Source organism: Odocoileus virginianus, chromosome 19 (assembly GCF_023699985.2).
Source record: "Odocoileus virginianus isolate 20LAN1187 ecotype Illinois chromosome 19, Ovbor_1.2, whole genome shotgun sequence".
In the NCBI taxonomy this organism is placed as follows: Eukaryota; Metazoa; Chordata; class Mammalia; order Artiodactyla; family Cervidae; genus Odocoileus; species Odocoileus virginianus.
In genome coordinates this window covers 35537755-35826112 of record NC_069692.1, presented here as the reverse complement: position 1 = coordinate 35826112, position 288358 = coordinate 35537755, and the positions used below count along the sequence as shown (strand labels likewise).

The 288358-nt window shown below is 40.9% G+C and overlaps 2 protein-coding genes and 1 pseudogene across 13 annotated transcripts; 1 reads left to right on the top strand and 2 right to left on the bottom strand.

Annotated features, from left to right (window-relative positions):
- Positions 1-32519: 32519 nt before the first annotated feature.
- NDUFAF4 (NADH:ubiquinone oxidoreductase complex assembly factor 4) lies at positions 32520-41894 on the bottom strand. Its single transcript, XM_020903552.2, has 3 exons — positions 41664-41894; positions 40443-40546; positions 32520-33081 (listed from the first exon to the last, which is right to left on the bottom strand). The coding sequence occupies exons 1-3, from the start codon at positions 41797-41799 to the stop codon at positions 32794-32796; spliced, it is 528 nt and encodes a 175-aa protein (XP_020759211.1). The 5' UTR covers positions 41800-41894; the 3' UTR covers positions 32520-32793.
- Positions 41895-76714: 34820 nt separating this feature from the next.
- KLHL32 (kelch like family member 32) lies at positions 76715-286030 on the top strand. 12 transcript variants are annotated; one of them, XM_070450082.1, is made up of 12 exons: positions 76715-77076; positions 84526-84603; positions 112896-112983; positions 120794-120974; positions 161512-161619; positions 190542-190640; positions 220094-220309; positions 250361-251087; positions 264579-264637; positions 269247-269439; positions 271081-271175; positions 282028-286030. In XM_070450082.1, the coding sequence occupies exons 3-12, from the start codon at positions 112961-112963 to the stop codon at positions 282187-282189; spliced, it is 1863 nt and encodes a 620-aa protein (XP_070306183.1). In that variant the 5' UTR covers positions 76715-77076; positions 84526-84603; positions 112896-112960; the 3' UTR covers positions 282190-286030. The 12 variants fall into 12 exon arrangements, with proteins under 12 accessions (XP_070306183.1, XP_070306184.1, XP_070306187.1 ...); XM_070450083.1 differs by having other exon boundaries at positions 84522-84603; XM_070450086.1 differs by lacking the exon at positions 84526-84603 and having other exon boundaries at positions 220256-220309.
- On the bottom strand, positions 243012-243100 carry LOC139029733 (U5 spliceosomal RNA; annotated as a pseudogene).
- Positions 286031-288358: the final 2328 nt, after the last annotated feature.

Below are 288358 nucleotides of genomic sequence, written 5' to 3'. Positions count from 1 at the left end.
TTGAGCTTGCTTCTTCCACCCATACTGAGCTTTTAACAAAAATACAGAATTTCTTGAGCCAGCTTCACAGTGATTTAAATATTTAGAGATGACTTATTTTACTCTGTCCACAAAGGTCTGTCTAGTCGAGGCTATGGTTTTTCCAGTGGTCATATATGGATGTGAGAGTTGGACTATAAAGAAAGCTGAGTGCCAAAGAATTGATGCTTTTGAACTGTGGTGTTGGAGAACGCTGTTGAGAGTCCCTTGGACTGCAAGGAGATCAAACCAACCCATCCTAAAGGAAATCAGTCCTGACTATTCATTGGAAGGACTGATGCTAAGGCTGAAGCCCCAGTACTTTGGCCACCTGATGCAAAGAACTGACTCATTGGAAAAGACCCTGATGCTGGGAAAGATTGAGGGTAGGAAGAGAAGGGGATGACAGAGGATGAGATGGTTGATGGCATCACCGATACAATGGACATGGGTTTGGGTAGATTCTGGCAGTTGGTGATGGACAGGGAAGCCTGGCGTGCTGCAGTTCATGGGGTCGCAAAGGGTCAGATACAACTGAGTGACTGAACTGAACTGATTTCACCATTATCAAGAGGCATAAAGAAGCGAAATAATCCTAAGTAGATAGGATCATTGACAACTCTGATTTAGTTCAAGAAATCTACATAGGCAGATCAAAGGGAAGCCAAGTCTCCATTAAAAGCAAGCCTCCTCCCTCCCAGCTGTACCCAAGTGAGGAAGGAGAAAGAAGAGGGATGCAGCAGCCTGGTGGGCTCTGGGCATAATCTTAAGGAGGATTATTTTTCTACCCCACATTCAACTACTGTGCTCCCAGCCTCTTTTTTAATTAGAGCCAATCACTTCTGATCTGAAATGTGCTTAGAAGTCTAGGATTTCCATTTACCTCATATATCATATTGAGCTCGTCTCAGACTGAGCTCTCAAAGGCCTGCTGGAACGTAAGTGTCGATGGTCAGCATGTAATGATGCCATGGGTTATCTCAAGGTCATCACTGGAGGCAAGCACTGGGTAAGAGGCTTTATATTGAAAAAGAAAGCTAAGGAAGGGAGTCTGGGTGGTGCTATTGTGTGAAGAGACGGAGGCATATCTGGAACTTTGAGATTAAAATGCAGCCTGAAAAGGCTTCCACCCAAACTCAGGAAGGCATCTCCCCGTTCACTGAAGTATCACATCCATCACATCGCATGCAGCTTCTCTGCATCCTATGCAAGATTACAAAATAGGAGTGGCTTTGCTTATATTCCTTGAGCTATTGTTGTGTAGCCACTGAGTCGTGTCCAACTCTTTTTGCAACCCCGTGGACTAGAGCCTGCCAGGCTCCTCTCACTGTGCTATTTCCCAGGCAAGAATAGTGAGTGGGTTGCCATTTCCTACTCCAGGGGATCTTCCCAACCCAGGGAACAAACCAGCGTCTCCTGCTGGACAGGCAGATTCTTTTACCACTGAATCACCTGGGAAGCATACCTGGTTCAAAATCGAGAAAGAAGTACATCAAGGCTGTATATTGTCACCCTGCTTCTTTAACTTATATGCAGAGCACATCATGTGAAATGCTGGGCTGGATGAATCACAAGGTGGAATCAAGATTGCCAGGAAAAATATCAATAACCTCAGATATGCAGGTGATACCACCCTTACGGCAGAAAGTGAGGAAGAACTAAAGAGCCTCTTGATGAAGGTGAAAGAGGAGAGTGAAAAAGCTGGCTTAAAACTCAACATTCAAAAAACAAAGATCATGGCATCCGGTCCCATCACTTCATGGCATACAGATGGGGAAACAATGGAAAAAGTGACAGATTTTACTTTTGGGGGCTCCAAAATCACTGCGGATGATGACTGCAGCCATGAAATTAAAAGATGCTTTCTCCTTGGAAGAAAAACTATGACAAACCTAGACAGCATATTAAAAGCAGAGACATTACTTTGCCAACAAAGGTCCATCTAGTCAAAGTTATGGTTTTTCCAGTAGTCGTGTATGGATGTGAGAGTTGGACCGTAAAGAAGGCTGAGCAGTGAAGAACAGATGCTTTTGAATCGTGGTATTGGAGAAGACTCTTGAGAGTTCCTTGGACTGTAAGGAGATCAAACCAGTCAATCCTGAAGGAAATCAGCCCTGAATAGTCATTGGAAGGACTGATGTTGAAGCTGAAACTCCAATACTTTGGCCACCTGATGCGAAGAGCCAACTCACTGAAAAAGAAATCCTAATGCTGGGAAAGACTGAAGGCAAAAGAAGAAGGAGAGAGCAGAGGATGAGATGGTTAGACAGCATCACCTACTCAATGAACACGAATCTGAGCAAACTCTGGGAGACAGTGGAGGACTGAAGAGCCTGGGTGCTGCAGTCCATGAAATTGCGGAGTCGGACACGACTTAGTGACTGAACAACAGTAGCTATTTTCTACAAATAATTTGAAACTCAGATTCCTTCTCTGAAATATCCAAAGTTGATACAGGTGGGATGCTTCTATTAACACCCATTTCCTATTCATGCAACCATGCCTTCCCTAACAAGTCTCAAGTTTTACAGTCTCTTGCTCTATGCCTTGCTACTGCAGCTGGAGGGTAGGTTTGTAGGCTCTGAAAACAGACTACCCTGTTCATCTTCCTGGCTCCTCCTCTTAAGCAGGGTGACTTGCCTAAACTTTCTGTGCAGTGGTCATGTCATCCTACAAATGGGGACAAAACAATAACAGTGCCTAATTCATAAGAGGATCAAAGGAATTTTTTAAAATTCCTTTTACAAATAAATGCCAGCAGATTATAAATCCTTGCCCTTAGATATGGCTATAACTTATAAAAATCAATGGGATTTTAACATTTACAAAGAAAATGTAAAGTCTATAGAATATAGAAAAAAACATAAGTCTTGGTTTTAAAAATAAAAATAGCCATTTACAAGTTGTTCTGTGACACACATTGGGTAGGTGTTGATACTTAAGTTATTCAGGGCCGTCATGAATAAGGGAATAACTCTTGCCCCTCTTTCGAGGTCACTGTACTTTAGAGAAGCAAACATCTTGGCTTCAGGGCCTTCCATAGCCACAATTTCTTGTAGCCATGAAAACATCCTCTTTACCATGTCATCCTGGGTCACTGGTCTCAAGAACCCACTTCCACAGCCAAGTTATCTACTGGGCACAAACCTAGCTAAAATTGGAAAATACCCTGATGCTGCTAGAGATTGAAGGCAGGAAGAGAAGGGACGACAGAGGATGAGATGGTTGGATGGCATTACCAACTCAATGGACATGAGTTTGAGCAAGCTCCAGGAGTTGGTAATGGACAGGGAAGCTTGGCATGCTGCAGTCCATGGGGTCGCAAAGAGTCAGACACAACTGAACGACTGAACTGATTGAAGATGGATCTTCTGTGCTGATAGGCTACAAAATTTCATTTTCATTCAGTATCAAATACTTTAGGTTTATAAAAATATAAATGCCATGTTTTAAAAACAGGAATTCAGGAAATATTGAATTACAATATCAGAAAAAAGACTGAACCACCCTTGGTTACCCAAAAAGCCAACATATCCAAAATGTGATAGCTCCCTCACCTTTTGCTTTATGGGATGAATGAAGTAGTTTCCTAAGTGATGAGATTACATGACATGTAAATTCAGTGACAGAACACATCTGAAAAGGAGAGAATCCAAGAAATCTTGGTTTGGAAAACATGACATCAGAAAAGAAGCTGACATTTACAAAGATTTGCACCTTGGCCATGACCTGTAAAATGTAATTCCTACTATAATAAAAATAAACATTGTTTTCTGTTACAGTACAATTTTAAATTTTCTATTATACATAGACAAGGGCTTGAAGATGACAGATAAAAATGAAAACAGATGGAGATGTTGGAGGATATGACCGTGAGAAGATGATTTTTTGCCTTCATTTTGCTTTCATATGGTTTAGAAAATAAATTTTAAAACAAAATTATAGGAAAACATTGTTTTCTCTTTATTAATTCAAATGTTGCTTATGGCATTCACTATAAAGGACTGAATATAAATTCAACAGTAAATATTTTAATGATGATCATGAAAAGCCCTCCTAACTGAAAACAGAACTGAGAAAGTGAAATAGTGTTGAATGATTCAGAGTTAAATTCAGTCCATAATTCCAGCGGCTTTTTAGACTGTAAGTACCTCCAAGAGTCTATTCGTTCAAGAGAAAAAGTGAACTGTCAAATGCAGAAGTGCATGTTAATTGCTTCAGAAAAAAAAACAACTTGATAAAATAAACATCTTCAGTTCCCAACTATTACACTGAAATATTCATTTTAAATGTCCTAAATTTCCCTTTCTTTGGTTAAAGCTGATCTTGTCAGCAAACAAATGTGGAATACAAGTACAAAACTTGAAAACAAAATGATAAACTTAAGAAATACCAATCCAATGGAAAATATGGGGAACATTCGAGAGAGAAATTACTCATCAGCAGAGGAAAGTAGTTCCATTGCTCCCTCTTAAATCAAAATGAACGTTGCAGCCCTTAACTTCTTTCTCAGCCACATAGTGAAGTTTTTTTTTTAATGAAACAAAAGATGAATATTTTTAATGAAAAAAGGTAAATTCACAAAGAAGATAGACATCATAACCATTAGACACATTAACAACAAAGAAACAAAGATACATAAAACAAACATCAAAAGAAACATAAGGGAAAAGAAAAAATATGTAATCACAGTGAGACATTAACATTTCTCTGAGAACATTTTATCAAGTGCAGTGAAGCTCTTTGCCAGAGTCTCAAGCAGTCTTATCTCCTTACACAGCCATTTGCCTACCAAAGATGAATAGAAGACTAGTGAATATATCTGCTTACTAAAGAAATTAGAATGAGGGTCACCCATCAAATACCGTCAGCATGGTACTGCAATGACTGCTATAGACGGGGCACTACAGAGATAGTCAATGACTACCTGGGGCCTTAGGGAAGGCTCTACAGTGAAGATGGGAAATGAGTCTCCTCTTAAACTATTACCCACAGATGATGGCTCGCAGGGAGTCTGCGGAGATGGATTTTGAGGTCACCTCCATAATTAATCAGTGTCTGTGTGGTGGATGGAGGTGCAATTACAGCTCAAGGGCACATACTTTATCTTCCTGGAACATCTTCAAGCTATGCCTAACCACCTGCAGTTTCCTCAATGTACCCTGTTCCCTCCAGTACCTGTGCCTTTGCTTCTGCCGCTCCCTCTGCCTGCTGCACCCTCCTGGGTCTGGCTTCACGACTATGTGGCTCTGCGAGTCCCACGAAAAGGTGGAAATGTGAGCAGACACAGACACCTCTCCCCTTTCTGCTCCAGACCAAAACAATTAAGGAAATGTAAAAATAGAGACCAAGGACTCCAGCACTGGGAATGAACCACTGAAACAGCAGAAATTTCAAGAGGTATCTATCAGATGCAGAGCAGACCTGTCCAGACTGAAGAACAGCACAGAATTTGGCTATCCAACCATCACACAAAGGAAGAAGCCTGACCTCTGAGAAAATGAAGTGGAAAAAAGAAAAAAAAACCTCACAAATAATTCCTTGATGGGAAGGGCAAAAGCAGGTTGTGAGATAGACAGGAGGAGGTGAGGGAACAGTTCAGCCTGGTTGGTTCTGGGTGTTGGGAGAGAGGGCAGTGAAGGTGGGTAGAAGTCCCCAAAGAAAGGGCAGCTCCAATGAGCCAGAAGCCGGCAGTGAAACGGGAACCAGCTCCCCAAGCATCTGAAACACAGCTGGAATCTGGGCCAGCCATGGTGAGGGGTCAGAAGCCAAGTAGACAAGGTCTCTACCATTACTTCATGGCAAATACATGGGGTAACAATGGAGACAATGACAGGAAGAGAAGGGGATGACAAGAGGATCAGATGATTGGATGGCATCACCAACCCGATGGACATGAATTTGAGCAAGCTCTGGGAGACGGTGATGGACAGGGAAGCCTGGTGTGCTGCAGTCCATGGGGTTGCAAAGAGTTGGACACGACTAAGCAACTGAACTAAATTGAACTGAGCTACCACCTGTGACACTTGTTTATTTTTTCCCAGAGAAAATTTAAAAAAATTTTGTTTAAATAAAAAAGTTTTGAAAGTAAAAGTAATATTAAAGTTAAGGAAAATCAGAAATGTATAAAATACAAAGCTGCCTTTGATTTCTTGTTCAGCATATATATGTGTGCGTGCATGTGTGCTAAGTCACTTCAATGATTTCTGACTCTTTATGACCCCATGGGCTGTAGCCCTCCCGGCTCCTCTGTCCATGGGATTCTCCAGGCAAGAATACTGGAGTGTGCTGCCATGCCCTCCTCCAGGGATCTTCCTGACCCAGGGATGGAACCCATGTCTCTTTATGTTTGCATGTACCCACCTAATAAATTTTGAAAAGATCACTTTTTATGACCTACATTATATTACTCCAAACTTGTTTTGTGCATATAAATCTCTACTCACATATTTAATAAATGGGTTCATACTATTTTACAATCTGATGCTTTCACTCAAAACATATTTTGAAAAGCCTTCCATGACAGCACATTTGGATCTTTTTCATGATTGTAGAGTACTCGTTGTATGAATATAACATGAACTATCTAATTTGTAATATATGAATATATAAGGTTTTCCCAATATTTCTGCAAATATAAACAATGCTGCTGTGGTATATATGTGAATATTTCTAATGGATAAATTTTTCTAAGTAGTGTCATTTGCTCAAAAAACATGCATATTTTAAATTTTAATAGATATTGTCAAATTTACATTCCCAACCACAATATATACAATATAGGAGATCCTTTCCTCACACCATTGACAATAGAGAAAAATCATCAATCTAAGTGCCTAATAGCAGAGAACTGCTTAAGGCAACTTTATCATATGCACATGAGCAAATTGTATGCAACAACTTAAAATTATGGTGTGAAAGAATATCTAATCATTTAAGAATATGCTGATGGTATATTTTTAAGGAAGAAGAAAGAACAGTGTAAGAAAATACTATTCCTATGCTCATATTATGATACTGTTCTTATGAAGCTCTTCTGAACTCTAAAACAATGAAATTCCAGTTTGATAGAAACAAAGTGAGATAATTCTCTTGAAAAAGATAAGTAAGCCACAGTTTCTGACAAATGATGTCTCTAATTGAAGCTAATGTTGACATTTTTGCCAAATCTGTGAGTCAACGGTATAATGCAGACCAAACCCACCAGCTTTGTTACATAGAGGGCCAACCGGAGACATAGTGAATGGACACAATTTTTGCTCTCTCTGTTAGCTGCCTGACGACTTTGACGAACGTGGGGACCTTGAGGACTTAAAGACTCAACATGGAACAGTCTGCACAGATTTACAGCGGGTGTGGGTTTTCCCTCAAGAGCGCTCCCAGTCTCCTTTTCTTCACATTTCCAACCTACCACTTCCAAGAGCATTCAACTTTTCCACAGAACTTCTCCTAACCACCCAAGTCTCAAATTATTTTTTCTTTTTTTTCTATTCTTCTATACTTCTGAACATTCAATCTCTCAATGCCTTGCTCAGATACTTCACTGCCATGTATCTCAGCTTTGAGTCAGGCAGATTCAGTCTCCATCTTTGTCCTACCTGAGTCCCATTTGACATGTGTGACCTTAGGCTGGTTACTTATCCTCTCTGGGCCTCAACTTCTTCATTTTAAAAATGGGGATCATTAAATTTATCTTAGAAAAGATTATTCATGTAGAGTACTTTATATAATGTCTACCACAGATAAGACTGCAATAAACATTAACACTGTTATTATTGATATTATTTCTAACATACTTAAAGGTGTGTGGCCAGATCTTATCTCAACAAGATTAAGTATACAATACTTGTTTTAAATGAATTTATCTAGATTTATATATCTTTTTTAAACTTGGCCCAGTATTATTTTCTCTAGGCAACAACATTTTGTACAGGTTCATACTCAATATCACTGTATTAAAACAATGAAACACAAGAGATTACAAATGGAAAGGCAAATACTTCTTTGAGCTAGAAGATGGGAGGTGGGAAGCTGAAGCAGGACAGAACACGCAGAAGAATATGCATGTTTCTCAAAAAAAAAAACGTGCCATGGACCTGAATTATTAACCAGGCTGACTTGAGTCAGGAGAATTAAAATCTTCACAGCAGGATATAAAACATTGAGAGCTGAGATACATACATATATAAATAGATGATAGATAAATATATATATAGATATAGAACATGGACCAGATTCCTATATGTATATCTCAGCCCAAGTTGAACTCTTCGGCATTTGTATCACATTACGAGCAGTTCCCAGATATCGTAGTTCCCTCTTAATCAACCAAGTAAGTGTCATTCGGAGTTTAGGTCTCAGCAAAACGTCTGGGCTAAAATTTGACTTAATGATGTCAGAGAGTCTCAAAGCAGTTTGCGCTGAGTGAAGCAAAACATCGCCTCCGGTCTCCAGGGTGCTAACCCTCAGCGGAGAGGTGCTCAAGCATACGGTAACAGTTTCAGCAGCAGTTCTCAGTCTCAGAATGATTTCAACAACTTCAAAGCCATCCTTTGTTTCACGTAGCCCTATTTGCATGTTTTTAGCCCAATCATGGGAGAAATGAGCTGCCTGGTTTTAAACAACATCCCTGCTTTGTGACTGGTAACAAGCTGCATCTGGGCAAGCCTGCTAATTGGCAATTTTAAAGACACGCGGGGCCAACAAGGTCTCCTGAGCAGTGATCAACAGACCTGACGTCTAATGGGAAAGGGAGCATTGGGGATTCATAGTAGAATGTGTCTATTTTGTCTATTTATCTATTTTATTTATTTTAAAGGGAAGAATTTAAAAGAGTAAGCCACACAAAGATTCCATTTCTTATAAAAAGCACAACCTGCATTTTAATGCCGTATACTTAGTATGAGGTAAGTTGCAATATATATAGTGTGACATTATTTTAACCCCACTAAGTGCTTTGATGTGGAACTGCTCAAGAAACTTAAATTCATTAAGCTTACCCAATGTTTGGTTTTTCTCAGACTCAGTTAAATTGATATTTCAAGTATAAGAAGAACTAGATTTATAATAGGACTTCAGTGCCACATTGGGTACTGATTAAATATTTGTCTATTTACTAACCATAATCAATTGCAAAAATAAAATCAATGCACTCAGATCATACTCAGAAGTTTAATTCTTCCTATTAGGGTAGTGAGTCCTTATGCAAGACAGGAGACCAGAGAAAGAGAAAGCAGAATCCATTTACCTAGACAGGGCCAACATTCCTGGGGTCAGCTACTGAGCACCATAGCTGCTGAAAATATTCCACAGTCTTAACATTATACACCCAGAAAATTAGTAGAATAGAAAAGGTTATACACCTATTTCCCAGAGCACCTTGGCCTGGATTTCTGTAGATCCTTTCTCCACTTTAGTAGACAACTCTGGCGAGGTAATGATACAGAAGGGGGTATCCATCCATACACCCAGTATCATCTTTTACCTGAGGGAAAAGTTGGGGCTCATTTTTATTTGTCTTAGTTAAACCTATTGAAGGTTTTTAAAGACACACATTGTAAATTTATGTAAGGTTTCCATGAGTGATCCTTGTAAACTTTATTTTAAAATAAAATAATGTTTGAACATAATTTTGAAGGTATAATAACACTGAAAGCATTTATTAATATTAAAATGAATAAGGAAAAATATACCCTTATAAATGTTAATATAATCAGAGATCACTATAGTATAGTTCTATCTTTCCTTTAGGTTTATTTCTCCATAAGTGAGATTTTTATTTTAAAACTATATGTCACATTAATTTGCAGGGCCACAACTTTGTATATTCAAAATTTAGAGAATAAATCTCAATGTAAATTCAGTATATTGCTTTCTGCTATCATTGTCTTCTTACCACCTAAATGTGGAATATAATTATCTGTTTTAAGGTTAGAAAAGTAGAAGCTGAAATTGAGCTATTTTAAACATAACTAAATTACTGATTAAATTTACTCAAGAAATAATGTTTGCTGGAGACTGTATTTGATAAAATATTTCAATAGTCTCCATCTGGAAAAAGCTTCAGGAGAATTCATGGCTGTCCTAGGGCTCACCAAGTCATCTGCCTGGATGCAAAGAAGTGAATGAGAAGACTTTAAGGATCCCTTTGAGCTCCTTGAGCCCATAAAACCTCAACAGTAGAAGCAAACCGTGAATTTCCTACATCTACTTGGAATCACACAGAACGACCTATTCTTACTGAGGACACAGAATCTAACCTCTCTTTATGATGGAGATGCCTCTAACAGAGCCAGCAGGTCTCCCTGTTATTAAACTAACCTGTGATGCGTGCCTGCTATTATTAATAATGCATACAAAGGCATAATGTTAGGGGCTAGAGGGTGTAAAAGATGGACATACTTCCTACCCCAAAGAGGTACAGAAAGTGGGAAAGTTTTAATCAATACCTCTTTTCAGCTTTGCTACATGAGCAAAAAACTATACAAAAGATACCAGAAACACTGAACAACTAAATTTCTCCTTTATACAAATATACATACAAATGATCCCCTACTCTCCCATAGGGGAAAGTTGAGAGGAACTACAAAATAAACATATAGCTACATACATCACACATATTTACACATATATGTAGGGATAAGTGGTGGCTCAGAGGGTAAAGCATCTGCCTGCAATGCGGGAGACTCGGGTTCGATCCCTGGGTTGGGAAGATCCCCTGGAGAAGGAAATGGCAACCCACTCCAGTACTCTTGCCTGGAAAATCCCATGAACGGAGAAGCCTGGTAGGCTACAGGGGTAGCAAAGAGTCGGACACGACTGAGCTATGTCACTTTCACTTTAAGTATAAACACACACACACAGACACACACACACAACAGAGAAAGAAGGCCAGATGCTCAGAGTAGGAATCTGTATTTAGTCAAATTAAAATTGTTTTTCTCAGGGAACCCTCCTACACCATCAGTGGGAATGTACATTGGTGCAGTCACTATGGAAAACAGTATGGAGGTTCCCTCAAAAAGCTAAAACTAGAGCTACCATATGATCCAGCAATCCCACTCCTGGGTATATATCCAGAAAAAACAAAACTCTAATTTGAAAAGATACATCCACCCCAATGTTCATAGCAGCACTGTTTACAGGAGCCAAGACATGGAAACAATCCAAGTGCCCATCAACAGGTTACTGGTTTAAGACATGATACAATGGAATGTATATGATACAATGGAATATACTTTTTCCATTTAAAAAAAATGAAATATTGCCACTTGCAGAAGCATGGATGGACCTAAAGAATATTATACTTAGTGAAGTAAGTCAGAGAAACTTAAATTCTCTATGATAGCACTTACATGTGGAATCTAAAAAATAATACAAATGACTACATATAAAACAGAAACAGACTCATAGACATTAAAAAAATGAACTTTTTCTTGGAAAGGAAGTTGAGGGGATGGATAAATTAGGAGTATGAGATTAACAAATATAAACTACTATACACAAACCAAGCAGCAAAGATGTACTGTATAGCACAGGGAATTATATTCAATATCTTTTAATAACCTATAGTGGAATATAGTCAGAAAAAAATAACTTTGCTGTATGCCTGAAACTAAAACAATGTTGTAAATCAATTACACTTAAATAAAAAAGATGACTTTTCTCTTTACATTGCCATATTTTCTAAATATTCAAAATCATGTGAGTTTCACTTTGATAATTACAAAATGCTTTACTTGATAGTTACACAAATTATTAAGACATAAAATAAATTTAAGTCTGGACTTTAAATTTTTTCCATATTTTAAAAAATTCATCTTCATGGAATTTGAAAGAATATTTCTAGTCCAGAAATAAAACAAAAGTGTTACTAGTGGAATAAAACCTGCATTTTTTGATATCATATCTAATCTACCCTATTAACATGATGAAAGGAGAACAGAAAATAAAATTACAATTTGTATTCTAGTCCAAAATTTTTCTGGGCTTCCAGACACTATGATGATGAGTACTTTAAATGCATGAATGAACCAAAATTTAACATGAAATCACAAGTGCTTCTATCACAAATATAACCAGCTGTGTTTAGAATTTATGTCTTGATATTTTCAAAAACCAACAAATTTAAATGCACCATAGAAGCTAATTACTTCCACAACTTACTTCCTGTGGCCAGTGACAGAGAAAAGTTTGCAAATAAAGCCAGGTTTATTTACTCTCATTGCCTTATTCAACAAATCTTTAAATAATATTTGTTCATGTCAGTCAGTATTCCCAGTCACCAAACACAGGGAATTCAAAAATTAACATGATTAGTTAACAAGAAAGAAGACAATCCCATTTCTAAAATATGTAAGACACTTGAAGAAACATTTTGCAAAAGAGATTCAAATGACCAATAAGCAAATTACAGTGTTCAACATCATTACTCATCAGATAGATGCAAATTAAAGCCTCATTACATATCCAGCCAAAGGACTTAAGGTTAGACAACTGGCCATACCAAGGACTGGTGAAGCCTTGGGCCTGCTGCAAGGCTCATTAATGGTGGGACAGTAAAATATCTAATCACTTTGGAAAACTATTAGGGAGTTTCTAATAAAGTGAAACATATGTCTCCCTACGATGCAGCAATCCCACCCTTAGAGAAATGACTGCATGTGTTCTAAAACAAGACATGTACAACCAATGTGAATATCAGCTTTATTCATAACAGCTCAAAATTGGAAACTCAAATACACATCAACAGGAAAGTGATACACTCATGCAATGACATAACAAATAAGAATCTAAAAAACAACCAGCTGATACAGTGATACAAATGGACCTCAAAAACATTATGCTGAGCAAAAGAATGTACACTGAATATTTCCATTTATATGAAATTCAAGAAGAGGCAAAGTTAATCTATATAATAGGGATCAGAACAGTGGTTACCTAGAGCGGGGGCAGAGGCATTTTCAACTGTTGACTGAGAAGGACAGGAGAGAACTTCCTGAGATGACTGCATATCTCTGAAATAGTCTATATCCTCATCCTGGTACTGGCTACATGGGCGAATACAGAAGTACAAAGTAACTGAGCTGTCCACTACTGTGTGGTTGTTTGACCACATGACAATCACACCTCAATTTTTTTTAACAAAATTAACATTAGGTCCCTACCTTCAAGAAATTATAATAAGATTTCTATGTATAGGTCTTTTGTTTCTTTAGATAGATATACTCCTAAGTATTTTATTCTTTTTGTTGCAATGGTGAATGGTATTGTTTCCTTAATTTCTCTTTCTGTTTCCTCATTGTTAGTGTATAGGAATGCAAGAGATTTCTGTGTGTTAATTTTATATCCTGCAACTTTACTGTATTCGTTGATTAGCTCTAGTAATTTTCTGATAGAGTCTTTAGGGTTTTCTATGTAGAGGATCATGTCATCTGCAAACAGAGAGAGTTTCACTTCTTCTTTTTCTATCTGGATTCCTTTTACTTCTTTTTCTGCCCTGATTGCTGTGGCCAACACTTCCAAAACTATGTTGAATAGTAGTGGTGAGAGTGGGCACCCTTGTCTTGTTCCTGATTTCAGGGGAAATGCTTTCAATTTTTCACCATTGAGGGTGATGCTTGCTGTGGGTTTGTCACATATAGCTTTTATTATGTTGAGGTATGTTCCTTCTATTCCTGCTTTCTGGAGAGTTTTAATCATAAATGGATGTTGAATTTTGTCAAAGGCTTTTTCTGCATCTATTGAGATAATCATATGGTTTTTATCTTTCAGTTTGTTAATGTGGTGTACTACATTGATTGATTTGCTGATGAAAGAAATCAAAGAGGACACAAACAGATGGAGAAATATACCGTGTTCATGGATTGGAAGAATCAATATTGTCAAAATGACTATACTACCCAAAGCAATCTATAGATTCAATGCAATCCCTATCAAACTACCAACGGTATTTTTCACAGAACTAGGACAAATAATTTCACAATTTGTATGGAAATACAAAAAACCTCGAATAGCCAAAGTAATCCTGAGAAAGAAGAATGGAACTGGAGGAATCAATCTGCCTGACTTCAGACTATACTACAAAGCCACAGTCATCAAGACAGTATGGTACTGGCACAAAGACAGAAATATAGATCAATGGAACAGAATAGAAAGCCCAGAGATAAATCCACGAACCTATGGTCACTTTATCTTCGACAAAGGAGGCAAGGATATACAATGGAAAAAAGACAACCTCTTTAACAAGTGGTGCTGGGAAAACTGGTCAACCACCTGTAAAAGAATGAAACTAGAACACTTTCTAACACCATACACAAAAATAAACTCAAAATGGATTAAAGATCTAAATGTAAGACCAGAAACTATAAAACTCCTAGAGGAGAACATAGGCAAAACACTCTCCGACATAAATCACAGCAGGATCCTCTATGACCCACATCCCAGAATTTTAGAAACAAAGCAAAAATAAACAAATGGGACCTAATGAAACTTAAAAGCTTTTGCACAACAAAGGAAACTATAAGCAAGGTGAAAAGACAGCCCTCAGATGGGGAGAAAATAATAGCAAATGAAGCAACAGACAAAGGACTAATCTCAAAAATATACAAGCAACTCCTCCAGCTCAACTCCAGAAAAATAAATGACCCAATCAAAAAATGGGCCAAAGAACTCAACAGACATTTCTCCAAGGAAGACATACAGATGGCTAACAAACACATGAAAAGATGCTCAACATCACTCATTATCAGAGAAATGCAAATCAAAACCACAATGAGGTACCATTATACGCCAGTCAGGATGGCTGCTATCCAAAAGTCTACAAGCAATAGATGCTGGAGAGGGTGTGGAGAAAAGGGAACCCTCTTATACTGTTGGTGGGAATGCAAATTAGTACAGCCACTATGGAAAACAGTGTGGAGATTTCTTAAAAAGCTGGAAATAGAACTGCCATATGACCCAGCAATCCCACTTCTGGGCATACACACTGAGGAAACCAGATCTGAAAGAGACACGTGCACCCCAATGTTCATCGCAGCACTGTTTATAATAGCCAGGACATGGAAGCAACCCAGATGCCCATCAGCAGACGAATGGATGAGGAAGCTGTGGTACATATACACCATGGAATATTACTCAGCCATTAAAAAGAATTCATTTGAATCAGTTCTAATGAGATGGATGAAACTGAGCCCATTATACAGAGCGAAGTAAGCCAGAAAGATAAAGACCATTACAGTATACTAACACATATATATGGAATTTAGAAAGATGGTAACGATAACCCTATATGCAAAACAGAAAAAGAGACTCAGATGTATAGAACAGACTTGTGGTCTCTGGGAGAAGGCGAGGGTGGGATGTTTCAAGAGAACAGCATTGAAACATGTATATTATCTAGGGTGAAACAGATCACCAGCCCAGGTTGGGTGCATGAGACAAGTGCTCGGGCCTGGTGCACTGGGAAGACCCAGAGGGATTGGGTGGAGAGGGAGGTGGGAGGGGGGACCGGGATGGGGAACACGTGTAAATCCATGGCTAATTCATTTCAATGTATGACAAAAACTACTGTAATGATGTAAAGTAATTAGCCTCCAACTAATAAAAATAAATGGAAAAAAAAAAGAAATTATAATAAGAGAGGACTAACTGGGATTTTCCAGGCTAGATTACTGGAATGGGTTGCCGTTTCCTACTACAGAGAACCTTTCGGACCCAAGGAACAAACCTGCATCCCTTGCACCTCTGACGCTGGCAGGGGGATTCTTGACCACTGCGCCGCCTGGTAATGTCCACTCAGTGGCAGTGGACTCTGAAGACACATGAGAAAAAAACCAATTTTTGCTTGCACATTCTTCAAAACTTTTTTTTTAACTTTGAGTTGATTTTTTTAATGTGTTACATCAATTCCAGATATGATATGTGCTGAAATCTGTCTATATGGAAATCTGCTCTAGTCTGAATGTGTTCATTCATGTATCCACTCAAAAGTCATTTATAGATCATTTTCTCTGTTCCATATTAAAGGAAATGCAGAAATATAAAAGACCACTCTGCTTTCAAACAGAGGGAAGACCAACATCTAAAACTCATAGTTTTTCTTTTTCTTTTTTTTTTTCTTTTTACTTCATGAAATCCTTCCTCTCTATAGGGGCAAGCACAACTGACACCCAGGAAAGAGCTCCTTGGCACAGTCACAATGTCCTAAAACGGACGCATGAAGTGGGATGGTGGAGAGTATGTTAAAGGAGAATCACTTGGCTTATAAATTTTTTAATTTTTTTTTTTAAAAAGCAAAAACTTGAAAGAGTTTATCTGTTGCTCCATCCACCGGGACTTTGAGGATAACTTTCTTTCTCTTGTTATTTCAGATTTTATAATCATCATGTCCTCAGATACAAGAATCAAATCATTTTCAAGAACCCAACATCATTATTTAAAAAGAAGGCACTGCCGTTGTAAGCAAAAATGGCTTATGTAAATGTCAGTATCTTTTTAAATAATCTGATTTTTCTTTCCCTAGGAATCATCACACAGAAGTCTTTTTTCAGCATCTACGGTGGGCAATGTTGTCTGCTAGAGAAGTAAAAATATAGTTACCAGATCTGCTTTTCTGTCAAAAAGGATTTGGCTGATCATTTTTACACATTTGCCATTGACGTTTTGCATCTTTTTTCTAGTCTGCACTTCAGTCACAGCCTTCTGGCAATATGATGTTTTTGAGCACAGATTTGATATGCAAAAGCCATCCGTTTTTCCGGTGATTCACAATCTGTAATTTTAGAAAGACTTGGTTCTTTATCACTTGTCTCACTTTAATAAAAGATCTTTGCTAGTATTCTCTGAAGTCCTTTTGGAAACAAAATTCCCTAAAAGATTTCCAGTCTGTGAAAGTGACAAACTCATTTAAATAATCATTTCAGAACAATATTTCTGCTTGTGGTAAGAATGCTGCTCTAATATTTAAAGTGGCTTAAGGAAATTCAACCAGTGAATATAAAATTAAGCATAATTCTTTCTTCTCTGAGAGGGCACACAGGCTGCAGGGAAGCTGGCAACTTAGAAGACGTGGAGTGTGCGGCTTTGCTCCAAGGAGCCATGCTGAATGCTCAGAAGGTTTTGCACTTTGTAGCCTATATTTATTAACTGGATTCTCAAGCTTCCCTTTCCCTCTTGTGGTAACCTGCTTATCTATGCCATCACATTCATCATTCTGAGGCTCCTGATCTTTGACAAAAGTCCATATACAGTTTTACACTAAGAAGAACATTTTCTGCACCAAGGCCAGAGTTTTGAAAATGTGGAAAACTCAGAAGCTAAAGTTGTACAATTTGACTCATTTTGGATAAAATATTGACTGTTCAGTTGATTATTTGAGAAAAGTGAGTCTGGTGGTTCAAGGGCATAAAAGGGAACTACAGGAGATGCAGATGGGCTCCCCCCAAGCAATTTTCCAGATAACTGAGGCTTGATTGTTGCTGTTTAGTTGCTAAGTCACATCTGACCCTTTGCGACCCCGTGAACTACAGCATACCAGGCTTCCCTGTCCTTCACCATCTCCCGGGAGTTTGCTCAGCTCATGTCCATTGAGTTAGTGATATCATCCAACCATCTCATCCTCTGTTGCTCCCTTCTCCTTCTGCCCTCAATCTTTTCCAGGGTCAGGGTCTTCTCCAATGAGTTGGCTCTTCGCATCAGGGGGCCAATGCATTGGAGCTTCAGCATCAGTCCTTCCAATGAATATACAGGGTTGATTTCCTTTAGGATGGACTGGTTTGATCTCCTTGCTGTCCAAGGTACTCTCAAGAGTCTTCTCCAGCATCTCAATTTGAAAGCATCAATTCTTTGGTGCTCAGCCTTCTTTATGGTCCAACTCTCACATCTGTTCATGACTTCTGGAAAAACCATAGCTTTGACTATACAGACCTTTGTTGGCAAAGTGATGTCCCTGCATTTTAATATGCTATTTAGGTTTGTCATAGCTTTTCTTCCAAGGAGCAAATGTCTTTTAATTTTGTGGCAGCAGTCACTGTCCACAGTGAATTTGGAGCTGAGGAGAATTCCCTAAAACACCTGGGAAAGTTCTCGATTAACTAGGGCTCTCCAAAGCAGGCTCTGCCCAAATGATCTGACTCACTCAGAAGGGCAGCAACTCCAGGGCCTCAGGGGTAGACACGAGGATTAGAGAGGAAGCTGACCCAGGCCTCTTAACACAGGAACCACCTCCCTCAAACTGTCCTCCTTCTCTAACAAGACTCCCATCTAGAGAAGGGGAAAGTGCTGTGACCTAGGGCAGGGATGGATCCTGTGTGGTGAGTCCGCAGAGTGGAAATTCCGGCCCTGCTCTCTGGGCCTGCTCTTCATCTCCATGGAAGTTTTCTTGCCATTTAGCAGGAGGTAGGCATAGCAGTCAGTCACTCCACCAAGGCCAGCTGCTTGGCCTGTTTCTTTCCTGGATTGGTACATTAGAGTAACAGCAGTCTTTTTCAACTGTTTTTCCATATTCTGAAAACCACAGCCATCTTTCTGCCTCACTCACATTTGTTAAAAAACTCACATGGGTGGCCAGCACAGATGTAAATTACTGTCTCTAATTCCATTTTCTTCATCAAATTCAACAATGACTCATTATGGGTTGAAATGTTTATTCAGAACCAGTGAAAGATTACAGCTGGTAAGGCCAGAGGGCCTTTTTCATCACAATGAGAAATAAACATTGAATTCTGATGGTAACAAGCCATGTACTGCCTTCAAACAGGCATTGCAAGCATCTGATTTCAGGAAAATCTGAAGTCCTTTTTCAGGTTAAAGTGAACCAGAAATGTAACAGCTCAGGGCTGTGTGCAATTTTAGATTGAGTGTCCTCATTATAGGGTAAAAATAGAAATACCCAGATATTAGTATCGTGTTGTTCTGAGGTAAAGTGGGAAATAAGCCTGTGGGACTTCAATGTCTTCTGGAATCCTGAGAATGAGATATTTATGAAGACCTTAAGTATACAAAACAATGAAGAAGATAAATGATGTGTTAAATTGTACACTACACTGAAAAGGTAAACATGGACTTGGGATTTTGCAAAAATACAAAACAGACTTCTGGGAAAGAGCTTGAGTCCTAGACAGGAAAACAGCTTAATCTCTCTTCTCTGTGCCCTCTGCCACGACAATGGAAGCAAATCAAGACTGTGGCAGAGGGTTACACTATTTTAAAATTTTCACGCTGGTATTTTTATCTCTCTCCTGCCCTTTCTCAAAAATAATCATTTTCCTCTTTCACTTTTAGAGGAGAAGGATTTATATGTGCAAATGCTATTTTTGAAAATCCAAGGAAAAACCATCTTCAAATTCTTGCCAACTTTTCCTTGTTTTCCTTTTCAAAACAGGACCCATACTGATGAACCTATGTGGAGGGCAGCAGCAGAGATGCAGAAGGAAGAAACTTGCGGACACATTGGAGGAAGGAGAGGGTGGGATGAATTGAGAGAGTAGCGTTGACGTATATACATTAACATACGTAAAATAGATAGCCAGTGGGAATTTACGGTACAGCACAGGGCTGGGTGCTTTGCGACAAGCTAAAGGGGTGAGATGGGGTAGTTTCCAGAGGGAAGGGACATTTGTATACCAATGTCTGCTTCATGCTAACGTGTGGCAGAAACCAACACAACACTGTAAAGCAATTATCCTCCAATTAAAAATAAATAAAATTTTAAAAAAGAGAGAGACCAGAGCTTCTTACTCCTAACTGACAATGGGCAATGAGTGTAGGGAATAGATCAATGATAAATTAGATGGCTGTTCCACCTTCACCTTTCAACAAAAGGTTTCTCATATTGTGGTGTCCAATTGCTTTGTCTTACTATTTGATGTTTCAAATAGGCCAGAAGGAAATCTAGGCCAACCCCCTGTCTCCCCAGATCTTGAGGTCATATAGCAGACAGTGTGCAAGGAGGTTATTCATCTTTCATACCCAAAATTGTTAGCAGTACACTCCAATGTCTGATTGACAGGGTGTCTTTTTAAAAAGACATTCTATCACAATCAGCTGGGAGGAGAGAAGCCCAGGTAAAATTCATTATGATGTCTGGCTATTCAAAACCCTCTCAGTCAAAACTGCTACACATGAGCAGGAAGAGGGTCAGTTCGGTTCAGTTCAGTCGCTCAGTTGTGTCTGACCGTTTGCGACCCCATGGACCGCAGCACGCCAGGCCTCCCTGTCCATCACCAACTCCCGGAGTCCACCCAAACCCATGTCCATTGAGTCGGTGATGCCATCCAACCATCTCATCCTCTGTCGTCCCCTTCTCCTCCTGCCCTCAGTCTTTCCCAGCATCAGGGTCTTTTCCAATGAGTCAACTCTTCTCATGAGGTGGCCAAAGTACTGGAGCTTCAGTTTTAGCTTCAGTCCTTCCAATGAACACCCAGGACTGATCTCCTTTAGGATGGACTGGTTGGATCTCCTTGCAGTCCAAGGGACTCTCAAGAGTCTTCTCCAACACCACAGTTCAAAAGCATCAATTCTTCGGTACTCAGCTTTCTTTATAGTCCAACTCTCACATCCACACATGACTACTGGAAAAACCATAACCTTGACTAGACTGACCTTTGTTGGCAAAGTGATGTCTCTGCTTTTCAATATGCTGTCTAGGTTGATCATAACTTTCCTTTCAAGGAGTAAGCGTCTTTTAATTTCAAGGCTGCAATCACCATCTGCAGTGATTTTGGAGCCCAAAAATTAAAGTCAGCCACTGTTTCCACTGTTTCCCCATCTATTTGCCATAAAGTGATGGGACCAGATACCATGATCTTAGTTTTCTGAAGAGGGTCACATTTGCCAAAATCTTAACCAATAGGGTGGATTAATTCTGCCTAAAGAAGTTAATAACTGAGCCTTGAAAAACTGTAAGGATCAAGTGTTTACTTGATTATGTTTTAATCATAAGTGTTAAAATCAGATACCTGAGCAATAGAACTAGAAAAATAATTTTGAAAACTTTAAATGCTGTTAACATATAAGTGACGTATCAGTATTGCTTTCAGGACATGACTATAAATATAAGTCAAGAGGTTTAAGTGATGACAGAGATGAGTCAAAAAGTCAGAAAGTCAGACTAGACTAGAAAGAAAACAAGAACACACATCATAATCCTTTTCTTACTTTTCCAGTATTCTTGAGTATATTCATTACATATGGAAAACGTACCAGCATCACAGACAGAGGTGACATGATAACCAAGGCCATTTACTAAAAGTGAGATCTGGTACAAGATGCTGAAGCCTATTTCCCTCTCCTCAAAGCAAATCTCTTACCACTTCTTCCTTGCTAGGTTTCCTCTCCGTCATCAGAACAACCAACTAAGCTGCCGTAATTAACATAATCAGATGTTGTCAAGAGAGGAGAGAATTCCTGGTGCATATCTTAAAGAATCTCATTTAGGGAGCTGACCTTTCTTTTCTGAGCCCTTGAGATGTCTGAATATGAAGGTCCAGTCAATCAGCATTTGAAAGCCTCTATCAGCATCTCATCACCAAGGATACTATGCAGAGCCATGTGCGTGTACCTCAAAGGCCAGCACTGATTCATCAAAGATGAGGCAACTGGCAAGGCCACAAAGACTCTCAAGACAGAGCGTGATGTTAGAGAAGCTCTAGCAATACAAGATAGCTGAGATCCTCTAAATCTGTGAAAATAAAGAAACCAATCCTCCCTAGGGGGATGGAGGCAATGTAGGAGAAAAGAATATAAGGCAAACTACTGACCCATACTCAATAAATACATAAACACTGGGTAAAATGAATATTTCCAGTCTTGATACGTTATTCCCTCTCTCTACACTAAAAAAAAAAAAAAGTGCAAGTGTCAGTTGCTCAGTCGTGTCTGACACTCTGCGACCCCATGGACTGTAGCCCACCAGGCTCCTCTGTCTGTGGGATTCTCCAGGCAAGAATACTGGAGTGGCTTGCCATTCCCTTCTCCAGGGGATTGTCCCAACCCAGGCATGAGAAACCAGGTCTCCTGCATTGCAAGCAGATTCTTTACCATCTGAGTCACCAGGAAAAGCTTTCCTCCAAATTCCTGGCTCTCCTTTTATGTGTAGCCCAATAACCACTTCTCCTGTAAGGTTCATTATGGCATATCACTTCACTCTGCAATTTATCTTTCTGGGAATCCTTACTGTAGGTCATATTTGTTTCCAGCCTCAAAGGTAAAGAGCCTTGCTTGTGTGCTGAGCATGACAAGTAGAATCTAGGTGTGGTGATGGTAAAGCAACCCACCACCCCCACTGTGGTCAAGGCCAGGGCTTTGGACCAGGACTTGCATCTGGGATAGCCCCTCCCCCACCGACTCACAACATGACTGGTAATCAAGTAGATACTTAGCATTCTAACATCCAGTTTTCTCGCCTGTGACCTGGGGATAATAATTTTTACAAAGCTACCATCAAGACTTCCCTGGTGGTCCAGTGGTTAAGACTCCACGCTTCCAATGCAGGAGGTACAGGTTCCACCCCTAGTTGGGGAACTAAGATCCCACATGTCTCGTGGTGCAGAAAGGGTAAAAAAAGCTACCATATAGAATAACTGGGAGGATAAAATGCAATAAGAAATGTAAAGTACCACTATGTCCAATAAATAATAAACACTATAAATATATGCCACAAAAATATTATTATCAACATTAGCATGATGAACTCAGTGGTTCACATATTTATAGTACTCTGCAAAAGAATACCCCCTGGAGAAGGGCATGGCAACCCACTCCAGTATTCTTGCCTGGAGCAATCTCATGGACAGAGGAGCCTGGTGGGCTACAGTCCATGGGGTCCTAAAGAGTTGGACATGACTGAAGTGACTTAACACGCATGCATAAAAGAATAAGGGCTTCCCGCATGGTGCTGGTGGTAAAGAACACACCTGCCAATGCAGGAGACACAGAGATGTGGGTTCGATCCCTTGGTCAGGAAGATCTCCTGGAGAAGGGCATGGTTACCCACTCCAGCATTCTTGCTTGGAGAATCCCATGGACAGAGGAGCCTGGCGGGCTACAGTCAGTCCATGGGGTCACAAAGAGTTGGACAGGACTGAAGCAACTTAGCATGCACGCACAAAGGAATAAAACATTTTATTTGGGGGTTCCCTACAGATTATTTATTTCATAAAAATTTACCATCATCAGAGTTAGATTGAAATTTCCCTAATCAAGCTGACAAAATTGGTAAATGCACTAATGATAATATTTTTAGGGAATTCCTTGCAGTCTGGTGGTTAGGACTCGCTGCTTCCACTGTTGAGGATCAATCCCTGGTTGGGGAACTAAAACCCCATAAACTGCAGCACAGCTAAAAATATTTTTTTCCTTTAAAGGCATGAATTTTTTTTCTCATAAATTCACAGGGTAAGCAAAGATATGTAAACATACACACTTTTAAAATAGAAGTCATGTTAGAGGAAAAGTAATCACACATTTGTAATTAGCATTATCTCCTCAAATATATAGTAATATATTAAGTCTGTAACGCAAATTTTAGTTTTAAATTTATTCTCCAGAACAAGTTAAATGTGTTCAAAAGTTTGCTCAGCAACTATTATTTGCTTTCTTCTTAGAAATCACTTTTATTTAAATGGTCTGCTTCTGTCCAGTACTAGCAAATAATAAAAATCTCGAGTGATAGAGTCTGATTATATTACACTAAGCATCAAGTTAAATAATTAAGAATTAATCTTCTTTCTAATGTCTTATATCTCATAGCTTCTCTCATAACTCATCACAAATCAAGTTTGACATTCCTCTTAAATTAATATTCTTATAGAATTCTCTTTCCTTTTAATTAATTAACTCCCAATTAGTGAAACCACTTTATTTTACTTATAAACTATATTGTCATTTCTGAAAAAATTTCAAAATTATGAAAAATGTTTATAAATGTGGAAACCGATATGAAGTAGGAAGGATTTAAATTTACAAAGATATAAATACAATAATAATGTGGAAAAAGAATTACCACAGGCCCCAAAACCATTTTTTAATCACTATCACAGTTACGATAGAGAAACATAAACATGATACATTGCTCTGATAAGGGATTTTTATTTTATTCTGAAGTTTACAAAAATTAGACATTTTATTTCCTATTTTGATATATTCTCACAGCTAAATATAGGGGAACTTCATTGCTGGGGGAATGAAATTGAGAATGTTTAAGTAACTTCCCAATAAGTGGTAGAAGCTGACACTTGAACACAGGTACACCTTGCTAACATGCTAAATAACCTCTAGTTCACTTATGAACAATTAACAAGGGTATTACACACAGATTGTAAATATTTTCAAAGCACTAGAATACAATTAAATGCCTTAAGCGTAAAACTAGAACTATTACTAATTTTATTTCTGATGACAAAAGAGACTCTTACACTGTTTCCAAATCACCTTTAGGAAACTAAGTAATCTTACAATGGAGGTCCAATACTGTGACCCCAATGGTGAATTGGGGAACCAGGACCCTGAATTCCTAGACTCTGCTTTGAATTGTTTTACTTTAGAAAGTGAACCTGCAAAATGAAGGTGATGAACCCAATTCTGGCTAAAATACCATCCAATGCAATAGGATGCTTCAATAGACAGAAGTCCTCACTATCATTAATAGAAATGTGCATTCTAAACTGCTGCATAAACCAATTTGAACTTTATACAATACAAAATACACCAAGATTGAATTATGTCCTTAAAAAAATTATTATATGCAACTAAAATCTGACATAGGTTGCTCTTACTGGTTGAATTATGTTCCCTCAAACCTCATTTGTTGAAGTCCTGACACCAAATCCCTCCGAACGTGACTGTATTCGGTGTGGTGGTGGTTGTAGTGATGGCCTAGTCACTAAGTCATGTCTGACTCCTGCGGTCCCCATGGACTGCAGGCCACCAGACTCCTCTGTCCATGGATTCTCCAGGCAAGAATACAGGAGTGGGTTGCCGCTTCCTCCTCCAGGGGATCTTCCCGACCCAGGGATCGAACTCGCATCTCCTGCACTACGGGCGGATTCTTTACTGCTGAGCCATTAAGACAGGGCCCTTCAGAGTGGGCCCTAATCCCACGAGACTGACGTTCTTGTAAGAGGTCATCAGGACACAGACAGGCACAGAGGAAAAACCCCGTGAAGACACGGGGAGAGGACGGCTCCCTTCAAGCCAAGGAGAGAGGCCTCAGGAGAGACGGCCGTGACAACGCTTTGCTCCCAGACTTCTAGAATCTGGAACTATGAGAAAGGTGTGTTTGTTTCAGCCACCAAGTGTGTGGTACCGTGTTATGACAACCCTAGAAAATGAATACAGTTGGCTCTTCTATAGCAGCTATATAATCAAAGCATTCTAATGTACATAAATACAAATACTAAATAGAAGGAACACTAGGAATCTAATGAAACGTGAAGGTCTGAGAGGTCATATCTTCTGCATAAACATTAAAATAATCCCTCTCACAACAGCCCACTCAGCACAGAAGCCCTCTAGTGAGCATTAGAGAGGGTGAGCCTGCACTGGCCATCCACAGCAGTGCTCTCAAGGATAAAATAAAAATGGAAACAGCAACCACCAGCGTTAAGAAAATAGAAACCGTACAAAGGCACATACCTTCAATAACCTCTCAAGAAATGTGAAAGTATGTTACAGGGAGTGAAAACCTCCTGTTTGCACAGCCACCAAATAAGCTACCCACATCAATGGACTGGGTTCTCTGGAACCTTAATTTTTTGAGTAGCTAATTACATTTATATGATTTTCCCTTTCATTTTCCTTGAGACAGTAGCATTAATTAGGACAAATAAACCTTGCTCAGCAGGGTTCTCATCTCTTCCTCCTATGAATTCCCATTGCATTTTATTTATAATTCTTAGGGCACTTATTAAATTCTGCCCTAGGGTGGGGGTGGATTTGTACACTTCTCTTATTCCAACAGGAAGCAAGGCCTTCATTCATTTCTTGTCATAACTCTTACCTCTACCTATATCAGAGACTTGCACCCAATTAACACTCGAGTACAGGATGGGGAACACATGTAAATCCATGGCTGATTCATGTCAATGTATGGCAAAAACCATTACAATATTGTAAAGTAATTAGCCTCCAACTAATAAAAATAAATTAAAAAAAATTAACACTCAAGTAATATTTATCAAACTGAAGTGAACTGAATTACCATTCAATAAACCACTGAAGTGTTATTTTGCCTTTTAGGTCATAGACAAATAGTACCTCAGTAGAAAATTGAGTACAGAAGACTGTGTTCACACCGAAAGTCATGAGAAATGAGTTTAGAGAGATTAAACAGGCATGGAGCTCCTTAAAATTCAAGGAACTTGTATTTTATCCTAGGGGTGATGAGATGAATTTAAAGCAGGGGAACAACAGTTTCACATTTGCATTTTTTAAGAAAAATGAGTCTGGGTGTCAGTTGGAAAATGAATATAGTCATGATGGAGGCTGGAAGCTGCAGGCAGAGTTGAATTAAAGAACAGTGAAGAGAGGTCTGAGTGTTTTGGTCTTTGTAACTGGGAGACTAGTGAAATCATTGTCAAATCAACCAAATTACAACCAGGCAACATATATAGATGAAGATTTAAGACTTATTTTTTAACTGAAACATTAAGCCTATTACACTCAAGTGTGTAAAATGCTTTAATTTTGAAATGAATGGCTTGATCTTGATGTATTTGTACCTAGGTATATGCTAATGCAATGTCCTCCAAGATCAAAATAGACAGTATTTCAAGTACCTCTCATGCCCCTTCCTAATCAATAACTTAATAATTACAAGGGAAAAAAAATAGTGAGTTTACAGAGAAAATATGGCAGATACCACCTTAGCCAAGCTGTCAAAGTTAACATCATCCAAATGACAAGCTGACAGTATGCACTACCAGACGTGATGCACTACAAAGGGCAAAGACGACAACAAACTCTGTGACTCTCTCCCACTGGGAGTACGGCCAGCGCTCCCTACCCTGGAATCCCTACCCACACTCTGACTGCACTGACAGAAGTGATGCTCTGACAATTTCTGACAATTCTACTTTCTTTGTCCTGTACTATTTGCTTTTGGAACCCAGTCAGTCACCACGCTCTAAGAAGCCCATGCCACATAGACAGCCTGCCTACAGATGTGCTGATCCAGTCTTAGCTGAATTCTCAGTTAACAACCAGCAACAGCTGCCTGCCATGTGTGTGGGCCACCTTGGACGTCTGGCCCAGATCAGCCTTCAGATGGCACTAGTTCTCACTGAAATTACACGAGAGATCACAAGAGAAAACTGCCCAGCTGAGCTCCAACAATCTGCAAAACCTTGGAAGATAATAAGGAATTGTTTTGGTTTTTTTAAGCTGCTATTTTTTTTTTTTTAATATAGTTCTTTATTTGCCTGTGCTAGGTCGTGGTTGCGGCACACGGAATATTCACCGAGGAATGAGGAGTCTTTAGTTCTGGCATATGAACTCTTAGCTGTGGCACGCAGAATCTAGTTCCCTGACCAGGTATTGAACTCAGGCCCCCTGCATTGGGAGCACGGAGTCTCAGCCACTGGACCAGGACGCAAGTCCCTAAGCTGCTAGATTTTGAGATGATTTGTTGTGCAGCTATAGATAACTGAAACAGCGGCTAACGTTGTAAAATTGTAAGCTTCATGATGTTATCTTCCCTGTGTTTCTAGCTTCTAGAAGAGTGCCTGGCACACAGTAAATAGAAAACTAAATATTTGTGGTGATGAATAAACAAATGAATAACCAGCAATATTACTGATTCGAGGAAATGATATGAAAAGTCACTTCTCTATTCAATACTATGAAGCAAAGGTGAAATGTTTGTCTTCTCTTGCCTTAATAAATTACTTGAGCAAGCAAAGTTTTAAAAAAATCATGCTACTAATCTTGTATCTACATTCAGAAGTGGGTCATCCATTTAACCTACCTAAAAGTGGGTCCCTTAAAAAATAGAATGTGCAACCTAAATATTTAATAAAGATCTTATTCAGGATGCTGTTTTAGAGGCTTTAGAATCTCTCAAAATCTTTTATCTTACCTTTTGTTATTCCTCCTGAAGCACCATGGTCAGCAACAAAAGGAAAAGATGTAACAAGAATAACCAAAGAGAAGAAAAGGTGCTCATTTGCTTCGGTGACATTGTGAAACGTTGTGTTTTTTCATTTCTAAGCACCTTATCTGAACCAAAAACATCAGTGTGAACCAACATTAGGGACGGAAGGCTGAAATAGAAATGACTGCACAACAAACAGATAATAGCCTGAAGCACAGAGATCGTAAGAGTTGAATATTCTATGCAGGGGTTTCCCCACAGTAATAGAAATTTAAGTAATATATAGTAACATTAAAGTAGTATTAAATTTAATATTAAAACAAATAAAATAATATTAAATATTAAAGTAAATATAAAGTCATATTAAATTTAAGTAATATAATATATAGAAACATAGTACAGATATAGCCCATTTGCACTGTTTCTTAATTGAATAATTAAAAAGGAGCATCTGTTTACATACTCACCAATTCATAAAAATTTATGTGGAACCATATGCCATATATTGAAAAAAGCAAGGTAAAAGGAAAATACAATTTAAATCTTACACAAAAACATACTACTGTGTAATAAGCATCACTGAAAAATGAAAATATAATTACAAAATAAAATAATCTTCATTACATATTTCAGTTAAATTATTAATTTATTTGAATTATTATACCTTCCTAGAAATGCAGGAAGGCATTTAAAGAAAAATCTGGCTATAATATTTCCCATACATAAGGTATACTAAAGTAGCAAATTTGCTCAAAATCATTCTAAGTGGAATTTTTATGACAAAACATACATGTATTAAAAGTAATCATTACTTATTCTTTTGAAAAAAAGAAAAAGGCCTGAGGCTTATTTTACAAATAAATCAAATATCACTTTTTTCCTCAGTAGCCTGTTTCCAGATGGAGATGTCAGTAGTCAATCCTAGGCATAAATACTTGTATTCTTTTCTTTGGAACCAGAAGCAGAGCTCACTGTCACTCAGGCGGCACTGCTGCAAATCTTCTTTAAAAATGCAACTTTCCAAAGGTTATATTCTCTCAAATAACCAAGAAATCTTTCTGCTCCTCAAGACTACAATGCTACCTATTTCCTCTCATCTCAAGAATTACTCCTCAGCATCCAAGTCCTAGCTTATCTCATTCTGACTGAATTCTTATCCCCAAATGATTCATCTTTATAGTGACCTACCCATTGCCTTTTTCCTCACAGGAAGTAAGGAAGAATCCATTTGGATGTTACCTGCTATGTACTTCACAACATTAATACATTAAAACTTACAGAAACTCATCTCTGCTCAGGATTCTGTTCTTCTAACTCCTACAGTTCTTCCCAAGACACAGTTCTATTGTCAGAGTGCAGGCAACCGCAATGAAAAGCCACAGAATTAGTCACCTATATGCGCTGAAGGAAAAGCTTTGAGTTTTTACATATGGACTTAGATCTAAGAGCTTCTGTTAGTTCATCATTCCTCCTAACAAGTAACTCGGTTCTATTATAATATTCCTAGAGCAGAAGAAATGGAGTAGCCAGATAAACAAATGGATAGTCCTCTTAAAACATTTAATGGTCTGTCAAGACAAGTAAGCTAGAGTAGCTATAAAGTTATGAGCTGTATAATGTGATGGCTATTTAGGATGTATAAAATCATTTTAATCCTTCGTGTTCATTTCTTATATATTTTCAGCTTGTACCCGATAAGCTGTCTGTAAGCTCAGCCCCAATTCAGGGCGCTCTGTGCCACTTCAGTTCAACCCCTGGAGGTAAGAGTACAGAAGCGTCATCACACTAACCTAAACCTCCAGGGCCCCACCCCCCTTTCCTTGGGATTATCGGTGTTTTAGAGCACGGAGTAGATATGCAGGAGGGGATGTCCATGCCTAAGCATTAGTTGGGACCAAGAAAAGTCTTCTGGCACAGACAGGAGCCACTCCTGATCGGCTAATGCTGAGGTGCTAAACGTTGACCATGCGGAGCTAAGCCGATTGCAGCCAGATCACAGGTGGCCAAGCTCTCCATGAATGCCCTTCACCATACCTCCTAGCTTGTCCAAGACGTTCCAGCTTATGCCTGTTGTCCTAATGTAACTGGTGCCCTCTTCACTCTCAAGCGTCTGTTTGAGCAATAAATTATATGGTGACCGTATTTATGGCAGAACTTTGCCAAATCCGCCCCGTTGGGCAGCTTTTCTGTATCAGCTTCCTGGATCCCAGTTCTGCTCATCCTATGATTAACCGCCCTGTCTTCCCCCAACCCTGCTAACCACGAACCTCCTGGAATTATTCCCTTCTTCCTTTTTCATGCCCCATAAAATTGCTCTCCTTCAAACTCCCTCAAAATTACCCTCCTATCTCCTCTCCCTTTTCTTCTTTCATAGGAAACTTAGACTCAGACAATGTTGATAGTTAAACTCCACAGATGGTCAGTGCAACACTCTGGTCATTAAGTATTCTTAAGACATCCCTGACCCAGAGCTCATCAACAAAGAAGTCTCTCAGCCTTACTAAAGCAGTCTACCACGGCAGAGAAGGCCCAGATGTGTATTTTTCCAGAGGTCCACAGAAGATTCTCATACTCAGGGCACTGCGTAGTCCTGGCTTCACACAGCCCGGGCACCTTGCATGCCATCGCACTTAATTTTTATAATCCCACAGAGAAACAACGAAGGGAGTGCCGTGGTCAGGGGCACAAGGTTTTGAAAACAACTTATTAAGAGTTTAAATCTGGGTTCCAACATTTGCTAGGCAAACTTTTATAGATCCCTGTACTTCAATTTTCCTTGTAAAATACAGTAACAGTACTTATCCTCCTACCAGTGGTAAATATTAAGCAAGTTAATACATGTTAGGCACCCAGATCAATGCCTAGTACAGTAATTGCTTTAAAAATGCTAGCAATTATTACCTGTTTTACAATTGAGGACATTTCCAACATCATGCAACACTACACAACCACAGCCATATTTATAGCTGCCTATCCACAGTGTAGATCTGAATAGTGAAGATGGCTCAGAAACAGCATTACCATGATTCAAGTACAGGTATTGACCTTTATTTGGTAAAGAAAAACAGTTTTGATGATTTGAGTTACCAGAGTTTTAAAACACAATTTTAAAGACAGAATTCTTGTTTTCTTAAAAAAAAATGGTTTTGAACCAAATACGGTCTAGGTATAGTTTATTCACATAATGAAACTGCATCTGAACATAGCTGAAAACTCCCATCTCTGTCAGTTTTTCTCTTCTTAGCATTACAAAGGCCTCAGTCCATCACCATGCTTCATTCCTCAGCACCTTTCGTATTATTTCCAGGGGAAATCCTTGTGAAGTAGATGCCTGTCTTCCCTTAGAAAAACACTGATAACTTGAAATTTTCCTTACCACATTCTATGAATATCCCGCAGCTCACAGAAAAAAATATATCACGAGGACTTTAAAATCCTAAACTCTGGGCCTGACTATGTAATAAACTACAGAAAAATCGTAAATAGGTCAGGAAACTTCCCCGGGCTTCTCATCTCAACTACAAAAATTCAAGTCGAATTTGTTCCATCCTCTGTAATTATTATGCATCTTCACAGTAACCTTTTGACTTAATAAAGCAGCATTATATTCATTTTACAGAGGAAGCAATCTCAAAGAGGTTGTGCAATCTACCCAAACTCCCAGAGGTATTAATATGACAGAGCTAAACTTACGCAATCTTGCTGAAGACCCTAGTACTGGCTCACACTGTGCTCATAAGTTTGTTAAATGATCGAGACAGCAATTTTCCAAGTCTTTTCCAGTGATCACACTTTATATTTCTACTTGCTCTTTTTTATCTCATCTTTCAACCAGTATTTACATCGGAAAAAAACACATGCATTTGATCACCAAATTCAATTTACCATGGTTCTTTAACTATGCTTTAAAATTTTCTTATACTTTTACATTAAATCCAGAGAAAACTTTTTTTTTTTTTCCAGAGAGTTTCCACCGCCTGCCTCTCTGAAAGCTTTTGGACTTACCTGTTTGGTTGTCAAAGCAGAGGCTGACAATTAGTGTTTATGAACACTAATTCTTGCTTGTATTTTTTAAAAGTTATTTTATATGTAAAATTCATTCAAAACAAAGTAAGCCTCCACTAGTTCTTTTTCCCTGGAACAGTAATAAAAATATATTTTCTACCATTTTGTATCCAGTCTCCTGTCTGCCTTTATTCAGGAAACACTGTTATTGGACTTCAATGTCAAGCGTCCCTTTTCTCAACAAAAAAAAAAGTCCCAGTCTTAATAGTCAGGAAAACTCTTCCTTTCACTATTCCACAGGAAGAATAAACCAGCCACCTACACTAGAAGATGAAGCTCTGAATGTTAAACAAAGGATTCAGGACATTTCCCAAGAGGCTACATGACCAATTTAAATGCTGATGATAGATTTGCTTAAAATACAGTAACTTTTATTTACAGTAAATTTATACATGTGATTAGTCACGCTGATATTACATAAGAACACAAACTAAACCAAAGTTTAAAAGAGAAAAATCAATCCTATCAGGCATCCTGAAAATTCAAAAGAGTTCATAAATAGCAAGCTCTCACCAGGAGGGAACTCAACACAATTGGTAATTTATATAATTTAACATGCTACACATGAGGAAAATAAACAGGGCATCTGGACAAGGACAGGAAAAGTCCTGTCAAGATTCTCTTCATTTTGATTGTATTGCTTTCTTGTCTCCAGGGGGGAAGATTTTTACTTCAAAAGTAACAAAATATTTGAGAAGGGAATTTACATCTTGCTGTTCTAGATGGTACTCTTCAGCTATTTTCTTAGCAGTCCACGTGTCTGGATAAAGTTTATGTTTATTGAGAAGTGTCAATGCCTCTACAACGGAAATTTTGCCTTTAGGAATGTTCTCAACATTCATCATGTCGAACTGATGGTCTTTCGGCAACCTGAACTCCTTCGGCTTCTGATGTGTTCCGGCATCCTTTACCTAGTATCAAAAGACAAAAACCAAAAACCAGGCTTTTAGGATGAGAGCAAATATCTGACATCTACTTCTGTGCCTTGAATCTCTATTTTTCTTCTTCAAAAAAATATTACCCATGCGTCTCCAAACTACATTTTCTCTTTACAATGAGTCTTAGTTTGATGGTGCTTTTCCATATTTCACAACCATAGTTCAATCTTTAAATTTAGGTAGAAAACAATCAAATGGGTATCATCCACTCATCACATTATTTCATATATATTAAAAGAATAACAAGTTGATTGGAAAAAATAAACTGCTTTAGAAAGGCAGGAAACTGATCCTGCTCTAAGAGCTTACCTGACAATCTTCATCCTTTTTCCTAGTTTTCTTTTCATATTCAGTTCAGTTCAGTCGCTCAGTCCTGTCCAACTCTTTGCAACCCCATGGAGTGCAGCACACCAAGCCTCCTTGTCCATCACCAACTGCTGGAATTTACTCAAACTCATGTCCATTGAGTCAGTGATGCCATCCAACCATCTCATCCTCAGTCGTCCCCATCTCCTCCTGCCTTCAATCTTTCCCAGCAATGGGGTCTTTTCCAGTAATGGGGTCTTTTCCAGTGAGTCAGTTCTTCACATCAGGTAGTCAAAGTATTGGAGTTTCAGCATCAACATGTCTTTCCAATGAACATTCAGGACTGATCTTTAGGATGGACTGGTTAGATGTCCTTGCAGTCCAAGGGACTTTCAAGAGTCTTCTCCAACACCACAGTTCAAAAGCATCAATTCTTCGCCACTCAGCTTTCTTAACAGTCCAACTCTCACATCCATACACGACTACTAGAAAAACCATATCCTTGACTACATGGACCTTTGTTGGCAAAGTAATGTCTCTGCTTTTTAACATGCTGTCTAGGTAGGTCATAACTTTTCTTCGAAGGAGTAAGCATCTTTTAATTTCATGGCTGCAGTCACCATCTGCAGTGATTTTGGAGCCCAAAAAAATAAAGTCTGCCACTGTTTCCACTGTTTCCCCATCTATTTGCCATGAAGTGATGGGACCAGATGCCATGATCTTAGTTTTCTGAATGTTGAGCTTTAAGCCAACTTTTTCACTCTCCTCTTTCACTTTCATCAAGAGACTCTTTAGTTCTTCTTCACTTTCTGCCATAAGGGTGGTTTCATCTGCATATCTGAGGTTATTAATATTTCTCCCAGAAATCTTGATTCCAGCTTGTGCTTCCTCCAGCCCAGCATTTCTCATGATGTATTCTGCATATAAGTTAAATAAGCAGGGTGACAATACACAGTCTTGACCTACTCCTTTTCCTATTTGGAACCAGTCTGATTGCTCCATGTTCAGTTCTAGCTGTTGCTTCCTGACCTGCATACAGATTTCTCAAGAGGCAGGTCAAGTGGTCTAGTATTCCCATCTCTTTTATTGTGATCCACACAGTCAAAGGCTTTGGCATAGTCAATAAAGCAGAAATAGATGTTTTTCTGGAACTCTCTTGCCTCTTTTTCGATGATCCAGCGGATGTTGGCAATTTTATCCCTGGTTCCTCTGCCTTTTCTAAATCCAGCTTGAAAATCTGGAAGTACACGGTTCACATATTGTTGAAGCCTGGCTTGGAGAATTTTGAGTATTACTTTGCTAGTGTGTGAGATGAGTGCAATTGTGCGGTAGTCTGAGCATTCTTTGGCACTGCCTTTCTTAGGGATTAGAATGAAAATTGACCTTTTCCAGTCCTGTAGTCACTGCTGTTTCCAAATATGATGCCATATTGAGTACAGTCCTTTCACAGCATCATCTTTTAGGATTTGAAATAGCTCAACTGGAATACCATCACCTCCACTAGCTTTGTTCATAGTGATGCTTCCTAATGCCCACTTGACTTCCCATTCCAGGATGTCTGACTCTAGGTGAGTGATCACACCATCGTGATTATCTGGGTCCTGAAGATCTTTTTTGTACACTTCTTATGTGTATTCTTCCCACTTCTTCTTAATATCTTCTGCTTCTCCTAGGTCCATACCATTTCTGCCCTTTACTGAGCCTATCTTTGCATGAAATGTTCCCTTGGTACCTCTAATTTTCTTGATATCGCTAGTCTTTCCCACTCAATTGTTTTCCTCTATTTCTTTGCACTGATCACTGAGGAAGGCTTTCTTATCTCTCCTTGCTATTCTTTGGAACTCTGCATTCAAACGGGTGTATCTTTCCTTTTCTCCTTTGCTTTTGGCTTCTCCTCTTTTCTCAGCTCTTTGTAAGGCCTCCTCAGACAGCCAGTTTGCTTTTTTTGCATTTCTTCTTCTTGGGGATCTTGCTCCATCTCCCGTACAATGTCACGAACCTCCGTCCATAGTTCAGCAGGCTCTCTGTCTATCAGATCTAGTCCCTTAAGTCTATTTCTCACTTCCACTGTATAATTGTTAGGGATTGATTGAGGTCATACGTGAATGGTCTAGTGGTTTTCCCTACTTTCTTCAATTTAAGTCTGAATTTCGCAATAAGGAGTTCATGATCTGAGCTACAGTCAGCTCCCAGTCTTGTTTTTGCTGACTGTATAGAGCTTCTCCATCTTTGGCTGCAAAGAATATAATCAATCTGATTTCGGTGTTGACCATCTGGTGATGTCCATGTGTAGAGTCTTCTCTTGTGTTGTTGGAAGAGGGTATCAGCTATGACCAGTGCGTTCTCCTAGCAGAACTGATAGCCTTTGTCCTGCTTCATTCTGTACTCTAAGGCCAAATTTGCCTGTTACTCCAGGTATTTCATGACTTCCTACTTTTGCATTCCATTCCCCTATGATGAAGAGGACATCCGTTTTAGGTGTTAGTTCTAGAAGGTCTTGTAGGTTCATAGAAGTGTTCAACTTCAGCTTCTTCAGCATTACTGGTTGGGGCATAGGCTTGGATTACCGTGATACTGAATGGTTTGCCTTGGAAATGAACAGGGATCATTCTGTCGTTTTTGAGACTGCATCCAAGTACTGCATTTTGGACTCTTGTTGACTATGATGGCCACTCCATTTCTTCTAAGGGATTCTTGCCCACAGTAGGAGATATAATGGTCATCTGAGTTAAATTCACCCACTCCAGTCCATTTTAGTTCGCTGATTCCTAAAATGTCGACATTCACTCTCGCCACCTCCTGTTTGATCACTTCCCATTTATCTTGATTCATGGGCCTAACATTCCAGGTTCCTATGCAATACTGCTCTTTACGATTTATATTATGTGCCTCCAAACACCTTAAGTGAATTCAAATGTTGCTAGAGATCCTGCCTCTTCAGAGGAAATGAAATAATGCCTACAAGACCTCCACGAATATAAATAAAACCACCTATCCACACCATCTTTCCACCTGTCTGATCCAAGCTTAATCCTCGGGTTTGTGCTCGTATTTCGTTCCTCTATCAGCTACATCAACTACAGCCGCCCGCCCCTTTACTTTCCCTTTCAAACGTGCCCTGCCTACTATTGCTTTTCAGTAAAATTATGAAAGTGCCTTGGCTGGTGCATAAATAAATTTAAAAAAGAAAAGAAAGTGCCCTAGTCACCAACTTTTACAAACACTCATCAAATCCAACAACAACTCTTCTTTTATGACCAGTTTCCCTCTTTTCAGTTCAGCTTTAAAAAATAGTACTTGTGATCTCAAATTTAGAGGATTACATCTTAATCCAGACGACACTTCTTAAGCAAACACTGCTGACCACTCCCACATACCCACAACTATTTTTTTTGTTGTTTCCATGCCACTTCTCTCCTAGTGTTCCATCTGTCTCTGCAGTAGTTCCTTCCTTGTGGTCTATTTCACTTCAGCTACCCTGTAAATGTTAGTATGCCCCCAAGTTCTGGCCCAGGCCCTCTTCTCACGCTACACATTCCCCCCAAGCAATCCCACCACCCCATTATTATTATTATCCACACATCAGTGACTCTCAAATATGGTCTCAAAGCTTGACCTTTCTTCTGACTTTCAGATCCCAATTCCCAAATGACTAACTACATTTTTACTTGATAACCTGTAAGTACCTTAAAGATCAACTTGTCCCTTTTCTCTGAAAATACAATTTTGTCCCCATATTCTCTAGCTCAGTGACCAACCCCACCCACCTCCCATAGCCCACTCCAAGATTCCAAGTTTCTCTTATGTTATAGTTGACACTTCCCTCTCCTCACTCATTATGACCAACCAATGACCAAATCCTGCTCATGTTTCTAAGTCCCTCTCAAACCTGTTCGCTCCTCTCCCAGTCGCTAACTACTCTTGTCCAAGCCAATGTCTCTTATAGGAGCTACTGCAAAAGCCTGGTCTCCTCTTCACTGGATAAAATGCCTTTCCCTCCCTCCCTCCCTCAAAACTGCCCTCAGAATGAAGCAAATCTGGTCACTCTTCCACAGGAAACTCTTCAGTGACTTCCAACTGCCCTCAGGATAAAACTCAAATTCCTTAGCAAGACAAATAACGACCTTCATGATCTGGCCCCTAATTAACTTTCTACCCCAATACTTCCCTCTAACTGTGGGTGGGTGCATTCTCAGTTGTGTCCACTCTTTGCAAGCCCGCCGGGCTCCTCTGTCCATGGGACTTCCCAGGCAAGAATACTGGAGTGGGTTGCCACTGCCTGCCTCCTCCAGGGGATCTTCCCCACCCAGGTAAGGAACCCAAGTCTCCTGCAGCTCCTGCAGATTCTTTACCACCGAGCAACCTGGGAAACTCCTAACTGTACTCAACTCTAAAGGCACCGCACACTCTCCTATCTTCATATTGCAACTCTGGCTTGAATCACTCCTAACAACTTCCCTTTCCAAAACCTCAAGTTTCCCTTATCTTCCTACTCCTGTATCTTCCTACCACCTAATACATACTTTTTTTATCCAGTTTTCCCTTCTGATTAATATTAAATACTAAAATTAATATTATGACACTGAAAAAATCTGATAAATTCAACATCCTTTTTTAATTAAAAAAAAAAAAAAACTCTTAGAAAATTAAAAATAGAACAAAACATCCTAACTGTGATAAAAGTATTTTTCAATCAGACCAAACGACTTTATTTTAATAAATTACAGGCACCCTATGCAAGGAAAGAACAGGACAGAATAACAGACACAGCAAGAGGAGAATTAAGTATAAATACTAGAAAGAGAGAAAATTGTAATTCCATTTCAATGTATGAGACTATCTTTAGAAAAATATAAGAGAATCAACTGAAAAACAAAGAGAAATAATAACCTAGCAAAGCAGGTACCTGCAATACAAAAATCACTTTATTGTGTGACATGTTAGCAATAAGTAGTTAAAAACTTAGGGAGAAAAGAGACCCCATAGTAACAATCTTCCCTCTACCCTTCAAAGACTCAATAAAACAAAAATGCTAATTCTCCTCAATTAATCTATAAATTCCAATTCAATGACACTCATAATCAAACTAGGACTTTTTAAGAACCTGTTCATATGGGGAAAAAATGTGTGGCAAGAGTCAAAGAACTTCTGAAAAGAAAGAAAGAAGATCATAACGGGTATCAAGATACTTTGCAAAGTTTTATTAATTAAAATAGTATAATTCTAGTGTAGACACAGAAGAATAAATAGAACTGATGAATCTGTTAACAGACTTATATGTGTATGTATTTAGCATTTTAAATGAGTGGGAAAAGGACTGGGTTATTCAATAAATTATATTTGGACAACTGACCATCCAGTTGAAAAGTTCTCCCTCACCAAAAACTTTATTTAATGCCAAATAAAGATTTTAATATTAAATATATAATCATAAAAGTACTGAGAAAATATAGAAGACTGTCTTTATGTTAGACTGAGTCCACACAATGAAACACAAAAAGGCTAATATATCTCACAAAATTTTGAATAGCGATAAAAAGTCAGACAAAAATAAATTACTTGACATAATGACAGCCACAGCACCACTGATGTCTAAAGACATCACAAGTCATTAAGAAAATTATGAACTGCCCAAAAGAAAAAGAGACAAACATAAATAGGCACTTCAGCCTTTTCTTCACTATCACTTGCCCATGAATGAGTCTTTTCAGATTTTTCCTAATACCGCTCCAAGAAATTTTAACACCATTGTGTATCTCCTAAGTATTATATTTACATTCCTGTAATTTATACATAAGAAGTGTTAAATGTTTTTTGTTCCCCAATAGTTAATTTTATTTTTTTTAAGAGTTAATTTTAGAATGAATAAGTACATGTGAGAGAAACAATGCAGAAGTATTATCCAACACCTGTCTAAAGATAATATAAAGAACATGAACATCAACCCCCATATATTTGTGCGTGTGTGAACATCTGATAACTGAACCCTGTAACTGTTGTTGTAACAAGCTATAAACCTTATTTTACATGTGAGTTTTCTCTTCCCTAGTTAAAATTATACTAATAACTATTAACATATCTGTGCAGTTTATTGCCTATCTACAGAGAAAGACATTGGAGAATTTTAGAATGAAAAGGGAATTGTCACTGGCACTTCCCTCTCCTTTAATCAAACTCTTCTCCATACTTAGAAGCTTCCTGCCCCCATGAACTCATCTGGCTAACACCCACCCATTCTTCAGGCCTGAGTCTGAATGCCACTTCCTCAGAAACCATCCCTGATCCTTCTATCTCAAAAAGCTCAAAAAGCTCCCTGATATGCTCAGTGCCTACACTTCTTTACAGACTTAAGTCATTGTGTACCTGTGGTTGCTCATTTGTTTAATGCCTGTGTCCCTCACAACACTATAAGCTCTGTGAGAGCAAGGACTAGAACTGCTGTGTTCATCACTGGACACAGAGCACCTGTGTCTGACATTTACATACAGGTTCCCACTCCCAGTGTATTCCGCGATGTCCCTGTTTTTACAGGGACATGTCCTATCTGAATATTTTCTTAAAAAACAAACAAAAAAAAAGCTCACCAACAACACAACACTAAAAAATGCTCTGAGATCAGAACATACCTCAAACCATTGAAGGAAGAGAAAATAGTATTAAAGCTCTCTCTTGGTGTCATTCAAATGTCATTCAAGTGACCAATTGTCATTTGGTCGAAGTTCCCTACCAAATCCTATACACTCTGAAATAACAGGTGCATTCAACCAATACTTTCACAAGTCTGTTACTCATTTTTTCACAAGTCTTTTAGATTTCAATAAATACCAATGAACAGAGGCATCTGTGTCTTGCTTAGACCTCTGGGCTTCAACTTTGCCCAAGCTCCGCACTCTGGTTCAGAAGCACACTGACACTTTACACTTGCAGAACGCATACTCTCTTTTACTGTTGGCCACATTTCTCTACGTGATTCTCCTGGAGCTCCAAGGAGTTAAATTATATATTTACTTAATGAAAACACACATTACCTGCAAAGAAGACACGGGATCTTGGGAATCAACATACACATCTTTTAGTAATGACAGCAGTTTGTCATCTTTTCTATCAATTTCTCCCTTAATTTCTGGATGGCCTAAGGAAAGAAAAAGAATGTTACAACTGTAAAGCCAAAGAAAATTTCCTGTAAGATCTTAACATTTAACAGTCACTTCCCCCCCCCCCCACCAACTTTAAAAGTTTTATTTTGTATTGGGGTATAGCTGATTACGGAGAAGGCAATGGCACCCCACTCCAGTACTCTTGCCTGGAAAATCCCATGGACGGAGGAGCCCGGTAGGCTGCAGTCCATGGAGTCTGTAAGAGTAGGGCACGACTGAGCGACTTCACTTTCACTTTTCACTTTCATGCATTGGAGAAGGAAATGGCAAGCCACTCCAGTATTCTTGCCTGGAGAATCCCAGGGACAGAGGAGCCTAGTGGGCTGCCGTCTATGGGGTCGCACAGAGTCGGACACGACTGAAGCGACTTAGCAGCAGCAGCAGCAGAGCTGATTAATACTGTGGTATTTCAGGTGAACAGTGAGGGGCTCAGCCATACATATACATGTATCCATTCTCCCCCAGATCTCCCTCCTATCCAGGCTGGCACATAATATTGAGCAGAATTCCATGTGCTAAATAATAGGTCCTTGTTGGTTACCCATTTTAAATATAGCAGTGTGTACATGACCTTCCTAAAGCCCTTAACTATCCCTTACACCCCCACCCTCACCTCCGACAACCATAAATTCGTTTTCTAAATCTGTGAGTTGCTTTCTCTTTAAGACAGTCACTTTATTTTTTGCTTAATCAACATTCACTGGAACACAACAGGACGTGTTTTAAATGTAACCCATAATGCTAGGTCAAGTTCAGTGTCCACTGTTCTGCGAAGACGTCTAGAGAGCTCTCCTGCATACGATTCCTTCTGATTTTGATTCCTTGTATTATGCCGCAAAGCATTAAAGCCGAGGAGGGCGGGGTCAGCATGGGCAGACGCCGACACCCCCAGGACTACGGAGTAGGCGGAGCCGCCGGCTCCGCGGGAGCAAGGAGACAGGCTCAATGTCACCAGCCCGGTGGCTCCACCTTCCCGAGTTCGGCTGACCCGGGTGACTGCAGCTGACCCCGGCCACCCCCTCCACTGCACCGAGGCCCACCACTCAACCCGCACCCGAGCGCCGGGGCCCCAGGCGCCCCGGCAGCACTCACTGCTCATCTGCTCTCGCAGGAGGTTCTTGGTGGAGGGGTGCCTGGGAGCGGGGGAAGGCTTCATTCTGCTGATTTCCCGCTCCGCCCGGTTCTCTAGGTTGAAATTCCTGACTGCGCGAGCCACCGCAGCCCCCATCTCTTCACAACATGATGCCCTAAGTTACACCACACGTGGTTAAACTGCGGCGCGGGCGACCTCCGGGACACACCGGCGCATGCGCACGCCTGGGCGACCGGCGCTGGAGCTTCAAAACGCGCGCTAAATGCGTGCAGCTCGCCCCCTAGCGGCCGGGAGGGCGCACGCCGCGTCTCCACCCAGAGTATCAAACGGAGCGCCTCCCTCTGGGGCGGAGACACGCTCCCACCTGCGGCTGCTTCCCGCGATTTGGGCGGGACTTAGGGCTTGGGCACACCTTGTTTTTTACGCTCTACGGCCTGGTGGGGTTGGGCGGGAAGCTTTAAAACAATTTTCTTGCCGGGTTTCCCCCCAGGTTTTCTGACTTAATCCCTCCCGAGTGAGGCCGGCCGTTGGTTCAAGTTTCCCTCGTGATCCCAAAGTTGCAGGCTGAGATTCAGTCTAAGCAAATTGACCTTGAGTCCTTTCACAGGTCGGTGCAACCGGAGGAAGCCAATAAAAATGGAATTAATGGCTAAAGGAAGGTCCTAAAACAGACCTTTCCTCCTTTTGTGAAAGGAAAATAGTGAAAGCTTACTCCTTCTCGATGAATATCTGTTCTGTCGCTCTTTTGTTTAAATGTCGCTTATTTTCCTGTCCCGTTTCGTTTGAATCTGTTGCGTTTGTATCTGAGCCCTGTTCTCTTTTTCCATCATCTTTTACATCGCGCTCTCGTAACGCATTTGACCTATCGATTTCCGTTATGCTCCCCTTTTTCTTCTTTTTGTGTATTTTTAATTCTAACTTGTGTTGTGTCTCTGTGCCATTGAGTCATTGCATCATTCCTTAGCCTATTTCTCTTTTGTTCTACACCTTTCTTATTCTTTTTAAGCCACGGAGACGTCCTTGTAACTTAGTGAAAGAAACAGCCAATAGGAAAAAAACAGACAACAACAGAACAGAACAAGAACAGAACATGGTGGTACATGTTTTCTTAACCTTCCTCTTTCTCTATCCCTCCCTCCCCTTCTCTCCCTCTTCCTCCTCCTCCCTCTGAAAGGATTACTGTGTTGCTTTTATTTAACAGTCTTCAAAAATATTGTCATTAATTCATAAAGAACCCACTAAAAAGCAGCAGAGTTTCCAAAGTTACAGTATTTTTCAGACTGTAGCTGCAAGATCTGTTTTTAGGGTTCTCAGCTCTCCTTAGCAAAATGAGGTTTAAAAGCAGTGAAGTGATAGAACAGTAAGTTAAGTAATGGTTTTTAAAAGAATCTCAAACTAAAGAAAGGGCTGTTTTCCTTAAAGAAAACTAATAAAATTATTGCATATAGTAATCATAGCAAAAGTTCTAAAAGGAACATAGCTTCCACCATTAACTATCATGAACTGTTTTTACTGGAATTGGTATTTGGAATTTACAGAGGCTAAAACCAGTGTTCTCTGGTAGTGTTAATTGTGAAGTTATCCTGAAGGTGGCAGGCTGCTCCAAGAGTTCCATCTTTGAGACAAGCATGCCTATAAGTGCTTTATAGCACAGGTATTCATATGCCTACGTATATACACCAAAATATTTTCCTTTGCCTCACACGTCTATGTGTTTCAACAATTATGGTAGTAATTTCATTCATTGCCTGTTAAAAATGTTTTAAAAGTGAAAAACTCATTTTCATAGAAATTCCACTGTACTTCCGGCAGCATGAAAAAGTAATGTGAGACAAAAGTTATAAGAAGTGTAGGGAGCTATGGGAATTACCCACATAAAAGAATTTGTTGAATTCACACATTTAAAAAGACTTTGGACTCAATGCATCTGTATCAGGTGGCTCAGACAATAAAGAATCTGCCTGCAATACAGGAGTCCCAGGTTCAACCCTTGGGTCAGGAAGATCCCCTGGAGTAGGAAATGGCAACCCACTCCAGTCTTCTTGCCTGGAGAATTCCATGTGCAGAGTAGCCTGGCTGGATACAGTCCATGGGGTCGCAAAGAGTCGGACACAACTGAGAGAATCACACACACATACTTGGATTCAGTATTTAAGGAACACCCGGTCCAGGACAGCTGCCTTGCTGGGCCTGGAGTGTTCTAGTCCTCAAAGAGCAGCACAGAAGGCAGAAGTACTTGAGAAATACACGGTTGCCTGTCATCCCTTGGGAGTCATCTAGAGATAAAACCTGAATCACAAATGCATAAGTCCAGCCCTTCTTGTTAAATATGCAAATTAACATGAAGTGTGAACTCAGAACTCTCTCTGGGCTCTTGTTAAGGTTGAAGTCAGGTGCCCATGGAAAGTATAACTAGGATGTTGCTCAGAATTAATCATCTCTCTGACTGCCATGTGATGTATATATATTGCTGAATATCCTAGGCTACCAATGAAGTAAACCCAGAGTCTTGCCAACACAAAAGAATGTAAGTTTTTTAGGGACAGTAATTATTGTCTTTGTTCACTGCTGTCTGCATCTCACTGAACAATGCCTCATACACAGTAGGTACTAAACAAATATCAGATAAATATTAGTGGATAGTGGTTGTCAGTCACTAATTCATGTCCAACTCTTGCAACCCCATGGACTGTATCCCTGCCAGACTCCTCTGTCCATGGGATTCTCCAGGCAAGAATGCTGGAGTGGGTTGCCGTTTTCTCCAGGGATCTTCCTGACCCAGGGATCAAACCCAAGCTTCTGCACTGCAAGCAGGTATTTTATTGCTGAGCCACCAGAGAAGCCCAGATAAATATTAAATGAACCCAAAGATGAGCAGGGACTTCCCTGGTGTCTCAGAGGGTAAAGAATCCACCTGCAAAGCGGGAGTCCTGGGTTCAAACCCCGGGTGAGGAGGGAACAGCTACCCACTCCGGTGATTTCCCTGGAAAATCCCCATGGATAGAGGAGCCTGGCGGGCTATGGTCCATGGGTTGCAAAGAGTTGGACATGACTGAGCAACTTTCACTTCACAAAGATGAGCAGAGCCCTCAAGAGTCTAGGCCTTAGTATAGGTTTCTGCCTGAACACCAGCCCCTCTACCAGAAATGAGTCCTTGTGAAAGTCACTCACTCTGGTTATGCTCACTTCATCTTAGAACTGGGACAATAGTAATTATCTAATGGGTTTCACACTATTTAAAAATATGAAGTGTCTGATACAGTGCCTAGCTCACAATATGATATTGAGTATTTGCATTGGTTTCCATTTTCCAGAGGAACAGAAAGAAGTTTGAAAAAGAAGCAGATATTCTGAAGCCTTGACCTATAGGTGAGTAAAATGAATAAAATAAATATCTGAAAGTAAAGTGATACAAGTTCTTCAAGAATTTAATTTAAAAATATAGGTATTCCAGTTTCCGTTTCTATTCTCTGGTTAGCATGCTCTGCCCACAGCGTTGCTGGGCCCGTTAAGGTGGAAAATTGGGTGGGCGTCATTAGCTCGCCACCAGGCTTTGCCTGGCATTGGCAGCAGAAAGAGTCTCTCCTTGCTCCTTTCCTTCATCCTCAATCTTTCTCTCTCTGAGAAAGATTTTTACCTTCCTGCACTCCTTTCTCTTAGAGGAGGAAATGGCAACCCACTCCAGTATTCTTGCCTGGGAAATCCCATGGATAGAGGTGCCTAGCGGGCTACAGTCCATGGGGTCACAAAGAGTCAGACGTGAGTGAGTGTGCATGCGCGCCTTTCTTTGAACCTAATTCAAAGGCATTCTGTGTTCTCCAGAGGATGGCAGCCACTAAACCCATGTGACTAGTGGCTCAAGATGCTCAGGAAAGTCCCCAGAGGTTTCATTGACCAAAACCCAATTACAAGTGAGCAGCATGGCGGATTTGTGGAGGAATAGCTCATCCTGGCAGAGTTGTCCAGGTTCAGATGGAACTTCTCCAGGTCCTGGATTTCAGGACCAGGGGCCAAGAAATTTGTGAGTCCAGCTGAGATCATTTACCAGATTCCCAAACTTCACCGGTTCCATTGTGGTGTAGTGTTGTGCATTTGTGAGACCTAGAATATTTCAGAAAAAAAATCCTGAAAACCAGAACAAACTAGGCCTTGGTAGATCCAATATTCATAATGAGAAACTCTAGGTTTCATGGATTAGAATTATCAACCAACAACTATACCCAGATGCCTACTCTGCGGCCACCACACTCACGACTTTTGGTATTGTATTAGTTTCCTATCGCAACTAACAAATTACTGCCAAATAGTGCCTTAAACTGGAGGAGGAAGTGGCAACCCACTCCAGTATTCTTGCCTGGAAAATCCCATGGACAGAGGAGCCTGGTGGGCTACAGTCCATGGGGTCACAAAGAGTTGGACATCCCTGAGCGCTGCTCAGCAGCAGCCGTGCCTGTTTTAAGAGCAAATTATAATCTTGCACTTCTGGAGATCAGAAGTCGGAAAGCTGGAAATGGGTTTCTGGAGACTAAAATCAAGGTGTCAGCAGAGGTGTCTTCATGCTGGAGGCCCCGGAAGAGAATTCCTTTCCTTGTCTTTTTGGGCTTCTGGACACTTCCAGCGTTTGACAACCAGCAAATGAATCATTTCATTGTACTATCTCCTTCTCCGACTATGACTCCCCTGCCTCCCTTTCCCCTCTGTTACATCCTTATGATTACATTGGTCCTAATGTGATAATCCAGGACGATATCCCATGTCAACATCCTTAATTCAGTCACATCTGCAAAGTACATTTTGCAGGTTCTGGGGATTAAGAGATGGATGTCTTTAGAGGTCCATGTTCTGCCCAGCACAGTCACTGTCTTCAGAACATCTGTATCTACCTGTGTGTCTATGATCAAATTAGTAAAATTCAAAACTAGAACAATGGAGAGAATGGCTAGTATGCTTTGTTCAGCCCCACAATGCTTATATGCCAAAGAAACAACCCAACTGTTGAAAGAATAAAACCATTTTGTTCAGGCAGGTGTATTTCTTTTCAAGTTTGCCTAAGAGCCATAGTAAGCTTACTAGTAAATTGCTCAGTACCTTGCCAGATCTCTACACAGAACTGAGAAGCCATTCTTCCAGGGTCCCATTCTTTCACCTCCTCTGGAGCACCTACGTCCAACAAGCTTCAGCGAGAAAGAGTATGTACTGGGCTGGCCAAATAGTTTGTTGGGATTTTTCTGTAACATTTTATGGAAAGGCCTGAACACACTTTTTGGCCAACTCCATCATCTCCCTTGTATATAAAGCAGCATGACTGCTCTTCCCAGTTATGGCAGCTTAGAGACACCAGAATTCTACCACCTTTCTCTCCCTCCCACTCAGTTACTTCCCTCTCAGCTTAGAATTTCGCAATCACTCACCTATTCCTTTGTTTGCATTAATTTTTTTTTTCCTCCCTCTTCTCGACCTAATCCACTTTGAAAAGGCAGGTGCGCTTGGGGAGGGCAGGCCATTTGTGGAAGAGTTCATCAGTTCTTTGGACTTGAACAAGAGAGCTGTTGAAAAGTGGGAGAGAGAGGAGGGAGAGGCTACTGGGAACAGTGGGAAAGGGAAGGAAAGAAAGGAGCCAGAGAATAATCAGAGCAGAAAAAAGGCGTCGACAGCCCTCCATGGGGCTGAGAAAGCTCCACACCCAGCTCCGCTCCCAGTGGCTTTTCCTTCTGCCATTCTCCATGTATAAACTCTTTATGAATGAACAACATTGAAAGAAACCATTATCCAAACCTGTGGGATGTAGGCAAAGCAGTGCTTAAAGAAAATGTGTGTGTGTGTTTCTATTAAATGCATATGTTAAAACACTACAAAGATTGAAGATAAATGAATTTGAGTTAAGCATCCAACTCAAAAGCACAAGAAAAAGAATACAAATCCAAAACATTCTTTAAAGAACTGAAGATAAAGCAGGAATTAATTACATAGAAAACAAAACCAAATAGTTCTTTGAAAATTTAAAAATCTGACCTATCTAAGTAAAAATAGAGGCACAAATAAAAAGCCTTAGGGTTTTTTTGGAAAGAATATGATCACAAATATAGAGAATTTTTTTAAATGAGAGAAAGTGATAGATGCAACTTGATATACAACTTTAATATATGATCTCCTCTTCTTGAGTGACTTACTTATAGCCAATGAAATGTGGGAACTGTGAATAAAATGAAGTAGGACAGGGTAGAATCAAATAGGCATAGATATCCCCTGGAGAAGGAAATAGCAACCCGCTCCAGTATTCTTGCCTGGGAAATCCCATGGACAGAGGAGCCTGGTGGGCTACAGTCCAGGGGTTGCAAAGACTCAAACACGATTGAGCAACGAAACAGCAAACAGAACAGACAGACTACAGAATAGAATACATCACTCTCATGATAACCTTACATAAAGTAAGACTCCATCCGAGGAATCAGGAGTGAGAGCCTTCTGTTGGCATTGGACCAGCAAGCTGCCGTGTGGTTAGAGGGTCTTTAGAGAGCCTGTATGGATGTGAGGGATCATAAGGAAGGCTGAATGCCAAAGAATTGATGCTTTCAAACCATGGTGCTGGAGAAGACTCTTGAGAGTTCCTTGGACAGCAAGGAGACCAAAAAAGTCAATCCTAAAGGAGATGAACCCTGAATATTCATTGGAAGGACTGATGCTGAAGCTGAGGCTCCAGTACTTAGGCCACCTGATGCGAAGAGCTGACTCATTGGAAAAGACTCTGATGCTGGGAAAGATTGAGGGCAGGAGAAGGGGACCACAGAGGATGAGTAGGTTGGATGTTGTCACTGACTCAATGGATATGAATTTGAGCAAACTCAGGTAGATAGTGATGGACAGAGAAGCCTGGTGTGCTGCAGTTCTTGGGGTCGAAATGAGTTGGGTATGACTTAGCAACTGAACAGCAGGGAACCTGTAAGAGGCCACGTGGGAAAGAACATCAGGGGCCTTTTGTAGATAAGGGCAGCCCCTGGGTGACAATGAACTGAACTTTGGCAACAACTGCATGAGCCTGAAAGAGGAAATTAACACAGCCCAATCAAGTACTGTATTTCAACTGATTCACAATGTATACTTGGTTAAATTCAATACCCGTTAGTAGTAATACAGTTAGTCGAGAATAGAAGGAAGCCTCCTCTACTTGATAAAGAGTACATATCAAAAAATTGTAACAAATATAATTTGGAATGGTGAATGTTGTTATAAATGGTAAGATTCCATTCTTCATTTATGGCTGAGTAATATGCCATTGTATGTATATGTACATGATTTCTTTATCTGGCTTTCCATCAATGGACACTTACGTTGTTTCCATATCTTGGCTATTGTAAATAAGCTGCAATGACCATGGGGGTGCATGTATCCTTTTGAGTTAGTGTTTTCATTTTCTGTGGATAAATACCTTCAAATGGGATTACTGGATCCTATGATAGTTCTATTTTAACATTTTGAGGAACCTCCAGTGTTTTCCATGGTGGCTGTACCAATTTACATTCCCAAAGCCAGTACACAAAGATTCTCTTTTCTTCACATCCTCTCTAACACTTGTTATTTCTTGTCTTTTTAATAATAGTCATTTTTACAGGTTGTGGTGATATCTCACTGTGGTTTTGGCTTGCATTTCCCCCTGATTATTAATGATACTGAGACTCTTTTGATATACCTGTTGGACTCCTGTATGTTTCCTTTGGGAAAATGTCTGTTCAGGTCCCCTGCCCGTTCTTAAATCAGATTGTCTGTTTTCTTTGCTGTTGAGTTGTATGGGTTCTTTGTGTATATTGGATATTAGCTCCTTATTACGTATATGATTTACAGGTATTTTCTCTCATTTGGTAAGTTGCCTTTTCATTTTGTTGGTGGCTCCCTCTGCTGTGTATACGCTATTTATTTTTGCTTTTGTTGCTTTTGTTTTTGGTGTCAGATTCAAATATTAATCACCGAGACCTATGTCAAAGACCTTACGGCCTATGTTTTCTTCTAGGATTTTTATGGTTCAGATCTCACGTTCATGTCTTCAATTTGTTTTAAATGTTACGTATGGTGTAAGATTGTGTTCGAGTTTGATTCTTTAGCATGTGGCTGTTCCGTTTTCCCAACACCATTTATTGAAGAGACTGTCCTTTCCCCGTTATATATTCTTGGTTCCTTTGTCATAAATTGACCATGTATATGTGGGTTTATTTCTGGGCTTTCTATTCTGTTCCACTGATCTGTGTACTATATTGTCTTCATTACTATAATTTGTAATAATAGTTTGAAATCAGGGAGTGTGATGCCTTCAGCTTTGATGTTTTTCAGCATTGCTTTGGAACCAACACATTTTTTAGAAACAGCAATAGGGAAGTCCTATCCTACAAGATATCAAAATACAGTATAAAACCTTAAGGTGTGATATTGATCTAGGACTAGGTAAATAAATCCATAAATATAATAGTGACAAGATGGATTTAATTACATACTACATGCCATTTAAAATCACCCAGTGATGTAAGGATCTAACATTTTTCTCTCCTAAACGGATAGCCAGACTTCCAACATCATTGATTTACCAGTCCACCATTTCCCCCTCCCCATGATCCCACCTGTCACTTGCTTCCTTGTCTCTTAATTAATTAATTTATTTTGGGCTGTGCTGGATCTTCGTTGCTTTGTGAAGGGTTTCTCTGGTTTCGGGGTGAGCGGGGGCTACTCTCCTTTGCAGCGTTTGGGCTTCTCATCACAGTGGCTTCTCTTGTTGCAGAGCGCAGGCTCTGGGGTGGGCAGGCTCAGGGGCTGCAGCGCTCAGACCCTAGAGCATGCGGGCTCAGTAATTACAGCTAATGTGCCCTGGGGCATGGGCTCAGCAGCTGTGGTGTCCGGGTTTTGTTGCTCCGAGGCATGTGAAATCTTCCCAGACCAGGGATCGAGCCCACGTCCCCTGCATTGGCAGACACATCCTTGTCCACTGTACCACCAGGGAAGTCCCCCTGTCTTCTTTTTCTTTCCTTTTTCTTTTTCCCTAGATGTGGCAGCTTTCATAGTGTCTCTGTCCTTCAAATACCCACTTTTTGCTGCTTATATAAGTAGGGAACATTTAGTCATGGCTAGGTTTTGGTTTAATTCCAACAAAGTAATTTTGTTCTGTCCACAGCAATTTAATCAGTACAGTAATTCTCCATCTTGGCCCCAGCCACGGAAGGTACTCCTGACAATTTGGCAAGGAAAAAAAAAAGATCGGGGGGCGGGGGGGGGGAGTCAAAAAGAACAAGCAAATACTCAAGAACTAATTTTCATATCAAACATTGTGAAAACGAGGTATATGAAATAGAATTTCAGGACTGTGAAAAGTAAATTGCAACTTAACAGGTTACCTAAGCTAGTGAGCCCAACCCAGCAATTTCAGAGCTTGGGTCCTCCATTTATCTGTCCATCTTCAGGTCTTTCTCCCCAATTGCAACTGTCTCTCTGACTCTTTCTTTAATGACCATAGAAAAACATAATGATCACAAACAGGCATGACACTAGACAGACCTGCATTTAAGTCTTGGCTCTATCTTCTTGAGTTCATGCTTTGGGGTATTTTTCATAACTTTTCTGGTCAACAGTTTCCTCGTCTATAAAATGGGAATAACAACACTGCTCAGCCAAGAAGGTTACTGTGAGACCTTGTGAAGGTATAGGACTTGACATATAGCAAACCTTCAAAACTGTTAGCTCTTCTTTTACATAACAACGATATTAATAAAATATGAAAAATTTGGATAGTAATAACATCATTTGGCTCATACTTTATAGTTTAGAAATCAGTATTTTCAGATACATTTCATTAATACATTCTGGCAACACTCTCTAGAATTTTATTCACATTAGACATATTTTAGAAGGTGCGTTTAGCTGCTTGTTATTTTTAAAGTGGTGGGTATGGCCTTCCCTGGTGGTCCGGTGCTAAGACTCAGCACTCCCAATGCAGGAGGCCCAGGTTCAGTCCCTTGTCGAGGAACTGGATCCTGCAAGCCACAACTAAGAATCCCACATGTTGCAACTAAGACCCAGCACAATCAAATAAATAAAGATTTTGTTAAATAAATAACATGGTAGGTATAGGAAGTACATGACATGCCCTTGCCCATGGGCTTTGGAGAGCAATTTTTTATTGCCAGTCCTTGCCTTTGCAGGCACAATTCTATCTTTTTACCCCAATAGGCTCCGCTTTTACTAGCTTCACTCCCTAAACTTTAGTGCACACAACTCCGTTCTGAATCTCATTTCTGTTGGATGTGACATTGTTAGCAGGGAGGCAGAGTTCTGTGACCACTACTGACCCTAAGCAGAGAACCCAGACCAGCTGGCCTGGACTTATCACCTATGGAACAATGAGATAAGAAACGGATATTGTTTTAAGCTTCTACGTTTGTGGTGACTAGTTATGCAGGGATAGAAAATGAACATAGCAGCGTGTGAAAGTAAGGTGGAGGTGAAGTAGGTGGTGGTGGATCCAAGCAATCCTAAAGCCTGATGAAGATGTGCCCCAACCCTTGAACCCACAAATCCAAGAAAATTCAAGGACTGCATCCCGTCCCCCACATCTCATGCAACACATCAAGTGCCTGACAACTTGCCAAAGCACTGTATAGGGCACTAGGTATAAAGTCAAGATCAGATTTTGTGACTAAAGGTGACAGTACTGTGATGTGGTGTTATCACATGAGACTAGTAACAGAAAGAACAGGCTCAGAGCCAAAAACACAAGAGGGTAGGGATGAGCCTACATGAAGTTACACAAAGGTTTTGCCAGTGAAGGGGTCAATCATGACATACTTTGTATAAAAACACATGCCAGTGATTTTGTTTAACTCATAAATGAGGGAACCAGCAAGCTTTACAACAGTTCAGAGAATCAAGACACATGTCATCAGGGATTTAAAATTAAAAAGGAGAGAGGTGTTAGGAATAAAGAGGAAGGGCAGAATGGCAAGAAGCTGTCGTTGAGGTCATCACAGGTCAGCTAATAGATGTTTTTAAATGATGGAATAGAGAGTTTAGTCTTCATTCTATATGTCTTAAGTTCTCTTGAATGGAAGTCAGAGAGTCATAGACCTGTTTTAGAAAGATGATTGACATCTACATAAAGGATGGTTTGTAAGAGAGAGACCAGATAAGATGCTGTTTTTGTAGTCCATATGGGAGGTAAGCTTTATTGGTCCAGTTTTCTTAGGGATACCTATTTAACAAGAGGTCTTTGTAGGGACACTCTTTCCATATGTCTTCCCCTTAATCTGGATAAATAGATAGGGTTCAGAGGTTGGAGCATGAAATGTAGTCAGCTATTTTCCTAATCTCATACCACTCTTGGTGTAGTTAATCTTTTTTAGAGCTTTTGATCAAAGAGCTCAGAATGTCCCACTGTGATCCTGTTGACTTTCAGGCTCCCAACCCATGGCCTCAGGCACATAACCCTTATACTTCCAGAGAAAGCTAAAAATGTCAGTTCTGTCTACAGGTCTCAGCCATGTGATCTAGTAAGCTAGCATATGAGGTTTCTCTTTCTGTCAAAAAAAAAAATGCACTTGGCTATATTTTGATAAGGAGTTTGAATGTGTTTACTATAAGAAATTTAAATGTTTATGCAAATAAGAGGTAAACCTGTTTTTTACCAGTGTGGTTTTATTAGAAAACTGGTGGTAGCCCTTTTAAAAATAAATTTTGATTATGAAATTTCAAATACAATTAAATATACAGTTAGTTTAGTGAATCAACATGTTACCCATTAGCAAGAATCAATCATTATCAATTCATGGCCAACCTAACTTTTTCTTGTATATACCATCCCATTTTCCTGCCTTCCGCCATTATTTTGAGACAAATTCTATTCATCTTATCACAATTCTAAGGGCATCTTGGCAAACAACCATAAGATAATGGCAGTCTTTTTCAAAGAGCCGTGAATGAGAAAAAGGTACAGACTTTTGGATGGATTTATATTTGGTAAATTTGTTATTATTGCTTTCAGTGAACTTGAGCAGTAAAGTCATAGTATGACTGTTAAATGCTGCATGCATCTGAAGCTCTTGAAATTGTCTTGCCCTCTCTGCATACCTCACTACCCACAGGCCTCCCTTTCACTGGTTTTCCTCCCTCGAAAAAGCTCTAGAGTTGGCTGTTCATCAGAAGAGTGACTTACATGAGGCCCAAACTGAGCTTACCCAGCTCATTTCTGTCCTGCTACAAGGCCATTTTTGCTGTTAACTAGTTTGTTGATCCAAATGACAAGTGAAGTATGATTCATGTGAATGTCAACATCCCATCCCTGTCTCCTTGCCAGCCCCCTGACTTCACCCCCTGAAGTCAGGGTTTGGGTTAGTGCCTAAGATGTACAACAGCTCTACTTTGCATGTGAGTGACTAATCAATTCTTTCATCAGAATCCAATAGAACAGATAGAAGATTCCTGTCCTCACAAATAGTAAATCATACAGCAAAATTCCTAAACTTAACACACCGGTCAACTAGGATCTAGAGGCGTGGTAGCCGAATAATGACCCCAAACACACTCAGGTCCTAATCTCTGGAATGTGTAAAAGTACCTTGTCTGGAAAAAGAGACTTTGCAGGCATGATTCATTTAAGGCTCTTGAGATGAGATTATCTCACTGAACCTCAAATGCCATGATAAATTCCCGTAAAAAGAGGAAAACAGAGGAAGGTTTGACAGAAGATGATATGATGAGTGAAACAAGATGCTATATTGCTGGCTTTGAAGATGGAGAAAGAGGCCGTAAGTCAAGGAAACAGATTCCTCTCTAGAGATTCTAGAGGGAACATGGACCTAAAGACACCTTGATTTTTAGCCCAGTTAAACTGATTTCAGATTTCTGACCTCCAGAACTGTAAGAGTTCCATTCCACTATTCCAGTGCTTTCTAGGCAACTCCAAGCCTTGCTTGTGAAAAGCAGGATGGGAAACATGGGGTTTTCACAACAGACACACAAATAAGGGAGGTAATAAGTACATATTAATAAACAGGGCACCCACAACATCCTGGTGTGTATGACTGTGACCCAGAGTTCATCTGCAAACTGCTTCCTGCCTCTCCCAGCTCTCAGGAGCAGCCACGGATTGGACAGTTTGGCTTTACTCTTCTGGCTGTCAAATACCCAAAATATTTTTACTCTTTAACCTTGTTAGTTTTCTTGATGCTCACAGATGGACCCTGTCATCTTTTGCTAAAGCAGTGGTCCCCAACCTCTGGGATCTAATGCCTGATGGTTTGAGGTGGAGCTGATGTAATAATAACAGAAATAAAGGGCACAGAAAATGTAATGCGCTTGAATCATCCGGAATCCATTGCCCCACCCCCAGTCCATGCAAAAATTGTCTTCCATGAAACCGGTCCCTGGTGCCAAAAAGGTTGGGGACAGCTGTGGTAAAGAATAGCCTTAAGAGAGTTGGAGTGAGAGAAAATCCTGAAGGTCAGGCTCAGCTCACAGCTTTACCATTCCCTGGGGCTCCTCGGCCATGCCTTCCCTTGCCCGAACCTGGACTAACCTCCGATGGGTGAGCACCCATGTGGTCTGCCCCAGGACACCTAGTCCAGGCCTGACACCTGTCGTGTGCTCTCCTAATGCTGAAAGCTTTCCTGAGCCCTGATCCTGTAGTCAGTCATCTGATCACTCACTCTTAGATGCTCATAGTGAGAACTCTGTCCCAATGGACAGGAGACTTTGAATCAAGGGATGAAATTTCTGATGGTGGGATTTCAGCCTATAAGACAGACTGCCCCGGGTATACCTTGGAAGGGGGCTTGCTTTACCTTCTCAGATCTCTTGTGGAATGCAACCTTGAGGCTGAGCCTTGTCGTGTGCCTTTAGAAATGTAAATGAGGACAACTCTGGGATGTCTCAGCAGGAGACTGAGATGTCGCCATCTGGTGACTCAGGTCCAGCTGCCTGTGCTACTGGAATTTTTCCACCCCAGGTGTAAATTCCCAACAAGAGGGACACGAATTGACCTGATGCAGGTTGTGAAGTGGGTCATGGGGTATTGGGCATCCCTACCTGAACCTTATGGGCTTCCCAGGTGACACTAGTGGTGAACAACCTGCCTGCCAATGCAGGAGATGTAAGAGACTCGAGAGACACGGGTTTGATCCCTGGGTAGGGAAGATCCCTGGAGGAGGGCATAGCAACCCACTCCAGTACTCTTACCTGGAGAATCCCATGGACAGAGGAGCCTGGTGGGCTACAGTCCAGGGTGTCACAAAGAGCTGGATACAACTGAGCATGCACAGGTACCAGAACCTCCTGGAGGTGGGGGAGGTAAAGATCGACACACCGCCTAGAGAAAAACGCTCCTGTCAGCTCCTAAAATTAACTCTCTGCTTCCTGGTTCTCTGACAGTAAAGAACCCGTGCAATGCAGTGCAGGAGACCCAGGTTTGATCTCTGGAAGAGCTTGATTAGTTTGATCCCAGTTTGATCCAGGGGAGAGCCCCTGGAGAAGAAAATAGCAACCCACGCCAGTATTCTACCCTGGAGAATTCCATGGACAGAGGAGCCTGGGGTCTCCTGGCAGTCTTCTCATGGACAATCCATGGGGTCACAAAGAGTCGGACGTGACTAAGTGACGACCACTTTCCCTGGGATTTCAGGCGTGTCACAAAGGCTTGTTTTGGAGCCTCTTTATGGCTTTAATGACCTGGTTTTTGACCTTGTGTGATTGGTCTTGATTTCGGTTCTGGATTATGGTTAGTTGTAATTCAGTTTATCCCACAGCTTTAACAAGAGCCAGTCTTCGACTGCCCTGGTCACCTTGTTCTGGGTTAACCTTTAGCTAAGTCAGTCCCATCTCTGAGCTCAATAATCAACAGCTGGAGAGAAAGGACTCATGAGAGGTGAGAATCTAGGGATGGTTATGGAAGGTTCAGAACTAGAATCCAGTATACTGATTCCCCATCCAGTGCTCTTTCCTTCCTAATGGACTGTCAGTCCAGCATTTGAGAGCTACTCATAAGAGGAATCCAGACAGAGCTATTGCCAGGACATCAGCATGTTGAGAGGAGATTGAAAGTGCTGTACCTTTTGTATGCAGGCATGGGATCATGATCTGGACACATTAAAAGTGAGAAACAGGAACTTCTCTGGTGGCTCAGTGGTTAAGAATCTGCCTGCCAATGTGGGGCACATGGGTTCGGTCCCTGGTCTGGGAACTAAGATCCCACATATTGTGAGGCAACTAAGCTTGTGTGCTATAACTACTGAAGCTTGTGTGTCCTAGAGCCCTGCTCCACAACGAGAGTAGCCCCTGCTCCCTGCAACTCAACCCCGCATGCGGCAGCGAAGACCCATTGCAGCTTTAAAAATAAAAATGAGAAATAGAATATCAGCCATTGGTCCTGCTGGAACTGTGTAATTATTAAGAAGATGGATGATAGTTTTGAATCAGAAGATGTAAATGAGTTTGCACTTCTCCATACATGTGACGGTGGGGAACGAGGAGTGGCAAGAGGACTGGAGGTGTGTGCCGGGAGTTCAGGGACAAGGCACATGGAGCCAGTTTGGGCATCGAGCCAGGTTACCGAAGCTCACTGCAACTCTATTCTTAGATGGCACTTTTGCCAGACCCTGCGACAGCAGCCTCTCACTTTAGGAGTGAAGAGCTGTGCCGGGTTTGTGTACCCTCAACAGACCTCTCCACTACCTACGACTTTCCCCTTTCGTGGGGTCTCCTTCCTTTGGAATCAGAGAATGGCATTTGAGAAGGTCCACACCTAGGACCTCCCTGTTTTTAATGACCCTGGTCCTACAGAAGATATGAAAAAAATAAAGATTTCCTTTTTTTCACAGTTGTCAGAGAGGTTTCTCATAGGACAATATCCAAGGATAAGTTTATATGAGAGAAGATTGACTCCCATGCTCAAAAATGCAAATAGTGCTACAAAAATGTAAAGTGTTTAGATAAACAGCAGCATTTTGTGTGACACTCTAACTTGTGTTGCTTACTATTTCTACTTTTGCACTGACTTTCCCAGCTGTGTTGTAGGACCCATGGAGAGGTATCTCCATCACCTCCTCCATCACTGTATATGGTGATCTGAAATATATGCTTAATAGATATCTGTTCCTGATAATAAAATGAAAGTTTATAATTTTTGTTTACTTTAAAAGATCAATTTTATCTTAATGGGAGTTACTGATTTATTCCTCAATCTTTGCTGCATTTCCTCATGTAATCCGTTAAGCCTTTTAGGTAAATCCTCAGTTATTAATAGAAATGTGATTTGAATCTGGATTACTATGAAGCAATTAGACTTGTCAGTTTGTTGATAAAATTAGAAAGACACAAAACTAGAAGAAACTCAAGCTTTGACACTCAAGCAGATGCTTGTGCAGAGTAAATAGCTGTTTCTTTAAAATACTACTATTTACCAAAGTTATAGTTATTTATGTATGATTAATTTGATATGAGTATGACTCAGGGAGCCCAGTCTGGTGCTCTGTGATGATCTAGAGGGGTGGGATGGGGGGAGGGGAGGGAGGCTCATGAGGGTGGGAATATACGTACAGTTGTATAGCTGATTTGCATTGTTATACTGCAGAGACCAACACAAATAGTAAAGCAATTTCCCCCCAATTGAAAATAAATTAAAAATATATATATATAAGATACAACTGTGTTTTAAATATCACTTTTAAAGCTATATTTAGTGCTTTGACATTCTACATATAGTGTGCTAGGGCTTTCTTAATGAAGTACTGCAGACTGGATAACTTAAACAACAGGAAGTTATTGTCTTTGCAGTTCTGGAGGCTAGAAATCTGAGCTCAAGGTTTGGCAGGGTTGATGCCTTCGGAGGGCTGTGGGAGAATCTATTCTAGGCCTCTCGCCTGGCAGCTGGTGGTTTGCTGACAATCCTTGGTGTTCCTTGGCTTGCAGAAGTGCCAATCTCTGCCTTCATCCTCACATGGCATTCTCCCGTGTGTGTGTCGATATCCAAATTCCCTCTTTTGATGAGAACAGCACTCGTATTGGATTAGTCACTGGTCCCACTGCAGGATGACCTCACCATAACTAAGAATATCTTCAGTGACTCATCTCCAAATAAGGTCATCATGTTCAGAGGTATCTGGAGTTAGGGGACACAGTTCAACCCACTACACATTCTTCAGTCAGTTCAGTTCAGTCACTCAGTTGTGTCTGACTCTTCGAGACCCCATGGACTGCAGCACGCCAGGCTTCCCTGTCCTTCACTATCTCTAGGAATTTGCTCAAACTCACATCCATTGTGTCAATGATACCATCCAACCATCTCATCCTCTGTCATCCTCTTCTCCTCCTGCCTTGAATCTTTCCCAGCCTCAGGGTCTTTTCCAATGAGTCAGTTCTCCACATCAGGTGGCCAAAGTATTGGAGTTTCAGCTTCAGCATCAGTCCTTCCAATGAATATTCAGGACTGATTTCCTTAAGGATTGACACATTCTTACATTAAGAAATTCTTCTTTATGTCTAGGGACTTACCTGGTGGTCCAGTGGTTAAGACTCCATGCTCCTAATGCAGGGGTCCTGAGTTCAGTCCCTGCTCAGGAAATTAGATCCCACATGCTGCAACTAAGACCTGGTGCAACCAAAGAAATATAAAAGTAAATGTACAAAAAATTTTTTATCTTTATGTCTAACTAAATGATTGATTTGTTCAAATCAGGTCCCATTTCTTTTCTTCCTGGAAAGAAGGCCTGATCCTGCTCCTTAACTATGGCAGAGAAGATGAACTGTCTTTCTATCCCATTTTTAGCTCCCACGTAGGAGCAGGAAGAATGATGAATGTAATTGATAAACATTCTTTAGGTCACATTCTTTTGGATGAAGCTATTATGCCTTCAAGGCAGGACCCAGGCCTGCAGCTTCCTCTTTCCTGGCACTTCTGGATATCATCCTGAAAACAGACCAGCCAAGTGTCCGCTCTTTCTCCTAGAGGAGGCAGTTCTGGCCAGCTATCCCGCCAGTAGTTCCAGCTCCTCGGCCAGGATGCAGCCGGCCCATTCCCCTCCCTGACAGATGCCTTCATGTCCCAGGGTTAGAGAGGGAATCAAAAGCTCCTGGCAGGCACTATAGCTCTTGGGCCCAAGCCTCCTGCATGCTTACCAGTCGTTGTATGGGGGACGTGGAAAGGGGGTGGTTTTTATCAGGGCCTATTCTGCCAATAATGACCCCTAGCCCTGGTAAGCGTGCTTCAGACTGGGCTTTCTCTCAGTCATTGGTGAGATCTCACACTTAAGGCTTAGGAGTCAAATGGGCAGATTCAGGGGGAAAGACATAGGATGCCCCCCAAGTAACCTTAAATATGAGCACTGTGTGCAGCCTCATGTTTTTCTTCTGCTTTGAAATTTCTTGGGCACTTGATCAAATATTAGGAAAGCTGGTATGTTGTTTCACTGTGGCTCTTGTTTTTCTGGAATGTGCCTCTGATACAAGCAGCTCAGTGATATGTAAAGTTGGTTGGCATCTTCCCCTCTTCTCCCCCCATACTCTACCACTGGAAACAAGTGGAATCATTCTCCCCTGTGAGGGTGGGGCAAACTGAGAGAGCAGCACTGACATATATACACCACCATGTGTGAGATAGAGAGCTGGTGGGAGGCGGTTGTATACCACAGGGGCTTCAGCTTGGTTCTCTGTATTGACCCAGAGGGGTGGAATCGGGAAAGCGGGGTGGGAGGGAGGAAGACTCAAGAGGAAGGGGACATATGTATACTTACAGCTGATTCATGTTGTACAGCAGAAACCAATACAAATTTAAAGCAATTATCCTTCAATCAAAAATAAAATTAAAAAACATGTATTTCAATAAAAAGACAAAAGAAAAAGAGCTGGACTGTAAAGAAGGCGGAATGCCAAATAATTGATGCCTTTGAGCTGTGGTGCTGGAGAAGACTCCTGAGAATCCCTTGGACAGCAAGGAGATCACACCAGTCAATCCTAAGGGAAATCAGCCCTGAATACTCCTTGGAAGGACTGATGCTGAAGCTGAAACTCCAGCATTTTGGTCATCTGATGCAAACAGCTGACTCATTGGAAAAGACCCTGATGCTGGGAAAGATTGAGGGCAGAAGGAGAAGAGGGCACCAGAGGATGAGATGGCTGGATGGCATCACCAATGCAATGGACATGAACTTGGGCAAACTTTGGGAGATGGTGAAGGACAGGGAGGCCTGCATGCTGCAGTCCATGGGGTCAGAGTTGGACATGGAAGGGCAACTGAACAAGACAACCACAGTTCTCCAGTGTTCAGCCAAAGTTTCCTGCCACTTCCTCACTGGACCCATTGCTTCCTGCTCTTTTCAGCAAGACTTTCCAATCCCTGACTGCCATTCCTAGCTTTTGATAACTGTCTCTACTCTTAGATTTGTGATTCCAAGGGGCACTTTCCATGATTCACTGATTGTGTATTCCCATTCAACTCTCTGCTCTGAACACTATGTCTGATGCTCTGGACAGTTTGGGAAAGCCTTTAACCTAGAGAAACTCAGCTGTCTGTAAGCTAGGGCAGAGGGATGTGAGGCCTCTGCTGTAGACCTCTGTACTGAGTCTTTCGACACCAGGAAGAAAAGCAGGTGATAGAGAAGCTACGTCTGCACTGTGTAGAATGACAGTGTTCGGTTTCCAGCGTTCATGGCTCAGCTGGTAGAGGCCAGGGGGACCCACCAACACTTGCACTCATAAATGGCCATCAGTCAAAGCCTTTTCCACACCACTGTTACTCCCATATTCTGAGAGGTGACATCAACTTTTTCTAACACTTTCCCACAGTGTTATACCTATACAATCCCAGTTGGATTCCTGGGTTGAGAAGATCCCCTGGAGAAGGGATAGGCTACCCACTCCAGTATTCGTGAATTTCCCTGGTGGCTCAGATGGTAAAGAATCTGCCTGCAATGCAGGAGACCTGGGTTTGATCCCTGGGTTGGGAAGATCCCCTGGAGGAGGGCATGGCAACCCACTCCAGTGTTCTTACCTGGAGAATCCCCATGGACGGAGGAGCCTGGACGGCTACAGTCCACGGGGTCGCAAAGAGTCGGGCGTGACTGAGCGAATAAGCACAGCCCAGCACACCTGCGCTTACGCAGCACGCAATATTACCTAGAAACAAACCACTGGGCCACCTGCTTCCTGGACGCTTCCTCCCAGGTGTTCTATAGGCCTTTCAGATGTGTTTTGAACTGGAACTTATCTTCCAAATCCAGGAAGCAGTTACCTTTCCTCCTGTGTTTCCCATCACAGTGATGAATATAACCACCTCTCCAGTGATCCGAGGCAGACCTGGGCAGCATCCTCAGCTCTCACCCCCTCTCACCCCCTTCACTATGCATATTCATTCCTTCTCATCTCTTTCCTGGATTACATGTTCCTCTCTGGCTTTTCTCCCTCTGCTTCCGTACTTACACTGCAGTGATTCTTTTAAAATCAACCAACTTGCTCATTATCTGCAAGCAAACAAATAAACATTGCTTAATAGGTCCTTTATGATCTAATCTGTGCTTTTCTTGGCTGCTTTCATAGTTCATCACCCTTCACTTGAATGTTTAATCAGATAAACTTGTTTTCTTTTCCTAGAACTCATCCTGACTTTCCGTATGCTATTTTCTTTACAGGAACAATCTTCTCTCCACCATCCCCTAACTCATACTCTCCCAGTCCTACTCCCACTATAAAACCTTGGGCCACTTTATCTAACTTAGCTGTGTCTCAGTTTCCCCATTTGTAAAATGAGGATAATAATTATACCTACTTCATGGGTGTCAGAAGAACTAAATGAAGTAAAATGAGTTTAAGACCTTAGGGCTTAGACTGAAGCATGGAAGTAGTCAATAAATATTAGTTATTATTGCTACTATTACTACTAGTTGTTGGATTCAGCTTATATGTCACTTCATTCAGGACTTCTTGCCTGACCCCGGGCAACCTCAGTAAGTTGACCCTCATAAAAATTGAGTACTTCCAAGAACCAGTCACCCTGCATTGTAATTACTTATTCATTTGTCTGTTTTCTCCTCTACCCACTGCCTGTAGTCATGCATACATACACACACACACACACTTCCCACCAAGGTAGCCTGTGATCCTTCTATCCCTAGTACAAGCTCAAATTTTTTGGTTGACTGTAGGAATATGGATGAAACATGATTCCAATGTAATATTGGATTACATGATTCCATATGCCAATGGAATATTGTCACCTATTCTGCTAATTCTCTACTTCCTGGATGAGCATTGAAGTGCTTGAGCCGTCATGAAGGGTGGATTTGTGGGTGTTTGTAATCTTGTTAAGATCAAGATGTACCAATACTATTCATGAAGGAAGGCCTTCCTGGCACGCCCACCCAGCTTAGGTACATCATGACTCTGATTGACCTTGGCAACACCCTAGCAACTAATAAACTGAATTCTGTGTGTCCTACTGGAGAGCAGAAGCTCATTAGACAAAACTGTAATATATAGTTTTAGTGTTTGTCTGGGAGACCCAGACTAATTGCAGCAGCCAGCTACTATCTTTGAAATGATGTGGGTCGCAGCCTGATCGCTGATGATACTCACATTTAAGTTCATACATACTCAGTGGGATGGCAAATGTGTAATAACTGTAACTCCCAGGGCAAAGGCTCTTATTTGCAAGGGTCTGCTCATCACTATGGTGTTAATAGTCCTACCATAGCCGATGTCACCCTGATGTTGCAAAATTCTTGAAAATGCAAAAGCTTTCTGCAAGCCTTACAATCTGGCTCTAGACACCAGTCTGGATGAGTGTGGTAGACGAACTATGTGAACTCTTATTTCCACAAATAAACGTTCATCATGAATGGAAAAAAAAGTCTGAGAGACAGTGTGATTTTTGAGACTGGCCTGGCTCAGATAGTCTCTAGGCTTTCCATGGATATATTTGCCCCTCAGCAAGTAGGGCTGTTATCATGCAATTGAGATCTGATGCCATCCCTCCCAGGGAAAAGGGTGTGGTAGATAGAATAATGACCAACCCAGGTGCCCATGTACTCATCTCTGCAGTCTGTGAATATGTAATCTTATGTGGCAAAGGAGAGTTAAGAGTACAGGTAGGATTAAAACTGCTATTCAAATGACTTTAAAATAGGGAGATTATCCTGGATTATCTAGGGGGCCCAATGTAATCTCAAGGCTTATTAAAAGTAGAAGAGAAAGCTAGAAGAAAGAGAACCTGAGAGAGGGCATCCTAAGCATGAATTGTCCCAGGGTTCCTTGCGTTGAAGATCGAGGAAGTGTCCATGAGTGAAAAACCATGGACAGCTTCTGGAAGCTAGCAGAGGCCAGGAAACAGATTTGCTCCTAGTTCCTTCAGGAAGGAACTCAGCCCTGCTGACATCTTGATACTAGCCCAGTGAGACCCCTGGTGGACCTCCAACCTACAGAACCGTAATATAATTAAGCTCGTGTTGTTTCAAGCCGGTATTTTTGTGATCATTTGTTACTCCAGCAATAGGCAATGAATACAAAGGGATATCACTATTAAACACTACCAAGGACTGTCTGCATTTGTTAAGGACTTGTTTAACTTTGACTCCATGTCCTGTGGCTTTGATAGATGAATTGTCTAACTCCCTGCACCACTGCCCATGTACCAGATGCCAGTCTGGTGACCTTGCATCATGTGCTCATGAGGCAGAAGGGCATTAATCTAGTGACAACTCCAACATTGTTCCTTCCCTGTCCATTTCCTCAGCCCCTACAGCCACACGCCCAGCACTTAAATCCTATACAATTATACAAACACTTCCTCCAACCCATTAGGAAGGTCAGCCTTCCAGAAGAGAAAGAGTTAATATCACCTGTGCCTCTTGGCTAAAGTACAAACAGCCTGAGTTGGCATTCACAGCTTCCTATAGTTTTGCCCCAGTCTACTTTGCTGAAGGTATTTCTCAGTATTCCTCTACTGAGTTGTATGACCCCTATTTCACTGCTTCACATCCATGCATTCATCTATCCACTTAACATCTAACAAACATTTACTAAGTACTCTTCTAACAACTGTCCTGGGTGTGGGAAAATGTAAGACCAAAAACAAAAGTGTAAAACTTTCAGCCTAATGGAGGATGTTGAAATATACACACAAAAGTTCAGTAACTTATGACAATGAATGCTAGGGATTTATAAAAGTTTCCCTGGGAGTTCGGTGGCCAAGATGAGGGGGCAGTGCAGTGAGTGGCCTCATCTGTCTTCTCAGGGATTTCCTCCTCCCATTCAGAAGCAGTTGCACCTCAATGAAAATGACTTTGAGTTTGTGAGCTGGAAACCTGATTTTGGCCCCAGTTCTGCAATTAATTTCTTGAGGAATTAAGTTGAATTGCCAAGTATTTATTCATGAGGGAAAAAATGGTATAAAGAATATTTATAGAACTATGAGTAGTAAGAGTGAGAATTAAGAATGCTCTGTCATCTAAATAATGTAAATAAGATTCCAGTTTACTTATGAAAAGATTCAGAACATGCCACCCCAAAATATGCCTCTTTGGTCTATGGATTATTTTTTGCTGAAAGCAATTAAGAAGCAGCAAACACAGAGTTCTTTTCCCTCCATCTGCTCGAATTTTCCTTTGTAATAGTGTTTCCCCTCCCCTCACTGACCAGGTGTTGACTTAAAAAATAGTCACAATGGAAAAGATGAGAGTTATGTTTCATTTGGTGGGAATGTTTAGAACTTCAAGCCCAGGAGACATCTCAAGTAACCCTAAGAGAACTGCTCTGAGGTGGCGAGGGGAGGAGCAAGGTTATGTGAAGTTTTGCAACCAAGGTCAGGTAATTTGAATATCAAAAGATTGTTGTTAATTAAAGAAAACCAGATATCCCAAGTTAAGTAGTTTAGGCTTTTCTATGTATGGGAGGATGCAAGAGTCTGGGCTCACTGAAATTGTTCTTTCATCTGCATCTCAGCTATCCTGGGCCAGTATCCTGTGTTTTCCCCATCCTGAGCTCCCCTGGGGCTCACCATGGGGAGTGACTGCGGTCCTGGTGGCCGCTAGATGGCAGGTATTCATCCCCTTCCTAAGTGCCCTTAGGCTCGGGAACTCACACTGGAGGCCTGCAGGTGCTGATGACTGTGACATCCTTGTTTACCGATTGGCAGGAAACACTCCAGTTCTCACAGGAGAACAAGGCTTATCACCGGAGCCAGAAAACCAGCACAGAGATGGGTCTGCACCAACTTACTTCACTGAAGTGGCCCTTATCTTCCATTTGTTCCCCCAATATTTACCTTCCCACAGTTTACCACCCTGAAAACCCAAACCTCCTTTCCTCTGTCTTGTCTACAATTTACTACCGTTTGTTAAAAATATTATATAGCCCCCAGGTGTAACTAATTCTTGTGTCTTCACTCTTTTCTGTGAGGACCTCCATGTGCATAAAAATTAAAATATTAGCATCAAGTAGAGTTTGGATGCTTTCTCTCCTGTTAATCTGTTTTTTGACAGTTTAATTCATGGGTCTCATGCGTATAAGAGAGGCGAGTAGAGGAAAAGTTTGTTTATTTTTCCTCCTCTACACTTATTTAAATAAAACCCATTATTAATGGCTGAGGTCAAATATCATTTCTTTTTTTCTTTCCTTTAAATTCCTTTAATTTGCTATTTAGCCCCCATGTGGCTCAGCTGGTAAAGAACCCGCCTGCAATGGGGGAGACTTGAGTTTGGTCTCTGGGTTGGGAAGATCCCCTGGAGAAGGGAATGGCTACCCACTCCAGTATACTGGCCTGGAGAATTCCATGGACTGTATAGTCCATGGGGTTGCAAAAATAAGGACACGACTGAGCAACTTTCACTAGTGCTCATCATAAAGGAACTGCTTTTTCCATTAAACAAACATGCAACTCAATGGATAGTTGTAAAGTGAACAATCTCGAATCCTTTTTAGAGGGCAAAACATAACCAGAACCTCAGCAGCCCTGTATGTACTTCACTGGGGCATTTTTCATGCAGCACTAGCTAAAATTTGGCCTCCATACACCAGTATACAGAGTTGAATCTCTGAGTTTGGGGTAAAGTAGAAAAGAATAGCTTTATTGCTTTACCAGGCAAAGGTGGGGCCACAGCAGGCCAATGCCCTCAAAATTGTGTGTCCCAACCTGGAGGGTGGTAGTGAGGAGTTTCACACTAAAGAGAAGAGTGTTATCACCTTGTGGACATTCTTTTGATTGGTTGATGGTGAGGTAATCAGTAGTCAACATCATCAACTTTCTGTTTCCAGACAATCTGGGGTCTACATGCTTATGTGTGTGCTCAGTCATGTCCAAGTGAGGCAGAAGGTGGATGGGAGCCCCCCCACTGCCTGCTTCCCCCTGCCCCAGGTAAAGCAGTTGGAGATTCATTCCCTGTGGACTGAAACTCCAAGACAAGAATAGCAGGACAAGTAAGGAAGAAGGCTGGGCCCTGTCAAGACCACATGTTTCTTGTTCGTGAAGCCAGGAGACCTCCCTGACCACACATGCACAGAAAATGCTCCTGGAAGGCTAAAGGGGAGTTATGTAAAGGGGTGTTCCCTATCTATATGCCTTTTCAGTAAGACCCATCTTGGCTAAGAGACTCATGCACACACACGGGAGGACCCTGAGATATTACCAAGTATGGGCTGTGAACCAGGCTGTTGGAGCCATGCGTTCCGGAAGACAAACTCACTCAGAAGAACCATGCAGACAGTGGAGTGTGGTTTATTACACCAGCGGGCCCAAGGCAGAGGCTCCTCTTAGCCAAGGACCCCGACCAGTTTTTGTGAAAACCTGATATACGTGCCCAAACCCACCTCCCCAAATTCCCTGAAACTAGTCTGAACAAAGGGGGAAAGAAAGATACATCAAAGTTAACCTGTGATTCCTATACCTTAAGCCTAGGTGGTTAACCGTAGACCATTATCAATAGGCTTGTGGTCATACCCCAATAAGCATAATAGAATGTATGATTCTATTCAGTTACACAGATAATTAGGGTATTCTTTTTTTTTTTTTATTCGTTGGAGGCTAATTACTGGAAATAGAACTACCATATGACCCAGCTATCCCACTTCTGGGCATACACACCAAGGAAACCAGATCTGAAAGAGACACGTGCACCCCAATGTTCATCGCAGCACTGTTTATAACAGCCAGGACATGGAAGCAACCTAGATGCCCATCAGCAGACGAATGGATGAGGAAGCTGTGGTACATATACACCATGGAATATTACTCAGCCATTAAAAAGAATTCATTTGAATCAGTTCTAATGAGATGGATGAAACTGGAGCCCATTATACAGAGTGAAATAAGCCAGAAAGGGTATTCTTTTAAGCTATGGAGAGTCTAGGTAGGAGCCCTGGAGCTCTTCCTTCCAGGGCCTGGTTTTCCAGTTGGTATGTCGTTTCCATAGACACTGAGCATATAGCTCAAAGTCCACAGTCCGGCCCAAGATGGAGCCCTGCTTTCAAGATTGAGCCTGTTCTGTTTCCTCCTTCCAGGCAGGAACTCAGGGAAGGCCATGGAGGCTGAATGCAGCCTGTTTCCTACAGGTGATAAAGGGAGGGCACAGAAAGACTCTTTCGCCCAGGAGCCCAACAAGGTCCTGCTCCACTTTAATCTGCTATTCTCTACTACTGTATTGAATTATAAGGATTTTGAAGACACGTGTATTAGCCAAAATTCTTATGCTGGAAGTGATAAAGACCCCGATTAACCTAGCTTAAAGAGAAGATGAAAACTGCACATAAAATCAAATGGTAGGATGCATGGAAATCGAACTGGACTTGGGAAGACCTGGGATGCAAGCGCTTACTTTCTCTCACTTCTTCCTCTCTCCTTGTTTTCTTCCTCTCTGCTTCTCTCTGTAGGAGAGCCTCATTATCTCAAGATGTTTCCTCCCCAGAGCCTCTTACTATATAGCCATCAGGCCAGAAAAGAGATTCTCTTTCCTCAGCTTGAGTGAAAAAGAAGAACCTGGGGAAGGCCTATTGTTTGGCTCACCTGAATTATAGGCCCACCCCTGGAGGTCAAGGCAGCAGGATCTGCTACCAGACGGAGGATGGGGCCGGAGAGTGTGGTAACAGAAAACAATAGCTATGTCAGAGAAACTCTTGTTCAGTGTCTCAGATGATCATTACATTCTCTAAAGAGGAGGCAAGTCGGCCTTTAATGTTGCAAGACTCCTATCATCCTCAGGAGAGACAAAGAGGAGGAGCATGTTTAGCTTAAAAATACCAGAGGTGATTTTTGAGAATGGAAGAGCTACTTTTCCTCAGATTGTCCTGTAGGCCAGCTTTCTGAGACTCAGGTCTCTCTGCCTCAGTACTATTGGCATTTGGGCCCAGTTATTTCTTGTGAGGAGCTGTTCTGTGCATTGCAGAGTGTTTGGTAGCATCCCTAGCTCTATCCTTTAGATGCCAGTAGCATCCTCCTTCTGCAGTCATGAAAAACACTAACACCTCCAGACATTATGCCTCTGGGAGGCAAGATTGCCTTTGTTCTGGAAGAAAGGAGGTGTTAAGGGGGAAAAAAAGTCAGTAAAAGGACAAGAGTTGATGTCCAAAGCATGAGTGGAAGCCTCATGTACTGTGTCTGCAGCAAAAAGGCTGCCTCTTCTGTTTCCAAAGATATGTCGGGTGAGTCATCAGAGCTCCTGGGTAAAATACCTTTGAGACAACTTGAAGTGGGGCTGATGCTTTCTGTTAAGTGGCAGGCTGAAGCTGGAAAAATATTTTTGTTATTTTTGACAGCTGCACGACCTATTTTACCTTTAGGCTGATGTGACCTGGGAAACATTAGTAATGATTGAATGAAAGGATGAATTTAATGAATGAAGTTAATTTTTTTCTTAATGGCATGCTTAAATTCATACATTGCTGCTGTGGGATTAGAATTTTCAAAGCATTAGGAACTTTCATTTGCATTATACTACTGTAAGATGGTCTTGAACTTTCTGTGAAAATTGATCCCACACAGATAGTTCTAAGATTAGAAACTAAAATTTTGATGTATCATCAAGTGTTCCATTTAAATTCCACAATAGGTGGCCTAAACATAACGGAGAAATTTTTCTAAACAGGGTTCCTGAGATGTCATCCTTGTATTTAATAGGTTGCTCTTCACTTTTAAAAGAATTTACATCACTGAAAAGAATTTTGGAGACTTCCCTGGTGGTCTAGTGGCTGAGACTTCGCACTTCCAATGCAGGGGGCCCAAGTTTGATCCCTGGTGGGAGAGCTAGATTCGACACGCCATAACGAAGAGGTTGTATGCTGAAACTAAGATACAGCACAGCCAAATAAATAAATATAAATTTAAAAAAGAACTTTCATTAATTTGCTTCAAAATAGCTTCAATCCCATCTGAAATATGTTTTGAAGCAGTTAAAGGATGGGAGAGTAGATGATAAAAGTGTTAGGTAGTTAGAATAGGGAAAAGGAGTCCAAAATGGCGGTGGCTAAAAGACCTGGAAGGGAAAAGCCCGCGAAATAGAAGAAAGGAAGGTCGGAGGACCCGAGTGAGGACCTCAGATAAAACAAACAGCACTCCTGGCTGGCCCAATTTACAGAGGACAGGCCTGGGGAGAGAGAAACATATAAAAAGAGGAGCCAAAGCTCTCTCTCTCCCACACGCTGGGGCGCTCTTCTCTTCACGTCTTTGGATCAAAGTGCCCTCACGCCTTGAAGACGGACTTTCCTGCTATCTTCTAAATAAAATAGAGCTGTAACACTGAGCTATAACACTGATTTGTCTCAGAGCTATAACACGGTCCATTTGAGACCTGAGAGCTATAACACGGTCTGTCCAAGACCTGAGAGCTGTGACCCACCGAGGGGGCTTTAATGTCCGTCACTCCAAATCCTTGTTGTGATGAGACAAAGAACCGAGGAGCATACACTGGCGTGACAAAAGGAAATAAAAATTCTTTAGTTATGTCTCCTTTAAACGATGGCAGTAGTGGACAGTCGTTGGTTTTGTTTGCCCAGCATCCCTTGCCTTTTCTGGGGGGTAAGAGAACCTCACTACTCCTTTCCTTTTGGGAACCACTTTTTTTCCATTCCATTCCATATGGTCAAATCCATCCCTCACCACTGCCTCTCCAATCACAAACCACATCATGATGGACTTAGGACTTGTGAACTGTGAAGTCGCTCAGTCGTGTCCGACTCTTTGTGACCCCATGGACTGTAGTCTACCAGGCTCCTCAGTCCATGGACTTTTCCAGGCAAGAGTACTGGAGTGGGTTGCCATTTCCTTCTCCAGGGGATCTTCCCAACCCAGGGATCGAACCCAGGTCTCCCGCATTGCAGGCAGAAGCTTTACCATCTGAGTCACCAGGACTTAGTACTTAGACTGGCTCAATTAGACTCTCCTGGCAATCTGAATCTTGGCTAGAATGATATTATTTTGGGTTTCTGGTCTTTCAAAGCTTGGCTCTTTGGACTTTCCCTCCCAGCCCTTCTCTATTTGCTGAGTCACCAGTGCTCTTGTTTAAGGCATTCTTGCTTAAGTGATTTAGAATCAGCATCTGCCACTGAAAACAGAATTCAGTGAACTGTAGCTAATACAGGAGACTCTGAGCAAAATATTGCGATTGGTTTGTGACCATGGCCACAAAGCAAAGGAGAAAGTCAGGAAAGAGTATGGAATCAGAGTTGAAAAGGAGAAATCTTGGATCTTTGTTTACCAAGTGTTGGAAGTATAGGGTCAATTTATATATGTTTGTGTTTCTTTGTGTTTTAGTCTTATATCCTTATCAGGCTTATATGCAGGTAGAGTTACGTAGAGGGCTTCCCTTGTGGCTCAGCTGGTAAAGAGTCTAGCTGCAATGTAGGAGACCTGAGTTCTATCCCTGGGTTGGGAAGATCCCCTGAAGGAGGAAATGGCAACCCACTCCAGTATTCTTGCCTGGAGAATTCCATGGATAGAGAAGCCTCGCAGGCTACAGTCCATGGAGTCGCAAAGAGTCAGACACAACTGAGTGACTAACAGACACATAGTTATGTAGTTGCCAGTGTGGCCTGACTAACATCAGGACTTCCTGACTGCTTGAGATTCACCTCTTTCCACCTGAGCCAGTAAAATGAAAAAACATACTATTATGTACACATCTCCCTCCTTCCCTCCCACTCTTGCTCTGCTTTTATACAAGCTAGTTCATATTGTTGCTATTGATCTTCAACTTGCTTTTTTACAGTTAGTAATGTATCCTTGACATTAGTGTGTAAAGATCTACTTATTTTTTTAAATGACACTTAGTATCCTAATAATTTGACTTGTCTCCAAATGATGGACTCTAATTCTCTCCACCTGGTCCCCTCCCTCTCCCTATTTTTTTTCTCTTTCCCTGTTTCTTTTGGCTATTACCAAGCTATCATGAACATTCTTTTACACAGAATTTTGCACCTTAAAAACATTAATTTTTATTGCTGTATCATTGATTTACAATGTTGTGTTAGCTTCTGCTGTAACAGCAAAGTGAATCAGGTACACACATACACATATATTCACTCCCATATGGGTCATTATAGAGTATTGAGTAGAGTTCCCTATGCTATACCATAAGTTCTTATTATCTATTTATGTATAATAGTGTGTACATGTCAATCCCACTCTCCCAATTTATCCCCCCCAACTTTTCCGCTTGATAACTGTAAGTATGTTTTCTGCATCTGCGACTCTATTTCTGTTTTGTAAATGAGCTCATCTGTACAATTCTTTTAGATTCCACATATAAAGTGATATCCTGTGATATTTTTCTCTCTGACTTCACTCAGTGTGACAGTCTCTAGCTCCATCTATGTGGCTGCAAATGGCCTTATTTTGTTCCTATTTATAGCTGAGTAATATTCCATTGTATACATGTACCACTTTTTATCTACTCCTCTGCTGATGGACATTTATGTTGCTTCCGAGTCCTAGCTATTGTAAACAGTGCTGCAATGCACTGGGGTTACATGTATCTTTTCAAATTATGTTTTTCTCCAGATGTATGCCCAGGAGTGGGATTGTTGCATCATAACATAGCATGAGGTTATGTAAAGGTATCTCTATTTTTAGTTTTCTAGGAACCTCCATAATGGCTACATCAATTTACCTTCCCACCAACAGTATAGGAGGATACCCTTTTCTCCACACCCTCTCCAGCACTTATTGTTTGCAGACAGGGAAGCCTGCTGGGCTACAGTCCACAGGGTTGCAAACAGTTGGACATGACAACTGAATACACACACACATTTTGATGATGAGCATTGTGACCAGTGTGAGGTGATACCCCGTTATAGTTTTGATTTGCATTTCTTTAATAGTTCATGATGTTGAGCATCTTTTCCTGCACTTTTTGGCCATCTGTATGTTTTGTTTGGAGAAATGTCTACTTAGATCTTCCACCCAGTTTTTCACTTTTCAATAGAGGTAAGTCTGGGAGGAGGTCATGGAGAGAACATAACCACTGGTTGACTCATGAGATGGACTCAGGCAACTGAAGGCTCCTCATCTCCTCCCTCATTCTTGGAATGCATGTTCTGCCCATCTTTCCTACATTGGGAGCTGTTTGAAGGACATAGCCTTGAAAGAATAAAGCATTGTTGAGATTGTCTCAATGATGTGTGCGATGGAACTCCATTAAGGCCTCTATATAAATTTTGAAGGTTGTGGAGGGCAGGTGTGGAGATCTACTCCTGCGTAAGTTCCCTTGCTTATTAAAGCAGCCGCCTCCCAATCTGGAGTGGCCTGCCTCTTTTTTCAGTTTCTCCTTGCCCTCCATGAATGAGGACCAGTTTGCAAACCAACAGTAACCCCGGGATAAATTCCTAGAAGTGAAATTGCTCTAACAAGAGGAAGGTGCATTTAAAAAATGTAAATACGGACAAGTTGCCATCCAAAGTGTTTGTACCCATGTTCATTCACGTTCTTATTTACCCATATTCTAACATTGGATATTATAATCTTTTTACATCTTTGTTAATCTAATACATGAAAAAAATTCAATTTATTTTAAATTGAAATATGATGACTAAGAACCCTTTTTTTGCATTTTGTTTGTACTTATTTAGTAGAGCATTTAACATATTCTGTCTTGTGGGCAAGGACTATTTTGTGTTCAGAACAGTAAATATTTTCTAAGCATCCATTATGTGTCTACTTGATTATACTGAATCAGGTTAAAAACAACATAAACAACAGTGTTTGGTACCAGATAATGTGGCAGAGAATATAAATATAAAAAATATTAATGGTAAAAGATTTTCCCATGGCATTATTAGTTTTGAGTGACACTAGCTCCCAATAAGTAGAATGAATTAGCTACAAAATGTACCCAACAGGTAACTGAATAAATTGAGGTGTTTTGTTAAGCTAGTTATCTTGTATTTTCCACTTGAGAACTACAGAGTATCAGCCAAAAAAAATCAATTTTGGTTTAGGCATAATTTATAATGATCTGTTTCCCCTGGAAGAATAATTAGAAATTTGGCTCAGCAGCTCCTTCATGGAGCTTCACTGGCTTAGGACGGAAAACCATGACAGGGCATTAAGAATGACCCTGAGCCCCTCATTGGCTATGGGACAAGGCAGCCACGACAGGGGTTTATTCTGGAGTTGAAGCTTCTCTCTCATGTCACTAGACTGAAACAGGGAAAACATCTAATTATTGACAGTTGAAGTCCTACACTGATCATTCTGTGAAATACATTTTAAGAGCTCAAAAATTTTTTTGCATAGCTTTTGTGAAGCATTGTTTTCAACTATTTTCTTAACAAAGAGAACCACCATATGTAGTGGCGCTCAAGGGAGAAACAGTGCCTAAAATCTATTTGCTCTGGTAACAGAGTATATTGGAAAACACACTGGCATTGACTTTTTACGGCTGTTTAACAAAATGCCAAGTCTTATTTCAGAGAAATAAAAGACTTTTTATTTTATTTTATTTTATTTCAGAGAAATAAAAGACTTTTTAAATTTAAAAAACTGTTCTTTAAATCAGTCTAAAGGAGGCATTTAGGAGAAAATTGCCCTCTCTGAACTAAATATTTTAATAGACAATTTAATATATATTTTCTTCTTTAAACTTCAATATCTATGCATCAACAATATTTACTGAACCCCTAATATATGACAGGCATTCTGCTAGCTTATAGGAATACAATGATGAACAAGGCAGACTAGGCTTGAGCAGTAAGAAACCCTTCTATAGTTGCACAGATGGTGAGTTGGTGACATATTTTTCTCTGTAAATAGTTATATTCTTTGCTTTTCTATCTTTTTTTTTTTTAAATAAATGGCTTCCATTTATTCCAGTGAAGGACAGGGAAGCCTGGAAGGCTGCAGTCCATGGGGTTGCAAAGAGTCAGACTCGATTTAGCAACCTAGTGACTGAACAATTCTACAAACAAACAGATAATCTAATCATTATACTATAGATGAGTTTAAATTTTAAGCATGTTCAAAATACTTTATTAATGTTAAGGGAGTGTTGTGCTTATTGACACTAAGTCATTGTCAGTATTTTGGGTTCGATTTGAACTTCTGGTATAAAATAACACTTCATGGAAAATATAAAACTGCTTACGAAAAATTCTAGAAAATGACACCGCATCTACTGTTTGTAATCAGTTTGTCATTCTCCCTCTGCCCTTCTTGGTGTCCAGGACTGCTAGACAAGTAGGCCTGAGGATCTGAAGTCCAAATTTCAAGACAAATGCAATGAAGCAAGCACTGAATGGCCAGAGGCTACAAGGGAGTGAGCATGGGGCAGCCTTAGAAAACCTGTGGATTTAAAGTGAAAAAAACTTGCTGAAAGATTGATTTGAGACTAGTAGGAATGTTAGGGACACCTCAAATAGATCAGGGCACTGTTCCCTAGCCCAACAGTGGAAAAACCTGCAAGTGAAGAGACTCAACTGTGAAATTCCATCTTCCTAAAAGTTAAATCCTGATCTTCTACAAAACACAGTTTACTTCCATTTAGAGTTTCATTTCACTGTTACATGCATGCATGGTTAAATCGCTCCAGTCGATTCTGATTCTTTGTGATTGGATAGGCTGTAGCCCTCCAGGCTCCTCTGTTCTTGGGGATTCTCCAGGCAAGAATACTGGAGTGGGATGCCATGCCCTCCTCCAGGGGATCTTCCCAACCCAGAGGTCAAACCTGTGTTTCTGACATCTCCTGTATTGGCAAGCAGGTTCTTTACCAGTAGCACCTCCTGGGAAGTCCCATTTCACTGTTAACTGGCTGCATAATTCCACACTGGATGAAATTTTTTCAATTCCAAAGTGTAACACGTAATATTTTACCTATCAAAATCATTCACTTTGCTTCTAAGCATGCCTTATACAAAAATGACATGAATGGCCCACAAGTGACACCAGAGTGGGCCAGGCGCGGAACTTAATGGTGGCATTATGGGGATGCTGTTTGTTTACAGGTTTGATGCTGGGTTAGCTGCAACCAAATAGTCGCTCATTCCTCAAGTTCACGGCTTCCACAGAACCCTGGGATCCCCTGTCATTTAAGGTTACTGGAAAGCCCTTTTCGACACCACCATAAAGTGTATTATTCTAAGGAGGGCCGAGGTGTAGGCCCTGCAAAGCGGCCACTAGGAAACGGGAAATTTGAACTTTACAAGTTAGTTGGGTCGGGGGAGGGGAGCAGAGGGCCAGAGCTCGCGATCACCCCAAGTTGGGGTCACGGGATGTGTTCCCACAGGTCGCTCTCCAGCCCTCGGAGGCAGTCTGGGAGCAGGCAGGCTGGCTCACAGTGTCTCGGTCGTCGCAGGAGGAAAGGCTGCTGAAACTGCAGGCGGTCCAAGCGCCCCAGCAGTGAGCAGCGCCGGTGCCAGACAGCAGGAAAGGTGCTGCGCGGGGGAGGCGGACTTCCGGGGAGAGCGGGCGCGCGCGGGCTCGCCTTAGCAGGGGCCGGGGGTGCGCGGCGTGCGCGCCTCCGGGGCGGCGAGGCTGGGGGCGGGGCGCGGCGCGCGTGCTCGCGGGGGGGGGCGGGGCGAGCGTGCGCGCTGGCGCGTCCGAGGCGCGAGGGGGCGGAGCCGCTTCTCAGTCGGAGCCGCGCGGGTCCGCGGGGGTGCGTTCCCAGCCTGAAGCTGTCGCCTAGCGCGGAGCGAGCCGGACGCGCCAGCCGCAGGGCTGGCTGCTGCCTTTATTTACTGGGAAACACCGTTTCCCCGCGGGAGAGTCGGGGAGCGCGCAGACACACACACACACGCTGGCACACACGTTCACGGATACACATACGCACACACACACACGCTAGCGCGCTCGTTCCTCACAACTGCATCCCCAAACCGGCAGAGAGAAGCTGCCGCGGTTTCTCCTAACCTCGGTATCGGGCATCGTGGGGCGACGCACGACCATTGTGCATCGGCGAGAGCCAGGTGCCTACGCTGCCGCCTCGGGTACGTAACCCCGCAGACAGCTCGCCCTCTCTCCTCGTTACCTGTTCGGAGTTGGTCCTTCAGACCGGTGGGAGAGGGTGGGAGTCTGCTTGTGAGCCAGCGGGGGCGAGATCAGAGTTGAAATTTCAGGGGTCAGCAGCCCATGCAGCTTCTAGCAGCGTCTTCTAGCGGGAGCAGTTACTACTCCCGGTTACTTATTCTGCCCACCCCTTAGAGTTGCTGTCCCTTTTTTCCCTTCCTCCTAGCCCAAGATGTACTTGGCTCCTTGGTTGCCAAGGAAACTTGCTTAAACATCAGCCTTGGGGCGTCTGTTGAAAGAACTGGTTTTCTTAAATAATTCTGTTATTTACTTTGATTTTTTTTTTTTTTGAACAAAACGTACACTGAGGACCATGTGGTAATTTGACACTCGTTAATCTGTATTCAGGCGAAGGGTTCATTCAACTTCAGGAAAAGCGGTAATTGCCCTGTATGAAGTGCTTTAAAAAGGATTCGTCAGAGGGATTTTTCAGCGGATTGTGTCTTAAATCATAAATTACTCCCATTATGGTGATCTTATAAAGAAAACTGATTCCAATTAAAATCCCTTCTTCTCCCATTATATGTTGCAGTTCAGTCAAGTGTGATTGTGTGATTGTCTTAACATTAAAAAGCAGTAAATGAATTAATTGTGGTTCCTCACCAAGGACGATCTTCTGTTGTAAAATGATCAGAACAGGAATGCATATGTGAATTCTTAATGTAGGGAGATAGCGTTCATAACATACATCTTTGCTACCATTTCTGTATTTATGGTATCACTCTTTAAGTGCAGTTTTCTGCTCCTCTGCTCTTTTTCTGAGAAGATTCTGTTTTCTTTTAAAACTCTCATTATTTTTCTCTTGGTGATTAGCAGTCTTTTTTTGTTGGGGTATAGTTGCTTTGCAGTGTTGTGGTTCTGCTATACGGCGAAGTGCCTCAGCTATGTGTATACATATATCTCCTCTTATTGGCTTCTGACATACATCTATAGTAGATAGATATAGATATAAAATGTGTGCCCTGGCTTAATATACCAGATTCTAAGGGTTTAGAGCTTATATGAACATATAGAGAGGAAAGAAGCCCAGAAAAGCTTTGAAGATCCTTTGGGGTTTTTTTTTCAAATGGACTGGATCCTTTCCTGGAGCACTGCGTGAGGCCCAATGAAGAGGTTTGTCTCACAGGAACCCCTAATAACTGGGCTGTGAGTTTTACCTTGAGGCCTTAGGAGCCTAATGTGAACTTATAACACAGCACTCGGAGAGATTAGCAGTCCAGTAGTTAAACTCTGCACTGATTTCATGCCTTCATTACAAACAGAAATGACCACTGGCATTCAACAGTTCATTTTGTTTTCCTTTGATATTTGTTCATCTTTTCTCTCTCCAATTAAATGAGGCCAGGAAATGCATCAGATTATTTTTATTTAGATTTTAACCTGTGTTATAGAGTGTAATAATAAGAGAAAGAAAAGAAACAGGAATGACTGAGGTAGGTAGAGGGAATTTGTGCAACTGACGGGGACTGAGAAATGAATAATGATGACAAACATTTTAAAATTCCAGATTATAAAGTATTTTTTGTGCATTTCTATTTTAATCCCCATGACAACCTTGTAGGGTCACGGAATTATATTCGATTTAAAGCTGAGGGACCTAGGCTCAGAGCTTGCTGAAGGTCACAGAGCTAGTGAATGGGAAAGCCCTTTTTGGATCCAGGCTCTTTGCCTTTAAGAAAATCCTGTGTCTGCTTGTCCAGTGTGTGCAGGTGTCTAGCAGGTAAGGTAAGGCCAAGTAGGGGCACATGGGTGAGGGGGTGTGGACTGTGACCTCTGGAACCTGAGTGCCCCTCTAAATGGGGCAGCTCTCACTGGCCTGTTACTGGTTGCCACACTGGCTCTAAAACGTTCTTGTTTTTTCAAGAAAAAAAGTAACTTCCATATTTTTTTTTTTTTTTGAAGTGTCTTTAATTTAAAAGGCCTTCCCTGGTGGCTTAAACAGTAAAGAATCTGCCTGTAATGCAGGAGACCCAGGTTGGATTCCTGGGTTGGGACGATCCCCTGGAGAAGGAAATGGCTACTCACTCCAGTGTTCTTGCCTGGAGGACTTCAGGGACAAGGAACCTGGTTGTAAAGAGTCGGACGTGTCTGAGTGACTCACACTTAATTTAAAAAACTGTAAGGACCGCTTTAAAAATATATCTGGGCCACAAGTGGCCTGGGGCCTACTGGTTTGCTATCCATATCTACTGAAGTCTCACTCAATTTAAAACTGTTTTTCTGTAATAGAATACTAATGTAAACAAATACACCCATTATTATGAGAGTGACTAAGAGTTTCCTGATTTTGATATTAAAGTCTCTAGCAAAGTTGCTCAACATCCAATAAACACATCCAAGTTTGTCTCTGAGGGTTCCTTGGTCTCTTATACCTCAGAGAAAATGGAAGAGCATGAAGTGCTCCGGAAGAAGAATTTTTGAATATGCTGAAACAAAATCATTTATAGTTTAAAATATTTCATGCTCCTCATTTAATTTATTCTGCATACAGAACGAGTCGGTCGGTTACCTGTCGTTGTAGGAAGAGGTAGAGTGAAAAGTTGAACAGAAAAAAGAAGAGCATCCTGAACCTTTCAGTGAAAAGTTCCTTTTAAGGATTTAGGTAATTAGTTAGCTAAAACCTACCACAAAATATTGCAAGATTCCAAAGGAACAAATGTAAATGGAAACTCAAAAGAGACATTTGATTTTAGGACCCTGGCAGAGAAAATGCTGTTTACTCCTTAACTAATCTTATAATGAAACAAATATTTTTGAGAGGCTGCCGCTTTCTGATATGTCTGCTACAAGTACAGAGATGTCCGTAGATTTCATCAAGGCAGACCTGGTCGTCAGAAAGGAGTGGTAGTTTATTTCCATCGTTTCTTTCGTGGATCCAAATAAGGTCTCATTAAAAAAGAAAAAGCCAGCCTTTGGACAGTAGCTTCTGCTAGTTCTGTCATTCTAAAATTACTCTCTTGAAGGAGGCTTTAGTGATAAATAAGTGAATTTCAGCTTTCAGTTCTTGAAAGTGTGTGGCACATGGGGTAAAGAGTCAGGCAGATGTCAGTCAGTACTAATAAAGTCCTGGCTGGGTGCTGTGGAGATAACACCTCTGCCCTTGAAGATTCAAAGCAAACAAGCCCCAGCAGCTTTTACTTTTCTAGTCCCTTCTGCATGCAAGCTGCTTTCCATGTTGTCTTCATAAGACCCCATAAAGCGAGCATGCTATTTCTGTTTGACCGCTGAACAGGATTTTTTGAAGTTAAATTGGACCAATGAAAGAAAACTCGAAACCTCAACAACACTCCTCACTTGACACCCACACTTTTCTGCCAGTTTCCTAATGGGTGTTATGGATATGCACATAATTGTGATTTTGAGGCAGTTGTGTGTTAAATGCTATGACAGAGATACAGAATTCCACAGAAACACAGATATGAGAAAAATCTTAAAAATATTCTGATTCTGGAGGTCAGGTAAGTCCTGTGTAGAAGGAGAATTAGTGCCGGACCTTGATGGCTTTGTGGGTCTGATTATAGTAAATGAAGATCCCTTTAGCTGTCAAGAGATGGAGGTTCTGCCAGACAATCATTTGGAATTGTGCATTGAGAGGATAATGTACATGATCTCTGATACTGCTGAGCTCATCCTTGTAGCTGAAGGGATGATGCAGGATGTAGGCAGAGATATTGTCTCCAGCTGGAATGCAGCAGGAAGAAAGAACTGGGGATACAGAGAGGGGGTGGGGGAAGTCGGGTTGGTGAACAAGACCACGAGGGTAGTTGTAGACAGAGAGAGAATCCAGAGAGTGTAGTCCTGATTGTTCGAAAAGAGTGAGCCTAAGGCAAAGGATGAATCAAGTATTATGGTCTCTGTACAGAGTCTGGTACGTGGCAGATACCAGTTAACTACAGTGGTGTGACTGTATTCTTAACATCCAACAGCTGGCACATAATTTCATCTCATATCATCACTTTTCTGTGCAAAAGAGCATTTATAAATATTTTGTTGTTCAGTCACTCAGTTATGTCCAACTCTTTGTAGCCTCATGGGCTGCAGCACGCCAGGCTTCCCTGTCCTTCATCATCTCCCAGAGCTTGCTCAAACTCATGTCCATTGAGTCGGTGGGTGATGCCATCCAACCATCTTGTCCTCTGTCATCCCCTTCCCCTCCTGCCTTCAGTCCTTCCCAGCATCAGAGTCTTTTCGAATGAGTCAGCTCTTTGCTTTGGATGGCCAAAGTACTGGAGCTTCAGCTTCAGCATCTGTTCTTCCAATGAATATTCAGGGCTGATTTCCTTTAGGATTGACTGTTTTGATCTCCTTGCAGTCCAAGGGACTCTCCAAGAGTCTTCTCCAACACCACAGTTCAAAAGCATCAATTCTTCAATGCTCAGCCTTCTTTATGGTCCAGTTCTCACATCCATACATGACTACTGGAAAAAACATAGCTTTGACTAGACAGACCTTTGTTGGCAAAGTTATAGATATTTTATATAAATGTGATTAGAATGGACAAATATTTGAATTTTTAAAAATGGCAAAGAGAATGTGAAAATCAGATGAGAAAAGAGCATTTATTAGTGTAAATATCAGTATAAACATCATAGGCTTGGAGGTTAGAGAGTCTCTTGCAAATAAGAGATTTTAATGTTAGGTACGTCTTTGATGAGAGAGTCTCTTGCAAATAAAGATTTTAATGTTAGGTACGTCTTTGACTTCATCATCCCTCATCTCATATCTGTGGGATAAGTGAGGAGAAATGTATGGTGTGTTGGCTGTTTGGAAGTCTGTACTCACACTCAGAGAGAAGCCTTTAGTGACAGATAAATGTACTCTGTTCTTGATCCTGTTTGGCTCAACTTTTTGTTACTTGAGTGGAAATATGAAAAAAATGTGACAAGGGAAAGTTAGATTTGAATTCAAGTGCTCGATCTGGAGTGACTGGGCGGGAGAACTGTTCGATGCTGGGCACAGAGTAACAGGGTGAAATCAGATAGAAAACGTGACGTAGCCAGCCAGAGTCCAGCGCTGAGGACATTCGGCTTGTCAGGAGTTCGCTTTGAAGTTGGAGGGATTTTAATTCCAGTTGAGTGCAATGTAAGCCAATGTGACGATTTGTTCTTCACAGATATATTTGGCAAGTAATGGAAAATATTATGAACAGGTGATGTTAGGAGCCCTTCTTTCAGGCTTCAGTAGAGTGCTGACTCAGTAGTTGGGGCACACACCGGCTTAGCTGCACCGTGGCATGTGGTATCTTCCAGGACCAGGGACTCAACCCACATCCCCTGCATTGGCACCAGGAGAGTCTCCTGCCTTCTTATTAAATGGAGCTTTTGGTGACGGTGGAGACAGACCTGGTTTTGTCTCTGTGTCAGGCAGAGCCTTACTCGCCCTTCCGTCCTTCTATGCCTGATTTGTGTTATTTGAGAATTTCTTCCAGTTTGGAGAGTAGAACTTGAGAATTTATCCCAGAATACCTTCTTGTTGGGAATTAATAGTTGAAATTAATTTTGTTCACTTATTCCCTGGTTCTGTACTTCTGATAGGGTCCTTCATGCTCATACCTACTTGCCAAGATCTTTACCTAGGAGGGAGAAGAAGCACTCAGCTTTCTTTGTCTTTGTTTTGTCTTATTTCACATGCACGTTGTGATGCATTAATGCATTTAGCTTAACTTGGTTTAGACATATGGTGCTGTAAATCTCGGTAAGATTTTAAAAAGAACTATGTATAAAAAAATAACAGTTTTGCAAACCTGACTTGGAGTCAGATTAGTTCTGCATATGGTGAAAGCCCGGAAAGCTGTGAATTTGCCTAACGACGTTTTGCAGGGTTGGAATTACTGACTGATAAGATGATTTTTAAATGAAGAAGGAAAATCTTTGGCAGTTTTCATCGACTCTTGACTTACTCCTACATGTTTATTTGAGGTATAATATATTCTGCTTTCTATGCCAGATGAGCTAGTTCCAGTTACTTAGAAGCAGGACGTGCCTGTAAGCCCTCTACTCCCCAGCACAGCCTGTCTGGCTTACAGGATATTGTTCCAGCAAGTAGTCCTATCCAGAGTGATTGCTTCAGTGGGAACACAGTCACTGCTAATGGGACAGACGCCAAGAGCAGTAGAGGAGGCATTTTGCAATTGTTTTTATGATCTGAGTTCTGGTGCTTCATTTTAAATCATTATTTAGAAATCTTATCATTTATAAATTTTAGTTCTTCCAGTTCTTGTGCATTGTCTGTACAAAGTAGCATGACATAGCCTTGGAGCCTGGATTCAAATGCTCAACCTGACACTTCTTGGCTCTGTGATCTTGGTGCTGGCTCTGGATTGAGCTCTATATCTATCTCTCCTCAATCTCATTTTCCTCATCTGTAAAATGGGAACTGTATTACGCTGATGACAGGACTATTCTGAGACTAAATAAGATATGTGTAGTAAACATCTAGCACAATGCCTGGTGCATAATAAAATTCTCAGTACTCACTAATTCCTTCCCTTTGTCTCCCCTTTCCCGCCTACCTTTTCCTTCTCAACATGAGGGTAGAATTCACTTAAATTTTATATTCTATTAGTATATAAAAGGCTTCCCTGATAGCTCAGTTGGTAAAGAATCTGTCTGCAATGCAGGAGACCTGGGTTCGATCCCTGGGTTGGAAAGATCCCCTGGAGAAGGGAAAGGCTACCCGCTCCAATATTCTGGCCTGGAGAATTCCATGGACTGTATAGTCCATGGGGTCGCAAAGAGTCAGACATGACTGAGCGACTTTCACAGTATATAAAAGTCTTAATCAGCCTTAAGAGAGGAGCAGCCTCTTTTTGTGTATTGGAGTTTGAGTGAGCAGGGGACTGCTTAGGTGGGCTCCCCTGGGGAGAGGAATGTGTATGTTTGAATTCTGTCTGTCAGAGGCTTTGGCAAGCCTCCCCTCTCTTTTCCGCTGTTCCTGGAGCCACAGGGAAGAGGAGGGAGGGTCAGTTTTCCCCACGGAGGCAGCTGGCTGGGGCTTTATTTTAGGGTCTCTTCAGGGGGCCCCCTCTGTGGAAGCACAGAGCTGCCTCTTGTGTCCTTTGTGGATTAGTAAAAGCAGCACCTAGTACCTGGTGGGTCCAGACCTCTTAGCATTTCTGTGGGGTCAAGTTCTTGCTGCCAACATCTTTCTATTCAACCTGGGGTTTCCCTTCATGCTGAATTATGTAAATTTTATGAAAAGGTCAAGAGCTCCCCAGGCTCAAAGAAAAAACTCCTCAAATTCACTTTCAAGTCAGATAGGATTAAAAGTTTTCCTGAAGAGAATACTTTCTAAAAGTTAAATCTATTTTTTTTTTCCTTTTTCCCTCTGTACCATTTTCTGTCCTCTCTCCCCTGCCCCCGCCAAGCAAGTCTCGTCTTCACAGATGGCAGAGTGATCTCCCTCCTGTTTTGGATATCATGAGATTCTCTGATAACCTAGAAGCGCAGGTGAGGTTAATGTGTCCTGAATTTTTTTGAGGTTATGCCCCAGCTCACAGGCCTGAGGTAACTCAGGAGGCAATGGGGACTACTGGCAGCCTACCATACTGGTGACTTTTGTCGTATTAATAACAAAAAATATTTATAGAACAGTACCCACTCCAGTGTTCTTGCCTGGAGAATCCCAGGGTCGGGGGAGCCTGGTGGGCTGCCGTCTATGGGGTCGCACAGAGTCGGACACGACTGAAGTGACTTAGCAGCAGCAACAGGAGCAGTAATTTTAGGAAACTGTATACCCCGTGGACTCCGTGGACATGAATTGGAGCAAACTTTGGGAGGTGGTCAATGACAGGGAAGCCTGGTGTGCTGCAGTCCATGGGATCGCAGAGAGTCAGTTATGACCTAGCGACTGAGCAACAAAATACCAAGCTAAGATCTGTTTTTATCATACAGTGAATTACAGAGCGTTTCATTTACAGAGAAGACTGTTTCCCGTGCTACATGTGTCATTTGAGAAACAAGCACGTTTAAGAAACCCATACGTATATGCATGCATACATGTATGTATTTATTTCAGTGTTTATTTAAATGTGTTGCAATTTAATAATTCAAATGTATGTTTAGTAGTTAGTAAGTAACATCAGTTTAGATACCTAAAATAAGGGCTTAGGGAATTTGTTCATGCTGAATTTGTGATCGTTTGTCAAGGACAGAATATCCTTTACCTATGTCTTTACTCTCTAAGAAGCCAGAAGAGAACATAGTAAAATTTTTAAAAAGATTCAGTATGTAGTAGATATTAATTACAGTGAAGTGCAAATTCCAGGATGAAAAATATGGTAAAATAGCCAAGATGGTATCAGTACCAGACCTTGTGTTTGCATCCAATCCAGATACTAACAGAGTTCTAAAATCATATTGCTAAGGAGAAAGAGCCTTTAAATATGAGCATATTCTTAACCACATCCCAAGTGACAGCTGTGCTTATTATTTTAGAGATTTATGTTCATAATTGAGGTAGATATCCAAATGGAAGAGATTTATTTTGATAGAGTCTCTCATTGACTTGCATCCTCATCTGTTCTGTCTGACATTCCCTGAAAGAGACTTTAAAAAAAAAAAAAAAAGGATGCTGTTTTTGTGATAGGCAGTAGTGTAGGTATAATCCAGTAACCCCTCAACAGCAAAGATTCACTAGTCTTTCTCAGACTGATGTCTTTGAGCTGATATGGCTGATTGATTGTTTTTTGTTTTTTTTTTTTTAAGAATACAGAGCCTAAAGAATTATGGAATGAAGGTTTTGGTTTTTCCTTCTATGGAAACATTAATTAACTACAGTCTGATTTAATTTGGGCACAGCTTATCGTCTTTAGCTTTAGGTCAAAGCTGTTCATCATTTCCTGAAGGTATTTCATATCATCTAGAGATAGGGCTTCCCAGTTGATCAAATATCATTTGAGAAACTCAGGCACAGCCCTTAGTGTGCCTGAGCATTTCTACACAGCATTTAACTTGACGTTTTACTGAAACTCTATGATTTGTGAATGTGTCATCCATAGGGTTTTATGGTTAAAATTTTCTTAACTTGTCTTATGTCACAGAGTTGTCAACTTCTTATTTCTGTTTCATGTTATTCTATGAATATTGCTCTCCAGAAGTTTGTAGTTGAATTATAGTCATTGCATATTATTAATTGCTTTAAAATGGAATATTGATGTATTTAATGCATGTAACTGCCAAGGGGTTTGTAGATGTGGGTGGAACTCTTTGACCAGCACCTTCTGTCTTTGTGGCTGAACATCTGGTAAGCATGGAATTGGGACAAGAGGAGCCAGTACGTGGTTCAACTACATAGTAGCATCAGCCATGTGTATTGCCTTTGTAAATGAGGACATACATTGCCCTTGGACCTAATGGGGCATGAAATTCCCAGATCCCCTCAATATGTGCCTTGCTTACTGTGTTCTTCTTTTCAGACACTCTATTCTTAGAGTTCTTCTACTTCCTCTGTGTTGACCCCGTTTTGGAAAATATCAATATTCTGTGATTGCTTCAGAATTTTGTTGCTGTCATTCTTTGCTCATGTGCAAACTTGCAGTGCCTCAATCTGCAGCTATTGGCATACTGTTCCTTTTGTTTATTTTTGTGTTGATTGATGAAGAGACAGAGGCAAGGATGAAAGAGGACCTCTTGTATCTCAGCATTAAGTGAGCCCATTAAGTGGGTTAGGCAGTAACCAGTGAGGACCAAGATATTTAAGAAGCCCAGCTATCACTGACTCAAGAACTTTTTTAGCTCTCTTCTCTTCTTATCTGGAACCTCATGGTTGACCTCAGGGCTGGGAGTGGAATGAGAGTTTCAGGAGAGGGTTTTTCTAGATGGTGGCAAAGCACCCATCAGTATCTTAGCCAGCAAAGAGAATCTCATTAAGAACCAGCCATATTTCCCTCCCAGGCCAGCTCCCAGGCTTTCTGAGGGCAGTGCCAGTATTGATAAGGCCTCTTCTTAAGCCTGCTTTTACCTGTGGTTGCTTGGGTCTCGGGGCAGAACTGAAAAATCCTTCACTGATCATATTTCTGCACATGAGGGGAGGCACATCGAGGTGGATCAGGAGAGCAGTGGCGCTTGGAGTCAGAGTGTTCTTGTTCCCGGCTCTGCCAGGGGAGCTCTGTGCCCGACTCTCCTTCTTTATAAACTGGGATAATAGAATCATGAGAACAAAATTGGATATGTTTTTTAAAAGCTCTGTTTATAAAAAAAAAGAGCTGTATTATTAGCTTGTTTGGCTGTTCTGGAACCTTGCTTTAGAAAATCATGCTTGATCACTGATGTTCTGCAAGTAAGTCCAGCCCTAACGTTGCAACCAGGCTGATCCTCAGAAGGACCTGAAGTTGTTTTAAAAATACAGATTCCTGGAATCTCTATATTTTTTGTGTTGGAATCTGTATTGGTTGCTGAGCCCCAGTGTATTAGGACACCTTTCCTGAGTGATTCTCATGGTGGGCCTGATCCCAGAGCTGCAGGTCAAGAGCAGAGGGACCTGGTCACACTCTGCTCCTATTCCTCGCTCCCAAGGACCCACCGGGTCCCCTGGATCTGGGCCTCAGTTTTCTTTTCATTCGTACTTAACAAAAAATAACACAGCAAATAAGTCCTGAGTCACAATGCTCTCTGGATCCTCAGTCGGCGTTTAAACATTGTAGGCAGTTCTTTACTAAACAAGTGCCCTGGATGAGAGTTGTAATGTGTGATTAACATCTCCACTGCTGAAAGAGAACTTAGGATTTTCCACTCAGATTTGTGTACAACTAAATCAGGTGAATTGCTGCAGAGAGCGTCTTTGTAAATATCCTCATTGCAGTATTACCCAACATTGAAATAGTTTGATTGATTTAAAAATGGACATTTCTTTGTGTGTGCTTAGTCGCTTAGTCATGTCCTACCCTTCGTGACTGCATGGACTGCAGCCCACCAGGCTCCTCTGTCCATGAGCTTCTCCAGGCACTCAGATACTGGAGTGGGTTGCCATTCTCTTCTCCAGGGGATCTTTCCAATCCAGGGATCAAACCCGGGTCTCCTGCATTGCAGACAGATTCTTGAGACCCGGTTTTGATCCCTGGGTTGGGAAGATCCCCTGAAGAAGGGAATGGCAACCCGCTTCATTCTTACCTGGAGAGTCCCATGGGCCGAGGAGCCTGCTGGGCTTCAGTCCATGGGGTCACGAAGAGTTGGACATGACTATGTGACTAACACTCCTCCCTTTTAAGGGATCAGACTGGATGTTTCTGCACAAGATGAAATGAGATGCTTTTTATTTTATAACTTTTTAGATTTAGAGCATTGATGGTGATTACATGACATTATATAAGCCAAATGGGGAATACGATTTCCACAGGGGATGAAATCCTATGAGTCATTGATTAACAGTAGTGAACTGTGACAGAATAGTGTAGATCTTTACAGCAGGATTTTGGAAGCAAAGAAACCATAATTTTGAATTGTTGTTTGCTGTTTGGTTTAGGGATAGTTTAGAAGGTGTTTTGCAAGGTTTTTTTTTATATATAGGTTTTAAAATTTAATATTCTATTCTTAGAAACTGGCTGAAAAAGTGTGACTGTGTGTATGCATTTTTTATGTCTAAGGGGAATTTCATGAGTGTCTTAATTATCATCATCTTAAAGCATCAAAATACTTGAATATCAGGCATTTTGAGGACACATGCAACTATTAAGCACCAGCACATATATAAGGAGAAAAGGAAGCCTTGTTATGAGACATTTATGAAATTATACATGATTTTGATCAGAGAAAATGATCAGAGTTTTGAATGGTGAGCATGTTGCCTATTTATAATATTAAGAGAAGTCATTTTAAGGCATGTGAGTATATGAAAGAAGGGCAGATAGCTTATATTTATTTGTCTGTGATCAGTCTAATCATTATTATGGCTGCTGTGGTGGTTTCTCTATTGAGTTAGGTACAAACCAGCTTAATCCCTTTTGCAGGATTATTTTTGAGTTGAAGGAAAAGTCTTTTGACCTAAAGAATGACCATTTTAGAATTGGAATTGTTTTGTTGAGTTACCTTTTCCTCCCTGGATAATGAGATGAAATGGTATGTTTAGAGCTTTACCAAATTGGAGTTAGGGTATACGCTTTCTTCTGCCTTTTGTGTCAAGGACAGGAGAGGCAGAGAGAAGGGTGAAGTTAACTGTACAATTGTATTTACCATCAGTTGGTTTTTAAGGCTGCAGCTTCATTAGGTGGTTAGCACTTGGCTGTTCTGCCAAAAGCATCTTTTTGGCCATCTGTGCCAAATTAGAGGAAGTAATGGCCTTGGGCACAGCTGCTGAGTCTACTGTGTATTTCTAACTCATTCATTAATGATAATCACGTGGAGAAGTGTGGTGGCCAAATGTTTAGAATAAATCGAGGGAACCAAATACACACATAGAAATTTAGAGGTGCAAGAAAGAGAAACCTGTGTTTTACATCGTGAGATGGAAGTGGCTGTCATTTAAATCTGCAGTGAGGCATCTCATGTTTTCTACCTTCACCTCCTTATGGTAGCTTTCTTCTGGTGGTTTGGTGGTTTAGTTGCTAAGTTGTGTCCGACTTTTGTGACCCTGTAGACTGTAGCCTGTCAGGCTTCTCTGTCTGTGGGATTCTCCAGGCAAGAATACTGGAGTGGGTTGCCATTCCTTTCTCCGAAGGATCTTCCCGACCCAGGGATCGAACCCCGGTCTCCTGCCTCACAGGAAGAGTCTTTACCATCTGGGGCACTAAGGAAGCTTTCTTCTAAGGAGAAATAACTACAGGAGAGACTGACCGTGATTTTCAGCACTTCTTTGTGATGCTTCGTGGATTTTGCTCTGAAGTGGATATTTTTATAGGAGGTGAAGCTCATTAATATATCTCAGAATTCATTGGTTGGGCCTTTCCTCCGCTCAGCAGCTCTATTAAGGAGAAGCACTGAGGGATGAGTGACTGGCATTGTGTGGCTGCTCTTCTTTTGTTGGTTCACTTGGACCAGCAGCAGGACCTTTCCAGGCAGGGTAAGTCTGATGTCATTAGAAGCATCATTGAGGAGTTGTAAGGAAATAAGCTATTCAGCAGTCCTAAGGGTAAAAAGAAGGCCAAGAATCAGGATTTTAAATAGACATTTCTAAATTTTGCGTGGCCAGTTCATTCTCTAAAATACCCCAACTGATGAATATGTTGGAAGGAAGTCCTGTAATGAAATTGACCTTTAAAAGAAAGTTTCCAAAATTATGTGTTGTGGCTTTGGCGTATGTCATGTATTTTAGTAGCAAAGTTCCCCGTACATGCTTTTTAATTATTTTCCTCCAAACCTGCCTCCTCCAGATCTTCCCCATCTTTAGTTACTCAGGTGCAGAGCCTTGTGGAGTCAACCTTGCTTCTTCCTCGAACAGCTCACATCCAGGCAGTCAGGAGATTCTGTTGGTTTTACCTTCAAAATGCATCCAGAGTCTGACCGTCTCTCACCATATTCCTGCTCCCACCATTGCCCTGGTCAGCACCGGCTGATGCTTAAATTACTGTAACAGATTCTCAGCTGGTCTCCTTTGCCTCTTGTCGTAGCATTAGTTGCTCAATCGTGTCTGACTCTTTGTGACCCCATGGACTGGAGCCTGCCAGGCTCCTCTGTCCACGGAATTCTCCAGGCAAGAATACTGGAGCGGGTTGCCACGCCTTTCTCCAGACATCTTTCCCACCCAGAGATCGAACCCACATATCTGTGTCTGCTGCATTGGCAGGCTAATTCTTTATTACTAGCGCCACCTGGGAAACCCTTGCCTGTTGTAGACTGTTTCCAATACCACAGCCAGGGTGAGATCCTTCTACAACCAGAGTGAGATCACCGTCCTCTTTTGCTCAAACCTCCAATAGATTCCATCCCAGGAAGCAACACAATCCACACCATCTTTCCCCTCCTATCCCCTGTCCTCATCTTCTGCTGTTTCCTGTCCGCCCCTGCTCTGGTCTTGCTGGCCTCCTTTTCTGCTTTAGAACCTGTGCACATCTTCCCTGGTTTCCTGTGCCTGCTCCTCTTCCTGCTTGTCCCCAGACTCCCTCCCTGAACTCTTTCAGGTCTTGGCTCAAATGTCACCTTCTCACTGAGGCCCACTGCGATCACCTACTGAAAATGTAAACTATTCCCCCCCCCCCCCCCCACCGCCCCGCTCCGCTTCATTCTCAGTTCTTCTTACCGTGTATCACTGTCCTCTTTCCACAGCTCTCATCACTTTAAAGAACAGATTTATGGAGGGTTCATTTACAGATTGTAAGTCCGATTCAATAGTTTTTAGTCGATGTATATAGAATGGTGCAGCTGTCGCCTCGGCCCCCTTTTAGAACATTTCTATCAACGCTCAAAGCTGCCTTGTGCCCCTTCACAGTTATTTCCACCCCCCCGCCACCCTCGGTAACCTCTCATCTCTGTATCAATAAACATGCCCTTTCTGGACGTTTGAATCTCCGGCTCCTCTGACTTGGTATCACCAGTGCTCAGGAAGTGTGGGTTAAAGGAGCTGGATGTTTATGTGAAATTCAATCACTACCCTACTCGAGTGCGTCTGATCGCATCTGTGGCCAACCAGGCTGTCATCTCAGCATGCCGTCCCCAGGCGGCTCAGGCTCTCCTTCCCGGCGCTCCGGTGCCCCGACTCCCCTCTGTCCTGGCCACTTTTCTGATTCCGGTCCTCAGCACTGTCGCTTCTGTACTGGTCTCTGTGCTGCTTTCTTTTTTCTTCCATCCCTTCCTGTGGACTCTATCAGATCGATATCTTTGGAAAATTGGCTTTCTTTATCGCATTCTTCTTTCTAAAAACCTCCTGTGACTCTCTAAGACGCGTGGCTAAATTAGCCTCAAAAAGCATTTCCCCACCTGCCTTCTAATTCTTCCCAGTGTGAACCATCTCCCTTTCTCAGACTTTGTAAGTAAACAGGCTTTCAGGAGGTACTGATTTCTCTGCAACCTCTAATTGTCTGATTCCTAAGCCTCTTTGTCGAGTAACATGTGATTCAATAAAAAAAAAAAATCTTTAAAGCTTCTGGGAATTGGCCGTTTAAAGGAATCCGGTAATTTGTCTCTATTATAGTTCCTTATGTTGAATATTCTCAAAACAACTCTTCCAAACTTGCTTTATATGCACTTAAAAAAAATTTAATCAGCTGTTTCTCTGGCCACCAGTGTGGTGAAGAGAAGTTATAGGATTAATTCCATAGTGGAAACAAAACAGCACATGTCTGGCTGAGGCCCTCCGGCATCAGGAACAGCCCTTGGCTCTGCTTCTCTGTTCACTGTTGTTCCCTGCTGGAGGGAACTGGGCGGGACTGGGGTCCACAGTGGAGACTTTTTCTTCTGGGATCCAGCCTCCTCGTGTACTGCAGAGGCTATACCCCACCTTCTCCGTGCTGGTACTGATTTCAGCTGCTCTGGCCCTTTGTGATGACTGGTGATATTAAAACTGTCTTTGGACTACAGTGTCCACCAGCCACTTCCCCCCCTCCACAGCCAGAAGGGCTCTGGCTGCTTGTAGCTGCCTTTCTTATTTTGTGTATCAGCAGCGGTGAGGTGGTGCATCCACGGGATGGCTTTAGAGATGGATAGCTCGTACGTGGAAACCTGGTTCATTCTTTTACAAGTTGTTTGGTCTTGGGAAAGTTATTTATCTCTTTGAACCTGAGTACCCTCATTTCTACTCTGGAGACAGTTATCCCTACTCTGCGGTATAATTATGTGGATCAGATGCAATACTGTATATATGTTATTCTCATTCAGCAAGGAGGTAAGCACTCAGTAAATTTTTTTTCGCTCAGTAAATCTACTTCTATGATTATTCTTACGCAGAGGCAGGAGGGCCTGGGAGCTAAGGTTGCTCCCCTGTTATTGGAGAGAGCAGTCTTTCTTCCTGTTATCGCCTCTCCCTGGGTGTGAGGGTAATGAGGATGTCAGCAGTTCTGTTTTGACTATCACTTCTGTTTTCCAGTATTCTGGGTCTAACGCTGTGATCCATGGGCCACACCTGGTTGTGCTTGTATGACCCTAGTACTCTTATTTCAGGATGAGAAGTATAAAAGATCCTGTATTGTTGTCATTTATTAAATATGCTGCCGCTGGTGTTTTCGCTTACGAAAGCATCACCGGTTTTCTCATTAATATCATTCTGTTCCGTCAAGAATGCTCATTCGGCACATAGTTATGAGGCATCTGTTCGATGTCAGGCTCTGTGCCAAGTTCTGCTGATTCAGTGGTGAGGAAAACAGATCACAGCTTCATCATCTTGGAGCTGACACTCTGGTGGAAGTGACGGGCATTCCTCAGACACTTTCACAAATAAGGGTAGAATCACAGCAGAGATAAATGCTGAGGCTCGTGGCATTGGGAAAAGTGTAAAAAGGCTTTTGAGCTGCTCTGAGGTGGTGGTGAGGAGGCCTTCCCTGAGCCGGTGGGGTCGGGGGTCTGAAGCATGTGACGAGATAATGAAGTGAAAGCCAGAGGGTGGAGAATGCTTCAGATAAAGGAGAGAAATTCATGTGCAGAGGCCCAGGGCAGCGTTAGGGGGAACGAGGTGGCAGTGCAGTGGGGTGCTGAGAGCCGGGGCGATGATGCTCCAGGGTGGGGAGTGCAGGACTGACCACACCTGGGTCTTTAGAAACCGTGGAAGCCCCTGAGGCGGGCTTTTAGTCAAGGCATGATGGCACCTGGGAAGCTGACAGTGGCTTCTGATTGGAGGAGAGGACGCATCGCTATAGGAAGGCGTTACCGCCTGTTACTCTGGTTCAGGTCAGAGAGGATTGGAGTAGCTTGGTGAAAGGAGGTGGCGAGGAAGAGAGACCATTAAAGGGCTGGGGAAAGGTAGAATTTTCAGGTCTTGGTGCTGGATCGGATATTGAGAATGAGGACTCTAGTGAGTCCTGGGTCTCTGGTGGTGGTGCTATTCCATAGAGCTGGGTGGGTGCAGGCAGGATTTGCAGGGTGGTGACGTCCGGTGCGGTTGGGTGTATGTTGGTAAAATTCATCAAGAAAGGGATTCTGGGGGGGGGGGGGTGGGATGGGTGAAGGAAATTCCGTGTGCTTTTGGCAGTATTAAATTTGAGCTGTCTTAAGGTATTCAGCTGAAGATGTCACACAGGAGGTGACGTGTTGTATGGTTATCATAGAAAACTCTGGTACAGTTTTTAATCGGGGTTGGAATTGCCTAGAGATAAAGTAGACCACTGAACTCTGAACCTCACAGAACTGCTGCACATAATGATTAGGCAGAGAGGGTGGAGCAAGAAAAATGTCTAGCTAGGGAGGAAGAGGGAAGACCAGGAGAGGATGGAATCATAGAAGCCAAGGAAGTTGCAAGATGCAAAAGGAGAAGGCATTTATCCACTCTGAATGCTGCCAATATCCAGTGAGTCAGGGGCTGAAAATGATGTTTGGATTTAATGACAGTCAAGCTAAGGTCCACACGGTGGACTTGGAGACCAGAGGCCCCTAGCAGCCCAGGTCACTATGCCACTGTGTAAATCCCAGAACCACACCGTAACTCTGAGCAGCCCCAAGAGGGCCGCGCCTCCCAATGGGTAGAACAGAAATTGAGTTGTAGGAGACAGAGGGTTAAGCTCCTAATTTTCTCCCACACGAGTTTGCTTAAGGCTCATACCCACTCTTGAGACAGTGTCTACTTATTCATGCAGCAGACTTTGTGAGGTACTCTCATGAAAGCTGGGTGAGAGGTGGTCTGTGTCCGGAACACACTCACAGAACAGCGGAGAGGAAAGATGCAACTACAGTACCTGTGTAACCGTCATCTCAGCCTAATGTACGCATCCCTAGCACAGGCACAAATTGTGGGAGTTCAGAGAATGGAAGGCTTCGTAGAAGATCTGGAATGCACAATCAAAAATAGAAACATGAAGTGCACAACCAAAAGCAGCATATTTCAGGGCCAGAAGCCTCCTGGAAATCTGAGATAATTAACACCTTAGGATTTACTTCAGAGTGTCACTGGTTGCTCATTAGACTTTCTCAGGTGTTGCTTTTTCCTTTGTACTTTTGCAAACAAATTTTCAAAGGTTTGCTTACCAGGTTGAAATGTCAAAAAATAAATTTTTCTGAAAACTCTTTTAAAGGCACAGCTTTTATAATTCATATGTTCCAATAGCAAACTAAATTTAACTGAAGTACCCAAAAAGTCAACACTACTTTTGGTAGAAAATATAGTGGAAAAGGTATGTCATTGTTCTTTCAACCTGGATTGACTCTAGTTTTTTAATATTTTGAGAAATGTCCCTACTGAATAAGTGTAAGTACTCAAATGTGAATTTTGATATTTGACTTAAGAAATACGATTCTTGCTTTTTTTTGGAGGCCTGTTTGTATCTCCACTAAGAATTAACTGTATTTGATCTCATTCCTTAAATGTTTCCTGAAGGACTTAAGACACGTTTTGTGTGAAACTTTAGCTCTGAGAAACTGGTTTTATAATGCAAAAGAGGTTTGATATGAGGGGGTAATTGTAAAACAATTCAGGATAGCTGAATAGTCAGCTGTTGTAGCTGACTTCACATAATCCATGAAAGCCCCTTTTATTAGCACCTCCCTGAAAGTGAGCCTGGAAAAGCACCTTCTCAGTTTTCCCTTCTGGGTTCCCTGCTGCGGAGGGATCACTTGGGATGGTGGCTACCAGCCACTGTTTTCCCTTCACTTTTCCCACCTGCATCTCCCCCACCCACAAGGAAAATAGGCAAACACTTTCTTCTACTGAATTCTCAGTTTTCCTGTGTTGTGTGTGGGTGGGATGGGGGTCAGGTGGGGAAAGTGGTTGTCACATTCCTTTTTGATAATTTAATAAATTCCTCTTTCTTGTACAAAATGCTGCATGCTTGCAGCTTCAGGAAAAGAGTGGCACAGATGTGCTCGAAGTCTGTTCATGGATCGCAGGTTGGAACCTCTGCTGTGACCATCCTGGGCACCAGGATCTGAAGGCGCTTTCTCAGACACATCTTTCATTGTTGCAGTCTCTTGCTTTAGGGGCTTCCCAGGTGGCGCTCGTGGTAAGGAACCTGCCTGCCAATGCATGAGACAGAAGAGATGCAGGTTCGATCCCTGGGTCAGGATGATCCCTGGGTCTGGAGGAGGGCATGGCAGCCCATTCCAGTATTCTTGCCTAGAGAATCTCCGTGGACAGCGGAGCCGGGCGGGCTAGTCCATGGGGTCGCAGAGAGTTGGGCACAACTGAAGCCACTCTGCACGCACTTGTTTTAGAGCCAGTGGTGACTCCGCAGTTGCTGCTCCTGTGTTCTGGCACTGTGCCATTTGCAGCCCAAGGTCATCTGACCCTGCGTGTCCCGGTCATCACGCCTGGCACCACTCCCAGCACTGTGGCTGTCCCCCTTTGCTGTCTTTCTAGCTCGTGCCCTCCTGCACATGGTTGATCCCGAACGTGTGTGCCTGACCCCGGCTCAGCGTGGCTGTACTTCCCTCTCATTCTGAGATCTGTGCACCCAGGTTTAGTGCCACGCCTATTTCCTCCCTGAAAACCCCGCTCCTGATTAGCTCTACCAGGGAGTATTTTTCCTTATTTCCCTTCTCATCGACTTGCCACTCAGTTTTCTACATAGCTATGTGGTGAAGCCTTCTGTTGTTCTCTGGTCATTTTGAGTGTTTCCTTAATTAGAAAGTGTATCAATGGCAGGAGCAAAGTCCCACAGTGTCAGAGCAGGAAAGGACATCAGTAGTGAAATCCTTCATCGTTTATTCCCCTAGCAAAAAAGTGGCAGTAACTTACAGCTGTGATGAGTGTGTGTATGTATGTATGTATGTGTGGGTATGTTAAGACTATCCTTTCAGGGTCATATGAGAACCTCAAGGAGGGGGAGAGAGGAAAATGCATAGAGAGATTGAAAAAGCCTTTCTGCAGGTGATTCTGATGTCCCTGCCTCCCTCTCTACCACCATCACTAATCCTCCACTGGCCCCCATCTGTGAGAATCACTCCCTAATGCAGACTGGCTTCATAGCTAGCCTGGGAAATCAGTAGGCAACCTGTTCCTCCGCTTTCTTGTCCACGTGCCTTGCTTAAAAATTAAATGAGCACTCAGTGCCAGAGATTTAGAGGGAAAAGAGACAGGAAGAACAGAGAAATGAGTTCTCTGTGGATTGTCTGTGCTCTGGTCCACCCACCGACACACACATCTGCATACCTTTACACACATTTGAACACACTTGTGCAGCCCTTACCCATGCACACACATTTTCATTCCCCCCCCCTTTTTTTGTAAAAATATATTTGATTTATAGTAGATGCAGATTTCCGTATTCTAGGCGTTAGAAGGACTTACAGGAGAGCTCCTAAAGCACTGGGTCTCTGGTGGTGGTCTCACAGGACCCATGCGGTGGTATGATCTTCTGTGGCTGGACCTCTGTGTCCATGGGATCTACATCACAGAGGACTGACCACGGGACTTGAGCACCTGTGGATTTTGGTGTCTGCAGTGGCCCCTGGAACCAGTCCCTGGTGGATATTGAGGGGTACAGCGTTACCTGTTTCTGCTGAGTCTCACATTGGATGATTTCACATAGGCCACAGAGAACTCTCCAGACTGATTTGAGTTGGATCACAATGATGTCCACATGAGAAAGTAGAAGCCCAGGGGAGCAAACTGGCTTATCCAAGGGAGACAGAGCTGGGGCCCGGACACAGGTCTCCCAGACTTTTCATTCATTGATCCGTCTTCTTTGGTTTCCTAGTCCCTTTGGTGTCTCACACAGGACACGTTTTGTAAGCCTTCCCTTCTTTTTAAGGACTTTGAGCTCCTGCTGTTATTCCCTTGCCATATGCACAGACACTCACCCCAGCCATCTGGGGAAAGAAAAAGTCATATCTGGCAGGGGAATGAGTATGCAGATGAATTCTTTTTATAATTACCCAGAACAAGGTTGTTGAAGGTATGAGTTATTTAGCCAGCTTCTTCAGATTTAGATTCAAAAGCCGTTCTCATGTTCAGGAAATATTTTATTTTGTACAAAACCCTCGGGACATTCATTCTTTCCCAGTCTGTGATCTCACTTTTCAGCATGTCTCTCTGGCTTTGGTAGCTCACTGAAAGCTCGTATACCACCACCATTAACTTGACCCCCGGCTGAATTCTTTGCCTGTCAGCTCCTGTCCTCCAGGCTGTTGCTCATGGTAATATCAAAGATGGGAGCAGCTGGAATCAGATGCCTGTGATTATTAAGACAGTAATTACTGATCATGCCGACACCAGCAATCGTAACTAGTGCTTGAATAATTGAAAATGTTACCTACGAGGCAAGCAGCGATTCAAGGTGTCAGAAAAAAAGGCATTCTATAGAGTAGCCTAGGCGTAATAGAAAGGCTTCCCTGGTAGCTCAGTGGTAAAGGATCCGCCTGAAATGCAGGAGATGAGGGCTCATCGCTGGGTCAGGAAGATCCCCTGGAGAAGAAAATGGTAGCCCGATCCAATATTCTTGCCTGGGAAATCCCATGGACAGAGGAGCCTGGTGGGCTGCAGTCCTTGGGGTCACAAAAGAGGCGGACACGACTTAGCGACAGGCAATAATATCATGTTTTCATTCTTGTTTTTTTGCAGATAGTCTGGCTAAAATTGCTCTGTGGAGGTGATGAACTTTGAGTTTAACCAGCTGTCTTTTTTAACTTCTTTACAAAATAGAGTTATAAGATCTGAAGGAGTGCTGTTTAGGGCGAACAAGTCAGTTTTCTTCACTTGGTCAGGTTACTGTGAGATAGATAAAGGCCCCGTGTGCTGCAGAATGAGTACATCTGCTAGAGCGAGTTTGATGAGGTTGTCTGCTTACATTGCACTTCCAAGTGTAGAAAGTATGTTCAAACTCATCGTTTCACTTAATGTCAGTGAAAGTATTTGTGGAAGAAGTTGTTTTACCCTGTCTTAGGGAGAAGTAAGTGTTGGCTAAGAAAGGCTAATTGATTTGCCCAGGTTACACAAATAATACAGTGTGAGGTTAGGTTAGAATGTCAGATTTGTTCATGATTTCATAACACTTTCCAGATTTGTCAGGTGGCAGAAAATTCTGTAATATATGTTTGCTATATTTCTAGTATTTAGGGGAAAATATAAGAGACACTGTCATCTTTGGAGGTATCTTTTTGATCTAATCTTCATCAAAAGAATAAATAGTCACAGGAAGGAAAAAAATGCTTTTAATAGATTTGTAAAATTTTCTTCACCGGAAGGTTGATTGTTTTTGCTCTTACATTTATAACTGAGTGAATGAGTGAGTCGCTCAGTTGTGTCTGACTCTTAGTGTCACGCTTGTGTCTGCGTCCACATGGGCAGAGCCCACCAGTCTTCTCTACCCATGGGATTCTCCGGGCGAGAATACTGGAGTGGGTTGCCATTCCCTTCTCCGGGGATCTTCCCGACCCACGGATTGAACCCAGGTCTTCTGCGTTGCAGGCAGATTCTTTACTGTCTGAGCCATCAGGGAAACCTATAACTCTAAGAATATAACTCTATTTTGATAGCTGTTTTCACATGCAGGATATGACTACCCTGTATTGGATGTTCCCATATTTTTGTATTGAATTTGTCAATCTCTTATTGTGACCTACCCTCAAATATTGTAGTTTTAATTTGGAAAGCATTTCTTTGAGCAATTTGATGTAGCTTCCCATACTTCATTTTTATTTGTTGTCTTTGACCCTTACCCCCTTATCTCAGCACATTGCTGTGCCAGCTGTTCATGCTGGTGTAGACACTGCATAGCAGGGCCAACTCTTCACTTCAGTGCTCACCTGAGGCCATCTAACCCATAACTTTGCTTTTTCTCCCAGAGAGCTGGAAGCCCACATCCAACTCCCATAGATCTGAAATCCCAGGGTGTACGCCAAGACTGAAGCATGTCAGGAGGACGTTTTGGGGCAGGCTCTCCTGGATGTCACAGCCCTTATGGAGAGAATCAAAGCTTACAAGCTTAGTTCCAGCCTACTGGGCCAGTGTCAGAGCCAAAGCTTGAATCCAAGTGCAACATAGTGTCTGCCACCAGATTGTCCTCTGGCCCAAGTCCATGTGGACTCAAGCCCAAGTTCTAGGAAGGGAGGGATTCTCTACAGTGAGCGAGAAAGATAATGCATTCGTTGAAACTCTAAGAGATCCTGAATATGTGGTAGCATTGGAGTAGTGGACTGTGCTGGCACTTAGAATTGTGGTCATTTTAGGAAAGGGTACTTTTGGGCAGTGAGTACTTCAGATGAGTGTCTTTGTAGCGTCTCAGGACTGTCGTGAGCTTTATGGCCACTGTCAGTGACTTTAGCAGGAGCCTCTGCCCTCTGGGGTACGCACCCGTAGGTTCAGCAGTGGGCATTGTTGCACAGTAGACAAGTGAGAACGGAGGGGCCGAGAGGATGGTTATGTTTTTTTGAGAGTCCCTGAGATACATCCTGAAACTGACAACCTGTCTTCCCTTTGCAGTTGGAGTTTCCAAAGTTATAGATGTGGGTGCAAGACCAGAGAGGAAATATAACAGTTTCTGGAATCCTAGTGCCTGAGAAATAAAGGGTGTATATGAATGATAAGATGTGATTTAGTTTGTTTTATGAAAAAGTATTCACTTTACTGAAGAAATGTCAACAGAATTAATGTTTCAAACATTTAAAATGTGAGTTGAGGACCAAAAAATCTATTTTGAAAAATTGATATGTATCATTCTAACCAACATAACCATTCAAAGTTATTGTAGTATTTTCAGTTTCTACTGAAAGTTATTTTTCTTTTACATAAAACCTTCACCCAGATCCCATTTAGCTTGCTTGATTTTTTCATATCACTTATCACTCTCTGGCACACCCTGTAATTTACTTATTTGCCATGGTTATGATTTATCTTCTCATGTATAAGTTAAGCTCCATGGGAAATGCATTTGTTTGTTCTGCTTGCTGATATAAAATGAAATGCCTGAAACATGGAAGCACTCAGCAAATACTAGTTGACTATTAAGTAAAAAAAATCTATGAACTTGGAATTACATGTGTTTTGTGAGGAAGAGACAGTGAAGAATAGGGACATGGAGAACTCTTTTATGAGCTAGATCGTTGGACAGATTACCTATGGGTGAGTGTGTGGTTGTGGCAAGCTACTTTCAAATTTGTGATTTTTAGCTTATGCCTTTGCTCTTCCTAAGCCTCCCCCTCAGCAGCAGATGCCAACCCTGCTCTTATAGTCCTGGAGAAAGACCTAGTGAGATCACTACTCTTACTTTTGTTTCCTTTCCTATTCATCCAGATACTTTGTTTCATACCTTAATTATTCAAAAGAATAAAATTTAACTTGATGCAATAGGCTGGCTAAGGAAAAAGAAAGGGGATGGCCATTAAATGAACCAAGAGCAATTACAGGACGATACATACCTTTAGGTTCCAGATACTAAGAGGGGGGATATGTTTCATTCTAAATGTTCTTGGCAATTTTTGTAAAATGTGAGGTTTGATTAGTTACTTGATTTAAAGCATTTATGAGTAAAACATATGTTCAGAAACATCAGTACAATTCATTTCTTTATACTGGAGAAAGCCAGGATAAAGAAAGCCTGCTCCAGATTCTCATTGAAAAGGGTGCTCTTTAATGAATGTCCTGAGCAGTGTTTTCCAGGGGTCTTTCCAGGGTTATCACAGCACCTTCTCTAGGCTTTTATTCACCTTATGCTTTAGTATGTAGAGTGGCAATAATTTGAAGGTACAGATGAGGAGGTATGATAGGGTTGAAGTCTGTAGCTGTTTTTACTCCGGTGTTATTTAATGACGACAGCTAGAACTTTTGTTGATTTTATGTTCTTAGCATTGTTCTTAATATTTATACTGGCTTCTTAAACCTCTGTAACTATGCTGTGAGGTAGGTAGTATTATTAACGTCATTTTATAGAAAGAGGAAACAGACACAGAACGGTTATATCCTTGTCCAAGGTCATATTGCTAGTGGGCTGGGAGTTGAAACCAGACAGTTTCATGATAATATTTGCACCGTTATCCTTGTGCTAAATGCCTTTCTGAAGCCGAAGATCAGATTTTAAAGGGTCCACAAGAGAAATGGTTATGCTGAATATTTTCCAGAAAATTATCTCTGATACCTGACATCTTGGGAATTATTGACCATTTATGAAAGAAATTTTTGCTTACTCGAAATCCCTAGAGTCCAGCTCTTCTGCATTGCTCATTCAGATGGCAACACAGTCTGTGACTGGGGTGTGAACTCTAGTCAGACTTTGCTAGGTCCTTAATCCCAGCTCTGTCACTCAATAACTCACTGACCTTGGGACAGTTACTTCATATTTACCTCAAACTTGATGTTGGATTGATATTCTCTGCTTGGTAGATTCCTAGCGGTGGCATTCTTAGCAATTTCCCCAGAGAGACTCAAAGTTCTTGTTGTTTTTAATGGTATGTGGATAAAAAGTATTCAGCTAAGACATTAAATAGTTCCTGGGACTTAAAATTTTTGTGATGTCAGTGGGTAAGTCTGTTTTTCTCTTCTGCAGAATTATTGAAACCATAGGATACAATTATGGTGTGCTTTCTTCATGAAATAAAAATGGTGGTTTTGTTTTACTTATATTTTATAGCGCTATATACTGTATATCCTGTAAGAGGTAGAATATCACCAAAGGGCAATAATGTCTTCATTAGAAAATGCACTTAAAAACGGATCTTAGATTTGGCGCATTGGGAAAATTAGGATTGATAAAGAAAGGATTCTACTTCAGTCATTGTGAAATACCAAACATGATGGATTTGACAGCCTTCCCCCCCTTCCCCGACCTCCCCCACACTCTTCTCTCTGAGATTTGTCCTCCCACTTGTTGAGCCCACCCAAGCCTATTGACTGAGCCAAGAAAACAGACTCCACTCTCCTCCTCCTCTTCTGACTCATGCCAAAAAATCATGGAGCAATTCAAAACATGCCTCAAATCACAAAATATAATGTGGAAAACTTTCTTGTCTGACGTTGGAATATTCTATCATATTCTTTTGTCATTAGTGATGTTTTAGATGTGCTTCTTTTCTTCAGAGGTCTCCCTGACCACTCAGACCAACACATGCATCAACTCTGTCATATCACATAATTTTGTTCAGTGTTGCCCCAAAGCTTTAAACTCACATTAATTTTTAAATGAAATTTGGATTTCTTTTTGGTTTTGATATCTTGGTTAAGATTATGTGCATATTCTGTAAAAGACTTGTAGTGCCTTTTTAATGACAGAGAAAAGTGTTTTTGGAGATGTTTGGAACTTCTGCATTTGTGATAAAACTGCATTAACTTCCTGAACAGTAACTATTTTATAAACAATTCATTTTTTACCAAGTCTTCTGGGAACAAAGTTCCTTCTTACACAGAGATCAGTGGGACATGGTCCCTTCCCCTGTAATTCATAAAGATATCAGTTAAGGTGCAGCTCAATTCAGCTGAAGGAACTTAACCTCATGCCCACGTCCTTTCTTCTACTTTACATCTCTTTTGTAAAAGAAAATTATGCTTTAAAAAGCAGTAGCTTTTATCACTTCTCATGTTAGGAAAAAAAAAGACATTTTGTTTTACAAAGTCATTGTAATCTTACTCTTTTACATGCCATCCTGGCATATGGTAAAAGCAGTTTAAATGTTGAATGAGTGAGAGAGAAGATGCTTAGTGAATAGTTATAGTAAATTCTTTGTTATTCAAGCCTGGTCAGATCTCTGTTTTCATGGAAAACCAAATGTTGTGTCTGAGAGAATTAGCATGTTTCTTATGAGATGAGAAGTGCAACACACTCAAAGATATGGGGGCTTCTGTTATACTTTTGTAAAATAAGAACCGTGTACAGCTGGAGATGCAGGATAGCTTACCAATTAAAGAGAGTGGGTCTGGAGATAGGCTGCTTCCCAGGTGGTGCTGGTGGTAAAGTATCTGCCTGCCAGTGCAGAGACGCGGGTTAGATGCCTGGGTCAGGAAGATCCCCTAGAATAGGAAATGGCACCCCACTCCAGTATTCTTGCCTGGAAAATTCCATGGGCAGAGGAGCCTGGTGGCCAGCAGTCCAGAGGGCCGAAAAGCTTCGGACATGACTGGGTGACTGAGCTCTATTACTAGGATGGAGACTGCCTACCTAGGTTTTCACCCTAGCTCCTGTACTGGTTGTGTCACCTTCCTGAAGTTACTTAATCTCTCTAAGCCCTGATTTCCTAATCAGGAAAATGGGCATAAAATAGGACTTACCAAAAGGGCTTCCTGCTAAAGATGGCGGACTGAACACGTGTCTGCATTGCATCTTCAGCTGGTACAGAGTTCTTATTTTACAAGAGTATGACTTAGAAGCCTCCTTACATTTTAGTGTGTTGTACTTTTCGTCTGGAAAGCCTCCTCCTCTCTCTCTGCATCTTTCAGTGCTCCTCCATTTACCTTCCTCCACTTTTCTAACCAACATGCAGCTTGCCTTTGGTAGGGCGATGTGGTGCAGCAGAAGGTAACAGATGGATTTGAGTCTCAGCTTTACCAGTTCCCAGGTTTTTTTTTTTTAAACTTCAAGCATTTTAGCTTGCTGGGCCTCTGCTTTTTCTTTGGAAAAAATGGGCCCATAATTCTTATAATGCTAGGTCAATGTAAGAACTATATGTAATATTGCATGTAATCCTAGCCTCTTTATTTAAGTACTTGAACTGTGGTGCTTCACCAGTTTTAATGCTTTTTGCACATGTGAGATACATATCAGCTTTTTAGTACATCAGCAATCAATTTAAAGTACAGCTTCAATTTTAGAAATTGTAAAATGAGCGGAAATTGTGAATCTCCCAGCTGAAGAAAATGCAGAATGTCTTGTACTATTAGGGTGATGCCAATGTGGATATTATGCCTTGGCGCTAGTGGTGAAGAACCTTCCTTCCAATGCAGGAGACATAAGAGAGACAGATTCGATCCCTGGTCAGGAAGATCCCCCTGGAGGAGGACTTGGCAACCCACTCCGGTATTCTTGCCTGGAGACTCATGAACAGAGGAGCCTGGTGGCCTACAGTCCATGGGGTCACAAAGACTCGGACATGACTGAAGCTACTTCGCATTCTGTGTGGATGTTATCCTTTCCTTAAAGGTTATAAACTATTTGAAGGACAGACACCATTTTTAATTCTTTTGTGTCTGTCATCACATCTTGTTCAGTGATTACTGGAAATATATTAAGCCTTTAGTAGATACTTGAATGAATGAAGAGTCCATGTTTTAAAATTTAATGGTAAAATAAAACTTTCTCTGTTTGAAAATGGAGTTTGGATTACATCTAGATCATATGTTAGAGGACTGTGAACTGAATACTTTCTATTTGTTAGAAGGCAGTCATTAATAAGAAGAATGGTCATTCATTGTCTGAATAATAATTTTTTCATACTGATTTTTTAATGAAATAACTATATAAATGTAGCATATTTTTTCCATATTTTTGTCATGCAAATTTTTTTAATATTCAAGATCTACATTTTAACCATCTACAGAGATGCAAATAGTTGGTTTAATTTTCAGTGGTCTGAGAACTGTAAGAGATTCTTTAATGAAAAAGTTTTCATGGCAACATTTTAAAAAAGCACATTAGGATGTTATAATTGCAGGTTAGGTTATTTTGACAAGACTGTGTAATTGATCTAAGCATTTTATGTTTCTATTCACAGAGGAGTGATGGAGCTAAAAATTAAAGAACTGGAAAGGGGTGTGTTAATGTGACTGGAAGAACTGACTTAAACGTACTTTATTTTGGTTCACAAGGTCTCCAGCTATATTCACGAGGGTGACTGCATATTCATCCTTGTTCTCACTAGAGGGATTTTTAATATTCAGTGCAGCATTTCCTTTTAGGGCATGCATTTTGATAGTATGCGCTTCACAGGTGGTTCAGTGGTAAAGAATCCCATCTGCCAGTGCAGGAGATCTGGATTCAGTCCTTGATCTGGGAAGATCTCCTGGAGAGGGAAATGGCAACCCATTCCAGTATTCTTGCCTGGGAAATACCATGAGGAGCCTGGTGGGCTACAGTCTGCGGGGTTACAGAAGTGTCAGACACAACTGAGTAACTTAGCAACAGTATTTTGATAATAGTCACTAAAACATTGTGATTTAATACTTGCAAATAAGCTGGCATTATGATTGCATGTTTTTCATTCTAAAACAGGTATACATTATACTTTTTCTACTTTGGGGGATTTTGTGAGAATAATTGTAGTTCCAGGGGGTTCAAGATAGTGAGCAAGATAGATATAGATCCTGCCTATATAGACAGGATGATCAAATTATTTATGATTGAAACTGGAAAACCACAGAAAATAAATGGGGATGCAATTAGTAATTACACTGGGACAATAGACAAAGCTGTGGCTACTCCAAGATGGTTCATTCTCCTTAAAGAGCTCACTGTCTTGGGTTGGGGCTAGGGGCAGAAATGAGGCTAAGACAATAGCTTCTAACCCCCCTTCCTCAAAGAAGTAATTATATAGAGTGCTAATTATGCTGTGTGTTTGGATGTATAGGTGTTATTAGAGCTCATTGAAGAGTAAGGACCTGGGACCTTGGGGAGTTTTAGGGAAGGCTTCCCAGAGGAGGTGACCCCTGGGACTTGCAGGATGAATAGGAACTAACTAGGTAGAAAGGACATGGGAAGTTCTGGACAGAGAAGATGGTTGGTACCAGTATCCTGAAGGGAGAGAATAGCTCGGTGTGGATGAGTGGATCTTCATGATAAATGCTGTATCATACTAGATGCTTTCAAATACGTAAAATGTGGAATAGAATAGTATAGAAGAGCTAGAAACTCTGCTGCATGAGCTTTCATAGATTTCATGGATATTGGCTCTCCTTTCCTAACTAGATACATGTGGTTTCCTATCACCCTATTCAAAACAATTGATGATTTGATGTGTCCAGTAATTTTAAAAGGATTTGCTTTCTCCCTGTTATGAGTATCTATTTATCTGGGACTATTGTGCTGGGTCAGTTTATACTAGCTTTGTGTCCTGCTGACCGTTAGTGAAATCCAGCTACAAAGATAATTTATTTAACTTTTTGTCTCTTTCCCCCCCCCCACACCCATAGGATAATAAATACTCAGTAGATCATTATATACCTATTTATGGCTTATATTGTTAAGAAGATCTTAGTGACTCTATTTATTCTTTAATTTTCATATAATTTATATATTTTTATTTTAATGTGACTTCAAAAGTAGTAGTTTTATGATTTATTATAAAACTTGGAATTAGAGCAGAATAATTAAGAGTACAAACTTTGGAGTCAAACAGTTTTGATCCCTGAGACTACCAATTTCTAGTCCTGTGCCTTTTGTGAATTACTTATACCCCAGTTTCTTTATCAATAAAATGAAAATGATATCATCCACATTAGGTTGTTGTGAGTATTAAATGAGATCATGCATATGAAGTACCTCTTACTGTAAGAACAATCAAAGAAAGCATTTGGCTTGTGGTAGTGGTGAGCATTCTTTTTCATTGCCTTTCTCTGGGATTGGAATGAAAACTGACATTTTCCAGTCCTGTGGCCACTGCTGACTTTTCCAGATTTGCTGGCATATTGAGTGCAGCACTTTCACAGCATCATTTTTTAGGATTTGAAATAGCTCAACTGGAATTCCTTCACCTCCACTAGCTTTGTTTGTAGTGATGCTTCCTAAGGCCCACTTGACTTCTCATTCCAGAATGTCTGGTTCTAGATGAGTGATCACACCATCGCGGTTGTATGGGTCGTGAAGATCTTTTTTGTATGCTGCTGCCGCTGCTGCTAAGTTGCTTCAGTCATGTCCGACTGTGCGACCCCATAGACGGCAGCCTACCAGGCTCTTCCGTCCCTGGGATTCTCCAGGCAAGAACACTGGAGTGGGTTACCATTGCCTTCTCTTTTTGTATAGTTCTATGTATTCTTGCCACTTCTCCTTAATATCTTCTGCTTCTGTTAGGTCCATCCATTTCTGTCCTTAGTTGTGCTCATCTTTGCATGAAGTGTTCCCTTGGTATCTCTAATTTTCTTGGAGAGACCTGTAGTCTTTCCCATTCTGTTGTTTTCCTCTATTTCTTTGCATTGATCACTGAGGAAGGCTTTCTTATCTCTCTGTGCTATTCTTTGGAACTCTGCATTCAAATGGGTGTATCTTTCCTTTTCTCCTTTGCCTTTAGCTTCTCTTCTTTTCTCAGCTACACAACCATTTTGCCTTTTTGTGTTTCTTTTTTTCGGGGATGGTCTTTGCCTGATGCTGGGAAAGATTGAAGGCGGGAGGAAAAGGGGATGACAGGATGAGATGGTTGGATGGCCTCATTGACTCAATAGACATGAGTTTGATTAAGCTCTGGGAGTTGGTGATGGACGGGGAAGCCTGGCGTGCTGCAGTCCATGGGGTTGCAGAGTTGGACACGACTGAGCAGCTGAACTTAACTGAGCAGGTAAAGTGATTATTATTTATAATTGTAAGTTAAAATAGCAGATATTTAATAGAGAGGCTTTAACATTATGATCTCAGGAATAGAGCCTGAATGATTGTCTTTTATAGATTAAAAGAGTTGTAGGGTTTTGTAAGAACGGGACAGTTGTGTTCTTTTGGCCTAAATTTCTATTCAGTTGGTAAACTGTGCTCTAATCACGCTTGGACCTTTCCTGTTAGAATTAAGCCATCTCCACGTCTTTTTTGTTTGAAGGGAGAGCTTAGATGTTTTCACCCTCTGAAAGGGCAAACATCCTTGTGACCTTCGGGAATGAGGTTCCATGCAGGAGAGTATACCAGTGGGGTACCCTTGAATGTTTACCTTTCAAACTAAAGGGGTATCTAATATCATTTATTGCGTACCATGTGATGATGTACTGGTATTAAAATATACTAATTTACTGGTATTAAAAATATAGCAATTTATGAAATAATCAGAATTAAAGATAAATGATCATATGCAATACATAATCTAATGATACTATAAAATATATGTAGTAAAGTATAAGAAATATTAGTGAATAATAAATAACAGTAATTTTCATGGATTGATTCATCCTTTAACTCATTTTAACTCCCAGCCTTTAAAATGGTGTTCATTTCACTGAACACTGTAGAATGGAACAGATTATAATTAAAGAATTTCTGAAGAGAACTAATTTAGTGAGTTGGTCTCCAAACAATAAAGGAACTTATCTTGAGATTTTTAATTGCTATATTTGGAATGTCTGAAAATATCAATAAAGTGTGTCCTTTAATTTTGGATTATTGTAACTTTTAGGATTATTGTTTTATATTCACCTAGTTATTGGGAGCATTTTAAAATATTAGAAGTTCAGAAAGATTAAGGTTTTTTCATGTCTCTGTAATAATAATAAAAAATATTCTTATGCCATCTTAAAGTGTCCATCTCTGTAGTTTTTGTGTTAAGCAATAAGAACCTGGAGTTTATAACCTAGTTTGTGAAAGGAATATGTAGCAGTGATAGGTTGCTAGGAAAGTCTCTAAGCTAGTTGAACAATGTGTTATGAATTATTCTGATCCTCTTTATTGCTCAGTTGTAGTGGATTGATTGAAAATGATGCTCATTTTTAGATTTGTCAAAACTTAGAAATAAATGAAAAGTGTAGGTATCCTATTTTCAGTAATTAAAAAAGCAAGAAATAAGTATGAATGTATGACATGTTTGAAACAACCTGATGTTCGACAACAGTGAAATGAATCCTCAGCAAATTATGATATATGTATGTGAATTAGTATAGTTTGAAGGTTTGGGTACAGTGTAACAAATACTATATTTTAGGTTGGAAATCATAGGTCTCTGTTTTATAAAATTAGCAGAAATAGGCACAGCTTTATATATTTTTTACATTGTTTTTGCTTTTCAAAATGAAACTTGGGAGAGAGCCTGTTTAAGATGACTCAGACTGGAGTTAATTTTGATACTTGGGTGTATTAGAAAATGGGAGCTAGAGCCTCTAATGAGAGTTGTAAAACATAATCATGGATTCAGTGTTTATATATATGTATTTTATATTTTCTTTTTTTGAGTCTTGTCCTTTGTGAGTATTATAAGATAATATAATTCCTTGTTCTATATTGTAAATCACTGTTTATCTATTTTGTATATAGTTGTGTATATCTGTTAATTCCATACACCAAATTTATCCCTACTTCCACTTTGGTAATCATAAGCTTGTTTTCTGTGTCTGTGTGAACCTGCTTCTATTTTGTAAACAGATTCATTCATATTATTTTTCTAGATTATACTTATAAGTGATATCATGGAATATTTGTCTTTCTCTAACTTTATTTAATATGGTGATCTCAAAGTCCATCCATGATGCTGCAAATGACAAAATGTTTTTCTTTTTTACGGCTGAGTGATTTTTTTTATACACACACACACACACACACACACACATATATATACACACTACATCTTATTTATCCATTCATCTATTGATGGACTCTTAGGTTGCTTTCATGTCTTAGCTGTTATAAGTAGTGCTGCTATGAACATTGTGGTACATGTATCTTTTTGAATTAGAGTTTTAGTGAGCTTAAGGAATCGCCATACGGTTTTGCATAGTGGCTGCACCAGTTTACATTCCCACCAGAGGTAAAGAAGTGTTCTCTCTTCTCCACACCCTCTCCAGCATGTATTATCTGTAGGCCTTTTGATGACGTCCCCTCTGACAGGTGTGAGTCGTCAGCCAGGTACCTCTCTGTCGTTTTGGTTTGCATCACTCTAATAATTAGCAGTGTTGAGCATGTCTCATGTTTCTGGTGGCCATCTGTGTATCTTCTTTGAAAAAGTGGCAGTTTCTGCCCATTTTGGATTGGTTGTTTGTCTTTTTGATATTGAACTGTATGAACAGTTCATATATTTTGGAAATTAAGCCCTTGTCACATTGTTTGAAAATATTAATATTTTCTCTTAGCCCGGAGGTTGTCTTTTCATTTTGGTTATGGTTTCCTTTGCTGTGCAAAAGATTGATTAGGTCCCATATGTATGTTTTTGCTTTTATTTCTGTATTGAGTGTTGTTTGGAAAGCTGGGCTGCTACATGTATATCAGTGAAATTAAAACACTCCCTCACACCATAAACAAAAAGAAACTCAGAATGGGTTAAAGCCTGTGTCCATGGGATTCTCCAGGCAAGACTACTGGAGTGGGTTGCCTTTTCCTTCTCCAGGGGGTCTTCCCGACCCAGGGATTGAACCTGGGTCTCCTGCATTGGAGGCAGATTATTTACCGTGTGAGCCAGCGGGGAAGCCCCTAAATATAAGACGCGACACCGTAAAACTCCTCGAAGAGAACATAGGTAAAATGTTCTCTGGCATAAATCATAACAATGTTTTTTCAAATCTTTATTTTTCCCTCTGGCCATCTGATGTTTTAATTTTTAATGTAACTCTTTTAGCTATTTTTGGTTCTCAGATTTTAATTTTTAGTCCCTGAAATTCTAATAAGGTGAAAAACTTTATTTGTTTTTTATTTTTTTTAATTTTTATTAGTTGGAGGCTAATTACTTTACAATATTGCAGTGGGTTTTCATTGACATGAATCAGCCATGGAGTTACATGTATTCCCCATCCCGATCCCCCCTCCCACCTCCCTCTCTACCCGATCCCTCTGGGTCTTCCCAGTGCACCAGGCCCGAGCACTTGTCTCATGCATCCCACCTGGGCTGGTGATCTGTTTCACCCTAGATAATATACATGTTTCGATGCTGTTCTCTTGAAACATCCCACCCTCGCCTTCTCCCACAGAGTCCAAAAGTCTGTTCTATACATCTGTGTCTTTTTCTGTTTTGCATATAGGGTTATCATTACCATCTTTCTAAATTCCATATATATGTGTTAGTATACTGTAATGGTCTTTATCTTTCTGGCTTACTTCACTCTGTATAATAGGCTCCAGTTTCATCCATCTCATTAGAACTGATTCAAATGAATTCTTTTTAATGGCTGAGTAATATTCCATGGTGTATATGTACCACAGCTTCCTTATCCATTCGTCTGCTGATGGGCATCTAGGTTGCTTCCATGTCCTGGCTATTATAAACAGTGCTGCAATGAACATTGGGGTGCACGTATCTCTTTCAGATCTGGTTTCCTTGGTGTGTATGCCCAGAAGTGGGATTGCTGGGTCATATGGCAGTTCTATTTCCAGTTTTTGAAGAAATCTCCACACTGTTCTCCATAGTGGCTGTACTAGTTTGCATTCCCACCAACAGTGTAAGAGGGTTCCCTTTTCTCCACACTCTCTCCAGCATTTATTGCTTGTAGACTTTTGGATAGCAGCCATCCTGACTGGCGTATAATGGTACCTCATTGTGGCTTTGATTTGCATTTCTCTGATAATGAGTGATGTGAGCATCTTTTCATGTGTTTTTTTAGCCATCTGTATGTCTTCCTTGGAGAAATGTCTGTTTAGTTCTTTGGCCCATTTTTTGATTGGGTCATTTATTTTTCTGGAGTTGAGCTGGAGGAGTTGCTTGTATATTTTTGAGATTAATCCTTTGTCTGTTGCTTCGATTGCTATTATTTTCTCCCAATCTGAGGGCTGTCTTTTAATAAGGTGAAAAACTTTAAAACTTACAAGCATTCTGAAACATTGCCTATCACAAGAGCATTCAGTCAGATTGTTGTATCTTGTCTATAAAACTCTTCAAGATTTTAAAGTATTAGCATCATGAAGGCCCAGAGTATGTTCGTTTGTTTGTTTTCTTTTTCTTTTTCGCATTTAAGTCACTGTGCTTTTCTTTCTTGTCTTTTCATTTAGCTGGAATGCTTGCCGACTTCTCTGCGACCTTCTAAGGCTGAGACCCTGAGGAACCCAGCTGGAGAATGCCGTCTGAACGCTTCCTCAGGTGGGCGCTGTAGGATACATCTTGGCCTGGGGTAGTGAGCCTTGTGTGACTTGAAATCCTTCTACTGCAACGTCTAGGACCCAGCACACGGAAGGCACTCTACAAGGATTGGAAGAATTAAAGCAAACCAGTCTGTTAGTGTGTGTGAATTTAGTTTGGTAGCACAAGGGCTAACCACTAAGATGTAATTGCTGCCCAAACTTAGATATGTTTAATGGCGAAGTATTTCAAAGAATACTTTTTATCTTTATTTATTTAGGACGCTAACCTCCCTCAAATTAATGGTATACATCCATAAAGATATAGTATGTAATAAATAATCAGAAGATCACATATACATGACTGCTGTCCCTTTTAAAGCAATCATTTGACATGTAATCAGTATAAAAATATTAATGAAATGTTTTTGCATTCTTTTATTTCATACTCTGTCTTTGACATCCAGTGTACATTTTCCACTTAGAGCCCATCTCAATTTGGACTGCCCACGTTTTACTCTAGCCACATGTAGCTAGTGGCTATTATATTGGATAGTGCAGGTTTAAGGAGTTCCCCAGAGGAAAGGTATTGGGGTTGCCTTGCTGAAGCCAGGTCACAGGTCACCCTCTGCCCTCACTTGTGAATTTCAAGGTGGCACTATTGCTTCCATGGAAGACCTTTCCCAATTTTAGGATGACCTTCAAACCTGTGTACCCTCGGAAAATGTGGCTCCTGTCTTATGTTTTGTTTGCTTGTTTGTTTAGTATTTTAGGAAGTTTTAGGAATATGTTTTTCCTTCCTTATTTATCCATTCCTCTGTCGATGGAGGTTTAGGTTGCTTCCATGTTTTGGCTGTTGTAATCTGTGCTGCAGTGAGCATTGGGGTACATGTATCCTTTCTATGATGTTTTTTTCCAGATATATGCCCAGGAGTGGGATTGCAGGGGCATATGGTAGCTCTGTTTTTACTTTTTTAAGGAACCTTCCATACTGTGCGCTATAGTGTTCTATACCAGTTTAGATTCACACCAACAATTTAGAAGGGTTCCCCTTTCTCCACACCCTCTCTAGTATTTTGTGTTTGTGGATTTTTTTTATGACAGTCATTCTGGCTAGTGTGAGGTGATATCTCATTGTAGTTTTGATCTGCATTTCTCTGATAATTTAGCAGTAGTGAACATCTTTTCATGTGCCTCTTGGCCATCTGTATGTGTTCTTTGAAGAAGTATCTATTTAGGTCTTCTCTCTGACGTCGTTTTTGGTTGGCACCAGGCTTGGAGGTACTATTGGCATCTAGTGAGTAGAGGCCACGGATCCCTCTAAACATCTTACAGTGCGCAGGATAATGCCCATAGCAAAATATGTCAGAATGTCAGTTTCACTGGGGTTGAGAAGCCCTGCTCTAGATCTGGCATCCAACCAATATAGCACATGGAAGGAGACCGTGGTATCAGTCTGCCACCACTAAGCAAAGTGCTTTATTTCTGGCTACCACGATCCATGTGGATTCTTCTCTAAATTATTTTTTACTTTAAATTTGCCATCTCTGACAAACTCTGACCCCGCTGCCATCCATCCTCCCTGGCACCGTCACCTCCGCGATGGACTTTCCTCCCCTGATGCAGCACAGACCTCCCTTCCCCCGCTTTCTCACTTTCCCTGTGGAACTGGGGCACCGGCGCCTTGTATGTGCTCCGCTGTGTCATCTCCCTCACCCTTGGAAGCTCTGAGCGCCTCCTGCCTCCACTGGGCCCTGTCTTTGTCTGGGGCACCACTTGTTTGGCCGCTCTCTCAAGTGGTGGCCTTGTTTTCTCAATTCTCATGGACTTTAGAGATGAGTAAAGAGCTTGTTGTCAACCTGGGGCATGTTTTGCACCTCCGTCTTTACTCCTCATATTGGTTGTCTGGGAAAACGACAACCAAGACGGGCTCTTCTGAAGGTGGTGCTCTTAAGCTCTTCCACCCTCTCCCCGTCCCCACGCCCGCAGGTGACTTGCTCTCATCCACTGTGCGTTTGGCAGACAGTCTCCTCTTCACCACCAACCCTTCCCTGCCTCCCGGCACCCTCCGTGTTCACATGGAGGATCGGCCTGACTTCATGGCCTTGGATCTTCTACCTGCTTGTGACCTTCTCCCTGCCTCAGCCACCTTCTCCCGTGGCCACGCCGTGGATCTTGCATCCCTGGAAGTTGCTCAGTTTCTGAAACCATTTTGTTCCTACCAGGGCCTTCTCTCCTTCTAGCTTCCCGATTTACCTACCCTCACCATGGTGTTGCTTTGACCTCATTGCAGCGTCTCATTTAGTGGCCGGGCCACTCCACCAAATCCATCAACATTTTCCTTCTCTCCTATTCCCCTCTTAACCAGTTTAGAATCTGTCGCTCTTAAATCCTTAGTTTCTCTTGCTCTGTGCGTTTGCCTGACAAAATCCCAACCCAGATGGTCTCAAGTGTCTGTGTTCTCCTGCCGACACTGTCCAGGGGAGGTTGGTTCCGCTGAATGTTAAGATTCAGCAAGCAAAAAAATAAAACGCCTTAGGTTTTAATGCATGTTTCTGCTTCATTTATTCCTTCCCTCCTGCTGCTCAGAAAGGAGGCACTTCTCACAGCTGAGCCCAGCCCTGCTTCTGTGTTTTGAATCCTGTCTTTCTTGTCTTCTCAGCAGCTTTTGACTGTTGGTAGTCTCTCGGCCGTGTTCTGGAGACACAGCTGTGCTTCTGTCATTCTCTCCATCCTGATGAGTTTTGCACCTCTGGCCAAGACCTCTTTCTGAGCTTCAGATTCTGCTCTAGGCCTGTGCCTGTCCTCAGGGTTCCAGCCGTGCGTGTTCTGTAGACTCGGTGTCAGGGCCTTGCCCCCTCCTGCCACGGGCCCAGAGCACTTGCTGTTCCTCTGCCTGTAAAACTCTGCTCTCCCCCTTCGCCATGGTAACTTGTTTGCATCCTTCAGCCTGCAGCTCCAGCATGACTTCATCAGGGAGGCTAGCTTATTAGATTAAAGTTTAGCTACCTCACAAAACTGAGGGATCTGTGAAGGCTGCTATGCAGATAAAGTGTTCATCATCTTACCTCCAGAACCTGGTACAATACCTGGCACAGGATAGTAAATTTTTGAATGAATAAGGGAAGGAAGGAAGGAATGAAACAAGATTATCCATTTATAAATACATTCCTTTCTGCGTCGTCTTCATTATTTTTTTGGTCATTTACTAAGCATATTGTATCTTCTTTGCTTATTATTTTGACCCTTACTATTGTTAGCATTAATTGAGAAGTATTTACAAATTGTAAAGTGTTCTATTAAAATTAAATTTAAGTTCCTTGGTGGTTTTTTCTTTTTTTAACAGCCTGTCCACTTCCCAGGTGATACTAGTGGTAAAGAATCTGCCTGCCAATGCAAGATACATAGAGACGTGGGTTCTATCCTTGGGTCAGGAAGATACTCTGGAGAAGGAAATGGCAGCCCACTCCAGTATTCATGGGATTCTGGGAAATCCCATGGACAGAAGAGCCTGGCAGGTTACAGTCGATGGGGTCTCAAAGAGTCCGACATGACTAAGCAACTAAGCACCACTGAAATAAATAGGCTTCTTTTAATATTAATATATTTAATTTGTATTAAAATATTTTGACTGTAGAATGGAAGTGATTAGGGCACAGTTTATCAATAGACTGAACTGTGCATTGATTGATGCATTATCCTAGTTCTATTAGGTTTTTTGGTCCAGTCCTTTTCTTTTTGGTGTAATCTATTTAGAAAATGAGGATCTCTACAGTACTTGACTCTGTTTCATATACAAGTATGCAACACCTTATTGGTAACCTTACTTGAAGACTGCTTGCATATATCTTGTGTATCTAAATACTAAGTAAACATTTATCTGGAAACTGACTTGAATTTTTAAATTTGAATTTCAGATATTTAAAAACCAGATAACCGTTGTGGAATTTATATATTATAAACTGAGTGACGTGAGTCAAAATTTGTGCTATAAAAATGAGACTCTGAGAGATTTCTGTAATCAGAAACGTTTACTCTGAGCTTGAAGTAGTGGTTTGTGATAACGCAGTGCTTCCCTGTGAGTGAGCTGTATCGTGTTATGAACTTCATGCTCTGCATTTGATTTTTTAGTTTTTATCATCAATTTCAGAATGAAAGTTAAAGATTTAAAGTCATGAATAGTTCTGTTCCTTGAGATCTCATTTATTTATCTCCCTGTTAACTGGATGCTACATTTGACCAATCAGATGGTTGCTCCCTGGCATCACTGAAAAGCAATTTCTTGCTCAGGGAGTCTGAGGCTTCCTGTGTTGTACCTAAGAGGGGCTGGGCCCTGTGCAAATCAAGAACAGCCAGACTCATCAGCAGCCTGATGGGGTATCTGAAACCCTTATACGGTTCATGTGGAAAGAAATGAGGAACATATCCCCAGGGAACTTGTAGACTGTCCTGTAAAACCATAGCATGAAGTATATATATCATTTAATCTTTTCAAGCAGACACATTTTTTTTTAAGTGAAACTAGTAAAATGAATTTTTTTTTTGTAAAATGAATTTTAACAATATATCTTTTAACCCAATATACCCTAGATATTATCATTTTGACATGTAATTGGTATAAAAATATTGAGAAATTTTTGCATTCTTTTATTTAATTCTATGTCTTTGACATCCAGTGTACATTTTCCACTTAGAGCCCATCTCAATTTGGACTGCCCACGTTTTACTCAGTACTCACATGTAGCTAGTGGCTATTATATTGGACAGTGCAGGTTTAAGGAGTTCCCCAGAGGAAAGGGTATTGGGGTTGCCTGGCCGAGGCGAGGTCACAGGTCACCCTCTGCACTCACTTGTGAATTTCAAGGTGGCACTATTGCTTCCATGGAAGACCTTTCCCAGTTTTAGGATAACCTTCAAACCTGTATACCCTCAGAAAATGTGGCTCCTATCTTATGTTTTGTTTGCTTAGTATTTTAGGAAGTTTTAGGAATATGTTTTTCCTTCGTTGTTTCCCAAGGAATGGCAGGGTACTTCTCTAAGTTGGTAGTTTGCTAATTTGCAGGCGTTTGATGCCAAGGAAGCCATTTGTGGGATATGTCTGCTCCCCACCCTAGTTCAGAGATGGTGCATAGTAGTCTTCGAGTCACCTCCTCCCTGGTTTATGATTATTGGCTTTATCCTATGGACCTGTGGCCTTGCAGCTGTGATCTGTGGTTGCTTGTGCTTTCACACTTAAAAGAGTTGAGGTCTTTTGCAGATTTACATCTTGAGAGTTGAGTGGGAATTTCCTTTCAGAACATAATACAATGACTTGTTGATTAATAGGCCTTTATTTCTTGCCAAATGTTGGAGTATTTGTTTCTGCTTTTAAGGATTCCTAACATATTGGTTCCAAAACATTTCGTATCTTGTGCCAAGTGTTGCCTTAAATATTTAGCATGCTGTTTTCTTTAAGCTTGAATATTTCAAGCCCAGCTGAATGATCCTGTGAAATTGTGCAGCATCCCAATTGTTTCAGAGCTGAGCCCTTTATTCTTTGCCAAATTTCAGTTTACAGCTGCTCTTTCCCTGGCAAGATTTATTCTCTGTCAATAGATATCTGGAATGCAAACACTGATTCAGTCTTAATAATACGGATGTGAATTGTGGCTCTATATTTGGAAAATGAGTAAGGAAACGTTATAAGACAATTATTTTAATATATTCTCCTGTTCCACTACAAATGAAATTTCAAAATACATTTATTTGGCATTTAAGGTATACTAAAAGTGAGAAAAGTTATGAGAGTTTCACATAAATGTTCTAAGATTATCATAATTAAAATCTATTTTCTCTCTCCAAACTTAATCATTGCAAAGATGAATGTTTTTGAAGCAAGATTTCTGACTTTTCTTATCACTATCTCATGTTATTATGCTAATGTGTATTATTTTTCAAAGATATTTTGACTTTGAAATTATGCATGGTCTAAATATATAATTAATATGGACTTTGTGATTTTTTTCCCCCTCTAGCATAGATTTTTGAGATCTTAGATCATTTTTTGCCTTTGTTTCAGTTTTTTTTTTGTTTTATTTTTTAAGCAGGAGGACAAATGGCATTATTATATTCATGGTAATGGATTCTCAAAATGCCTGCTCTTGGGCCATCAAGAGCATCTCTGTGAAAGAGATATTATTACCTGCCTCATAGTGTTGTTATAAAGATTAAATGAGTTAATAATGTAATCACTAAGAATAATTCATGGAACATAGTAAGGGCTTTGTGCTTGTGAAATGTATAAAAATGTCATCCTTTTAGGAAAGATTTTTCAAAGACTGTCTTAAAGCTTAGTTAGCTGATATAATACTTCTGTTACAACATACTCTGTTCCTTCATTTCTTTGAGCCATGCTAATTAACTCCACTCTAGCCTCTGCATAGCAGTATGTATAAGAGTTATTTATGCTTCTGAGCATGATTTTCAATTACTGACTTTAAAGTCTGCCTATAGCTAGAGATGCTAGATGAATATTTGATGACAGTAACCATTTCAAAACTCACTGCTGTATTTCAGCTGAAAATAATCCTCCCACCTTCCCACGAGAACTTACTATATCATCACCTCCTGTCAAATTTTTTTTTCTTTCAGTAGTTCTGACATTTCTGAGGCTCCCCAGTCAAAAGTGTCCAATAAAGCTTATTGGCTGCACTCTGGCATTTTATGGAAAGCGTTTGGTTTCCTTGAAGATAGTGATTTATGCTGAACTGTAATTCATCAGCCAGCTGGCACCACAACCCTGTCAGATAAACCAGCCGTGCAGACTAGACTGGTGGTGACGCCTTGGTTCCCTTGAGCGGCTCTTTCACATTCAGAGGAAGGAACTGGATACAGGAGCTGTCAGATTGGAAGAGGAAAATCCCACCCATTCCTGTGGCATCTTTACTCGACTTCATAATGGAGTCCACAGGCCAGAAATAGAGCTGCTTCTTTCTTGTTCTCATCTCCTCTTAGTCCAATGCCGATTCTGAGATTCCTAGAGTGCCATGGAAATTTTCATGTATCTAAGTTGGAATTGTTTTTAACTATCTACAAATTCAGTTTGCATTTGGTGTTTATTAGCATTACTTCCACACTCTTTTAGGAAGATGTGGGGTTTCACCCAGGAGTTTTGAAAGGACGTGCAATGAATATTTTAGGGTAGGGTTGGGAGTGAAGAGGAAGGTTTCACAATGAGTAAGTTTAGCAGTTGCGCAAAATAGAGCAGAAAATAGATGGCATCGTCATTCGTGAGTCTAGTACAGTGACCACACGTAGATACTGCAGGCTAATAATACAGATGCAGTTTACTTTCAGCCTTAGAGTTTTTCCCTACAGTGGCATTTCTTTTGATGCACTCTTAGTGATGCATAATTTCCCAAGTTTAATAATAAACTGCTACGGCTTAATTAATGGCCTTTTATATGAAGTGGTCACAGGCAGCCCTTTTTTTACCCTACCCAACACTTGCTCAGTTTTGTCTTATTTATTAATGGAGTATTGCGTCTTGTGAGGAGACACGGTGACCTCCTGTGTCTCTGGTGAGTCACATGGGTCCCTGGACTCAGCGCTGGCTCAGTACATGCCAGAGATCCGGTTCTGAGCTTGTGCTAACCTCACACAGGTGTTAGCAAAGAAACAAAGGTTAGAGACAAAGAAAGCAAGAGGCTGGTGGAGCAAGAGACGGGGGGCGGTGGCGGCCACCCTGTCCCAGGCCCTGGAATCCGCATCCCCTGGGTTGCCATGAGGGAGAGCATGTGGGGGTGGCCAGGCTGCTGAGAGGAAGAACAGTAACTTGCTCCCTCTGCCTGCAGTGTTCAAGAAATGTTGACAGGCCAGAGGCTCTGCCACTCTGAATCACACAACGATAGCGTCCTGGCAGCCCTGAATCAGCAGAGAAGCGACGGCATCCTCTGCGATGTCACCCTGATTGCCGAGGAGCAGAAATTCCATGCTCACAAGGCCGTCCTAGCAGCCTGCAGCGACTACTTCCGGGTGAGTCAAGGCAGCTTGTTATTTGTTTCTTGTAGGGTATTATACAAATAGACGGAGGATGACGGTTTTCCTGAACTGTCACATAATCATCAGCCAGTTAGTAATAGTCCCCAGAGTTGTGAGTGTTGCGGGGCTTCCCTGGTCAGGCTGAGATTGGGATGCTCCTTGGACGGGACACCTGGATGGCCCTCCAGTGGAGACCAGACCTCTCCTTTGCATCTGTGCTGAGGGGTGTTCGACAGTTCACCCCCATAAGGAAATATGGCATTGTAGTGTGCCGTGACAGGAGTGCAGGCCGGCGGCAGGGTATTTCTGCGTTGAGGATCAGGAGGACAATCTGTGAAACAATGTATTTTTTAAAAGTCCCTAAGTATATGTCATGTGTCTGATTTTTTTATTTTCTATGGTTCTTGTTTTATTGCTTTCCAACTCTCTGCTCCAGGGACAGAGATGCAATCAGCCCCATAAGGAGTATTTATGGTTGACATATGGGTACCTTCTTCTCTGAGGACATGTTGTCTTGTTTAGTAGAACTTTAGGTTTTTGTTTCTAGTGGCTAATGATATGTGATAAGGTGTTTGTTGTTGTTATTTTGGAAGGTGAATATATGGGATGGTTATAGCTAAATTTAATGTTATTTATTTAGTATTTCTTATGATTCAGGTCATAGACAAAGGACTTTAAATGCATATCTCATTTAATCTTCATAACAATCAATTTTATAAACATACACACATACTATAAAAATCATTTTACATGTAAGGAAACTGAATCTCAGAGGTTAAGTAATTTGAGGTAACTCAGTTTAAGTAGTAAGTCACACGGTTTGAAGTGGCAGATCTGCAACTGAAATCTACGCCCGAGTCTTAACCAGCACTCTGTACCACCCCTGATGTGGATAGAGGAAAGAAAATCATGACAATTATTAACCAGATTTTTTGAAATATTTAACTATGAATGTACATTACTTAATTGCTATTTAATTTTTTTCTATCTTTTATCAGTTAACTAGTGAGTAGGTAATATTTTTAAAATATAATAGCATACAATCTTTTTCAAAGTCTCAAAATGATAAACCAACTCCAGCCTGAGTCAGTTTGTTGGTTTGATTTGGAATTTCTTTTTTACTTTTTTGGCCATGGTGTATAGAATCTTAGTTCCCCAACCAGGGATCAAACCCATGCCCCTTGAAGTGGAAGCATGGAGTCTTAACCTCTGGACCACCAGGAAAGTCACTGATTTGGAAATTTTCAGTAGTAACCTTGTTTTTTGATGTTTATGAGACAATATCAACTGTACACAATTGCTGATTAGCATTTAAAGAGAATTTTCAAAGATGCCAAATCATAAAAGAAAGATTTTTTTAAAAAGTGCTTTGAATGTGGTGAAACCTGGTGATGTAGAGGATAAATATCTGTCTTAAATTAAACTTAAAATATCTATCTAAATTTAAAAGTAGGGATTTAATTTCTAAACTGCAGAAATGAAGCAGTGTCTGTAAAGTACCCTTCTGGTTTCATAAATATAATTTACATTTTATCCACTTACATTATAGGCATTACTCTTCCAGAAAGCTTATATTGCTTGGAGGGCTTTTGAAACAAAATACTTTGGGTTGTTATGTGTAACTTGTGCACATTATATAATATGAGTTTTGTCTTCTTAAAATCATAATGTAGCCCTGCTGGCGCTTAGCTTTTTTCCTCCTTGATCTCTGTGGGGTGCGTTTTGAATTTAATTGGGGTTCGATTTTGTGCATGTGTGTATATGAGAGAGAGAATGTGCCAGTGCATGCATGTGAGCCCCAAAGAGCACGTTGCCTATTGTTGGCATTTAACAATGTTTGCCGCTACTCCGAGTTTATCTCATTGCCACATTGCCCCTCATACTCTGACGGGTCTTGCACAGAGTGCCTCCTTTAAAATACTGATGTTATAAAGCCTGTGAAGAAAGCTTTTTTATTCCCATCCTGCAGCTACAGAAACTAAAGTGCAATATGTGTAAATAACTTGCCCAAGGACTGCCAGATACTAAGCAGGAGAGCTGATTTTCATCCATTGGAGCATTTGTCTCCTTAAGTACCAAGTTGTGCTTTTTCTCCATAATCATGTGCCCTGCTGGATTCATACACAGTTCCTTCAATCTCAAGACTTGCTTGTGAAGTGAAATTTCAGTGCCTGTGTATCGATTATTTAGATGGAAAAACTAAGACAAACTTGGACCTACTGCATTTAATTCTTTCCTAGGCAGTTTGCTAAGTGCTATAGTTATACAGTATTTAACTAGACATAAACTGAACCCTGTAGAACTTGTAATATAGTTATTACACTGGAAGTCATTTTTGCCTTGTACCCTGTTTCTTTATTAACCTGTGTTGCATAACAGAAGACCCCAGAACTTAGAAACTGGATCGTTCCTCTGGTCTGACAGCTCCCCAGATCTCTGGATTCATTCTCACATCAGCAGTTAACCGAAGAGTCAGCTGGAGGTTGGGTGATCTCAGTTAGCTTTGTTTACATGTCTGGTGATTGGTCGGGTCACAGCTGGGGTTCCGGGGGACACTTGGCATGTATTTCTCATGATCAAACTAGCCTGGGATTTTTCACATGACAGCTAAATTCTAAAACCAGCAAGTAGGCTAGCTTCAACGCTCCTGTTTGTGTCCTGCTTACTAATGTCTCATTGATCAAGCAAGTCACATGGCCAAGCTGAATCAGTGCAAGAGGCTATACTAAAGGACAGGGGTGCAGGCAGGAGAAGAACTTGTGACCATTTTTGCAACTTACCACTGTCAAGAACTGTCAAGGATCTGTGGTTTATCCAGGTGGAAAGCCAGCAAGTTAGTCTATCACAGGTTCAGGGATACTGCTAGAAGAAATGAAACTTTTTTTTTTTTTTAATGTTTTTTTATTGTGGTAAAAGTCACGTAACGTAAAACATACCATTTTAACCATATTCAGCTGTATGGCTCAGTGGCACCCAGCTCACCCACATTGCCGTGCGACTCTCACCGCTATCCATCTCCCCAACCTGTCACCCTCCCAAAGTGAAACTCCATCCCCACCAAACACCAGCTCCCCATTCCCCTTCCCCCCACCTCCACCCCGGCATCTAACAGTACACCCCTTGAATCTGAATTTGACTGCCGTAGGCACCTCATACTAGTGGAACCAAACAGTGTTTGTTTGGACTTAATGTATATTAGAATGCTTTTTTAAGGTTATTTTTGAAAAATTTGTATGTATTTAATTTGGCCATGCTAGGTCCTTGTGCTGCTCGCGCTCTCCTCTAGTTGTGGCAGGTGGGGTCTGCTCCTAGTTGTGGGGTGAGGACATCTTACCACGGTGGCTTCTTTTGTTGCGGGCGCGAGCTCTCAGGCATGTGGGCTTCAGCAGTTGTGGACCCCAGGCTCTAGGGCACAGGCGCCATAGTTATGGCCCACAGACTTAGCTGCTCCGCAGCGTGTGGGGTCTTCCTGGATCAGGGATCGAACCCCTGTGTCCTGCATTGGCAGACAGATTCTTTACCACTGAGCTACCTGGGAATCCCTGAGGTTATCTTAACATAAGGACATGAAACTCATAGTGGATTGCATTATAGGAGAGGATCATTGAACCTGGGGAACCTGAATCTCTTGTAAATGGGTGGGAAAACCTGTCCTTTGCTCTGGAGGAAAACATTATTATACTGGACAGTAAGCATGCCTTTATTTTCTGGGCTCCAAAATTACTGTGGGTGGTGACTATAGCCATGAAAGTGAAAGATGGTTCTTGGAAGGAAAGTTATGACAAACCTAGAAAAACAAACCTAGTATATTAAAAAGTAAAGACATTGCTTTGCTGACAAAGGTCTGTGTAGTCAAAGCTATGGTTTTCCATTTGTTGTGTACAGACCATAAAGAGCGCCAAAGAATTGATACTTTCAAATTGTGGTGCTGGAGAAGACTCTTGAGAGTCCCTTGGACTGCAAGGAGAGCAGACCAGTCAATCCTAAAGGAAATCAACTGTGACTATTCATTGGAAGGGCTGATGTTGAGGCTTCAGTACTTTGGCCACCTGATGGGAAGAGCTGACTCATTGGAAAAGACGCTGATGCTGGGAAAGATTGAGGGCAAAAGGAGAAGGGGGGTGGCAGAGGATTAGATGGTTAGATAGCATCACTGACTCAGCAGACATGAATTTGAGCAAACTCTGGGAGATAGTGGAGGACAGAGGCGCCGGGTATGCTGCAGTCCACAGGGTTGCAGTCAGACACAATTTGGCGACTAAACGACAACAATGTTCTGACACCTGGCAGATTATTTTGAAGCTAAATTGTTCTGATTCAGGAAATTTGGGACAGCACAAGTGAGAAGACCCAACTTTGGATGTAAACGGTTTCTTTATATTGATATGAGAGATGGTATCAGCTTTTCTGGCTTAACATATAAATAATGAGCAGTGGAGCACAAAGTCCTGTGGCTTTCTGTAATCATCAACATTTTAAATGAAAGAGTAGAGGCATATTCTTCAGCCAAGTAGTAAAGTCTTCTTTAAAAAAAACAAGTTTAGGCTTAATAGCAGCACAGCACGGCATTAATCAAAAGCTATAACTGTCAGACCAAGGGCACCTTTTATAGGAGTAAAGCAACAGTGGAAGGAAGAAAAGGAGGAACGCAGAAGTCAGATCTGAGTTTGAAGATAGCGGGAGGGAGTGTGTCTCCCTGTTGACCCTTGTTTCCCACAGTCCCTGACAAATAGCGGATGCTGTTCTAGTTGTTGTTGTTGTTATTCACCCTCTTTCACTATTTATTCTTTGATACAGGCCAAGTCCTCTGACTTCTGTGAACCTAAGGTTTTTTTAATCTGTCAATTGGTGATCATAAAGCATAACTCCCAGAATAGATTGATACAGAGATTCATAAGTGATAAGGTCTGTAATGCACTCAGTGCTGTATCTGATGCACAGCAGACCTGCAACAAACATTTTGTTTAATTTGGCATTCCCGGTCAGTTTGCCTGGCCGCTTGTGGGAAGAGAATACCGCTCATCATTAGGCTTACCTGGCTTCAGACTCCCATACCTTTTGATGGGCCAGGATAGCCTTCTGGGATTCATCCTTTGCTATCTTAGGGTTTTCCTGGTGGCTCAGTCGGTAAAGAGTCTGCCTGCAACGCAGGAGACTCGGGTTCAATCCTTGGATTGGGAGGATCCCCTGGAGAAGGAAATGGCAACCCACTCCCATTTTCTTGCCTGGAGAATTCCATGGACAGAGGAGCCTGGTGGGCTACAGTCCATGGGGTCACAAAGAGTCAGACACAACTGAGTGATGCATCTGGGCCATAGTGTTTCCCAGCTTGTCATTTTCTGAATCTGACACCTTCCTTCTTGCTTAGAACATTCCTCCAGCCGTTTAACTTTTTCCTCTTCTGGTTGTCCCTCGGCCAGCCATTGTGCGGATGACTGTGTGATGAACTTTCACGGCCCTGCTCAGGTCCTCTGGAGATCCTTACTGCGTGTCTGCCAGGCGCCTGGAGTGGCCTCCGAGCTGTGTTATTGTCAATCATCCTCACCTGTGTTCTCCCATCTGTTCATTTGATCCTGCGGCCGTAACTGTTCTGCAAACACTCTATTCCACCTAAGGGCTTTTCTTCCCTTCAGCCTTGCTGATGACCATCCCTTCTACCTTAACTTCCTGCTCACCTCTGGTCTGCCTTCTGTCTTCGGAGATTTATTATCACAATCAACAAGTGTAATGTCCTCCACACAGCCTTGTCCTGTGCACTCTCTGCCACTTCACTGAATTCATGCGGGATGTCCCTCTCTTCTGAAGGCTTAAAACTATAGCTTGTCTTCCTCAAGGAATAAAAGGTCAACAAGAACGAAAGGGCAACCTAATGAGTTAACACCCAAAATACATAAGGAGCTCATACAACTTAATACCAAAAACCCAAATACTATGATTAAAAAATAGACAAGAGATATTAATAGACATTTCCCAAAGAAGATACACAGCTAGCCAACAGGCATATGAGCCTGAACAGGTACATGTTTCACAACACTAATCAGGGAAAACCACAGTGAGAAATCACCTCACACCTGCTAGGATGGCTGTTACCAAAACAAGAGATAAGAAATGCTGGTGAAAATGCAGAGAAAAGGAAACCCTATACACTGTCGGTGGCAATGTGAACTGGTATAGCCACTATAGAAAACAGTTTCTCAGAAAAATTAAAAATAGAACTACCACGTGATGCAGCAATCCCGCATCTGGGTATATTTCAAAAGGAGATGAAATGAGGATCTCAGAGAGACTTCTGCCCTCCCATGTTCATTGTAGCCTTATTCATAATAGCTGAGCTGTGGGAACAACCCAAGTGTCTGTCCATGGATAAATGGGTAGAGAATATGTGGTGAAGTGTGTGTGTGTGTGTGTGTGTGTGTGTGTGATGGAATATTATTTAGTCATGAGAAAGAAGGAAGTCCTGTCATTTGCAACAACATGGATGATTCATGAGAACATTAAGTGAAATAAGTCAGGAAGCACAAATATTGTATGATCTTACTTACAGAAACAGAATAGAACGGTGGTTTTCAGGGGCTGTGGAGTAGGTAAACGGAGAGATGTTGGCCAGGGGCCCAGACTTCCAGTTATACAGTGAGTAACTTCTGGGGATTCTGCCATGCAGCAGGGCGACTATAGTTAATAATCCTATATTGTAGACTTGAAAGTTGCTCAAAGAGTAGCTCTTAAAAGTGCTTAGTACACATACAAGTTAACTATGTAAAGTGATGGATGTTACCTAACTTATTGTGGTAGTCATTTCAGAGTATATATGTGTATCAAATCATCACATTGTATTCCTTAACCTTACACAATGTGATGTGTCAGTGATATCTCAGGAAAGCTGGAAATTTGTTTTTAAAGGAATTGAAGCTGATGTGTCATGTTCTCCAGTCCCTTTCACTAGTGATGGCTCTGAGAGTGACCGTGACTAGCTGAAGACTAGTGAGGTCGTCAAAGTACCGTTGAACAGAATTGAATGAGGAAGTACTGAGCCAGAGGTAGTGAGAGGAACTGGAGGCCTTATGATCTGGAGTGTGTGTGAAAAATGGGGGTGAGTCAGCCTCTCCCCCTCTCCCCTGTGGCAGTCCTGGGCTGTGGGCCACCCTGCAGCTTCTGGAGGCTGTTTAACATTTGCTATCTCCAGCTTCCGTCTCCATGAAAGCCTACACTTTCTGGCCAAGGAAACAGATGTCTTGACTGTCTAACATAGCTTTGCATATGTGATGGCAAAGTGATTCAAATATGACATTTTGGAGAGTTAAATATTTGAGCATCATTTTTCACTAGAACCTCAGTGTGCTCTGCCTATAGAATTTTTAGTTTTGAGAGATGAGGAAAAGCCCATGATAATTAAAAAAAAAAACCAAAAACTGTGTTCCCTATATTTTTATAATCATACTCTCCAGTCACTATTTGATTACAATGGCACTAAAGGCTATTAAATAAGTATATGATATATGATTACAAAATTTTTTTTAAATTCAGTGAGCTTTTCTTACATACCTACTATTTTCTAGATGCAGAATGAATTAATAGTCTGGTAAGAGATGTAGGCAGGTGATCAAATAACTACAGTGTAATGTTATTATATCAATGATTTGGGTGGTGGTGGAGGTTTTTCCAGTAGTCATGTATGGATGTGAGAGTTGGACTATAAAGAAAGCTGAGCACCGAAGAATTGATGCTTTTGAACTGTGGTGTTGGAGAAGACTCTTGAGAGTCCCTTGGACCGCACGGAGATCCAACCAGTCCATCCTAAAGGAGATCGGTCCTGGGTGTTCATTGGAAGGACTGACGCTGAAGCTGAAACTCCAATACTTTGGCCACCTGATGTGAAAAGCTGACTCATTGGAAAAGACCCTGATGCTAGGAAAGATTGAAGGCGGGAGGAGAAGGGGACGACAGAGGATGAGATGGTTGGATGGCATCACTGACTCGATGGACATGGGTTTGGGTGGACTCCGGGAGTTGGTGATGGACAGGAAGGTCTGGCATGCTGCGGTTCATGGCGTCGCAAAGAGTCAGACACAACTGAGCGACTGAACTGAACTGAACTGAATTGGAGGGCTTGAACCTTGTTTTAAATCCGTCTTCCTCACACCCATTATATGTACTATCTGTTTAACACATTCAGTTCAGTTCAGTAAGCAGGTTTCCTATAAAGATTTTAAGGTAATAGCACTGCTGACATTAAAACATATAAATGAGGGAATTCCCTTGTGGTCCAGTGGTTAGTTCCATGCTTCCACTACATGGGTTTGATCCCTGGTCCAGGAATTAAGATTCTGGCAAGCCTTGAAGCAGAGTAAATCAAAAACAAATTGTTGGGTTCATGCTGTCTCTTATTTGGTTGTTTTAGAGACTCTTCATGAACAGTTCTGATTTTCAGAAATCCTATATGAGACATACTGTGTTTATCAGATTGAGGATAAACAGCATCATTCTGTTGACAGTTACGTTGCTTCTCGCTGCCAAGCCTGCAGCCGCTTGCCTTTGTTCCTTGCCCGTTCATGAGCTTTCCTCACTGACTCTGTGAGCTCCCAGTGTTTCCAGTAAACTGTCTTTTTGCTTAAACAAATAAAATTAAGAATAAAGTTAAATGTACATGGGACATTGTCAGTGCTACCTGTATAAATATCAAAGGACTTTGCATAGTCTGTTTTTTTCAGTCACCCCTGCCACAGCGGGTTATCTCCTGGGAACCTTCTGAGCAGTCTCTGGGCTCCATGCTGTAATGAAGATTCACTCTTTAGATCCACAGGACTGTTGTCACAATCTGATTAGTACAGTCCTTAAAAATTAATTGTTAGCTAGGAGTAATTTAAAACTAACCTCCTTTTCAGAAAAAAAAAATGAATAAAAATAATACTAAAATAACCCCCAAATCCTTGAGTACATATAGTAATTATTTTTAGTGTATCTTTTTGATGGTTACTGTAAATACATAAATATCTATTACTGTCCTAAAGAGCAAAGCATTATTGTACAGTTTTTTAACTGAGTGCTTGAATATCTCTAAAATTAAATCCCATGATGTTCAATATTTTCCATAGTCAGTTTACATTGGCCTGTCCTGTGGTTAATTACCTTGCTTTGGGCCAAATGAGCACTGTGGAGTTCTGTGGTTATTGGGTGTTGATGCTGAAACATCAGCCTTCTTAATTCTTGCATATTTGCACACTGCCGTGTTCTTTGCTTGATATCTACATTTTGTGTATCAATCACAGATGCACCAGAATATTGTTTTCATAGTACATTTGACTTAGGCATTGTATGGTGAAATGATGATTGTTTTTCATCAAATGAATACTGTTTTAACAAGGCAATATTATTTGGCCATGGGAAAGAAGGAAGTCCTGCGCTTTGTGACATGGGTAAACCTTGATGGTATTACGCAAAGTGAATGTACATCATGGTGCCTACAGTTAACAGTACTGCATTGGAGACTTAAAAGTTGCTAAGAGAGTAAGTCTTAATAGTTACCACCCACACACTAAAAGGTGTGTGGTGATGTGAGGTTATAAATGTGTTCAGTTCAGTTCAGTCACTCAGTCGTGTCCGACTCGAGACCCCATGAACCGCAGCATGCCAGGCCTCCCTGTCCATCACCAACTCCCGGAGTCTACTGAAACCCAATAAATGTGTTAACTAACCTTATTGTGGCAACCATTTCACAAGATACACATTATCACCAAGGTTGACATCCAGGAGTTTACCACCTATATTTTCTTCTTGGTTATTGACAGTTTTTGCCGTGAAAGAGTGTTGAATTTTGTCACATGCTTTTTCTGCATCCACTGAGATGATTATATGATTTTTATCTTTAGTTCTGTTAATGTGGTGTGTCACATTTAATCTGCATACAACAAACTATCCTTGTATCCCAGGAATAAATCCCAGTTGATCATGGTGTGTGATCCTTTTAATATGTATTTGAATTTGATTTGCTGGTATTTTCTTGAGAATTTTTGCATCTATATTGATTAAGATTGTTGGCCTGTATTTTTCATTCCTTGTAGTGTCCTTATTTGGATGTCAGGGTAATAATTGCCTCATAAAACAAGTTGGGGAATATTGTCACCTCTTTAGTTTTTTGTAAGAGTCTGAAAAGGATGGCATTCATTTTTCCTTACATGTTTGGTAGAATTCACTGTGGAAACCATCTAGTCCTGGACTTTTCTTTGTTGAAATTTTTTTGATTACTTGATTCAGTCTCCTTGTTTGTAACTGGTCAATTCAGACTCTATTTCTTCATAACTCAGTCTTAGTAAATTGTATTTGTAGGAATTTATCCATTTATTCTAGCTTATCCAATTTGTTGGCTACTATTAAACTACTATAATTATTTATAGTAGTCTCTTATGATCCTTTGTATTTCATGGTACAGCTATAATATCTCCTCTTTCATTCCTAATTATATAAAGTATGGTCCCACCATTACAGTGAAATATTATTTAGTGACAAAAAAAAATGAACTATCAAGCCATGAAAATACAGGGATGAACCTCAAATGCGTATGACTAAGTAAAAGAAGCCAATCTGAAAGGTGCATAACTATTTGACTCCAACTATGTGGCATTTTGGAAAAGGAAAAACTATGGAAACAGCGAGAAGGTGACTTGTGCCAGGGCCTGGAGGGAGGGATATATAGATGAAGCATAGTGATTTTGGAGGCAGTGGACTTTATCGGTATGGTATGATGATGGCAGATGTAGGTCATCACACATTTTTCAGATTCACAGAATGTACAGCACCAAGAGTGACCTTTAATGTAAACCATGGGCTTTGGTTGATGATGATGCGTCAGTGTCACTTCATCAGTTTTGCCACACTGGCATGGTGATATTGGTGGGACTGGGTCGTGTGAATTCTCTGTACTCTCTGCTCAGTTTAACTATAAAGCTAAAACTGGTCTAAAAATAATTCTATTAATTAATTTTTAGTTATTAACTTTTAATGAAAGAAAATATATTGCAGATACGTCACCGCATCTTACAATTGTTCTGTTGTTTTCAGGGAAGATGACCTTCCAATTCTGTTTTTTTGGCATTGAGTGAACAACTAGGTTGTGAAAATGAAACGTACCCCTTTCGGGAAAAGGTAGCTCTCCTACAATAAGTCGTGATTCTCAGATTAGCAGGATTGGGTGTGTGGAGATGGCGAGCAGCACCCTGGAAATGATCTGACTTGTTCTTCCATGAAAGGGCGTCACCATCCTCTGCCCAGTGGGCTGAGCAGCTTTAGGCACAGGACGTTATACTGACTGCTCCAAGAGGATGGTGCAAGTTCCGGTCTGAGTTCAAGCTGGAAGGCGGGAGACTGATGGCCCAGCTCAAAGACAGTCAGACAGCAGGAATTCTTTCTAACGCAGCCTTTTTGTCTATGCAGGCCTTCAACTGGTCGGATGAGGCCCAGCCTCGTTGGGGAGGGCCATTTGCTTTACCCAGTCTACCAATTCAAATATTAATCTCTCCTGAAACAGCTCCATTGCCTACCTATAAATAATTCTTTACATGGCAATCCTGTGACCCACTCAGTTTAACACCACCTTTTAGGCTCTTGTTAGGGATTGGTTTTTACTTCAGTGAGGTGGGAAGTGCTTGGACAGTTTTGACAGAGAGGTAACATGACTTGACCTCTGTTTTGAAAAGGTGATTCTCCAGTTGCTGTCAGGAGACGAGGGTGGATGTAAGGATTCTGAAAAGAGGCTGTTAGAATGAGACAGGAACAAGATGGTGGCTTATCCTGGGACAGTGGGACTGGAGGTGGTGAGGACTATTGGAGGCATTTTGAAGGAAGTTCAGTGCAGTTCAGTCGCTCAGTCGTGTCCGACTCTTTGCAACCCCATGAACCACAGCACACCAAGGCCTCCCTGTCCATCACCAACTCCTGGAGTCCACCCAAACCCACGTCCACTGAGTCGGTGAAGAGCCTGGGGAATTTGATGGGGAGCTGGTCTTGGAGTGTGAGAGAAAGAGAAGTGTTAAGGCTGATTCCAAGGCATTTGTGTAAGGCATTGGAGGGCTGAAGTTGTCTTTACTGTGATTAGGAAGGTTGTGGAAAGACTAGTTTTGCAGTCATTTGGTTATGGTGACAAGAAAATACAGGCATGTTATCTACGAGTTGCGCGGATGGTCTCGCCCACCAGGGGGAGGCTTTCGTGAGCGGAAAGGTTTTGGTCCTCGTCATAGCATCTTGTTAACCTCAGTGCAGTGCGTCACACATGGCTTGTGCTCACTGGGCACTTGAATGCATATATGAACTTTGCTACAGGTGATTGCAATGTAAGTGCCTCTGGGTCTGGCAGAGTAGCTATATAGAGTTGGGCTTCTATAGTGGTGGTGGGTTTTGTACAGAAGTAGGATATTATCTTGGTAATGAAATCATACAAAGGTCTTGAGTCTCTGTGAAATGGAAACATCGAGCAGATGATATTTTTCTGTATACAGCATTGTGCCAGGCCAAGAGCTGGGCTGAAAGTGCTAACTGGAAGCCTTCTCTCGTCTGATAGGGACCGAGAATGCCTACTTCAACAGCAAAAGGAGTGCGCCAAAGCGGTACAGCCGTGACGGTACTAATAGTAATAGTAATAATGCTCACCAAAAGCACTCTTGTTTGATTCTTGAAATAGCCATTTAGGTAGATGTTTTTACTCATGGTCACAACACCAGGCTCACTACAGTAATGACTGTGTAGCTTCATCTCTTTGAGTGTCCACTACCTGGGGGAAAAACTGAGTTTTTTTCAGTCTTCTGTATTACCTAGCAGAGTACCTTGAGCATAGTAACACAGTGAACGTTTTTGCAGAATAAATGGGTGAAGAAATGAATTGTTTTGAAGGATGGAGAAACGCTGGTCTGTAGTTAGCTGGGAGACTTCTTGGACTAGGAGGCTCTTACCTATACAGTAAGGACTTCCCTGGTGGCTCAGAGGGTAAAGCGTCTGTGCCTGCAATGCGGGAGACCTGGGTTCGATCCCTGGGTCAGGAAGATCCTCTGGAGAAGGAAATGGCAACCCACTCCAGTACTCTTGCCTAGAAAATCCCATGGACGGAGGAGCCTGGTAGGTTACAGTCCATGGGGTCGCAGAGAGTCGGACACGATTGAGTGACTTCACTTTTCTTTTTCACGCATACAGTAAAGTCCCAGGAGTGCTTTCCAGTCTGGGGAAGCACTTGGGTGATAGTGGAGGTGAGGGCAAGCAGAAGAAATCATGGGTAGCGCCTCTTGTTTTTGCGGTGACTGTTGTAGCAGTCAGTTACTCATTCAGTCTTGTTTGATTGTGACATCATCCAGGTGTGACAGCTATGCCCACCTCCCTGAAAGAAAATTCAGACTGAAAGCATTGGGGAAGTGTCCTAAAGTCCTGTGGTTATTAAGTTGTGGAGGAGCAATGCAGAGCCAAGACTGGCATTTGTTTTACCACGTTGCTTACACCATGTGGCAAATGGTGCCCTGTCCCCTTCCCTCCGCTGGCAAATGAGAGGAAAGGCCTGCCACAGGCTGTGTTTCCTTCAGTTCCCTGCAAGTGACACTGGGGAGCTAGTCACGCTTTTCAGGGAGCTGCCTGAACTTCTTGAGGCCGGCGGGCTCTCGGGTCCTTGACATGACTCAGGTGTCCCTGGTTGCCTCTAATGATTTCACTTTTTAAGGTTTCACATAAAAAACTTTATTAAAAAAAAAAATTTCATACAGCATAACAGCAAAAGAGAATGTATTTCTCGTATTCCAGTAAGGAACTCACATTTTTATAAGAATTATAGAGTTAATATTAGACAAAACCAATCTGATTTATAACTGCTTTCTTCAAATATTTTCTGACTGTATATAGTCCTTGTGCAAACAACTTTATCTCTAAGTCTCATTTTTTCTCCTCCACTTGTTAAAGTATGAATTTCACTGACGTCATGGGTCTGATGTGGAAATTAAATGAGATCATAAATGTCATGTGCAGACCAAGGGTCTGAAACATCCTGGGTGCTCAGTTGATGGTTTACTGATATTAATGTTAGTTTTTATTTTCCAAGCAGAGGAGAGCAGTTTTGGTTTTTAAACTGAAAATTCTATTAAGAAGAAGCGTTATTTTAAGACTACTCAGCAAAGATAATTTTTTCCAGTTTTGTCTGTTTCTTAGATTTTAATGTTTCTTTTATTTAGAAATTATTTTTCCCGAGGCAGTACTCTTGAGTTCTAACTCTTCGGTCTTTTGAAATGCTCCAAGGCACCCCAGATTTTCTTCACAGTTAATTTCCTTAGGATTTGCCAGGCATGGGTTGCTTTTGCTTTAATTTACAATCCAGGATACTTATAAACATAATTTAAAATGTCTGCAAAGTTTTTTTTACGGGATTAAAAGGAATGCAAGTGAAATGTTCCTTTGCTCCATGTTTTACAAAAGTGGAATTTGTGTGTATGTTTTGTTGTTGGAGTGCATTTGCTGTTTTGGACAGACTTTGTTTTCCACTTTGAATTCCTTGTTTGATAGAAGTGGGATGAGCTACTGCTGGATGGTAGAAAAGAAGGCTGCGTATATTTCATGCTCATACCTCCCCAGTATCGTATGATTTCACATACTAAGGGTATGTCAGGGATTTCTTGACCTTAATCCTAGTGTCTTAAAAATGTATACAGAGATTAGCTTTTGGGGGTAATTTACATTCCTCATGTAAGAGCGTTGATGCCATTTCTGGGGACTGAGGGGCGTTGTCAGTCCGAGAGCTTCATGCACAGGCTTCTGTGTCACCAGCCTGTAGACTGTGAGGACTTCTGTTCAGCCTTCTACAGAGAAAGGCAAAATAAACAAGCTGGGGTGGTCCCATCAGGCTACTGGGTTTTTTCCCTTGACTTTGGAGCAGAAAGGATTGGGGACTGTTTTTGTTTTAAGCAGGCGGCGTTGCACAGGCCGAGTGACTTTCTCTTCACTGAACAGGAAAATATAGAATGCCTCGGTCGTACTCCTGGCTCGTTAAAGATTGTCAATAAATGAAAAATAGTGGAAGCCACAGAACAGGTAGTGATATAAGGCCAGCGATTGAAGAAAAAACTGGTAGGTTCTGGTACAGCTTGGGGTGGAGGGCTGATGGTGGAAGACAGTCAAGACCTGTACATAGGTCTGTTCTTCCCTCATCTCCCTGACCCTCACTGAATACTCAGCCCTGGCCTTTGCGCATAACTAGTGCAGCAAATATTTTTTGAAACATTTATGAGCATCATTCACACCATCACAGAATATTATAAACTGAGGCCTATACAATGCTTTGTTTTCTTAAATTATTTCTGTTGAGGCATCATCATGTTATCTTAGATACAGAAGAATTTATTCCTTATCTTTTCTCAGTTTTGTGTGTGCATAAGTGAAGAAAGTACTGATAAAGTGTTTTATTAAAGAAACAAATCTGTTAATATCCTATATATTATAATTGGTTCTAATATTGAAAAAAATCCAAATGACTTTAAACCTTTCCACCTAGGAAAGTAAATATCATTTTTTTCGATCTAAGAAAACTAACTGGGACTTGCCTAGTGGTCCAGTGGCTAAGACTCTGTGCCCCCAATGCAGGGGCCCAGGTTTGATCTCTGGTCAGGGAACTAGATCTCATGGGCTGCAACTGAGACCTGGTGTAGCCAAATAAATACTTGAAGGAAAAGTAACCTAGAAGAATAAAAAGCACATTCCTCTGTATCTCTTATTCATCTTTTTTTTTTTTTCTTTTTCTTCTTCTAAGCAGCAAAATAGTCGCTAGTTTCACTGAGTCTTGGGCAGCAAGTTAAAAATGTGGAGTAGCAAGGTTACTGTTCTTTACTGGAGATTTTCCAGCAAGCCGAAGCAAAAATATTTGAGAATGTGTGAAAGTATTTTCTGGACCTTAACTCTCACATCTGGTATATGTTGCTGTCTGCTTATAAGATTCTGCTTCTAGCTGGTAAATCAGAGATTCCCCATGGAGTGTTATTATATCAAGGGGCAGGGATAGGAGGAGGGATAGTGTTAGAATGCGATGTGTTTATCATATATGCCATGAGTTTGTTACTGGGTTGTTCATCTCCTGTGTAGCCAAGTACACATTAAATTCCATTAGGTTAGCATTTGAATAACATTTCTGGTTTTTAGAATCATGGACATATTCTTCTTTGAATGCTGCAAGAGATGGCTGCTGAAAATAATATGAACCATATCTTCATATTGTAGCCAAAAGTCAGTTTCAAGAAGTTTGTGATAAATCACCTAGAAAAGACAATGAATTATGTCCTGATAGTTGGAACGAGACGAGCTTTCTAATAGAGATGACAATTATTAATTGCTCATCACAAAGTGTATGTGTGATGGGAGCTAATCTCAAAGCTATAATAAAAAGAAGCATGTGCCTTTTAATATAATGAATGAAAAATGTCACTTTAAAAGGGCAAGGAATAATCTTAAATTATAAAAATGTTGAATTCCTTTGCCATAAACTTTAAAAACTCTATAAATTCTTCTAAAACCCCAACTTACTCAAGTATTTTTTTCAGAGCAGTAATTTATCTTGAATTAAAATTAGGCATCAGGATCACTGTAAATGAATCTCCTAGTTATTTAAATATTAAAATAAACTTATTGGAAACTGCTTAGGGGAAGAGAATATTAATAGTATAAGGATTGGCCAGGAAATGAATATATTTCTTACTAAGGAAGTAATAGTTGTTATTCATACTGCAAAGTCTAAGCATTTGTCCATTTATGTCATTGAGTTAACATCTGTATTTGTTTACCAGCCTCAGTACTCCGTGTGTTCACATTCCTTATCTTCATTTAATCCCCCAGTAACCATCAGATGTAGATAGCTACAGCAACCTTACAGACAAGGAAATTGAGCTTGCTCAGTGTTGGATAATTAAAGATTGAACAGTTTCTCCATGCCTCAGTCAGATCCCAGGCTAGGGCCACATGTTTCCAAACTCCCTAAATTTTCCTTGACACCAAGCTATGTGAACCTCAGAGAATTTTCTGCTGGTTCCCACTAGATACAAGCATTGTTAGGCAGAATAATGTCCTCTGAGATGTTCACATCCTGGAGCTTGTGAATGTTTCCCCACATGGTAAAGGGACCCTGCAGATGTGATGAAGGCCACTGAGGTCAGAGAGAAATCTGGATTATACAGCTGGCCCAGTGTAATCATGAGGGTCTCTGAAAGATGGAAGAGGGAGTCAGAAGAGTCAGGGACGATGTGACAATAGAAGCAAAGGTTGGAGTGATGTGATTGCTGGCTTTGACGAGAGGGGCCCTGAGCCAAGGGATGTCACAGCCTCTGGAAGCTGGAAAAGTCAGGGAAACAGATTCTTCCTGGAGCCTCTGACACTGTGATCTTAGCACACTGAGTCCATTTTGAGCTTCTGACCTCCAGAACTGTTAAGATTTGTGTACCACTAAGTTTGTGATAATGTATTGTAGCGCCAGTAGGAAACTGATACAAACATCTTGACAATAACTAGCTGGAGTGGTTTTTCCCTTGAGGTTTTTGTGAATTTTCAGATATGGTTTTGCTTCCTATCAATTCTGTAGCCCTCCTGTCACAGGTGCTGCCTGATAATGTTGGGAAATGACAAAATCTTAGGTCTCAGATTTGAAGAACAATTAAACTGTATATGGGGGTCATTGTATAAGAAGTGATGGGATTCCTGTATCTCAAAGCAAAATACCACAGGAGTCAGATGGGTTTCATGTATTGGTGCAGAATTTGTTATAGTTACGGTTGTTATTATTTTTTCTGTTCCTTCCTGAGCACCATAATTCAGAAGGAGCCCCTAATTAATGTTTCAGCTTTGCCTTGTAAATAACAAGGGATCACTGTGTGACCAGTGAACTTTCTAACCTTAAATAGAAGAAATCCTGTGACTTGTGGTTTTGTGAGAAAAGGATATCCCCTGTCCTTTAAATAAGTGAAAGATAGTAAGTGCCCTTAAAATAAACCTTGTGTGGAATCACACTCTTGGTACTTTGTGAAGAAAAGATCTGCGACGTGGCCTGTGGTGGGAGAAGATGCAGATTTCAGTAGTCAGTGTATCAGAGCAGTTTGAGATCAGAGAAGCACTCTGGGCTAGTGTTAGGTGAGTTCTGTTTTAGAATCTTCTGTCTCTGTTGTTAACTTGCCACATTATCTTAGGAGAGCTGCTTCAGTTCTTGTGCCTTGCCTCCTTTGTAAAACTGGGATAGTATTACTGTACCTGCTCTATTATCTTGTTAAAAAACTGCTGAGATAATAGAAATTGCTGACATGTAAATGTCACTGATTGGAAAGGAATAATAGCCTCACCAATGCTGGGTAGTGTTTTTGCTATTCGTAAGAAAGGCCCTGGTTCATACACACAGGCACGTTCACACACACATACCCACACCAAGTCTAGCAGTGAAAGATCCAGTAAAGCCTTTGGATTCCGTGAAAGGATAAAGTAACATTTAGTAAATGGTGAAAGTGTTTATTAAGAAGTTATTCATTGTTTTGATATAAGCTCCATGAAAATCTTCAATCAGAATTTATATTAATTTTTCAATGAGCCCAGAACTGAAATGTTTATTACCTACTGAGGCAGAGGAAGAGAACAGCAAACTATGGGAATTAAGCCAACTTTGCAACTTGCTGTGATTTACTGAGTCAGATTATTTTCTTTTGTCACAATTTTTGTCAAAATGGATAAAGGATTAGTTGTCACAAAGTTTAAAAGTGTGAAAAATTAGCCTAAGTGCAGTGGTTTCTCACATGGAGCTTTGTGTACCCCTCAAGCAGCAGGTGAGTCCTGGGGATGTAGGGAAAACTGTCTGTCTATTACTTTTTATATCCATTTAATTTCTGCTTTGGGGTTTATTTTATAATGTATGCAAACAGATTGGTATATAATATGTCTACGTAATTTATAAATTATAACTATTAGGGCTCCTGCTCAAAACATGTCAATAATGTTTGTACAAGCAAAAAGCTCAAAGAGTACTACAATAGCGAAACGAAATACTGAATGTAATATTGAACATTCTAGCCTTTTTATGTATGAACTAGGATTGTAGTGATGCGTGTATTCAAGGTCACAGCTTTGCTAACATTGTCAGGAACTGAGAACCAAGGTAAAAGGAAATTGTTGACAATTTAAGTAATTGGCAGTTAGGTTGAAAAGTTACTGCACAGTTGAGGAAAGAAACCTCCATTCTATAGACAGATAACTCAGTTCCACTTGAAAGCATCATCAGGGCAGAGATTTTGTCTTTTTTATTCACTGCCAAACCTGCAACACTTCTAACAGAGCAGAGCATGTAGTAAGCACTCAACTAAAAGTTACTGGGTGAACATATTAATTTGAATGTATTAATTTGCTTGGTTGGTGTTACATACCAAGAAGCAACATGCCATTTTGCTTATAGGTGCAGAATAGCCATAGTAACATGTCATAAAAGAACATGGTTGTTGTTACAGAAAAGTTTGACTCATTTTTCTCTCCTTTGCTTGAATAACTAAGGTGAGTACACCTCTTGGGCCATGGTACTCTCTTTGACATTCTGCACTTTTTTTCTCTAATTTGCTGTCTTGGCTGTTTCTGGATCTCTCTGTGTGTCTGTTTGCTTTACTTTGTATCACTATTCTCTCTCTTCTTCATTTTTCATTTATCTTTTTTCACTGATCTTCCCCTTAAAGATCTCTCCCTAAACAATAAATGCACACTTTGCCTTTATAGTGAGTAGATTTTAAAGCATATGTTGATAATTTATCAGTTGGACAAATGGAACATATGTTAGTTAAATTTTTAGTTAAGGGAAAATATTTTCTTTTTAGGTCATTGTTTAGATTATTGTATCTAATACAGCAGGTGTGAAACCTTATGTGAAACTGGTCTGCTTACCTATAAGTATAAATTATTGATACAGTAAAACACAGACATGTGATTTATCATATAAAGGGCTAAGCCATTCTGAAGAAGTTTCATCTTTTGAGATTCAAAAACCATTTGGCATTTCCCCTGCCTTAGGGTGTCTAATACAAATTTCAGTCCTCATTTATGTTGCCATGGAAACAAGAAGTAAACAGGGTTCTTAGATTTTGGATCCTAGATAAATAGGAATTGACTTTTTATGGTGAAGTCATGTGTGTTGCTAAAAGAATCTATCAAAAAGGATTTAAAATTAAAAGGCAGTGAAAACATATAGCAAAGTTCAGTATATAAAGACTGATGGTTATAATTGTCAGAAAGTAAATAGGTGTGTTTGGGACTTGGGGGATTAACAAGCTGAGTCTGGTTGTGTCTAAAAGATTTTACTTGAGCTCAGAGACAGATGGCAGAGCGAATTCCAATGGGAGATTTCTGTATTCCCAGCATTCTTATTCATGGTTTAGGCCCACAGAGGGAATGCCCTCATCATTGGGAGAGTAACTGGTTTGCCTACCTATAGCATCCCAACGGGATGCTGATAGCATCTCATTCTGGAGAAGGGCTGATGGAACAGATAACGCCAAACACAGAACAGAAGGCTGGGACTCACGCAAGGATTAGGTGGGTGAGAGCGCGGAGCATAAAGAGATGGATTGTGCTCGCTAGGGGGCCAGGGTTCTCCATGCTTGAGGTAGCGATGAGCAAACCAAATAATCTGGAACGCAGAGAAGCTGGAGTGTGGCAGATACAGCCCCTCATCCCGTCCCCTGCTGGAGTGGTTGCTTTTTAGTGTCTGCTCAGTTGCAGTTTTCATTTTCTAGCACCGCTTACATGTAGGTGGGGCTGCAGGACAAGTTCTTGCCAAAATGATAGGAGGAAAATGTATAAGTTGCTCTTGGGACAAAGTGGTTTTGAGCAGACATACCTGCTCCACAGTCTACTTCTCTGTCTACAAGCCAGATTGAAAGGACTTGGAGAAGAGCAGACCCATGAGATGAAAGGGCCCTAAACAGCCATGTGTATAGTGGCTGACGTAGGAATACTCATACTGGGATGTATCATGAGTGAAGCCATGGGAATCTGGGCTTTGTCTGTTATTAATATAAAACTACCTAATGTCACATTGCCTTAATACAGAATTATCGACAGACTCAACAAATGGTTGAAAGTGTGACAGAAGTGGAAAATGGTTATTGATATAGTCAGAAAGAGATTTTTACATTAAATATAAGTAATACTGAAAGAAGAAAACTGTTTTCAATGCTACATATGTACAAAGGGAAAAAAGAAACAAAAATGTGAAAAATTACAACACAACGTAAGATGGCAGAAGTTAGACCAAAACAAACATTTTAGTAGTAATATTTAGTAATAATGGTATATGTGAACTGTTCAAAGTCATTCACTGAAAGGAACAAACTTAAGTTGATTAAAAATATAAATCTAAGTATATTTTGTTTATAAGAAGCATACCTCAGAAAAATGTATTAGACACTAACAAAGTATGTATGATGATATTAATATGGCCCAGACTAGAATTCAAGACCAGAGTTCAGTTCAGTTCAGTTGCTCAGTTTTGTCTGACTCTGAGACACCATGGACTGCAGCACACCAGGCTTCACTGTGCATCACCAATTCCCGGAGTTTACTCAAACTAATGTCCATTGAGTCGGTGATGCCATCCAACCATCTCATCCTCTGTCATCCCCTGCTCCTCCTGCCTTCAGTCTTTCCCAGCATCAGAGTCTTTTCCAGTGAGTCAGTTCTTTGCATCAAGTGACCAAAGTATTGAAGCTTCAGCTTCAGCATCAGTCCTTCCAATGAATATTCAGGACTGATTTCCCTGAGGATACACTGGTTGGATCTCCTTGTGTCCAAGGGACTCTCAAGAGTCTTCTCCAACACCACAGTTCAAAAGCATCAATTCTTCAGCACTCAGCTTTCTTTATGGTCCAAGTCTGACATCCATACATGACTACTTGAAAGACTGTAGCTTTGACTAGACAGAACTTTGTTGGCAAAGTAATGTCTCTGCTTTTTAGCACGCTGTCTAGATTGATCATACCTTTTCTTCCAAGGAGCAAGCGTCTTTTAATTTCATGGCTGCAGTCACCATCTGCAGTGATTTTGGAGCCCCCTAAAATAAAGTCACTGTTCCCATTGTTTCCCCATCTATTTGCCATGAAGTGATAGGACCAGACACCATGATCTTAGTTTTCTGAATGTTGAGCTTTAAGCCAGCTTTTCCACTCTCCTTTTTCACTTTCATTAAGAGGCTCTTTAGTTCTTCTTCACTTTCTGCCATAAGTGTGGTGTCATCTGCATATCTGAGGTTATTGATATTTCTCCCGGGAATCTTGATTCCAGCTTGTGCTTCATCCAGTCCAGTATTTCTCATGATGTACTCTGCATATAAGCGTTAAATAAGCAGGGTGACAATATACAGCCTTGACGTACTCCTTTTCCTATTTGGAACCAGTCTGTTGTTCCATGTCCAGTTCTGACTGTTGCTTCCTGACCTGCACACGTATTTCTCAGGAGGCAGGTCAGGTGGTCTGGTATTCCCATCTTTTTAAGAATTTCCACAATTTGTTGTGATCCACACAGTCAAAGCCTTTGGCATAGTCGATTAGAAGGGACAGTAAGTGACATTCTGACCAAAGTAACAGTCCATCAAAAAGGTACGGTTATGAACCTTGTTCGGCTGCTCAGTCATGTCTGATTCTTTGCAACCCCATAGACTACAGCACCCCACCCAGGCCTTCCTGTGCCTTACCATCTCCTGGAGATTGCCCAAGTTCATGTGCTTTGAATTGGTGATGCCATCCAACCATCTCAGCCTCTGTTGCCCTCTTCTCCTTCTGCCTTCAGACTTCCCCAGAATCAGGGTCCATAGTTTCAGGAATCATTTCTATAATTCGTTATGAACCTATATATCCACTTAATAAAGAATATTAGGAAAATAATAAGATCATAAGGGTAAATCAACAGATTCTCAATCATAGTGGGAGATTTTTAACAGTCTTCTCTCTGAAACTTACAGATCATAGAGACTCAAAATAATAAAAAGGTAGCTAGAGGATCTGGATAGCACACACTCTCAACACATGCGAAGTAGTTGTAAAAATTGTAGTTAAGTAGGTCATTCCGACCACATTGTAAGTAGGTCATAAGAAACTCATTAAAAGCAAAAATCAGTAACAAAAGTTAATGGCCTTACACCCCATATACTTGGAATTTTTTTTCTTAAAAAGCACTCAGTCAATTCCTTAATTAAAAAGAAAACATCAGAATTACAAAATATTTAAAATTGAATCTTAATTAAAGCATTGTTCTTAACATGAATTTGAAGAAGGACAGTTACAGCCTTCTTTGCAGTTTGGGCTCCCTGGGAAGACTTTGAAGTCAGCACCCACAGAGGGAGGTGGAAAAAGCAGGGTTTAGGAGGAGAATCTGACCTTTGATGGCAGTCCAACAACAGTCTCAGCTGACTCTACGGGAAGCTCTGGAGCTAAATGCGCTTTAGTTTTGGGCCAAGGTGTCCAGGACTTTATATTCTTGCACTGACCACTCACTGACTGTGGGCCACCCAGGAAGGGGCAGGACCTTGGACAAGGTACTCTCAGAAGCTGGTCAGTCCCTGAGGAGGCTGGGGGCCGAAGTCTGTGTGCCCACCGTTCTCCCAGCAGCTGGGGCCACAGATTCTTCATTAAAGGTGACTGGGGGGCCACATCACAGTGTCCTTTCCAAGCCATTTGCACTTATTTAAAAAGATAGGAAAGATCTAGAATGATGAACTATGCTATCAAATCCAAAAGCTGAAATTATAAAACAAACCCTAATAAAATAATTGGGAGGGAATATGAATAAAAGCAAGTATTCTTGAAACAGCAAACATATATATTTTTATGTCCAATATTCTTAAGCTGTATTTTAATATTATTTAGATAAGTTTTGGCCAGATTTACGTAAGAATTTTAGAAAAGGAAGAGTCAATATATAAAAAAAAGTTTTTAATTTATATAAAATGAAAAAGGTGACATTTATAGATGAAGAAAGGAAAATGATTATCAAAGAAACCATAGAAACTTTATATCAATAAACACCAGAATCTTAGTGAGCATATTTCTAAGAAAATATAAATTTCCACAGTTGAATCAAAAGAAAAGGGAAGAGATAAGAAATTGGAGGAGTGTCAAAGTAGCTATAGCCATATACCTCCTCAGAAAGGCAGTGGGCCCAGATTTTTTACATACTGGTACCACTAACTGTTTATGTAACAGCTGTTTCCCATAAACTTGTTCTAAAGGCTAGAAGAAAATGGAAAGCCAAACACCTAATTTTATAAGGCTGATGTAATTCTGTTACCAAAAAAAAAAAGGGCAGCGAGAGAAATGAGAACCTAATCTCACTTAAGAGCATAACAGAAATTGTCAATAAAATAAAGCCAAATTCAACGTCTGTTTCCAGTCTGCTTTTTTCTAACTCATCCTCATCTCAGTTACTTCCTGTTCGTTGAAGCACTGTCTTCACTTGGCTTTGGGGTTTTGGTTTCATAACCCACTTATTGACTGATGTTTCTCAATATTCTTTGCTGGTTTGTCTCTTCTCCCCAACTTCTTAAAATGAAGTGACCCAGACTTGGTCCTTACACTTTTCTCTGTCTGTAGCAGCTTTCATGAAAATCTCCTACTGTCTTATGTGTGTGTATACGTGTGTGTGCGTGTGTATATTATACATACGTGTGTGTGTTAGTTGCTCAGTCATGTCCAACTCTTTGTGACCCCATGGACTGTAGCCCATCAAGCTCCCCTGTCCATGGAATTCTCCAGGCAAGAATACTGGAGTGGGTTGCCATTCCCTTCTCCAGGGGAATCTTCCCATCCCAGGGATCAAACCCTTGTCTCCTGTGTTGCAGGGAGACTCTTTACCGTTTGAGCCACCATATACATATAAATGGCCCCATTATACATATATATGTAATATAAATGATATCTTATTCAGGGTTCTTTATAGAAACAGAGCCAATAAGATTTTAGAGAGAGAGATTTTTTTAATAAGGGATGGACTCATGCAATTACAAGTTCCAGGATCTACCCAGCCAGCAAGCTGGAGACCCAGGTGAGCCAGTGATGTAGTCTCAAAGTGAAAGCTGTAGTCTGAGACCCAGGAAGAGCCAGTGTTTTAGTTGTGTGTCCAAAAGCAAGAAAAAGCCATGGGGGTTCTATGGCGGTCCAGTTGTTAAGACTTAGGGCTTTTACTGCCATTGGTCTGGGTTCAGTTCCTGGTCAGAGATCTAAGATCCCACAAACTGTGTGGTGTGGCCAAAAAAAAAGAAAAGCCAACATCTCAGTGTAAAGGCAGCCAGGCAAAGAGAATCGTCTCTTATTCTGCCTTTTGTTCTATTCGAGCCTTCACCTGGTTATATGAGGCCCATCTGCATTAGGGAGGGTGTCTGCTTTACTCAGACTGTCAATACACATGTTAATCTCATGCGGAAACACCCAGACTAACGGTTTGACCAAATATCTGGGCTTCCTGTGACCCAATCAAGTTGAAAGTAACCTTTATTATCGCAGATGATGACTCCCAAATTTATATCTCCAGAATGGACCCTTCCCTCTATCCAACTTCTTACTTAGTATCTCTGCTTGGATGTTGAAGAGGCATCACAAATATGTCTAAATCAAGCTCCCAGTTTCCTCCCACTTGGCTGCTTATTGCACAGTATTTTCCATTTCAGTTAACAGTGACTCTATCCATAGTGCAGGCCCCAAACTGCTGGGTAATTTGGGAGTCCTTTCTTTTGCTTCCAAACTACCAGTAAGCTGCATGGCTCTACTTTCAAAATATATTGAGACCCCAGCCATCCCTACTCCTACCACCCTGGTGCACGCTGGAATCATTTTTCCTGGAGTTTTTCAACATCCTCCTATTTTATCTTTCTACTTTTGTCCTTGAGCCCTTGGAGTCTATTTTAGTACTTCAGCTGCAGCGATCTTTTTGAAAGCAAGTCAGATTATATTGCTTTTGCTCAACATCCTCTGATGATTTCCACTTTCATTCAGAGTAAAAGCAGTGTCTTTTAGGTCACCTGATGCTGCATCATCAGGCCTCTTTGCCATGACTCTTGCCCTTCCATCCCCATCACACTGACCTCTTTGTTGTTTCTCAGACATGCCTGGCATATGCTCACCTCAGGGCCTTTGCACAGCTGTTTCCTCTGCCTGCATCACTCTTCTCTTTGATAGCCACATGACTTTCTCCATTGTTCCCTTTAGATCTTTGCACAAATACTACTTTCTCAGAAAGTAAGACTTTAATTTTATCTATGGTAACCTTGTTTTTAAAGAAGACTATATTTATGTATTAAGTATATAACTAGAAAATAGTAAAGACAAAAGCCACCATTTAGTTTTTGTAAACTTTTGGAGTCATACATACAGTCAGCCAAATCTTTTTCCTAGGAAATTTGGACTGTATTTACTCACCAGTGACAGGAACGCCTGTGTCCATATATACAGTTGTGACTATAAAACTGACCAGGGATACCTGTTGGAGAAGGCAATGGCACCCCACTCCAGTCCTCTTGCCTGGAAAATCCCATGGACGGAGGAGCCTGGTGGGCTGCAGTCCATGGGGTCGCGAAGAGTCAGACACGACTGAGCGGCTTCACTGTCACTTTTCACTTTCCTGCATTGGAGAAGGAAATGGCAACCCACTCCAGTGTTCTTGCCTGGAGAATCCCAGGGACGAGGGAGCCTGGTGGGCTGCCGTCTATGGGGTTGCACAGAGTCGGACACGACTGAAGCGACTTAGCAGCAGCAGCAGCTGCAGTGATAGCTGTTTCAGCTTTCACAAGTAAAAGCGATCTTCGTTAATACTAAATAATGTTTTTGTTTTTATCTGTCCAGATCTCTGGTATACTAACTGGTGTGAAGGTAGGGGAGCAGAAGGATGGCTCAGGGACTCTGGGACACTGACTTTGTCTTCTTCTCACGCTTGAGAATATGGCCTTACTGATACTGAGATTGGTTAAAACCTAGGAGAGTGATGATTATACTAGCTCCCCAATATAGAACTTCTTAGATTCTCTGTGAATATGTACTACTGGAAAGAGAACTTAAGTGCTGAATTCCAAAGACTTGTGACCTGGCAGACGTCTTGCTGTTTTCTCGGATCCAGCTGGCCTAGTTGGACATGTGCAACATCACCTGAAGCTGATGGGGAATTAAGACCCTGGGAAAACTAGAAGCTAGCTATTCATAAGTTTTAGAGTCATTGGCTAATTAGTTGGGGACCTAATGCAGTAGCATTTGCTTGCATCCCTTCAGCTTTTAATTCCAAAAATACTAGAATCTGGTCCAGAAGAGGTACTTAAAATGCTACAGTATGCTTCTTAGGGTGATTGTGACTTAAAAAAAAAAAACCCTGCAAACAAATATAGCTCTCCAAGGAGTCATAGAAATTGACAGAAATAATCGCAGTTGAAAATGTGTTGAATTTCTCACCTAAGTCATAAACACATGCTATCTGTGAGTAGATGTTGGCGTTCTGCAACTTGTATCCCCTGATTAGTTATTTAGTTAATATCTACCAAGAAGAGGCCTCATGAACTAGCTTTTAAATTTAGCCAGAAAAAATAGCACCATTAATGATGGCCTTGACATTCAGCAAAGCCAAATTAAGCAGTCAATCTGACATTTTATAGACAGTCTGTTACGGAGCCTCACACCCGTTGGATGTTCGATAAGCATTCATTGCTTGGCTGACAATGAACAGCCACACATCTGTCTGTTATAGAAGCTGCAGTGCTTGAGTAACCAGGAGAAGGCTGATTTTAGATATACTGTGAGATAGGATCTTGTGGGCACCAATATGTGTATGGGGTTGCGGTTTTGTTTTGTATGTTAAATTAAAATGGATTCATAATTTCCTTTTGAAACTGAACACATTCATTATAAACAGTATTCCCTTTGTCTATTCAAGGTGAAGTACCAGTTCATAGTGGTAGTGATCAACTGTTATTTCCTCTTTAAATAGAAAGCAGAGAGCTTCTAAACAATCATTGTCACATCCGCTTTTAAAATTATGTACATCGGTGCCAGAGAAATCATTAACATTTTGGATCAGATAACCATCAATTTCATTATTGTCCTGTTAGTGCACTGTGTTCATTATAGTGAGTGGAGAATGGTGAACTCTGGTCTGCATTTCATTCCTTTATTTAAACTGATTCATTTCTACTGAATATAAACACTATGAAGCTAGATAAATACTTGTAATAATAGCAGCTGATTTTTCCTCATTTAATTCTCTGCAGTCATTGTGCTAGGCTCTTTGTATGTATTTAAGTTTGTATTGAAAGATTTTTTTTTGCTTGTTCTGCCATATCTTTTTTATGCTTTTAAATTTATGACTTTCACACTGCTTTATTTAAAATCACAATTTCACTCATGCTTATTTAATCACAGTAATACAGTCAACCTTAGCTTCATCGGAAAGAACAAGAACACATGTTTGAGGTATAATGAAGCTGATGAAGACTTTAAACCCTTAGAGATTGACTACTGAGCAGAGACAGATGTTTTGTAATAGCGGGACATGATATAAAAAATAGCTGATATGTGAATCTGATGAGTTGGTGAAAGAATTATTGGAATCTATAGATCAGCCTTGATTCTGTTTATCATTTTTATTTTAAAAAAACTGCTTCAAAATGAATTGTGCACACTGTGGGATGATCCAACGGATTGCCAAATCAATTGCTTTTAATTAGCTTATCTGATGTTGATTGGATTTTGGGCCTGCATGCATGGGTAGGAGTCCAGGATTGAATTATCAGTTTTCTTCTCATTTAGAGAGATGTGACTCTGAAGTGATGAGAGAGCTTTTCATATCAAATCATTCATATCACTTTAAAAATTATATATCTATGCATATATATTTTCATAGGATTAAAAGAAGTTCTCCATTTAGTTACCTTTGAAAGTATTTGAGCTGTTGCGGATTATTCTTAAACTATTTTCCTCCCATTTTGTAAGATGTAGAGACTTATCATGTAGCCCACATCGACAAAGCATCAAATGTGTTTGCAGAAGGAATGAACTCGAGCATATGGGATGACCCAAACACTTTAGATTAAACTGGCCTGTTCTGCCTTGCATCAGGAAGGTTCCAGTGAAGTGGTTGCCTGGCAACTAATGGAGTTAGAGAAAACTGTGTGTTAACTGCGGGGCCTCTTGCCTCCTCTGTGTGAACGCCTAACAAGGGGAGAGTGGCTTCAGTGTATATTGCCTGATTCACAGCTGTCAAACCAAAGTGGTGAATAAAAGGAAAGACTGAAAAGAGATGGCACAGCTGGACTGGGTGCCTGTATTTATAGCCTTACACGTCTTCTTTTATGTAAGCGTGTTGCAGAAAAAGATATTAAGGGAGGACTTTGAAAATAAAAGAAGAACTGTTGAAATTTGGGGTTAAGTTTTTAAGAACAATCGTTAACTTACATTGAGTTTTTAAAGAATAGACTAAAAAGTGATCATTGAGGTGTTCCCACGCTATTATCTCAACATGCTTCGAAAATGTTCTGTTTAGAAAAGAGGTAAAGCATTTTATGTGATGATGCCCTGAATTTTGGGACAGAAGCTGTGTTTTAGTGACTGTACAGATGCATACTTTAAGGTACAGGGCTGGTAATCTGCTCCTGCTCCCTTTCCATCAACACGACAGACGTAATTTGTTGTTTATAGACTTGTTGATAATAGCCATTCTGATAGGTGTGAGGTGATATCTCACTGTTGTTTTGATTTGCATTTCTCTGATAGTTAGCAGTGTTGAACGTCTTTTCATGTGTCTATTAACCATCTGTGTATCTTCTATGGAGAAATGTCTGTTCATGTCTTTTCTCCATTTTCTGCTTGGGTTGCCTTGCCATTCTTTATGGCAAATTGAAAATCCTTAAAAGGTTCTACTTTTAGTAGAGGGATTTGTGTCAGTAGTAACTTTGAGGTGGCCACCCAAATTTCCTCCTCAGGAAAATGTAAGAAGGAGATAGACCAGAGGAAGTCAACTGAAGTAATTAGGAATAGGAAGGGAAAGTGATGGATTTGTCTGAAGGCTCCTACCACTGCCGCCATCTGAGAACATGGGAGAATTTACTCTTTTAAAGGCCTTGTTCCTTTAACTGTGAGTCTGTCCTTAACTAAGCAGTAACTTCCCCTCCCTTCACCTTAAGTCTGGAGATCAGTTCTTGCTTGCTAGAATTTGAACTCCAGTCTCCTGCCTGGATTGCAGGATTTCTAACATTGACCTTGAGTGCTAACATGTTATAAGCCAGATAATATGGAGTAGGTGCTGTTTCCCATAGACTTAAGAGCTGTTATCACATACTGGAAAGGCCATTAAGCAGAAATGAGAGTGAGTTTATTGACTTTCTACTGAGACCAAGGGGAGAAGGTTGTCAGGAGGGTGACTGTGATTCAATATTCTGAAAGTATTGCTAATGCTTTGCATTCTCCTGTGAAGCATTGGGGCTTCCCTGAAAGCTCAGTCGGTAAAGAATCCGCCTACAATGCAGGAGACCCCGGTTCGATTCCTGGGCTGGAAAGATCTGCTGGAGAAAGGATAGGCTACCCTCTCCAGTATTCTTGGGCTTCCCTTGTGGCTCAGCTGGTAAAGAATCCGTCTGCAGTGCAGGAGACCTGGGTTCAATCCCTGGATTGGGAAGATCCCCTGGAGAAGGGAAGTATTGGGTGTCTCATCACTTCAAATATTCAGTAGGCAAGAAGGGTTGAACGGGTAGAGTACTGACCACAGCTGCGTCTTTCAGACTCTGAAGTGTATGTGGGTTGCTAGGGGCTCATGTTAAAGTGCAGCTTTCCATCCAATTAGGTGTGGGGGGACCTGAGATTCTGCATTTCTATGAAGTTCTCTTTGATGCCAGTACTGCTGGCCTTGGGACCACATGCTGAGCAGCGAGAGGCCAGTGATCTCTAAAGTACCTTCCAATTTTAAAATTCTATTTACAGAAAAAAAAAAAAAGCTAGCGTTTTACTTCTGATACCTAAGACACATACTGTGCAGCTCTAATAAGCCACATCAGAGCCCCTTATGTGTCTTACTCACAGAATTCTCCCTTAACACCTATTATATTTTAATCAACACAGACTCTCTCAGTCTGCCTCCTCAGTAGCCCCACCTCTTCCTTTTCTCTTAAGGCTTTCAAAGTTGTCTGATATTACAGCCCTGTAAAAATGTCCTTTCTTCATAGCGACTTCCCCTGATTCATGCAGACTCTATTTCACATCTGCGTGGTCACTCCTTCATGTGGACCCCAAATTCTGCCTTTTTAGGACAGCTGTCAAAATGTAATCCTGGTTTGGTCTTAGGCCTTGTGTCCATAGTAAATTTTGAAAGAAAGGATTGTGCCACTGTCTGCCGTATGAGGACAGACCAAAAAGGTCTCTGCATAGGAAAGATTCATACAATAATAGCTTACCAAGTTTATTCAGTAAGAGTAAAAGTGCCATCCCTAAGTATCTGAAATACATTTAAAAAGAATGAGTTTCTTTACATGGTGGATGGTGAAGTGTTGAAACCCCACACCCATGGGATACAACCATAGACTAGAAGGTACCAGAGGGCTTCCCTGGTGGCTCAGTGGTTAAGAATCTGCCTGCTGATGCAGGAGACGTGGGTTCGATCCCTGGGTCAGGAAGATCCCCTGGTGAAGGAAATGGCAACCTACTCCAGCATTCTTGCCTGGAAAATCCCATAGACAGAGGAAGCCTGGTGAGCTGTAGTCCATGGAGTCCCCAGATTCAGACGTGACTTCGCAACTAAACAACAACAAAGAGGATAACATCAGAGGCATCAAAGGAATGAGGCATCTGAAAGGGTGACCCAAGGCTAAAACCAGATGTGTGGATGCCATTTTCCTGAGTATCTAACTGGTGACAAAGATAAATATAACCTGACTTCATGATGGGCAAACAGCTTCTGGTTTTCATGGGTACTGTCTCTTTAGCTAAGAAAAGAACACCTTGATTTGTGTCCTATTTCCATTCCATTCTCCCTCAGCAGACCCACGTAGTTGAAATATGGCCACATCTAGTAGGTGGAGAGTTCTAAGGAGAAGTAAGATAAACCATCATCATGCTGGTTTTGAAGGGCTCATTATCACCTTGTAAGTTAGTTTAAGAAGTAACATGCCAAGAGCAAAGCTGTGAAGCACAGTTAGATTCTTGGAGTAAACAAGCTGCATATTTGAAGATGATGGGGAAATCAATATCTTTAACAATTTTTAGCATACAAGGTGGATTTTTCCTTTACATGGTTAAGGTGAGGGAAAAACGGGTATTTCAGAAACAAATTCACCTTTTTTTCTGTCTGATTCTGTTTATAGTAATACTATTTTACTGTTTTTATTTGTTCTGAAGTTTTGTTCTCTGAGAGTATTCCTATATTGTTTGAGGGCGAATTTTAAAAAGCCATAAATGTACAAGGAGGAAAAGACACTCAAGCCAGATCTCCGCCCTCTTTCAGGCCATTAAGCTCCTCGAATGGCTTGGATTGCTCTTTCATTTGTGAGATAAAGAAGGTAAATAGTCCAGTTTGAAACTATGGTCAAGACCCTTCTGTCCTTAAAGTCAAGGAAATGGGCTATTGTGGTTAATTGAACAGTCTCATCAACTGAGATTTACTACCTGTTTTGTATGTGAGGTGTAACCAAAATGCAATAAAGGATAATCACCATTAACACTAAATTGAGCAAAATGTAATCTTTGCTGATTCAGAGGTTAGTTCATCTCTGTGATGCCTCATGGCCATTGTAAACAATCACTAATTACGTAATATATAAGAGGCTTTGGGGATCAGGCTGGGTCTGCCGCAGTCTGTGAATTGCTCTTTTCTGTTCCTCCCTGAGACATGTTTACTTTTATTTATCTCTCACAAAAGATAAGAGTTGAATGTGCCCCAAGCAATCCAGTTATTTCATCTGTAAAATCATTCGTGTTCCTGATAAAATGAGAAGTCACGATACATCTTGCTCCTATCCAGTGCGACTCCAAAGCTACATGTGGCTTACCGGGTAAAGAGATCATATTTTGCCAACTAAGTGCCTAACGAAGTCTATCATCTGTCATTCTACTTATCTTGGCGGATGTAGTAGAATTGCCATCGGTTAGTTTTGTGGCATAATGTCCCAAGTCCCAACCTAAAGTTGGTTGTAGCTCATCTTGTGACTGCATGACAACTAATGTGACCCAAGGAAATTTAATTCATGTACTATGATTTTAGGACTCAATTCGTGTCATTTCCTTGTGAATTACAGAGGAATGACACTTTATAAATCCACAACTCTATCTGTGGTAGGCACTTCCAAGTGGATTGCATTCTCACAAACTGGGTTTTCCATTAGAAAGATTTGTGGTGGTTGTAGCACATCATCAGCCAAGAGTAAGCTGCGATGAATGTAAATCTCTGTCTGGCCACGGCTCTCCCAAAGACAAAACAGTGTGAACCAAGAGAGAGTCTGTGCAGTGTTTTCCTGTTTCTAAGCAGAAGCCTCCCATGCTTCGGCAGAATGTTGTGGCTTGATAGAGGACATTGCCATATGTTGTTACTTTTTTCTAAATGTCTAGCTTTGAACTAATTTGGTAGATACTCTTTCTCTTTAACTTTTGGTACTTTTTTATCCCAGGGTCTAAAATGCCTTATATCCAGAAATTCTTTTTTACGTTGAATTATTTTTGTTTATGATGATGTAGAACATCTGGTCACTATCTGCAGTTGAATTTTTAAAGAGTTTGTCAGGGCATTCATTCATTCACTCATTCATTGCCCTGTTTTTATTACTAAAGTCATGTAATGCTCGGGTCTAGGGGCTCCATGGTGGAGAAGGCAAATATGGTGCTCACTTTTATGTACATTACAGTTTAACTTTTCAGTAAGTTTGATGCTACAAAATAACACCCTTGGTCTCACCACCTCTTCTGCTACAGAAGGAGATTCTGTTCTTGGGCTCTAGCAGGTCTCCAGACATTGTTTAACAAGCTTAGGCAGCCGGCATTTCATGTGTCAGATGGCTGGGTTCTTCCTCCTTTGGTGTTATCCAATGAGGCACTTTCTAATTGAGGTGTCTAGTAAATTTATTAAACTCACGCCATTGACTTTGATTTCTTAGTTCCCTTTTTAAAAAGTTGATTTATTTATTTTTGGCTGCACTGGGTTTGTTTCTATAAGCAGGCTTTCTCTAGTCGCGCCAAGTAGAGGCTACTCTTCATTGAGGCGTGCAGGCTTCTCATTGCGGTGGCATTTTTGGTTCCTGAGCACGAGCTCTAGGTGAACAGACTCAGTAGTTGTGGCACACAGGCCTAGTTACCCCACAGCATGTGGAATCTTCCTGGACCAGGGATCAAACCCAGCCCCCTGCATCGGCAGACAAACTGTTAACCACTGGACCACCAGGGAAGGCCCCTTTTTTACCTCTTAATTAATGAGCTTTGCTGATTTTTAAAAATGATGTGTTGTTTGTAACACTAAGTTTCTAAGACCAAATGATACTATATCAGAACAGAAGTTAGGTGTTTTTATAAATGGAGGTGATGGTTTGTACGATGGAGTCAGTCCTTAAAGTAGGGTGTAGGAGTATGTGGTGAATGTGAAGTCCTGTGGCCAGACATAGGAATTTTGAATAGAATTGTCACTAGGAAGGTCTTTGAGAGGAATGGATTTGGGCAGAGGGCGGGTGGAGGAGGCTGTTTCTTAGCTCTGGATTAGAAATAAGAGTTTCTATTTAATGAGCATCTACTCTGTGCCAGGGGTTATGCTTGACATTAAGCATAATTGTATCTAAACATCAAGTCAACCCTGTGAGGTTGGTATTGTCCCCATGTACAAATAACATCCTGAGGTTCAGAGAAGTTAACAAATTATCCAAAGGTCAAGGTAAATAGCCTCCATGACCAAGTAGGTTATAGAACCAGGATATGAATCAGGTGTGTCTTCCTGCACAACCTATAACCTTAAAAATATGACAGTTTTCAAAAGACAGTTGTTAGGAATACACAGGTAACACATGTTCATGATAATGATCCACATAATGTTATATGTAAATAGAGTAAAATAGTAGCTCCTTCCTTCCCTCTAGTTATACCTATAACATAACTTCAGTGACCAATTTGGTGTTGCTCTGTTGCTTATACAGACATGTAACATATTTTAGGGGTTACATTCTTTTCCCAACTCTGCCAAGCCAGGTTTCAGGTTCATAGCTCACAAATCTCTGGTTGAGGATGGAAACCTGTTCTATGCATTATTGTCCTGGTTGCTTTTGAATGACCCTTATGAAAACAGATTCAAAAAACTTCCTTGGCCGGTTGTTTTGTTATTTAAACCTTACTCTAAAAAGAAACATTTTCTATTTCATTAACTCAGATAATTTTTTTGCAGTTTGAGTCATTTCTGTCCTGCTCTGTTTATGGGTTGATGGAGAGCAGCTGGTTACCATATCTGGTGCAGTTACAACTTGGAAACCTGAAAAAAATCAAATTAATGTGGGGAATATTAAAAACTGAAACACTCATCTAATGTAAAAAAAAAAGACACTGAAAACAGTTGAAATTTCTTTCAGTTTCTTTTAAAAGAAGCTATAAGAAATCTAGAAACAAATTTAGAATTACAAAGATTGAAAGTTTTGTATTGTAACCTATGCTTTTTAATTTTTAAATTTCAGATCTACAGGTGCCTAAGCAGAGTCCACTTAACATTATATCTTTCCTATGAGCATTTTTATCTATAGCCCTACTTGATTTAAAAAATAAAGCAAAATAAAAAATTCTCAGACCTGATAACTTCTGATGTATCAATCCTTTAAACTAGAGAATACATAGGAGAAGCTTCGTTCTACTTCATTCTTATCATAAAGTATAAATAATTTCACTAAGAGCTTGCCATATATCAGGTACTCTACTGACTGCTTTATATGTACTGTTATATAATCTTCAAGTTTATGAATGGGTACAGTTTTTAGCCCCATTTTTCAGATAAGAAAACTGAATCACAGACAGTGTATGTGTTTGTCCGAGTCACCTGTGATTGTTCAAACTCTTAATTTTTGGTTACAAGTTTGCTGTTTATCACTGTTCTTCACCTGTCAAGTATTATGTAATTTCGCCTCTAGTGTTCTTAACCTATTCATAGTACCTTTATCGCCAGTGGCATCAGTGGGAAGTCAGATCAACTCACTAACTCACCAAGTTGTCAAATTTGCCAGATTGACCATTCACCTTGGACAATTTCTAAACAGATATTAGATGTCATTTATTCATGAAAAGGAAATTTTTGAAAGTTAAATGTATTCTAAATGTTTGCTATTTAATCTTACAAATACAATTGCATATGCTACATGTTACGTACTCCCAATGTCTTTAGGACACTTTGAATGTTATTTTTTATTTCCTCACATTGTAAGCATTTAAAATATTCTTTACAAAATTTCTCAAATGGTAAGAGAACAGTAATTTTGTATTTCTAACAAGTTATAATGTTAACTATAAGTTATCAAAGAGAATCTTATTCATTGTGAAACTTAAAACTCTACTGTGTGGAACAGAAATGAGGACCTCAGGAGAGAACGTTGTTGTTCAGTCACTAAGCTGTGTCTGACTCTTTGCAACCCATGGACTGTAGCCTGCCAGGCTCTTCTGTCCATGGGATTTCCAAGCAAGAATACTGGAGTGGATTGCCATTTCCTTCTCCAGGGGTTCTTCCCAACCCAGGGATCAAACCCGCCCTTCCTGCATTGGCAGACAGCTTCTTTACCACCCCCTGGAAAGAAATGGACCATCAATTAAATCTACTCATCCCATACATATTAATTTAAAACATAAAGAATTGTGAAGATCAAAAATGAACTTGTCAGAATAAAATATTGCTATAATATGAATATTAATCCATTGGCAGGACAAAAAAATCACTTTTTAAAATTAAAAATATTTAGGATGAGGTTAAATAGTACTCTCGTGTTCAGTAGTTTGCCTGAAGGACTTATACAGCTCACTGAAAGCTTGTGTACTTACAGATATGGCCTGTTACAGGGGATGCAAATCAGAACCTTTGTCTGAGGAGGCCTCACAAATAGCTGTGAAAAGAAGAGAAGCGAAAAGCAAAGGAGAAAAGGAAAGGTATACCCATCTGAATGCAGAGTTCCAAAGAACAGCAAGGAGAGATAAGAAAGCCTTCCTCAGTGATCAATGCAAAGAAATAGAGGAAAACAATAGAATGGGAAAGACTAGAGATCTCTTCAAGAAAATTAGAGATACCAAGGGAACATTTTGTGCAAAGATGGGCTCAATAAAGGACAGAAATGGTATGGACCTAACAGAAGCAGAAGATATTAAGAAGAGGTGGCAAGAATACACAGAAGAACTGTACAAAAAAGATTTTCACGACCCAGATAATCACAATGGTATGATCACTCACCTAGAGCGAGATATCCTGGAATGCATAGTCAAGTGGGCCTTAGGAAGCATCACGGCGAACAAAGCTAGTGGAGGTGATGGAATTCCAGTTGAGCTATTTCAAATCCTGAAAGATGATGCTGTGAAACTGCTGTACTCAATATGCCAGCAAATTTGGAAAACTCAGCAGTGGCCACAGGACTGGAAAAGGTCCGTTTTCATTCCAATCCCAGAGAAAGGCAATGCCAAAGAATGCTCAAACTACTGCACAGTTACACTCATCTCACGTGCTAGTAAAGTAATGCTCAAAATTCTCCAAGCCAGACTTCAATGGTACATGAACTGTGAACTTCCAGATGTTCAAGCTGGATTTAGAAAAGGCAGAGGAACAAGAGATCAAATTGCCAACATCTATTGGATTACCGAAAAAGCAAGAGAGTTCCAGAAAAACATCTATTTCTGCTTTATTGACTATGCCTAAGCCTCTGACTGTGTGGATCACCACAAACTGTTGAAAATTCTCAAAGAGATGGGAATACCAGACCACCTGACCTGCCTCCTGAGAAAACTATATGCAGGTCAGGAAGCAACAGTTAGAACTGAACATGGAACAACAGACTGGTTCCAAATAGGAAAAGGAGTATGTCAAGGCTGTATATTGTCACCCTGCTTATTTAATGTGTATGCAGAGTACATCATGAGAAACGCTGGGCTTGATGAAGCACAAGCTGGAATCAAGATTGCCGGGAGAAATATCAGTAACCTCAGATATGCAAATGACACCACCCCTATGCCAGAAAGCGAAGAAAAAATAAAGAGCCTCTTGATGAAAGTGAAAGAGGAGAGTGAAAAAGTTGGCTTAAAACTCAACATTCAGAAAACTAAGATCATGGCATCTGGTCCCATCACTTCATGGCAAATAGATGGGCAAACAGTAAGAGACTTTATTTTGGGGGGCTCCAAAATCACTGCAGATGGTGACTGCAGCCATGAAATTAAAAGACGCTTACTCCTTGGAAGAAAAGTTATGACCAACCTAGACAGCATAGTAAAAAACAGAGACATTACTTTGCCAAAAGGTCCATCTAGTCAAGGCTATGGTTTTTCTAGTAGACACGTATGGATGTAAGAGTTGGACCATAAAGAAAGCTGAGCGCCAAAGAATTGATGCTTTTGAACTGTGGTGATGGAGAAGACTTTGAGAGTCCCTTGGATTGCCAGCAGATCCAACCAGTCCATCCTAAAGGAAATCAGTCCTGAATATTTATTGGAAGGACTGATGTTGAAGCTGCAACTCCAATACTTTGGCCACCTGATACCAAGGACTAACTCATTGGAAAAGACCCTGATGCTGGGAAAGATGAAAGGCAGGAGGAGAAGGGGAAGACAGAGGATGAGATGGTTGCATGGCATCACCAACTCAGTGGACATGAGTTTGGGTGGACTCCGGGGGTTGGTGATGGACATGGAGGCCTGGCATGCTGCAGTTCATGGGGTCGCAAAGAGTCGGACATGACTGAGCAACTGAACTGAACAAACCAGAACCAGCCAAGGGAAGAGACACAAAGGGCAGAGTCTGGAAGGGGACCCGACATGGAGCATCTGGCCCTCCTCCACCTGTGAGGTCCTAGCCTTACCCACTCTTGACCAGACTCTGTGACAGTATGCACAGGGGACTGCTAACAAGGGAAGCTCTCTGAAGGTTTTGGTGTCCAGAGTTTTTACTGGTGTTTGCTCACTGTCATCCTAAGTGGCTGACCCTTCATCTCCAGTGTCTCCTGGAGGTCTGACTACTACCTTTGGTCTCTTGCTCCTCTGGACATCACAGCTGATACAGTATGAACCAAAGCTCCCGTCATAAATCATGTTTTATACTGTCAGTGGCCATAGCCCCAGAGAACAGAGATGCTCCTTTCAGGCAGGATATTCTTAGGCCTGGAGATTAAGGTTAATTCTTCACTACATAGATGTACAGTTTTCTAAGTAGTGTATTTCATCATCAGTGGTGCGAAATGGAATATTCTCTTTATTACCTGTTAAATCAAACTTGTTATAGGTGTACAAATTAGTGGTTTTCATTTTTTCAAATTTTATTTATTTATTTTTGGTTGTACCATGTGGCTTATTGGATTTTTAGTTCCCTGACCAGGAATCAAACCCATGCCCTTGGCAGTGAAAGTACGGAGTCCTAGCCACTGGACTGCCAGGAAATTCCTGCATTTTTTTAAATTTCAAAGTTTTCATTTGACAAAGTGATTTTCAATCCATTGACCATTTGGAGAACTGGTTTGGGGGCAGATTGATTTTCACTGAATATGTTAAGACAGTGGTTCTCAGATTCCAGCAAGCATCGGAGTCACTTGGATGGCCTATTACAACCCAGGTTACTGGTAGCCCGCCAGGCTCTTCTGTCCCTGGGATTCTCCAGGCAAGAATACTGGAGTGGGTTGCCATTTCCTTCTCCAATGCATGCATCCATGCTAAGTCACTTCAGTCGTGCCTGACTCTGTGAGACCCTATGGACAGCAGCCCACCAAGCCCCTCTGTCCATGGGATTCTCTAGGCAAGAACACTGGAGTGGGTTTCCATTTCCTTCTCCAAGGTCTAGGTTGGAGCCCCATCAATTTATACTCTAAGGAGTTCCCGGGAGATGCTAATGTTGCTGACCCAGGGGCTCACTTTGAGACCCACTGGAATAGAGTGTGAGATGTATGTCAGGTGTGAGGAAAGAGATGCGTCACTGAAATGAGGCAGGAGAACAGGGCAGAGAAGTCAGGAAGCAAGGCACTGCTTTCCGTGTCCTGTTGGCAGGAATGTTTGGGAATGCTCCCCATCTCAGCTTGGCTCTGGGCCCCCAGGATGGAGACCGTGAGTTCAGGGAGAGAGCCTGAACCCACGTCTCCCCCGGAGCACAGCTGTGGGATTCGGCTCTCTGTGTGTGAGGCACGCAGGGCCCTTGTGTGTTCCTGTAAGCGGACGCCAGAGTGAGCCGCAGCGGCTTGTGCGAAGGACGCCTTGTAGAAGCGTTTCGGAGACCAAAATCCGTCTTTAACTTGTTTCTTTCTTAGCTTCTCGAGGACTTCATTGTGTTCCCTTGCTTTTTAAGTCCCGTAACTGTCTTCCTTTCTCTCCCACCTCAGGCCATGTTCAGTCTCTGTATGGTGGAAAGTGGTGCTGACGAGGTGAATTTACACGGTGTGACCAGTCTTGGCTTAAAGCAGGCCCTGGAGTTTGCATACACAGGACAGGTATGGTACCAGATGTCACCCAAGAGGCTTAACTTCACATGACCAGGGGAGATTATCCTTGAGGAATGAGGTCTAGGTATTTTTCTTGTTATTCATGTCCATGTTAAACAAAAGTTTTGCCTCCACTTAATAACTAAAATAATAGAAAGGAAAATAGAACACTTTGATTTTAAATATGACCCAGGAAATATAGTATTTTAGCCTTAGCTCAGTGGCTTGCTATGATTTTTAAATATCTTAAGGGATTATTATATGGGAAAGAGTTTGCAAGATAACTCAAATTTTCCTTGTTATCAGTTCACTGAAGCTCATTGACTCAATCATGGCTTTATTGACCCAAAAGACCAAATTAAAGCTTTAAAGAGCTGTGTCTAACATCTTGGTACCCTATCCTCTGCATTTATTTCAGGGTCAGGGCCTCAAGTAATAGATTAGAATGTGATAGTTTAAAACCAAAGTTTGTTCAGCACTAAAATCATTAGAGGACCTACAGGAATCTCCAGAGAACATTCATTTTATCTCTTGCTTTTTAAATGAAAGAATAATAGTGACAACAACATATGTTAGTGTATGACTATCAGAGAAAATCAAAGCAAAACTGCATAGGAACAATATGAGCATAGATCTGAAGCTTCATCTTTCTTACCTAGTTGCATGTTAGTGAAACAACTAGTAGAACACGCGAAACCCATCCTTATAGAATTATTTTTAAATTGAGATGTAATTTTTTTAAGATTTATTTTTGACGTGGAGCATTTTAAAAGTGTTTGTTGGATCGGTTACAGTATTACTTCTGTTATTTATGTTCTGGTTTTTTGGCTACGAGGCATGTGGGATCTTAGCTTCCAGATCAGGAATTGAACCTGCACTCCCTGCATTGGAAGGTGAAGTTCTAACTACTGGACTGCCAGGGAAGTCCCAATTGAGATGTAACTGACATGTAACATTATATTAGTTGCAGGTATACAACAGAATGATTTTCAGTATGTACAGCAGAATGATTTACAACAAAACGATTACTGTAATAAGTTTAATTAATGTCTGTCACCACACAAAGTTGACAAATTTTTTGTGTGATGAGGACTTTTAAAATCTCCTTTCATAGCATGTTTTAGATATACAGTATAGTATTGCTAACTATAGTGGCTGTGTTGTACATTACATCCCAGGACTTATTTATCTTAAAACTTTTATATCTTATAAAAGTTTGTACCTTTGACCACCCCCCTTCACACACCTTGCCCACCCTTGTCACCCCCTACTTTCCTTTGAGAGCTGCTCAACTATGCCAGATCAGATACCGAGTAGTTGCTTATCTCCTTTTATAGAGTTTTGTTCTTTCATTTCATTTCATCCAACTTATGTTGAGTGTCTTCTGTGCTAAAATAAGGGCTCCTTCTCTCGGCAGGCTCACATCCTGGTGGGGGAGAGTCGTACACATAATTCCATGTCCTCACTGTGGCGGGAGGTATAATAGAAGCAGAATACAGGACACAGTGGGGACAAGAGAGGATGTGGTTAAGTCGGTTCCTCAGTGCAGACCTTCGCAGAGGAGGTGGTACCCGGGTCTTGAAAAATGTTGGGAGTTGAGTTTCTTACTGGCGTTCTTTCTTCAGAGGCACATTAAGGTATATGATATTGTTCATTCTCTTTTCCAGAACTGGTAGGTTTCATAGAATAGCTGGGGCAGCTCTGGCACCTGCAATGAAAGCAGTAGGTAGAAAGGGCAAAAACCAGCCATCAAGTAGTGGGTGCAGAGGAGAGTACGGCGGAGATGGATCACAAATTCAGGATGAGCCCAGCCGCATGTCGTGCCTTAGGGAAGCAGGCAGTGACTGTTCAGAGTGGTCAGAACGTGTTCCTGGTGAGGTGAGTGAGTGATGTGTTGTGTGCCGTGTAGCTCATAGATGTGAGGAAGGCCCTGGCTCTAGCTCGGGTCTCGTGTGCATTTCTCTCCCCACGCCTGAGTCACAGCTGTGCCTGCCTTCGCCTGTGTCTGAAGTACGCCTGAGAACCCGTAGCTCACACTTCACCGGCGACCAGTGGGGGTACAGCAGTAAATATTGTTTTTTTATAAGCCTGTCCAATAAGTACTTTCTATATTTAGACGCCTTAACAACAAAATGGCTTAAGCTTAAAGGCTATAGGGTGCAAAGCGTGTTTATATCACTGGTAAACGGCAGAGCATAAAAACTGCTGTGAATGCTGAGGTAAAACACTCAAATGTTTAAGAGGCTGCCTTATTGTTTGCCTTGTTTTGTGGTTTCTTTCACAATGGTTAAGTTCACATATGTATTGACTATATGTATAAACTTCTGTATATATAAACTTGTATATGCATTTATATACTTATATATTTCTTTACCATGAAAGTCCCCTTTTCTTCCCCTGTTCATCTCTCCCCCTCTCCCCTTGACAACCAATAACAGATTTTTTTTACTGTCTCTATAGTTTTGTCTTCTGAAAAATGTCATATACTTTTTGGAATCATACAGTATGTAGACTTTTCAGATTGGCTTCTTTCACTTAGCCGTATGCATTTAAGTTTCCTCTGTGTCTTTTAGGACTTGATAGATCATTTTTATTGCTGAGTACTATTGCATCGCATGGATATATGAACGGCATCTTGGTTGCTTCCAGTTTTTGGTGATTATGATGAAGTTATATATATATATATATATATATATGTATATACATACACACACAGATGCACACATATACACACATGTATGTATATACAGACATTGGAAAAGACCCCGATGCTGGGAAAGATTGGGGGCAGAAGGAGAAGGGGGAGACAGAGGACGAGATGGTTGGATGACATCACCAACTCAATGGACAGGAGTTTGAGCAAGCTCTGGGAGATGGTGAAGGGACAGGGAAGCCTGGCATGCTCTCGTCCCTGGGGTCGCAAAGAGTCGGACATGACTCAGCGACAGAACAACAATACACGGACACAGTGTGTGTCTGTGTGTATAGTGTACCTGTGGCACAAAGGACCTATGAAACTTGAGCTGAAGATTAGGGTATTAGGGGAGCTGACTTCTGAAGGGTAGTGAAAGTTGCTGTCATGACCGACTCTTTGCGACCCTATGGACTATATATAGTTCACGGAATTCTCCAGGCCAGAACACTGGAGTGGGTAGCCATTCCCTTTTCCAGGGGACTTTCCCAACCCAGAGATCGAACCCAGGTCTCCCGCGTTGCAGGCGGATTCTTTACCAGCCGAACTACAAGGGAAGCCCTTTGAAGGCTAAGGAGACTGCTAGGGAATAGGGAAGAAGTTTGCAGAAGAACAAATATGTGTGTGCGCACTTTAAAACGAAGTTCTAGGGGGAGACTTAGAGTTGCATTTATCCTGCCCAGTGACCCATTCTTGATGTTGCATCCACACAGAGTGGACAGTCCAGCAGTCCCCTGCAGCATGTCCAGCAGTAACTCAGCTTTTCAGATCGTGCGCTGAAGGGACAGGAAGTGGGCTGGCATTTCATGGAGCACCCTCTGCGAGAACAGGGGCACTGCTCCAGGCATTTCAGGTGCGCTGTGTAGCCTAATACTCCAGACAGCTCTGAGGAATTTAGTGACCCTGATGTAAAGATGACGAGCCCGGGAAGGTGCAGTAAATGACTGAAGGTCAATCTCCCAGGGCATATTGACCCAGTGACCCAAACCCAGTCCTCTTAATTTCAAATCCTTTTCATTTATTCTTAACCCTTTCTTAATGCTCTATGTCATTAAGAAAATATTAAGTCATATTTGTTATACCTTGATTGAGGAGGTGGGGAAGTATTCGGACATTTTAGAAAGCAAACTCTTTTTGATCACTCTCCCGACCTGGGTGCTTTTCCAGTGCTGAGTTCATGAGGGCTCTGAGTGCTGCATCTGTACTTTGTATGTGATTATTCTTTGCTGCAGAGTGGAAGTTGTTACAGTCTTTCTTGAACAACATCCATAGCAGTTTGGTTTCTTAAAACACCAAAATGACTTTATGATAAATCTGGTTTCTCTTTGAAACATGAACATAGATGATGGCAAAAAATGGAATTATAGTATACTTGGGAAATGCAGAAAAGCTTTGTCTTACTCTATAAATGAAATGAACATTAAGCAAAGAGTTTAGAATAAAAACATGAATAAAAGCATGGTTCTTCAATTTCTTACTTGTTATTTACTGTTGTGGGCCTTTGCTGAAAGACGGTCTTCAGCCATAATATGTATGTGGATTTGTCAAAATCTGAGTTAACATTTACATTATCTACCTAAGCTATTCCTACTGATAGTTGATTATACCTTCAGTCTGTTGTAGTAGGCATAGTATAAAATGTTAAGTATTCTAAGTGCCTGAAAATCGTTACTGCCTTGGGAAGGAAATCGAAAGTATAGAGTGGGCGTGATGAATGAGTACCACCATGTTACAAGGTGTGTGTGTGTGTGTGTGTGTGTTCCTCCTGCACACGGTTCTAAAGCAGAGCCTTCTTAGAATTGGTCACAGACATCATCCAGGAAATTTTAAAGAAAAGTCAAACTGTCCTCTTAATGCTCATACATCCTTTTCTTATCAGGGAACACCCACTCCGGCTTCACGCTAATTAGAGGCGCACCTTCCTGTGGTAACAGTCTGCTTGGGTCACAGCCCGAGCGGAGCCCCGCTGCGTGGCGGTGCTCGTGGGTGACCTCGCCATGGAGAGCAGGGGTGCCAGGCTGCAAGCCCTGTTCTGGGCTGGCTCCAGGAGCTGGCGTAAAGGCAAAGGGTGTGATGCACAACTCACTGGGCAGATCTGCCATAGGGAGAAAAAGGCAAAGGGAGCCCGAGAACACGCCACCTTTCACTTTCCGGAGAGCAAGGGAATCCTGATCCCCCGCTGTCCCTCAGTCTCCTTGCTTTCCAACTCTGGCCAGGAATCCATTCCTATTGCAGCCCAGTCCTCATAGAAGAGACATGAAAAGGAAGGGGAAAAAAACTGTCTAGGGATGGGAGGAGGGAAGGAGGCTCAGGAGTGAAGGGATATATGTATATATATACATATATATGTATATGTATATATATATAATTATAACTGGGTTCACAGTACAGTTGTTCTGTAATACTGACTCTTGTACCACGAAACCAAGACAAAATTATAAGGCAGCTTTCCACCACTTAAAAGATAAATAAAACTTTTTTAAAAAAAGAAAGAGATTGGGATTGACATGCACACTGCTGTATATAAAATAGGTAACCAGCAAGGCCCCCCTGTATAGCACAGGGAACTCTACTGAGTACTTTGTGATGACATATATGGGAAAAGAATCTAAAAAAGAGTGGATATATTTATATATATAACTAATTCACTTTGCTATACAGCAGAAGCTAACACAAGATTTTAAACCAACTACACTTCAATAAAATTTTTTTATAAAGAAGGATTCTAATGGAGATGATGCCTGCCTCAGATGGTGCCTCAGAAAAGCCAGCCAATCAGTGAGGAGCACCTAACACCTAACACTTACCCTTTCATAAGGATACGAGCACTGCTTAGTAAGTGTAAGTGAAAAACAGTGAAAGTGTTAGTAACTCAGTTGTGTCCAACTCTTTGTGACCCCATGGATTATAGCCCACCAGGTTCCTCTGTCTGTGAAATTTTCCAGGCAAGAATACTGGAGTGGGTAGCTATTCCCTTCTCCAGGGGATCCTCCTAACCCAGGGATCAGACCCAGGTTTCTGCATTGCAGGCAGATTCTTTGCTTTCTGAGCCACCAGCTCAGCAAGTTGGAAGAACATGCAATCCTAAAGGTCTTTGATTATGCCTCTTGGAATTTGAGTAGGTAAGGACCAAAAATGAAAGCAAATAGGACTGAGAACTACAATAAAGTTTGCTGTGTTAGCACTCTGGCCGCCGTGATGTTAAGGACGAAAGACTATATGCCAAGTACTGTGCTAAAGTGAAAGTTGCTTAGTCATGTCCAACTCTGCGTCCCCATGGACTATACGGTCCATGGAATTCTCCAGGCCTGAATACTGGCGTGGATAGCCTTTCCTTTCTCCAGGGGATCTTCCCAACCCAGGGATCAAACCCAGGTCTCCTGCATTGCAGGTGGATTCTTTACCAGCTGAGCTATCAGGGACTAAATGCCTTCCATGTAGTAGAGCAAGGGGTTCAAGCTCATTAGCTTCCTCTTAACTTTCCTGAGAGCTCGCTGTTCCGAGTGTTTTGTCCCTTGCTGCCCTGACGGAGCATTTCCAGAAACCCAGTAAAGAGAAACTGTGTACTCAATGACAGGTTTGTAGTCCCCTTTGAATTTCCCAGCGTACCCCTCTAGGTACTGCTAACTTTGTCAGCCATGAACCAGGCACATCGTATCTGGGCAGATGAAAAGGATTCTTTGATATCTGTTGTTGCCTTGCTTTTCTTTTCATATCTAGTAGCTCCAGCCTCTGGTTCCTCAGCATCATGGAAGAACCTGTCTCTGTGGGGACACACATCCTGATTACTGTTCTCTGGTGCAGAGAATGCTTTAGTAGAATCTTCACAAGGATATTTTGTATAACAATATTTTGAACTCTTTGGACATCTAGAAAAGTATGACACTCTGTGAAGTGAGAAAGACTTTTTTTTTTTTGGCTCTAACTGTGCTCATGTAATCAGGAATTGAAAACTAGAAGACACAGCTCCTTAATTTTCTTGCTCTTGTGTAGTCATGGTTTTCTTCCTGATTCTCATTTGCTTATTTAGTGTGTTCATGTGACTTTTTTATAGCCCTGATAAGGCAGACACTGTAGCCTTATTTTGATGATCGTTGTAAGTGTATTTATTCTCTGCAATGGAATAGTTTTCTCTGGAGACATCAGCATCAGGCTTGGTAGCAGAGTGACAGGAATCTTAATCGGAACTGCCTTCTCATAAACCATTCCTTCAGGAAAAGATGTGTCACTTTACATGAGAAAAAGTCCGCATCAGATTTACTTATTATAAATGTAACCTGGTGGAACTAAATGTTATTAGCACATGGGAAAAATCTGGGAGAAATATTTTTTAAATACTTCTCTTGGGAGTAGCATTAGGACCATTCAGTGGTTTAAATATTTTAGCTGCAAAATTCTTTCTTCACTTGGCAGTACCCACAGAATCCTGGCAAGTAAGAGGCCCCCAGGGTATGCACCCTGTGCCCTGGGCTCACAGTCTACAATCCACAGTCTAAGGAAGAATGTTTTTTTTTTTAGGAAGAATATTTTGAATTGTGTAGAAAGTGATTATTTTCTTCTTACCTTATTTCTTGTCAGAGTTGTGCCAGAGTCCATAACTGGATTGTTGACATAGAAAAGTTTGAGAAGAGTGAAATGAAGGGGAAAAGTTTGAATTCCATCATTGAGTTTTCACGTTCTTGGATCTTTTGAAACTCTATATTATTGGCTTTAAAGAGATTTTCTCTTTTTTTTAATCAGTGGATTATTGAAACAAACGAGCAGATGTGTCTGCTTAAGGTTTTGGGGTGAGGATGTTACAGGTTCCCATGCGTGGTTTCCTAGAAAGTGTCAACCAACTTGACAGACAGGAACCACCATGCCAAATGAAATTTTTATGGCATCTCAGGATGTCAAGTAAAATGATAAATACTTGTTGTGGTTTGGTAGTCAAAACTATAAGGACAGGTTGGGGACCTAAACATTTATTGTGAAAAACTGAGAAGTGAGATTTTAAAAGTTCAGATCCTGGCTGACCGCAGAAGCTTACTTTTCTCAGCTGAGAACCCAACAACAGTGTCAGTAGATCCAAAGTCTGTCTGTTCCTCATGGTGGACAGCGATTCAAAGCGAAGGTCTGTGGGAGCGCCCCTACCTGAAGAGCAGGGTCAGTTCTAACTGACAATCTGCCTGCGCCAGCCTGCTCTCCCTTTCAGTTCAGTCGCTCAGGCATGTCCGACTCTTTGCGACCCCATGGACTGCAGAACGCCAGGCCTCCCTGTCCATCCCCAGCCCCCGGAGTTTACCCAGACTCAGGTATTGACTCATATCCCCTTATCCCTCGTGAAATCCCTGTGTGTGTCTGCTCAGAGAAGACTCAGGCTGTGGTTTGTGCGGCAGGCATTACAGAGCCATCTGCTCAGCATAGCAGTGTCTAAAATGTTGGAGTGAGGAAGTCTAACTGTGGCCACACTTCTGAGGTCAGCTTTCCAATTTGGTAATAAAACTGATTATTTTGATTAAAAAAAAAAGTATTTCCTGGCTTTTTCTTTATAATTTGCAGATTTAGGGTTTCTTAGTTGTCTGATAGTCACTCTGCAGAAACAGAATGGCCCCCTCACCCACTCAGCGTTTGTTGCAGTGCTGACTCATAACAGCACGCATGGACCGAGAGGATAGGAAAGGGTTTGTCACTCACACAGTGAGGCTTTGGGGGCCAAAAGGGTGGGTTCCAGTAGGTCCGAATATGTCCTCAAGAGAGCAAGTAGGGGTGATCGATCAGCGTTGGTGTTTATTGTGGTTAGGAGGTGGGGCTGGAGGATTCTCCGTGTAGCCAGGGGCTTGTGTGGTCTGAACTTTCCACCAGCATCAAAGGAGAGAGACCTCAGACTTTCCTGTATTTTCCCCCAGGTGTGGAGCAGGCAGGGAAGAGGGAGTGGTGGGGCTTGAAAGCTGTCACCGATGGAGACGGACTCCATTGCGTTAGTGTAGCATTTTGCTTGAGTGATGGTCACATTTTAGGCACAGACGTTTTCCTTTGGCACACTGTGGAACTCACACACTTACTGAAAACAAAATGTGTTTGAACAATATGCTTACGGCATTGATGATCTTTCTTGGCGGAAGTTCTGGGTTGCGGGACCCCTTGTGGACCAAGGTGCTTGAGCTCATGCATAGACGTGCACACGGATGGCGCTCAGAGGGCCTCTGGATATCTGAGACCATATTAGATGACAAGGATGAGTGTGGCCCCTCTCTGTTCTAACCGTGTCTTCATTATACAAAACTTTATTTAAATGAGCTGGATTTGTTCCTTGGGTCCTCCTCTCTCCTTCCCAGCGCCACCCTACTGCTAGGAGGGGGAGTAGAAAGAGAAGTGTCTCCTATGTGCTCTTGATAATGGCTTTATTGTCACAAGTGGAGCAATAAACAATCATTTCTTTTCTATTTGATGTCCTCCAAAGTAGAAAAAAATAATATTCAGTAACTCAAAAGAGTAGGTCAGCCCCATTAAGCTAACTCAGGGTAGATTTTGCACTTCTGTGCACTTGTTTCTCTCTGTTTTGGCAGAAAGTCCCATTGCTAGACACTTTTCATTTCATCGTGTCCATCTGAGTTTTTCCTTGGCTATGGCAGATGAGCAGCAGCTCCTGTTCGGAGTATTTCTAAGCAGACATCATTACAGTTGTGTTCTTCCTTGATGGTTGGGATTTCTGAAGGTTGGCTGTACTCAGACTCATTCCCTGAGGACATTGTGACCCGTCCTTTAGGTGTCTCATGAAATCATCTCTGAGTGGAGGGAGCTTACCAGTTTGTTTAGTGGAGATTCTTGATTAGCTCTTTAGTTATCATAAGAAGTCAGCCCATTGATAGCTTTTTAAAGGACATGAACTTTTCCACCTATTCAGCAAAAGAGAATAATTACACTGCAGCCTCAGCCTATTTGCTAGAAAGCTCTCACTAAAAGTTGACTGGAAGGAATTATACATACAATGAATTCTCAGAAGATATGCAGCCTGCCAGTCTGACTTGGTGATTCTCAACCTCATCTGTGAAGCCTTAATATATAAATAGGCCAACTTTACTATCCTGAAGTGAAATTCCTAATAATGTAACTTACCCATGCAAATTACTCTAAACACTAGTAAGAGTATCTTGTGTGTGTGTTAGTCACTCAGTCATGTCTGACTCTTTGCGACCCCATGGACTGTAGCCTATGGCCCATCCATGGAACTCTGTAGGCAAGAATACTGGAGTGGGTTGCCATTTACTTCTTCAGGGATCTTCCTGACCCAGGGATCGAACCTGGGTCTTCTACATTGCAGGCAGATTCTTTACCATCTGAGCCACCAGGGAAGCCAAGGATATCTTAACCATATATAAATAACAAACAGAAGGAAAGAAAGTATATTGAAAATAATGTGCAGTTCAGTATGTAGAGTCTGGAGCAGAACTCTTCACAAGACATAATGAAACAGTTGCCTGTCTCTAGCTGCAGGTAGAATCCTCATGCTGCATATAGATGCAGAGTGACACAAAAGGGTGTTTTGCTGGAAACTGAGAGATACCACAAGGGCATGCCCTAGGCAACATGATTTTCTGGAGTCCTGAACAACTTTCAGTAAAATTCCTTACAAAACAAAACAGTAGTCTTCTCTTGGTTTTTATTGTGGTAGCATTCCTGGAAAATTCAGTGTATCTTAATGCAAAATAAATAAAAATTTGTCTATATGTAAAATAGAGTTCAATTCTAGGGTTAGGGTTTTATAAACAAGTTTTTCACTTATTTACATGTCTGTCTTCTCAAGTGGCTCAGTGGTAAAGAATCCGCCTGCCAATGCAGGAGACTCGGGTTCAGTCCTTGGGTTAGGAAGATTCCCTGGAGAAGGAAATGGCAACCCACTCCAGTATTCTTGCCTGGAGAATCCTGTGGACAGAGGAGCCTCGATGAGCTTCAGTCCATGGGGTTGCAGAGAGTTGGACACGACTGAGCTTGCACGCACACACATGTCCAGCAGGGCACTCAGATATGCAGGATTGAGGGTGGTTCTTTGCATTTGGCTGCTGTCCTGTGCTTTGCCTGGCTACTGTCCAGTAAAGGCCAGTAGTATGCCCCTTCCCGGGACAACCAAAAATATCTGTATGCATTTCCACATTGCTCCCTACAAGGTTGTACTGCCTGCTTTAAGAACCACTGCTCATCTCCTCTAAATCGTATATCTAGATCAAGATATCAAGGGAGAAAATCAGAAAACTACATCTGAATTTTTAAGAATCTCTATTAACTTTTACTTTTTATGTAAAGTTTACAAAATACACTTATGTTTTTATTAAAAGTATCACCAGGTAGGTCATTCAATGATAGTCATAATGTCTGAAGGAAATTTTCCGTTAGATCTCAGGGCCTGGAGAATCTAGAGTTCATTTCAGTATTTTTATCTTTTTATCTTGTATTAGGCTACATTTTCTCTTTTTATTTTAATGCTAGGAGGCTTAGAGCCATATTTGCAGGCCATTATTAATAGTTATGAAGATGTGTGTATACATATCTCCTCTCAACTTCATTTGTTTCCTGTTTTCTCCTGGCTTGAATTATATTTCCAATTTTTAAATGCTTGTGTTGATGCCTCAGATCCTTCTGGAAATGAGTACATGTAAATAAGAAAAGTGAACGAAAATATTTAGGAGCTCTATCTGAAAATTTCTGGACTCCCAGGGGGTACTTTAATGTTATTTAGGCATGAATAACATGGTGCTACATCCTATTAGTTCTGCCTCCAAAAACGAAGTGTCCCCAGAATCCCAGGTTGCTCCATAAATAAGCCATTCTACTTGCTTCCTAAATTTTTTCCACCCCTATTTTCAGAACTAAAATTAAGAAGTGTGCTAATTTGGTAAAGATAAATTACTATTTTTCATCTTTTGAAAATGAAAAACACCACCCAGATGTTTATACAAATATAAAGAATGAAAGTGAAAAGCCACATTCACTCAAATTCTCACTAACATACTGTATGTTATTTTTCCGTTTGTTTTTTCCTCCTGGCCTTTCCCCATCCCCTGAGTAATTTAATATAGATTTTTTTGTGCGATTATAATTTAATGTCTTTTCTGGAATTAGATAAAAGTACATTTATGCACAAATCCATCGTGTGTGCTGCTCCGTTGTAGTACAGGATGTTTGCAGGTTTGGAAATTTGCAGCGCTGGCATCACTCGATCACGAAGGACGTACTCCGTGAGGGCGCCTTCTGGCGTCTTGCAGCAGCTGCTGTCAGACGCTAAGTTTGACAAACTCTTGTCTTAAAAAAGAATTCTTCAGCCCTCTGCTGGGAACCCTGAGCATTTCAGATGGAGTTTTATCATTCTAAACGTAAGGTTTTTTAAAAGAAAACAGCCTGATAGCAAAAATATGTGGGCTTTGTGGTTAATTTCGAGATAAAAACGTAGCTAGCCAAACAAAGCTTTGGAGATTTATACTGCAAGTTGATGTTCCATTTGAGTGGAATAATCATGCAAACATTTCAAATGAAGAGCTAATTCAAATGCATTGAATGTTCTAAGTTAATTTGTTAATACTTTATTTTCTTTGTATCCTTTATAAAAAACCATTTATAGTTTATCCTCAAATTGAGACCCATTAATTCAGCAAATGGTTAATGAGCACCTACTATGTGTTAAGGACTCACGAGACATTAGGGTTGTGTTGATGGAAGTAATGCCATGAATGCTTTCTCGGAGCGGGCTGAACAGTGAAATGACAGATCAACACACCATTGCGTTTACTGGAAATGGATCACCAGGGGCCTGAATTATTTGTGTATGGAGCATGTTGAAGTATCTGAGAATGTTCAGTGCTCCAAAAGTTACACTAGTACAGATAGGAGAATGAGTAATTGAGTTGGAGTACTTTACGGAGTACTCCAACCAGTCCACCCTAAAGGAGATCAGTCCTGGGTGTTCATTGGAAGGACTGATGCTGAAGCTGAAACTCCAGTACTTTGGCCACTTGATGTGAAGAGTTGACTCACTGGAAAAGACCCTGATGCTGGGAGGGATTGGGGGCAGGAGGAGAAGGGGACAACAGAGGATGAGATGGCTGGATGGCATCACTGACTCGATGGACATGAGTTTGAGTAAACTCTGGGAGTTGGTGATGGACAGACAGGGAGGCCTGCTATTCATGGGGTTGCAAAGAGTTGGACACAACTGAGCGACTGAAGTGAACTGAACTGAACTTTGCAGTTTACTTTGCAGAGAGAAAAGGCAGCCATCTGACACATGGTGATTGAATAGATGCAGCTCTTGAAAAATTAAATTGTAACTATGCATCCTTATGGTATTATATCTGTATCAGGGTAGTAACAGTTTGGAACAACCCAAAGAATATAGCCACTGACCTAGAGGGATGCAAGCATGATTCCAGCCTGTGGCAGCTTTAGAGAATTGTTGACTGATTTCCACTATAAGTATCAACTCTGCTGACTGTTGCTGGAAAAAGTTACCATTTTCACTTCAAATTCAGATTCCCAAATCTCAGTTGGATGCTCACCCTAGCCAGGCAGTGCTAATTTGTTTCCCTAGTAAATTTGCTTTCCTCCTCTTCCTGCCAAGTTTTTCATTTCTTCTCCTCTTTTCAAACCCTGTCACCCTCTCATTACCCTGCCCTGGTACACATTCTGCAAGGGAAACTCATCTTCCATTGAGAGACATGCAGACAGGAAATATATCTTTCCACCATCCCCAAACTTCCCACGTTCTGTGCATTTATTTTGTGTCTTCCCATCTTTCATGCTGGAAGAGACATGAGAGGCTAATCTCTCCACTTAAGCTCTGGATCCTCCTTCCTCTTATGCTCTCAGACATCATTCCTGAATCCTCATGTCTGTCTCGTCTGTCATCAGTTTCTCCTCCACTGGCGTATTCCCACCAGTGTAAAAACATGCTTTATTCTTCATCTTTCAAAATTCCCTTTCTTGTTTTTCTCTTCTTCTTCAACTACCATTTATTCCTCTGCTTTCCTTCACAGCAGAACTTATGAAAAGAGTTGCATAAACTTACTCACTCTTTCTCATTTTTACTCCCTGTTCCATTCATCGGGTCTGGAAGTTTCCATCTTCAGCATCCCACTAAAACTGATCTGATAGTCACAGATGTTGGTGGACTGATTCATTGGTCCTCTCAGCTGCGTTCAACACAGTCAGTCTGCCTCTCCATTGAAGCCGTTTTGTAAAGACACCGCACTCTGTGGGTTCTTATTCTTATTCCTCCCAGCTCTCCTCCCCATCGTTCCTTTTCAAGTGTCTTTGCTTGCTCCTCCTTCCATAGGCTTTAAGTTCCTCTTGTGTCAGAACCCTCCTGTTTATGTCTTACCCACTCCCTCAATACTGTCATCCAGACCCATGTTATTTGGTACAACGTTATGCTCTTGACTGCTAGTCCCCACGTGCACTCCAGACAAGAGATCAGCAAGGTTTTTCTGTGAGGGTTCAAATAAGAAATAGTTCAGCCTTTGCGGGCCATATCCAGCTCTGTGGCAGCTCCTCAACTCTGCTGTTATGGAATGAAAACAGCCAGAGACAGATAAGTAAATAGATGAGCCTGGCTATGCTCCAGTAAAACTTTATTTATGGATGCTGAAATTTGATTTTTCATATTTTTTTTACATTTGTTATTCAGTCACTCAGTCGTGTCTTTGTGACTCTTTGAGACCCCATGGACTGCAGCACACCAGGCTTCCCTGTCCATCACCATCTCCTGGAGCTTGCTCAGACACATGCTCATTGGGTCAGTGATGCCATCCAACCATCTTGTCCTCTGTCATCCCCTTCTCCTCCTGCCTTCAGTCTTTCCCAGCATCAGGGTCTTTTCCAGTGAGTCAGCCCTTTGCATCAGGTGGTCAAAGTATTGGAGCTTCAGCATCAGTCCTTAAAATGAATATTCAGGTCCGATTTCTTTTAGGATGGACTGCTTTGATCTCCTTTTAGTTCAAGGGAGTCTCAGGAGTCTTCTCCAACATCATAAGTCAAAAGCATCAATTCTTCGGTGCTCAACTTTCTTTATAGTCCAACGCTCACATCCATACACGACTACTGGAAAGACCATAGCTTTGACTAGATGGACCTTTGTCAGCAATGTCTCTGCTTTTTAATATGCTGTCTAGGTTTGTCATAGCTTTTTTCCAAGGAGCAAGCGTCTTTTAATTTCATGGCTGCCGTCATCATCTGCAGTGATTTTAGAGCCCAAGAAAATAAAATCTGTCAGTGTTTCCATTGTTTCCCCATCTGTTTGCCATGAAGTGATGGGACCAGATGCCATGATCTTTGTTTTTTGAATGTTGAGTTTTCAGACAGCTTTTTCACTCTCCTCTTTCACTTTCATCAAGAGGCTCTTTAGTTCCTTTTTGCTTTCTGTCATAAGGGTGGTGTCATCTGCATATCTGAGGTTATTGATATTTCTCCCGAAAATCTTGATTCCAGCTTGTGCTTCATCCAGTCCAGTATTTCTCATGATGTACTCTTCATATAAGTTAAATAGCAGGGTAACAACATAACGGCCTTGACCTACTCCTTTCCTAATTTGGAATCAGTCTGTTGTTCCATGTCTGGTTCTAACTGTTGCTTCTTGACCTGCATACAGGTTTTTCAGGAGGCAGAAAAGGTGGTCTGGTATTCCCATCTCTTTAAGAATTTTCAAGTTTGTCGTGATCCATACAGTCAAAGGCTGTAGTGTAGTCAGTGAAGCAGTAGATGTTTTTCTGGAACTCTCCTGCTTTTTCTGTGATCCAGCGGGCTTCCCTGGTGGCTCAGATGGTGAAGCGTCTGCCTGCAATGTGGGAGACCCAAGAGGCCAAAGAGCCTCTTGATGAAAGTGAAAGAGGAGAGTGAAAAAGTTGGCTTAAAACTCAACATTCAGAAAACCGAGATCATGGCATCCGGTCCCGTCACTTCATGGCAAATAGATGGGGAAACAGTGGAAACAGTGACAGACTGTATTTTTTTGGGGCTTCAAAATCACTGTAGATGGTAGCTGCAGCCATGAAATTAAAAGATGCTTGCTCCTTGGAAGAAAGTTATGACCAACCTAGACAGCATATTAAAAAGCAGAGACATTACTTTGGCAACAAAGGTCTGTCTAGTCAGAGCTATCAGAGATGGCGACAGCACCCCACTCCAGTACTCTTGCCTGGAAACTCCCATAGACGGAGGAGCCTGGTGGGCTGCAGTCCATGGGTTGCGAAGAGTCGGACATGACTGAGCGACTTCACTTTCACTTTTCACTTTCATGCATTGGAGAAGGAAGTGGCAACCCACTCCAGTGTTCTTGCCTGGAGAATCCCAGGGACGGGGGAGCCTGGTGGGCTTCTGTCTATGGGGTCGCACAGAGTTGGACATGACTGAAGTGACTTAGCAGCAGCAGCAGCAGTCAAAGCTATGGTTTTTCCCGTAGTCATGAATGAATGTGAGAGTTGGACTATAAAGAAAGCTGAGTGTCAAAGAATTGATGCTTTTGAACTGTGGTATTGGAGAAGACTCTTGAGAGTCCCTTGGACTGCATGCAGATCCAACCAGTCCATCCTAAAGGAGATCAGTCCTGAATATTCATTGGAAGGACTGATACTGAAACTTTGGCCACCTGATGTAAAGAACTGACTCATTTGAAAAGCCCCTGATGCTTGTGAAGATTGAAGGTGGGAGGAGACAGAGCATGAGATGGTTGGATCGCATCACTGACTCAATGGACATGAGTCTGCACAAGCTCTGGGAGTGGGTGATGGACAGGGAAGACTGGCATGCTGCAGTCCATGGGGTCGCAAAAAGTCAGACACAACTGAGCAACTGAACTGAAGTGACGGAGATAATAAAAAGATTGGTGGCTGTCAGGGGCTCAGGGGAGGAATGGATGAGTAAGGCAGAGCACAGAGGGTTTTGGGGGCAGTGAAAATACTCTGTACTCACTCCTGATGTTCATCTAAACCCCAAGCCAAGAGTGAAGCCTAATATGAATTGTGGAGTTTAGGTGCTAATACTGTGTTAGTGTGGCTTCATTGATTGTAACAAACATACCATCCTGGTGGGAACTGTTTGTAATGGGGGAGATTATGCATATGCAGGATTAGGAAGTATATGGGACTCTGCTTTCCGCTCAATTTGTTGTGGACCTAAGAGTGCTCTAAAAGATGAAGTTTATAAATAAAAAAATAAAATTTAAAAAATGCAAGTAAAATTTTTGTCTTAAACTGTTTTTTTTCTTAGCTCACAGGCCATATGAAAAGTATGTGAAAGAAAAGTTTGGTCTGGGACTTACAGTTTGCTAACTAGACTTATATATTTCTGACTACTTGATATCTCTATTTGGATGACCAATAGCCATCCAGTAAGCCATACATTTAACATAGCTCCAAAGTGGAACTTTTGATATTTCCTTCAAATCTCTTTCTTCCTTTGTTTTTGCTCTTGCCACTGATGGTGCCTCAGTCTATCCTCGTGGCCAAAGCCTAGATTCTGAGTGCTGTACAATGAGGAAGCTTGTTTGTCTTGTTCATGTTCATACCCAAGTGCCTAGGAAAGTGCCTAGACAGTGTAGCACTCGGAAAAGATTTTTCTGTTTGAATAGGTGAAGTTCTCCGCCTTCAGTTTCTGTATTTGCCTTTTGGGGTTAATATTTACCTTGCAGGAGTGAGGAGTGAGGAACAGTATAAGAAAGAGAGATAACATGTATGAAATTACCTCCCGTGACACCTGGCCCGTAGTAGGCAATGTAAACATTAGAAATAGAAGTCATCATGGCTAATTCATATCAATGTATAACAAAAACTACTGTAATGATGTAAAGTAATTAGCCTCCAACTAATAAAAATTAAAAAAAAAAAAAAGAAATAGAAGTCATCATTTGTGAAGTAATTATTTTCTGTTCATGGAATTAACGGCAATAACAATAGCACCTATATTTTTTACCCTGTGAAATGTGCCAGGGATTGTTCTAAAATCTTTACCAGGATTATTCCATTTCATCCTTATATGAAGACTTTACAGAAGTAGGTCGTAGTCATCCCCCTTTTAAAAATACAATGATGCTAAAAGCAAACATGTCAATAATTTGCCCATGTGGCTCCAGTGGCTCCTGAAGCATCCTTTTACTTCCATTTCTTATAAAGCAAACACAAGGATGTCCCCAAATGAACATGGAGTTGAAGATCAGTGAGGTGTGTCTTCACGTGAGAAGTTATTCTGCAGCTTCCTTCAGTGACGCGAGGCATTCCCAGCCAAGTGCTCCGGCGGCATCTTGTGTCCAGGCTGTCATAGCCTGGAGCGTAGTGGTTCCTTTTGCCTCTTTGCTTCTGTCTGTGCTCAAGCTCCCAGCAGTGACATCATAGTGGCCAACTATAAATGAACATTGGCGCCCACCCTATTCATTCTCCCAGAGACCTTCCATCTTTGGAAGTCAGTGTTTTATTTTTTTTATTTTTATTTTTCCATTTATTTTTATTAGTTGGAGGCTAATTACTTTACAACATTGCAGTGGTTTTTGTCATACATTGACATGAATTAGCCGTGGATTTACATGTACTCCCCATCCCGATCCCCCCTCCCACCTCCCTCTCCACCCCATCCCTCTGGGTCTTCCCAGTGCACCAGGCCCGAGCACTTGTCTCATGCACCCAACCTGGGCTGGTGATCTGTTTCACCCTAGATAATATACATGTTTCGATGCTGTTCTCTTGAAACATCCCACCCTCGCCTTCTCCCACAGAGTCCACAAGTCTGTTCTATACATCTATGTCTCTTTTTCTGTTTTGCATATAGAGTTATCATTACCATCTTTCTAAATTCCATATATATGTGTTAGTATACTGTAATGGTCTTTATCTTTCTGGCTTACTTCGCTCTGTATAATGGGCTCCAGTTTCATCCATCTCATTAGAACTGATTCAAATGAATTCTTTTTCATGGCTGAGTAATATTCCATGGTGTATATGTACCACAGCTTCCTCATCCATTCGTCTGCTGATGGGCATCTAGGTTGCTTCCATGTCCTGGCTATTATAAACAGTGCTGCGATGAACATTGGGGTGCACGTATCTCTTTCAGATCTGGTTTCCTCAGTGTGTATGCCCAGAAGTGGGATTGCTGGGTCATATGGCAGTTCTATTTCCAGCTTTTTAAGAAATCTCCACACTGTTTTCCATAGTGGCTGTACTAATTTGCATTCCCACCAACAGTGTAAGAGGGTTCCCTTTTCTCCACACCCTCTCCAGCATTTATTGCTTCTAGACTTTTGGATAGCGTTTTAAAGTAATGTTTTTTTTCCTTTGGCCATACTAGCATTATAAGAAACTAGCTCTGTATGGAAAAGCTCAGATTCTTTCATAAAGCTTAATGGAATGAAACCTCCCATGTTCATCACACTTGAAAGAGCACTGGTTATAAAAGTGAATCTTAATAATTAATTTGATGTTTCTTATAACCTGTAATGACCTTCATGTTTCATTATATTTAATTGCTGGGACTGCTTCTTTCTCTTGGAGTTAAAAACTCTTAAAAATTTGTTCTGCCTTTTGAAATAATTAAGCCATATTTTTAAAGTAATGTAAGTATATATAATTCATCTTTACATCTTTTTAAATAATATATTTTGTTAATTTAAACACAATGAAGAAAACTGTTGGAAGTGGCTATCTGACAGAATTATTGATCTTAGAGCTTTGAAATACCAGAACTGTGAAAATGGAAAAGGGGGACAAAAGAAAATGAGGCTTGCTCATGCAGTCTGAGGGGACCGAGTGTTTTGTGTGAAGGGTTATTTCACAGCTTCATTGAAATGAAGCACCTCCAGCCAAGTGCTCATATAGCACCCTGTGCCCACTGCTGTCTTAGCAGCTTAGTAATTCCATCTGACTCCTTACTTCTCTCTCTACTTGAGCACCTAGCTCAAGTATTTAATCCATCACCCTTTCACGTGTCCTAAAATAGGAAAGGAAGAATAAGGAGCAACATATGTAGACTTCGAAAGTTTCATTAATGGTAATAAAATTTTTGCGGGGCAGCATGGAGTTTCCTAGCAATATAGCGGTGGTGGTTCAGTCACCACGTCATGTCCAACTCTTTGTGACCCCACGGACTGTAGTCCATCAGGCCCCGTCCGTGGCATTCCCCAGGCTGGAATGCTGGAGTGGGTAGTCATTTCCTTCTCCAGGGGCTCTTCCTGGACCAGGGATTGAACCTGTGTCTCCTTTCTTGGCAGGTGGATTCTTCATCTGCCTATAACCTTAGACACTTCACATGAAGCAAATGAGAGTATGTAAACTTGTGAAGGAAAATAATCTCCAAGTGATTATCACCATACTTGTTTTTACTAATGTATTTTTTATTGTGGTTTTACCTTTGTGGTTTTAAAGTTTTTGCAAGTCTCATTTTCTGGTTTTTTTTTTATTCTAATAGATGGAAAAGTTGGTTGCTTTTTCATAAATTGAAAATCAATTTGTATATTTAAGTGTTTGATATTAAGATCATGTAGGAATTTGTACAAGTGTACTACGTTTGGAAGAAAACCGCCTGACAAAATTTGAAACTTATGGAATCAATAGTCAAATCACAGATTCAACATACGGGACATCCAGCCCAAAGGTGACCTTTATTTGTGCACATTACTATGACTGTTAGTTGAAGAGTCTGTTGTGTCCTTTTGTTTAACTCTTTCAACTAGATAATCCTTTATTTGGGTTAACATGTGACCAGGCTCTCTCATGGAGGCTTTTGACATCTTCTAACATTTTCTCCAGGACCTGTATTTTTCACTCCTGTAAATTTCTTTACTAAATAATTCCTGAGGTATTCTTCTAAGGTGTTCAACAGCAATGAACATGAAATAGGATGGACCCTGTCATCATAGTCTCATAGGTAAGACATAAAATAAGACACACATACACACCTAACTTACTCAAGGCAAAGCAGTCACATGAAAAAGAAACAGATAATGGTTGATATTTTTTGCAGATTTATATAAACAGATACTCTGCTATGAGTCATGGCCTATACCTTGATTGTCTGCACAACATCCATTCCCTCTTTCTTCTTTATATCAAATTCTAATTTAATTTGGGACAATAGTGCATCTAGCTATAAAAACTCAATTTCCCAGGTTTTTTTACAGTTTTGAGTGGCCACATGAACTAGACTTGGCAGATGAAATGTAAATGGAAGTCCGTTTGGTAGTATTTTTAGGAAATCTGTTATTTCCTGGTAAATAATATCAGCTGGCATACTATTTCTATTCCTTTTCCTCTCATTTCTTCTGTTTTGAGTGTAAATGCAATGCCTGGAGGTGTGACAGCCTTTTTGTGACCATGGAACCACAGGCTAAGATTGGAGAAGTAGGAAATTGCAAGGAACCCGATTTGTTGACACTCCAAGCTGTCTAAATTTATGTTTCATGAGAAAAATAGGTCCCAAATTGCTTAAGCCATTTAGCTAACACAGCCATATACAGTTGTAATGACATATATGCATTTTCTCAGTCTTTAAAACAATTTTTTGAGATAGGTTTTATAATTTCATCGTATAAATGAGGAAACTGAGGCAGAATTGAGTAGTTATCTCAATCTCATTCTGCCAGCTGGGATTTGAAGTCAGGTGGTGTGACCTGGAGCTCATGGTTTTAGTTCATTAGACATCTGTGGTAGTTTGGAGTCCCAGGAGATTAATCCCAGTCTCAGAGTAGCGTGAAGGGAAGTCTTGCAAAGCTTTGTATAGGAAGTGGACTTCACTGAATCTTGACAAATGGGTAGGATTTTGATACAGAGATTAAAGAAGTTAGGAGGGCATTCAAGGTAGAGAAAAAGGTATTGCCTATATGTGGAAGACAGTGGGCTTTTGGCTTTAGGAAAGGAACCATAGGGTTGCAGAGTTGGAAGGTTTATAAATTAGGTTAGGGCCACATCCTAAGATTTCTGAATATAAAGACAAAAAGTTTGAACTTCTTTCATTCATAAACTGGGACCTGATTTATGGAGAACTACTGAATTTTGATTGATGTCACTCGTATTAAGTGTTTCAACAGAGATGTTTATGAACATTTCCCAGAATTATAGATACATCTAGAAAGTTGAATTCATACTTTATTATCCTTATTTATTATTTTTCTTTCTTAGAAATAAAGTGTCTGTTATAAAGATACTCTTCCTAATTTAGAAAATCCTTTTACTTTAATCTTGGGCGCCACCTTGTGGTTTAAAAAATCCTTAGTGTAATGGTTTTGAAAGAAAAACTGTATTGATGGCAGTTTTTCATAGCTGGATCTTAAGGTTCAAATTCTGTCTATAGGAAGTCTGTTGAAGAACTTTATACAAAGCATTTTATGTATCCTTAATATCTGATAATTTAAAAGTTATTTACACTGTTGTATTCAGTTTACTTGTTTTTATTTATAAATTCAAATTGTGATAATTTGCCATTTTTGCTATATTATACAGAAAAAATTTCCCAAAGAAACAAGTATAAAGAAGAATAAATGTGCTCATTTATTCTTATAAATAGTCTTAAGCCGCATCTAATTTCCACTTACATGAGAGCTTTCAAAAGCGCTTGTGTTCCTGTGTGCACAGTTTGTTTGGTAAAGACCTTCATTGTTTGACTTCAACATGTTCAGTTCCTTCAGACTACTTTATCCACAAACGCAGAAGCAGGTAATTTAACCGTCTCCTCCTGAAGCAAAAAATGAGGAAGATAGCTTTGAAGAACTGAGATACAACATTTTTTTGAAGATGCTTAACTCACCTAATCATAAAGCAGGATAACTCACACCAAGACTTGCCATGGCTGTTAAAGACAGTCCCTACCAGTAGCAACTCCAAGAAGCAAGGTAAAGTGAGAGAAAAAAATAAAGAGAAGAAAAACAATAAGAAGGCACAATTAAAAGGATGAACAGACACTTGGTGATCTGGGAGGATGAGCTGCAGAAGGAAAGGCAGGAACGCCTTGGGGTCTGTGCGCTCCATTCGCCCGAGCCCTGTCCTCCCAGAGCCCTGCCGGGCGAGGACCTGGCTCATCTCGTAGCCTGTGCAGACTCTCCCCTCTCCCCCACGCTCTTCTTTCTTAAGTTTCTGGCCTTGTGTCCTGCGGAAGGATATTGCTGGGACCCGGAGCCCCAGTCTCGTTCTGGTTTGGAAGGCCTTTGTTAGGGATTGTGCAGCTTCCCAGGAGGCGCGAGTAGCTAAGAACCCGCCTGCCACTGCAGGAGATGGGGGTTCGATCCCTGGGTTGTGAGTGTCCTCTGGAGGAGGGCGTGGCAGCCCACTGCAGTGTTCTTGCCTGGAGAATCCCGTGGACAGAGGAGGCTGGCGGACTCCAGTCCACGGGGTCACACACAGAGAGTCGGACACAGCTGAGGGCCTTGGCACACACAGAGATTGTGCAGATCCAGCCTTGCTTGGGTCAGAGGCCGGAGGACGCCTTGGCCTGGGGCTTCAGGAGCGCCTCCTTCTGGCAGGGCGCTTGGACCCTTCGTGCCTGAATTCTGATGTGGTCGCCCTCACTGGTGTCTTTGGAGACCACCGCCTCCGACTGCAGTTGTAGCTTTTACCTCTGTTGCTTCCTCACGCTACCCGGTGTCACCCTGACTCCAGCCACTGACCGCTTATCCTCAGCTGATCACGGTGGAGGCAGAGTCAGCATTTGGGGCAGGGGTCAGCAGTGGATCTTCCCTCAGCTGACACGGACTAGCTTGCCACCAGCTGCAGGAAAGCGTTTGAAATGAGACTGTCACCTCCCCAGCTCGGACTGTCCAGCTCCCCTCTTTCAAGTTCAGCCCTCTGTATTCTGTTACCTGGAGGTCAGGTGTGAATGGGTGGCAGGGAAAGTATGTTCCATACGACGGCCTGTGAAGAGGCAGCTCGTGCCCACCTGAGACTGCATCAGAACCTCTTCGAACAGTCTGAAGACTCCCCACTTCTGCCTCCACCCAGGCAGGGGAGCAGCTCTGAGGAAAGAGGCAATGCCAGCCCAGCTGGGTGGCCTTAGTGTTTTTCTGGACTCCTTGGCTTAATGCATCCTGTGTTTCTTGATCTTTTTTGTTATTCAGCCATTGGTCTTGTCCTCCGTCTCATCTGAGCTAAGCTCCTCCAGTTTGATGCTGGACGAGGTGTGTCAAGCTCTGTGTTCTGAACTGTCAGGGATGCCCTTCCCTCCTGTGGGTGGTCCTGGAGTGATCCTTCTTCCCATCTGACCTGCTTTGAGGGCCAGACTAGATGTGGGTGGATATGCATTCCTGAGAGGCCTAAGGTAACCAGCGTGTGCTCCGCAACACTTAAACTGAGCGATCTCCATTGTCATCTGTCAGCTGGCGTGTGGTGAGCGATCTCCATTGTCATCTGTCAGCTGGCGTGTGGTGAGCGATCTCCATTGTCATCTGTCAGCTGGCGTGTGGTGAGCGATCTCCATTGTCATCTGTCAGCTGGCGTGTGGTGAGCGATCTCCATTGTCATCTGTCAGCTGGCGTGTGGTGAGCGATCTCCATTGTCATCTGTCAGCTGGCATGTGGGAGAGCCCTTCCTTCTACAGAAGGCCGTTTTCACCCGGTTCATCTAGACGACCGATCGATTGGCCATATTGTACACCATGATGAGGTCCAACCTTTGCTTTTATGCCCAAACACAAATTCTCTGGAAAAATATATGAGGACAACCAGTCACCAATAAGCTACAGAACTGACTTTGAGGGCTTCCCCAGTGACTCAGATGGTGAAGAATTTGCCTGCAATGCGGGAGACCCGGCTTTGATCCCTGGGTTGGGAAGATACCCTAGAGAAGGAAATAGCAACCCACGCCAGTATTCTTGCCTGGGAAATCCCATGGACAGAGAAGCCTGGCAGGCTACAGTCCATGGGGTTGCAAAGAGTTGGACAGCGACTAATGTAAATACATGTAAGTGGAGCTTGGAAATGCTGGTTCTGTTTCTGTAAGTGAGACCCAGCTTTTCTGGTAGGTTTTTGTTTTTGTTTTTTCAAACCACTTCCTTTAAAATCACCTAGGGATTTTCTGTGAATAAGCATTTTTTTTTTTTTTAAGAGAAACTTATGTTATAATGAGAGAAGGAAAAAACTACAGAACAGAAATCAAGAAACAAAGACAAAAAACAATCCCAGTATGGATTTCTCTTCTGAGGTTTCTCCAGGTGGCCCGCTAGATGTGTTACACGTGCTATGGAATATTCATCTTGTCTCTCTGTGATATCTGTCTTTGTGTTTGGCATTACTGAGCCTTAGAGGTTATCATGAATGCCAGTTGTGTGAAATAAGCGCAACTGACAGGATTTAAAGGCTAAGACTAACCTTTCTAATCCATCTATTCCCCATTCTGCGCCTTAGGCCATGCCTCTTCTGCAAGAATACACTACATCCTTGCTTCTATGAAGGGAGCTGCAATAATTTCCTGAATGTCAGTCAAAGCCTTTCTCCTTGAGGAGTTAGAAAAATTCAGATTTTTCCCTCTGACTAGACAGGAAAGGAGCTGTAAAGAATTTTCAGAATAAGATGAGTGTTGGTATTTTTGCCACACATGCTTAACTTTTTCACTTCTTTGATCATTGAGAAATAAAATGTATAGTCCTTTTCCCTCTTTGCTCTCATGTTAGGCTTATTAATAAAGTTAATTCTGAATTTAAAAATATATCTAGAGGACTTCCCTGACAGTCCAGTGGTTGGGACTCCACACTTCCACTGCAGGGGGGGTGCAGGTTTTATCCCTGGTTGGGGAACCAGGATCCTGCATGCCGCCTGGTGTGACCAACAGTAAATAATAAATAAATAATTTTTAAAAATTAAAAAAAGCATGTCTAAAGGTAAATTCTTGATAGCTCAGTTGGTAAAGAATCTGCTTGCAATGCAGGAGACCCCAGTTCAATTCCTGGGTTGGGAAGATGCCCTGGAGAAGGGAAAGTCTACCCACTCCAGTATTCTGGCCTAGAGAATTCCATGGACTGTATCTATAGTCCATGGGGTCACAAAGAGTTGGACACAATTGAGCAACTTCACTTTCACTTTTCACTTTCAGAGATAAATTAATTACGTAAATTACTATAAGGTAAATTCATCAATGTTAAGTGAAAGCTTTTTTTTTTATTATTGTTCTAAGTGCTAGGGATACAAAATGGCTGAAGTTCTTACTCTCCTGGATCATGTATCCTAGTGAGTGGAGGAACAGAAGATCATCAACGAGACAAATATGTAGTATGTTGAGAGATGTTAAGTGCTATGAAGAAGAATAAAGCAAAGAGATTGGGGATGGGGTGATGGGGAGTGGGGAGTGGGGTGCTGTTTTACATTGGATGGTCAGAGAAGGCCTCTTAGGTAAGATGCTGTCTGGGCAGAGGTCTGAAGAGCATGAGGGAGTGGGCCTCTCTGGTATCTTGAGGAAGACCAATCCAGACAAAGAAAGCAGCTAGATGTAAACGCTAAGGTGCTCTGTGTATTTGAAAGATTCAGTTCAGTTCAGTCGCTCAGTCGTGTCTGACTCTTTGCGACCCTATGCACCGCAGCATGCCAGGCCTCCCTGTCCATCACCAACTCCCGGAATCCACCCAAACCCATGTCCATTGAGTCAGTGATGCCATCCAACCATCTCATCCTCTGTCGTCCCCTTCTGTTCCTGCCCTCAATCTTTCCCAGCATCAGGGTCTTTTCAAATGAGTCATCTCTTCGCATCAGGTGGCCAAAGTATGGAGTTTCAGCTTCAATATCAGTCCTTCCAGTGAACACCCTGGACTGATCTCCTTTAGGATGGACTGGTTGGATCTCCTTGCAGTCCAAGGGACTCTCAAGAGTCTTCTCCAACACCACAGTTCAAAAGCATCAATTCCTCAGTGCTCAGCTTTCTTTATCCAACTCTCACATCCATACATGACCACTGGAAAAATCAGGAAAGGAACTTATTTGAAAGGAATTTATATGATATAGTGAACACTTTGGCCTTTTTTCCAATGAGATAAAAAGTTGGACAGTTCTGAATGAAAGAGTGACATGATTTCATTTCTGTTATTTTTTATTTTTTTCATTTCTGTTATTAAAGAACCATTTGATTGATATTAAAAGCAGTGTGAGAAGGCAAAGGAGAGAGCAGGTCAACTAGTTAGGAGGCTGTTATATAGGAGACAGTAGGTTGGACTAGAGTGATAATGATGAAAGAGGTACTGAGTATGTTTGATTCTGGAACTATTTTGAAGTAGAGCTAACAGGAGTGTCTGATGGATCAGATGTGAGGTATGAGAAAAATAAGAGGAGTCAGGAATGACTCTGGGGTTTTAGTGTAAATAACTGAGTTGCTTTTTGCTGAAATGGCTGGATTGGGGTAGGAGCAGGTTTGGTGGTTGGTGGAGAGGATGAAGAGTTCAGTGTGGAGCACTTTCAGGTTGAGCCGTCCATTAGATATCCAAGTGGTGACACAGAACAGGTGGTTGAATATTAGCCTGAAGTTCAAGGGTGAGGTTGGGGCTGGAGAAACAAATTTGAATGTAATCAGCATGTGGATAGTTTTAAAGCCATGGGATTATGTGAGGTCATCCACGGAGTTAGTAGAGAGAGGAAAGAAGAGGTGGGGGACTGAGCTCTGAGCATGTCCAGCGCTTACAGTTTGGGAAGGAGATGGAAAGGCAAAAACCGAGAGAGAGAGAGAGTGTTGTCCTAGGGGCAGGGGAAGAAGTTGTTCAAGAAGAGGAGCAGTCAGCTTTGCTAACTGCTGCTGGCTTGAGTAAGATTAAAGATAGAGAAGTGGCTCTTGGGTGTAGAAGTCACTGATGGCCTTGATGAGAGCATTTTTAGAGAAACCATGGGAACAAAACTCAACAGGTATAGATTTGAAAGAGAGCAGAGTAGAGCGAGCAATGGGGTTTGATGTAGACAACTTCCCCTGAGGAGTTTTGTAATGATGGGAAGCATGGAGGGTCTTTGGGGTCAAGGGACGGGATTTTTATTTCTTAAGAGCTCAAATGGCATATTTGTATGCTGGTGAGAGTTATCAAACAGTAGAAGAGCACAGCTGATGATACAGAAACGAGAGGGGAAGTATCAGGCAAAGAGAGATGGGATCTAGTGCCCAAGTGGAGTGTGGAGGAGAATAAAATGTGCTGGAACAGATACGAGTAGGTGGGTTGGTAGACTTGGTGGTGGGCGCGTTTGGAAGATCATAAGGTGAGCATAAGAAGAGAGGCAAGGAGTTGGAGGCTTGAGGAGAGAGGAGCATGAGAGGAGGACTAGAGGGAGAGAGCGAGCTGACTCCATCAGTGTTTTTCTGGCTTCACTGGGCATCGGAAGCCCCAGTGGGGTTTGTCAAAGCACCAGTTGCTGGGCCTTACTTGAAAGTTTCTGATTCAGTTAGGTCTGGGGAGGTGCCTAAGAATTTGCAATTTTCAGGATTTCCCAGGTAATGCTGATGCTGCTGGTTCAGAGACTAGACTTCAGGAACCTCTGGGCTTGGAAAATGGGTGAGGAAGACTGGAGCAGCACTGAGTCCTCCTGTGCCTGGCAGTCTTGGATGTAAAGTGAATTTAGTCAACTTAGTTGTGTGTTTTTCTCCAGTCCTGTTTACCAGCTCAAGAGCTGGCAGCTGTAGGCCCAAAGTTGGACCTAATCAGGAAAAAATGAAGAGTGCTATTGCCAGTATATCTGGGGAATTTTGCTTTCTCTCGGATGCCTTTCTATACTAAAAATACTATTTCTACATCTTTTATTTGAAACAGAAAGGATTAGAGAATCAGAGATCGAGAAGGGAAAAAAATGAAAGCTTGTGGTTGAAGTTATTATAGGATTTAGAAGTAAAATGGAGTAATATCTACCTCTGGTTTTGTATTTCAAGGAGAAATGTAAGCCCTATTCCCTCAAATACCTGTTAACTGTACTGTTTCTGCAATTTACTGAAGAAAAACATTCTGAAGTATACATTGAAAAACTGAAATTCAGTTCTTCTGTATTCATCACAAACTGAATTTTAAGACTATTATATTGGTCTTTGCAAATGTTCATATCCTCCTGCAAAAATAAGTGGTTAAGTGTGGAGCTTTGTGCACAAGAAATGAGTATTGGAAATGAGAACTCAGCTGTTAGAATGAGGGCCACAGCTCATTAATCAGAACAGAAAAAAAGGACTGTCTTCCCTAAAAAGAAATGGTATTAATTCAGATGTAGTATGTTAAGGAGCAATTTAAATATAGTATTTTTGCACATTAGGCAAGTTTTAAGTAACTGATTATTTTCTTTTATTAAAAACAACAACAGATTTTGTTGGAGCCAGGCGTGATCCAGGATGTGTTAGCGGCTGGCAGTCACCTACAGTTACTGGAGCTTCTCAATTTATGTTCTCACTATCTCATCCAGGTATGTAAGCTTGCATCCTGCTAGTCTGCCCTGCTCATTCCTCCCGCTGCAGTAACCCAGCAACTGGAGCCCAGTGACAGATAAAATACAGGAGGGGTGGGTGGGAGATGTGGCCTGTGGTGGTGGAATTTCTCCAGGACACAAGTTGAGGCTTCTAGGAGGGCAGCTGCAGCTCTCAGCATCCCACCTCATGTCCCCAGCCGTCTCCGCCCACCCTGGGCCTCCACCCTCCTTGGGTGGCAGAGCAACTCAAAATCCACAGACAGGGTTCACTGCTGGGGCCCTCGGAGATGACACCAGCAAGGGGCTTGACTTGAGCCAATGCTGTCTGGTTGTGGAAATGCATGAAAAGTTGGACAGTCATTTCAGATTTCGGTAACAGTAGCTAACATATCATGAAGTCATATATAATTAATTGCTGCATGAACTTCTCAGGCAGTAAATTCTGGAGAAGTGATGAGTGATCTGTGCATTTTTGCTCTGATTTGCTAGGGTTGCAGGAAAGGCTTTGCGAAGGGGAGGGGGAGGGTAGCCCGTCCACTGAGCACCTGCCGCTTGCTCACTGATGCTTCACGTTTGGCCCTCACAACAGGGTACACATTATGATAGGTAAAAAATCAAAGATTTGAAATGATCCCAGTGTGCCCATAGCTGGTGAGTGGTAGGCCTTTCTGGTTCCAAACACCTTTTTTTTTCTTCTTGGATGAAAACCCTTTGTTTCAATAGGAAGACACGGGACATCTTAGACAGGTAGTACATCTTATTTTGCAGAGAGATAAGTACCAACCCCCTATCTTGAGATCCTCCAATTTATTCTGCTAGTATGACTGTTAACTTGCATTTATTACATGATCATAACAACAATGAAAGTAAATTTGAAAAATAATATATCTACATAATTTAATTCTACTATCCTTGTGCACATGACATGTTATTAGTAAGTAGAAAAATCCTATTTTTTCCACCTAATTATTTCCTTCCTAATAATTTCTCTAATTTTAAATATAGCCATTCTGTTACTCATTAGGTCATTTCCGAAGCCCTTTCTCATATATCATATTATTTCATCCCCCCAGCAACCTCAGGAAATAGGAACCAATGCTCCCTAGGGAGACAGTGTAAGGAATGTCAGCCGTGTTCAACTAAGGGGCAGTTCCAATACAGTGGATGAAAGTTTTATCATTATCTCAGCATATTTAATCTAATAGTAAATGTTTAAATGTTTTATCTTCTTTTCCTTCCGATTCCCCTCAATATCACTGGGTGATATGGGATAGCTATTTTAATCCCTTTCTGCAAGTAACAAATGAGAATAACATTGGTTATAAGACTTCGAATCTGTGTGTTCGATTTGTGAAATTGAAATTACTTTTATTTGACATTTTTACAACAAATATTACAACCTGTGCTTTCAGCATCATCACCTGATTCACTTTTTCCCTGGTAGATAATAATTAATGATGTGTGTTGACAAAAGTTTGCTTATGATGCTCGCTATCATGATGCATATTAAAATAGTGTGTATATACAGGTGTGTGTGTGTGTGTGTGTGTGTGTGTAAACCATAATTCTCTCTAAATGAGAATTCCAGATGAACATGGTATGTTCATGAGTATTTTTCCCTACCCATCAGATGAACCTGTTGAAATATTGGCTAACTTGTGTCACTTTGGTATTTTTAATTCTTGCAGTTCATTGTTTGCTCTGGAAAAAAAATGTAACTTGCATACAGATGTGTTTTGGTAGGTCATTTATTATTAGCCTGCTTGAACAGGGGTTAAAGATTTCACTTTGTTTTAACCAATGTTTTCATTTCATTCTCTTATGTAACTTTCCTTTTTCTTTTTATCTCTGATGTTACAAGATGTTCAACTTTTAGAAGGAAATTTGACTGTAAGTGGATTAGAACCATTTGTGTGCAGAAGCCTTCATTATGTCAGTCTTTTACAGATATATCCCCTGCCTCTCTTTTAGGATTATCAAATTACCAGAAGAGGTCAGTCTGCTTTTATGTTTTGACAGAATCAAATAACTATACGTATTTATGATTTTTTTGGCATTATTGCTTAACTAGTTTTTAATTTCCTATGGAATCATTTTATTGGGTATATAAAGCATTTTCTGTTAAAATGAAAAATCTTTAGTGCTTTAACTGTAGTTAGAAATTAAGACCCATCACCAAAGCTAGTATATTCTCCATCCTTGTTTGGTGCTTGCCGAGTCGCTTCAGTCGTGTCCAACTCTTTGCAGCCCTATGGACTGTACCCCACCAGGGTCCTCTGTCCATGGGATCCTCCAGGCAAGAATACTGGAGTAGACCTTGTTAGGTACAACAAGGAGTTTGTGAAGCCATTTTCCTAAGATGCCTGGTATTATTTTGTTGTTCTCAGATTACCATTATTTCAGAGATGTGAAGGGTCGACTTTGGCTTTGGTGCCTCCTCCTGTCCTCTACGGCTCATTAAAAAGCATATGCTAGGAGAAGTGCTAGGTGGACACTTCCAGAAACCCACTGCCCCACCCAAGCCACCCTGAGCCTCCCCAGCCATCAGCTGTTGTGTTGACCTGAAGCTTCTTCGGCACATGCCTGGAAGCTGCTGCTGGCCCCCAGCCAAGGGAAGGGACACTTTGAGGTCACTGTGTGGCCTCCTTTCTCTTGCTTTTTCTCTGGCAGGCTGGTGAGGGCCAGGAGCCCACATCACAAGAGCAGCATCCCTCTGTGTCAGGGAGGATAACCACGAATTAGCCTCTCAGGCTGTGAGGTCTTCCTTGTCCTGTGAGTCTTCGCTTATTCATTTCTGGCCCCGGGCCCTCTCACTGGACCTCTCATTGAGAACACACGTGGTCTCAGCACATATTGGTGGGATTAACTAGTAGTGTGGCCGTGAAAACAGCTAACTCATTGAGGACGGGGTGGCTGCAAGGATGAATGGCTACTGTAATAGCCCATCATCCTAAGGTGAGGGGTTTATAAACAGCTCCTCAAGTGTGCATCCTTTCTCACTGCTTTGCAATGAAATTCTGTAGGATTCTATCCTGTATAGCCTGTCATGTTACATATTATTAATAAGCGTGACCTGTCAGACTTACCTGCTATCTGAGATTCAGTCTCAAATGAAATGAGAATGTTGCTTTCCCTGTTCCGCCTTCTGCTCCTCTTTCTTGCCCACTGTACTCAAAAAATTTCATCAGAAAAGTGAGCCAATTCACTAAAGAGCAATACTTGTTTTAAAGTAGGCCCAGTAAAACATGTAAATTTTCTTATTTTTCAGAGTATGCATGTGTACACACATGTCAGTCACTATGTTTAATCTTACAAAGGAATCTCTGCAGACCATCCTCAGGACATGGGCTGTGAATAAAGGGATTCTAATGTGGCTGCTGACTTACCGAGTCCTTCAGATAAACATTACAAACTTTCTGAGTCCACCTTTCCTAAACTTTGACTTTTCCTTACCTTTTTAAAGTTACCTTCTGAACATCTCTATCTAAGCATCACACAGGCAGTTCAGATCCAACATGAGAAAAACCTATCCTTTTCTCTCCTGGTGGTACCATTGATCTGTTAGTTGTCTAGAAATTTGGACAGAGTCTCAGAACCCCCTTCCTCATCACTGTATCCAGTCAGTCATCAAGTTGCGTTCATTCTACCTCCTGAATATCTCTCAGACCAGGTCCTTTTCTCCTTTGCTCATTTTCTTACCTTTCTTTAAACTCTCACCATCACTGGCTGTATGTTATGAGTTCATTTCCTCCTAAGGGGCCTGCTTGTTTCTCACCTCTATCTATGCCAAACCATAGTCCCCAGAGCCATCATTATCTTTCACAGAAAAGAGAACCAACATTTATTGAGAGCCTATCTGTACTGAGTCTTTTGCACAGAGATTCCCATTTCTCCTCTGCTGAGAAGAGACGAGAGTTTCTCCTTACAGATGGAGAAACTTAAAGTCAGAGCTAGGATGTTGATCTGGTTTGGAAAACCCTACTAGCTTCCCTAATGACCCTTGGGCCGCATCATCTTACCTACAGAAACCCTTAGCCCGGCCTCCAAGGCCAGGCCTGATCCTCCTGAACCTCACATCTTGTCCTCACAACTTTCCTAGTCTGCTCTGTTCTGGACACTAAGGCCTTCTTTTCATGTTGGAACTTGACACTGGGAGGAAGGACTAGGTGGTGGAGATCCTCAGTGGAGAGGCAGCACCTTCAGTCATTACCTTCAGATTGTACCAGGGGTCAAGAGCAGGGAACACACAGACACACACACACGACCCTCCCCAAAACTCCCCTAGCCTAAGATCAGGGGTCTTGGCCACTTGATTTTGTGCTGTATCCTCTGAAAGTGATGTATTAGGAGATACACATGCTTTGCTCAAAATGACTTTTTCTATAGTTAGCTTTGTAGATTTTGTACTCAAAAAAAAGGTTTGTAGATTTTGTACTCCCTCCCCTAAATAACACATGGTATATCCTATTATTTGATGAGTAAGTGATCTTTTGGTTTGCCAAGTATCAGCCCTTATTATGAAGTGCAGTTTAAATATACTGATGAGAAAGAACTCTCACTAGACTTTCTGAATAAGACCACCAAAATGGTGAATTAACTCCTTTTGATAGGAATATGCTTTTAGTATCTGCTCCTAGGCAGCAGGTGGCAGTGTGAATCCACCAGAATTCAGTAGTTAATTTAAAGCAAAACTCAGAAAAAATGAAAAGAAAAATTATTTATTTTGCTACATATTAGTCTTATGACCTAATCAGTAAAAAAGTCATTATTCACACCACACTGGGCAATGTGCATTGTAATTTTTAACAAATAATAGGAAACTGTTAATGTGTTCACAGGAAATACAGTTTTGTCTTGGGCTGCTGTGGTCATTTATCACCACACTTTGTGAAATCACTCATTTGTTCTAATTTGAATGTAAATGACTCTAAGGTTTTACAAATAAGGTGACAGACTCACATAAATGTAATTGCAGGGTTCATCTCCCTCTTTTTATATATCACTCATTAGGTTATGAATTAAATACATCGTATTAAACCAGGGGCATGTCCAATGATGATATTGTAATGGCAAATTACTCTGTGCTATTAGAGGTGTATTTTTATTCATGGACATTAATTTGTCATTAAGTGGCATTCGTTCAGCACTTTTATGGGGAAGACGTGACCTGAAAGAGGAGACGAGCTGCTGCGATGTGAGAGGCAAAGGGTGGGAGTGTTCTAGGTGGAGTCTTCTATCACTATAAGGAAAACTGGGTGGAGTGGGGGGGTCTTTTTTTAAAAATTTGTTTTGTTTTCTGTTTTTACAAGCATAAAAGAGCATTTCCCCAGATTGAAGGGATTGTTCTGTTTATGGTGTGGGTTTTTGGATCACCTCGTGAAGTGAAGCCAAAATTCTTACTATTCATCATCCAGAAGCCAAGAATTAAAGGGAGCAGGAGGGAGGAAGTGACTTCCTGCCCTAAATCTCCCTCCTCTGTGGCTGACGCTTATTCGTCATCCCTTGTCTTCGTTTAGTTTTACACTAAATGGGCTGCCGTGAGAATTAGTCATCTTCTGTCATCAGTGAAGGTACAGAGGTGTAAAGAATGTTATTCTTCCATGAGGGTATTAGGAAGAATTCTGGGTATTCTGGGTTTTTGTTTTTGTTTTTCATAGATGGTGGTTTTTAGTGTTCTTTTACTTAGAAATGTTTTTTCCCTTTCAACTTCGAGAATCGCTGGGTCCTTGAAATAACTTCACAGCAGCAGAAAGTATCTGAGTGCTGGTTTTGCATCCCTTTCCAAGTGTCTTAGCCACCCCAGTTACACTGCGGGGCTCTTGAAAGCAGGGGTCACACCTGACACTTTATTTCTTACCCCCCCCCATCACATCACGGGGGCTCAGTGTGTTTACTGGGCAGCTCAGGCTACCGTAAATACCACAGAGCGGGTGCCTTAAACATATTTGTTTCTCACAGTTCTGGAGGCAGGAAGTCTAAGATCAGGCGCTAACGTGGTTAGGGCTCCCTTCCTGTCTCGCACATGGCCACCTTCTGGCTGCGCTCTCACATGACAGAGAGAGACGCAAGCTCTCTGGTATCTCTGCTTAGGAGACACTGATCTCATCATGAGGGCCGCACCCTCACGACCTCATCTAAACCCAGCTGCCTCCCAAAGGCACACCTCCAGATACCATCACACTGGGGCTTAGAACTTAAACACACGAATTTTGGAAGGATGCTGTTCAGTCCATAGCAATGTGTACTGAGAATGCTACATCCACTCAGCAAACTTCTCCTGCTTAAATACTGAAATTTTGTATTATGGGCAGAAAATATGTTAATAAATAAGTCTTTTGTTACCCATTGAATACAGTTTTTTTAAGTTGAAAATACTTTCTATGGGGATTGCATTTAGCACTAAAGATCTTGCATATTTTACAGTATTTTAATAGATTGTCATTCTTTAACTAAGTAATATGGCAATGACTTATAGGAGGTTTTCTCTCCCAAACAATGTATTATTATAATTTTAATTATTAAATTAGCACTGTCTCCTAGATACATAATATATAGTCAGTGTTCTAAATGGAATAATTTATCCTCAAGGTTGAGAAGTTATAACTTACATTCATTTTTCTCCACCACTGAGCTATTTTTTCCCACATTAGGTAAGACAGATGATTGTACCAACATATATATTTAATATGCCCCTAATCAAATATACTGTGTGCTATTCCATAGTTCACTAGAGCTGATGCTTTTGTATTTGGAGAAAGTTAAAGTACGAATTTTGGAAAATACATTACAAACAGTTTAATCTTTCAGATTTTTTTTTTTAAGTCAGTGAAAATGATCAGAAAGGGTATGAATGTATCAGCCCTACTTAATCATCGCCAACTACTAATTATTTGTTCTAATCATGACTATTTGCTATCTGGCATGGGTAAGCTAGACTGCCATATTTGCCAAATGTCTTTAATATTTGGCTCTAAAATATATCATAAGTTTTTTAGTAGCTATTTTAGGATCTCAGTCAATTTTTTTCACATGTTATTATGTTGGCTCTTTTTCCCTAAGCCCACTCCAAAGGATGTCAGTGACAGCCCAGAGACATGCCGACTGGCCAAGGAAGTCATTTTGTCATTTTAATTTGTTATATGGATAATCTAGGGTTCACCGTGTCTTCTTTGTGAGTTTTTAAGGAGAAGGATGTCTTGAAGGATTTTTCTAATATTAGTAATTTCTATTTTCAGCTAACTATTTGTTGTCCAGTGGGCAATTTTAAAATCACTTTCAACGTATTTTTCTCAAAAATAAAATGTTTCCAATGTTTTACTAATGCCAGAGTTCAGAATCAATAAAGCAAACGAAATCAATCACACGTAATTCCACTATCAATACTCAAAATTAGAGGCATTAAAAGAAAATCTATGTTTCATTTAAGATATTCATCCTCCTGCCCACCCTCCACCTGCAAATATTTCTGCCCATAGTTAAATGTCTGCTCTGTTCTCTGAGGCTGAACTGGCTTTCAGCAACTCGATCTGTCAGGCACCGCCTGTGTTTCCCATTGTTCCAGTATCTTGTCCGCTGGTACCTTTGTTTCATTTTTCAAATAGGATCAATAAGATGGGAGAACTTTTCTTCTCTCGTCACCACAACCCTCTCCTATTAACTACCAAACTGGGAACAGTGTCTGTGCGTCCTTACTGCTTATTCATTCTTCAGTTCTGTTGAACTCAGTCCCTGCCTTCATTTCTCCTCAAAGGCTGCTCCCGCAAAGGTCTCCAAAGCCTCCAGACTGCCAAAGGCAGTGGGCCTTTATGGTCTTTAGTGCGACCACTCTGTGGCCTTTCAGTTCGGTAGCTCCTTTCTTTCCTACACCTCTCTTTCCTCAAGGCTCTCTCCGAGGTCTCCTCCTCCTCCTTTTCAGCTCTTTCACAGGCTCGTCTCCCATCAGCTCCATGAGTACCCCTGGGTACTCTGGCACCACATGGGTGCTCATCTCTTCTGCTCACCGCCGCTTCTTTCATCGCGCGTGGAGGCCTCTGTCCCCTCGCCTGCATACCAGCTTCAGTGTTCAGCCCTGTCTCCTGGTTACAGACTGTGTTTCCAACCCTGTCCTTTTCCTGTCTCATCTCCTCAATGTGCCCGATTCTTACTGTACCGAGTGGCGTGTTTTACGATCGCTAAGCCAACTGCTTAGTCAGCATTTCCTCTTGGATGTTCCACAGACATGTGACCTTTCTGAGAGTTAACCCAAGGCAGAAATTCAGGAGTCATCCTAAAATACTCCATCTTTGGCAGCACAACCTTTCAGTCTTACCTCCTTAACTTTTTCTTATACTCTTATTTTTGAAGAGGAGTTTTAGGTTCATGGCAAAATTAAGAGGAAGATACAGAGATCTCCTCTGTACCCCAACATGTGAACAGCCTTCTCCGTTATCAACATCCTCTACCAGAGTAGACACATGTGTTACAGTCGATGGGCTTACGTCACTGTCACATCACTATACCCAGAGCCTGCAGTTTATATTAGGGGTCACTCTTGGTGTTTTACCTCCTGTTTCAGGTTTGGACAAAATGTGTATCTACCATTATAATATGATAAGAGTAGTCTCACTATCCTGAAAATCCCCTGTGCTCTGTCAGTTCATCCCTCCTTCCCTGTCTTAACCCCTGGAATCACTGATGTTCTTACTGTCTCCATAGTTTCATTTTTTTTCCCAGAATGTTGCATAGTTAGGTTCATATAGTATGTAACCTTTTCAGATTGGCTTCTTTTGCTTAGTAATACACATTTAAATTTCCCCTCTGTCTCTTCATACTTGATAGCTCATTTCTTTTCAGCTCCACATAATATTCCATTGTCTGGATACCAAAGTTTATTTATCTATTTGTCTACTAAAGGACATCTTGGTCACTTCAAGTTTAGGCAGTTATGATGAGCTGTTATAAACATCTGTGTCCTGGACTTTGCATAAACTCCCTTAATTTTTAAAAATCTCTATCACTCTATTTCTATTACCACCATCTTAGTTCAGATCCTCAATACTTATTTCCTGGGCTAGAGAAACTTCCTAATAACCAATGAACCTACCTGTCTTCACTCTTGCCTCACTTTACTCATCTTAAAGTGGTTCAAATGTTCCATTAAAAAAAAAAATTCATCACGTGCAGCATGTGAGATCTTAGTTCCCCAACCAGGGATCAAACCCATGCCCCCTGTATTGGGAGTATGGTGTCTCAACCACTGGACCACCAGGGAAGTCCCAACACAGGTTCTGTTTTTACTGTGAAACATCCTATCTCTTTAGCCTTTTAAAAATCAGTTTACTACCCACATGCTATAGCACAGTCCTTGCAAACTGCATGCACGTCCGCATACTCAAACCTCTTTACATGAAGCCTCCTTCTACATGGATTATTCTTCTCTCACAGTGTCACCCTATGAGTTCCTCTTTAACCTGCAAGGACTTTGCTCACATGTTATCTCCTCTTCCAGAGCTGATCAGTCCATCTCGGAGTTAGATTTCTCTCCTTTTCATTAATTATGGGGTACTCTTCTGGGGTGCTGATCATACCATATCACCTGTGTTGATTTGCTTTTCTGTTTCCCTGTGATACAAATCATGTCTGAGTTATATGACCTTGGGCAAAGATCACATAAAAAGAGGTTACACAACCTCTTTGCCCACATGCCTCATCCATAAAATTCAGATATGATATTGTATATACAATGTACACCTTAGGAGTGTTGGTGTGTTCATGATATGGTGCATGCAAAGTATATTATAGCATAGTACCCTACACACAGTAGGTATCCTGAAAACCATGGCCAGTATAGTGGCATACCCATTTCTATCACTCCTGTCTTCCTTCATTCCTGGAAATGTCACAAACCTTACTACCCTCTTCCAATCAACAGCACGTTGGACAAGCCTGTTCCTGGAAATTGTGGAAATAATAACCATTCTGGAAAATGTATTTTTCCTATGGGCCACTTCTCTTGGCTTTTGTAGAAGTGCATGTATTATTTTAGAAAAAAAGTCGCAAATAATTATATGAACCATCTCTTTCTCCCTTCCTTCTGATAAGTGAAAACATAACACTGAGCTGATACTTTAATAAATAGTAAAAATTGATGCTTTTAAAAGCAACATAATAGTTGGTGCTGCTACTTTGTAGATAGGAAGTTTTTGTTTTATTGTTTTTCCCCTGCCTTTCCTGTAAATAAAACATCTTGCTCCTTCCTCATTTACAGGATTCAAGGAGAAATTAGAAAACTCTTTATTTCTAGCTCTAGTGCATCGTAGTTGCTTAGAAACACATTTGTTTGAATTCCTTCTCCATGTGCCAAGTGAGTCCCCTGTGAGAGGAATTTTTTGCAGTATAGCCGCGTGGTGTCCTGAGTTCCCTGATTAGGGGATGTATAAGCAGTGCATTTGTTTAACAGAAGAAAAGTGTAAGTTATTCCCTACCAGAAGACTGCTATCCAAATGTCTACCTCCCTCCAGGTGTCTTTCCTTCCCCGACGTCTCTCCCACCTCCACTTCCCACTCTCCCTCCACAAATATCCTTTAGAGCAGGCTGCCTACCTTTTCTTGCTGCATCTCAGGGGGCATGTGCTCGGGCCCTAGGAAATGCTTGCTTATCTGTGTCATTAATTTAGCTCCAGGTACAGGTAAGTTCAGTAGTAAAGAATCTGCTTGCCAATGCAGGAGACACGGAGATGCAGGTTCGATCCCTAGGTTGGGAGGATCCCTTGGAGGAGGAGATGACAACCTGCTCCAGTGTTCTCTGCCATGGACAGAGGAGCCTGGTGGGCTACAGTCCATGGGGTCACAAAGAGTTGGACATGACTGAATGAGCTCACACACACACGCACGTACCATGGCCTCAGTCCCATACATTCGTATCCGACATATATCATACAGTATATCCCACTTCAGAGTCTGGGATGAGGGACTGGGGTCTTGCAGCTTGGTCTGTTGCTTGAATATGTTTTTGCAGGTTAGAGCTATTCCTTCCTTCACTCAAATGTATACTCTGTATCAGTGGTTCTTAAACTTGACCATGTGTGGAATCACCTGAATAGCTGGTTAAAACAGACTGCTGGGCCTGCCCATACAGTTTGATTCAGGAGATATCTAAGGAGCCTGGATATCTGCCTCCTAACAAGTTCCCAGGTGATGCTAATGTTACTGCTCTGGGGACCACAGTTTGAAAGCCACTGCTAGATGCTCTTGCCACCTCACTACACATCAGTTCTCAGCCTGTTAAGTAACTGATTTCAGATTTTGAAAGTGTCATAACATCTAGATAAATTTGAACTTGTCCCAGTTATAAATATATTAAAAAATTTTACATTATATAACAAAATTTATAAATGTGATGTAAAATATTGATATTATATATCCTGCATAGCATCCAAAATATAAAAAACCCAAACAATACAGAGTTAAACAAAAAAAACCCTTACCAATCTTCATTCTTATGTATAATAATGATTGACAAAGTCTATATGAATAAACTGAGAGATTGTTGAAATTCTGCAGCACTGAGCTAATTTTCAGCAACTGACTTTGAGTAACACAGCTTATGATGTATGTAAATGCATCATAATTACTTCCAGGCTCTACTATTCTTTAAAAATATTTTAAGCTGATTTGGCCTCTCATCATTCAAAAAAGGTTTGTGATTCTTGAAATTTTCATTTTAAAGCCCCAGTTGCTCAGATAGACTATTTTTCAACTAAAAAAAGAAAAGTATACATTAATTTCCTCTATAGAGTCCATAATTTAGTGGCAATCACCTGAAGTGCTGAGGCAGCTCTAGTAAACTTTTTGATAGCATTTTGGAGCACATCGTGACCAGGGCCAGAATTATTAGTTGTTGATGATGGCTGTGTCTCTATACTTCCTTCATACTGGATTTCCAGCTTACTACAGACTTTTCCAAGGAACAATATAAAATTATTCATGAGCCTTGGATATTTATGCATACAATTGATTATGAAAATGTACTAGTAACCTAATTGTAGAGTTCCTCTGTTATACAGCACAAATATATTTATACAGGCCTTCAAAGACTTCAAGAATTAGAGCATGCTGGGGTTTTCCTTATATTTTTGAATTGCTTCTAATATTTTGTTTTAGTCTAAGCACATTGTATTTATGCATATTTATATCAATACACAAATATATAGTTGCATTTGGTTGTCCATATATTTTTATTTGTATACAAATATATCTGTATATTTATACAAATAAGAATATCTGGTTTTACATTATTTTATCATATCACAAATAATCTGGCCTGCATTGTCAATGATTTGCTCATCTTTTTTTTCCATAGCTATTAGATTTTATCCCATCAACTCTAATATTATGGAGAAAGCTCACAGGTTCCTTTATGTGCTTGATATGTCTGATGACTTTTTTCTACATGATTCATCTCCAGGCACTGGATTTTATTTGTTTCAGCATGTTCCAAAGGGCCAGCCCTTCACCACACATCCACGACAAAGCCCTTTATGTTGCTTTCTCTAATCCTGGAGTGCAATCCCTTTCTGCAGCACCAGGTCATGTAGTCACATAATACCTTGATTTATAACTCGGTTGTAATCCAAATAGGAAACAGGTGGAATCACAACTGGGTATGGTGCCTTGGATATTAATGGCTTGGCTCAGCAGTGGAATTTCTAAAGCTGTATACACTCTTTTTTGCCTTAATTATGCATTCATTAAAAGCTTTTATACCCAACAGAATAAAGTAAATATTTTTTGATCTCCATAGTGTGCTCCCAGACTGTAGATTTGCACAGCAGGGTCTTGATAATCTGAATAAATTGTATTTCCCCAAGGAGTTTATCTTTCAAATAAGGTCATAAAGAAATGCAGCTCCTCCATCCTTAGATTTGTCTGTGTGCCTTTTTGGCTGTATGTAATACAGAACATGGGAACCAGAGTACATTCTAGTAATGCCTAGCTGGTGATGGTCTGGTATAATGTCTCAATCTATTCTCCCTTTTTATCTCTGATAAAGTGTTTTGTAAGTACAAAAGTAACGATGGTTTACAACAGCTATGATTTTTGCTGTCATTTGTAGAAAAATAAAGTCTATATTAGACATTCAGCATTTTCCTGTCTTTACCCTGTCTATGAGTTAAAATCTGTGGAATATGCAAAGCTATAGCTTAAGAAGAGCTAATAGTATTTTTAAAAGGAATAACAATAATGGTGATTTAGTCACTAAGTCATGTCCGACTCTTGCAACCCCATGGACTGTAGCCTGCCAGGCTCCTCTCTTCATGGGATTCTCCAGGCAAGAATGCTGGAGTGGGTTGCCATTTCCTCCTCCATGGGATCTCCCCAACCCAGTAATCGAACCCAGGTCTCCTGAGTTGCAGGCAGATTCTTTACCGACTAAGCTACAACGGAAGCCCATGAGTAACAATAATGAGATAGCTATGTTGAGCATCTACTATGTAGAAGGTCCCTTACATATGTTTTTGGCAATCCTTACCACAGATCACCTTTTGCATTTTTCTAATGAAAACATTAGACTCACCTTTTCCATTCAAAGAATTGGACTTCTTTTTCCACTTTCCTACTGAGAGGTTCATCACTTGCTAAGGTCATCCATATGTATCAGCTTCAACGCATATGCTTTCCCTGCCACACCAGACTGAAGATGCAGCCAGTTCCTTGTCCACACAATTTACAACCTAGGGAAGGAGACAGGGAAAATATAAAATTGTAGACTCAAATAAACATGCAGAAGTTGAACTTATCATTTTTCTCAGTTATAAAGAACAGCAATATACCTACTATTGAATTGTAGCCCCAAAACAACATACAGTTGTGAAAAGTTTAGGCAATAACTATTTTTTCTCTCTCTGTTTCTGGGCTGCCATATGTGTATATTTATTTATTTTATTTCTGGTTGTGCTGGGTCTTCAGTGCTGGGCGTGGGCTTTCTCTAGTTGCATCGAGTGGAGGCCGCTCTTCCTTGCGGTACCTGGGCGCTTGTGGTGGCTTCTCTCGTTGTAGAGCGTGGGCTCTAGGCATACAGGCTTCAGAGGCTGTGCTGCGGGCTCAGCCGCTGTGGCTCCCACACTCCAGGGCACAGGCTCAGCAGCTGTGGTGCGCAGGCTTGGTTGCCCTGCGACATGTGGGATTCTCCCAGACAGAGAATCAAACCCATGTCCCCTGCACTGGCAGGTGGATTCTTAACCACCAGAGAAGCCCTCTGGCTACCGTATTTTTTTCCCAGTGTGACTAACGTTCTAGGCATTTTAAATATTTATATATTAAAAGTATTTAATCAGTTTATTTAGTATATAGTAAATTATTCAAGTATTTTTAAATATTAGAATACTTCTAGAGAAGTAGGATAATCAGTGTTTTCCCTGTAAACTAAGAAGTAAAGGCAGTAGAAGTTGAATTTTTAAAGGTCTGATAATCTTTATTATTTATTCACTATCCACCAATCAAAATTTATAAAGTAGCCACTTGATGAAGATAGAGAGGAAGATATAAAGAAGTACAGATTCAGTCTGCACCTTTACACACGAGTGAAAGTGAAGTCGCTCAGTCGTGTCCGATTCTTTGCAACCCCATGGACTGTAGCCTACCAGGCTCCTCCGTCCATGGAATTCTCCAGGCAAGAATACTGGAGTGGGTTGCCATTTCCTTCTCCAGGGGATCTTCCCGATCCAGGGATCAAACCCCGGGTCTCTGGCATTGCAGTCAGACGCTTTCACCTCTGAGCCACCAGGGAAGTCCCCTTTATGCACAAGGGCTGAGTAAATGGCTCAAGTATACAAATAGCTCCTGAAATTAGAAGTCAGCGGAGGGAACAGGCTTTCCAGCTGGAGTGGTTTGGCTTTCTTTTAGCAAGAGGAATCTGATCCTGGTTGTCATCCTCCTTCCCACCACTGATGGTGTTTGTTGTACTTCTGTTATACAGCATAGACCTTTATATATTCTGGTTATCACTCAATACAGAGAGAAGTAAGGTTCCTTTCAGCATTCTAAGAAGCCTGTGAAAAGACAGAAGACCCAAGATTCACTGTGGAAGCCAGGCCTGATACATCTGGCACAAGTGGGTGTTCCCCCATGTTTATCAGTTTTATAAAAGCCACGATGGGTAGTTAGCATCAAGAGAGATCTAATATTGAAGTTCAGATTTAATATTTGAGAGTGCCTTTCTCAGCTAATCGTGAGCAATCAGTTAATGTTGCTCTGTTGTAAAACCAGACCTATAACCGAATTGTCTTTTCTCCTTTCCACTTGAAGTCATGGATATTCTTTAAAAAAAAAAAAAAAATTTTTTTTTAAACATATTGCTTTTTTTTTTTTCAAACAAGGGAAGTGTCTCCTGGATTATAATAGGTTAGAAGATAGTGGATCCAGGGGACCTTTTATAATCCATCAGTGAGGCTACCCTGGGAATTAACACCTGCAGTGGCATATCAGTGAGAACTTTGGCCTAATCTGGGAGGAGCCTCTCAGCACTGTGGGACAGCAATTGTCATGAAATGTCTCCCGCATGTTGGTCAAATTCCTGACCAAGGGAGGGACTGAGAACTGGAACATTTCCTGCCGTATCAGTAAACAAGGATGTCACAGTCATCAGTGATTGCAGCCCTCCAGGGTGGGTTCCTGAGGAAGGCTGTGAATACCTGCCATCTCGCGGCCACCAGGACTGCAGTCACTCCCCACGGTGAGCCCCAGGGGAGCTCAGGATGGGGAAAACACAGGATACTGGCCCAGGATAGCTGAGATGCACATGAAAGGAGTGATTTTGGTAAGCCCAGACTCTTGCATCTTCCCATATGTAGAAGAGCACTAAATTCCTTAATTTGAGATCTCTGGTTTTCTGCCCTTGTGGCTAGGCCAGTAAAGAATCTTCCCACAATGCCGGAGACCTGGGTTCAATCCCTGGGTTGGGAAGAGCACCTGGAGAAGGGAAAGGCTGCCCACTCCAGTATTCTGGCTGCACTCATGAGTTTGTGACATGACAATAGCAAGTGGGAGGATTGTGTTGGAGGGAGGTCCCACCTGACTTTTGAATGTCATAATTGTAAACACTTAAGAGAACAGAAAGAATAGCTGAGATGCACATGAAAGGAATGATTTTGGTAAGCCCAGACTCTTGCATCTTCCCATATGTAGAAAAGCACTAAATTCCTTAATTTGAGATCTCTGGTTTTCTTTAATTAACAATAATCTGATGTTCAGAAAACCTGCCCTTTGTTGTAATACTTCTATATAACCTGACTCCCCCCTCCTCACCCCCTCAGAGAACCTGGCCTCCTCAGAGCAATTCTCTCAGGGTTACTTGAGATGCTGTCTCCTGGGCTTGAAGTCCTAAAAATTTCCACCAACTAAAACATAACTCTCAAAATACAAAAACCAAATGTGTTGGTTTTTAAAATTCATAATCCAACAAATATTTTAAAATTACAATCTGTGATAAAGCATTGTCATTGGTATTGTACAGGATACAAAAAGCATAAGATATAAAACCTACCTTTTACTAGCTTACTGGAAGCTTTTTACTTATTGGAAGATATCTGCATGAACAGCTTAGTGACAAGTTCATTGGGATGTGACAGGAGACTTGAAGTGGGAAACATGAGAACTTAGTGACAAAAAGCTTCATATTTACTATGTCTGACTTGGTACTTGGTCTCTATAAGCAGCCAATACAGTGTTTTTACTTAACTTCTAGTTAACTTGCTAAAAATCAGATCATACTGGTTTTACATGTAGAGTAACTGTAGCAGGCTATTTTGAATCTATTTGTGAATGGTTTTTTTTTTTTTTTTAAGACTTCTTGACTTCCGTAGCAAGAGTGACTTTTCATTTAGAGACATCCTCAGACATTATCAACATTTTATAATAGAACTTCAAGTTTCATGCATGCTATTAGATGAGAGGCATAGAAACCACTATCTCTCTTGACCATCTCTATCTTAGTAAAGTATTGACATGTGGTAATTGAGATGACATTTTGAAGGGAGGTATAAATGAAGGGGATCAATAATTGGAAAAGAAAGGTTATAATTATAACAATGAAACACAGCATTGTCAAGATAGTCACATCTTTTAAGTATTATTACCTCGAAAAATTTGGAATCCCATTCAGTTTGGTCTTCTTGTGAGGGAGGCGTGGGGAATTCAGGAAATCAAAGAGCATTACTTTTAATTTGACCTTGAGAGAGGTGGTTTATCTTGAGCATAATTCATAGTCTTCCATTCTTATCATACAGGTTGTTGATGCTCACTTTTGTTTCGCAAGTCAGTAATGGTCTCAGAATTACATGAAGTGACAAGAGAAATAGGTGTTATTAAGGCTGTGTTTTGCATAGGTATCCATGGTATTAAAGCATCTTCATTAGATTTTCTAATCTTGTCATTTTAACATGGGCTCCTAGATTTGAGGAAGAGAATGAGTGGGGCTGACATTGGGGATACACTGCAGTAGATGCAGTCACAAGACAATTAGTATTTTCTGTGCTCTGTGTAATTCCCAGCCAGGGCTCTGATCAAACTTCTGTGCTGGATGGGCCAGGGGCTCCTGACAGTTAGGCCAGGATACACGTGAGTGTGTCTGAAACAACGACAGACTACGTATTAGAAATACGCACTGTTGATTTCCAGCTTGTATCAGCGTTGGCACGTGTCAACACACATCTCTAGGATGTGGCGTACATGAGCCAGGCTGTGGGTTATATACAGTGAACCTGCAGACCTCAGCTGTGAGGCTGCACCATTTTCTCCTGTTCAAGAAAGTATATTAGAATGCAGTGTCTGGGTAACACTGGTTCAGGGATGGGCTTAAATCTTCTCTGATCTTTCTTTTGTCTTGTATGAACTTTCATCACTAATCATTAATAGTTGCTTAATTAGGATATTCAAAGACACTTGTTAATACATAAAGACCAGTCGCTCAGTTACAGATGAGAACCCCACCACCCTCACAAAAGTGAACTTATTCTGTCTCCCTTGGCTTGGTAAAAGGGCCACAGAATTCACCCACAGCCCCCAACCTGCCTCCACTTTCACTCACATCTTACCACCTGATAATTTGCCTCACAAAAGTAATTACCTTTGAATATAAGCCAAAATAAGATAGCATTTTTCCTTTCCTGTGCTTTTTTTTCCTCTACTGTGTATTCAATAGTTAATCTGGGGAGTAACCATTTTTAATTAATTAAGGAAATAGGCCACACCAAAAGATTGAATTTGGGGAATATATAAGGTTTAAGAACTATTGTACTTGCAAAACTGGTATTTCTTCCATAGCTACTATAGTATTGGGGACACATTTTATGGCTCTTCTTTTGTTATTTAACTTGTCATTCACACTATAAGAAACAAATAGAAGGGAAGAGAGAAGCCAAATAGCCCTAAACCAGAGGAAAATAAATACTATTTAAAAAGATTCCCCAAAGAACAACAATGTATACACCATAATTCTGAATAGAAAGTAAATTTCAAGTGAGAAGCAGTGTGACAGAAATGAAACCTTTTTAGAAAAATAAAAGATTTTCCTTTTACTCAAGAGAGTTTCTTGCTGCTGAGCTATAACTTCAATTCAAAACCACTGCCTCTCCTTGGTTACTTGGATTTCTAAGTCACAGTATATAAGAGAAGGGAGACAATCTCATAGCTAGAAGAAAGTATCATTTGAAAAGCTACTTTGATCTGAATAGCCAGTTGATAGAGAAAGTAATTTTCTTGGGCTAAAAAAGAAATTTTGGGTGGATTGAAATATTGAATTTTTTTCACAGCAGATCTATTATATTCAGCTCATCTTTAAACACTTTCAACTCTAGGATATTAGTAACAATTTTCCCATTTGCAAAACTGGCCACTGGCTTTGCCTTGCATATGTATAGGAAGACCAGAAAGAGACAGGGAAGATGAGGGAGGAAAGTGAGGTATGAAAATGGCCCAATTTGGATGATATTCAAAATTGGGTAGACATGTTGGAGAGGCATGGCCCATTCTGGTTTTGCTCGGTTATAAATACGTGGAAAAAGCTCATGTCGTTCTTTCACCACATTCCTATGTACTGAACGTCTGTTCCCTGATAAACACCAGGGGCGGGGCACAGTACAGTCCTTGGCACTTTAGATTTAGTAGGCAGATCTGTCATCAAAGAGCATTTGTTTACAGTGACAAGTGGAGTGCTAGAAATCTACAGGGGACAGGGTGGGGGCCCAAAGAAGGAAGTGGTCAAGGGAAGCTGAAAAAGTAAAATGGATCCATTCATTCAGTAAGTGTGGCTTGAGCCCCCACCATGTGCCTGGCAGTGTTTGCAGCGTTAGGGATATAGCAGTGAATAAAACAGATAAGTCCCTTTTCCTGTAGAACTTGGGACTTGGGAAAGGGGACACACACCTCATGAATAAGTAGGCAAATAAATGCAGAAGATAATCTCAGATAGTGATGCATGCTCCAGGCAAAGAAAGTGGAGTAATGTGATAGAGGGAGGCATGGAGAGAAAGGGGGACATGCCACTTCAGATAAGGTCAAATAGAAAGATGCAAACACTTTCCTTATCCATAGGAATTTTGCAAGTGTTGCTTCTTCTGGAATATTCTCTCTCAATCCCATCACCATCCTGTTTTAAAATGTAGGTTTTATTACTATTCAGGTATGGTGAAACCAGTCTCTTGGGGGCTCTGCTCCTTTCTCCCGGTTCCTGGTGCACACAAGGTTTTGATTGTGCCCTTCAAGAGTCTGTTTCCCCAGGCCTGTGTAAGTTCTGGTGGCTCTCTGCCCCTGCAACAGGCCACTGCTAATCCATACCCCCGCAGGAGACACTCAGACACAGTTCTGGCTCCGTCTCTGCGGGGTCTCTGTGTCCTGGTGCGCGCAAGGTTTGTTAGAGCCCGCCGAGCGTCTCTGGCAGGTATGGCGCTTGATTCTAAATGTGAATTTCCCCTCCTACTGTCTTGCTGGGGCTTCTCCTTTGCCCTTGGACATGGGGTGTCTCTTTTTCATGGGATCCAACATTCTGCTGTCAACGGTTGTTCAGCAGCGAGTTGTAATTTTGGAGTTCTCGCAGGAGAAGATAAGCATACGTCCTTCTGCTCCACCATCTTGTAGTCAACAGACTTGGCCCAGACTTGTCCATGAGTGTCTAGGAGTCTCTGACAGAGGTGTGCATCAGCGGTGGCCTGCTGTGGGGTCCAGGGTGCTGAGTGCAGCAGGGCGTGCATGGGACCTTCTGAAGGAGGTCATTATCTTCATTATCTTCATCACCTCCACCATAGTTTGGCCTCAGGTCAAACAACAGGGAGGGAACACAGCCCTGCCCATCAACAGAAAATTGGATTAAAGATTTACTGAGCATGGCCCCGCCCTTCAGAATAAGTCCCAGTTTCCCCCTCAGTAAGTCTCTCCCATCAGGAAGCTTCTTCCTGATAAGCCTCTTATCCTTATCCATCAGGGGGCAGATAGAATGAAAACCACAGTGACAGGAAACTAACCAAACTGATCACATGGACCACAGCTTTGTCAGACAATGAAATTATGAGCCATGTTGTGTAGGGCCACCTAAGAGGACGGGTCATGGTGGAGACTTCTGACAAAACCTGGTCCACTGGAGAAGGGAATGGCAAACCACTTCAGTATCCTTGCCTTGAGAACCCCTTGAACAGTATGAAAAGGTGAAAAGATAGGACACTGAAAGATGAACTCCCCAGGTCAATAGGTGCCCAATATGCTACTAGAGAAGAATGGAGAAATAATTCCAGAAAAAATGAAGGGATGGAGCCAAAACAAAAACAACACCCAGTTGTGGATGTGACTGGTAATGGAAGTAAAGTCCAATGCTGTAAAGAGCAATATTGCATAGGAACCTGGAATGTTAGGTCCATGAATCAAGGCAAATTGGAAGGGTCAAACAGGAGATGGCAAGAGTGAACATCAACATTTTAGGAATCAGCAAACTAAAATGGACTGGACTGGGTGAATTTAACTCAGATGACCATTATATCTACTACTGTGGGCAAGAATCCCTTAGAAGAAATGGAGTAGCTATCAGAGTCAACAAAAGAGTCTGGAATGCAGTACTTGGATGCAATCTCAAAAACGACAGAATGATCTCTGTTTGTTTCCAAGGCAAACCATTCAGTATCACTACAATCCCAAGTCTATGCCCCGACCAGTAATGCTGAAGAAGCTGAAGTTGAATGGTTCTATGAGGACCTACGAGACCTTCTAGAACTAACACCCAAAAAAGATGTCCTTTTCATTATAGGGGACTGGAAAGTAAAAGTGGGAAGTAAAGAAATACCTGGAGTAACAGGCAAATTTGGCCTTGGAGTACAGAATGAAGCAGGGCAAAGGCTAATAGTTTTGTCAAGAGAATGCACTGGTCATAGCAAACACCCTCTTCCAACAACACAAGAGAAGACCCTACACATGGACATCACCAGATGGCCAACACCGAAGTCAGATTGATTATATTCTTTGCAGCCAAAGATGGAGAAGCTTTATACAGTCAGCAAAAACAAGACCGGAAGCTGACTGTGGCTCAGATCATGAACTCCTTATTGCAAAATTCAGACTTAAATTGAAGGAAGTAGGGAAAACCACTAGACCATTCAGGTATGACCTAAATTAAATCCCTTATGATTATGCAATGGAAGTGACGAGTAGATTCAAGGGATTAGATCTGATAGAGTGCCTGAAGAACTATGGACAGAGGTTCATGACATTGTACAGGAGGCAGTGATCAAGACCATCCCCAAGAAAAAGATATGCAAAAAGGCAAAATGGTTGTCTGAGGAGGCCTTACAAATAGCTGTGAAAAGAAGATAAATGAAAGGCAAAGGAGAAAAGGAAAGATAAATACATTTGAATGCAGAGTTCTAAAGAATAGCAAGGAGAAATAAGAAAACCTTCCTCAGTGATCAGTGCAAAGAAATAGGGGAAAACAATAGAATGGGAAAGACTAGAGATCTCTTCAAGAAAATTAGAGATACCAAGGAAACATTTCATGCAAAGATGGGGTCGATAAAGGACAGAAATGGTATGGACCTAACAGAAGCAGAAGATATTAAGAAGAGGTGCCAAGAATACACAGAAGAACGATACAAAAAAGATCTCCATGATGCAGATAACCACGATGGTGTGATCACTCACCTAGGGCGAGATATCCTGGAATGCGAAGTCAAGGGGGCCTTAGGAACCATCACTATGAACAAAGCTAGTGGAGGTAATGGAATTCTAGTTGAGCTATTTCAAATCCTGAAAGATGATGCTGTGAAAGTGCTGCACTCAATATGCCAGCAAATTTGGAAAACTCAGCAGTGGCCACAGGACTGAAAAAGGTCAGTTTTCATTCCAATCCCTAAGAAAGGCAATGCCAAAGAATGTTCAGACTACCGCACAATTGTACTCATCTCATATGCCAGCAAAGTAATGCTCAAAATTCTCTAAGCCAGGCTTCAACAGTACGTTAACTGTGAACTTCTTGATGTTTAAGCTGGATTTAGAAAAGGCAGAGGAACCAGAGATCAAATTGCCAACATCCACTAGATCATCGGAAAAGCAAGAGAGTTCCAGAAAAACATCTATTTCTGCTTTATTGACTACACCAAAGCCTTTGACTGTGTGGATCACCACAAACTGTGAAAATTCTTAAAGAGATGGGAATACCAGCCTACCTGACCTGCCTCCTGAGAAATCTGTATGCAGGTCAAGAAGCAACAGTTAGAACTGGACTTGGAACAACAGTCTGGTTCCAGATTGGGAAAGGAGTATGTCAAGGCTGTATATTGTCACCCTGCTTATTTAACTTATATGCAGAGTACATCATGAGAAACGCTGGGCTGGAAGAAGCACAAGCTGGAATCAAGATCACTGGGAGAAATATCAGTAACCTCAGATACACAGATGACACCACCCTTATGGCAGAAAGTGAAGAACAACTGAAAAGCCTCTTAATGAAAGTGAAAGAGGAGAGTGAAAAAGTTGGCTTAAAGCTCAACATTCAGAAAACTAAGATCATGGCATCTGGTCTGATCACTTCATGGCAAATGGGGAAACAATTGAAACAGTGAGAGACTTTATTTTGGGGGGCTCCAAAATCACTGCAGATGGTGACTGCAGCCATGAAATTAAAAGATGCTTGCTCCTTGGAAGAAAAGTGGCCAACCTAGACAGCATATTAAAAACAGAGACATTACTTTGCCAACAAAGGTCCATCTAGTCAAAGCTATGGTTTTTTGAGTAGTCATGTATGGATGTAAGAGTTGAACTGTAAAGATAGGTGAGTGCCAAAGAATTGATACTTTTGAACTGTGGTGTTGGAGAAGACTCCTAAGAGTCCCTTGGACTTCAAGGAGTTCCAACCAGTCTGTCCTACAGGAAATCAGTCCTGACTATTCATTGGAAGGACTGATGCTGTAGCTGAAGCTCCAGTCCTTTGGTCACCTGATGCGAAGAACTGACTCATTTGAAAAGACCCTGATGCTGGGAAAGAGTGAAGGCGGGAGGAGAAGGGGATGACAGAAGATGAGATGGTTGGATGGCGTCACTGACTTGATGGACATGAGTTTGAGCAAGCTCTGGGAGTTGGTGATGCACAGGGAAGCCTGGCGTGCTACGGCCCATGGGGTCACAAAGAGTCGGACACAACTGAGGAATTGAACTAAACTGAGGGTAAAACCAACAAATTAGGAGACCACTGCCATTGAAATGATACTTTGTTACTTACAGTTCCCAAGAGGAAACAGCATGGCAAAGCCCATGGGGCCACAGGGGGAAGTTCCAGGGTTGAACAGGAGGTGGAAGGAGTGAAGTGAAATAGTGGGCAAGAGCATTTGTTGTGGCTTCCTCGGGAAGGACAAGGCAGATAAGCAGGCTTAGTCAGTCTAAGGTATGTAGGCCATCTCTAGGTGTCTGCTACTTACCCCTGGGTTCGTTGAGCGTGTGCATGCTCAGTCACTTCTGTAGTGTCCGACTCTGGACCTCATGGACTTTAGCTCACCAGGCTCCTCTGTCCATAGGATTTCCCAGACAAGAATACTGTAGTGGGGTGCCATTTCCTTCTCCAGGGGATCTTCCCAATCCAGGGATCAAACCTGCATCTCCTGTGGATCCTGCATTGGCAGGTGGGTTCTTTATCACTTGAGACACCTGGGAATGCAGAGGAATATTGACACCCAGAGTGTAGGAGCCAGCTAGAGGAGGTGGGTGGTAGTTTGGGCTCTTGATTGGTTACTCTGCATATGAAAGGTGCATCCTTCTAAAACTTGGCTATCCCAAGGGAGAGGCGGTCTCTCTCCCCAGTCAGTGAGGCCCCTGATGCCAGAGCATCAAGATACAAGAAAACAAGAAAATATAGTTAATATGCACCCCACCCCACCCTTTGCCAAGTGAATCTGCTCTTCTTCAGTATCAGCTGCATGTTGGCTCCCATGGGCCACCATTAGTATCTTTCCACTCCAGGTCAAATCTATCCACTGGGCATTATATAGCTCCCTGTTCTACCCTTTGTAACCTTTACCTCAGTGATAACTTTCCATTTATTTTCAACATTTTTTATTAATGGCTTACTCTTCCAATAGACTGTACATCTTATGAAGCCTAGGACCTGCCTATTTATCTTTGTCTCTGTTTTATGTATGCCTGGTGTGGTTCTGGCCCATGATGTGAATGTGTAAGTCATTGAAACGGCAGGAGCCAAGCAAAGGTGTGTGGGACTCTTACATTACAGGGTAAGCAGGTCAGCAGGTTATGGATGACTCTGCATTGTAACTGAGTTTGGACTTTTCTCCATTAAGCCAATGGATACCTGTTGATGGGTTTTAAACAGATGATCACTATGGTTCGAGTCTCATAAAAAGAGAGGATTGAGAGTCTGGTACTGGAAGCAGGAAAGTGCAATTCAGGACACTATTGTAGGAAGTCTGGATAGGAGACGGTGAACAGAACAAGAAATGCTAAGGTGGAAGAGCAAATAGAACTTGGTGACCAACTGGCTATGAGGGAGGGATATGGGCCACCTTTGGGGACCCTGCTGTGGGGACAGAATGTGGTCATTCTCCAAGAAGGGGGATATAGGAAAAGATGCAGGTTTGCAAAATATAAGTTCAGCATTGGTTTGTTGAGTTCAGTATGTCTGTGGAATATCCAAGAGAAGATGTCCTCTTATCGGCAGTTGGGAAAATGAATTCAGAGCTTAGGAGAGAGGTTTGGGCTAATAATACAGATGTGGGAGGCCTTAACATCAATCAATTTATGACTCAGTTTATGACTCAATTGCATGGTTTTTTACTGGGCTTGCCTCCTTTTCCCTGACTTACTGGTGCAGCTTATTTAAGACTTTGATACATGAAGGGACCAGATTCTTCACTTTGCCCTCCTTGCATCAATGATGAATCAGGGTTTATGGATGCCAAACAACAGTGCTCAAATGTACTTAATGGTTCCCTGCCTGCCAAATCTACTGTCTGCTTTCTATGGACCAAGCTGTGTGGTGCTTTTCTCTCATCTCTATAACAACCCTATGAACTGGGTGGACTCTCCATTTTGTAAATGAGGAATAACAGAGGTTCAGTGTCTGATCCAAGGTCATAGCCAACAATAATAATAATTAACACACTGGATTTGAACCAGGTCTACCTGATTCTGTGGGCTTTGCTCTTTTCCACCAACCTGGATTGCCTCTGAGTGCCTGTGGCTGCTGATGGTTTGTTCTGCTCCTGAATACAATTGTCCTTTCTCTTTCTTATATGTATAAAAGAGTTATTTCAAAAAAAGTCGAGAAATATGTACAGAAACATTAATAGTGATTATCTCTGCATGGTGAAATAGGAATGATTTTTGTTTTCTTTTCCATACTTTGTACTTCCTGAGTTTTATGAAATGAAGAAATATATTACTGTTTATAACCAGACACATAATGGCACTATTTCCATAACAGTGATGATTTTTTTTTTTCATGCAGAGAATTATAGGTGAATATTCAGTGCAGTTTAACCATTGCTTCCCACCTCCCCCATCACATTAATGGGAATCCTTAAAAGCAGCATTAATTTTTGTTTGCACATGGTCTTAGCCAATAGAACAAGAAGTGATGATTTTGCTCAAGACTCCCATGAGCACATGGCCCCAGTAGGAGGGATGTGTATTGTGGTATCAAGACCTCAGTGAAGGTTTTCTTTTTTCCTCTCAATTCTCCACTTTACACAGTGTGACTCCCGAGGTGCTAAGTATGCATAGCAAGGGGAACCAGGAGCTTGGACAGAGAGAGCACTGGCGATTTGGGGAAATTATGCTCTTAAGCAGAAGAGAGGAGAAATGAAAAGGTAAAGGCAGGGAGCAGACTTTTAACTGTGTTTCTCTTCTACACCAGTATATGTTAGTTGAGTTTGCCCTTTCTCTTCACTCAAGCCTTGACACTTGTCCATGTAGCCTTCGTTCTCCACTAATATCAAATGCTTTGCTAGATTGGATTTGGGAGTGATATAAAATCACACCCTTAGGAAACAAAAATATTTCAGGACTGTGGGAGTAGGAATTAAATGATTACATTCAAAAGGAACACAGCAGAAGAAAAACACACTTTTTAAAATCCCGTATTAAGTTAATTCTCTGGTCCTCTGCAGTTTTGAACTGGACTGACTTCTAATCAGAAGAAACCCAGTATCTCTATACAGAGATACTTAAAAAAGAATATTTGATTGCACTGCATAATCCAGCCCCAAACTCATGGCGTGTACACCGTTTTGGCAGGATGAGTGGGAAAAAAACACTGCCCTGTGCTGTGCGCGTTCATCTTTTCCTTTGCCGAGCTTGGCGGCTCCTGCCTCTGCGCAGGCCGTCCTTCTGCGCAGTGCTGCCGGCTGCCCCGCTGAGTTGAGGCGAGGTTTGGGCGAGCGCCCCGGTGCCTGAAAGGCGCCGACACCCCAGGCTTCTGAGGGGCCGCAGTGACTTAGCAGTAGTGGCCCAGTCGCTCAGCTGCGTCCGACTCTGCGACCGCATGGGCTCTGCGGTCCGTGGAGTTCTCCAGGCCAGAATACTGCAGTGGGGAGCCTCTCTCTTCTCCTTGGGATCTTCCCAACCCAGGGATCAAACCCAGGCCTCCCGCATTGCAGGCAGATTCTTTAGCAGCTGAGCCGCCAGGGAAGGCCTCAGAGTGACTTACCTGGAAGCTAAAATCATATCCAGGGCCCAGAAGCAGTTAAACTTGCTTCCTAGATGTACTGACTAGAAATAACTTACTCATTCCAAGAAGATGGTCCTAAAGTTGGCTGTAGAAGCTCCACGTGCAAGGGTTACCTATTCTTTCCTTCCATAGTAGAACTTACCAATCTGGAAAGGTAAGACTTGGAGAATGAGTTTAAACAGTACTTAAAAAAATTGGTACTGGAGGCAGAATCTGCAGTATTCCTTTGATAAAGTCTGCTGAATGGAAAGCCAGCATATTTTAATTGAGTGGCTGTGAGTGGATCCTTAGATATTTTGAGTTGTAATGAATTTTAGTGGTTAACTGTGGTAAACCTCATTTCAAAGACAAGTTATTTATTCTTTTTCAATTGTGTTGGCAAATAGAGCTATTAAGAGCCAGAATCTTATGTCTGATTCCTGAAGTCGTGTAGCTTGACTCCTGTTAGGAATGTAATTAAAGTGTCATCTCCCACCAAAAGAAATAGAATCTAAAGAAAAAGAATCAGGTGACTCTGATGATGATGCAGCTGTTACTCCAAGACCTGTTTTTACATCTTCACTATACTTTTCATTATTTAGAAAAACATTGTACAGTAGAAACATAATGGAAGTCATATATGTTAATTTTAAATTTTCTAGTAGCTGCATTAAAAGTAAAAAAAAAAAGGTGAGATTAATGATAATATATTTAATCTATATCCAGAGTAATACCATTTCAAGATATAATCAATATAAAAATTATTAATGAGACATTTTACATTCTATTTTTCTTACTCTTTGCTTTCATATATGTTTAACATTATGCATGCATGCTTGGTCAGTCACTCAGTCTTGTCAGACTCTTTGTAACCCACCAGGCTCCTCTGTCCATGGGATTCTCAGGCAAGCAATACTGGAGTGGGTTGCCATTTCCTCTTCCAGGAGATCTTCCCAGCTCAGGGATTGAACCCATGTGTCCTGCATTGGCAGGTGAATTCTTTACCACTGCGCCACCTGGGAAGCCCATGTGTAACACTTACAGCACATCTCAAATCACACTGGCTACATTTCAAGTGCTGAATAGGTACATGTGGCTGGCTAGTAGGCTGCCAAGCTGGACAGTGCCAGTTTAGAACAATTCCTTTAAACCTTAAACTATTATGGAAACAGATGCATTAGAATATATAGGTTTTAGAAAGAGTTCCTAATACTTTTTAGATTACTAAAAATAGGGCTAAGTATGTTGAAAATAAATCAGTCAGTGAAGTAAAATAGCCATCTGATGGTGTTCTGCATTCCTTAAGTTACTGGGAAATACTGTGATAATACATGTTGAAAATCAATCAGTCAGTGAGTAAAATACTGATTTGATGGTGTTCTGCACTCTTTAAGTCATTGGAGAATATTGTAATAATAATTGCAAGTTGAAAATGAGGAGAACTAGGACAAAGCCTACTTTCAGTCTGCTTGAAATAGGTAAGTTTTCTATCAACAAACCTGCGTTCCCAATATGGTTCTTGCAGAGTTACAAGGCAGAGGTTTCATAGATGTTCTGGCTTCTGGGGGCATTATTTTATAGCTTGGCTATGAGTTTGAGAACTTGTAGAGACAGGTAAAATCCCACCCCACCCCCTCACAATGAAGCATTGCTACGGAAGCTCTGAAAAGATTGCCATTGACTGAATTGTTGAGGCTTCCAGAAAGCAAAGAACAATTATAAATCGTTCATCTCAGGTGGATTCAGTATAGAATTACTCAGGCCAGGAATCTTTTCTGGGAGATTTCCTCATTCCCCGAGACTTTACATGTAAAAATCTTTGTTTTAGTTCATTGTCAGTTGTTTTTAACTCTGTGTTTAATTTGGGATTTTGGAAAAAGAGTAGGGCTCCCATTCTACCTGCCCTCATTTTATCTTTAGTGGAAGAAATGTGTCACCTGAGAGCTTTAAATGAAAACATTGCTTTCATTGGGAAAATGTTCCTAAAAGGTTGCAAAGTAACATTTTTGCCAGTGAAACCAGAAACCCTTCCCTACCTTTTATTAAGACGTCTTGAAGTACATGGGTTTTAAGAGGGACAAAAGAAGGGGAAAAAAATGTTGAATTCTAGAACACCAATTCTCTGCCCAGATCCTCCTCATGAGGATTTTGTTGTTTTGTATAGTTCCCTTTCTCCCACTCCTGTGATGCAAACTTCAGGGAGTCTGAATTTCTTGCTTATTCTTTCTTGGATTGATTTCTAAGAAATCTTTTTCCATTTTTATTTTTATTTTTTTGACACCCAGGAATTAAATAGCTTTAATTACTTGGATCTGTACAGACTTGCTGACCTCTTTAACCTCACTTTGTTGGAGAAGGCAGTGATCGATTTCTTAGTGAAACACCTCTCTGAGCTCCTGAAGAGTCGGCCGGAGGACATTCTAACGCTGCCTTATTGTCTGCTTCAGGAGGTTCTGAAGAGTGACCGCCTGACCTCCTTGAGCGAAGAGCAGATCTGGCAGGTAAGGGCGCTCTGCATGGGTCCTCCTTCGGCGCGAAGTCGTGGAATGATTAAAAGTTAAGGGATTGAGGAACAGAGACAAGTATTTTGTCTGGTTTGCTCCACACTGGAGTTGAAGTCTTAGAAGTCGTGTCCTTGATGGGCAAGTAATTGGGGAGCACCAGCCCTTGAGGCTCCATCCTGCTCAGCTTAGCTGAGCGAATCACAGGCAAGATTCCTCAGACCCTCACCAGAACCTAAGGGGGTGACATCAGAGAGAGTCAAGGGGTTTTATCCTCTTGCCAAACATAGTTACTGAAGCTGAATATGAGAAGGACAGGTTGTAAAGTGGTATTTATGCCTATTTAAGACCAATGGAATCAGAATAAATTCTGGGCTTTCCTGTAAACAGTTCAGAAACAAGCCTTTATGCAGTAGAGAGCAGCTGGGGCCTTAAATGAGACGAAGCTCTTTCTGCTTCACACTGGGAAAATCTCTTTCCTTCCTTCGTTCTGTGCTCGTTGCTGTTTTCCTATGCCCTGCCTTTTCGCCTGACATAGCATTCCTTTCAGGTACCCTTTGTTTAGGGGACAGAGGATGTTTTGTGTTTTCAAGTTGATTATTCCGTTGAAATCCATTGTGCTCATCTGCAGTGACTGTACTTGAACAATCCACACAGTGTCTTTGGAAAACTGTCACCACACAGTCACCACAGTCTGACTGTTTTCCAGAGATAGTCAGAGTCCATCTTCCCCCGCTTCTCCTTATACTTTCCGTCTTCCTCTCTGAAGCAGTGGCTAGCCATCTTGTTACTTCTTGGATTCCATACCTTCAAGATTTCATGGTCATTTGAAAAATGTTTATATACAGCATACAAGGGAAAATATGAAGTCTTCTATTAGCTGATGAGGCACCTTGTATCTTATCAGAAGACATTCAGAGATTTAATTCTGGCTGAAATGGAGTCATAGATAGTTGTGAATTATCCAATGTCTGATTCTCTGGTGGTGGTGATTTAATTGCTAAGTTGTGTCCAACTCTTTGTGACCCCATGGACTATATATAGCCTGCCAGGCTCCTCTGTCCATGGGGATTCTCCGGGCAAGAATACTTGGGGTGAGTTGCCATTTTCCTTCTCCAGGGGATCTTCCCGACCCAGGGATCAAACCCACGTCTCCTGCATTGAGAGGCAGATTCTTTACCACTGAGCCACCTGGGAAGCCCACATCTGATTCTACTGATGGCTAGTTTTCCTGATGCCTTTCTCCCGAATTTCTTTCTCTTACTTTAATCAGCAACTTTCCTCTTCACCACTGCTTCCACCTGTGAGGGTAAGAGCTGCGGTGTCCTGAGGGCCTTCCAGGACCCAGGCTCTTTGCAAACTTACTAACTTATCATCACAACAGGCCCGAAGGGTGGCTGTTATCATTCCATCCTCCGGACAAGCAAAATGAGGCTTCAAGTGTCTTGCCTCAGGGTTACAGAGCAGAGCCAGGCTTCAAATCCATGTTTGCTGACACCTGCCCTCATCTTTCAAGTATTCCACGCTGTCTTGACAAAATATAAGTGAAAAAAACAAGCCACAAATTATTTTCTGCTTCTTAGGTATATCTCATAATGTTTGTTCAGGCAGAGGTCAGAAGTCTTGGTGAGGATGAGTTTGGGCTATGAATTTTAATTATCTGTGGAAAGCACAAATCATCAGAATTACTCTGGTTAATTCAAAGTGAGGAATTGTCATATTTTTCTTGACTTCCCAAAGGGAAAAAGACTTAGAATGAATTCTGCATTTGATTATTTCTAACCAAGTTGAGATGTGGGCCAACCATCCTTGTGGCTTCTGTCTCTTTTTGTGGCATGGTTGAAAGCACTGCCAGATATCAACACGGTAATGTACAGATGTGCCAGTGTCCAAAAATTTCACGGTATTCACATAGGAGTTACTGTAATTGCCTCTCTAAAGGTCACTAATATTATAATGTAGAATCTCAAAAGCTGCTTTCTGCTGCAGGCAGTATTTTCTTAGACCTGGTCCTAAAGAAAGAATTAAAAAACTCACAGAAATATTATCAATTTAGGCATTCAACGGGCAATAAGAAACTGTTTTTGCATTATCTTAGTAAATAAGTAATTCCCTTGTACTCAACCCAATAGAGAAAAATCAGATCAGTCCAGTTATATCACCTCAAGTATAGTTAAGTTCATCATTTTTGCTGAGGTTATACTGGTAATGCAATATACCAGGGAAGAATCTAATATTCAGCCCAGGGTGAAGATTGGGTATGCCAGAGGATTAGTGTCAGGGTGACTTTATAGAAGTGAAACTTGATGGACAGGTTGGAGACAGATCTACAGAATCTCATTAAATTGCTGAATTGTTCATTACGGAACGTTCTCACTGTAATAAAGTGCTCATTGACTTTGACAAATCCCTATCCCACGTCTTAAAGAAGATCAGTGAATCTTAGGGGTGTTGGGGAGGAAACAGAGAATTGGCTCAAAGTAGGACAAGTAATAGAAGAGCGGATGAAGGGATGGTGCTGTTTGATTATGTGCAGCTGGTGACTTAGGTGAGCGCTCAGTAAACACACACATTCGCGCTTACACATGTGGCCCTTCCACTCTCTGATCTACTGGTGATGTAATCCGGGATATCCGCTTCATTTGGCAAAAGGCCCAATTTTTATTATTCACCATACTTCACACAATTTGGTTCTAAAGACATGTCATAAGAACTGTCACTTTATCCTGACTGAACAGACTTTTTTTTTCTTTTTCCTGCTGTCCCTTATCCAGTCCCTTTCCTGCTAAAATGTGCTAAAGCCCGTGATAACCATTCTGTGCATCTGAAAAACCTATTGAAATCCCCTGATTTCTGCTCTCTTTTCTTCTACCTGACCTTTTAAAACTTTATCTTAAGTCTTCTCTCTCACAGAGGCTTCTTCATCCCCCCTAAACAATTATTTTCTCCCTTCCATAGCCTGAAACTGCTGGGTCTGTTCATTAACTTCACTTTATATCCACAGGGACAGTTGAGACTTTACTGTGTATACACTTTGGATATATAAAGACAGAGAAGTCCCCTCAAAAAAAATCTTTTTTTTTTTTTTTTAAATTCAGTTCAATTCAGCTCAACAATTTGGTGTTAGAGTTCAAGGCCAGCAATTTCTCAGATTCCAGATGAAAGATACCAAATTGGTTATTGGGTTCAAAGAAAGAGGAGACTAAAAACGAGCCAATCAGCGGAGGAGGAAGCATGGGGCGTGAGGTCACTGGCATCCATGACCTGGCAGATCTCCACCAGTTTTATTTTGCTTTCAGGTTTTAGCTTTGACTTAGGACTTGGTTTCAGCAGGGGCCTGTTAAATTTCTCTCCTTAGATTCAACATAATAGTTTCAGACTACTGAGCCAGGGGTCCTGCTCTAAAACTTAGAGTGAAACCATGAAACAGTTCCATTCCACTCCCACATATTGGGTCTGTTCTTATTTCATAGGAGGTACTGGATAATCTGTTTTTTTCCTCAGGAAGGTATACTGTCTGCCCTTTCTTTTTTTTTTTTTTTTTTTTTTTTTACTGCAGTCTCTTTTCTGAGAATAAAGGGGAAGTTACCTTCTGTGACAGTGTGGTTTGTAGAGAAACCTATATATTATGTAAATTCTTGTATTTGCTAGCATAGGGAGAAAGTGTGGCTGTCCACCTATCAGTATTTTTTTTTCAGCTGCACCACATGGCATGTGGGATCCTAGTTCCCTGACCAGGTATCAAACCCACAACCCCTGTGTTTGAAGTGTTGAGTCTTAACCACTGGACTGCCAGGAAGTTCCTATTCATCAGTATAAACTGAGCACCTACTAAATGGCCCAAACCACTAAATGTGAGGCAGAGTACAAGCTAGCTAACTGCATTTCCCTCTCCTAATCCTCACCCCAATTGGGAGGGATCCTTCTGGTTTTAAACCATTACCCAGCTTTCCGGATTATTATTTCGTCTCTGAAGTAGCAGAAACAAGGATATTTAAAAATGGGTACAGTAGATTGTTGAATTACAAATGAGTATTTATTGTTTACCTGTTATGTGCTCGGCACAGTTTTAGAAGTTAGATCCTGGGATAAAAAGCTGTTTAAAAGTGTTCACTTGTCTGGTTAGAGAGATTTAGCTTAGCTTGATTTCTGAACAGGGAAAAGTTTTGTTTATCTTTAATTCTTAATTAACTGTTTCCTACTTTCAGTGAAAAGCACTTATTATTAAATAAGTGTTAATTATACATCAGTGGTTTTCATCCTTTACTAACCTTGGCTTGAGGGCTCCTCCTTATATTTTGAGCCTAATTTTGCTGGACTTCAGTAGATAATAAGAGCAGATGATTCAGTGGTCACATCATTGATGTCAGACACGACCAGACCTTGGGAGGGAAAGTCTTTTTTATCCCAGTCATGTCCCGTTTTAGTTTGGCAAAGATGAACCATGTCATGTGGTTTGGGGCTGGGGGAATTGGAGTGGGTAATCATGTTTACATTTGTCTTTGATTCTTCATCCCCAGAGCCAGAGGCTGTACCTGTAGGGTTTGTGTTGAATGCTACCTTCTTGTTCTCTTACACTCTATAAATAATGAATTAAAAACAATAATGTATAGTTTTCATATTAAAATGTATTGAATGGATAATAAGGCGTCCTACTATTCCTATAAAAGGCTGGATTTATTCTAAGAAAATTGGTATCCTAAGTGAGTTCCACCTTTTAAAACAGCATTTTTTTCTTGTGTTTTAGTTTGAAATTTGCATCTGTAAGTCATACTGTTAGTAACACATTCACTTTATATCTCTAGAGATGTAAGTCATATATTGTTTAGAGTAGTCAACAACCTCTGATGCAGTGATTTTTTTTGACAGGCCCCTCCTGGGCTTTTATCTACTCCACAAACTACCCACCTTAGGTTTGATTTAATTATTTCCCTCAAAAGGAGTCCCAGAAAGTGAACCCAAACAAAAAGCTACTGTCCCTTTATAGTTGGAAAATAGAGGACACTAGCGATGTGCTCAGCGTTCGTCTTTTATCTCTAAGATGATAAACTGTCCCAGATGCACCTCTGGCCAGGGAGAAGGAAGGACTTCAAACAGTACTGTGTGTCCAACAATACTGTCGTAACACTTCACGTTTGAATATCACATCCCGGTTTCCAGAATGCGCCTGCATTTTGCATTGCTTTGTGTTCCTGTGGCGCAAATGGGGAACCTGAAGTAACAGAGCTAGAGATCAAATTCACGTCTTCTCATTCTTGGGTTTTTCCCACTTTGGCCCATAGCTCCCAAGTTCACAAGTGAAGCACAAAAATACTTGGGGTGTGGTAGACACAGAGGTGCATCAAGTTGGTCCTGTGACTTGAAAAGAAATCAGGAAGGGCTTGGCTGTCGCTGTTCCCTGGTGTGGTGCCAGCAGGTTGAAGGGGTGGTGGCCAGCTCTGCGCCTTCACGCCTGTGGCCTGTGGCTGACTCTGACTCTCTGCTGCCTCTGCTTAACTGGGCACCCCCACCCACTGCCTGATTGCTTCCCAGTGGGGACTGACCTCTGCCAAATACAGTAGTGATTTCTTTGCTAATTTGGGGTGTGTTGAAATGGTATGGGTGGATTGGAAAACGAATTTCTTTTGCTTGGACATATGAACATCACCCAGTATCCCTTTGCCTTTTCTTCAGTGCTTGATTCATTGTTAATTCTTTTTTTAAATATTTATTTATTTATTTGGCTGCACTGGGTTTTAGTTGCAGCATGTGGGGTCTTCTTTAGCTGTGGCGTGTGGGATCTAGTTCCCTGCCTGGGGATCGAACACAGGCCCCCTGCACTGGGAACGCAGTGGAGTCCTAGCCATCGGACCACCAGGGAAGTCCCTCATTGTTCATTTTTGTTCATTGTATGTCCTCTCTTAACAGCTTTGCAAACCTTTGTCAATCACTGCAGTAGAGTCCAAGCCTCAAAAAAATTAGACAGTGGGTGACCATTTAATCAAAAAGCTCCATAAGCAGTGTCCTCGTTCTTACACTTGGTAGCTGGAAATGAAATAAAATATCGTGGCCTGAGAACTCTTATCCTCACCCCCTGATTACAGTCTTTCGTTATATCCCTACCCTTCCTTAGTTTAATTTCATATATGCGTGTAATATTAGCATTTTTTCGGAGAGGCCCTTTCTGGGCATCTTAACTAAATCTGTACCATTTCTCAGTTTTCTTCCTGAAGCTTCTGGCAGTCCCTCCCAGATACTTACAGTCTTTTCTGCAAATGTTATGAGGGCATCTTCACTTCCTTTTTCCTAGATGCTACCCTGAGAATAAATAGTGGTTCGTTCACATCCCAAATAGCGCTGTGCCTGGAGGACGTTTGATCCTGGGAGTGCCCCCAGCTGGACACTGAGCCCTTCTGCTATTTCAGGTCTTGGTGCCCAGAGGGCCAGAGTGTAGTAGTCAGTCATTTGTCCTGATCGCCATGTGGCTCATTCCTTGTGAGGACTCATCCCCGAGGAGCATGTCTAGTGGTCCTGCTGTTGTTTGTCTGGACTGTGTGCCTTGGAGAGACGCACGCCACATTCGTTTCAGAGGGACTTTGCTCCAGCTAATCCTCAGTGCTGGAGCTGTGCGCTGTCAGGGCAGTGATTATCAGAAATTACAGGAGACCTGACTTGTATTCATGTGCTGCTGTTCCCATGAGTTAATAGTTTCTTTTTCCTTCCTTTTATTTTGTTTTAAATGAGCACAACAGAACAACAAGGTGATTTATGAGATATGACATATTTATGTTCTCTGCTTCTAATTTTCATTGTGATTCATGTTGTTTCCAGACTGATATTTTTGTTGTTGCTGCTGTGAGAAGGAAAAAGATGACTGGAGAGTATTACTTATGCATTGGTAGCCTGCAGTCATATTGCTGCTACCTGCGTTATCAGGGATTTAAAAATAAAACCCAAGCTGTATGCTAAACATGAGGTAGAAACCTCGAGGCCAGGCACAGAAGTTCATCAATAATGATAACAGCAATAATAATTTTTACAATCCTTAGAGAGCTTTTTACATTTTAAGCCATTTTTACACACATCATTTCATTCAAGTCTCCCATCAGCCTTGTTAAGGTCGGTAAGGCAACGCTCACCCAAATTTTAACAGGTGAGGAAATGAAAACTCATGGAGGACAAGTGATTGACCCCCTTCACAGTATGGTTTCAGTGGAGGTCTCACTGTGTCCTCTTCAAATACTCCAAGTCACTAGGAAAACAGAAACTCAGCGTACCTGATACAGGTTCTCAGAAGGCGAACCGATTTGTTGCTCTATAATGCGTGAGCCAGCAGTCTACATTTCCTAATAAGTTACCAGTTTTCACTCTCACCTGTTGTGCTGCTTTGTGGGAGGTTGCAAAAATGACTCTTAATAAAAGTCATACAAAAAAGTGTCGCTGAGGTCTTTCTTTTATCAGAGCCTGGAAAATTGAGGCTCTAGATGGTTTGATGAGAAGGAGTGAAGGGAGGACTCGGGCAGAGGTAGGGAACCACCTTCCATTCCTTGCAGGTACAAAGTGATCAAGTGCAGGAAGAGACAGCCCATGGTGGAGGATCACTTAAAATCCGATCAGGAGATTTGGATCAGTGTGAAAAAGATCTTAGAACACAGCCCTGCAGACTGAGTGATGGAAAGTCTTCAGACTGTTGTGAGAGTGAGGATGGGTCAGATGGAAATTCTTAACCCTGATATCTTCATTTTATACCTGAATATTAAAATTGAGAAATTTATGTAGTAGAAAATGACATCTGGGTAATGGCCTACATGTGGGATTTAAGAGAAAGGGAGAAAAATATTAATTTATTAACACTGATAAATGATAGTGTCTTTCTGGCAGCAATGAGCCTGTACCCCATGTCTTGCATTGCCAGACTATTTCTATAGGAATCCTTACCAGGCCAGTTGGGTGCCCGTTGCCATGGTGTTTGTGCCAGTTGGCCATATCAGACCATGGAGGTTGCCTGTTCTGGTTATTCTAGAGGAGAGGCTCTCAACTTAGCCATGGAGTGACCCAGAGGCTCTAGGTTTGTTTATATAACAAAGAGATGTCTGGGGAACCTTTGGCATTTTTTTTTCCATTTATTTTTATTAGTTGGAGGCTAATTACTTTACATCATTACAGTAGTTTTTGTCATACATTGAAATGAATTAGCCATGGATTTACATGTATTCCCCATCCCAGTCCCCCCTCCCACCTCCCTCTCCACCCGATCCCTCTGGGTCTTCCCAGTGCACCAGGCCCGAGCACTTGTCTCTTGCACCCAACCTGGGCTAGTGATCTGTTTCACCCTAGATAATATACATGTTTCAATGCTGTTCTCTTGAAACATCCCACCCTCGCCTTCTCCCAGAGTCCACAAGTCTGTTCTATACATCTGAGTCTCTTTTTCTGTTTTGCATATAGGGTTATTGTTACCATCTTTCTATATTCCATATATATGTGTTAGTATACTGTAATGGTCTTTATCTTTCTGGCTTACTTCACTCTGTATAATGGGCTCCAGTTTCATCCATCTCATTAGAACTGATTCAAATGAATTCTTTTTAATGGCTGAGTAATATTCCATGGTGTATATGTACCACAGCTTCCTCATCCATTCGTCTGCTGATGGGCATCTGGGTTGCTTCCATGTCCTGGCTATTATAAACAGTGCTGCGATGAACATTGGGGTGCACGTGTCTCTTTCAGATCTGGTTTCCTTGGTGTGTATGCCCAGAAGTGGGATTGCTGGGTCATATGGCAGTTCTATTTCCAGCTTTTTAAGGAATCTCCACACTGTTTTCCATAGTGGCTGTACTAATTTGCATTCCCACCAACAGTGTAAGAGGGTTCCCTTTTCTCCACACCCTCTCCAGCATTTATTGCTTGTAGACTTTTGGATAGCAGCCATCCTGACTGGCGTGTAATGGTACCTCATTGTGGTTTTGATTTGCATTTCTCTGATAATGAGTGATGTTGAGCATCTTTTCATGTGTTTGTTAGCCATCTGTATGTCTTCCTTGGAGAAATGTCTGTTTAGTTCTTTGGCCCATTTTTTGATTGGGTCATTTATTTTTCTGGAGTTGAGCTGGAGGAGTTGCTTGTATATTTTTGAGATTAATCCTTTGTCTGTTGCTTCGTTTGCTATTGTTTTCTCCCAAGAGACGGCAAACTCAAGCCAAATAAACAAAGGGAACCGCTTTAGAAAGGACTGGCATTTATTTTTAAATGCCGACATCCTTTCACTCTGCTTCACTCAGCCCTGCCTCCAGGACTTTGGCTACAGGTAAAACTAAAGAATAACATCTCTCAACTTACCTGAAGGGGAAAGGTGGCCATTCTAAGATAGTAATCATGGGCAGTCTTCAGATATATGAATAGTTGCGGTTCTCCTCTTTAATAGGACCACCTCTTTGTTACTTGGGGGTGCCACATTGGAGGAATGCAAACAGATTTCAATATTCCAGTAGACAAAACATAATCAGAAAGAAAAATTCTCTTAGGTAAGAAATCTTTGATGAGTTCTAAAGATAAATAGCACAGGCTTTTGCATTGTTCCTCTTTGTCTATAGGAAGTCAGTTTCAGTAAATGGTACAGATACTACTTATGCTTCAAGAACAGAAGCTAAAAAGAGCGGGGCCAGCTGGAGGCTGAATGCACTTATCTTCTTTGTGTGTGTTCTTGTTGATGAGAAGTGCCCACACACCAACTCCTCTGGCCACACAAGGAAGTCAAGTAATTGAAGTAGTGATGGATGGTGCGCTGAAGTTTAAACATTTTAGGGGGACCTATCTTATTAACACTTTAATACAAGTGAGCATAATATCATTAATTTTGATTAATTCATTTGCTCTTAATATAGCTTTTAATTTGTAATTCTAGGTGAATTACAATGTAATTTGGCATTAATTATACTAAATTGACTATAAGTCAGCCAATCACAAGGGGAAATTACTCACAGCTGAAAGTAAAACTGGAATTCTCCATCCAGAAAGGACAGCGCTTAGTTAAGAGGCAAATAGACTTTAGACATCTCTCTCTTTGGCTGTGAGAATGACATTGAATCTGCCGAGGGCTGTAAGCAATTTCTTATTCTGCTCACTGCTGGGACTGTATGCTCTGGAGTGAAGCCCAACACAGAGAGTAAATAATAAAGTAAACAAAGGGATTGATTTGTCAGGTTGCCGGGTCTCCTGAAGAATCTTTCTGTTCTTCCCATCTCTTGTACGATTTAAGCCACGTAGAGGGGCTGTGTAGTGCTTTCGAACGATGAATTCCACACCTCTTGGATTCAAGAGGTTAGAACAGACACTGACCCAGGTCGGCCTGCTTTTCATCCTCCTGGTCTGTGAACCAGCGAAGGAAATTCTCTCTTAAATCCCACGTGCTGACAGTGTCCCAAAGCCACTCTTTTTTTCTTTTTTAATATATATTTTTATTTATCTATTTATTTGGCTGTGCTGGGTCTTGGTTGCAGCATGTGGGATTTAGTTCCCCAACCAGGGATCAAACCTGGGCCCCCTGCATTGGGAGCTCGGCGTCTTAGCCCCTAGACCACTAGGGAAGTCCCCCAAAGCCACTCTTAACTGACCAATATACAAACTACCTTCTGGGCAGAAGGACATCTGTGCCTTAAAAACCAGTGCTACTCGGGGAGAAGAAGGGAACCCTCGGGAGATGCAGAGCCTGGTCATCAATAGAGCTCGTTGGGGGTCCCTGTGCACACACCACGAGGAAGATGGCTGTTAAAGGATGGGCCGCCTGAGAAAGTGGTGGGAGAGCGAAGATGGTTTTGTAAAATAATTGTGTTTGAACCACTTGCCAGATATCTTTCTAAGAGAGTTGTCTCCTAAAAACAGTCAGAATGAAAACTTTGAGATGCTAGAAAGTCATATGGCAAATTTAGCAATATCCTGTTTGAGGTATATGTACATGTAAGTAGAACTAAGGAAATTTTGGACATTCTTGATACTTTTGGGGTGAGCACTTGACCCATAAAATGAGATCTAGCAAGGATGACCCACAAATTGGTGAAGCATTCCATATTTTTTTTAAAAAAAAATGAGATCTAGCTATGAGGAGACTATTGCATGGAAAATTCCAGGGTGTTTTTAATAATTCTTTTTACTTTGTCTATTATGTACCCCTATCGTATCATTCCAGCTCACAGTCTAGCAAATAAAATGGCCCAAGTTTTATGTAAAAGTTTTGAGTGTAGAGTTTAAAAACTATCCTGTCCCCTGTCTCTTACACACATACAGGTGGGGTTCACACCACACACACAAACACACTTGCAGGCAGACAGACACATACACGCACATCACAGATTGCATGCATGTTAATTTTTACAGCTAAAAACTTTCCTTTGTTTTGCACTGTTGACCTGAATCATAATACGTTCATGATTGGCTGGTTGATCCCAAGATGAAAGAAGAAAATAGAAGTTAAAAACTTACTTTTGCTACTCCAGGTGTATATTCTATTATCATAAATTATTTAAGAATATGAATGATGATAGTCTGTGTAGTTGCCCCATGAATGCAGCAAAAATCATCTCAATTTTTTCCAGATCTCTTTGTGCCAAATTTCACCTGGCCTATCACAGCAATTTTTATTCCTTTTCCTCAACTATTCTTTTTAACGTCAGCATAGGTTTGGTAGGTTCCACCTGCCCCTGTGGTTCCCAGTTCAGCTATGTGTTCCTAACTCAAAGTCACCCTTATTTGATCTGTACCCTCTGATGGATGAGCACCTTTGAGCTCCAAATGTGGTGGTCCTCGAGAACAGGAAAGGATTTGGGGCAGAGAAACTGGTACTGAAGTCAGCAGACCAGAGGGGTTGAGAGAAAACGTTTACAAGATATTTTTGCGCTCGGTTTAGAATGCCAGTGGAATAAATGGGTCTGTTAATCAAACAGCACTGAGAGGTTAGGTCATTGGCAGCCTTTTTAGTCATTTCGTGCTTTTCAAGAGTGAATTTGTTAGAATTATGCTGAATACCCACTTAGAGCCTCAGCTGCTAACCCTACCTGTGTTTTATAACTCTGCACTGTCAGAACTCATAATAAGTCAAACATTCTTTCAGTGGTGCTCATAAGGGAGGAAAAAAAAAAAACCGCACAAATTTAAGAGTAATTTCAGATTGTAAATGAAAAGGAGAGGCACGACTGTTCATTTGCACCAATCATGCCTTCCTTTCATCTGCTCTGATTAGGCCTGGTGCGGTTTCATCAGACCCCTCCATCACCGAGCTGTCACTCCAGCCGTCTGTTGATTGAAAACAATCAAGCCTCTGATGGCACAATTATTCTGACCCTTTAACTAGAGGCTGCTGTGATAATGAAAGGTTGATTATGATAGTTTGTGCCTCTTTCAGTTCGCCAAGAAGGTTAATTTGGGCATCAGACGGATGTTTAATGGGCGCTTGCTGGCTACACTGAGGTAAATGAGAACGTGCAGTCTTGGATATTGCACGGATATAGTTTGGCTGTCAATCATTGTCATTTGGAGTTTGTGCCTCGCACTCTGGAAATCACATTTTATTTTTTCCTTGGGATTTAATTTATTCTGTGCCCCGAGGAAGTTCTTTCACTCACTGACCTTCACAGCAGCTTTCTCTGCCTTTTTTTTTTTTTCTTTTTTCAAATGGAGCTCAAAGGCACAACACATCTAGAAGAGCATTTTTCTTTCATTTTCACTTAAAAATGGAAACTTTAAAAAATCCGTCCTTATCGCTGCCTTCCAATAGAGCAAATGTTCCCACCCTGGTTGTGCGGTGGGGGAGTGTAAATGACAGGGGTACTTTGGCCAGTTTGCTAAGGCAGCCGCTCCCACAGCTGTGCACCGTTCTTACACCAACCAGCAAAGCTGGGAAATGCAAAATGGGCGCACATATGAACTGAAGGCTCCATTCTCCTCATGTTCCTCTCACCAGCATGTCTCACAGCAGTCTGATGAATTCTTGTTTCCAAGGGCAGCGTCAGACTCCTTTTCCCTCCTTGGGAAGCATGAGGGGAGGGGTTGAGCTGGGGAGACAGATATTTGTCCACAGACCAACCAAGGTTATTAAAAGTTGCAAATTTCAATTTGTATCATCCCAGCACCTAATCTTGTTGCTTTTTGAAGCATAGGGTAAAAAAGATGCAGGCATCTAATACTGCTGGTGTTTACAATGCATAGCTCACTGTAGTCCTTTTTTATGCACACCTTTTAAAACAACAAATAAAGGAAAAGGAAAAATAAAGCCTTCCTTTCTGTCTCCAAGCCTTGCATAGTGGTCTTATAGATTAGGGACCTGAGAGCCAGGCTCACTCTTCTGCGTTTTCATTTCTGTTGTCTTCGGGTCCTCCCTCCCACACTGTGACTGTTCAGCAGCATATTTCTACTTAGCTGTGGGACATTTTTTCTTAACATGTCAGTTGTAAAACAATTAAGTGTATAGACGTTAAAGTGACAGCGTCATAATGATTATAATTTTACTTTGAGTGTTCTATTTTCACATTATTTCTTGCTTTTAAAAAAAGCTATTCGTTCTTGAATGGTAAAGGAGTCATTCAGTGATGATGCAGTCTCACGCGAAGAGGCTCAAAAAAATGAATTAAGTCACTGAATTCAGTTACTGTGTTAAGGCAGCCCTTACTTAAGTGACAGTGCTGTTTAAAATATTTAAAAATACATGAGAATAGGGTCGTGCATGTATGTATATATAGTCTAACCAGATTCTTCATTGCACTAGACCATGACTAATTATTTTTGTTTAGCTGTCTGGATAGCATGGATAAAATCACCCTCAGGGATGCTTAGTAAAATTACTGATTAGTTATGTCTTGTTTTTATTTCAGCAGTAGAGAATAAAAAGGTAATTAGGGGAGAAAAGTCTCAGTCAAATCAGCCACGAGAGGTTTTTTTCTTTTTTAGTATTTCAAAAATAAGAGACTTGCCACAGTGGTACCTATCTTTTATTTTTAGATTTATTCTGTTTGCAAAATTAATGAGACTGAAGCAAAAAAAAAAAAATTTTTTTTTTGAAGTATAGCATTATTTCAAATCGTGTTTGGTCCAAGCCTGACTGTGTTTCTGCCTTCCCCCGGCCTGCTGAACGCTTTGTGGGAAACTGATAGCTAAAGATAAAGAACTTGCTCTGTGTCCTTGTGAGCTCCCCGCCGTGCTCCCAGATCGCGCTCTCGTGGCGCCTCCGTTCACTGGGACCGCATCCCCTCGGCAGTGGTGTGCCCGTCACAGGGTCCCGGGAGTGCCTCACCCCTCACCTCCTGGCCTCTGCTCCCGGGCGGGGCTTGCTTACTGGCCTTTCCTCTCCAGCCCTCCTGTCTCCACCTTCGAGGTCCCCCTTGTTGCTTCAACGCATTGTTCCTCCGAATGTGGTCACGATGTCTTGGGTCTGTGACTTCTTCATATTGCAGTCTCTCATAATTCCTTCAGCAAATGTTTGGGTTTTTTTGCTAACCAAAAAAAAAAAAAAATGTTTTTCTCCTTCAGCAAATACTTCCAGATTTCCTTCTGGACGCCAGGCCATGGGACTGAAACATGCTTCTTCTCTCAGGATCACAGCCACTGTTCATTCCTCCTGGTGCTCCTTCCTTCGCCCGCTGCAGCCCTCCCCGCCATAGGTTTTCTGAGATTGCCAAGCCGCTGGTTCTCCTGCACTGGGCCTGGCTTCCCACACACCCGTTTTCCATTGTTACTGTTCAGTCACGAAGCCATGTCCAACTCTTTGCGACCCCACGGACTGCAGCATGCAGGCTTCTCTGTCCTTCACTATCTCCCAGAGTTTACTCAAATTCATGTCCATTAAGTCAGTGATGATATCCAACCATATCATCCTCCTCCACCCTCTTCTCCTCCTGCCTTCAATCTTTCCCAGCATCTGGGTCTTTTCCAATGAGTCAGCCTTTGCATCAGGTGGCCAAAATATTGGCGCTTTCAGTATCAGTCCTTCCAATGAATATTCAGGGTTGATTTCCTTTAGGATGGACTGGTTTGATCTCCTTGCAGTTCAAGGGACTCTCAAGAGTCTTCTCCAGCACCACAGTTCAAAAACATCAATTTTTCAACACTCAGTCTTCTCTACGTAACTACATCTATATGTAACTATCCATTTTCCATACATGGCTATTGCAGATTGGCTTTCTAAGTCACCTCCTCCACTCAAAAAAAATCATAATTGTGCTGAAAAGAGTGTATCTTTTTTGATAAAAATATCACTTTTATATTATATTCAAAGGTGCTTCAGGGTATGAATAGAGGATTCTGTGTTCCCCATTATTTATACTGTGATGAAATGAAGGTGAAAAATGCAGTGTGAAGTATCTTTTTCACACATTAGTAGCCAGGCTGAAATTCACATGGTGAAGGGGGTTTAGTGGCCAGCATGGCATCTATGTGTGTTCTTTGCAACTTACTGAGTGTAGGCCCTGGTACCCTAGCCCACCACTGACTATGTTTAGTCATGTGCTCCTGATAGTGGCTTCCCCACTCTAATCACTGTACTCTCAGCTCTAAATTAATGTTTAAAGTAACCTTTGAGGATTCTTTTCTTTTTCTTTGGAGGATGCCACCATTAATCCTTACCTGCAGCTTAAGTACTTCCTGAACATCGAATTCATCACGGTACCCTTATTTGAGGGATTTGACTGGCTCTGTGTCTGTGACCTGGGGCAGCTGCTTAGGCCTGTGAGCTCCTTTTGGTCATTAAAGGTTTCATTTCAGGTGGGGAGTGTGTGTGCCAGTGAATCCGTAATTGATTCATTATTATTGAATCAGTTCATAAAGAAATATTCAAAGGCTTGATGCTCTCAGGATGCTCCAGGGCATGTTTACAAATTAAACAGCTTTAAAACAAAACAAAACAAACTTTAAAATGTATAAATGTACCAGCAATATTTAAAACACCCATAAGGGACATGGCAACATTAAAAGATGGTTTTTGCTTGTGTCTGAAAATCTGCCTACAATAGACTGAAGCTTCTAAAATTGTAGGATTTTTCTTCCCCTAATTCAAGCTTAACATTAAGAAAACTAAGATCATGGCATCTGGTCCCATCACTTCATGGGAAATAGATGGGGGGACAGTGGAAACAGTGGCTGACTTTATTTTTTGGGCCTCCAAAATCACTGCAGATGGTTACTGCAGCCATGAAATTAAAAGATGCTTACTCCTTGGAAGGAAAATTATGACCAACCTAGACAGCATATTTAAAAGCAGAGACATTACTTTGCCAACAAAGGTCCATCTAGTCAAGGCTATGGTTTTTCCAGTGGTCATGTATGGATGTGACAGTTGGACTGTGAAGAAAGCTGAGTGCCGAAAAATTGATGCTTTTGAACTATCGTGTTGGAGAAGACTCTTGAGAGTCCCTTGGACTGCAAGGAGATCCAACCAGTCCATCCTGGAGGAGATAAGTCCTGGGTGTTCATTGGAAGGACTGATGCTGAAGCGGGAACTCCAATACCCTGGCCACCTCATGCGAAGAGTTGACTCATTGGAAAAGACCCTGATGCTGGGAGGGATTGGGGGCAGGAGGAGAAGGGGATGACAGAGGATGAGATGGTTGGATGGCATCACCGACTTGATGGGCATCAGTCTGAGTAAACTCCAGGAGTTGGTGATGGACAGGGAGGCCTGGCGTGCTGCGATTCACGGAGTCGCAAAGAGTGGGACACGACTGAGCGACTGAACTAAACTGAACTGAACTGAATTCCATACTCCCTGAGTATATTTTACAGGGATACGTTAAGACACTTGAGGTCAAGAGTAAGGCTTGAGTTATATAGGACTAACAGAACTTGGAAATCAATGGCAAGACTGTGTGTGTGTGTATATATATATATATATATATATATAGAGAGAGAGAGAGAGAGAGAGAGAGAATTTCCTTCTCACTGGGTAAGTTCCTGGCACACGATGGACACTCAATAGGAAATTGAAGGGACTTCCCTGGTGTCCAGTGGTTAAAACTCCTGCTTCCAGTTCAGGTATAATTCCTAGTCAGAAAACTAATATCCCATGGACTGCACAATAAAGTAAGAGAATTCTTGGTTTATCATAAAAGAAACACATTTAAAAAAAAATAAATTGAGGAATGGATGAATAAAAATACTAAAAGATTCATGATTATATCATTTACCCCGGAGCCAAAAAAAGAAGAAAGTAATCAACTTAATCAATCATTATTTTAGTTTTCTCAAGTCAGATAGATTAGTGTATACATATAATTTCCTTGCACTAAGTTAACTGAGTTGAGATTTAAGGGAACTGATGGACTTGAATTCAAATATTTTTAATGGGACATTCAAACCAAGTAAAGAAAGTGAATACATACTGACTGTTACACAGAGACAACTAAGTTTATGTCTGTGTCTCTCTTTTCATTCATTTGTTCATCCACTCATTCGTTTTTCTCTTACTTGAAATTTAACAAAAATCCTGTATCTTTAATTACTGGGTTAGAATTATTGAATTCATTGGTGTAGAAACAGGCTCATCTTAAGGGCTAGATTTTAATCTGCACCAGATTATCTGCTGTGATTTTACTGTCATTTTATTGTGTGAAGTATTTAAATAGTGTAGCAAATTCCTTATCATCTCTAGAGATCTCTCAAAATTTATGTCAATATTGCACAACATTTTTTTATGTAAAACTTGTCAGAATGTGCTGGCTTTAACATAAATTCAGAAGGATAATTGAACTGAGAATTAGCTCCATCTCTTGGTGGCTCATTGCCATCATAATAATTCTGTGTATTGTCTAAATGTCATAGTTTTCCAGGCACTCTCACATGCTATCTCATTCAGTCCTATGTGGACACTGTGACGTAAATAACATCATCTTTGTTTTACAGATGATGAGACCTAGGCTCAGTATATTTGTGTTTTTCATAAACGCTCAGATACGTTAAGAAACCTCTTCTCCTTTTCATTGTGTCGCATTCACCTCCATGGACATGTACCAGTTAGCGGTAGGAAAAAAGCTTCAGAATTTCCCTGTCTTTTCAGTTGACGTCACCCTGATAATGCACCCTCATTGCCTGAGGACCTGGGAGATGATGTGAAATGGTGTGACCCAGGGAGGGTCACTTCTGCTCCCTGTTGCCAGTGGGATATCGTAGGATTTTCTTCTTTGACCAAGTTGGTTTTCTCCAATTTTCCTGTGTTCTGACAGTATAAGCTTAATATCTCACCACCACATGCAGTGTCCCTTTTATTTCCAGAATGACATCATATATAAATATGCATCACTAATATCTTACTTATTTATAAATGTGCATCACTAATACCTTACTTAGAAGTTTCACCCATCAATCTAGTGTCAGGTGATACTCTGATGCCATCGACAGTTAATAGATGAGTATTATCTTTTGGCTCAGTCCATTATTAGACCATTTAAGTCAAGTATAAGAAGCTATTTTCTAAATGTACTCGTATTTTGCTAAGTGTGAATAGACCAGGAATGGGTTTCATTTTTCCTGCATCGGTGATGTTGATTGTCTTTATTTTCCCGAGGGACATTCTTCCCACATAAAAAACTTTGTATATTTTAGATATGGGGATGGTATATTTAAAACTTTACGTGACTAGTTTATTAAATATTTTCATTTCTAAATAAAATCTCATTCTGGGATTTTAAATAAATAACACCTTGAAGCAGTCGCTTTACAAGTTTGAAATGTGTGTTCTTTGGCTGAGATCATTTCATTTCTGTGTGGCTCTGTGTACACATGCACTTTCGTCTGCCAAACACAGGTGTATGTTTCTGGTGAGTTCAGAATTATAGACAAAAGCCGTCACTTCGTTGTTCTGAGAAGATATTTATAAAAAACCATTTATGCTATGGAAATCTGTGGCTTGGATACTAGACACAGTGATTAGCTTTGATTGTCTTTCCTACCTGTAGAAATTTTGGAGGTTTCTGCTTTGTGTTTTTAAATTTTCAAAATTTTAATTAAAAATATTTCATTATTATTTTGTTGGTATTTGCCTTACATATTGAGGTGCCCCTATTCTTGGGTGCATATGGATTTATAATTGTTATATCTTCTTCTTGGATTGAACCCTTGATTATTATGTAGTATCCTTCTTTGTCTCTTATAACAGTCTTTGTTTTAAAGTCTATTTTGGTTGATATGAGTATTGCTTCTCCAGCTTTCTTATCACCCATCCAGTCTATGTCTTTTGGTTGGTGTATTTAATCCATTTACAGTTAAGGTAGTTATCGATTGTGGTTTGTTTTTTGTAGACCTTTTCCTTCTCTTGTCAAGTTTACTGACTACAGAGATGTTCCTCTAGTGTTTGTTGTAAAGCTGATTTAGTGGTGCTGCATTCTCTTAGCTTTTGCTTGTTTGGAAAGCTTTTGGAAAGGGTCCCTATCAAATCTGATTGAAGGTCTTGCTGGATAGAGAATTCTTGGTTGTAGGTTCTTCCCTTTCATCACTTGGAATATATTATTCCGTTACCTTCTGGCTTGTAGAGTTTCTGTTGAGAAGTTGGCTGATAACCTTATGGGATTTCCCTTGTATGTTATTTGTCTTTTTTTTCCCTTGTTGCTTTTAATATTTTATCTTTATCTCAAATTTTTGTCACTTTGATTACTATGTGCCTTGGGGTGCTTGGGGTGCTCCTCCTTGGGTTTATCCTGCCTGGGACTCTTTGTGCTGGATTTGGTTAACTATTTCCTTTCCTTTGTTTGGGAAATAAAAACAATTCATTATTATTTTTTAAGTACAGTTGATTTACAGTGCTGTGTTACTTCCACTTGTACAGCAAAGTGATTCAGATATATATATATACCCACAAGCTGAAATCAAAATTGGAGAAGGGAATGGCAACCCACTCCAGTACTCTTACCTGGAAAATCCCATGGACCTAGGAGCCTGGTGGGCTACAGTCCATGGGGTCGCAAAGAGTCAGACATGACTAAGCAACTAACACACACATGCATTCTTTAGGTAGTTGATAGAAATCACCTTTGAGACATCCAAGTCTAGGAATTCTTTGTGGGAAGAATGTTTTGTGGGTAAACATTTTAAAATGTTTTCCTATTTATCATTTTTATCGATTTACCTATAGAAAAATGGTCAGATCTGAGTTAACCATTCAGTCAACTTAATGAAAAGATATCAAAATATAGAACATTTCCTTAACCCCAGAAAGTTCTTCCAGCTTCTCAGGGAAACCTGTGATCTGGCTCTTACGACAAGGGATTAGGTTTTTCCCAATCTAGAAGTAGAATCATACAATGTATACCTTTTGAGTCTGACTTCTTTTACAATTAAATTTCATCTGTGTTGCTAAAAAAAAAAAAAAATTGCTGGGAAGAATACCAACAACCTCAGGTGCAGATGATAACCACTCTGACAGCAGAAAGTGAAGAGGAACTCAAGAGCCTCTTGAGGGTGAAAAGCTGGCTTAAAATTCATCATTCAAAAAATGAAGATCATGGCATTGAGTCCCATCACTTCATGGCAAATAGATGGAGAAAAGTGGAAACAGTGACAGATTTTTTTCTTGGGGCCCAAAATCACTGTGGACAGTGACTATAGCCATGAAATTGAAAGATGCTTGCTCCTTGAAAGAAAAGCTATGACAAACCTAGACAGTGTATTAAAAGCAGAGATATCACCTCTAGATAGACTAGAGGTCTATCTAGTCAAGACTGTGGTTTTTCCACTAGTCATGTATGGATGTGAGAGTTGGACCATAAAAAAGGCTGAGCACTGAATAACTGATGGGTTCAAACTGTAGTGTTGGAGAAGTCTCTTGAGAGTCCCTTAGACAGCAAGGAGATCAAACTAGTCAATCCTAAAGGAAATCAATCCTGAATATTCATTGGAAGCATTGATGCTGAAGCTGAGGCGCCTGTACGTTGACCCCTTGATGTGAAGAGCCAACTCGTTGGAAAAGTTGTGGGGAAAGGTTGAGGGCAAGAGGAGAAGGGGGTGACAGAGGATGAGATGGTTGGATGGCATCGCCGACTCAATGGACATGAGTTTGAGCAAACTCAGGGAGATAGTGAAGGACAGGGAAGCCTGGTGTGCTGCAGTTCACAGGGTCGCAGAGTCAGACATGACTAGTGACTGTAAACAACAACATTCTTTTTCCAGATTCGTTTCCCTTTTAGGTTTTTTTTTTTAAAAGAATATAGTTCTCTATCCTATAGCATAGGTCCTTGTTAGTCATCTGTTTTACATACAGTAGTGTGTATTTGAGGATTCTACTTTAAAATATTACTTTTTGGTGGATTTGTAAGTGACATATATCCCAGAGATAAACAGACTCTGGCATCAACTCACTCATTTTACAGATGAGATGCCAAATGACTGGTCCAGTGTTGGCCATGTATTCTTGCTGTTCTTTGTATTGACTTTTCAAAGATCAGCTGAAATTGGTGGTTAGTTCTTACAGATGGAAAAGATATCATGGTATACTACATCTCTTTTTCCTACTTTTTTTTTTTTTTTTTGATACATACTTTCAGTTCAGTTCAGTTCAGTCGCTCAGTTGTGTCCGACTCTTTGCGACCCCATGAATCGCAGCACGCCAGGCCTCCCTGTCCATCACCAGCTCCCGGAGTTTACTCAAACTCATGACCATCGAGTTGGTGATGCCATCCAGTCATCTCATCCTCTGCGTCCCCTTCTCCTCCTGCCCCCAAGCCCTCCCAGCATCAGGGTCTTTTCAAATGAGTCAACTCTTCGCATGAGGTGGCCAAAGTATTCGAGTTTCCGCTTCAGCATCAGTCCTTCCAATGAACACCCAGGACTGATCTCCTTTAGGATGGACTGGTTGGATCTCCTTGCAGTCCAAGGGACTCTCAAGAGTCTTCTCCAACACCACAGTTCAAAAGCATCAATTTTTCGGCACTCAGCTTTCCTCACAGTCCAACTCTCACATCCATACATGACCACTGGAAAAACCATAGCCTTAACCAGACAGACCTTTGTTGGCAAAGTAATGTCTCTGCTTTTTAATATGCTATCTAGGTTGGTCATAACTTTCCTTCCAAGGAGTAAGCGTCTTTAATTTCATGGCTGCAGTCACCATCTTCAGTGATTTTGGAGCCCCCAAAAATAAAGTCTGACACTGTTTCCACTGTCTCCCTATCTATTTCCCATGAAGTGATGGGACCAGATGCCATGATCTTAGTTTTCTGAATGTTGAGCTTTTAAAAAATTGCCTGTGTTAGAAGACTGAACCAAAGGACAACTCAAGTCCTCGTATTTGCCCTCACAAACACCTGGAACTGAAATGGGGCAGGCCTCAGGGCACTTTCCCTCTGGTTCCTCCAGTCCCGTGTGTTTGTCACTGTCTCTGGGAGACATCCTTGGTTGCAAGGGCTCTTGCTTTTGATGCTTGGCAGTATGTATTTTTTGAGCCAAATATGTATTAAAGCTGGTTAACAGGCACTTTTTTTGTTCTTTCAATTTTCTGTTTCAAAATAATTTCAAACTTACAGAAAAGTTGCGAGAATAAGAATAGTAAAGAACACCCATATGATTTGCTCATTTCTTAGCAAATTACTTCATTTGCTTTATCATATGTTCTCTGCCTCCATCTCTAGATATCTATCTCTCTATAAATATCTAGGAGGAGAATAGCTGTTTAAGCAGAGAGGGAGAGACATACATGTGTGCTTTCCTTCTGAGCCATTTTAAGTTGTATACATCATGACTTTTTTTTTTATGTCTCTAAAAAAACTCCTCATAACTTCTTTTCCACAGATATCTTTAGTAAAAGGCAAAAGACATATATGATTTGAAGAGAAGCTAGAGTATTATCAAGCACAAATTTTTTGCTAAAGGTGAAAATAAGAGCATTTGTCAATCTTTCAACTTCATCAAGTTTTAAATGAACAATGACAGAATATGTGTTATTACCATACCTGCTAAGCTGAATATTCTATTTAAAATCTGTCAGATCTTTTTTTTTTTTTTTTCTGACAGTATATGAACCTGGGACCTCATCAGTTTTGATTCAATTGAAATATATTTCTCAGAGGAAAAAACAGCCTATGTGTCATATATAAGTCTGTAGTCAGCTGTAATGGTTAATGTACAACCTCCCTTGAAAACTGTTTTACAAGCAAAATGTTGACACAGTTTTAATTATAGCACTCGAGTGAGCACTGTTGTAATTTTTAATATCCCTCCATTGTAACATTTTCATTGTTCTGGTGGAGCAACGTACTCTGATCTTATGTCCCTAGTTTCTGCGGCTTTTGGATAAGATTGTTGCCTTTTTGAACAGAAATCTTTCATTTCATCTCAAAGAGGAGAATAAAGCTGTCAAATTCTGTGCATTTATTTATTAACGTGAACTTTCCTCTATGTCAGTCATTATTCTCGTGTAGTACGTCACTATTTAGAGCTTACATGACCCATATCAAATAAATGAGCTTCTTTGTAGTTGAACACGGCAAATCTCAACACCTGTTCACTTGCATGAGGGAAACTTTCCACATTTTTCATTTGAAGAAACTGTATAATATTTAAAGGATATCTTGCTAAAGTGTTAACAGTTTATTGAAATTTAAGGCGTTATAAAATAACATATGAATTAGTATATCTGAACACAACATATGTAACAGTCAGCGCAGCTTCCCTTGGAGGCCGTGTATTAGAAGATGGTGAGCATCCTTGATCCTCTGTTTAGAAGGGAAAACTTCCCTGTGCATCGTCACTCATCCCATTAACACCTGCTCTGCTCCCCACTCCTCGTTTCCCAAGCAGCCTTCTGACATGCCAGGTTCGTTGGTGGAGTTTCAGGAAGGCCAGGTGGTCGCTGACTTGCTCTTATGCCCTTCCTCTGTTCCTTTTTGACTTTGCAGGAGTGTGGAATTTGCGCTGCCTGTCGGTCACTGAGGGGAGATGGGTGCCCTGGCTTATCTCAGTAGGATGACAGGACTTGCAAGGATATAGACACTTGTGCCTTCACAGCAGGGCGCCTGCAAAAGGCCGGTCTCAGTTTTCTCCATCAACAAAGCAGTTTGCAACCAAGCTTTAGAATAAGAGAGTAATTATAGCTGCCCTGGGCCGAGGGGGTGGAGTCGGACTGTGGGCAAAAATGCGGCTTCTTGCTTACTCAGCTTTGGCTGATGCGTTCTGTGATGAGAACATCCTCCAGTGAAAAAGAATACTTGTGAACCAAGAGAAAGGAAGAGTTACTGCTTTCGACAGGGCTTTATCTTTTGTTAGTGTTGGTTAAAAATACTCGATCACTCATCTGATCAGAACTGCTTTGTAAAGGTCATTTTAATACACATACTTGCAAGATATAAAGGCAGTTTTATGGAAGAGCGCATTCATGTGTATTCTTGGATTTGGGATAACTTCCTAATTCATATATTTTCCAGAGAATCTGTGAATATAAAATTCCTTATTGCTTTGGCATTGCTTTGGGGGTCATGTTGGGCAGTACACATACTGTGGACATATATAAGCAGAGGTGGATTTCAAAACAGCAGCTTCTATCTCCGTGTTTGAGCAACAGCAAAGGAATTTGGACCACAGCCTGAGGGCTTATCGCGTTAGGACTGTGACGTCCGCTCACACATGTCACATATTTGTGCAGTGCATCTACATAGGCTGCATACTTTGATTGAATCAAAATTTTGCATAATTTAAAATTATATACTTTTATATTTAGTATTATATATTCTATTCATAGAATAGCAATCAGTGGGGATACACTGAGAAAACCAAAAGGCGGGGACTATTTTCCATATATTTTTGAGCCAGGTTTAGTTAACAGGGGATAACCTAGAATTTAAATATATGTTCCCATTAAAAAGTGAGACAGAAGTTCAATACTCAGAGGAGCCCATTCCTCCAAAGACTTGTTCTTTACTTACAAACTCTATAATTGGCACCATTAAATCATGGTTTTTATGCAAAAATAATCCATAAATGAGAGTCATTGGAAAACATTTTCACCTATCTAAAGCAAAGCATGCATTTTTTAAAAAACAGACTTTTTTCTCTAATTTAGACAACACAGAAGTTGGGTTTGGTTTTGATTGCCTGGATTCTATCTTAAAGTAATTTTTGATGGATGAATAATGATTATATGATATAATAGAACATATTTATAATTTGAAAATGGCATTTCTGGTTCCAGCTTTTCCATTAATCAGGTGTATGAGTTAGAGTATGTCAAATAACTTGTCCGGATTTGATTTCTGTTTATAAGATTTAGAAGTTTGAACCAAACATACTCAAAAGTTTCTTCTTGCCCTGATATTTTACAATTTATTTGAGGGATTAGCATATTGCAATGTGCATTGCATTGCTAATAATTTCAAATAGAGGTGGCCAGCACCAGTCGTGGAGGGAGTAAAATGAGGACCATATATAAATAAGCCCAGTGCAGTACATGCTGCCTTGTGAAGTTTTGAGAGCTTTTAAGGGCTTTATAGGAAAGCCACAAAGATGAGATAATGAAATAGGAAGTTGAAGCCTGTGATAGATAGATCAGTCATGTCTGGCTCTCTGCAACCCCATAGACTGTAGCCTTCCAGGCTCCTCTGTCGGTGGGATTCTCCAGGCAAGAATACTGGAGTGGGTTGCTATGCCCTCCTCCAGGGCATCTTCCCAACCCAGGGATCGAACCCAGGTCTCCCACATTGCAGGAGGATTCTTTACCATCTGAACCACTGGGGAAGCCTACAGATAGACAGATATGGATATATACAGAATCTGATGTCATTGGTTCAAAAGAAATGTGAGAAATAGCCTAAGAATAGTTATAAAGAATTTTCCATTATGCCCCAAATGTGTGTTGCCTATTATGTGCTAGACATTGTTTTTATCAAGAAACTGAGAGATATGTTGACACTGGAATAAGCAGTAGCAAATGCTCCTTTGAGGAAGAAACAGTTGTCCATCAGGGCAAGATGAAATGGATTGGTTAGGCAAGGTGCTTGGGAGATCTCCTGTGGTCTTTGGACGTGGCATTCCCTGTGTTTGAGATGGTTTAGGAAACACCTCGCCTAATGCCCTGTTTCCTAAGTGCTCTTTGATCTGTCCTCCCAGCCTGAATCCTTCTGTTCTTTTCCACTGTTGCTGTCTTTGCAACCTAAGCAGGTGAGAGATAAAACTTTCACTATATGCTCCACCCCCCCCACCAATTAAAATATTCTAGAAATTAGGGTGATGGAAATGTTGGCGTGTCAGAATACTAAGATAGAATAGGATTTTCGCCTTCCCTTAGTTACGCTTTCTAGGTGTAGTATCACCAAAAGCCAAAAGTTCCTTAAGTTCCTTATATTTGCAAATATAAGCCCCCAAATACACTACGAAGCTGCCTGTGGTCTGTGTTTCATGATGCCCAGTGGTGAATCGGCCTTCTGTGTATACTGTAGCTTCTAGTGGTGGTGGCTTAGTCCTAAGTCATGTCTGATGCTGCAGCCCCCTGGACTGTAGCCTGCCAAGATCCTCTGTCCATGGGATTTCCCAGGCAAGAATACTGCAGTGGGTTACAATTTCCTTCTCCAGGGTATCTTCCCGACCCAGGGATCAAACCCAGCTCTCCTGTGTTTCAGGCTGATTTTTTACTGACTGAACCACCAGGGGAGCCCTAGTAGAGTTTCTATTCTAAACCTTAAATGGGCTCCAGGATTGCGTGTACCAGCTTGCCCTTAATTCAACATGGCAATGAATAGTGCTCCAGTGAGTTTCATGGTATAGAAGTGATTTTAAGGTAGCCCATTGGTTTGCATTTTCTTTGCCATTTCTTCCATTATCTGGATAAGTAAGAGTTATCCACGGTTTCAATGACTTTTCTCTTTTATATTGTCACCAAAGTAAAAACTGAGTACAATGACACTTTTATTATTGCAAAAGCAAAACTGCAGAGTGTTTATATGGCCTCCTTTATGCCATCAGAATCAAGTGCTGATTTATAGAGCCAAGGTCTGAAAGTATGCTGTCTTGCCCATAGTAAGATCTTCCCCATATCTAACTATAAAGGAAACACATTGTCTTACCCGTAGTATTAGCTACACAAGCCCTATATCTTTATTAAAGCATCCTACTTAAGTTTCAGTTGATTTTAAGCCTTTTAAAATTTGAAACAACAGATTTAGTTTACTCTAATCCAGCAGCAGTTTACAGTCTCATGGATGGGAATCTGTCTAAAACCTTCCTGCTCAAAATGTGGTTCTTGGACTAGCGGCATACACATCGCCTGGGAGATGGTTAGAAACGTGGACTTGCAATCCTTCTCTTCCTCCTGCTGAATCAGAATCTGTATTCTGACCAGGTAATTCATGCACATGTTAGGTTTGAGAAGCACTGGATTTAAATCTATCACTAAGACTCTATCTAGGTGAGATTGGTTTGAATTCGGCATAACTAAGTTATATTTACCTTTGATCTGGAGAAAAGATAAACCCAACAGATATGAATGACTGTGTAGTCTGAAAATATAAATAATAAATGTCTGAAAATTATATGAAAAATGTGAGAAGTTAGACATATTGGCAGTAAGTGAGAAAAAGAGCCCAGTAAATGCAGACTAAATGTGTGTGCACAAAAGTTTTCTGTAATACATCATATTTGGGGAAATGGAGCATGGACCCTCTCATGGTATTTGTGACGTAAGGGGTGATGAGTAGGCAGAAAACCAGAAATGAATCAGTGATGCGTCGCAGTGGTCACTGCTCTACTGCCCGTTTGTTTCCTTAGAGATGTTCTTAAAAGCAGAGCCTGGCTGTGGCTTATGTTCCTTTCACACAGTAAGTGACAGTGTTCCCTAGAAAGATCAAGGTAGATTGGACAGTGTTAAGAGATGGCCCGGAAGATTGATTAGGGCATGGGAAGAACTGATTTATGAGGAAGGAGAAAAGTAATTAAATGGGCAGCACTGTGCTATAAAAAGAGGCTATAGAGACATGAGCATTTATTTGGTAATTCTCCAGAGCTGTTTTCCTGTAGTATCCATGTGCAAGATGCAAAACATTAGGCTTTAAGGATTCTGAGAAGTTTGTTACAAAACAAAGCAATAGCAGCTGGAATGGCTCAAATGAGGAGCAATATGAAGGATCAGGTTTCAGGAAATTTTACCTGGTACAGGGAGTGACCTTCAGTGGGATGACTTTATCTCTGAAAACTTTTGAAAGCTCTGTGGGACAAAGGGTGGAAAATCATTTATTAAGTTGTAGAATTATCTCCGCAGGGAAATAATTGGAACCCATTTCTTGAAACTTCTAAAATTAGGGTGGAGGAAAGCCAGGATGTTGCCTGTGGGAAAACTCTGCACTTCTGGCAGAGACCTGGTGATTCATGAGTGACCTGTTTCTACTGCACTGTCTTTGATTATTACTGTCTTACTGTACACAGGTAATTTTTTTCATCAGGCTAGTGTCTTATTTAAATTAAAAAAAAAAATACTAGTTTCTGGAAAAACAGCTAAAGAGTGTCACTCATCTGCCCTCTGTGGTGTCTGCCTGTGTGGCATCTGTAGGCTGCCTGGCAGCCAATGACATTCTTTTTCCATTTCTCTTCACTCATTATTCATTAAGAGATGCAGTTTAGCATATATTGGAAGCAGATTCACTGGCTACATTCTCTTCATCTGGAAAACTAAAGACATGCCTGCAATATGCCTTGCCTTTTGGGGCCGTTTGTCAAATGGATACAAGTCAGAAATTATCTAATGCTTCAGAGAGTTTAGCAGTCCTTTTCACCAGCTCATGTTTGTCAAGGAGTAATGGTCTGAGGCCATGACATTTCCTTCTCTCTCTGTAGGCGTTTTTCTCTAGTGCAGTGAATCAGCCGAAAAAGGAAGCCCAGAACCCCAGTTCCATTGGTCAGAAAGCAAGTAAAACACAGTAAAATTATTCAGTATTCTATTTATTTTTTATGCTAATTCCTTCAGGTCCACATTTTTATTGCTTAGGAGATCTAGTTTAATATTGGTACTATTAAGAATAAAGGGCTTCCCTTGTGCCTCAGCTGGTAAAGAATCCGCCAGCAATGCGGAAGACTTGGGTTTCTATCAAATATGTTGACTGGAATTATTAGATATACTTCTTTATACTGGTGTTTGACAAACTTTGCCAAACTTAAATATTAAGTCACATTAATTAACTTACTCTAAGTGCTCCATATCATGAATTGACTTTTTATTGCTATTGTTTTCTAAACTATTATTCAGTTTTGTTATTTATGACAATGCACCTGCTTTAGTTTAAAGAAATTTTATTTTTCTGTAGCCAAAAGTTTTTACTTTTTTCCTTCTTGAAAAATTTCTAGACCTAAACAAAAAGGCTAGGATTAAATTCTGCTCTTGTGTCCATAAATACAAAGATAATTTCCTCTATATCCTCTTTTTATGAAAATAGCTCTATCAAATTGCTGTATCTTACAGTGCAAATAACAACTGTCTTCAAAATGAAAACTAATTGAGGAAAAATAAAATTGATAGATTGCAATCTTTCCTTTTCTTCTCTTGCTTCCTGACTGATACATCTACCAAAGGAGCAGGGGGAAAAAGTCCTTTTTCTTTTTAAATCATGCTACTAGTGTCATATTGATTTTCTCTCAAGTACCCCCTCTGGTCTCAGATGCTCACATATTTTCTCACATTACTGGTACTGATCCAGCACCGTGACTCACTGGTTGACATATGTTGCTTACATTGATGACATGTTCACTGTTGACATTTCCTGGTGCGGGTGAGGGTGGGGGCATCCAGCCTCTGATGCCTAAAACCCCAGAGAACAGGCTGTTGCACCACCATCTTCTCCTTTTTTGAGAAGTAATTATTGTTCACCCCCAGTGACACTGTTAAGTCTTGTCAATTTTACTTAACATTGTTCCCAATCTCTCCAACAGTGTTTTGAGTTCTTTTGTGTCTCTGCTGATGCAGAAAGGGAAAAAAAGGTCCCCCCACGGGGTGTCACAAAATGCGAGCGGTACACGGTTTGCGAGGAGAACGAGTGACCCTGAGGGCCTGAGGGAAGAGGCGGCTGCCGCTGCGCCCCCTGGCGGCGGCTCCGCCTCACCCCTGGCTCTCCGCCCCCGCCTGTGTTTCAGCTGGCCGTGCGGTGGCTGGAGCGCAGCTGCCACCACCAGTACATGGACGAGCTGCTGCAGCACGTCCGCTTCGGCCTCATGGACGTGGACACGCTGCACGCCGTGGCCCTGTCCCACCCCCTGGTCCAGGCCAGCGAGACGGCCACGGCGCTGGTCAACGAGGCCCTGCAGTACCACCAGAGCATCTACGCGCAGCCCGTGTGGCAGACCCGCAGGACCCGGCCGCGCTTCCAGTCGGACACGCTGTACATCATCGGCGGGAAGAAGCGCGAGGTCTGCAAGGTCAGGGAGCTCCGGTACTTCAACCCCGTGGACCAGGAGAACGCCCTCCTGGCTGCCGTGGCCAACTGGAGCGAGCTGGCGCCCATGCCCGTGGGGCGGAGCCACCACTGCGTGGCCGTCATGGGCGACTTCCTCTTCGTCGCGGGCGGGGAGGGGGAGCACGCCAGCGGGCGGACCTGTGCCGTGAGGACCGCCTGTCGCTACGACCCCCGCAGGAACTCCTGGGCGGAGATCGCGCCCATGAAGAACTGTCGGGAGCACTTTGTGCTGGGAGCCATGGACGAATACCTCTATGCCGTCGGGGGCAGAAACGAGCTGCGTCAGGTCCTGCCTACGGTGGAGCGGTACTGCCCCAAGAAGAACAAGTGGACGTTTGTCCAGTCCTTCGACCGCTCCCTGTCCTGTCACGCTGGCTACGTGGCCGACGGTCTTCTGTGGATATCAGGTAGAACATGCTTCACGCATGGGATTTGTTACCAAACCCTTTCATTCATAAATTGAGAAGTCAAGCTTTGGTAGTTGTGGCCACATGTGTCTGAACGACTCAGCCAAGGATGCCGTTTTAGCTAATGCACGTTCATTTACCGGGCACCCGTTTCTGCAGAGAGCCGTGTAAGGGGAAGTAACTGACCCTTCTGTGACTTTCTGAGTGATTCTCCTTGTGGTCCTTTGCTGTTCCTCTCACCTTGGGCTGTCTGAGGAGGAGCCAGTCTATCAAAGGCAGGGCAGGTGAAGAGAAGCCCAGGTAGTCCGTGTGGATGGGTGTGGCGGTGGGAGAGATCCAGGTCAGCCGTTGCTGTGCGCTGAGGGAAGAGGTTTAAATTATTCGCTAAAATAACACCTCCCCTTTATCTGTGAATTATAGTATCTTCCTAATTATTTGGGGGTTCTGATTATTTTACTTCTTTTTGCATTTGATTTTTTTGGAAGGTGATATAATGAATCCCAGCTCCTATAACCCAGCTTCAGCAGGTACCTGCTCGGGGCCAGTCTTGGCTCATTCACACCCCCATGCCACTTCCAGCTTCTCATGCCTTTGCATTGCTACAGAAGGAACCTGTGAGGCATGTGTTATTAACATCACATTATCAACTTGTGTTTCCAATCCTGTTATTGAAAAGAACCTCATATGTACTCCTTTGAAAGCTTTGCCTATTAGGGAAGAAAGTTGCATCTCCTCTCAGTTGGAGGATAGTCATTTTGTGACCCAGATGGAGCTTATTAGGTTTCTGTGTCAAGGACAAAGAGGAATAGTCAAATCAAATAAATACCAAGAGTAACTTAGAGGTATTTGTACTTGGAAGAAACAATCACTTTTAAGTACACTAGTGAAGACTTCTCAGTTTCCTTCAGTAATCTTCTCTAGTTTAAAATCTGCTCCAACAAAATACTCCCTTGCATTTAAAATAAATTCACTGGACTCTGCCCATTTTTCCTTCTGCTATCTTCAGTAACTAGGGAGACAGTAGTCTTGGTGTCTCTGGGTAGTGCCTCAGTTATTGGCAATTCACTGATTTTTATTGAATAAACCTGGCTCTTGTCTGGATTTAATTGCTCAATAATTAATGATGAAGATTGAGGCCAAGGAAGAGGGTAAATGAGGATAAATTACTGGTCTTGTATACCAAATCAACATTAGATATGAGTGTGTATGCTGTTATATGTCGATACAGATAAGACCTCATTTATCTGGTGACTTACTCCTTTTTCTTTAAGTATATATTTCAGCAGTTAAGGAAGAAAGCCGCCAGGACTATATCCTGTTAGATTTGTTGAAGAAACCTTAAACTTGGCTACAGGAGAGTCAGGCCATTAGGAAGAACGGATCTGTACTTCACTTAGATAACAAATCAATTATGGATTTGTAAAATCAGTGTGCTTTATGTTGTCTTCCAACTTAGCATTCCTTCTGCTGACTCATTCAGCTTTCACCTATGGCTAAGGTATTGCATTCCTAAATGCATTGCCTTTTCTAAATTTTGTATAAACATCTCATAATTTAATGATTATTCCTTATTTTTAATTTTGGATATAAAACTTTTAAAAAAATGCTGGAGTTTCCCTTACATAGTCTTAGAGGTATAACTACTTAACACTTTCTTGAGTGAGGCCTTAAGAAAGCAGAGAAGCTTATCTTAGCCTAAATCTAGGTCTCTCAACCAGGTACCTAGCTGACTTCTCTCTCCATGTGGGTCTGTATGTTTCCTTTTCCATTTTATTAAATGTATCAGTTTATTTCAGTTCCTGCTGCTCTATCACTTTGTTTTTTCGCTATTATGAAAGGAAATAACTTCCTTTGTTCTCTTTTTGCACTAATATATTCTGCCTGTGTTAACCATACTGAATGAAAACAATCACAGTTTTCTCAGGTTTGTTTCTCCCTACTGTGTACTTGAGATGAAAAGCTTACTTCCCTGTGTACGGTACAATACCTTTAATTGGAAAGAAGAGGAAATCACCAGTGACATTTCTAATACCTTCAGTCGTCTGCCTATTTCCTCAGACCCAGCTTATAATAAATCAGTTGTGAATCTAACCATGGATAGGAAAGGGTTGCTAGGGGTCCTTTAAAAAAAAAAAAAAAGGTATATCTAGTTCACCCTGACTGTCTCTGATTTAGAAGTGTTACCCTGATTTCTTTTTGGAGTAGATAAAAATATTTCGGGCTATTCCTTGTCCTTTACCAAATAATTAATTTTTTCCAGTTTAACTGATGGTGGATTGGGTCACTGGCATCCTTCTGGTATTTTGTAAACTTTGCCTGAGGTGACGTGGATTTTAGGGGCTTATTTTTGTTCCATAGAACACAAAATGAATGCCTTTTTAGAGATTCAGTATTTCCCGTGTGCTCACTCTCTCCTCTCTCCCCTTCACTGTCCGTTTTAGGGTCAGGATGCCTGGAAACCTGCCCCTGGTTTTTAAAATGAGACAAACAAAAAATAAAATGAGACAAGCAGAGATGAATTCAGAAAATCAGGCTGCGTAGATATGCCCATTAGCATGTGATTTAAGATGTTAGAGACAGATTTTACAGGCTCCTCTATCATATGACATCGTGACCCAGTTCACAAACGCGCACATCATTTCTACTTGAAATTCACAATCCTGGAGTAAAGTAAGCGTTAAGTATCCTGCTGTTGTACTTTTTAGAGGCATGTTCTCCATTGTAAGAGATTGTGAACTACTGAAAAGATCCTTTTTCGTGTGAGTGAAAGTGAATCGCGAACTCATCTTGCAGAATAACTTACTTTTCATTTTTGTCAAATGGCAGCAGGATAATGGGACGCCAACCACAAAATTAGCACCTTAAAACTACAAAGACAAGACAGATGGTGCTGCATTTCCTCAAAAGTGGCACTTAGTGCTATCTCCATTCTCTCAGCAAATGGTCTATCCTTATTAAGTCAGTGCTGGATCAGGGATACATAAGATTAAATCCGCAGACACACTTCCTGCCCTCTAGGAGTGGACAATCAAAGAGTTTTTTCAGCTCTTTCATTCGTGAAAGAACATTTGCTAGGGCTTCTTTAACTCCCTAGAATATATGTTTATTTTCATCTTGATTAAATTTAGATGAAGTTTGCATTTGCCCCATTTAAAGTAACTTTTATTTATTCAAACCCACTATAGGGACTTTAATTTTTCTGGTATTCATTATAATTAGAACAATATAAAATATAGTCAGCATTTTGAAAATGCCACAGCTATAGCTTTAATGTACAAATATTACTGCATCTAAAGAAACTGTATACAAAACACGGGACAAGCAGGGGACATGCCTGAGGCTGGTTGTGTGAACTGAGGTCTCAGACCGAGGGCTCACGCACGTGTGAAACTTGCTCCGCTCTTTGCCAACCAGCAAACTGAGCAAGTTTCCTCGCCTCCCTGAGTCTGGTTCAAGGCTAGTGCTGCAGCCACGAAGACGCAAAGGCAGGTCCCACGCTGGGCTCACAGGTTTTAAATGGATGATTACGGTGTCGTGTGATGTGTGTGTGACGAGAGATGTCTTCCCAAGATGCAGAATTAGCGTGAAGCAGGCAGTGGCCAGTGTAGGGGAGCCAGAGGCTTCGTGGAGTTTGTGGCGCCCGCAGCCTCACTTAACCCCAGGTCCCTTGGCTGCTTCCTACTTGCCGTTAACCCCTCCCTGTGTCAGGCTTGGGCTTCACGGCCCAACCGTTTCCATAACTCTCTCAGCCTCTGGCAGGCACCCAGGGCTGGAAAACCCTGTGGTCCACTTCGTACGTGGACCTGGGCAGCCGAGCTCGCTGGGAGGAGGCCAACTAAGGGGGCTTGGTATAGCTATCTGCTCAGCCCCCAAGTCCTCGCTGTACCCCACCACTAGGGTCCCATCTACCCTCCGCTAGCTTCCTGCCTCCTGTTTCGCAGAGCAAACGGAAGTGAGGAGGTTCTCGCAGCAAATTAAGTATGAGAAGGTGGTGAAGAGTGCGATCAGCCAGAGGAGCGGAGATGGTCTAGAAGGGGCAGAAGGTTGGGAAACACTGGCGAGGAGCATGCAAAGGAAGGAGAATGAAGGAAGGAGCCTGAGAATGGGGATGGCAAGGCCGGAGGAGGAGGTGCATCCCAGAGAGCAAAGCCGGAGCAGAAGGGTGGCCGAGAGGCGGCCAAGTCCAGAATGTTGCCTCTGCATTTTTCAGCCAGGAACTACTTGGTGGTTTTATTGGAAGCAGTTTCAGGAGAATGAGAGAAGGTGGAAGCTCGAATGCAGTGGTCAAAGGTGTGGATGGGGAGTGAAGACGTGAAAGCTGCAAGTATAGGCCACCTTTGCACAACGCTGGGATTTCATCAAAACTTGACTCCCTGAACTTGAGCCTTCCCCTCAACTTTCCTATTACCATGCTCCATCCTGCAGGGCGACGTGGTGCTGTGCTAGGTACACACATACTTCAGGCTGCGTGACAGCTGCACTTCCCATTATACGTTAATAGCATTTTGGCTTTAGGAAGAATAAAGGAGGAAAGACAGGTTTGGCTGAGAGAATGGAGATAGCTAGAGGAAAAAAAATCTAGGTCAAAGAAGGGAACTTTTTTTGAGGAATGAATGCATTAAGCAAATTTATAGCTGAGCGGAAGGACAGAGTGAATTTGAAGTGAAGGACTAGGGGCATCTTCTGGTTTGTAAGTGCTGAGAGCAGCTCGTAGGTACCAGGAATAAGTGTGGGGGATACAGGATTGACTGCAGACACACGGTCCCAGACAGGACAGTGGGCCTTAGGCAGGGCTCAGGCTTGGACAGGAGAGAGACCCCTCCCCCCCCACCCCCCCCACCCCCACCCCCACCCCCCCCCCCCCCCGCTCCAGGGCAGGATGCAAGCTGGGTCGTGCCATTTCAGGGTCCGGAAGAGGGCCTGAGGGCAGCGGACTTGGGGAAAGTTTCTGAGAGGAAACAGAGGGAACTAACATGTTCCTACAAACTGTGTCAGAACCCATGCTGAATGAGAAAGCACAAAGTTATGGTAGCCCAGTATGCAGATTTCTGTTGTTTTTTGGTGGTGCTCAGCAGAGTGATGAGGGCAAATCCTCAAATTCACTCACAATGGGAAGTTTTCAGACTGGGAATGGCCCAGAGGATCTACTGGGAGAGTTCAGCATGCTGGGATCCCAGTTAGGTGGGGTCCAGGGCCTCAGGTTTGCTTGAGGGAGAAATAAGTTTGCTGTGATGTGGAATGACTGCCTAAGAGGCTGTTTTTTGCTCCTGAGGAGGAGTTTGGAGCTTGATAGCTTGACATTCCCAGAGAAGGCAATGGCACCCCACTCCAGTACTCTTGCCAGGAAACTCCCATGGATGGAGGAGCCTGGTGGGCTGCGGTCCATGGGGTCGTGAAGAGTTGGACACGACTGAGCGCCTTCACTTTCACTTTTCACTTTCACACATTGGAGAAGGAAATGGCAACCCACTCCAGTGTTCTTGCCTGGAGAATCCCAGAGACGGGGGAGCCCGGTGGGCTGCCATCTGTGGGGTCACACAGGGTCGGACACAACTGAAGCGACTTAGCAGCAGCAGCAGCAGCTTGACATTCCACTTAAAAATTCCTGAAAGTGTTAGTCACTCAGTAGTGGTATCTAACTCTTTGCAACCCCATGGACTGTAACCCTCCAGGCTTCTCTGTCCATGGGATTTCCCAGGCAAGAATACTGGAGTGGGCTGTCATTTCCTTCTCCAGGAGATCTTCCCGACCCAGGGATCAAACTAAATCTCCTGCATTCCTGGCAGATTCTTTACCCTCAGTTTCTAGTAAGCTGGAATTCCACAAAGAATGAAATAATCTTTTTGTTGTTTTAGGTCCTAGCAGCTAGCTGGTCCCAGCAGTTACTTTTTCTTCTGTTGTTTCCACTCCCCCCACCCCACCCCCCAATTATGCTCCAGACTTTACTACTTCCCATCTGAAAGAGATTAAAACAAAACCATTACAGTATTATACTGAGATGGAAGCCGAACAGAAATGAACCATTCTACAATGCTTTTAAAAGACTAAATGGTTCAAAGAAAGCAATCAGATCACCTACACATTCTCCAAAATAATCACCAAAGCTTTCATCCTAAACTGACTTCCTTTTATTCTGAAGCAGCATTTGGTTTCCCCTCACATTGCTTCTGAAGAAATGAGGCTTAAAGAGGTTAAGTGGTTTTTTTGGATAACACAGTGATTATTTGGCAAAGAAGGAATTTGATTTCTGTGTCTCTGGTTTTTGAAAACCATAGTTTTCCCATGAAACCACACAAATCAGTTACAAAAAAGAAAGATCTCAAAAATAGATGCTTACATTGTAAAAAGAACTTCCAAATGGCATGACTGAAAGTTAATGATACACAGAATAGTTCATACCTGGACATTTGTGTAGGATCAATGATCATTTGATTGTCTTTAATTAACTGACCATCTTAGGGCACAGAGTTGACCTATATTATGTCTTTCTTTTTGTGTTTCTATAGTTTAGATTCTGAAACAGAAATGATGTTAAAATGTAGGAAGGAGCAGTGATAATATGGACTACTCTAAAGTATCAATACATTGGCTTAGATTAGAACATTGTTTTCTGAAAGGATTACATATTATAATATAGTAGCCTAATGGCCTTTCAAATTGGTAGCTTAAGTAGGTAAAAAAAAAAAAAAAAACAGCCATTGGTTCCATTTCTTTCATGGCGAGAACAGTCTTTGTTCAGATGATCAATTTGTGTCTGTCTAGATGAATTTAGAAAAAGAAAGTAGAAAAAAGAGTAAGCTGAATTGTTCTACCTAAGAATATGAGAAATATGTCATTTTTCTTTATGCCTAAGAGGAGAGAAGAAGAGTAAAGCTATTGGCTGGGCCAAAAAATTTGTTCGATTTTAAGTGAAAATACATATTTTTCATTTTCACTAGGAACCTGATTGAAAAACCTATTCACTAACCAAACAAACTTTTTGGCCACCCCAAAACATTATAGAAATAGGGAATTGGTTGAAGAGTTTGTGTAATAGCAGGAAAAAGGTAAAAGATTCAAGAAGAACACAGCAAAACCAGGACACTAGAGACAGGCAGTAGTGACCTTTAGAGTTTAATCCTGCTAGGAAGCTGCAGAATCTTTGGAGGCAGGATTCCAGCTTCCTACAGAATGAGGAATTGGAGTTAGAGTGGATTTTATTGAGATTTTAAAGGTCAGCTGACATCTGCATTGTAGTAGATGTTACCATCACTTATTATTTCACTTAGTTAAAATAAAACATGTTGCATACTTTACATATTTGGGTTACACATTTATATCTGCTCACTGTAGGTAACATATATATATATATAAAATTTATATTTTCAAGTGCATCAATCTTATCGTTATAGGTTATAAATTTGAGACTTTCTTTGCAGGGGTTCGAATGTATTAATTACCTATCCATTTGTGTGGTTTCCTCAAGTGTGACAGAAATAATATGGATTCTAGTCTTAATTTAATGCATGGATTAAGGATGCTTCTATTCAAGATGCTAATTTAGTGGAAAGATTCTTGGCTTTAATTGTTTATGTGGCAGTATTAACACTCCCAAAATATGGGCAGTATAATATCATGTAAAAAATAAGATAATAAAATGTTTATTTTTGCATTCATTATAAATATTCTCATGGTATCCCTTTATCAAGGAATATTAATGAGTTTGGCTCTTTTAAAAAACAACTTATATGAACTTAAATAATGCCAGTTTATTCTTTTGATAATTAGACTATGAGTGTGAAGTTTTTAAAAATCTTTTGCAAATTGGACCAAGTTTACATACAGAGCAGAAGCTAAAACTGTTAAAAAGGAAAAAGTCTTTGATGCCCTTATAAACCGGTCAGTAATTCTGGTTATTAGAAAAAAGAACTATAAGGAATCTATTTCAGGCTGCAAAATTCATTCATTTATTAGTTCAGTATTCCATATTTAGGTTACTTTTTCAGTATTCCATATATACTCATTTGTACCTTTAATGAAAATGGTAAGAAACCTTTGTGAACAAACTACTACAATATCGTGGTGAACTTGGCTGCTATTCCAGGCACTCTGATTCATCTGAAACCCGAGAGAGAGCTTTCGTCTGTCTTGCATCTGAGGAACCTGGGCTCGGCCGCTCAGTGGCTCAGCCAAGAAGACAGTCATGAAAGAGCTGTCGGGGTCACACCTGACACCGCTTGTGCGGAAACGCTCCCTCCCCTACCCCCGGGTTACTGTGAAGCTGGCACTGCAGGCCTTCAAGAGAATTGCAAAGAACTCTAGATGGTTTTCCACAATCTTGAACTGGCTGACTGAATTCCAGCCTGGAGCATCTTCCCCAAGAGCATTGTTGTTGTTCAGTTGCTAAGTAATTCCAACTCTTTGAGACCTCATGGACTGTAGCTTGCCAGGCTTCCCTGTCCTTCACTATCTTTGCTCAAGTTCTCAAAACATTTTTGAGCAAAGATAGACAAGAGTAAAACATTTCTCTTACGCTTCCCTATTCAACTTCCCACAAAACGTTGTGACAAATGGATGAGTGCATGCCAGGGAGAAGATGCCAGGTGACTGCCAAACAAACAGCCTTTGTCTCCACTACTGCGAGCTCACTACTCCTAAATTCGTTGTGCTTGAAAGCAACAACTCACCAATGCTGACAGTGTCTGTAAAATAGTGTGGGTCAATATATGTTAGTCAGGTTAGGTCAAGTCTGTTGGCCCTGCTTTTTTTTTTTTTTTCAGGGATCTCCGTTGCTAAGTAGAGAGTACTGAAGTCTTTGGCAGGAATCTGTGGTACCTAATGTGGTGGGAGTACCCCTGCTGGAACAGAGCAGGGTGCAAAGAACTGGATGTGTCCGTGCTCTTAGCTGGAACCAAGACTGCCAGGAGAAGTATCGGCAACCTCAGATACGCAGATGACACCACCCTAATAGCAGAAAGTGAAGAGAAACCAAAGAGCCTCTTGATGAAGGTGAAAGAGGAGAGTGAAAAAGTTGGCTTAAAACTCAACGTTCAAAAAAAGAAGATCATGACATCCGGTCCCATCACTTCATGGCAAATAGATGGAGGAAAAGTAGAAACAGTGACATTTTCTTTTCTTGGGCTCCAAAATCACTGCAGATGGTGACTGCAGCCATGAAATTAAAAGACGCTTGCTCCTTGGAAGAAAATCTATGACAAACCTAGACAGTATATTAAAAAGCAGAGACATTACTTTGCCAACAAAGGTCCACCTAGTCAAAGCTATGGTTTTTCCAGTAGTCATGTATGGTTACGAGAGGTGTGCTATAAAGAAGGCTGAATGCCAAAGAATTGATGCTTTCGAATTGTGGTGTTGAAGAAGACTCTCAAGAGTCCCTTGGAGAGCAAGGAGATCAAAGCAGTCAACCCTAAAGGAAATCAACCTGAATAGTCATTGGAAGGACTGATGCTGAAGCTTCAATGCTTTGGCCACCTGATGCAAAGAGCTGACTCATTGGAGAAGACTCTGATGTTGGGAAAGATTGAGGGCAGGAAGGGAAGGGGGTGACAAAGGATGAGGTGGTTGGATGGCATCACTGGCTCAATGGACATGAATTTGAGCATACTCCAAATTTGAGCAATTTGAGCAAAGATAGTGGGGGGAAAAAAAAAAGGCAGAGCCAACAGACTTGACCTAACCTGACTGACATATATTGACCCACACTATTTTACAGACACTGTCAGCATTGGTGAGTTGTTGCTTTCGAGCACAACGAATTTAGGAGTAGTGAGCTCGCAGTAGTGGAGACAAAGGCTGTTTGTTTGGCAGTCACCTGTCGTCTTCTCCCTGGCATGCACTCATCCATTTGTCACAACGTTTTGTGGGAAGTTGAACAGGAAAGTGTAAGAAAAATGTTTTACTCTTGTCGTGATGATAGAAAGCATTTCTCACTGCTGGTAGCATGTTGGTAACTTTTCATTTCCTTCTGGCAGTTTTTAAAGACTTATTTGACTTTGAGGGAACCTGCCGTATATCTTTAAGTCACAGTTCAAAAGTATAAGACAGGGTTGTTCATTTTCAATTTTGGCTGAAAAGTCTTAACTTTGACTCTGGCACTTCAAAGTTAGGGAAAACTTGGCTTTAAAAATGGTTGCTGATACGAGATGGCATATTTAATGACAGATGTATCTATAGAAAGCTGTTAAGATGCAGATTATCCCCCCTGGGGTGGGGGAGGGAGATCAAAACTGCCAATCTATAAAATATACTCAATAGAGGGAGGCATGGAATCTATCTTTGCAAGTGCTTTGATTTCAGGGGACAGTATAGCAGCATGTGGCATCATAACCCAGAGCAGACAAATCAGCTGGATGACTTTCAGAGCCAGGAATACTGCTGCAGGCAAGGGTACTCCAGTCTAGGAGAAATTAAAACATATAGAGACTGTTATTAATTCCATATCTATTTTTGTATAGTCAAATCTGTATGCAAATCCTTAGCATCTCATTTCAGAAGATTAATCTAAAAGTGAAGAGTGTTATGTGAAGGGAATGTAATGATAAAGCTCTGAAAATGAGTAATACTGCTAGAGAAATGTGGGCTGCAAACTTGGATGCTTTTTTAAAATTTATTTTTTGTACTGAGAAGAAATGCTTTTTATTTATATGCTCATTTGTAAGTTGTTTCAAAGGGGGAAAGCAATAGAACCAATTCTTAAGGTTTTCCCCTTGCCACCCTGACTTGGCAAAAGTTACAGCACTCGGCTTTTTAAGCACCTCCTGTGGTTTAACATTCTAGAAGTAATCAACCAAGTAACTAACTAGGACTTTTATTCTTACCCCCAACTAGTAACCCAATATCTCATTTCTAAACATTGTCATAAGAGTGAAAATTTGTATGTAAGGGTAAGGAATCTAATTACTGGGCGCAGATTAAGGGGGAAAATTGTATTATAAAGGCATCTGAGGAAGACAATAAACAGTAATTCTGAAAAGCAGGAAGATAAGTGGTGGTGTGCCCTGCTTGGGAGAGAGGGTGCAGTGGCTGCATTCTAATCCATTGGTTGTACATTTAATCTATAATGGGCAGAGTCTGATATGTATTGTAGTGTAAATATCTTCAAATGGTGTCATAAACAGATAGTTTACTGCAGTAGATATTAATTCTGTCTCATATTTCTAAAACAAGTAGAGAAGCTGTCAGAGTTTTGAAATAATGTGGGGGGAGTTCACCTTCTGTTCCCTCTCATTTGGAGAAATGATTATAGGCAAGCTGGACATTAATCTGGAGGTTATGGGCCAGATCAAAAGCACTTGGCAATCATTTTAACCCTGAAGACTTGTGAGGTCTCAATAGATTTGATTACTTTTCTGTAGTTAGGCTGAGAAAGAATTATTGGACATTCAATTTTTAATCAGATAAAATAAAGGAAGGTTGAGGGGAAAGCAAACATCCCTCTGTATTTGACATATGTTTTGACTCTACATAGGTATTTCAGCCTCAGCTTTCTTAAGTGTATTATCTTTTTCTTTGATTTCATCTTTAAAAATGAGACATTCAGTGAGAAATCCAGAGAAGACTGTTTGAGGGCAGGAAGCTCATTTCTCTCTGTTCTTTGTGGATTTCTTCTGCAGACAAACCACTTTGCTTGATCTTGAAAGTGGTTGCAAGCTTCAGAGAGAACTTATAAAAAAAAGCCTTCCAGTTAATAGTAGCTATGGTCAGTTACATGAAAGATACACTCTCCTTACAGGGATTAAGACAGTAATGGTTGGCCTGGGCTGTTTCCTCTCCTTTATATATCCATTAGTATTGGTTGATTATTCCACTTTTGTTAAGCTGATGCACTAATTCTGTGGTGGTTGGTTGATTTGACTTCTGGCCATGGAGTTGACAGTCATGACCTATCCAAAGTATTTGAACTACCAAAGCAAAAATTTTACTGGACAAAGTTGAACAGACAAGGGAGACTTGATCCAAGACTATTGCACTAGGGGAAGGAGATTAGAATGCAGTCTGAAGTCAACTCCTCTGAAAAACAATAGGGTTTTAAACATTGGGGTGAACTAGATGAAATATACCGAAGTACTTTTGGAGGAAGGTTGATCCGTGTGATGTGTTGAGCACATTCAGTTACCCTGAATCTGTAAATGTTTTTCTGTGTGGTTTGGTCATTTGTGTCTCCTGATTTGCATCCTTCAGAATTAGGCTCCTAGCCTCCATAGAAACTGAGAGATGGGAACATTATCTTCCTTGATGATAATATCTCAATGGGATGGCTCCCAGGTCTTCGAGGAAGATATTCCTGGGTTGTTAAACTTGTAGGAAGCTTCATAAATGATTTATGTCATTCCCCTTACTTCATCTCATCAAGTAGGTTATATCATCCACACCATCATCATCAGAAGTACAGTACAATAAGGTACTTTGAGAAGGAGTCCACATTTATGTAACTTTTATTAGAGTATATTTTTATAATTGTTCAAATTCATTATTAGTTATTGTTGTTAATCTCTTACTGTGCCTAATTTGTAAGTTAAACTTTATCATAGGTATATGTAAATATAGGAAAAACAAAGTACATACAGTATTTGGTGTCATCCTACACTTTCAGGCATCCACTGCAGATCTTGGAATGTATCCCTCAGAGATAAGGGGGGGATTATTATTCAGAGTTAAATTAAATTCATATTAAGTTTAAAGTAAAGGATTTCTTTTTTCTGTTCAATGTGACTACTGGAAAAATTAAAATTGCATATGTGACTCCTGTTTGTGGTGCTTATTCTATTGGACAGCACTGGCTCTAGATCTCTTTTGATAAGTAATGTGTTTTTTTAGAGATGGTTCTTCCAAAGAGACATCAGGATATCACTGTGTCAGGACTTCCCCGGCAGTCCAATGGTTAAGACTTTGTCTTCCAATGCAGGGGATATGGGTTCGATCCCTGGTTGGGGAGCTAAGATCCTGCATGCCTCTGGGCCACAAAGCCAAAAAATGTAAAACAGAAGCAATATTGTAACAGATTCAATAAAGACTTTAAAAGTGATCCACATCAAAAAGTCTTAAAAAAAAGAAGATATTACTGTTCACTGTGTTAGCACACCTAAGACTAAGCTATAAGATGACCAAGTTAGCCAAGGACAAGAGTTTTCCATATAACTATGTCCCTGGCATAAATAGTGTAGAGATTTATGTTAAGTGTGCTATGCTTGCTCCCACTCCCTCACCATATTTTGCTCCTCATTCTGGCCATGCAGAGCAGCTTGCCAGAATTGGGCGCCTCGTGGTAATCTCAGCGTACTTGTTGCTTGCTGTCAACTGGATTGCTTCTGAACTGTTTCTTGAAAACGAAACTGCTTCAACAATAAGCTTAACTATGTCATGGGTTTACCATGAGGGTGTACAAACAGATCCTCAGCAGTAGCTAATTTTGCTTTAATTGTATCTCATTCTTATGTTGGACTATCCCATTTCTTATTCATGAAAGCGCTAACACGTGCTAATCCATTACAGGTGGAGTAACTAACACGGCACAATATCAGAACAGACTAATGGTATATGAACCTAACCAGGTAAGACTCATCTAAGAAAAGTTCATTACCTTAATTAAAATGAATTTTTAAAGATTCCTTCAGTAATTAGGAGTTGGAATGCCAAGTCTATACGCACACATGCATCTTAAACTTATATACAGAAAAGGAAGCATCTTGATAAACTGCTTTTGGGTTGCTTTTTTTTTTCCCCCTTACAAAACATGAAATCTCAGCTCTTTTTGTTTTATGCTCTACTCAATGCTTAACTCTTTCAGAGTTTGCATAATGTAGGAAAGAGGGAAAATATGTTGATGAGTTAAATGCCCTTATTTCCATTTATCTCAAGTGTCTTTGAGATTTCCTAAGAAAGGATTTGCATTGTCCTGTTGCTGCAGCCTTTGAGAAGGCTTGTCATTCTAGGAGGGGAGCACGCTTATGGTTTTGTTATTCCCAAATAAACAGTAACTTTTATTTAACCCTGTATAGTCAGCATATCCCAGGGCATTGCGAAGGATAAATCTGAAGGAGAAGTATCTGAAGAGTTGGAGTATGTTTTTCATCTAAGAGCTGGGCCTGGACTGGGCACACTGGGATGGTGCCTGTCCCTTCTGCCCACTTCTCATGCACATTTCATGACTTCTTTCCCCATAAAAGAAGAACTATTTTTCTTTCTCTTCTACCAAAGTATCTGTAACTGTGACACATGTTTGCTGAATTTTGCCATTTCTGTGATTTTGGTAATGTAAGTATTTTTCCTGGTTATGACAATATTCCAAAATGATTTGGAGGTCAAATCTTCATCAGCTGAAGATAATGGAACTGGGAAACAACAGGTTGGCTTTGACAGTCTAGGTCGGGATTAGCCATCAAATAAATGTTCAGAGTGACCTCAGTCTATTTTGTATCTTAATTTTTACAATTCCTTGATTCTGAGTGTAACAAAAGTATTTCTGTCTTTGCAAGTGTGTTTCCTGGTGTCATTAGAAGCTGTCGATTTGGGAGACCATGTGTTCCTGGGCTGGGTGTCTCAAGGGGGATCATTAATTACAGTTGCTTGAGTTTGGTGCACATGTGGTTAAAGAGGAAGAAGGTGTTAACATTTCTCAAATGAGTTCTGTTTCATGTTTGTACACACATGCTCTTTTTTAAAATTCTGCTGGCATATTATTTACGGTGGGTACTGGCAAACATCACATCTGCTTGCATCTTGCTCAGAATCTCAATAACTCTATCATCCAGCCCTGGTGCTTATTTCTCTTCTAGGCCTTTGTGGAAAGTCAGTAATGCCTGCCATCTGCCACAGAGCACATCGCTGCCTGCCAGACAGGCAGGCCGGGCTGACCCCTGCTTCCTCAGCACTGATTAGTATTCACACGCTAGCTTATTAGGGATGACCCCACCAGGCCTCTCTGTTTCTCTGCCTTTGCAGCGGTTGGCGGCTCACCTGGAAGGCACGGCAGTGAAGGAAGCTAAAGATATAATCAGGGGATGCAGGCAGGCTTTGCAAACCAGATGGCATCCATAGTCCTGTGGCAGGGGACTGGACTGCCAGTGCAAGCATTGCTTCCTCGTACTGTGGCGCGTTGCCTCATAGAAAGCACCTACAGAAAGCACCATCAGTGTCTGGAGTTAAATCCACTCGTGTAATGTATTAAAGGTAGCTCTTAGAATATCTAAAAGAAAGGTTTAACTGTTTTATTAAAGATAAAATTAATTGGAAGGAGAGTCTAATTACGACATGTTTAAAATCTGGGGGAGCAGATGAATGCAAGCTTTAAACAATTGGACAAACCACTTTCTTTTTTCTTGTGAGTATACCTTTAAAAGAGAAATTAGAAATGAGCCAGTCAGTATGCCGTTAGTGAATGGACCAATATTTATACAAAACTTTTTTTTTCCTTTCTGATTCTGCCTTTATACCTCTGTGAACTGGTGAAATTGTATGTATTCAAAACATCATGATTTTTCTGGTCGAAACCCACATTTATCTTGGCAAAAAGAAATTATCTGTGTTCTTCCTGTATGTTTAGTGTTTATATAAAAAGAAAATGGTTAGGCTTATTTACCTGTCCATTACTTGATATTTAAATTAAAGTCATATTTGATTTTCACCTATTTTTATATTTTAAATAACCTTATTAGAGAGGAGTTGAGGATACTTTTCTTAATCCTGAGAGTGATATAAAACCAAACATTAGAGGTTTCACCATTTCCTAAAGAAATGGTCTTCTGTAACAGAAGATCAAATAACAATATGCCTGGAAATAACTTTTCTCAATTTGGTGAAGATGTGAGTGTAAATATATTAAAGGCTGTGAGGGGTTTGTTGCTGAATCAACACTTTCCTCTTCCATTGACCTCAGGAGGTTCATCTTGGAAAGAACAGCAAAGCTGCCCTTACATTAGCTTATGCACGGTCCCCTGTGAGCCAGTGATTTCATCACAGTGAGTTTCCTAGTTCAGTTCAGTTGCTCAGTCATGTCCGACTTTTTGCGACCCCATGGACTGCAGCATGCCAGACCTCCCTGTCCATCACCAACTCCCGGAGTTTACTCAAACTCATGTCCATTGAGTCAGAGATGCCATCCAGCCATCTCATCCTCTGTCATTCCCTTCTCCTTACGCCTTCAATCTTTTCCAGCATCAGGGTCTTTTCAAAAGAGTCAGTTCTTCGCATCAGGTGGCCAAAGTATTAGCATTTCAGCTTCAACATCAGCCCTTACAATGAATATTCAGGACTGATTTCCTTTAGGATGGACAGTTGGATCTCCTTGCAGTCCAAGGGACTCTCAAGAGTCTTTTCCAACACCACAGTTCAAAAGCATCAGTTCTTCGACACTCAGCTTTCTTTATAGTCCAAGTCTCACATCCATACATGACTACTGGGAAAACCATAGCCTTGACTAGACAGACCTTTGTTGGCAAAGTGATATCTTTGCTTTTTAATATGCTGTCTAGGTTGATCATAACTTTTCTTCCAAGGAGCAAGTGTCTTTTATTTTCATGGCTGCAGTCACCATCTGTAGTGATTTTGGAGCCTCCCAAAATAGAGTCTGTTACTGTTTCTACTGTTTCCCCATCTATTTCCCATGAAGTGATGGGACCAGATGCCATGATCTTAGTTTTCTGAATGTTGAGCTTTAAGCCAACTTTTTCACTTTCCTCTTTCACTTTCATCAAGAGGCTCTTTAGTTCTTCTTCCCTTTCTGCCATAAGGGTGGTGTCATCTGCATATCTGAGGTTATTGATATTTCTCCCAGCAGTCTTGATTCCAGCTTGTGCTTTGTCCAACCCAGTGTTTCTTATGTCTCTGCATGTAAGTTAAGTAAGCAGGGTGACAATATACAGCCTTGATGTACTCCTTTTCCTATTTGGAACCAGTTTGTTGTTCTATGTCCAATTCTAACTGTTGCTTCCTGACCTGCATACAGGTTTCTCAAGAGGCGGGTCAGGTGGTCTGGTATTCCCATCTCTTTCAGAATTTTCCACAGTTGGTGGTGATCCACAAAGTCAAAGGCTTTGGTGTAGTCAATAAAGCAGAAATAGATGTTTTTCTGGAACTCTCTTGCTTTTTCAGTGATCCAACGAATGTTGGCAATTTGATCTCTGGTTCCTCTGCCTTTTCTAAATCCAGCTTGAACATCTGGAAGTTCATGGTTCACATACTGTTGAAGCCTGGCTTGGGGAATTTTGAGCATTACTTTACTAGCGTGTGAGATGAGTGCAATTGTGAGGTAGTTTGAAGATTCTTTAGCATTGCCTTTGTTTGGGATTGGAAGGAAAATTGATCTTTTCCAGTCCTGTGGCCACTGCTGAGTTTTCCAAATTTGCTGGCATATTGAGTGCAGCACGTTCACAGCATCATCTCTCAGGATTTGAAATAGCTCAGCTGGAATGCCATCACCTCCACTAGCTTTGTTCGTAGTGATGCTTCCTAAGGCCCACTTGACTTCACATTCCATTGCTGACTGTGGCTTAGATCATGAACTCCTTATTGCCAAATTCAGACTTGAATTGGAGAAAATAGGGAAAACCACTAGACCATTCAGGTATGAGCTAAATCAAGTCTCCTAAAGTGCACATTATCAGACATGTGTGCCGGGCAGTGTTCGAAATGCTTTAGGTGCATTAGCTCATTTAATCCTCACAACAGGCTTGTCAGTTGGGTGCTGTTATCTCCGTTTTACAGAGGAGGAAGCAGGCACAGACAGGTTAAGTAAATTGCCAAGCTCACACACAAATTATAAACTTGGTATCCTGGATCCAGAGCCTGTTTTGTTATCATTACACCACTGTACACAAATACCTACGCATGTGCACTCCTAAGTCATTTGTAGGAGTATGTTCTCTCAACTGGGAGATAACTATCATGAAAAGTTCTAAATCCTCATATGCTCCTCTTAGAAATGCAAAATGCCCTCTAAAATGCAGCCCAAACAAGAGGAAATGCCTTATGTAAATTGCAAAACAGAGTTAGAACTTGTAGGATCTTCTGCACTTGTTCTCCGGTAAGACACCCATTCCTTTCAAACTAAGTAGACACTATTTAAATAGACTGTGGTCCACTGGCAACTACTGATGAGGCACTGCTGTTTTCTGCCATGGACAGCTCCAGCTAACAGTTGGCCTGCCTTTCTTTTCTCTGCAGAATAAGTGGATAAGCCGCAGCCCCATGCTGCAGAGGCGGGTCTACCACTCCATGGCCGCCGTTCAGAGGAAGCTTTATGTCCTTGGAGGCAATGACCTGGGTTACAATAACGACCGGGTCCTTGTGCGGCACATCGATGCCTACAACATAGACACTGACCAGTGGACGCGCTGCGGTTTTAACCTGTTGACTGGCAAGTACCTTTGATTAAGTAAATTAGGAGAAAGAAGAGGTTCAGGAAGTTGACACACTTGGTTTTTTAGACATCTTGAGGGCAGCTCTAAATATTAACTGCATGATAGTAGAACAACTTGGTTTTATTACCAAAGGTGAACATTGTTTATCTCTGACTCAGTCCACTGGCTGAGCATCCAGTTTCTCAGGGCCTGTGTTTACCTTTGTGTGTGTTCTCACATTGTTGAGAGAGGCATGTCAAGTCCATTACTGTCAATCAATATTCATGTAGGAACACTGGTATAAGTAGGAGGGATCAGGTGCTGAAAGAGCTAATGACTCTATAGGAGCAATTTATTTTTCTCTTCTCACTTTTAGTCTTATTTCTTATGAGTTCAGGAGAATGGTCTACACTGTTTATCACTGTCAGATATCGTTTTTCGCCTGTATTTTCCTAGAGAGAAAACGCTGGAGATGTTCTGTGCGTAGGGGTTTGGCAGCACTTCCTGACTGCACCTATCCCCCCACCACCACGAGGGACCATCCTCATCCCAAAGTGGATGGAAAGAAAGCAGCGAATAGCCCAGCCCTGACATTTTTTTATGACATTGAAAACTTCCTCCCTTCTTGGCTTGTGTTATTAAGATCCCTTCCCTTCCATTAAGGTCACAGACTCAAAAGGTGGGCAGGACTGTGGCCTGGAGGCATTTTAATACGCTGAGTGGGTGCTCACAGCCGCTGCTGAGGAGGCCACGTTGGGGGCCTAACCAGTGTGAGAGGGTTAGATGCTTTATACTGAGCTCCTGTTTTTCTGCAAAATGATCTGAGGCCCACCTACAAGCACTTAACTCTAAGTTCCTGTAGTAGTACCTTAGCCCCTCGGTCCCTCGATCTGTGATTCTGTCTGCTATAGGATCCAGCTTATTTATTACCTGAGTCAGTTCTGTGTCAGCCCATCAATAAGAAAAGACTGTCTCACTCTCTGATGGCCTCCAGGGAAGAATATGTGGTAGTGAGTTATTCTTTTTTTTTTTTTAATGGAGGAGGAACCTTTTATCATTTTGGCATGTCTATATCTAGGGACTACCCAGGCTGGTCCCAGCTCAGGAACTTTATAATATAGTCTTAAAACTATTGTGTATGTAAAGAAAAAGGAAAGTAGTAACTATCAGTCGTCTTCTGTCATTTGTCTTCATTTGGGGCACGCTAGGGGCATGGCTCTGTGTTATTCGCTTCTTGGGGTTGCAGCCGTTACAGATGTAAGCACTTGCCTTAGAAGTATTTGTATTCAGTAGAACAAGAGGTGTTCTACATTCCTCAAATATACTCTATTTCCATTAGTATTAATTAATGGTATACAACATGGCATTAAACTCTTCTATATGGCTTATTATTGCTGTCTTTAATGCTGTATTTCCTAATTTGACTGGCTGTTAAGTGTTATCACCCAGTTCTGACCCAACACAGCTTCATTCTCTGAGAGTGGTTAATTCTTCCCTCTGAGACCTGGGAGGCAGGGGTTAGTTGCGGCAAAAATCCTGTGGAGTATACTTGTGTGCCACAGGGGAAGACTACCCCTCCTCAGTGGCAAAAGGGTTAATTAAGACATGCAAGGAAATGGATTTATTTTTCCTCTTTTATTCAATTCTCTTTACTTTAGGCCAAAATGAATCTGGAGTTGCTGTCCATAATGAGAGAATATACTTAGTTGGCGGATATTCGATTTGGACAAATGAGCCTCTGGCTTGTATCCAGGTGAGCGGTTGAAGTCCCCTTTTGAAGTTCATTCAAGTGGCTCAGTGAGGTTATTTTTTGCAGTGCTGAATTGAAGGAAGAGGATATCTACATGTGGAAAGAAGATTGAGCTCCTTTGTGCGGCTAGGTCAGCCACTGAACTTCATTCTGCACCCTAAAAATGATATCTAATGATTGAGTCCTGTTGAAAATAAAGATGGGAATGAGCTTTAACAGTATACATAATGTATACGGGAAGTGGGGGAAGTGGAATGCCTTTCCCTTTTTTAAAACCAAAACCTGTTGAAATGTTGGTAACTGTACTTTCACATCTGCAAAACTTATTTTCTGTATATTCCAGTTCGTTCATTTAACAAATGCACCCTACAGTGGTGTTCTTTCCTAGCAGAAGTGAGTAGTCGTGTTTTGTGATTGGTCTGCGGGGGGAATCTCTGCCCCCAGAGTATCCGTGGCTCATCAACATGTGAGCAGCCCAGACTGGGCAAGTTGCTAGCTGGGCTGTTCAGAACAGCAGTGGCTGTTGTTGATATATATATAGTCAAGGTGGTATTATTTATGGTTTGTTTCTTTTACAATTCTTACCAGAGCTGTTTTTCTGCTTTGAATTCTCTGATAACATATTGACATGTATTAGCCCTGACCTTTCCCTGATCTCCAGAAAAACATATCATTATAACTCTTCATAATATCTAACCTCATCTTTGTGGGAAGATTTTAAACAGATGCTTCAATGTCTTTAATAGTTGCAGGACTATTAGAGCTTTTAATTTCTTCTTCACATCTCATAAGGTATGTATCTTTTTTTCAAGACACTTTTCCATGTTTTCTAAGTTTTCAAAAATGTTAGTATATAGATATTGAGTTGGTTATATTCTACTTTACATTTGTAATATTGCTTTTTTTTTCCCTCCCTTCCATTCTTGATCTGTCTTGCCCAAGATTTGTCTGGGGATTTTAACTTATTTCTACTGTTGATATAGATAAGTAGTTTTAAATCAGCAAAGGTAGCATAGAAATGAATATTTCACAGGCTTGTCCTGATGGATGTAATTTCTGATCTAACAGAGGGAATGTAATGTGTTAGTTTAAGGTATATGATATAATTTTATATACCTATACATTGCTAAGTAATCACTACAGTAAATCGAACATCCTTTACCTCACATAGTTGCACATTTGTACTTTTTTCTTATGAGAACTTTTAAGATTTACTTCCTTAGCAAGTTTCAGATATGCAATATGCAATATAGTATAGTCAACAGTAGGACACTGTATCCCAGAACTTATCACTTTTTTGAGGTATCTTTTCTGCCTCACCCATTTCGGTCACTCCCCACTGCTTGCCTCTTGGAATCACCAATCTGTCTTTGCTTTCTATGAGTTCAGTTTTTTTTTTTATTCCACATATAAGTGAGATCACAGAGTTTTGTCTTTTTCTGACATATTTTTTTGGATTGGCCAGAAAGTTCGCTTGGGTTTTTCCATAAGATGGTACAGAAAAACCTGAACAAACTTTTTGGCCAACCCATTACCTAGAGTAATGATGCCCTCAAGGTCCATACATCTTGTTGCAAAAGAAGGACTTCCTATTTTAATGTCTCCTTCTGTGTATGTATATGTGTATATATATATATATATATATATATATATGTGTGTGTGTGTGTGTGTAGATAGGTATGTATCTATCTCACATCTTCTTTATCCATTCATCCATAAGTGGATACTTAGGTCATTTCCATGTCCTGGCTATTATATGCAATGCTGTAGTGAACATGGTATAGATATCTCTTCATGATACTGATTTTTTTTTCTTTGCATAAATATCCAGAAGTGGAGTTACTAAACTATAAGGTATTTTTAACTTTTTGTGGAAACTTCAAACTTTTTTCAATAGTAGCTGCATCATTACTAGGAAGCATTACAAAGCGAGTGGATAAAGGTGATGGAATTCCAGCCAAGCTATTTAAATCCTAGAAGATGATGCTGGTAAAGTGCTACACTCAATGTCAGCAAATTTGTCAGTTTTCATTCCAATTCCAAAGAAGGGCAGTCCCAAAAATGTTTGAACTGCTGGACAGTTGTGCTCACTTCATATGCTAGTATGGTTATGTTCAAAATCCTTCAAGCTAGGCTTCAGCAGTATGTGAACTGAGAATTTCCAAATGTACAAGCTGGGCTTAGAAAAGGCAGAGGAACCAGAAATCAAATTGCCAACATTCGCTGGATCATAGAGAAAGCAAGGGAATTCCAGAAAGACATCTGTTTCACTGACTGTGCTAAAGCCTTAGACTGTGTGGATCACAAAAAACTGTGGAAAATTCTTTAAGAGATGGGAATACCAGACCACCTTCCCTGTCTTCTGAGAAACCTGTGTGCAGGCCAAGAAGCAACAGTTAGAACCATACATGCAACAACGGACTGGTTCCAAAGTGGGAAAGGAATATGTCAAGGCTATATATTGTCACCTTGCTTATTTAACTAATATGCAGAGTACCATGAGAAATGCCAGGCTGGATGAATCACAAGCTGGAATAAAGAAGTGTCAACAACCTCAGATATGCATATGATACCACTCTGATGGCAGAAAGTGAAGAGGAACTAAAGAGCCTCTTGATGAGGGTGAAAGAGGAGAGTGAAAAAGCTGCCTTGAAACTCAGCATTCAAAACACAAAGATCATGGCATCTGGTCCCATCACTTCATGGGAAATAGATAGGGAAACAGTGGAAACAGTGACAGACTTTTATTTTCTTGGGCTCTGAAATCACTGCTGACGGAAACTGCAGCCATGAAATTAAAAGATGTTTGCTCCTTGGAAGAAAAGCTATGACAAACCTAGACAGCATATCAAAAAGCAGAGACATCACTTTGTCAATAGCGACCCACCTAGTCAAAGGTATGGTTTTCCAGTGGTCATGTACAGATGTGAGAGTTGGACCATAAAGAAGGCTGAGCGCCAAAGTGATGATGCTTCAAACGTGGTGCCGGAGAAGACTCTTGAGAGCCTCTTGGACTGCAAGGAGATCAAAGCAGTCAGTCCTAAAGGAAATCAACCCTGAATATTCATTGGAAGGACTGATACTGAAGGTCCAATGCTGTGGCCACCTGATACGAAGAACCTGGAAAAGACCCTGGTGCTGGGAAAGACTGAAGGTAAAAGGAGAAGGAGGTGGTAGGAGATGGTTAGATAGAATCACTGACTAAATGGGCGTGAATTTGAACAAACTCCGGGAGATAGTGAAGTTCCAGGAAGCCTTCTGTGCTGAAGTCCATGGAGTTGCGAAGAGTCAGATACCACTTAGCAACAGAACAACAACAAAGCTTCACCAGTTTCCATGCTTTCCCTTCCTACAGTGCCCAGGCACCGCTCATCATGTACACTAATTAACTCCTCATTGCATCTGGCTGTCCCCACACCTGTGTTCAAAAAGAGGAAGGAGTACATGTGTATATCTTAAGCCACTGAGGATATTCTAGAGTAGCCTCAGGATTAAGGTGATTCTGAAAGAGGCAATTCGTACATTTTAATCAAGTTAAGTTTTAATCAGAGCTTGTGTTAATGGAATAAATTTCATCTCTGAGATTGGACAGTAAAAGATTCTAATGTATCTGTTTTTAAAAAATGAGCATTCTGGGTAGTTCTGTGTTCTCGTAGTTACTTTGAAGTACCACATCAATCAATCATTTGCAAAAGCTGTGTTTATTTCCTTGGCTGGCATGTTAGTCCCACAAAGCACAGATAAACTTGATAAAGGCTTTTAAGAGCCTTTATTGTTTGTAGATAATAAGTTCATATAAGCATATGAATTGTCATTTAAAGAGAGGCTTGGAGTGTTAAGTCTTCATGGATAACAGACTCATCATATATCTTCGATTTTAGCTATGGACAGCTGATTATGGATTACATTATCATTCATTCTAAACCAAGGCTGTACAGTCTCAAGTATTTATTTTTTGGGTGACTACAGAACTATTTTGGTTCATTAACAGTAAATATGTTGATGGCTGAAGAGACTACCTACATGTTCAAGCCATTTCCTTACTACTTTCTGGAAGAATATCCAGCAGAGAAGTAAGATCATGAGAGATTGAAATAGTATTTATAAGAAGATACTGACTAGACAGTAGACATTCCTGAGTACATGTCATCAGGTTGAAAATCACAGGAGACAAGACAAAAGGGTGGAGTAGGGGACTTGAGCTGGCCTCGTCTAAGGAAATACCAGAATCACAACCTGCTGCTAAACAACCGCTGACAAGTGCTGGAAGCTACCAGAAAGATACCCTACATCCACAAGATGGTAGGAGGGGTCAATTGTGATAAAGTTCAATCCCATACACGCTGGGTGGACAGCCCACAAACCAAAAACTAATTATATCATGGAAGTTCTCCCACAGGAGTAAAAGTTCTGAGCCCCACATCAGGCTCCCCAGCCTGGGGGTCTGGCAACAGGGGGAGCTCCCAGAGAAGCTGGCTTTGCAGGCCAACGTGGTTTAGTGTCAGGAATTTCACAGGACTGGGGAAATAAATTCCATTCTTGGAGGGCACTCACAGAGTCTTCAGTGTACCAGAACACAGGGAAAAGAGTCGTCGTCCTTCTAAGAGATTAGGCCAGACTTACCTGTTAATATTGGAGGCTCTCCTGCATGGGGGGTGGGGGTGTGTGGCTGTGAAGTCAGAATGATGTAAATCACTGCTGCGGAAAAGAATAAAGAATGAAAAGAAATAAGGATAGTCTAAGAGACCTCTGGACAATAGTAAATGCACTAATATTTGCATTATAGGGGTCCCCGCAGAAGAGAGAGAGCGTGAGAAAGGGACCTGAGGAAATCTTTGAAGAGAAAGTAGCTAAAAGCTTCTCTAACATGGGGAAGGAGACCGTTACCCAAATCCAGGAAGCATAGAGTCCCAGGCAGGATGCATTCAAGGAGGAACATGCTGAGACAGTAATAAACTGACAGAAATTAAAGGCAAAGAAAACATGCTAAAAGCAATAAGGGAAAAAAAATAATGTACCAGGAAACTCCCGTAAGGTTATCAACTGATTTCTCTGCAGGTAAGAAGGGAATGTGGCGTGATACATTTAAACTGATGAAAGGGAAGAAACTACAACCTACTCAGCAAGGCTCTCCTGGAGATTTGACAAGAAACCAAAAGCTTTACAGACAAGCAGAAGCTAAGAGAATTCAGCACCACCAGACCAGCTTTGCAAGAAATACTAAAGGAACTTCTCCAGGTGGAAAAGAAAAGGCCATGACTAGAAACAAAATTACGAATGGGAAAGCTCACCGGTAAAGACAAACATACAGTAAAGGTAGGAAATCATCTGCACACAAATATGGTATCAAAATCAGCAATTGTGAGGAGAGCACAAACGCAAGATATTGGAAATGCACCAAAAAGAAAAACAATTATAGGCCAGTATCACTGATGTGAACATAGATGTAAAAATGTTCAACAAAACATTAGCAACAATCCATTAAAGGGGTCATACACCATGATCACGATTGAACCCTGGTGGCTCAGACGGTAAAGCGTCTGCCTACAATTTGGGAGACCTGGGTTCAATCCCTGGCTTGGGAAGATCCCCTGGAGAAGGAAATGGCAACCCACTCCAGTATTCTTGCCTGGAAAATACCATGGACAGAGGAGCCTAGCAGGCTACAGTCCATGGGGTCGCAAAGAGTCGGACACGACTGAGCGACTTCGCTTTCACAACCATGATCAAATGGGGTTTATCTCAGGGATGCAAGGATTTTTCAATATCTGCAAATCAATCTATGATACACCACACCCACAAATTGAAGAATGAAACCCATATGATCATCTAATATCTGCAAATCAATCTGTGATACACCACACCCACAAACTGAAGAATGAAACCCATATGATCATCTCAATAGATGCAGGGAAGGCTTCTGATAAAATTCAACACCCATTTACAATAAAAAAAAAACTCTCCAGAAAGTAGGCATAGAGGGAGCCTACCTAAAATAATTAAAGGAAGGCCATATGTGACAAACCTACAGCTAACATCATAATCAACAGTGAAAAGCTGAAAGCATTTCCTCTAAGATCAGGAAAAAGACAAGGATGTCTACTCATACCACTTTATTAAACATAGCTGTGGAAGTTATAGCCATGGTAATCCAAAAAGAGAAATAAAGGGAATCCAAATTGGAAAAGAGGGAGTAAACTGTCACTGTTTGCAGATGACAAGATACTATATATAAAAAATCCTAAAGATGCTAAAGATGCTACCAGAAAACTACTAAAGCTTGCCAATGAATTTGGTAAAATTGCAACATACAAAATAAATGCAAGGAAATCTGTTGCATTTCTATACAGTAACAATGAAAGATCAGAAAGAGAAATTAATCCCATTGCATCAAAAAGAATAAGATACTTAGGAATAAAGCAAAAGACCAGGGCTCTGAAAACTGTTAGATGCTGATAAAAAAAATTAAAGACACAAACAGAAGATATACAATATCTTAAGAACTGGAAAAACATCATTATAGTTATTAATAAAATGACCAATAATACCCAAGGCAGTCTACAAGTTGAATGCCTTCCCTATCAAATTACCAGCAGCATTTTTCACAGAACTGGAACAAAAATTTTTTGTTTTTTTTTTAAGAACTGGAACAAATTTTTTTTTTAATTAAAAAAATTTTTTTTTAATTTGTAAAAATTCATATGGAAGCACAAAAGACACCAAATAGCCAAAGCAATCTTGAGAAAGAAAAACAGTTGGAGGAAAGAGGTTCCCTGACCTTCGGACAGTACTACAAAGCTACAGTCATCAAACGGTCTGGTACTGGCAGGAAAACAGAAATATAAGTCAAAAGAACAGGATAGAAAGCCCTGTGGTCAATTACACACCAATGGTCAATTAATCTACAAGAAAGGAAGCAAGACTATATATACAATGGAGAAAACAGTTTCTTCAATAAATGGTGGGAAAAATTACAATTTTTAACACAATACACAAAAATAAACTAAAAATGGATTAAAGATCTAAATATAAGACCCAATACAGTACAACTCCTACAAGAAAACATAGGCAGAATACTCTGATATAAATTGCAGCAGTATCTTTTTTGATCTGTCTCCTAGAATAATAGAAATAAAAACAAAAATAAACAGATGGGACTTAAACTCAAAGCTTAAACTAAAGCAAAGCAAACTATAAAAAAAAAAAAACAGCAAAAGACAACCCACAGAATGGGAAAAAATATTTACAAATGGTGCCTCTGACAGGGATTTCCAGTGGCTCACTATCAGAAAAACTCAAACAAAAAATGAGAAAACCTAAATCGGTGTCATGTGTCACAGATGGTCACATCTGTCACATCTTGATCACAGATAACCAAGAGGCACATGAGAAGACACTCAACATCATTAAAAATTAGAGAAATGCAAATCAAAACCACAGTATCACTTCACACCAGTCAGAATGGCCATCATCAAAAAGTCTACAAACAATAAATGTTGGAGAGTGTGGAGGAGAGGAAACTCTCCTACACTGTTGGGAATGTAAATTGGTACAACCACGAGGGAGAACTGTATGGAGGTTCCTTAAAAAGCTAAAAATAGAGCTACCACATGATCTAGCAATCCAACTCAAAGGCATGTATCTGAAGAAAACCATGTTTCAAAAGGATACGTGCACCCCAATTTTCATTGCAATACTGTTTACAATAGCCAAGAAATGAAATCAACCTAAATGTCTGTCAACAGGAATGGATAAAGATGTGGTACATATATACAATGGAATATTACTCAGCCATTAAAAAGAATGAAATAATGCCATTTGTAATGACATGGATGGATCTGGAGATTATCATGCTAAGTAATGTTGGAGAAAGTCAAATTATCATATGATTCTATTTTTATGCAAAATCTAAAAAAATGATACAAATGAACTTATTTACAAAACAGAAACAGACCCACAGACTTAGAGAACAAACGTATGATAACCACGGGGGCAGAGTTGAAGGGGAGGGAGTTTGAGATTGGCATGTACATGCTACTGTATTTAAAACATAACCAACATGGAGCTACTGTATATCACGGGGCACATGGCTCAATACTCTGTAACAGCCTAAAATGGGAAAAGAATTTCAAAAAGGATAGATACATGTATAATTGAATCACTTTGTCATATACCTAAAACTATCAACATTGTTAACCAACTATATTCTAGTATAAGATAAAAATTAACAACAACCAAAAAAACAAAAAAAAATTTTAAGCTCCAAAACACTGAATAAATTGAGATATGATCTGTGAAGGAAAAAAGTATAGGAAAAAAAGAAAAAAAAGTATAGGAAAGAGTGGAGAAAATAGTATAGATGTTAAAAATATCAAAAGTTTTAAGTTTTTTTTATAAGTCACAAATATGTAGAATTCTTGGATTCTAAAGGCATGACTGGCTAAGATTAGTGAAAGTCACACTTAAATAGTTCAGACTGGTCTGTTTACATCCAGAAGGACTAGTCTTTTTTTTTTCCCCATGTTGAAAATACCAGCTAATAACCTGTCTATTAGACTGACCCTTCTGGGCTCATCATTAAAGTTTACTTAACTGTCTTTCATAGGATTCAGCCACACAGGGATGAAGCATGTCAAATGTTGAGAAACCATGCTTTTTTCTCTTCTTTTCTGCTGTGTGACTGACCACAATCTGTTTAACCCATCATGAGTACAACTGAAACAACAGAAAAGCTGAGATGCTCTTAATTACTTTGAAGATTACGCTTTGGACTTTTTGTAATGCTCACCCGAGGAAGATGTTAAGTCCTGAGGAGTCAGGTGCTGCCTTTGCTCAGTGGGTGTGTAAGCAAGCAGCTGGCGCGGAGCTCGACTCTAGCCTGGTATCCCGGGGATGACAAGCATCAAGGAGCAGCTGCCTAGGTGCCAGTCCGTGCTGTCGGATCCCCTCCGCCGCTCTTCACCTAGGATGACTTCTCGGCTGGGGGATATCCTGCCAAGTCGGCACCTCCTTCTGCCCAGTGCCTTCTGTCTGCCAGCTTTCACGGGAGTGTATTGGAGAAAAACCACCCACCCTTTTGTTTTCTCCATCTGAGAGATTAAATAAATTACATCTGCTTAGTGGCTTCCCAGGTGGCATAGTGGTAAAGAATCTGCTTGCCAATACAGGGGACGCAAGAGACATGGGTTTAATTCCTGAGTCGGGAAGATCCCCTGGAGGAGGACACGGCAGCCCGCTCCAGTATTCTTGCCTGGAGACTGCCATGGACAGAGGAGCCCGGTGGGGTTACAGTCCGTGGGGTTGCAGCCTTGGACTTGCCTGAGCAGGCACATAAGCACTTACCATATGCAGTCTCTCTCGGTCCAAGAAACCAGACGAAAGTTCTCTGGATGGTGACTTCAACTTTCGTGTTCTAAAAATGTATTCAGTCGGGGAGGGGATGTCACAAAATGGCATGAAATCCTTATTCTTTCTTGGGTTGCAATCCTGAGACAAAAAACTGGCTCTACCACTTACTAACTCTGTGACCTTGAGTAAGTCACACAGCTAGTCAGATTCACAGGGTGGGGGAATAATACTTGTCAAACTTTAAGTTTCTCCAGGAAAGAATATAAGAATAACCAAGAAATGCTTGAAAATGAATGAGACATGCTCTTACCCAGTCAAAATAACTGTAAATGTGCTACTGTAGGAAGATGCATAAATCAATGAGAGAACAAAGAAAAATCTGTATGTAGCATGTATTGCGCTATTTAAAATTAGTAGTGACAGGGCATATTGTTCAGTAAATGGGATGGGACAGCTAAATGTCCATTTGGGGGAAAAAAGCTACAGGTTTGATCTTTTATTCTCGACCTTACTGATGTCCTTCTTTATGGACTTGGACCCCCAAATCTCAAGGCCCCCTTTCATCTAAAATAATGCATTATTGCATTAAAAGCTTAAGAATTACCCACGTAGGTGACAGATGTGGGCATCAGAGTGGACAAGACCACTTGAGAGTGCCACAGGGTCTGTGGTTGGAATATTGGGGCACGTCTGCATTTAGGAAGTGGCTGGAAGAAGTGGACCAAAGTGGCTGGCAACAGGACAATATGAATGACAAACTTCTTTTTTTCAAGGTCATAGAACCCAAGGGAGGAAAAGTTTTAAATGAAGTTAGAGGAAGCTCATATGAAGAGAGGATAAGATGATTGAGGGCTGAGTTTTATGGGTTCAACAAATATGACATGACCAGCTTGTCTTATAAAAGAATCTTCCTAGTAGTAAAATTAAACCAGAAATCAGTGAGGTGACAGCAGGCACTGACTAACAAAGATTCTTTTCCATATAAGGAAAGAGATGAAACTCCAGCTTAACAAGGAAATAACTGGGGAAAAATCTCCAGAAGCAACTGATTCTCTTGAACCTGCTACGAAGCTATAATATTCTCTGTGCCAGACCCTGAGAGAGATGATCTCACCAGTTTTCAGAGCAAAGCTGCAAAGTCAATGTTGTTTTCACACTGCAGATGAGGATTTGCAAGCCAGCATACAAACAACGCTTACTAGTTTGGGCAAGTTACTTAACCAATCTAAGGCAGTTTTATTAAAGGACAATAATGCTGCCTACATCTCAACACTTGTTCTGAAGGCTAAATTATTATAAATATATGTACATACACATAAATGTGTAGAATAGCATTTTACAGGAACTAAATACATATTTCTGGTACAACACTGTGAGAAAAATAGCAATATGTAAGATATAGTCCATGTCAGCATAACTGAAATTAACTGCAGGTTTTCTTTCATGTGGACACAGCTTTACTTTGAACCACCACCTTTAACATACAGATTTCTCCCTTCCTTTGTAGGTACTCGATGTAAGTAGAGAAGGCAAAGAAGAAGTTTTCTATGGGCCTAGACTCCCTTTTGCTTCCAATGGAATAGCAGCATGCTTCCTCCCCGCTCCGCATTTCACATGTCCTGACCTTCAGACTCTTCAGGTGCCTCATCACAGGATTGGCACCGTCTGAAAAGCCAGTGCTGCTTTAATAACCGTCATGAACAGGAGGAAAAAAAGCCTGACTTTTGGATACTGGGCATGAAAACACTCAGTGCTCAATGCTTCCTTGCTCTGTTTTCTAGATCTTATTATATTCAGATAAACATAAGCAAAAAATGAAGTTTTCTAAAATACACATTACTGAAAACGCCTGTCACTCTTCTCTGCGTGTGTCAATATATAGTATGTGTGACTTTTACTGTGGTGTTAGCTTAGAGCCGGCTGAATGGTCTATGGGTCTTTAAAGCATTCTTTATACACCTTGTCTAATGAGTGCTGTCCAGGACACTACACTCTTAGTGAGGCAGTTTAGTTCACAAGTACTGCCATCAGTGATCTTCAAAAACATTGTTGGTACTTAATCTCTTTATTGAACCCTGGGTTTGCAATTTTTCTGTTGAAAATCCAACATTATACAATACTGCTGTACAAGCAGAGTCCTCGCCATTATGACATCATAAATTTTTAAATGCCATATTTTATTCAAGGTAATATGAATAACCGAAGTGCACTGGAACAGCAGATGCAGGACCCAGATTTTTCACCTTAGTTGCTCTGTGACCTTGGCTTAACTTTACAGTGCTTCAGTTTTCTCGCTTTTTAAGGAGGACAATTATTGATTTACGTATCAATTCAGAAGAATGTTGTGAGGATTAGACAAATACTCTGAAGTACTTTGCCTAAGAAAAAATATCACTCAAATAACAAGGTATTTTACTGTCTTTAGAACTTTGTAATTGAACCGGGAGATATTTTTGAAGTTTAAAAATTACTGGATAGAACTTGGAAGACATGCTATGAGATGATTCTGAAAAGCGTGTGAAAGAGACATACTAATTAGAAAACAGGGAGTTTACCAAAGCCAAAGATTCCTACAGTTGTACAAACCCTTGCCTCAAATTCATTTGTTTAGTGAAAAGTGATATTTTAAAGCTCGAAAAAAAATTAGTTGGACTAACTTTGGTATCATAAAGTGCTTTGACATAAATTTGAACCTAGAATTGGTAGTTCTAATAAAAGTTTTTCCACTTTGTTAAAGGTTATGTCAATCTTCAGCACTTGTGGGATTCTTCTCCATCACCAATACATATTACTACCATTTTTAATAATGCATAAAGAATTTTTTCTGCTAAGTTTTTGAATTTGCTTTGTCTGTAACAAAAAGTTAAAAAATTAAACAACTCAATAATCTTATTTGAACGTAAATTCCATAACTATAATGTGAGTTCTCCCCCTTTTTCTAATCTTGTTTTATAAGTCACCTTTCTTAAAAGGAAGATTTCACTTTTTTTCCTTGGTATAGTTTAAGCATTCAGCAATCCTTGGCTTATAGGAAACTGTCATTTTGTTCATGTAGCCACTTTTAGTAAGCAGAAGTGGATAAAAATATTGAAATCACTAACTTTATATATTATATAATACCTAAAACACTTATTTTAAATATGTATTAAATATCAATATATTAAAAATAAATATATAATTTTTGGCTGTTCAGATTAAGGGGGGAGGGGAGACTAGGGTAAGAAAAAGTGGTAAAATTTTAAAAGAAAAGATTTTAAGTTTAGTCAAAAAACCGTAGAGGAGTATTTGTATAGTTCTGAAAATTGATAGTTGATATTTAGAAGGAAAACAGAGTCTCTTTGTAAGGTATAAACCATCTAAATTTTTAAAAATTTATATAAAATTTATATAAAAACTTACAGTGTGAGGAGAGTGGATTCCAACATTTCAGAAATCTTTCCAACAAGGACCTAAACAATTATTTCAGATTTACTAAAATTTCTACTTGACACACAGATTTCTTCAGGAATTTTACTTTATAAAACAATCTATTTTTAATCCCAGATTCTATTCCCAATTATTAAAAGGGAAATGGTCTTGAAGTGAACTTGACTGATAAATGGAAAGGCAGCCTGAGATTATTCTAATTTGTGAAAACTTCTAACTATTTAGAACAAATCAGTATATACTATCAGACCTTTCCTTGTATAGTATTACTCAGTTATAATTGTATAACAGTAATAATACTATAAAATTGAAGTCAGAATTTTTATATAAATTGTACATAATTTCCAGAAACTTATAACTGTAAACCAAGAATAGCATCCTAAGTACAGCAAACCCTTCCCAACAAAGAAAATATACAGATCACTTAGAATCTGATCCTGTCCCTCAAATTACCAATCATAAGAGCTAATAAGAAAAACTCGAGAACAGTGGTTGGTCATAAAAACCAAAGTCCACCGAAACTATTCAAATACATGTTTTCTACTATAGTGAACTATTCCACAGTAATACATCTTCCATTTGCACTCTTCAAAGACCATATTGTATTTGTATGTTAATTTCAATTTCCATAAAACCATGAAACTTGAAACAATTTAAATATTACTTCAAGATTGTACTTTAAAAAAGAAAAAGCAGTAACAGATATTAGCAGTGTTCTTACTCTAGGAGGAAAAGTCAGAAAAGACATGAATCTCTAAAATAATAGGTATGTAAAACACAGTAAAATTCCTTAGATCTTTAAGAGCAAAATGCCAATTTGTTATTTTTAGGGTATTTTCCACACCATTTCTCTCTGTATTTTCCTCACAGTGTAGCCATATGTATGCTGTATACCCTCAGCCATTAAAATAGCTGAAAACTTACCTTTCTTTTGTTCAGGCAGAGTATAAAAGCAACAGGAGTAAATAAGATAAAAAATATTCCTCTAGGTAACATGGTTCGTTTTTATTTTGCTTTTCAAAGAGTCAATCTGTCATAAAGAGGAAGTTGAATAATCACAAGTGCAGTGCAAGCTGAATATATGCATTTTTATTATATCTCATTACTTTGTACACAAATAATTTAAAATGTGTGTATAAAATAGAAATGCTCAGAATTTTCCTAAAAGCATAATTCACAAGTGCAATGAACTGGGTAACTATCTTCACACCAAAAACTTCAATAAGCAGAAGTTGGTCTGTTCTAATCATTTGATACTGATTTTGGTAAACTGAACAATATAGTTTATCACAGAATCAAAATATAAATCTCATATCTTACATCAAATATGTGAAAGAATATACTATTTTGCTAGTTCCCCAACTGTTTTACACAAACAGAGCCTATTATTTATAGTAGCATACTCTCCACTTGACTGACAACGCAATATTTTTAACCCTAGGAGGAGGAGGCAGGAGATCAGCTTTTGGAAGATATAAGGTTTATGTAAAAAAAAGTATGAATCAAAACCCAGTGGTTTAGAACAGATAACACAGTTTTTGGTGAAGTTTCTATGATATCTGCCTTTTATCTCTGAAAAAAAGTGTTAAGTTGATGCGCAGAACTTAGAGAAAGTAGTTTTCTTAAAGGTTTTTCCCAACTGTAACAGCTTGTCAAGTTCTTATATGATTATATAATCCTAAAAATAAAAACTGCCAAGATTCTGTGAATGTACATGGAAAGGAGTCCATGTAATTAGTTATAAACAGTAGTTTTAAAGATTTGTGATGAAGTGCGGAAGATAAAAATAACAATGTGTAGTGAAGATACACACCTAACAACCCATAAATAATTTTTTTTACTTACCCGAAAAAACAAAAAAGTCAAATATGCTTAGTAAGAAAATATAATATGCTAGGGGTAAGGAAAGATGTAAAAGTTTATACTGTGAAACTCTTCCAGTACAAATGCACTGAATACTGAATGATTTTGTACAGGGACAATACACCCATGTTGTCTTCTCCCCTATGAAAACCTAATTAAATGTTCAATTGAAATTTAAATCATAACCAAATCTGAGTGTCTAATAAAAGTCCTTTTGATCACCGTGTTGTCCTTCAATCATCTTTTACACTCTACCTGATATTTTAAAGAAACTGACTGGGATACTTAACGTATAGAAAGTGAAAGTGTCAGTCACTGAGGAGTGTCTGACTCGACTCAGTGTGAAGAGCTGACTCGTTGGAAAAGACCCTGATGCTGGGAAAGAGTGAGGACAGGAGGAGAAGGGGACGACAGAGGATGAGATAGCTGGCTGGCATCACCGACTCAATGGACCTGAATTTGAGCCCACTCTGGGAAGGACAGGGAAGCCTGGCCTGCTGCAGTCCATGGGGCCGCAGAGTCAGACATGACTGAGCAACTGAACAAGTGTCTGACTCTTTGCAACCCCGTGGGCTGTAGCCCGCCAGGCTCATTTGTCCATGGAATTCTCCAGGTAAGACTACTGGAGTGGGTAGCCATTTCCCTTTTCCAAGGAATCTTCCTGCCCCACAGATAGAATCCAGGTCCCCTGCATTGCAGGCAGGTTCTTTAACATCTGAACCACCAAGGAAGCCTAACATGTATATTTTAATTTTCCTAATTGAGTATCTTAAAGTTAGGTTTCTGTAGAAATGGTGGTAAGCTGGCAAATAAATGAAGCCCACAGTGTAGAATGCACATGTCATTCAGCAAAAGTAGCCAAGACAGTCTACTCCTGCTCGAGTCGAGTTTGGAAAGACAAAGTATAGTGTCAGGTGGCAGAAATTCTCCCGACAGAAGGGCTTCAATGTCAGATTAACAATGGGAAGTAAATGGAGGTCCTTGAGCAGAAAAGTAACAAGATGAAAGTAATCTTCTAGGAACATTAACGTCAGAATTATGTGAAGAATCAATTTCAGTAATCCGGAGATTAAGGAGGTGATTATAGTGCCTAATAAATTTGGGTGCACATGATGGCAAAAAGAAAAAAAAGCAAGAGCTTGTACTGCTGATCAGATGAAAAGTGGGGAACAGTGAAGAATCCAAGAAACATCAAGGTTAAGTGAACTGGGAAAGTGGTGTATGCTCTGGGTAGAAAATGAAGGCAAAGACTGTCACCTCTCTGGAAAAGAATGTGACAAAGGCAGCTTGATGTTGCCCTGAGATTCCAGGAGAATCTAACTAGATAGGTTTAGAGAAAAAGTAGTACTAGATACAGATGTGAAAGATAAAGTTATTAACTAGTCTTCTCAGTTCACTACTAGAAGAATATTGAGACAGAGCGGGTAAAGGGCCAGATCTTACCAGTGGGGACAAGAAGGGAAACTGTGTATGTAGGAAGAAGCAGTATCACTGAGGAAGGGATGAGAAGATAGAAGAGAATGCAGTCACCGGGGCGCCAAAGCCCAAGGAAAATGAGAACATATTCCAGATTTGAACACAAGAGACTGGCTTACCTTAACCATGGTAGAAGCAGTCACCTCAGATACTACAGGGATTTTAGGGGAAAAAGAACATTAAGGAAGCAACTATAAGGTTATTCTAAGTCTGGGAATGGAAAGAGATAAGACTATAGTAATAAGGGTCAGTGAAGATTTTTAAGAAATGGAACTGAATCATAAATTTTCTTTTATCTTCAATGAATAAAACAGTTTCTTTAAAATTTTACTGATACACAAATTAAAAAATATCTACATATATATGTTACAGACTTTCTTGTTACTGAGTTTTAAGTATAAATTTATTAATATACACAGGTACATATCCTAATGCATGATTCAGTAACAGATTTTCTTAACCCTTAAAAAGTTTCATAAGCTAAGAGCAAGATGTTCTAAGACATCTTTATCAATTTCCCTTAGGGAGGAATACACACACACACATAAATAACCCTTTAAAGGCACTCCATTAAATATTTTAAATTTCAACTGCTAAAACTTGCAAAATAATACATCATTAGTAAGTCACTATTATAATGAAAAGAAATTCATTGCTGTGACGTCTTCAGTAACCTTAAAGAGGCTTTTATTCATCCCATTTATTGAATTAGTTTATTTAGGGGTAAAATAGACCATTTATAAGTCATGAAGTCCTTTAGACTTCACAAATTCCTGTTAGGAAAGGGCTACTAACTAACTATAGTTTCCTGACTGCAGTGCATTTCATTTTAAAAGATACTTGAGCCAGAAAAGGGCTGAAAATGTTTTCCTGAAATAGTAAAACCATGATAAACACTAGAGGCCCCAGAAGAAAACAAATTATTTCAAAGTTAGCAAACATGACATGTAGGAAAACACTGAAAAGAAGTACAATCATTCATCTAGGACATACCATTAGAGAAGAACAAAATTGAGAAGTTTCTTACTTTTGTGCATGAGATACAATAATCATGTCTGTATGCCTAACAGAAT

Coding starts and splice junctions, on each gene's coding strand:
- KLHL32 (XM_070450081.1), top strand. CDS start 112,961: ATGCCGTCTGAACGCTTCCTCAG. Junction 269,440..271,080: donor CGGTTTTAACCTGTTGACTG/GCAAGTACCTTT, acceptor TCTTTACTTTAG/GCCAAAATGAATCTGGAGTT. Junction 271,176..282,027: donor AGCCTCTGGCTTGTATCCAG/GTGAGCGGTTGA, acceptor CTTCCTTTGTAG/GTACTCGATGTAAGTAGAGA.
- NDUFAF4 (XM_020903552.2), bottom strand. CDS start 41,799: ATGGGGGCTGCGGTGGCTCGCGCAGTCAGGAATTTCAACCTAGAGAAC. Junction 40,547..41,663: donor CCTGCGAGAGCAGATGAGCA/GTGAGTGCTGCC, acceptor TTCTTTCCTTAG/GCCATCCAGAAATTAAGGGA. Junction 33,082..40,442: donor ATCCCGTGTCTTCTTTGCAG/GTAATGTGTGTT, acceptor TTTTGATACTAG/GTAAAGGATGCCGGAACACA.